Source organism: Sus scrofa, chromosome 5 (assembly GCF_054392235.1).
Source record: "Sus scrofa isolate SSC_HxYL_T2T_F1_AM1 chromosome 5, Sscrofa_HxYL_maternal_Yorkshire_Landrace_v2.0, whole genome shotgun sequence".
Classification (NCBI taxonomy): Eukaryota; Metazoa; Chordata; class Mammalia; order Artiodactyla; family Suidae; genus Sus; species Sus scrofa.
In genome coordinates, this window is record NC_139387.1 from 4,846,870 (window position 1) to 5,127,063 (window position 280,194).

At 55.5% G+C, this 280,194-nt stretch overlaps 5 protein-coding genes and 3 long non-coding RNA genes across 30 annotated transcripts in view; 4 read left to right on the plus strand and 4 right to left on the minus strand.

Annotated features, from left to right (window-relative positions):
• Nucleotides 1-1,881: 1,881 nt before the first annotated feature.
• Nucleotides 1,882-26,212, minus strand: PARVG (parvin gamma). Of its 4 annotated transcripts, none has more exons than XR_014845290.1 (13): nt 26,125-26,212; nt 24,298-24,392; nt 22,917-22,981; nt 21,535-21,637; nt 20,742-20,882; nt 19,515-19,630; nt 16,369-18,090; nt 14,750-16,270; nt 12,473-12,531; nt 12,172-12,240; nt 9,964-10,065; nt 2,695-2,767; nt 1,882-2,207 (listed from the first exon to the last, which is right to left on the minus strand). XR_014845290.1 is itself a non-coding variant. In XM_021091069.2 (13 exons), exons 3-13 carry the CDS (start codon nt 23,436-23,438, stop codon nt 2,098-2,100), a joined length of 1,374 nt encoding a protein of 457 aa, XP_020946728.2. In that variant the 5' UTR covers nt 23,439-24,137; nt 24,298-24,392; nt 26,125-26,212; the 3' UTR covers nt 1,882-2,097.
• Nucleotides 26,213-27,971: 1,759 nt separating this feature from the next.
• LOC110260614 (uncharacterized) lies at nt 27,972-32,785 on the plus strand. The gene is made up of 2 exons (XR_002343854.2): nt 27,972-28,272; nt 31,974-32,785. It is a non-coding gene; the product is annotated as an uncharacterized LOC110260614 (long non-coding RNA).
• A 1,618-nt stretch (nt 32,786-34,403) lies between these two features.
• Nucleotides 34,404-143,619, minus strand: PARVB (parvin beta). 8 transcript variants are annotated; one of them, XM_021091402.2, is made up of 13 exons: nt 143,409-143,619; nt 87,284-87,373; nt 83,140-83,210; nt 71,991-72,093; nt 64,059-64,199; nt 62,181-62,296; nt 59,380-59,438; nt 55,402-55,421; nt 48,411-48,472; nt 45,990-46,058; nt 43,132-43,233; nt 38,342-38,414; nt 34,404-37,475 (listed from the first exon to the last, which is right to left on the minus strand). In XM_021091402.2, exons 1-13 carry the CDS (start codon nt 143,521-143,523, stop codon nt 37,399-37,401), a joined length of 1,098 nt encoding a protein of 365 aa, XP_020947061.2. In that variant the 5' UTR covers nt 143,524-143,619; the 3' UTR covers nt 34,404-37,398. The 8 variants fall into 8 exon arrangements, 2 of the variants coding, with proteins under 2 accessions (XP_020947061.2, XP_084881119.1); XR_014845378.1 differs by having other exon boundaries at nt 37,219-37,475; nt 38,342-40,297; nt 41,342-43,233; XM_085024993.1 differs by lacking the exon at nt 43,132-43,233.
• Nucleotides 143,620-164,720: 21,101 nt separating this feature from the next.
• SAMM50 (SAMM50 sorting and assembly machinery component) lies at nt 164,721-200,165 on the minus strand. 7 transcript variants are annotated; one of them, XR_014845374.1, is made up of 15 exons: nt 199,981-200,165; nt 195,264-195,374; nt 193,007-193,108; nt 192,212-192,299; nt 188,656-188,762; nt 187,831-187,961; nt 187,429-187,516; nt 185,589-185,717; nt 184,621-184,692; nt 183,765-183,851; nt 180,509-180,579; nt 176,931-176,998; nt 171,364-171,510; nt 168,697-170,699; nt 164,721-167,049 (listed from the first exon to the last, which is right to left on the minus strand). XR_014845374.1 is itself a non-coding variant. In XM_021091403.2 (15 exons), the coding sequence occupies exons 1-15, from the start codon at nt 199,999-200,001 to the stop codon at nt 164,863-164,865; spliced, it is 1,410 nt and encodes a 469-aa protein (XP_020947062.1). In that variant the 5' UTR covers nt 200,002-200,165; the 3' UTR covers nt 164,721-164,862. The 7 variants fall into 7 exon arrangements, 3 of the variants coding, with proteins under 3 accessions (XP_020947062.1, XP_020947063.1, XP_020947064.1); XR_014845375.1 differs by having other exon boundaries at nt 164,721-164,908; nt 170,558-170,699; nt 171,364-172,827; nt 176,493-176,998; XR_014845376.1 differs by having other exon boundaries at nt 164,721-164,908; nt 170,558-170,699; nt 176,931-177,581; nt 178,158-180,579.
• Nucleotides 172,611-175,828, plus strand: LOC146403088 (uncharacterized). The gene is made up of 2 exons (XR_014845384.1): nt 172,611-174,467; nt 174,782-175,828. It is a non-coding gene; the product is annotated as an uncharacterized LOC146403088 (long non-coding RNA).
• A 104-nt stretch (nt 200,166-200,269) lies between the features above and the next one.
• LOC110260616 (uncharacterized) lies at nt 200,270-208,552 on the plus strand. The gene is made up of 4 exons (XR_002343856.2): nt 200,270-201,643; nt 202,925-203,090; nt 205,860-207,776; nt 207,815-208,552. It is a non-coding gene; the product is annotated as an uncharacterized LOC110260616 (long non-coding RNA).
• PNPLA3 (patatin like phospholipase domain containing 3) lies at nt 204,509-221,457 on the minus strand. 6 transcript variants are annotated; one of them, XR_014845095.1, is made up of 10 exons: nt 221,133-221,457; nt 217,867-218,099; nt 216,676-216,741; nt 213,737-213,946; nt 212,481-212,541; nt 212,231-212,341; nt 209,041-209,253; nt 208,092-208,224; nt 206,602-206,706; nt 204,509-205,797 (listed from the first exon to the last, which is right to left on the minus strand). XR_014845095.1 is itself a non-coding variant. In XM_021090847.2 (10 exons), exons 1-10 carry the CDS (start codon nt 221,317-221,319, stop codon nt 205,680-205,682), a joined length of 1,509 nt encoding a protein of 502 aa, XP_020946506.2. In that variant the 5' UTR covers nt 221,320-221,457; the 3' UTR covers nt 204,509-205,679.
• Nucleotides 221,458-258,979: 37,522 nt separating this feature from the next.
• Nucleotides 258,980-280,194, plus strand: part of SULT4A1 (sulfotransferase family 4A member 1) — a 25,912-nt gene continuing 4,697 nt past the window's right edge. Inside the window, exons 1-7 of one of the 2 annotated variants that reach the window (XM_084955055.1) lie at nt 258,980-259,031; nt 259,268-259,328; nt 259,621-259,755; nt 271,452-271,582; nt 272,814-272,894; nt 274,049-274,175; nt 278,180-278,274. In XM_084955055.1, coding sequence (XP_084811181.1) covers nt 271,520-271,582; nt 272,814-272,894; nt 274,049-274,175; nt 278,180-278,274 — 366 coding nt within the window. In that variant the 5' untranslated portion in view covers nt 258,980-259,031; nt 259,268-259,328; nt 259,621-259,755; nt 271,452-271,519. Of the gene's footprint in view, nt 259,032-259,267; nt 259,329-259,620; nt 259,756-260,129; nt 260,390-271,451; nt 271,583-272,813; nt 272,895-274,048; nt 274,176-278,179; nt 278,275-280,194 lie in introns of those variants that run through there. The other variant, XM_003125977.6, reaches the window with a different exon arrangement.

A 280,194-nucleotide genomic window follows, 5' to 3' on the forward strand; every position in this document is an offset into this window, starting at 1 on the left:
TTGTGTCTTATTTCCTTCACTTAGCGTCATGCTCCTGACAGCATCCATGCTGGGGTTTTTTTCATTGAAATAGAGCTGGTTTACGATGCTGTGTTACTCTCTGCTATACAGCAAAGTGATTCAGTTGCGTGTGTGTGTGTGTGTGTTATTTTTCATATTCCATGCTGCTTTGGATCAAACCCTCTCCTGTCTGTCCCTAAGCAGAACCCCACTGTGTGGACACGCTCTGATGTGTGCCCGCCTTTGCCCGCCACGGACGGTTGGAGTCGTCCCGGTCTTTGGGTTTTGTGAATAGTATTGCTATTCATGTCTCAGTCTTCGTACAGACATATGTTCTCATTTTTCTTGGATAAATACCTAGCAGTTAAATGGCTGGGTTGTACGGCAAGCGTATACACTGCTTTGCAAGAAATGGCCAGACTGTTTTCCAAAGGAAATGTACCATTTTGCATCCCTGCCAAAAATGTATGAGATTCTAATTGCTCCACATCCTTGTCAACCCTTGTTATTGTCAGTCTTTTCACTGTAGCCATGCATGGAGGCATAGAGTCGGATCTCCTTGTGGTCTTAATATTATGTCCCTAATAACTAAGGTCTTGAGAATCTGAGTTACTCAGCTCCAGCGGCTGTCATAAAAGGCCACAGACAGTGGCTTTTAAAAGCAAATATTTATTTTTCACAGTTCCGGCATCTGAGAATTCCAGGATGACGGTGCTGGATGATGTGGTTCCTGGTGGGGGCTCTCCTCCTGGTTTGCAGGCGGCCACCTTCTGGCTGTGTCCTCTCGTGGGGAAAGAGGTTCTGACCTGTCTCTCTCTTCTGATAAGGATGCTAATCCCATCACAGGGGCCCCACCCTCATGGCCTCGTCTACACCTAACTAATTCCTGTGAATCAAGAGGTAAGGGGAGCAGGTGGATGAGGGAGCGTGGAGGGAAGAGGAGACCGCTTGAGACCACCCCACACTCAGACTCCAACCCCAAGGGTTCCTGATGTCACTCCTCGTAAGACATCCTCCAAGCTCCTCCAGCTGGTCCGGCAAAGATGGCCTGGCCCCGGCCAGCCGGCTGTCCCAAAGCCCCCTCCCCAATCCGGGGCTGTCAAAGTGTACGGTCCCCAGACCTGGTGGGCTCTGCCCTCCTCAGGGTTTGTTGGGGGGCTTGGAGCTTTAAGAGCAGGGGAGGAGCCCAGCACCAGCCAGGGGGGTGCCTGCCCCAGCCCGCCCCTGCTGGCCCTCCCCTGCCAGCCCTCCCCCCTGCCACCCTGCCTCCTCCAGGCTGGTGGCCGTCAGAGGTCAGCTCCTGGAACAGTCCTGTTCAGTCTTTCTCCAGGGTCTTTTTCTAGGAGAGATGAACCCAGCAAGTGGCAGTTCTCCCTGGAGGGAGCGATGCGGCAGCTCCCTGGGGACAGACTGGGAGACAAGAGTGACCGCTCATCAACCACAAAAATGCCTTCTCTGTGATTTCTGGGCAACACTCAGCCGTAGGTACGAGCCTGGGCCTCGCTTTTCTGGCAAGTAACGGATTCAACTTTCCTGAGAGGCACAGGGGCCTGGTTTGGGAGCCACGTGGGGATCCTGCCCCTGGAGGGTGACGCTGGGACCCATCACCCTACGTGGGAAGCAGGTGGGCCTCTGCCATCAGCCCTGACACCTGCTCCGGAGCCAGACCCTCAGCCCCCGTGAAGGGCAGCATGTCAGGGCTTCCAGCTACCCCGGAAGAGGCCTCGGAGGCCCTGGGCACCTCCCATGCCCGCCCCATGGGGAGGGGGGGCTGCATGCAGGCTCAGCTCATACTCAGGCATCCTCCCGGGACACCAGCTGCCCCCCCAACCCCCCACCCCAGAAATACATTTGTTAAAATAAACTGAACAAGGCCAGAGGTTGGCTCTGAACAAATCCACGCCTAGTGGGTTCAAAGATATTCAGACGGATGGAAGTAGGAGATGGGGGGCGGGGGCTCTGCGCAGGCGCACCACAAATCCTCAGGAAGAATAGGAGGCCCCGGGGCTGGCTGCACAGGGCGAGGCGGGGGATCCCTCTGCAGCCCTGGGCCCTCCAGCTGGGTCTCTGAGAGGCAGCTTTGGGGGACACTGAGGGTTAATTTGGGGATCCCCTGGGCACTCCGTCCGCGCTTTCTTTCAGCTTGTGCTTGCAAAACAGGCTGTAGAGGACCCGCAGCGTGCTCTTGGCGTCCTTGTTCACAATGTCTGCGGGCAGGGGGAGAGCCGGGCAGCCGTCAGGCCCAGACGGGGGTGACCAACCATCTGGGTTCACCCAGGACTGATGGGTTGCCTGGGACAAGGGACCTCAGGGCTGAAGCCGGACAATCCCTGGCAAACTGGACAGCTGGTCAAGCCAGACCTGAGTCCCAGGGCCCTTCAGGTGGCCCTGCCGGCAGCCCCCACCCCCCATCCAGTCCTTCCTGTACCGGCCTGTGGAGCCCCCAAAGCTGCACCTCCTCCAGGTCTGAGCGCTCTGGACAGCGCCCCCCGCCGGACTTTGGTTCCCATGCCCTCTCCCCAGGATCGTCCCCCACGCTGCAGGCCTGGTGCCCCCTCATAGAAGAGCTCAGCAAACGCTCATTGCCCAGCCGTGCCAGGCAAGAGGCTGCACCAACCCAGCTGTCCGCCTGCCCTGTGCCCCACTCTGTGTATCTCACCCGGGGCCAGCTGCCCACGTGGGCCCCACACTCACCTTCGGGGCTGACAGGGTATTTGAGGAGGCCTTCGTCCTTCAGCAGCTCCAGGGCCAGGGTGACATTGTGCAGCTGTGACAACAAGACCCCCATCAGGTGTCAACAGTTGGAGGCAGCCCCACCCAGCAGCTGTCATGCATCAGGGAGGCCACCTCTTGTGGGAAAGGCGGTCTCCCAGGAAGGCACCCAGCAGAGATCAGGGAGGGCTTCCTGGCGGAGGTGACATCGGGGATGAGTCCTGCCAGGTGAGGGGACTTTGCCAGGGAAAGGAGCATGGGTTCATCCCGACTTTCCCATGCAGCCCCCAAACCCGTGTGCAGCACAGACTCCCTCAGAAGCAGCTGAGTTCCCCCGGGGAAAACATAGAGGAGGAAACGGAGGGTCAGAGTGGCCATGGGGGTGATCTGAACTCACAAGACAGAAAGTGCTAGAACCAGAGTTCCCGTTGTGGCGCAGTGGTTAACGAATCCGACTAGGAACCATGAGGTTGTGGGTTCGGTCCCTGCCCTTGCTCAGTGGGTTAACGATCCGGCGTTGCCGTGAGCTGTGGTGTAGGTTGCAGACGCGGCTCGGATCCCGCGTTGCTGTGGCTCTGGCGTAGGCCGGTGGCTACAGCTCCGATTCAACCCCTAGCCTGGGAACCTCCATATGCCGCGGGAGCGGCCCAAGAAATAGCAACAACAACAACAACAACAAAAAGACAAAAGACAAAAAAAAAAAAAAAAAAAAAAAAAAAAGAAAGTGCTAGAACCAGCTCTGCGCCACTCTGAAGCCTGCAAAGCCGGCTGGGGGCTGGAGGAGCCGCCCTGCCTGGTGCCTGCCCTTCCTGCCACCCCTCTGCCCAGGCTGGTGTGAGACACTGCTTCCCGCACTACCAAGAGTTCCCGGGCCGGAGTCAGGCCCACGTGGGTTCAGATCCGGAATCGGGCTCTGCGTAACCTCGAACAAGTCCCGTAGCACCTCTGGGCCTCCACTTGCAAAGCGGAGGGACCCTGGTGGGGGGGCCTCAGGGAGCCCATCAGCCCCCGGCTCAGGGCAGACCCTCTGTTGGTGAAGTCCTGCCTTTTCACGGCGAGTTTCCCTGGAAAGACCCTGCCCTTCTCCCTGGGGCAGCAGCCGAGTGTGGGAGAAACAGGGTGTGGGAGGGACAGTCGAAAGCTGGCTGAGTCCCCAAGTCCCTGTGACCTTAAGCAGGTCCTTCCTTCAATGGTCTCAGGCACCCACGGGTCCTCCATGCCAGCTGGACGTCCCAGACTTGGAGGACAGCTGTGCCGGTCCCACTCCCTCCCCATCCGTGGGCCATCCCAGCCCCAAAGCCCGCTTCGAACAGGATGGACCGTTCCCATGGCAACCTGGCCAGGGGCCTAGAGGCTCGATGGGCACAGCATCAGATGGGCAAGGCCCATCCGAGGAAGCCAGCCCTGTCTAGGCTGCCTCTGGTCAGGGCAGCTCTGGGCTGGAGGTCGGCACACCAGCCCCCAACAGGTCCCAAGTCACAGGTCAAACAAGGCACACCTCCTGCCTGGACCTCTGTCCCCTCATCTGTACAAGGAGAAAAGCGCATCTTCCAGATGCCTCTCCACGCTGCTGTGAAGGTCAAAAGTGATGGTGGACACAGAACTGAAACCACAGGCAAGACTGAAAGTGGAATAACGAGCCTGAGCAGGAGCCTGGCCTGGACCAGGGCCTCCCTGCAAATGCCCGCTGACCAGGCTCCTACAAGGGCTGGGAGGGGAGAGGTGTGGGAGACCCGGGGGACCCCAGAAAGAACTCTCTCTCAGGGGAAAGGGGGTGGGTCCGCATCCTGCTCCAAGGACACAGGGCAAGGTCAGGGCAAGCAGCCTGGCCCATCCCCAGGGACTCCTGCTGCACCCGGGGCTCAGTCCTCCATGGCAGCTGGCTCACCGATGGCCATGCAGGGATCACAGGAGCCCAGAAGGCAGAGTGAGCAGGGGCCTCCAGTCCGCTGGAAGGACTGGAGCATCAGATGGACAGAGCAGCCGAACTGGGTCCAGGATGCAAGAGAGAGAGCGTGGCAGAGGCTAGGTCACCAGCCCAGCAGGGCTGTCCCCTCTGGAACCCATCAAGAGGAAGGAACCAAGGCTGTCACAGAGTGCCAACGCTCCCAAACAGGTGGGACACGGCTCTGGGGGTGTCCAGACTGGATGGAAGGAAACTGGAGCAACTGGGTCAGACCTCCACCGCACGTCGGGTCCCAAGTCTCCCCCCGGACTGGGACTTTCTGGAAAATGAGGGTTGCAACGGTTGCTATTGATCTCATTCTCATCACCAACACTATTCACAGGATTCATGGAAGGAAAAGTGAGACCAAGACGCAGAGGCGGGGCTCTCCCACCTGGCAGCCCTGCCTTTGACGGACTCTCTCTCTAAGCCGGCTTCTCCCAGAGCGGGGTCCAGGGCACAGAAGGGAGAAGTCTGTGGCCAAACGGCTTTGGGAAACATTGGCTTCAACAAAGTCACATGGAAATCCTCCGCTGCAGGACTTTTCAGAGCCTTGAATACGTCATTGGCGTATCATGAGCCTTCAAGAGTCTGCATGTTTTCCAAGTGATTTGACCACAGAACTCACTTGTCACAGGGCGCCTCATGGGACCAGTGTTTTGGAAACACTGTTTATCTACTTAGTTAAAAAATATTTATTGTGTCTCTACTCTGTGCTGGCCATGCAACCGGAGCCGAACCAGAACCACCGCCTGCCCTGGTGGAGTCTGCAGGTTGCTGCCATCGACCGTGGGACAGGGATCGCGCTGGCTTCGGTGGGTCACGCTCCTCACGATGCACGGTCTGACCAGGAGCAGCCGCCCCAGGCTGCGGACCGATCCCACCACACTGCACACAAAGCGTCACTTTTCTTCTGCACAGAGTTTGAGATGAAAGTAGAACGACCACGTTTCGAGGAGCTGAGAGAAGGTTACGACCCAGAAGGATGCATTCAGATCGTCCTGGGGAGAAGTAATTGCATGTGGGGAGAAGCCAGATTCCTGCCCCTGGTGTTTTCATTTCTGCCGAGCAAATGATCGCCTCTCTCCTCCGTGCCTGCTTCTCTTGGAAGGTCTGATAACGAGAAATTCAATTTCCAGAGGCTGCTTGGCCAAGATAACAATTCCTCGGGTGCCCCAGCTTCCGAAAAGGCTGTCGTTCCCGCCTCTTCAGCTAATGACCTCGTCAGCACATTTATTACACGTTCCTGCAGCGGGGAGTTCCAACGATATGCCAGAAAAAAATGCATTCTTGGGGTCTGAGCTGCGAGGCTTGGCTTCTCCCCCCGTGTGGAAGGTGCCTCATCTTCAGAAGCTGGTTCTGAAATCGGTGGAGGCGGCAAGCCGGCTGAGCGCAGGGGCCGTAGGTGTCAGGACGTTCATCCCGGGCTTATAACTGGGGTTTGGAGGTGGACAAAACACGGGGCACAGGACTTGATGCCCCAGGAAGCCCCAACAAAGAGGGGACCCAGTGCCACTCTGGGTCCCACTGCTGTTCAGGGTCCCACCGCTGTTCTGGGTCCTGGTCCTGAGCCCCTCACCCCAGGGGGCTCCTTGGCCTGCATGTGATCCTCTGGCCCCATCTTCTCACCCCACTGCTCACGCATCAGGGTCCTGCCTTCTGGATGGAGGGGCAGCACCACAGTCTCAGCCTCGATGTGACCCACCTAAGCCCTTGCACTGTCCCGGCAACTCCGAGCAAGCCTCCCTTGTGGCCTCCAGAGGGCTCGCCCCCGCCCCCCTCCAGGAAGGAGAAGGGAGGCAGCTTTGGCTTTGGAGACAAACCAGCCTGGATGCAAGTCTGACTGTGACCCCAACGGGCTGTGCACCCTTGACCAGCTCACTGTCCCTCTCTGAACTCAATTTCCTCAGAGAGAAACGGGGATGGGAACGGTTCCCAGTCAGAGGCCCCACTCCAGGAGGAGTGGGCAAGTCCATCCGCAGTGTCCTTGGAGAGCCCCCCGCTGGCCCCACGCTGCCTCCTCTCTGCATCGCCCACCGCCAGACTCTCCAGCCTCCGCACCAAGGCCGCGGGGCCCAGTCTGGCCAACAGGGTGAGGAGGGAGTGACGACACGCCAGGTCTGAGCCTGCGCCTTGTGTGCCTTTCTTGGCCCCTGTGTCCCCTATGTGGCTGTGAGAAAACCAGGCCGGGCTTGCTGCTGATCCCAGGAGCAGGATGGGAGGCGTATGGCAGAGCTGAACCACCGGAGGGGCCCAGCCCAACCCAGGTGAGTGATGGAGCCCAGCCAAGCCCAGAGCTTCCACAGCCTGCAGATCCGTGAGGACCAACCATTGCAGTCCTAAGTGAAGTTGTTGGGGTGGTTGTTACACAGCACTCTCATGGCGACAGCTGACTAATGCAGGGCCTGCCTTCTGTTTCTGCTACCACCAGAGCTATGAACAGTGCACTGCTCCAGCGGGCTCTTCCTCTTCCTTGGGAATTTGAGCCCCGCATCAGTCTTCAAGTCGAGAGCACCCCTGCCTCCTGGGAAGGTGGAAATGACACTCGCAGAGATCGCATCTTCCTGCCACAGGGAAGGACCCGGCTGAGGGTCGGAAGGCTGGTCCTGGTGTCAGACCGGCCACCGAGCAGCTGGGCAGCCCTGGGCACATCCCAAGGCCTCTGGGGCCTCCGTTTCTCCCTCCCCGCCCCCCTCACAGGGGTGGGGAGTGGCAGAGAAGTGGGGTGGAGGGCCAGCTGAGGCTAGACGCAGGTAAGAGAACGTGAGCAGAGCCGTGGCTCAGGGGCCTCTGGGATGCCCAGGAGCTCAGAGGGGACCGCCTGGCTCAGTGGGTTGGCGCAAAGCAGGAGGCAGGCTGAGTGGAGAGAATGGTGTGGGAAAGACCTGGAGATGCCAGAGGCCCAGACCGTGAGGACCGCAGGTGGGCAGGGAGGATGTGGCCAGGAGTCAGTGAGGCTGGCGGGGCTGGCCTGGAGTGGCAGGAAACCTAGGAGGTGAGGCTTGCAGCTGGAAGCAGGGCCAGGCAGGGCTGTGGATCTGTGGGGGGCCAGGCAGAGACCAAGCCCAGAATGGGGCCAGGGTCATGGGTGTGAAGTCTTGCACCCTCCAGGCAGGCCATGAGATCTGAACCAGCCCCAGGACCATGGGCACATCAAAGGGGACAGAAATCTTTGAAATGCCCCCCAGGGCTGGCACCGGGCATGGGCACCAAGGCTGCCTGCCTGGTGTTCTCTCTGCAGAGAGACAAAGGGATGGCCTCCAGCCCTGGCTGCCTCTGAGCCAGAGGACCTCGGGGTGGACAGAGAGAAGCTGCCCACCTGGGGTCCTGGGCGGGTCCAAGGGACCAGGGACCACATGCCTCTGGGTACTTCTACTGCATGATGCTCCAAACTCTTTCTTATTATTTGTGTGGCCTGGAGGGCGGGCAGGGCAGGAACGGTGAGCCCATTTTAGAGACAAGAAGCCTGAGGTGCAGGCAGTGAGTTGGGCTGGAGCAGGCCCAGAGCCCCGGCCTCTCCTTCCACTGCCACGTCTGCCTGGAGACGGAACCAAGTGACCAGGTGAGTCCTGGCCCCGTGGGCCTCAGCAAGTCATGAGAATCCCTTCCGCTCACTGGCAGGTATCCTGCACTTCAGGGTCATTCCCGGCAGGGGAACAGACTGTGCAAAAGCCCAGAGGCAGGAGAGCACGACAACCTTGAGGAACTTCAGAGGCTCCCCGTGTGGGGCCTAGGGGCAGGGAGGGGTGAGGCCAGGGAGGAGAGGAGGGAAGCGGGCTCCCGCAGGGTCCCAGAGGCTGTGAGCGGTCCGACCTGACGCCTTGTGCCTTCCACCAGCATCATCGGTCTCTCCATCACCCTTCCCCAGCTCGGCGCAGGCCCTCCTGCCTAGATGAATGCTCCATGTGGGAACTCCTGACTCCCATGAGGCCGGAACACCCGAGCCTTTGCTGATGCTGCTCCCTCCCCTGAGGGCGTCCTCCCCAGTTAACTCTGCAAACCACGCCGCAGTCAACTTCACGCGCTGCCTCTCATGCGAGACCTCTCCTGACTCCTGCAGATCCTGCTAAGCATGCTCCCTTTCAGGTCCTTCATTGGCCCAACCACCATGAACCAACGTACTTCATCATGGCCCAGGAAGACCATCCATCACTGAGAGTACCGTGGGTGTAGACTGAGGGGTCCTCAAAAGCAGAAGCTGTGTGGGACTTTATGGTCCTTGTGGACACAAGAAGGACCTCAGAAAATGAGGGATCGGGTACATGGGGGAATGGGTGAGTGGGCAGGTAGATGGATGGATGAGCGTGTCGACAGATGGATACATGATGGATGGATGGAGGGATGGATGGATGGATGGATATACAGATGGATGGATGCAGGCAGGCATGCATGCGTGGATGAATGGATGGGTGGATGGATGGGCAGGCAGGTAGTTGGATGGATGGATGGATGGATGGGCGGGCAGGTGGATGGATGGATGGATGGGTGGATGGGTGGATGGATGGGCGGGCAGGTAGATGGATGGATGGGTGGATGGATGGATGGATGGGCGGGCAGGTAGATGGATGGATGGATGGATGGGTGGATGGGCGGGCAGGTGGATGGATGGATGGATGGATGGGTGGATGGGCGGGCAGGTAGATGGATGGATGGATGGATGGGTGGATGGGCGGGCAGGTAGATGGATGGATGGATGGATGGGTGGATGGGTGGATGGATGGGCGGGCAGGTAGATGGATGGATGGGTGGATGGATGGATGGATGGGCGGGCAGGTAGATGGATGGATGGATGGATGGGTGGATGGGTGGATGGATGGGCGGGCAGGTAGATGGATGGATGGGTGGATGGATGGATGGATGGGCGGGCAGGTAGATGGATGGATGGATGGATGGGTGGATGGGTGGATGGATGGGCGGGCAGGTAGATGGATGGATGGGTGGATGGATGGATGGGCGGGCAGGTGGATGGATGGATGGATGGATGAGCGGGCAGGTGGATGGATGGATGGATGGGTGGATGGGTGGATGGGCAGGTAGATGGATGAATAACCAGGCAGGTGAATGAGTGGATGAATTGGATGGATGGGTGAAAGCGCAACCCAGTGGACAGACCTGAGGGTCAAAGGTGAGACTGGTGGATGGATGGCAGACATACGGACAACCAACCAACCAACCAACCAAGTTTCCTCCATCCTCCACTTCACCTGGAGGTGAAGTACAGCGAATAAGTAGCGACTGGTCGTGCCAGTTCCCTGCATCTGTCTGTTCAGAGGCAGGCCGGCAAGGAAAGCCTTTGGAAAACTTACCATTTCCGCAGGAGAGTTGGGAGTGAGGTAGAATTCCTTCAGGTGCAGGAAGAAGCCCTCCAGCTGTCCAATCAGCAGCAGCAGGATGACTCCATCTGCGAACTACAAGGGAGGGACCTGGAGGCGGAGAGCCAGGGGCATCCCACTCTGCCTTCTACAAGCTGTGTGGCCCTCGGAGAGTCACACAGCCTCTCTGAGCCCCTGGTTCGTTTCTGAGAAATGGGGGTGACCTCCCCAACCTTGCGGTGTTGTTGGAAGCAGCGGCAGATCTAAAGCCATCCTCGGCGGCCTAATAGCACCGAGCACGTGCTCAATAAAACGGGCTATTTGCACATTTTCCGTGAAAGAGCCTCAAATCGTTTTTTAAATCACGTGCTGTTCCACGAGCTACAGAAGCACAGGAGAAAACAGCATTCAGTGTAAAATAACTCCGTCAGGAAAAGGCGGAGAACAGCACGCCTGGGTCCTTTGCCGGCTGCCACGTTCATGCTTGTCTGTTCCGCCTGCGTGTTCAGAGATGACACTGTCAACCCAGCACCAGCACCGCCTATGCTAATATAACCCTATTCGATCTCTTCAAAGACACAGAACATCGGCTTGGGTATTGGAGGAATAACCACCGCTCAAAGTCTTCAATGGCACTGCCTCCTCTTAGATCTGTTCCATGTTATTAGTTTGGCCTGAAATCGTTCCTGCTGAGAGTCCCTGGTGACACCACCCAAATGTCAGGGACCGCAATATCCCCCTTTATCCCACCGACTCCAAATGCCACCCTTGCCTGTGCCGTAATTCTCCAAATGCCATCATTTTACCAAGGGAACGATAAAGAGGAAACAGGCAGAATGTAAACCCAAGGACTCATGCTGCTGATACCCACACAAAATACAGTAAAACCACAAACGCATCGTTCGTGGTGTGTCCACAGGGTGCCAGGTGATACCTGCAACCCCCAGAGGCTCATCGCCTCATTCGTTACTCACACTTCCGCAAGGCTGGTCTCTTTGTACCCATTTTAAAAGAAGAGGAGCCGAGGTTCAGAGAAGACCACACAGCCAAGGCAGAGGAGCTGGCCTCAGAGCCTGGGGGCCAGCAGGTGCCCATCTGGCTTCAGCGTCCGCTAACTCCACTCTGCCCTATCACCACACCACAGCACACAGAGACGTCTCATGTGGCCGCTGCGTGAGATGACGAGGAAGCTCAAACTCTGGCCTCAGCGGCCTGAGTTCAAATCCCAGGTCCACCACTTAATCACTGTGTGGCCTCAGACAAGTTAATTAACCTCTCTGGGCTTTCATGGCCTCATCTATAAAAGAGCACAGTATCAGTTCCCACCTAAGGAGGTTGTTGGGAGGATCTGGTGAGTGGCTGTTGGCAGAGCACTTTGCTCAGGGCCAAGTACAGAGTGAACTTTATCAGTTTCAGCTCCAGGCCCAGGGGCACAGTGACCCCATTCCTCACTGGCTAATGTCAGGCTGTGCCTGAAATGTTGGCTGCTCTGGCTAAGCTCACCGTAAGCCATTTGGTAACCAGATCTGACCTCGCCACCTGCCCCCGGCCATGCGGTGTGAGCAGAAGCCGGGTAACCTAACACCTCCACCGCCACGTCCAGTTAATGCACCCGGGGTCCAGAAGGCTCGATCCCCTGAAGGCCTTGGGCTGGCCAGCTTCTCAGCCTCTCTGCTCCCCACTGTGTTGAGGGAAACCACAGGCATAGCATCCTGGTGAAGGGCCACAGCCCACCGTGGGAGGCTGTTCTCGCGAGATTCTGTTCCTGCCCCAGGACCGTTCAGTGTAAGTCAGCTGCCGTGGGCTGAGCACCTCTGGGGGGGCTGCAGACACAGGGCTGCCTTGGCACCTACAACCCTGCCTGGCACACAGCACAGCCTAATAAACACGGAGCGAGCGCAATTAGGGAAACCTCTAGGGCTTTGCATCTTGGGAGCAGATAGCCTGAGAGTCACTTTGCAAAAAGAGCTGAGAGATGGTTATCGCCCAATGAAAAGTAACAACAGCATAGACGAACCTCGAGGTCCCCACCCCCTGGGGCCCCCTCCCCCGTGCCCCTAATGGGCGATGCTGCCCACCGGCAGCACCCCCGATGGAGAGGAGACCCCAGGGCTCTGAGAGGGGACACACCCCAGGCCACACGGACTGGGCCGCTTTCCCCCCAGTCCTTCGCTGCCCCGGACCCCACAGCTGAGTCCCTACCTGGGTGTCCAGATTCTGCACAGACAGGCCCAGGCGGTCCAGGTTCTGGTTGACGAAGTTCATGATGGCCTACCCGGGGGGAAACGAGGGCACCCGGCCCCCAGCAGGGGTTTGCGACCTTCTCACGTGGGCTCACAGAAAACCCCCACATCGCCCACCCGTGGCGCCCACTCCGCGCGCAGCAGGTGCAGAGCGAGGGCCCGGCTTCTTCCGCTTTGCCCCGCCCCCACCCCCAACGCAAGGCAGGCGGGCAGTGGGTGGGCTGGTGGGAGTTGTGCTTGGAGCTTTGATCCCCTCTTACCTCTTTCACAGCATTCACTTTCTCCGGAGCCAGCTTAAATAATTCATCAAAGACATCCTCTGCAGGCAGAGCCAATAAACCCTTCATTACGATGCTATTATCTTTGTGCCTAACGGGGACTTTTCTCCACCAAAGTTTTTCAGAATAACCAGCCTGGAGGGAGCTGCAGTTTTAGCTCTAGGTTCTTGAATTAAAGAGCAGGCCTGGGTCTGTGTCACTGCTCCTCTGGCTGTGTGGCCCCAAGGGAACCGCCTCCCCTCTCTGTGCCTTGGCTTCCTCACCTGCAAAGTATGGCTGATACCTACGAGGTGGGATTGTTGCAAAAATCTAATTTGGGAGAAGATAACATACTTGTCATGGTGGCCGTGCACACAGTAGGACTGAAATAACGGTCAAACTTTCTGCCCCGGATGCCACCATCCCGTCCTCTGGGAACTTGCCCCACCTGCTCCCAATTCCATGTTCCACCCATAAGACCACTGGGGCTGCAGTAGGTGGCTGAGCAGGGACCAGCGCCGGGCTGACTCCTGGCCCATAGGTCTCCTCCCCAGTGTTTGAGGATGGGCAGAATCAGAGCATCAGCCTTCCCAGAGTGTCTGAACCTACAGCACACCAAAGGCCAGCACCTCAGCAGCTGAGCCATGGCCATGGAAGCATCTTAGCAACCCAGGCCCCTGGTCCAGCCTCAGACTCAGGCCCTTTACCCACAAGCTGCATCCTTGCTCTTTGTCGTTGACACACCTCCCCCAGGGAAGACTGGTCCTCAGGTCCTGAACACCCAACTGGGTGGGAGAATTTAACCTTGGGATTCTGCCACTTGGCAGCTGTGTGACTCTGGGCAAGTCACTCCACCTCTCTGTGCCTCAACTGTGTCATTAGTAAAGGGGGAAAATTGACACCAGGTAGCATCAAGAATGTTAAAATTCTCTATTTACTGGTAAACACGGTGGAAACACCACAGTCTATCTCAGACGTCTTGGTCTGTGGCCAATGAAATTATGTCCCTGAAAGAGCCAGGAATTGAGAGGCAGATGTGCACTCCGATGACTCAGGCCAGGACGGGATGGACATGCTAGAAATGGTTTTAAGGGGGTCCTGTTCTGAGTCCCTGCCCCTTATTGTGTGACCCAGCCTCAAGGGGCGCCCTAACAAACACCGCTCCTGGGCGACCCCCGGGTCCTCGGGCTGCTTCTCCAGACATCCGACCGGCCTCCCTTGCACCGCCCCTCTCCTTCCTTACCCCACTCGGCCCTTCTCAGCCCCTGTTCTCAGAAGCCCCTTCCCAGTCCTTATTTCCACCTGCAGGTGAGATGTCTTTGTAGACCCCCTGCCCACACAGCCCTGCGTCCTAAGCGGCAGAAAAATAATGCTAGGATGGATGGATGGACAGATGATAAATGGATGGGTTGTTGGATGGATGGATGGACAGATGGATAAATAGATGGATGAATGGATTGGTTGGTGTAAGGATGGATGCATCTGATGGATGGATGGGGAGGCGGATAGACAATGAATGGATGGGTTGTTGGATGGATGAATAGATGGATGGATGAAGGGATAAATGGATGATGAAAGGATGGATTTTGGATGGATTGGTATAAGGACGGGTGGGTGGATGGATGGATGGGTGGATGGGTGGATGGATGGATGGATGGATTGGTGTAAGGTTGGATGGATGGATGATGGATGGGTTGGTGTAAGCACGAGCGGATGGATGAATTACCAGCTGGCCAGGCAGACTGAAAAAGGAATGAATAAATGAAAGAACGAATGGCTGGCTCAGACAGTCTCCTGGTGAAGAGCTCTGTCACAAAAGCAGCAGCCAATTCAGTGATCCATCACTCTTAAGCACGTACTCTGTGCTAAGCACATTCACAAAGTATCTTTTACCCTACCACCAGCCTAAGAGGTGGGTGCCATTATTAAGCCCATTTTACAGATGGGGAAACGGAGACACAGACATGGCTAGCAAGTGGGGGGATTCATGTTTGAACCCAGGTTGCCTGACTCCAGAGCCCACACTCTGAACAACTCCATAGTTGCCTCCGATGGAAATTATTAATCTCTCTACCCTATGAGCCGTGTCATGAGAAGGAACAGCCAGATCGCTGGACAGACAGAGAGACAGAAGGAGGGACAAAGTGACCAGAGGCTTGAGATACACAGAGCAGGACAAGGAACTGTGAGCACCCCCAGCAAGCCACCCTTTATCATTACACGCCCGTCTCAACACGTATCCAATAGAAAAAGTTTTCCCTCCATTATTAAAATACTCACTCGAAGCTTGGTCCGTGTCTGTGCTAAAGGGAAAATTAGAGGGGGAAAAGCAAACACGTGGTTAAAAACAAATCTTCGGGAGTTCCCACTGTGGCTCAGTGGGTTAAGAACCTGACTAATATCCATGAAGATGTGGGTTTGATGCCTGGCCTCGCTCAGTGGGTTAAGGATCTGGCATTGCCACAGGCTGCCCCTCAGACCTGGCATTGCTGTGGCTGTGGTGTAGGCTGGCAGCTACAGCTCCAACTCCATCCCCAGCCTGGGAACTTCCATAGGCTGCGGGTGAGACCCTAAAAAGAAATCAATCAATCAATCAATCTTCAGACCTATCGTCGCTTCATGGGACAAGGCTCGGCAGTGGCAAGGCTGGCAAAGAACCCAGAGGGCAGCTCTGTAAGCAGGCAGGGCCCTGGTGGAACGCAAAGGGCCGGAGAGGGCCCTACTCTCTCCTTGAGGCTCCCATGACCAGAAACATCTGCCTCGTGTCCTTTGTGTGGTTGCTGTTTTCGTTGGGGGGGCATGTTACACACAATTAAAATGCACAAGTCCTAATTTCAAAAATTGTCCATGTTGACACCTGCACACGCCTGTGCAGTCGCCACACCCAGCAAGGCACAGAACTTCCCAGCACGCCCAGGGGCGCGCCCATCCCTGACACCCCCATTTGTCTGGCCGTCCATTAGTTGTCTCTTTCACTCTATGAAGCAAAATCAGACAGTATGTACTCTCTTTTTTTTTGGCTTTTTAGGGCGCACCTGCGGCATACGGAAGTTCCAAGACTAGGGGTCAAAATGGAGCTGCATCTGCCACCTACACCACAGCCACAGCAACGTGGGATCCGAGCTGCCTCTGCCTCCTACACCACAGCTCGTGGCAACACCAGATCCTTAACATACTGTGCGAGGCCAGGGATCGAACCCGCATCCTCACTGGGTTCAGTACCGCTGAGCCACAAAGGGAGCTCCCAGATACTACATACTCTTTAATGTCTGGCTTCTTTCACGCTTTTTTTATCATTTTTGAAAGGATTTCCTTTGGCTTTGTTGTTCAGTTTTCCGCCCCAGCCCTACCCCCACCCCCTAGAAGCAAGGTTCCAGGCCCCAAGGAGGCCCAGCTCTCCCTGGAGAGCCAGGCAGCCCCTCCGACCCTGGCGCTCGCAGGGAGATGGGCCGCGTGGTGGGGAGACGGTGCGTGAGACAGAGTCCCCGGGTCCAGCATAAAGGCAGCCGCCGGGAGGGGCAGGTGTCCCCGTGCTGCCCATGACACAAGCCAAGAGCCGGAGGTGGGTTTCCAAGCTTCTAGGGGCCTGAGGAGGGTGATTTAAGGCTGTGAAGGGGGCAGGGATGGGGTGGACGTGAACGTGCCCCGCACGGTGCCTCTCAAGCTCCCCAAACTCATTCTCAGCACTCGAAGCTTCAGCCTCAGCGGGGCCGGTGCAGAGTCGCTCAGCGGCTGGGTGGCTGGGAGGTCACTTAAGCTTCACCGAGTGGGAAGGGAACAAGGCTTCTTCCCGGCGTGTCCCTGAGAAGGGGAAACGGGCCAGCGAGTGCACAGGACCCGCTGGCAGGAGAAACCAGCAGGGGTCTGCTTCCTCCTGCCCTTGGCCACGCTGGGCTCACCTGGTGGGGCCTCAGCCATTGCGTGTCATCAACCTGCGGTGGGTTGAGCCCTTCCCACCATCCCATTCCCAGTGGATGCCGCAGGGTCCTCAGGGCTGGGGGGATACAGGAGGGGGAACAGGCATCCTATGCTCATCTCTAACCGGCACAACAGCCCCAACAGAGAGTAAAGAAGCTCAGAGAGGGGCAGTGACTTCCCCAAGGGCACACAGCTCACACACGGCAGATCCCGGATTCCAGCCCAGGAAGGGCTGGCTGCCCAGCCTGCAAGCGGAGGTGAACCGAACTGGCCTTGGTGAGGATAAAAAGGGTCAAAGGAGCTAAATCAGCCCCGTACCCTGTGCACAGTAGGTCTTCAGTCATGTTAGACAAGAAAGGGGAATCCTCAACATTCCTGCAAGGAGCTCCCTCTCAGACCAACCCAGAAAGACCTTTGGAGGAGACAGGGGTGGGCCGCCCAGTGGGGAAGCGAGGCAGCAGCCAGTGGCGGGATCGGGGGACCTCCTGCCTGGCAGGCAGAGCCGGGGCCCCTCTGTGGCCCTTGCAACTTTGCAAGGACGAGAAACAGTCTGCCGGTACCAAGAGGCTACCATTCATGGGGCAGAGCCTGCATCCCAAACCCAGGGCTTGCCGCAGGGCCAGGCCTCCACTTGGGGAACAGGGGAAGGAGGGGTTAGGGGAGGGGGGCCCAGAAGTGTGAGCCCACAGGTGGCAAGAGGCCAACTGAAGTCACCAAAGGGGAGTCCAGGAATGGAAAATGGCCACGTCTGCCTGGAGAAAGGAAGCAGCTGGGTGTTGGGATCTGGCAGGTCCCTGGCTCATGTATGGTTTCCTTCACCCCCGAGGTGGTACCAAGTTTTGGCCGCAGGCTAGGCGGGCCCCACTCCACTGAGGCCCTCCTAAAGACCCACCCAGCCTAGTGGGAGCCCCTGCTTCTCCCTGGACCCCAGGGCTCTGCAGTTTTCATGTTGCAAAGCAGCCGGGTGTGGGCGGCACTGCTGCCAGGACTGCCCCGGGGGCCTTTCCCTCTGGGAGGCAGGGTGGGGAGCGCATTGACGGAGCCACTTCCGGGGTCCTGCTTGCCCAGACGGTCCGGGAGCTCAGGCCAACAGCTGGCGAAGCTGGGCACTCAAGGATACAGCCTCACCTGTACACAGTAGGTGCTCGCTAAGCACGGGCGGTATGAGTGAGCCCCTCTGCCCCTGCCTCCCGACACTGGGAGGCTGCGGGGTTCTGCGGTCGGGGTGTAGGGTTCAGACCCGTGAGGCCTCTCGCTGCCGTGGATCAGGTGAGGACGCCCAGTAGCAACTGCGCACCGGATGTTAGGGAACCAGCGTGGTGTCAGGGTCTGGAGACCCCAGTTCTGGGTCTCTCCTGGCCCCCAGTGCCTGTGATATGACCTCAGGACTGCGGGCCAGGGCCCCTTCTGACCCCGTCTCTACCTGCTTTGCTGGGCTGTGCAGAAGGCGAAACGAGCTGGCAGAGGCGGGCAAGCTGTGTGAGGGCCAGCGAGCTGGAGGGTCCCTTTGGGCCACGTGTGCTTAGAGGGGCTGGCAGAGTGTGGAGGCCCCTTGCAAGAAGGTCAGGCAGATCTGTCCCTGGCCCCAGGCCATACCCCAGTCCCCAGGTGGCCTGGCCTCTGCCACTGCCCTGGCCCTTCTCTCACCTGCACTCAGTGAGCTGTTCCACTGACTTCTCCGACTTCAGGCCACTCTTGGTGCTCTAGGGAACAAGGAGAGGGTAGAATGGAATAATACTAGAAAATTCTAGGACCCATGCCTGCCAGTAGAGAAGACACGAGTGGCCAAGACAGTCTCAAGGGACCCAGTTTGCTCTGTCTCAGCCCCTCCTCAAGGCGGCCTCCGGGCAGTCCTTTTCACAGTGGCCAGTGTAACCGTCCTGCCCCTGGGCCACGAGCCCCACAAGGGTGGGGACCATGTCTGCCTCGTTCCCCAGGTATCCCCACTGTCCACCCAGTGCCTGGCTCAAAGGGCATCAGTAGACACGCGCTGTCTGAATAATAATGAATGAGTGAGTGGGTCATTGAAAAAATGAATGAGTACATGAATGAACGAATGAATGAGTGCGTGAATGAGTGAGTGGGTGGATGAATGAATGAATGAGCGGATGAACGAATGAATGAGAGGGTGGAGGAATGAATGAGTGGGTGGAGGAATGAATGAGTGGATGGAGGAATGAATGAGTGAGCAGGTGAATGAATGAGTGGGTGGATGGATGAATGAGTGAGCAGGTGAATGAATGAGTGAGCGGGTGAATGAATGAGCGGGTGAATGAATGAGTGAGAGGGTGAATGAATGAGTGAGTGAGCGGGTGAATGAATGAGTGAGTGAGCACGTGAATGAATGAGTGAGCGGGTGAATGAATGAATGCGTGACTACATGGAGGGATGAAGTCACCTCCGCTTTGCCTACTTGTAAGCGAAGCCTAGACCCTGCTTAGCAGAAAATTCATATCAATGGTTTTGAAAAGTGAGAATGAATTGTCCTGAATTGGCTGCACTTGGTGCGTTCTGTCCAGCAGGTCAAAGGGAAGACAGGCTGCTCCCGGGTACCCAGGGGCTGGGGGAGGGGAGACCGGGGATCGGGTGCAGGTGGGCTCTGTTTGTGGTGCTCGGGGTCTGAGAGAGGACGCGGGGACTCCTGTGTCATTAGCTCCTTCTGGAGTCCCACACGTGCTGCAGGGAGAGAACCTCGTGGGCAGAGAAAGCCCCAGAAGGCCCCTGGAACCACTGTCACAGCCCTGAGTCCGGGGCTTAGACCATCACAGTCACAAGGGCAGTGGCCCAGGGGTATGAAGGGTTCAGAAAGGCGTGAACAGGTGGTCACTTATGGCCCAAGTGGCAGGGCGGCCGTCAGCCAGGACCTTCATAACACCCAGGCAGGTGCCATCTGCTGAGTAAGGGGGGCTGGCCGGCCCACAGACCTCCTCGTGGACGCTTGGCATCCCTCGCCCACATCTCCACCCCGGCCTCTCCCTGCCGTCCTGGTGGGATTCGACATTTCTCAGGGCTCCCTGGCACCCACTCCATCTCAGCCCGCTCCGTGCAGCACCCCGATCCAGGGCGCGGGGATGCAGCCCCGAGATGCTGGGCCTGCGGGCAGACGCCTCTGGTGCCCGGCTCCTACCTCCATGGTGATCACTTCCACCTGGACGTTGGCTGGCAGGGGCAGGCTGGGCTGGAAGCGTTTGGCCAGGGCCACGAGGAGATGCAGCGTGGCCAGAAGGTCCTTGTTGAAGATGCCTGGGAGGGGAGAGGGCACGAGGTCAGCCCCCTCTGCAGGCCAAGGAGCTCTGTGTCCAGCCTTCTGGAGAGCAGAGGTCTGGAGATCTACATTTAGAACCTAAAAATAGTCACACTTTGCCCGTTATCCCACTTCTGCAGACACAGCCCAAGGGCACAGTCCATGGCGTGGACAAGGCTTTTCACAGGCAGCGCTCTTTAAACAGCTACATGTCCTGCAGGCGGGCCCTGGCTGAACACGTTTTAGATTTAAGCTGAATGTGACTTAATTCCAGGCCAGGGCTACAAATACCAATAGCTGGATGAAACTTGAAACACACTGGCAAAGGCAGTGGCTGGGGTCCAATAAAAACTGGGTTTGAAAATGCTTGCATCCTCGTCACCCAATCTTTGGCGTGTGTGTGTCTTTTTTTTTTTTTTTTTTTTGGTCTTTTTAGGGCTGTACCCATGGCATAGGGAAGTTCCCAGGCTAGGGGTCAAATCGGAGCTGGGGCTGCAGGTCCCTGTCTACACACCACAGCCACGGCAACACCTGATTGGAGCCGCCACTGCGACCTACACCACAGCCGCAGCAACGCTAGATCCTTAACCCACTGAGCGAGGCCAGGGATCAAACCCACATCCTCATGGTTACGTGTCGGGTTCGCTACCGCAGAGCCCCAATGGGAACTCATTGTCACCCAGACTTGGAGAAGCTACTCAACTCTTTTCAGCCTCAATTTTCCCATCTGGAAAATGGGGAGGAGGTAGAGGTTGGAATGGCAGGAAATTTATAGTAAATGGTTAGCGGGGTGGGGCTTTGCACCCTCCCACTTCTTAGAGCAGGCGATGCAGGTACAACTTAGGTCCACTGATGAAGTGGGACGGTCAGGGCCCACCTGACAAGGTAGATGGTGTGCAGGTGGTCCTTGGCACTTGGTTAGCAATGGCTGCGCTTGTCACCTTGAGCTGGGCTTTGAGGGGTCGTTCCCGCCCCCCCGGCGGGGGTGGGGGACAGAAGCATGCAGGGCTGCTTCTTCTCAGGGTGACTGTCTATGCCTGTGGCCGTGCTTCGGCCCCCTCTCTGCCCCCGCCCTCCCGACTCCAACCCCGGGAGCCGAGGCCCACGCACTTTCCACGCTCCACTTGGCCTGCGACTCCTCCACCTGCAGGCTCTTGTTGGCGGCCTCCAGCACCACCGTGAGCTTGCGCCGCTGGCTGGCCGAGGTCAAGGCAATCTCCTCCACGTTCAGCTTGAGTCCCGCCAGCTTCTCTGGGGGCAGGAGCAGGAGTCAGAGGGAGGGAGAGGAGGGGCAAGGCTGGGGAGGGAGAGGGGACAGCTGGGGCCCCTATGGCAAGACCCACAGCCCTGCCCCTCCACGCAGGGGCCCGCGGACTGCAGGACTGGGCAAACGCCAGGGCTCTTTTTTTCTTTCTTTCTTTTATTGGCCACCCCTCGGTGTAGGGAGTTCCCGGGCGAGGGATCAGATCCAAGCCGCAGTCGCAACCTAGCTATGGCAGCGCCGGATCCTTTAACCCACTGTGCTGGGCCGCCCTCTGATGGGCCACTGCGCACCTCCACCTCGACCACCCTGGGCCCACCCCCAGCGACATGCTCACTCCTGCGGGGCAGTGTGGCCTAGCAATTAAAGCCACGACCCCCAGCTCCCCCGCTTTCTTCATGGCGAGACCTTGGACAAATCACCAGGCTTTCTCAGGACTCAGTTTCCTCATCTGTCAAATGGGGGTAGCGACCGGATGGTGCTGTTCTGAGATGCACCACGCCTGCTCCGTGGCAAGTGCTAGAAGGCCATGCCGGTTGGCACTGCCCTAAAGCCCATAGGCAGAGCCCCAGGCACCAGGCCCCCAGGAGTCGCCCCCCACCCACCCCCGCCCTCCCGGACTCCGGCTCTGAAAGCACTTACGGAACAGGTGGTGCAGAATGAGCCCGTCGAACATGTCTTCCTCCAGGCTACGGACCACGATGTGCTCAGGAAGGAGCTCGGTGTTGATCCACTCCATCAGTGCCTGCCGGGCCCAAGAGACACCTGACCCTGGGCCACGTCTCACCCGGCCCCTCCCTGGGCTAGCTCAGCCTTCCTCCTGCCGGTCAACGCCTACCCATCCTTCAAGGCCAGGTCAAACATCACCTCCTCTGGGAAGCCCACCCTGATCTCCCAGCCTGAGAGAGAGGTCTGCCCTCAGCTCCGGTGGATCTGGGCACTGCCGGCTGGGGTTTGTCCTGTGTAAGGTTTAAGTAAGACATGGCGCTGGTGTCCCACCCCTCCTGCAGACCCCAACAAGGCTGGAGGGCTGTCCCTGGAGGCCAGGCACCCCCTGCTCATCCTCAACATGCTACATGTGCAGAGAAGCAGCGCCCTGTCTCTTTTAAGGAAGCAGTCTGAGCTACATGGGACTTCGTGGCTAGAACCCCAGCTCCTCCGCCCCAGCTCCACACTGACTCTCAGCACCGCCCAGCAGGCTTGAGCTCCAACAACCATCACCTGCTCCATCACCTACCTGGGTGGCTCCTTCCTGCCCTGTCTCTTCTCCACCCTCTCCCCGTCTCCTGCCAGTACCTCCCAACTCACTCTGTGTACCCAAATCCTTAATTCGGGATCAGCTTCTGCAGGAACCCAAACTAAGATGACATGTCAGCCCCTCGCCAGGGTTTCCTCTCTGTCCTGGTGCCTGACAGAGGGAATATGGATGGAGGCATCGAGGGAACGAGAGGGAGGAGGAAAGGGAAGGCAAATAAGCCACGCATCCTCGCTGGGGCACAGGGTCAAAGGGGGTGCAGGCCAGGAGGCCTCCCTGGAGGAGGCAACAGAAAGGCCCCGTAGAGATGAGAGAAGTAGGACAGAGGGAAACGGAGGCCCTAAGCCTATGCCCACCTGGCCAAGAAAAGTACTGTGACCCAGGCGACTGGCACATGTTCCGCCCCCTTGGCCAGCTGTCGGTTGCCTTGGGCGGCTGAGCCAGAGACAGAGCACAAGATATGGGGCCAAGAACCTGGGTCAAACCTCAGCTCTGTCACTGGCCAGACGTGTGTCCCCAACAGATCAGGTCACTCCTCCAAGCCTCACTATCTGTCCCCGGGACGTGGGGGAAAACAGATTCCCTCAACCAAGGCGAGCCTGGCTGGGATCGCGTCGGCGAAGGCACACAGGCAGCGCTCAATAAATGTTCCTCAACGGCTTTCGCAGGGGCCTGCGGGATGACCCCCCCCACGCCCCCCGCAAGCTGAGGTCGGGGAGGGAGGAGGCGGCCAGGCCAAAAAGACTCCGAGGTTCAGAGACGGCCCCACCTTTTGCAATTCTTCGAATCTGGGATCCTTCCGGGAGGTGGGGGGCAGGTACTTCCTCTTCTCTCCTGGAAGCAGAGGTGAGCGTGACGCGTGCGGGGGACCCCGCAGGTCACCCCCAGAGCTGCTCCTCCACCCTCTAGGGGAAACTTGTCCTCCTGCTTCACACACACACGCACACACACACACACACACACACACACACACACTGTGAGCACCAAACATCCAAAGGGGCTTGGGTTCCCAGACACCCCGGGTCCTCTGCACCTCCCCTCCGGAGCCGTGCTGTTCCTGCCTCCCCAGACACCCTTCTTCATTTCCCTTATGACCTGCAGCTCTTCCTGCATATTTATATTTGGGGAGTACCCTAAACTCAAAACCCACGTCTGGTCCATCTGGAGGGCGCCTCAAACAGGGCATCCTGCGTTTCACCCGCCAGCCCCACCATGCGCTTAAGAAGGAGCCACAGCTCAGACAAGCACAGGTTCCCAGGCTCCAGGGAGCCGAGGCCAGGTCCACCCGCATCCATCCGGCTCCCAGCTCTGGGCAGGACACTGAGGCCCCCTGGCTTGTCCTCTGAGCCCTCAGGCCCAGGTCAGCTTCTCCCACAAGTTTTTAACCCACGGAACCCACAGACGTCAGGGCCGAGGGGGGACCCCTGACATCATCTAGTCCCAAAGGACTTGGGGCCATGGGGGAAACTGAGTCACCACGTGGGGGTGGCCTTGCCCGAACCCGCAACGGTATCATCTCTGTGTTCACATGGCCTGGCTGGAGACTTCTAGACACTGAACACCTCCGAGGGTAGCGCTCGGAGGGCTGGGAGCACTCCCCCAGCCCATGGCTTCTGACCCGAGTGGGGGGCGGGCTCTTGACAAATGCTGGGGCGGGGGTGGCAGGGGGTGCACGACTGGCCGTGGCCCTTCCCTGGAGCCGATGCGTTGCCTCTCAGAATCATCCCATGTTCCGGCTCTGCCGCCAGAATTTTAAGGAGCTCTAAACCAGCTCTAAAACAAAAAAGAAATGTTTTTTCCAACCCCAAGCCCTGCCACCCCCATGGCCACTTTCCTTGTGATGCTTTCCAGCTTAAACCGTGTATAAACCGAGAACACCAGTTCATGAGGTCAGCCCTGCGGCTCTGGACCAAGGCACGCACAGCAACGAGTATCTTCATCCACGTCACTCTTAACCCAGAGACTGGGGGTACGAGCGATATGGGGGCAACTGTGGAAGTTTCCAGAAGCAGGGGATCAAGTTTCAAGCAGAAGGTACAGGCAGGGGCTGGCAGAACTGGGTGTCCGGCTGGCAACATGGAAGGCACGGCAGCGCCCGGCACGACCTGCCCGCTGCTACAGACTCCCCCTCCACCCGCCCGGCTCCGCACCTTGTGCCAGTGTTTCTGCCGCCGGTGGGTCCACCTTCCCCGGGGCCTGCAGCAGGTTGTAGAGGGACTCCGGCTCCATCCCTGCCTCGCCAGCCCTGGGGACATTGGGGACAGAGGAGGTCAGCATCAAGTCACCCCAAACTGCTCTGTGCATTGAGGCTTGGGGAGAGGGCGGGAGCTGGCTCTGAGTGGACATGTCACCACGCTGCCTAGGCGAGGGGACAGGGACCCTGGTGAGCAGAGGGTATGGAGACAATCCTTGCTGGACCCTGGTGAGCAGAGGTTATGGAGACAATCCTTGCTGGACCCCTGGGCAGAGAAAGCCAGCAGCTGAGGTCACAGCCTGAGCTAAAGCCTTGGCAGGCGGGTGGGCGCAGTGTGGCCAGCCCACGGCTCCCCTGCAGCACACAGGAAGGCCCACCCTTCCGAGCTTGTGGGGGCTCAGGGGGGCGATCTGGGTGCGCCATGCGGAGCTGGCGTGGGGGCCAGCTCTGGTGAACACACTGACAGGTGCTTCTACAGACCAGGGGCTCCTGCAGGGGCAGGGGTGGGGACAGCAGGCCTGGCCTCTCTGGGTCCCGAGCCCACCTGAGGGGGGAGCTGAGCACAGAGTGATACCGCAGCCTCTGGGTAGTGAACGAGATTTGGCCCTCAGGCTGGGCTCCCAGACAGAGACCTGGCCCTGCCCGGCCCCGGTTCTGAACAAGGTTCTCCACGATGGGGCCTGTCGCCTCGGCCTCTCCTGGTGGTTTGGGGGTCTCTTCACTTCCTGGGAAGGGCTGGCATTCACAGAGCCCACAGGCGCCCTTCCTCGTCCTCGCCCTGGGCAGGGTGCCAGGCTGGTCCCAGGCCCAGGGCCAGGCAGATTCAGAACGTCGCCTTCCTGTTCCCCGGGACTCACTTCCTCTCCTGCTGGCGACAGCCCTGCCCCCACACTTTCTCTCCTGCCCCCAGGGCTTCCCCAGCGCCTCCATCCCATCAGACCTTTGGGGCATGGGCCTCACGCAGCAGCAGCTGGCTCTGGTCCACAGGGGCGGGGCCTGGCTAGAGCAGCAGGACCCAGGGCTGGGGTGAGACAGGCTTTGGAAGGGGCTGCAGCCACCCCTGTACCTGGCAGCCAGCCTGATGACACTGGGACTCCATCCTGCCCTGAATTGTGGGAGGGGAGAGGACCCAGCCCCGGGCAGACTCCATGCCCTGAATTCCCAAGCCTCCTTTGGACAGGGTTCCATTTAAGGGAGAAGAAAGACCTCTGCCCGGGAGTCAGGAAACTGGGTTCCAGGCTGGCTTCTCCTCGTCTGGCTGTATGACTTTGGGCAAACACTCTTCCCTCTCTGGTCCTGATGCTTCTTTAGAAAGAGGGGCTGAATTCATCGCTCTCCAATGGCAGCCGAGTGGATGCAGACCTGGGAGCTGCCTCTGGCCATCAGCAGCCTGGGGCAGTCCCTGCCCTGAGCTGGGCCTCAGTTTTTTCATCTGAAGACTGGGCAGCCTTTCTACCCAACACATCAGATGAAGCTCAGAGGGGATGATGGGGCTTAAGGGAAACGTCTCCCGGCCACATGAGAGGCGGGACAGTGCCCTTTGGCCTGCCTGGGCCTCAGGGGCGGGAGGGCCACCGCCTCTAAGCAAGGGAGGCAGAGGAATGGGGCGCAGGGTCTGCTCTGCCCGGAGCCCTCCCTGCGCGGCCTCAGCCAAGACTGTGCTCTCTGGCCTCCTTTTCTCTGGCCTCCTTTCCCCGAGGCCCCTCGGAGCCCCCTCTCTGGGAGCCCAGGGCACCAAGCATGACAACCGGCCTGGCACAAAGCCCCAGAGCCGAGGACTCACCTGGCTGCTTCGCCCACACCAGGAAATGAAGGCCACGGATCTCGAATGGTGGTCCGAGGTTCCAAACCAAAGCAGGTTCCGGGTTCCCAGGTCGCCGGGGGCCCCAGGGGCCGGCGAGAGGCGGGGGTGAGCGGCTCACTTCCTCTGGGGCCTGTGGCTGCTGCAGGCCCGCTGGGCCACGTCTGCAGGGAGCTTCCTCCTGGCGGGGCTGCTGGGCCAGAGGCTCTGAAACTGATGCCACCGCAGCCCCACCGGAAAAAAGCTCAGTCCCGGGGCGCCAACAGCTCAGCCGCACCTCCGGGCTCCCCAGACGCCTTGCAGGCAACTCAACGTTCATAGTTCTTCTTTCTCGGAGTTCCCATTATGGCTTAGCACAAAAGGACCCAGCTAGTGTCCTTGAGGATGTGGGTTCAATCCCTGGCCTCACTCAGTGGGTTAAGGATCCGACGTGGCTGTGAGCTGTGGTGTAGGTCACAGATGTGGCTCTGATCCCAGGTTGCTGTGGCTGTGGCGTAGGCCAGCAGCTGTGGCTCTGATTTAACCCCTAGCCTGGGAACCTCCATATGCTGCAGGTGCGTCCCTAAAAAGCAAAACAAAGCAAATTTCTTCTTTTTCTCCCCCCTCCCCTCCTGAATCACAAACCAAGCCAGTCCCTGAGGCCAGAGCTGGGGAGCCCCCCGTTCCATCATCAGCAGACTCAGCTCTGCCTCCACGTTGTCTCTCTAGCTCCTTGCACCCCTGCCTCAGCCCAGCCTGGCCAGGCCCCGCTTCCTCTCGCCTGGACCACAAGGGAGCCTCCTGGCTGGACCCGCTCTGCCTGCTTCTCTCATGCCCCACCTCCTGCCCTGAGCTCTTCTCCACAAATACCCAGAGGACGCACTTCACATCTCAGCACACCAAAATGCACCCTCGGTACCCAACAGCTCTGCAAGTGTAATCCAGCCTGCAGAGCCTGCCCCCAGGTCCCGGGGGACCTGCCAGCTACCTCTCCATCCTCCTCTCCTGACCTCGCCCACCCTCACGCCCTCCCAGCACCTGACAACCCTTTTATTCCCTGCCTCAGAGTCTTCATACTTACTGTGCCCTTGGTCTAGAGGCCGGTGCCCCACCTTTTAAAATAGCTGTGTCTTCATTCTTATCATCAGCTTAAGAGCCTCCTCCTCCAGGAAGTCTTCCCTAACTGCCTCACCGAAAGACTCAGTCCCTTCCCCCAGCCCCTTAAGATTTCCTTTGACCCCCGTGCCTAGAGCAATGCCTGGCGCAAAGTGGGCCCTGTGGACAAAATTTGGGTTTTCTTTTTCTGCTTCCATGGCATATGGGGGTTCCCAGGCTAGGGGTTAAATTGGAGCTGCAGCTGTGGGCCTACACCACAGTCACAGCAACTCAGGATCTGAGCCATGTCTGCGACCTACACTGCAGCTCACAGCAACACCAGATCCTTAACCCAATGAACGAGGCCAGGGATCAAACCCGCACCCTCATGCATACTAGTCAGATTTGTTCCTGCTGCACCATAATGGGAACTCCCCAGTGGATAACTATTGATGGCTATCATTGCCTAGGAGATAAGGTTTTTCCAGAGGAGAAATGGGCTTTGATGGATGAATGAGAGTTTTCCAGTGAGGAAGATGGTTAAGAATGTTCCAGGTGGAGGGAGCAGCCTATGCAAAGGCCTAGGAAGGAGAGATCCCAGGACAGCAGGACAGACAGGAGCTGGTCTCTCAGCCCGAATCTCCCTGAGTCTGGCAGAAAGGGTGGGTTTCCATAGCAACAGGTGACAGCGCTGGGTGACAGGAAGCTAACTACCCCTTCTCTGCTGACACATCCGGTGGAAAAGGGGAAAGAGCAGCTGAGAAGGTGCGAGCAGGAAAGTGAAGGTGTTTGTGAAAAGTAGGAAAATGACAAAAGGTTTTAGGGATGTTACTGCTGATATGCGCGGAGTCGCTGGTGATGAAGCGAGCTTAGCTGTCAGGGCTCTCATTTGACGGGGACCCAGCCTCGCAGGCAGGTGCTCTGACAGCCCCACAGCCCAGGGGACGATGAAGGGGTGCACGGCTGAGTTCGCCATTCTGACGCACCCATCTGAGACCGGGACTGGGGACAAAGCTGGGTGAGACGCAGCTGTGCCCAGACACCCATTTTGCTGGGGTGAGTATGGCATGGCTCCGGATACCACACTTGGGTGGTGCTTCCTGGGTCCCGGCTGCAAAGAGATGGCACACATGAGTGCGGAATCCAAGGGGTGCCTGCGAAGGGGCTGTTGGCATGGGGTTAAGGGAACCCGGATACCACAGGGCTGCGCCCCCAGGCCGGCCACAGGAGGAGCTGTCCCAGCTCCAACCCGTACGGGGCAAAAGTGGGAGTGGATTTTAGAGCCCAGGAAGAGAAGGACAGATGCTCTAAGAGGGGCAGCCGCTCAGGGCTGTGGCTTCTGGTAAAAGACCCAGCCAATCCAACTCGGCCCAGCAGAAGGGCAGGGCCAGAGGGACGAGTACCACGACGTCACTCTCCTTCGACCCTCTTTTTTCTGCCGGGACATCCCGTTGGTCAAATCCAACCGGAAGCCAGAGGCAAGAAAGCCCATGGAGACCACGGTCCACAGGTCAGGTGGGAAACAGTGGTGAGTGGATCTGAGCGGTGAGCAGGAAATATATGGCCCCCAAATTGTGCTTCTGGAGCCAGCAGTCACTTGCAACTCCGTGGCCGTGGCCTTGGTGGGTAATTCTGAGTCACTGCTGGAGGATCCAGCTCCAGCCTGCCCCTCTAGGCTCCCATGACTCTGTGGCCACCTCATTTTCTGTATCAGATTCCTTTCTGCTTCGGAGTTCCTATTGTGGCCCAGCAGAAACGAATCCGACTAGGAACCATGAGGTTGCAGGTTCGACCCCTGGCTCTTGCTCAGTGGGTTAAGGATCCGGCGTGGCCGTGAGCTGTGGTGTAGGTTGCAGACATGGCTCGGATCTGGCATTGCTGTGACTGTGGTGGAGGCCCACAGCTGCAGCTCTGATTTAACCCCTAGCCTGGGAACCTCCATAGCCGCAGGTGCAGCCCTAAAAAGACAAAAGACACACACAAAAAGATTCCTTTCTGCTTCAGCTACTGAAGAGGTTCCAGTTACCTGCAACAGAACCCCCATTAACACAGGATGGGTTTCTAGAAATAATTGCAGGCAATGTATCCTTGAGGATGGGGATTGGAACTGGTTATTTGTTCTGGTTGATTTCAAGGCAGTGAGGTTATAGTGACCATTAGAGGATGGAATTCTAGAAGACCAGGGCACGTGGTGGCAAAACAGTTAACTGTAATCGCCGAGAACCAAGCACCCGTTAAAGCCCCAGCTTTGGGAGACTTCACAGCGGCTTTTGGACGCAGTAAGATAAACGTGGTTTATTCAAGGACAGTGGCTGCATTTGCTCTTTATTGTCACACCAAGGAGTTTTTTCTTTTTCTTTCTTTTTTTTTTTTGGCTGCACCTGAGGCATGCACGGAAGTTCTGGAACCAGGGATCGAACCCACACCACAGCAGCCACTTGAGCCACTGCAGTGACAACGCCAGATCCTTAAAGTGCTGGGCCACCAGGGAATACCCAAGAGTTTTTTAAAAAGAAAAGAATGGCCCCAGGGCTGTAAATCCTTAGTCTAAGGTGTGGCTAGAGTCCCACCGAGTTCCTACAATAGCCCTAAAAGAGGCCTGGAGTTCCCATTGCGGCCCAGCGGAAATGAACCCACCCAGAATCCCTGACGATGAAGCTTGAATCCCTGGCCTCGCTCTGTGGGCTAAGGATCCGGCGTTGCTGTGATTGCGGGGCAGGCCAGCCACTGCAGCGCCTATTTGACCCCTAGCCTGGGAACTTCCATATGCTGCACTTGCAGCCCTAAAAAAAAAAAAAAAAGAATCCCTATCTCCTGGGGCTTTGGGGATGAAACAGCTGAAAATCAGAGGGAGACTCGGACCCTGTGCGCTGCAGAATTACAACAGACCAAAGCCAGAGCCTTGTCAAGCTTCCCATGTGACAGGCACGGCATTGTGTGTGGGAACAGAGGGACTCTAAGAGTGGGACAGTGACCTGCAGGAGCCCGAATCCGGCAGCAGGAGCAGCCCTGCCCCCACCCCCACCCCCCATCTGATGGGAGAGGCTCTCCACTCCCAGGAAACCGCAAACGGATCTTGCTGAGGTCTACACTGCAAGGGCAGGCCGGCTCTTCTCCTGCACCAACCCTGTCACTGCTCCCGGCCCCCAGACTCACAAGGACAGTCAGTCAGTTCCAGCCCAGCCTGGAGGGCAAGCTCAATGTCAAACCTGGGGGAAGAGGCTTATTTCTTTTTTTAAAATGGTAAACATTTGCTAATTTCCGTCAGCATTAAAAAAGGGGAAATGTGTACAGGAAATGGGGTTAGAAGGGCGTCAGGCCAAGGAAGAAGAAACACACTTTTTTTTTTTTTTTTTTGTCTTTTTTTGCTATTTCCTGGGCCGCTCCCATGGCATATGGAGGTTCCCAGGCTAGGGGTCCTATTGTAGCTACAGCTGACGGCCTACACCGCAGCCACAGCAACGCAGATCCAAGCTACATCTGTGACCTACACCACAGCTCACAGCAACGCCAGATCCTTGACCCAGGGATCGAACCCACATCCTCACGGTTCCTAGTCGGATTCGTGTCCACTGCGCCACAACAGGAACTCCATTTTCTCTTCTCTTCTTTTTAGGGCTGCACCTGCAGCATGTGGACGTTCCCAGGCCAGAAGTCGACCTGGAGCTGCATCTTCAATCTACACCACAGCTTGCGACAACGCCAGATCCTTAACCCACTGAGCAAGGCCAGGGATGGAACTCAAATCCTCACAAAGACAACGTTGGGTCCTTAACCCACGGAGCCACACAGGGAATTCCTACATGCACGTTCTAAATCTCTGCTGCGTCGCATCGTGGGTCCTGGAGTAAGTGATAGAATCTGTTTGGCACCTGGGCTGAACGGGTCAAGTTGCTGGTGGCCAGAGATCCCTGGGAAGACCCGGGAGTGGAGGCTGCAGGGTTACAGCTTCCCCCAGGGTCAGCCCTGACCGGAGGGGGAGAGCACCTTGACTTCGACTAAAGACGTCAGAGGATGTAGCACATCTTCCTTGGAAAAACGTCTGTTCAGGTCTTTTGCCCATGTTTCAATTGGGTGTTTGGCTTTTTTTGCTGTTGAGTTGTATAAGTTGCTTCTATATTCTAGAGATCAACCCCTTGTCCGTTGCATCATTTGAAACTAGTTTCTCCCATTCTGTAAGTTGTCTTTTGGTTTTCTTTTTGGTCTCCTTTGCTGTGCAAAAGCTTGTCAGTTTGATTAGGTCCCATGGGTTTCTTTTTGCTTTTATTTCTGTTGCTTTGGGAGACTGACCTGAGAAAATAGCCATGAGGTGGATGTCAGAGAATGTTTTGCCTGGGTTCTCTTCCAGGAGTTTGATGGTGTCTTATCTTATATTTAGGTCTTTCAGCCATTTTGCATGTCTAATAAATTTTTAGTTGAAGGCTAGACATTAGGGATTTTATGGTGTTGGGCGTATTTCTGTGCATTCCTTTAAAGAGCATTGGCATTTTTCTGGCAGGCAGTTAATTGTGAATTACTCCGAAACTTTTAAAGTGTGCTTTGAACCTTGACCTCCTCAGACGCCGACCTCTGTCTAAATCCGGCGAGCCCACCCTCCTCCTGCACCCCAGTCCAGGAATCACATCTGGGCAGGAAGCCTGGGCGATGGTAGGGCTTACCCTCATTCGTGCCCCCCCCCCCGTTTTTTAAGTCTCACAGACCAGTCAATGGCCGAAAATCTGAAATGGTTGTTTCTCATATTTTTCTCTGTTTTCCAGTTATTTCTGATGGCGAGGTAACTCCAAACATAGAAATCCTTTCTGCATGAGATACGTATGAACTAGAAAGAAGAGGTACCTTCTTAGTGGGCAAACACGATAAACAACACTTTACTTAGTAATTGAAATAAATATTCGAAGAAATGGGATGAGTGATGGGCCACGTCCCCTGAAAAGATGCACAGAGAAGAACACGTAGCTTCTGCCAAAAAACACACAACTCGAATCTAACCACGAGGGGACCATCAGACAAATCCACGCCGAGAGAGAGCTTCTAGACGATAACTGTCCTGTCTTCGTCAGCATCCGTGTCACAAAGCGTGAGAGACTGAAGAACTAGTCCAGATTAAAGAAGACTGGCGAGATGGGACAAAATTGCAATGCGTTTCTTTCAGTCAAAGGACATTCCTGGGACAGCCGGGGACAATGTAATTCAGGCCAGTAGATTAGATAGTGCTATTGTATCCGTGTTATTTCCTGGTCATGACACTTGTCCTGAAATTGTGGAACAGAATGATTTGGTTTTTAGGAAAGATACATCAATGTATTTAGAGAGAAAAGGGCACAGTGTGTGCAATTTACAAAGATCAAGGAAAGATCGACAATTAGCTAGACAGACCCATAGACTTCCCTCTGCAGAGGCTGATCTGTATCTAAATACCTGCACCTGCATCTCTATCAAGGACATAGGATGAAGCAAATACAAGAAAATGTTACTATTTAAGGGCATCGAGGCAAATACAGGAAGTCTTTAAACTAGTCTAGCAACCTCTCAGTCTTAAATCACGTAAATATAAAATGTTAAAAGAAAGTTTTCGCCTTCATCTTTGCTTTGTATCACCATAAACGCAAGGCTTGTTTGAATGCAGTGGGCTACATGCTTTCGGATGCTCAACTGTCCACAGGATGGACGCCTCGCAAGACCACGCCATCGTCCTACCTCCTGTCCCATCATGCCTTGCGTACGCCTTCCTCCCTGGCGTTCTGGAACACTGTTTCAGGCTCGCCTTGTCCATGCGTTTAAACGACTAATGTGGGGAGAAATCCAGAGGGAGCACTCCAGATACGGGTGGTAGAAAGCCAGAATCCTGCTTAGGTGTTTGGAAAAGTACGCTGAGGGTCAGCAAAGGAGACCTGTGCTTAAATATATGATGGGACTTAAACATTTGACTTTGAAAGACATGTATTTCAAAACAGCTGATTGAGACTGTTGGGTTAGTTTCAGGTCTACAGCAAAGTGATTCAGGTACATATATCCACCCTTTTTCACACCCGTTCCCAATATGGTTTATCACAGGATATTGAATATAGTCTCCCGTGCTGTACAGAAAAGCCCTGTTTATCCGTCCTGTATATATAAGTTTGCACCTGCTAATCCCAACCTCCCAACCCCTTCCTCCCCCATCCCCTCCCGCTTGGCCGCCACGAGTCTGTTCTCTATGCCTGTGAGTCTGTCTCTGTTTCACAGATGAAACGTTTCGCTTTTGGGGACCCTATCGTGGTTGTCCACAGCCCACTGCTGGAATGAACCGCAGGGTGCTCTTGGGTCCGAGGGGGCAGGGGGATGTGTGAATCACAGGTCTGACCCCAAATCCCTCTGCCTCTGAAGCCTCCTACTTGCCTCGGTCTCGCTACACGGCGCTGTCTCGTTTTCTTCCCAGAATTTGCCCTGGTTGCATGTAGCCCTCTGCTCTCCAGTTCCCGGGGCAGCGGCTGTGTCCCCCTGGTCCCTGCCGCACCCCCCAGGACCTAGCCTGGCACCCAGGAGTCCCTCAATAAACACTGACTAAGCTCCTGTTGTGCTGAGCTCCTGGGGGCCCCCACATCCCCCCCCCCGGGGGGGTTACACTTGACTCTCGTTGCTAATGAGATAATAATAATTTATTGACTCAAATTAGATTCCCAAGAGGAGATTTCTACTCAAAATGAAAACTGGAGTTTCCTTGTGGTGCAGCAGGTTAAGGATTCGGTGTTGTCACTGCAGTGGCTCTGGTCGCTGCTGCAGCTCGTGGTTGATTCCTGGCCCGTGGGACGTTTCACAGGGGCTGAAAAACCCCACAAAATCCCAACAAATCTGAGCTTCCTAACCACAAGACGCTGTCCTTGCCCAAGGAAGAGTCCCCATCTCTGCAGTGTCCAAGACCCTCTGTCAGCCCCGAGCTGGCTCCTGCCTGGGAACGGCTCCCACGAGAGGACTCAGAAGGTCCCTTCCTTCTCTGAATTCTGCTGAGGGCAAGCGGCCAGGTTGCCACCAGGCGGGGACCCTGGTGGAAGCAGAGATTCTGTGTCCCCCGTGGGGAGGGGAGGGCTGGACGGGGAGGCGTTCCTGACGGCACCCCATTCACACCAGACACCCATGCCAGACGATGAGCCAGACAGAACGGGGACAGAAGGATTCATAAAAGACGAGGGCTAGGTCCACAAGACAGCCAGGGTTCCAGTGGCTTTTATTTAATATCCAGAAATCCTACGTAAACACGGCTTACAACAATTAAAGACAATAAAATACTGACACACAGGTTGGGGAAGAGGATTCGGTCGCTTTAAAAAAACACAGCTCTGGGAGTTTCCATTGTGGCTCCGTGGATACAAACCCGGCTAGTAACCATGAGGATGCAGGTTCCATCCCTGGCCTCGCTCAGTGGGTTAAGGATCCGGTGCTGCTGTGAGCTGCGAAGAAGGGCGCAGACACAGCTGGCATCCGGTGTTGCGATGGATGGGGTGCAGGCTGGCAGCTGCAGCTCTGATTAACCTGGGAACGTCCATATGCCACAGGTGCAACCCTAAAAAGGGAAAAAAAAAAAAAAAGCCACACAGCTCTGCGTCACATCTGGGAACAAGGGGCTCCAGGGTCAGTGCTTGCTGGTTGTTTGAGAGGGACCAGAGCTGCCAGCAGGCTCCCCAAACTGGGCGGGGGCGGGGGGTGGTGTCAAAGACACACCACCCAAAGGATACGAGGAGGCGAGTGGTTCGCTGCCAGCCCGTGGCCACACGGGTGCATATGATCCTGGTTTCACAGTCCCTGAGAAAGATGGTCCCACTTCCGGGGGCAAAACAATTCACTGGAAATGGGAGGCAGCTGAGGAGGAAGGCTTCCAGAACCTTCCTCAATCAAGGGCTCAGAGGGAAGCCTCTGCACGCCAAGGAGCATCAAAAGCAAGCTGTTCCTGCTGCCCACGAGATGCCCCAGCGTGTGGCACTCCACGGAGGGGCCATCCCCGCCCCGAAACACCTGCCTAGACAGCTCTTGTCCCCAAGGTAAGAGGGAGGATGGGCGAATCCCCAGAGGAGGGATCGGCCTCGAGCAGAGTCCCCCCTGACCTCTGCCCGGAGCACCGCCCCCCACAAGTATCTGTCCAGGCCTTGCTCTCACCTCTGGTTCAAGCCAGCCTGGAAGGGAGGGAATCGAGATGCGTGCAGCCCGAGGGGGCCCACCAGTGGGCGGGAGGCACAGGGATACCACTGCACCAACTTGGAAAAACGGGGATGCCAACTCACTCCTTGGTTGGCATACGGCCTTAAATCAGCATTTGGAGACCAAAGTGCCCACGTACAACCTTCCCACCTATCTTTCCGCCCCTGTTTCTCTCCTACGTGAGACACGAAGAGCGTGAGGTGGGCTCCTGGCCGGAAGCTGAACTCCCCACCCCACCCCCACCCTCCCTTCAGGGTGTGGAATAGACCAGGGCCGCCCACCGGGGCTGAAGACCCCAGGCTTCTTTCCGATCCCACCCCCACCTCACCTCCTTCAGCCCCTCCCCACGCCCACCCCTCGGCCCCCAAGGAATCAGGCCCTCGCCAAGCCCACGTGACAAGGCAGGTGACTCGGTCTCCATCAGCCGGTCACGGAGATGCTGCGTGTAAGGAAGGCACAGGATGTTCCAGCCTCGGCTATTTTGTCACCGTGGTCCTTTCATGTCGCCGCATCCCGCGGGAGACGCCGTAATGCCGTTTTAATTATTTCTTTCCCCTGTTGGGTAGCCACCTCCGTCAAAACAGCTCTTCTGAACCCACCCCCAGCCTGGCAGCCGCCGGAGCAAACACAGAATATTAGACTGGTTTCTCAGTCTTGAGCGTCGGTATTCAGTGCCATTATAACAACTTACTCGACAGCTCTGTTCAGTAGCAGGAAGGCCAACATCAAAGAGAAGAGAGAGGCCCATCTTGCTGGGGGAGCTCAGGGGTGGCATCAAAGTCCCAGCTCCGGAGCCCGGGGTTGGGGGTGGGGTGACCCAGCCTAGGACCACCTGAGCCCTGGCGGATGGGTCCTCACTTCTCTCCTGAGCCAAGGTGGGCGCCCCAAGGATGCCGATGGGGCGCTGGAAGCTAGGAGTGGGGGTGGGGCAGGGGGAGGGGTAACAGTCACATCCCCTGTTAGGGGCGGAGCTGAACCCCCAGAACCCGCACGCCGCGGTCCTAACCCCAGGACTTCAAATCGCAACCGTATTTGGGGCCCAGGGTCTTGATTGGTGTCCTCATAAGCAGTGACGAGGACTCGGACCCGGAGGGAAGATGTGAAGAGACAGGGTGGAGACGGCGTCCCCGAGCCCAGGAGCAAGGCTCGGATCACCTTGACCTCAACTCCCAGCCTCCAGAACGGGGAGAAGACAGTCCGGGACCCCAGTCGGCGGCCCTTTGTTACGGCAGCCTGAGCAAACGAACACGCCCGGCTGGTTTAAAGGTGTTTTTCAAGTGCATCCCCACCCCCAGAGAGGGCCCCTGGGGCTGGAAACTTCCCAGGCAGCCCCTCCGCCTGCAGTTCAGATGCAGCTCCGACACAGCCCTCTCAGCCGTGGCAGGAATAAAGAAACGCCTCAGAAACCTCTCCTCCCTGGACCGTGGCGGCCGGGCCCTCGGGGTCCCAGATGTCTATGCAGCAAAATGAACACAACGCTGAGTGGCCGGGGGTGGGGGGGTGGGGGAGCGGACAGCCCTGTCACAGCTAAAGCTTCTGGGACTTAAGGGGGCCGTTTTGAAAACTGCAACATGCTTTTCACATTTAAAACACTTTTTAAAAAAGCCTTGCTTCCGAGGAGAGCCCGGCCCAGGGGATGCGGGCAGGACAGACAAGCCATCACCGCGGCTGCAAAGCTGCCTGTGCCTTTGGAGCCCCTGTGATCGCTGACGGCCCCTCCCAGGGCGGAGGGGTGGGGTGCCCGCTTTTTTTCCTTTCCACCTTTAGATCAAGGCCGACGGCATGGGGCTCAGCACCCCCCAGGTAAAGAGAGGCTGCCAACTCAGGCACTGGTGTTTGGAACGTGCATTTCAAAGGATCCCGCCCGCAGCAGAATCGAGGGAAAGGAGACAAGAGTGTCACAACCAGAGAAAGGGAGCGTGGGGGTGGGGAACGACAGGAGAGGGGGGGGCTCGGGGGGAGGGGGGCAGAGCCGGCACAGCCCCCCCCACCGCGGTCTCTGCTCCGCTGTCACTCCAGGTGCTTGTACTTGGTGAACAGGTTGTAAAGAACCCTCAGGGTGGATTTCAGGTCCAGGTTCACCACGTCTATGGAAGGAAAGAGACCAAGGGCAGACAAGAGGCTGCACCCCAAGCCCTGGTGCCGGCATCTGGGACACGGGGCATCCGCTGTGTCCCCAGCAGAGCACCTCTGGACGCTCTGGGCAGCACCATCTCCAGCCAGGCTGCTGCAAGAGCCCCCCAGGCCACCCCCACCCCCATCCCGGGAGGAGTGCCTGGGATGGCGAGGAAAAGGATGCTTCTTCTAGGATCTGCATCGGACAATCCCTGGACCGATGGTGTGGGGGCTACGGCAGCCCAGGACACTGGGGACCAAACGCCCACAGGCCATTCTATGATAGGACCACGCGGGACCTCCTGGGGCAGGGCAGGTGGGAGCTGCTGTCCCACCCCATCAGGCTCGGGCACCTGGTGGGGCCCGAGGCAGGACACCAGGCACTCAGACCACCACTCGAGTGGGAGATTCATGGGACAGGTCATTTAACATAGGCACCAGGTAGGGACGGGGAGGTGGCCCCTCGCCGGGGCTGTCCTGGCTCCCTCACTGCCATTCAGGCCTCACGGGGCGTGGCCAGGCTGCATTCCTGCTCAGGACAAGGACCCAACAGGCAAGAAACTGCAGTAAACCTTCAATACCCTTTCAAGGCCTGAAGCAGCATCTCCAGCCTGAGGCTGTGGGGCAGAGGTCGGGACCCCAAGCCAAGCGGTTACTAAAGAACCGGCCTTGGGGGCTCCACCAGCACAGTCAGTCCTCTCGGGCCCTGAAACCCCGGCATAGGAGCCACGAGAGCTGGATTCATCAGCAGAACCCCAACTTTGAGCCACACACACGGGGCCCGATGGGAGACACGGCCAGCCCTCCAGCCCCTCTGACACCCCAGTTGGGGCATTACCTTCGGGTCGAGCCTTGGGTTTCTTAAGCCCTCCGTCCAGCATCAGCTCAAAGGCAAACGACACATTATGGACCTGCGAGGAAGCTAGAGTTAGCACCCAGTCTGCGGCTGGTCACAGCACTCACCGCCCCCCCTCCGATGCCCACTGTTTCCCTCTGAAGGGACGGGGGTGGGGGGCAAGTGTGGCCAGAGTGAGCCTTTGCAATACCTACACCCCCGAGGACCAGGGTGCCTGGGGCAGAGCGGGGTGGGGGGTGCTGCGGGCAACACACATTCACCAAACGGTCCTCACTCTCCCTGCTCATCAGTGATGGGAGGAGGGTGCTGGGACATGCTGGGATGCAGGCACCAAACTCTGCCCTCGAGGGCTGGGGTCCCCAAGCACCTGCTCTACCCCAGGCCCCGACACACCCACATGATGACAAGTGACCGTGACTCCCTTTCCCAGATGAGGAAACAGAGGCTCAGAGAGAACAGGTCACTTCCCAAAGGTACCCAGCCCTGTGCACCATCCCCAGCACACAGCAGCCACCTGCTGTCTGCCGGAAGGGCCTCAAGTGAGCTGAGCATGACAGCTGTGCTCCTGGCAGGGGCATCTGTGGCCCTGGCACAGGGCAGACCCTGCTAGAACCGAAATCAGGCCACTGGTGGCTGCGGCAGAGGCCCGGTCCTGGTCCTCAACCTGCTTGATGCCCCAGCAAGGTGGCCACATCCGCACTCCCAACGGCCTCTCCCTGCCAGCCCTGAGCCCATGGGACGCTTGAGGCTGGCATCCCGCTGGCGGCTGCTGCAGAGGTTAGACACAGAGGCACCTCTGCTGTGTCGCTGTCCACCTGAACCAGAGGGGCCGGCGGTCAACCAGATCACAGCCAGCCAGACATCTGCTTCGAGCAAAGGCTGGCAGGGGGTGAGGTGGAGGCAGGGGACCAAAAAATGAAATAAATCACAAAGGTCAGAGCTACAACGGACTTCAGGATTCTCTGTAATCAAACACCTTTTAAACAGTAAGATGTTCATGATTTCAGGGCAAACGAATCAGAAACAGCAAGTTTACCTGCGAGGTGGTTTGACCAATAACCTGGAAAAAGACTTAAGCACAATCACCCTCAGTTAGTCCAGCCCACGAGGTACTGCAGGGTACCTGGAGGTACTGCAGGAGGCCTTGGGGCCACGACAGCAGCAGGCAAGCAGCCCCGGGACAAGCAAAGAAAGCCACCACCTGCTGGGCGTCCACAGGACCTGGGCCCTGACCCAGGGGATGTAGCCCAGAGCAAGCAGGCCACTCAGGCCCCGGGCTGGGCGGGCTGCAAGGATCAGAGGCTGCCCGGCTGGGTCCGAGGCCAAGGGGACCAGGAGGCAGGCTGCCAGAGTGGGCCTGGTGGGGGGCCACGCCTGGCTGAGCCTCAGAGGTGGGGTGAGCACGGGAAATGGAGAGCAGGTCTGTGACCTCCCGTTTATGGAGGGTCCTGCGGCTAAACAGGTGAGGGCGTCTGTGCCAAGAAAGGTGCGAGGCTCCGAGAGATGGAGCCGGGACTCAGCCCGCCCGCCTAGGGATCTGGAACTTGGGTCGTCTTCTCTAAGAGCGTCCTGCCTCCTCGGCCGTCCACTGCCCACCAGGCAGGTCACCTCACTCACACGCACCCCTGGCTCGGAGTTGAGACGGAGCCAGGACGGCCAAGAGGGAGGCGCGGAGCAAGCGGTCCGAGCAGCAGCCCACGTGGGCCCCTCCAGGCCCGCAGGGTCCTCCCCCAGCACGGGTGTGGAGCGAGGTTAAGTCCACAAGGCTCCACTCCTGCCCCACGGAGCGGGGAGGGGGAGCCCCCCCCACCCCAAGTCCCACTCTGTGCAGCTGCTCTGCCCAAATGATTTTTTTGGGGGGAGGTCTTTCTTAGGGCCCCATTCATGGCACACGGAGGTTCCTAGGCTAGGGGTCGAATCAGAGCTGCAGCTGCTGGCCTACACCACAGCCACGGCCACGCGGGATCCTTAACCCTCGGAGCGAGACCAGGGATGGAACCCACATCCTCATGGACGCTAGTCGGGTTCATTCCCACTGAGCCACGAAGGGAACTCCAAGGAAACTGCCAGATGGGAAACGTCCCCCACCACCTTCCGTCCTCGCTCAGCTCCGTGTCTCACCCGCAACGACCTCTCCCCAGGCAGAGAAGCATCCCCGGAGCCCGGCCCCACGGACTGGGCACAGAGAACAGCGAACAGCCACGAGCACGTGAGGCCACCTCCCTGACCCTGACCCTGACTCTGACCCCAGAGTGTGAGGACCCCGCCCTCCAAGGCCACACACTGAACCCAAAGCCCCGCACTGCTGCTGCGAGTCCGCCCACTGGCAGGACCCATAAGTCCTTTCTCTCCAAAATGCAAAGGATGTTCTAAAACCTGGCCAGGAGACAGAAGACTAGTGCGTCCCCAACAGGAGGGGGCTCTTCCAGCTCAGCCCCTGCCGCCTGCGGGACCCTCCCCACGCCGCGTTTCCTCACTGGTGGAGGGACAGAAGGGAAAGCCCCCTGCAAGTGCAAAGCCCGCTCTGGGTTCACTCCCACTGGTCTCCAGGTCTCCAGGACACACTCCACCCCCAGAGAGAGGGACACTGTGGCATATTCCACGAGATGACTGATGGGCCCAGGTACCCAGCCAAGCAGCCAGCCCAGCGTAAGGATCAAGTGCTGGGCCTGACACAAGATGTTGTGGGTGGTACCCAGGCCTCTGAGATGGTTCAAGGGGCCATTTGTTTGTTTGCAGGAACCTAAAGAGTCAGAGATGCCCAGTCTTTTTAAAACCCAGTGCAGTTGTTTAAAACCACAAGCCCATGGGGAGTTCCCACAGTGGCTCAGCGGTTAGCAAACCCGATTAGCATCCATGAGGACATGAGTTGGATCCCTGGCCTTGCTCAATGGGTTAAGGATCCGGTGTTGCTGTGAGCTGTGGTGTAGGTCACAGATGAGGCTCAGAGCTGGTGTTGCTGTGGCTGTGGTGTAGGCTGGCAGCTACAGCTCTGCTTCAACCCCTGACCTGGGAACCTCGGGTGCGGCCCTAAAAAGACAAAAAAATAAAAACCAAAACACACACACACATACACGCACACACACACACACACACGCCCGTGACACGTCTCTGATTTTGCTCACTGAGCCTCTGTCTCCTGCTGCTGCTGCAAAGATTCCCGGCACCTCATGGAGCCTCGGGCTCGGGGGATGCTTTGTGACGGTCCCACTGCACATGTCACCACTGCCTGGCTGCGTCTACACGAGGTGACCGGGAGCTCAGGTACTGGGACCAGCGTGAAGTGGATTCGGGTCCACGCGAGGTGGCTGGGAGGACCTGGGGGTTCATAACTCCCGCGGCTCACTAGGAGCTTCCCAGTGGCACCGTGACACCATCACTGCCTACAGAGAGGAGAGCTGGGAGTCCACGAGGCCAGGTAAGGACCCTCTAGCATCACTGCCTCCTCCAAGCAGAGTCCCAGCGGCTCCCCTCCGTGAGGGTCTAACTGCACGCTGGGCGCCCTCCTCTCCCGGCTCCCGATCGGAGGTGAAGGCAGACTGAGAGGCCAGAGCCGCAGCTCACAGAGAACCCCCCTCGTCTGGAAGGGACAGGGGCTGGAGGGGGCGTCCCTGCCACTGCACAGGGCCCGTCCTGGGAAGACACCCAGCTCGAGACAGCCTGGCTAAATGCACCCTTCTTAGTCATTCGAATAAAGAAAAGACCTCTCCAAAAAACACTTCTGCCACCAGGCACAGAAAGGGACGGAAACGCAGGAGCCCCGTCACCAAACTGTCTTCTTGCTTCCCGACTGGGCTCGGCACAGCCCCGAGCATCCGGTTCCCCCTGCGAGCCACGGACGCGGACGTGCCAGGACCTCGCTAATCTGTTCTGATTCCATCTCAGCAGGCGAGGCGGCATCGACATTTGGCTGCGAGCAAACTGCCTGCGAGGTGCCAGGAGCCGGCAGATTGATAAACACTGGCCCCGCTTCCCGATGTTTCCCTGGCTGCTGCCGCCCGCTTTTGCATTGTCTGCCTCTCCGACTCACGGGTCTAGCACTTCGGGAAAATAAAATGACAGATGCTCTCAGGTTCCAGCAACATGGTCAGGCCAGGAGCCTAGTTTCTAAAGCGACACACTACACATGGCTGGGGTTGGGCTGGCCCTCGGGAAGCTCTGGCAGGAGGCAAATCCCCCCGCCACAGAGCCACCCCAAATCCGAAGTCACACCCTCTGACCCACACAATCCTCTTTGAGGGACTTTCTAAGGAAACAATCCAGAAGAATGAAGAAACCTACCATATATTTGTACATGTGTGTATGTATCTGTATCTACATATTCCAGTTGATGTCCCATTGTTTTCATAGAGAAAAAAACAAACAAGCCAATCGCCCAAAACTGGGGAACATGAAGACAGTGTTGTCAGAGCCACTCCAGAGGGCTGCGTGGCACCCATGAAGACGGGATTTAGGAGACTCATGGAGCAGCAGGAAGCCCAGAGGGACATCCGTGTGGCATGAACAGGGGAAGGAGCTGAAAGTCAAGGGGCGTTCGATGACAACTATTAAAACCAGGGCAGTCCTGCGGGAAAGAGCCCGCCCCTGGACGCATCAGGCACTGCCCGTCCTCCTCTCCTGAGGGTTATTTCAATTGCAGTACCATTTTCCCGGCAGTATTTATTTTTTGAAGACTGTGGCTCGACTCCAGAGCGATTGGGGGATTCTACGCGGGGCACTTGGACCAGCCGGGCGTCCCGGGACCCCTCCCAGCATGGAGACCAGGCACCTGCCTTCTGGGGGAAGCTGTCGGGGGTCAGGTAGAAGTTGTGCAGGGGTACGAAGTAGTCTTCCAGCAGACCCATGAGCAGAACCAGGTACACACCATCTGCAAACTACAGAGAAACACGCGGTAAGGTTTCTGGGCCGGGCAGGGAGTCGGCCAATGCACTCGAAAGGAGGAAAATGTTTTAAAGGAAAAAAAAAGGAAAATCCATCCTTGGAGTTCCCGTCGTGGCTCAGTGGTTAACCAACCCAACTAGCATCCATGAAGACGCGGGTTCGATCCCTGGCCTCGCTCGGTGGGTTAAGGATCTGGTGTTGCCAGAAGCTCTGGTGTAGGTTGCAGACGAGGCTCAGATCCCATGTTACTGTGGCTCTGGCGAAGGCCTGAGGCTACAGCTCCAATTCGACTCCTAGCCTGGGAACCTCCACATGCTGCCAGTACGGCCCTAAAAGACAAAAAGACACACACACACAAAAACATCCATCCTTTGTTGAGAGAGCCTGCAATCAGATGATGAAGGCCCACAATATTTAGTAACAAAAGATGCCCACGCTATGTGGTAACAAAAATCACTTTACCAAACAGCTATACAGTGTGGTCCATTGTCATTTAAAAAAAATAAATAAGGGGAGTTTCCATCGTGACTCAGCAGGAACAAATTTGACTAGCATCCCCAAGGACACAGGTTCGATCCCTGGCCTTGCTCAGTGGGTTAAGGATTCGGTGCTGCCATGAGCTATGGTGTAGGTCAAAGACCCGTCTCAGATCCTGTGTGGCTATGGCTGTGGTGTAAGCCGGTGGCTGTAGCTCTGATTTGACCCTGGGAACCTCCATATGCCTCAGGTGCGGCCCTAAAAAGACAAAAAAAAAAAAAAGTATTAAATAAATAAATAAAACATTTAATGGGAGTTCTCTGGAGGCCTTGAGGATAAGGACCTGGCATTGTCACTGCTGTGGCTCGGGTTCGATCCCTGGCCTGGAAACTACCAAAAAACAAAAACCTCACGTATGCATCTGTAAGTCTTCTAGAAAATATGCATCCAACTGTGAACTGTAGTTAGTTACCTCTGGAGAGGATGACGGGGAGATTGCAGGGAGCAGAAAAAAGGACTGCTCCCTTCCAACAGGTGGACATGCACTGTTGATACATCAAGTCACAAATAATCAGAGGCTACATGTGCAGCATTAGCAAACAGCTAAAAAAATAAGAGAACTTGCAAACAACGCCCAAATAAATACACACATTAAAAATGGACCGTTCAGGAATCCCCCCTGAGGGACAGTGAGTTTAGACTCCAACGTCCGTGGCTCCCATCACTGCAGAGGTGAGGGTTCAATTCCTGGCCAGAGAACTTCTATACGCCTCAGGTGCAACTAAAAAATACCAACAAACAAACAAAAAAACCCAAAAACCAAAAAACTGGACCTTTCCGCTTTCAGATACAGACTCAAGCAGGCTGCGATGAGCTACTCATAGAAAAAAAAAACAAAAGATTTGGAACAAAACCACAGCACCGTTATCTCTGGGTGATGGGATTAGGGGTGCTTTTTATTTGTTTTGCTTATCTGCATTTTCAGACATTTCCACAATGAACCTGAATTACTTCTTTAATTAGAAAAGCAAATGAGAAAAGTTAAAGAAAGAGCGAGAAATGAAGACAGTCGCCCAGGGGTTTCAGAAGGATCAGCTGCGCATTAGCAAAATCCACGCCGAAGACTCAACATTCGAGCCCCCAGCTAATCCTGGAAAAATTATATTGTGTCCTTCCTGCTTGCCGAGTGCTCGAAACACACTTTCACGATGGGAGGGTGGGGGGAGATGGAGGTTCCAGACTTACTGCAGGCGGGATATTTTGCACATATGCATTACAGGGGTATTAGCCTGTGTTTGCTAGGTGCCAGTCGGGGCCGGCCAGCTGGGGAGAGCAGGGGGCCAGAACATTCCAGACTCAGGGACCAGCACATACTGAGCCCTTTGGTGGGAGTGCAGTAACACCTTGGAAGGTGTGATTGGTGAATTGCACCCCCCCCAAAAAAAAGATGTGTTGGCATCCTAACACCCCCACACACACCCCCAGAAGCTCAGAGTGTGAGCTCGTTTGGAAATGGGGTCTTTGCAGGGGTCCTGGAGTTCAGATGCGCTCATTAAGGTGGGCCTTAACCCAGCACAACTGCGTTTTCCCAAAAAGGGGAAATTTGGTCAGACACCCACACGGGAGAAAGTCACATGAAGATGACAGCAGAGATTGAGATGATACATCCTGCTGCGGCTCAGTGGGTTAAGAACCCGACATGGTCTCTGTGAGGATGTGGGTTCGATCCCTGGCCTCGCTCAGTGGGTTAAGGATCCAGTGTTGCCACAACCGTGGCATAGGTAGCAGGTGTGGCTCGACCTGGTATTGCTATGGCTGTGGTGTAGGCAGGCAGCTGCAGCTCCAATTCAACCCCTAGTCTGGGAACTTGCATACACTGCAGGTTTGGTCATTTAAAGGGAAAAAAAAAAAAAAGATACATCTAAGGACCAACGAAAGCCAGCAACGGCCAGCTAGCCACCAAAGCTGGAATAGGACCCCCGGCCCCCCACGCCAGGTCCTCAGAAGGAACCAGTCCTGCGAACACTTTGTTTGGCGGATCTGGGACTTCCAGCCTCCAGAACTATAAATGTGTATTGTTGACGGTCCTTTGTTCCAGAAGCCCCAAGGAATTAAGACAGGCGGTCCAGAAAACGATCAGGACGGCCAGGGCTGGCGCTATCTGGGCTGCGAGATGGTCCTTCCCTGCCTAACAAGATGGCCCACCGGAGCTCAGAAAGCTGTCTGAAAACGACCCAGGACGAAGGATCCTTCCGCCCAGAACACTGCTTACCTGGGTCTCTAGTTCCGTCACCTCCAAATTCAGCTTGTTCAAGTGCTTGTTCACAAACGTGATGAGAGACTGTCAAAAGCCAAGAGAACAGGGAGCATGACTGATTCAGCACCACGCCAGGGGACAGATGCGACCTTTGCCGTCCCTGGCTTCCGTGATCGCGTCTGTTTGCTAAAGCAAAAGGCTTCCCTCTGCAATGAAACGTTCTCACAATAGCCCTTGGTTTTACTGGGAAAATGCCTAAATCGACTGTACCTCTCTATTCACCCGCCACGGCACACTCACCATCCACACGCACGTGCCCTCGTCAGCATCCCCTACGGAAAAGCATCATTGGTGCCTTCGAGACGGACACAGCCGTCGGGGGAGATGACAAAATGTTTAAACGTCTGCTAGACGTAAGCTTGAACTATGCGACAGAGCAAAGGCTGCCCAGAGCCCCAGCCATCCGTTTCAGCCGAGGAAGAAGCTCTACCCAGGGCTTTAGCTCAGGTAAGCAGAGATTTTTCTGAGCCTTGCTAAGTACACAGCAAGGGCCGAGGACCGCTCCTCTCTGGCTGGAGTGGAAAACTTGCCCCCTGTCACTTGGCTCAGTCATCAAATCCAACTTCAATCAAAGTCAGGACAACCACCGCCCCTAACCAATGCCTCATTCATTCGACCCACGTTTACTCTGTGCTGGGGACGCAAGACCATTCATGAGACGGAGCCCCACCCTGAAGAGCTGGAGGCATAATTCTCCACACCCACCCCCAGTGGACACCACGGAGAAGTCAAGAGATACAGCAAAGCACGTGCAACCACGCAACGTGGGGGCGGGTGGGGCGATAAGTGTGTGGATCCCTGGAAGATGTCAGAGGGGGGAGCATTTGGACTAGGGGGGCGCGTAGAAGACGGGGAGGGGGGAGTGGGCGGAGCAGTCACCCAGGCCACATACACACGGGCGAACCTTCCGGCATCTTCTGCCTGGGGGTGGACGTCGGGGGGAGGGGAAAGGGTAGGAGCGGGTGACCCTAGACGGACTGGTGAGGTGGACAGGGTCCAACTGCTTTTATTCCGGGGCACGGGACCATCAACCCAGCACCTCTCTCTCCCTCTCTTTCTTTTTTTCTTTTTAGGGCCGCACTGGCGGCATATGGAGGTTCCCTGGCTAAGGGTCCAATCAGAGCTGTAGCTGCCGGCCTACACCACAGCCACGGCAACGCCAGATCCGAGCCACATCTGGGACCTACACCACAGCTCACGGCAACGCCAGATCCTTAACCCACTGAGCGAGGCCAGGGATCGAACCTGCGTCCTCATGGATCCTAGCCGAGTTCGTATCTCCACTAACAAGGCAACTGTCAATGTGGCGGTGGGGAAAGGGCCAGGCCAGAAGCAGGAAGCTGCCAGGCAAACACAAGGATTTTGTCTTGGTCATGACTGGAGCCCCCAGAGCCCCAAACATGCTTTTTCAAAGAATGAATTAGCACCAGATCTACAGAGACAGCTTGCCGCTACCTCATACTCCACACAGTCAGCAGCCGACATGGGGCCAGGCCCTGCACAGAGCAATCACACTGTATCCTCAGAAAAGCTGCCTCTCTGGATAGATAGGGAACCTGCAGGGAGGACTTATCATCTGCACGGGTCACACAGCTAAGTGGGGAGCCAGATCGGAATCCTCTTCCTCGAGAATTCCAAAGCATGTCAGCCTATTAAAGGCTCTGATAAGTCCTGCACTGAGAAACCTGTGTGGAAAAACAGTCTGCGACACAGACAGCTCTCTCCCCAGGGTCAAGGGCTCAGATTTTACAGGTGGGTGGGATGACAGTGAGGTGAGTCTGGATTCCTTCTGGGGGAGAGCAAACCTTCCCAGCAGACCCCTCCCCCCAGCCCCGGATTCCAGAGCCTGGTTCACAGGGATTTTTCCATCCACAGCCTGACCAGCAGGCTGCCTGGACTGGGGAAGGGCCTCCCCTTTGTCCTCCCAACGGGGGCGCGCAGGGGGGGGGGAAACAGGCCAAATGCAGCTTGGAACAGCTCCGCCCAGCAGCGTCTGCTTGTTTACCAGGCACGTCGTGAATGCAGCTTCATGGTCACCAGGCCAGCGGGCAGACGTGCTTAAAAACATTTCCACATTGGAAATTAAAAAAAAAAAAAGCCTTGATTCGGAAGGAACCGCCACCGGGTGCTGGCTGGGTAATTCACTCCGCAGCAGCGGTGGGGTGGGCGGGCAGGAAGATATCCAGGAGCAAGGATGCTGAGTTAAAAGGTGCTAATTTTATGCACTGGAGTTACGCTTCTGACTATAATTACACTTCAATCCATGTGGCAAACATTTCAGAGATTTCAAACATTTTCCCACCTCCTTCCCAGCACGGCGCCCGTGCGGTGAGGAAGCCGGGAGATGAGAGAAACGCAGCCCCGTGGAGCGCTCACCTTCTTCACCACACTGAGCTTGTCCGGGGCGTGGTCGAAGAGCGTGTCGAAGGCGTCCCGCTCTGCGGAGACACAGAAGAGGGTTTCAGGGGACTCGGATGCCGCCCACATCCCTGCCCGGGGACCAGGCAGCCTCTAATCCCCAGGGATGTCCCGCCCGCCTAGAATCTTTTCCGCGCCTGCCAGAACCTAGGGGTGGGCACGGATGAGGGGCAAAAGCAAGGAAAAGACGCTTCCAGGGGTCCTTCTAACTCAGTTCTATCTTTCAGCAGGAAACACAGGAGTAGCACTTCAACACTGGCCCCCCAAAATCACATCCTAGGACTTGAGGCGTCCTTGCCTCTCCCGCCCACCTGTCCCCTCTAGTCGGTAAACCTCGTCAATAAATCGGAGCCCCCCCACCCCCCAATACAAGCCCGTCACCTTGGGGCGGCTACAACCTCCTGCCTAACCCATCTCCCTCCTCCACTCCCAGCCCTTCCCACCCCCTCTCCCTGGTAGGCACAAGGAGCCCTTTAAAGTGTAAACTGATTCATGTCTTGCCCCTCCCCCTCCCTGCCCTGAATAAAACTCTCCACTGGCTTCTCATCAATCTTAAAATTCCCACAGGCCCGTGGGGGTCTAAGCAGGTGCAGCATCACCCCACCCCCAACACACTCGTCCTCCCTGACTTCACTCCACCAACCAGCTTCCTGGCGGCCCCTCCATCACACGCTCACCCCAGGGCCTTTGCACCTGCTATTCTCTCCTTCACTTCCTCCAGACTGCTCTGAGACCTCACCTCCCCTGAGGGGCCTTCCACGGATGCAAAAAGAGCACCCGACTCCCGCTCTCTGGCCCCTCACCCCGGCGCAATTTTCATAACACATAATCACTACCGGAGAGTGTGTTTTATTTTTAGTTATCTGCTGGACTGTCAGCCCCTTGTAGGCTAGGCCCACCGTCTCACTTGCTCCCTGCACTATCCCTGGCTCCGGCTCCGGAGCCATGAAAGGCTCACAGCCAGTGCTCAGAACAAAGGAAAGAACCAGGAAACCTGCTGAGACTCCTCCAATTATTCTTCCCCGGGCGTCTGCCTCTGTGGGAACATCTGCAGGGCCTGAAGGAGCCCGTTCCTCTGTGTCCCACCCGCTCTTTCTCCCAGGGACCCCGACCCACTCTAACTGCCACGCACAGGCCCGAGCACGCCTTCCAATTAACACAGAATCAATCCCTTCGCTCTTAAGTGCAAGGCCACTGGAGGCCAAGGCCGCATGGCTTTCAGTGGATAGGACAGCAGGGCTGGCTGGGGGCTGGGTTCTAGCCTGAGGCTGCCAGGCTGCCATGGCAGGTCACAGGGAGGCAGGACAGAGCCTGCTGCCTGGACCCCAGGCAGGTGGGCTGAGGTCTGCAGGGTGGATGCGGGGCCGTGGGGAGTCGCTGCCAGGACAGAGGGGGAGTGCGGAGGGCACCTGGAAGATGCTGGGGCCCCCGCTTCTGGCCTCAAGGAGCCACCCTTCCTCCCAAGGTGCCTGCTCAGAGGACCGCAGCCAGCAGAAAGGCCTTCTATTGCCAGCTGGAACTTGGGTCCAAACCCAGAGGTGGAGTTCTGGGGTGGGGGGGTGGAGAGCCCAGAAAGATCCACCTGTCTGGAGGGGGCTGGGGCCCAGAAACAAAGCTGGCTCAGGGTCTGCCTCAGGACCCGCCTCCTGACCCGGAGAGGGAGGGGGGAGAAATGAGAAAGAGAGCAGGTCGTGGCCAAGTGAGCTGGGTCTTCTCCTGGAGGAAATAGCCCGGCCATTCAAACAACCTGCAGGTGCTCAAGAGTCCACAGGCCAGGGGCCAGGAGCCGCTCAAACCTCCGCCCGGCCCAGCCCGGCCCAGCCCAGGTATGGCCTCTTCCTTGGCCTCAGGGGTGGGCAGCAGGCAGGAAGGTGGGAGGCAAAGAAGCAGGTATGTGTGTGTGTAGGTGTACATCCGAGCAGGGGGCAGGGGGTGCTGGGGAGGTGGGGGGTGGGGGGATGGAGGTGGGGGGCTGGGGAGAGGGGTGCCCCTCTTATTTCACCTAAAAGCCAATAGCAGCCCAGAGGCCCAGCCCCGCAGAACTGCCTCCCCCGCTTTTCCACCACAGCAGCTGCAAATTATTTCTATAATCATCTAAGTCAGATTATCCTCAATACGGCAGTCGGCTAAGAGGAGAAAAAAAAAAAAAAAAAAGCAGCTAAATCTTTACAAAGCAAAACACAAACTTTAAATGCAGCTTAAGAAAAACCCCAGGAGCAGAACGGCCTTGACGTCAGCCGAGTATATTTAGCTGGGCCACTGCCGGGCTCGCGGAGCCAGGGCGGCAGGGGAGCCATCTCCGGGTCTGGAGGCCGGCGCCCCCGTGCCCCGCTCGCCGGCACCCAGGGGACAGGATGACGTCAGATCCAGGTGGTGGGCCTGGCCGCCTTGGGAATAAAAACAGATCCAGTTCAGATCCTGATGCCTGTGACGTAGGCAAGGCGCTTCCCTCTAGATGGTGGGAGCGAAAATAGCCCCTGGCTCACCGCTGGTGTAAGAATTACCCAAGAGAGTGACTCAAGGGCCAAGCCACTGCCCGCCAGGTGTGTCACTGGCGCTCAGCTCACCGGGGCCCTCTCTCCTGCCTCCAATCTCCCCGCAGGCTCTGGGGACAGTCACCAGATGAACAGGAGCAGCCCCACCCGTGGAAGGGCACAAGCTGAGAGATGCTTACAAAGAGGGGCGCCCAACAGGCCAGAGAAAGGGGCCAAAATCCATCAGACCCCAGTGTCCACCCCTGTCCACCTTTCAGAGCTGCTTAGCTTCTCCAAACAAAGTGGGTTTTGTTTGAGTCAATATTTTTAAAATAAGGAGTTCCCAGTGCAGCTCAGCGGTTAACCAATCTGACTAGCATCCAAGAGGATGCGGGTTCGATCCCTGGCCTTGCTCAGTGGGTTAAGGATCCGGCATTGCCATGAGCTGTGGTGTAGGTCGCAGACACAGCACGGATCCTGTGTTGCTGTGGCTGTGGTGTAGGCCGTCGGCTACAGCTCCAATTAGACCCCCAGCCTGGGAACCTCCATATGCCGCAGGTGAGGCTCTAAAAAGCAAAAAAAAAAAAAAAAAAAATTTAAGAGGACTTGTCCAAAAGTTCTGAATTTCTGGCCTTTTTTTTTTTTTTTTGGTCTTTTTGTCTCTTGAGGGCCACATCTGCAGCATATGGAGGTTCCCAGGCTAGGGCTCAAATTGGAGCTGCAGCTGCTGGCCTACACCAAACCACAACAACACCAGATCCAAGCCATGTCTGTGACCTACACCACAGCTCACGGCAATGCCGGATCCTTAACCCACTGATTGAGGCCAGAAATCGAACCCGCAACCTCATGGTTCCTAGTCAGATTCATTTCCGCTGCGCCACCACAGGAACTCCTCTGGCTTCTCTTGAAGAAATGGACTCGGAGGCAACAGTATGCCTCCATCCCCCACCTCAGCATGGATGAGCCCCCCGTGCAAGTAGGGTTCAGACTCCCCTGTTTGCCCCAGGCCCCAGCACTCCCCACCATCAGCATTTGATATTCCGGCCACTTCCCTCTTCTGTGTCAGCGGCCTGGTCCCTAGGGCACCCGAGATCGGGGGTGGAAGAAGGGTTCACAGGAGCCCAGACATCTGAGCTGGGGCTCGATTGGGCAAGAAGACAAGGAAGGGCCTTCTGGGCAGAGGGAACGGAAAGCCAGAGTGCATTCCAGACCGTGTGGCCCGTGCGGGAAGCAAAGAGGGGCTGGTCCCTCGTGGTGAGGAGCCGTGGAGGATGGAGACCAGGAATGGCATGATCCAGCTGCAGTGTTAGCAGAAACCGGGAGGTGGGAGGGGGCTTGACCAGCGGCCACGAGGAGTCCAGGAAGAAGAGGAAGAAAGCTTCTCCCTTCTCCCCAACTTCCCAGAGCCCGGGGAGGGGGAGGGGAGCCTGCGGAGGAGAAGCAGCCAGCAAGCCGTTGCCATGGAGATCAGGCTGCAGCTCCCAGCTCCCCTGGGGAGAAGGGCCTCCCACCTGCTTCAACCAGGGCGGTGATGTCCTCGGGAGGCGGCTAAGGGGGACCCCGGGCGGGGGAGCTGCGTGAACCCACCTTCCCTGGCTCAGAGTGCTCCTGTGAGAAACGGGCCGAGCCCTTGGGCTCCCTGCTAAGCCCCAGGCAGACCTTAGCCAAGGAGGGTCAGCCTGGCGTCCAGGGAGCTCCTAGAATGTGTGTAGCCCAGGGCTGGGGTGCACGTGGAGGAAGCCACACTCCAGCCCACGGGACGCTTGCAGCTCGAGGAACCACGTGCAAAGAGAAAGAGGGAAGAGCCAAATGACAGGCCCCGACAGTCCAGGCACCCCGAACCTGCCAGGGGCCCCAAGTCTAACAGAAGCCCCCATCTGCCAGGCTTGGGAGCAACGTGCTCCCTAAAAGCAAGAAGATGAGTGGCGGGATAATTAGGCAGGATGGGGGTGGGACGCGCTGGAGGATGGAGCGGGGTGACCCGGGCAGGATGGTGGGGAGCCTCCTGGCTATGGGCGGTCTCAAGGGGGAGCATTCCAGGCCCAGGGGCTGTGGCTTTAACTTAAGACAAGCTGGGGGTGCTGAGGAGAGTGAGGGTTAACCCTCACTTTAGGAAGTGACAGCGGCGCAGAGGCACCAACGGAAAGGGCGGGCCAGGGACCAGCACCCCCCAGGTGGGGCTGTGCGGCTGTGGGGCTCCCGGGGGAGAAGGGCCTGCGGAAGCTGGTGCTGAGGCTGCCAGCGGGTAACCAGGAGACCTCGGGCAGGCGTGCGTCAGCAGAAGCCAAGCTGGGGGTGGAAGGAATCGCCTGTCACCCACTAATAGCCTGTTTGCATTTCACAAGCACAGCCTAGCGAGTAATGAGGAGGACTCCAGACCCCAGGGCTTCTTGGGGTGCCATCCTCCCAGGCCCCAACCCTCCACGGTGCTCACCAGCAGCAGCAGCAGCAGCAGGGCTGTCGCTCACATCACGACACCCGCTCTCAGCAGGAACCACTGCCGGGTCCACCAGACCCTCGAGCGCTCCTTCCCGGGGGGTTTTTTTAAGCCTCCCCCCCTCCATACGGGACGCTGCACACAGCCCCCCAGCTGAAATGACCCTCCCCAAGTCCCCCAAAGCTCAAACAGGCCCACCCCGCACACGGGAGAGACAACTCAAAAAACCAAAGCAACATTAAAGATGCTCCAAGGGCCAGGAGTTCCCTGGTGGCTCTGCCGGTTAAGGAGCCAGTGCTGTCACTGCTGCAGCTGGGGTCACTGCTGTGGTGCGGTTTGATGGTTTGATTCCCGGCCCGGGAACTTCCGCATGCTGTGGGTGTGGCCAAAACAAACAAATAAAGATGCTCCAAGGGCCCCAGTGGAGTCACCGCTGTGCCTCTATCATCCCACAGGGTCAGAGTCCCTGTGCAGAAAGGATGGGGAGTCAACAGAAGGGTGCAGTGCAGGGCACCCCCAAACGGCCCAACTCAGCCCCGGGCAGAGTCAGGCTGCCCCCCCTCCCCCCCCTCCTTCCCCCCCCCCCCCCCCCGCCGTCCACTCCCTGGGATGGTTCTGACCCTCAGCAGGCGGACACAGGAGGGGTCCGTTCCTCTCCCTGTAATGTTTTTTAATAATAAAGACATTAAAAAGAACTGAAGTGCTACTTAAAAAAGGGTTGTGAAGACTGAATTTCCCCAGCAAAGCTCGAGACCTACTTAAAGAAAGCTTAAGGACATGTCAGTGCTGCATTTTCTCTCATTCAAGACCTCTGAGAACTGAAGGGCAGCAGCCATGTGCCATGGGTCCCCCAATCACCGTGAGGTCACAGGGCCCCGTGACCAAGCCCCGTGGGAGCCCCCAGAGTGGCACCCCTTATTCCCAGGTACCCGCAGCTAGGGACCAGCTCCGGGTGGCAGGCTTCTAGGGCACAGGGGACCTTCTCATTGGTTTTCACTTTTCCTTCCAGCAGCCGTGCTCCCCTCTCTGCCTCCTGGAGAACATGGCACTGGGAGAGGGAGGCGGTGAGAGCTCCTTGTTTTGAAATACTCCCCAAAGCGGTGAGCCCGGACGGAGCCGAGAGCTGGGCCTTCCCAGCCCTTTATCTGCAGCCCTCGCTGCAATGAAGATGGGTCAAGGGGCTCCACGGGGGCAGGGGACAGTGCTTTGGGAATGACCGCTGAAAACGACAGTAACAGAGAGAGAGAGTCGGGCCCCGGGCCAAGTAGATCCAGCATTTATTATCTCACGAAGGAATCCTTCAAACAAGCCCATGGTCCCAACTCACAGATGGGGGAGAGAGGTGAGGGAGCAGGCCAGAGGTGGCCCAGCCGGGACCACAGCCAAGGCTGCCTGACCCTAACGAGGTCTGTTAGGCTGAGATTTTTTTTCTTTTCTTTCCTTTTTTTTTTTTGGCCACCCCATGGCCCATGGGGTCCCCCGGCCAGGGATCAGACCTGAGCCACAGGCTCTGCCTAAGCCACAGCTGTGGCAACGCAGGATCCTTAATCCACTGTGCTGGGCCAGCACTCCCAAGGTGCTGCCGATCCCATTGCGCCCCGTGGGGACCCCAAGCCAAAGATTTTAAGGTGGAAAACGATAATGAAAGTACATCCCGGCCACCTGCCCATGCTCCATGTTCCGCGGACATGGCTACCTTCCCTTTTATCCGGGTCCCCCCCCCTGCTCCAGGGCCTGCGTGTGAGACCACGTGCCACATCCCACACACTCCCCGGTCCTCGGTTCCAACCTCCAACCTCAACCTTCTTAACCCCCCAGGCTCTGGCTCTGAGACGCAAACCCCCGCCCACCATGCAGGCTGCCCCCACCGCAGGACCACACTCTTTCTCGAAGATTCCAAAACTGCTGGGAGCAGCGAAACCCACCCAGGGCCCTGCCGCCCCTGAGTGACTGTGTGAACCCTGGGGGCTCCTGGGACTGTCCCACTGTGCCGGTGACCTCAGACTCCCCACCCCCACTCCCACCCGTTACTTACCAAACCGGCCCATCATCATCCTGCAAACAAGAACAGAGACAACCATCAGACGGGGGCTCAGAACCCAGTTTTACAAGCAGCAGGTGGCGGAGGCGACCGGCATGTCGGAGCCCCACACTGCCTGGTCAAAGCGTTACTTACAAAAATGTAAAGTCACATTTTGAGACATTTTCTCCTCCTCTGTTTACAATCAAGAGGTATGCGGGTGGATTCTACATGTCTTGTTAAGACCAGCAGCCGGCCGCCATTGTGACTTAAGCCACCCTATCAATGCCACTTAGGGGGACACTGAATCCTAAGAGTGGTTAACACAGAGAACGTTTCAGCAGAAAACGAGTCCTCAGGTACCTGTTCCATTTAAACGTCACAATACAAGGATGCAGGAGTTCCCTGGTGGCTCAACAGGTAAAGGACCTGGTGTTATCTCTGCTGTGGCGCGGGTTTGACCCCTGGCCCGGGGAACTTCTGCCGGCTGAGGACATGGCCAAAAATTCATTCATTAAATAAATAAAATTAACTACAAGGGTGCAGGCTCCCCAGGGTCCCCATTTCGGTGAGTAAGCACGATGCTCTTCCGGGAAATCATGGAACTAAAGGATCCTGGAGACCCAGAGGCTGGGCCCTGATTTCAAGGTGAGAGCTGAAACCAAGGGCGGGCTGGGTCCTCCCTGAGGACCTAAGTGCACGACCGCACTGGTCCCTTCTATGCACTAGCTTCCCCTTGACTTCGTCCCCCAGTCCCTCTAGACCCCAGTCCTTGGCCTCCGTCTTACTTAGCAAAGAGTCTCTCGAGCACCTAGGATGCTCAGGCCATGAAGACACAGAAATAAACACCCTATGGCCCCGCCCACGCGACACCTGACAGTGAGAGAGACGTGGAAGCCCACGTTTCAACACAGCCTCGAGCTCCAGAAATGTGACGTAGAGGAGATGCTATGGGAACGTAAAGGAAGCCGGCCACTCCTGCTTGGCAAACCAGGAGGGCTTCCTGGAGGAGGTGACCTCAGCACCGAAGGAATGGGAAGAACTTTGGGCCTCTACGGGAGCGGAGAGACCACCTTGAGAAACTGCAGGTGGATCTTCAGAGCTGCAGGAGGGTGGGCTCCCAGGGGGACTGAAGCAGATGCAGCCAGAAAGCAGGCAGGGTGGTGCTAAGACATCTGATGCTCTAGCAGATCCACTGGGGCCACGTGGAGGGGAAGAGACAGGACGGAGCACACCCGGAATCTAGGAGACAGGCAGGAGGCTGGGCAGCCTCTGCCAGAAACCTCCCTCCACCTGCCTCTGGGGGGCTCGCCCCCCTCCTAAAGTTCCCTGAGGGCCTCGCAGCACCTCCCACAAGGTCACTGGGCTGGATTTCACATTTCTGTGGACACGACCAGCTAAACCACCAGCCCTCAGGCGAAGAGCCGAGTCTGAAACACCTCTGAGCCTCCAGGAGCCCGGCATGGTGCCCGAGCACAGCAGGCCCCCCAGGTGCTGGTTCCTGCCATGAGTCGTGGAAGCCGTTCTCCCAGCAGCCAGCTATGGTGACAGCCCCCTCTGCCCCCTGCTGCCCTCTCGGGTCTTCCTCACACACTGCGAGACTAGGAAAGACCGTCCCACCCTCTCCCCATCACTGTATCCCCCCATCACCGACCTGGCCAACCCAGTGGTCTGCCTCCCCCTCTCCCACCCAGGGTGACTGGCGACTTGCTCTGACCCGCAGGACGGGAGGACACAGCGCATGGGGGTCCAGGGGCCTGCAGCAGCCCTCTCACTCTTTGGGGACCCCTAAGCCCCCCCCCCCCCAGGGAGAAAGCCCTGCTCTGTGACGACAAGAGACACAGGAAGAGACAGAGGCCCCCACGGGGCAGCACCAACCACCAGACCACTGATCCACAGCACTGTCAGCAAATAAAATGACTTGTTTTAAGCCCCTTGGCTTGGGGGCTAGTTCCTTACACAAGGATGAATAACTAAGACGCCACCCCACTCCCGATCGCCCCCGCCCCCGCAACCAAACTGCCCTCCTCCTGCTCTTGAACAGGCAGAGCCAGCTGCCTGAGGCCCACCGTGCCAGGCTCGGCACCAGGCCCCCATCCCGCACCCCCCCCCACCGCCCCCCGCAGGGGGCTTGGAACAGATGTGCACACACGTCAGGCCACATGCCAGCGTCTCTCCGATGTACCTGACAGCTCCCACGCCAGGAGTGGTTTCCTGTGTCAGCTCGATTTTTCAAAGACCATACATGAATTCATGACACAGTAATTAATCACTCTCTGAAGGGAGCAGGTGGGTGAGCTGAGACGATCAATTTTTAATGTTCTGTTTCATCTGGAACAGGTTTAGGCGAGAGGCACCAATGCAGTGAATTTTAAAGATGCTCAACAAGGAGTCTTAAGGCCTCCTGAAAACCACGTGCCAAATACGCCATCTGATTGGCTATTTTCAATAGGTTTGAAGCCTTCGAGCCTTCTTAAAAATTGCCCCCCGGCCTCGTCTAAGAGGTGAGGAACGGCTCGGTCCTGTCTCTCCGAAGAAGGTTCTCGTTGACACGTACAGCGGCCTCCCTCTGACGGAGCGAAGGTGGACCAATACATGAACTGGACAAAGGGACCCTCTGACCCTTCTGAACACCTTCCCCCACCCCCACCCCCGCCCCCTCTCGATATTCTTCAAACTCACCTTCCAGCATAAGGAAGGACAGTCCAAAGTCTTTGGAACGAATAACTTAGATCTAACATCAAAAACTTTGAAGTCTTTGGCATTCCCACTCGATGAAAATTCACCGTTTAAAATTCTCCTCCTCCTTCTCTTAGAAGAGATTTTGAATGTGATCGATTATATTCTTTTTTTTGTTGTTGTTGTTGTTGTTGTTGCTATTTCTTGGGCCGCTCCCGCGGCATATGGAGATTCCCAGGCTAGGGGTCGAATCGGAGCTGTAGTCTCCGGCCTATGCCAGAGCCACAGCAACGCGGGATCCGAGCCGCGTCTGCAACCTACACCACAGCTCACGGCAACGCCGGATCGTTAACCCACTGAGCAAGGGCAGGGACCGAACCTGCAACCTCATGGTTCCTAGTTGGATTCGTTAACCACTGCGCCACGACGGGAACTCCCGATTATATTCTTTTTGTTGTTGTTGTTGTTGTTGTTGTTGTTGCTATTTCTTGGGCCGCTCCCACGGCATATGGAGGTTCCCAGGCTAGGGGTTGAATCGGAGCTGTAGCCACTGGCCTACGCCAGAGCCACAGCAACGCGGGATCCGAGCCGCGTCTGCAACCTACACCACAGCTCACGGCAACGCTGGATCGTTAACCCACGGAGCAAGGGCAGGGACCGAACCTGCAACCTCATGGTTCCTAGTCGGATTCGTTAACCACTGCGCCACGACGGGAACTCCCGATTATATTCTTAATTATTATTCCCTGCCTCATTCCAGAAACGACTTCGCACAAGTTAAAGATCAAATTCCGATAACATACGTATTTATTTTTCTACTTGGCAAGAAAGAAAAGATCTGGAATTCCTCATGTACACACCAAACCAGGAGCTCCTGCTGTGGCGCAGCGGGTTAAGAAGGTTTGATCAAACCTGAGGATGCAGCTTTGATCCCTGGCCTTGCTCAGTGGGTTAAGGATCCGGCGTTGCCGTGAGCTGTGGTGCAGGTCGCAGACCTGGCTTGGATCCCGCGTGGCTGTGGCTGTGGTGTAGGCTAGCATCTGCAGCTCTGGTTCAACCCCCAGCCTGGAAACTTTGATATGCCGTAGGTTTGGCCCTAAAAAGACAAAAAAATAAAAAACGAAAAAACCCCCAAACGAACTGCTCTTTTGCCCTTCCTCGACCAAACCAAACCAAACCAAAACAGACTTTGAAGAAAGCACGTGGAGAACAGAAAGCCAGAGTGGACGTTTTTGAGAAAAATCCCATCTCAGGGGCAAGGGCCGTGGAATGGAAAACAGCAGGGCCTGAGGGCGGGGCAGCAGGTTCACTTACTCTGTGGTCGTGGTCAGCTCCTCCGTCACGTGGCTGGAGTGCAGCATGCCTTCCCGCTTCTGAAAACCCCAGAATGAACAAATCAACACCCCGCAGGCAGAGAGGACCCCCCCAGCTTCAGGTAACCCACAGTCCCCAGCCTGGGAGAGTCTCCGAGGAACAACAGAGAGCAAAGGTGGGGCTCAACACCCACCTGGGGGTGGACTGCAGGTGACCACAGAGGGGACCCTTTGGTGGCTGGAACCTGTCCCCCCCACCATAGCACCTGCTCTCCGCATTGCTCTGAGAGTTGGCAGCTGTAAGGGTCTCAGGAGAAACACCCCAGCTCCCAAAGGAATCCTTCACTTCAGAAGCTGGGAGAGGCCAGAAGCATGAAGGCAGAGGCCCAGTACAGAGGAGCTGGATGAAATACACGTGAAACGTACATGAAATGCACAGCAAACGCTTACAACAGGAGGGGAAGCCCTGGAGGAACCACACACAGTAACAGGAGGGTGCACATGAAATGCACAGGAAACACACATACAGGAAGAAGCAGAGAAATACACAGGAGCCCTGGGTTGAACTGGGTCTTCACAGAAGTCACCTCCAGTCCGAACCTGAGAGTAGGACCTCCTTTGGAAATAGGGTCTTGGCAGATGTCATCAGCTAAGATGAGGCCATGACAGATTAGGGTTGATGCTAAATCCAATGACTGGTGTCCTCATAAGAAGAGGAAAGAGAGGCAGGAACGTGGACACAGGGAAGAAGCCACGCGATGGTGGAGGCAGCACTGGAGGGGTGTGTCCACAAGCCCAGGGTGCCAGCAGCCGACAGAAGCTGCCAGAGGGACGGAAGACTTCGGAGGGACCCTGTCGACTCCTGGATTCAGCCTCTAGCTTCCCTTGTGTGAGAGGATGATGACTGTCGGGATTTTGTTTCAGCAGCGCCTCGACACTAACACACCTGCGGCAGGTGAGCAGCGGCAACCCTGGTGGGGGAGGGGAGGTGGTGACTGTGCAGAGAAAGCCTGCAGGTCCCGGACCTCAGGATGGAGCTTGGTGGCTGCTAACCCAGCCCCCACCTCGAGCCTCTACATGAACCCCTTGAGTGACGGGGAGCTCACTCACTAGTCAGGGCTGCCCCCTCTCCAGATCCAACCTCCCAGCCTCTCCTGAGCTCGGCCTCCAAGGGGTTTTCACCGCTGGTTCTGGTTCTTGTGCATGAAGAGTAACCATTGTCAGGCGCCCGTCCGCTTTCCCAGGGCCTCGGCGGGGCTGATTCTCAGAAGCGCCCACGAGGGTGGCCCAGAGTCATTTTATTCGCATACATACTGAATGCCCATCAGACCCCCGCTAGATTCAGGGCCCAGGGCTGGGTATGCGACTGAGGGGGGAGAATATTGTAAAAGTCTGTACAGAATATCAATTTTACGGGGAAAGCTTGGCAGCTCAGAGGAATCGAGGGCCCTCCCAAGGAAACGCGGCCCTTTGCTCCGTCCTTCCCTCTGCAAACTTCAAACTCCTGCACCTCCCGACTCAGAGTGGCTGACCAGCCGTGGAGGGACAGGCCAGCCACAGCGCTAAGGCCGAGGCTGGCCCGTTCCCCAGACCCCCCGTCTTCCCGGCCTGGACGTGGCCCAGAGTCCTCGGGTAACCCCGGTCAAGGAGGGAGTGCCAGCAAGTGCTCGCTCAGGCCAGCAAAACGGTCTGCAAACCCAAAAGATCTTCTTGGACCAGAGTGCAGGCCTGAAAGGAAATATCTCGATTACGGAGCTGCTCAGCATCCATGGGCCCCGATCTGACATTCATGGTTTGGAAACCACGTTCTCATGCGGCCTCGGGAAGCCTTTCCTGGTGACCACCCGGAGTGCGCACCCAAGACGAGTGGCAGGAGCTGTCCCCTGTCCCCGTCACCACCTTGGACCCCAAGGAAGCGAACAGGGCCAAGCGGCTGGTGACCCTCACCCGATGCCAGAGAAAGGGGCGTCCCGCCCATCGGCACAGAGCCAGGCTCCTGGGGTGACGAGGGGTCGGACGGCCTCAGGAAACACAGCATTCGCCAGAGCAGACCGCAGAGACCACGGGACTGATACGTTAAAACTCAGAGGAGAGCCTGGCGCTGGACAGCTCCAGGAACAGGAACACGAAAGACGTCCAGGTGCCAAGCCTGACCTCAAGGCTCTGGCAGAAGCAGCTGTTCCTTCAGGACCCAGTGTCCCCGAGAGCCGGGGCAGAGGGCTGGGAACACAGTAGGTGCTTAATACATGTTTGGTGGGCGAGACGCACACACAAAGCCGAGGCAGGGTCTGTCCCCCAAAACGCAGGGCAAAGGGCCAGGCAAAGTGACCCGAACATCCATCAGAAGGACCCTGGCTCCTAAGTCACATTTTTCCAAGTGAAGGAGGAGAAACGACCCTAAAAAAAAAAGACGACGACGGGGGATGATGGATGTAACTGGGAGCGAGGGGGCGAGGCTGCGACGGGGGCTACCGGACTATCCATTTCAGACCGCGGTCTGTACCCTCTTCCAGCGAGTAATAAGCTCATTCAAGAGGCCTGCATTCCAGCTACTTGGCTTTGCAGGGAAATGAATGCTCTTTTCAAAAGTGTGGAAAATTAAACCTCCAGGCACTCATGCCTTTGAACCTGCCTCTCTTCAAACTGGTGCCATTGTTCCTACCCCATCATTTACCTGGAAGCCAGGGCGAGGCATGCGTTTTATCAAGAGGGAGAAAACAGAAGGCAGCCTCTTAGAGAAGAAAGAAGCGAGCAGGAGGGAAGCGTCTCGGGCCAGCCGACCGCCAGGCTGGCGGTACTTACCCGCACCACCACCACTTGCACGGAGACGTGTTCTGGAAGGTGGATCGGGGCCCGGAAGTGCGTGGCCAGGGCCACGAGGAGGTGGAGAATGGCCACCAGGTTCTTCCCGTGAATCGCTGGTCGGGGAGGGAAGAGTGGGAGCTTTAGATCATTAGACATGTACCCCAAGCCGACATCCAGAAGGCAGCGAAGATGCTGAGTGCAAATGCGACCTCCCAGGGGAGACCCATGGACAAACCCACAGGCCACAGGGCAGTCCCATCGTGGCTCAGCAGTAAAGAGCCCAACTGGTATCCATGAGGATGCAGGTTTGATCCCTGGCCTTGCTTAGCAGCTTAAGGATCCGGTGGTGCCGTTGAGTTGCAGCGAAGGTTGCAGACTCAGCTCGGATCCCTCGTTGCCTTGCGCTGTGGTGCCGGCCGGCAGCTGCAGCTCCAATTTGACCCCTAGCCTGGGAACTTCCGTTAAGTGCGGCCCTAAATAAACAAAATGGAGAGAGCCGACCAGCATCCTTGGTGAATTTGGTTCTAGCTCCTAATTTTTTCTTTCCCGTCGGCCTTGGGGGATGTGTGCAACCGCTTTCAAAAGCGGGAACCGCTGTTTACGAAAAGAGTGGACTGGGTGGTGAGAAGGAGGGAGAATGAGCAGGAACATGCAGTTGGCACAAGAGACGGGCAAAGATCTGGGAAAACAGGCCACCTGGCTGCTCACCCCCCAATGAGGCGCATTCTTATCTCGGGGGCTTAAAACCCCTCCCGCTCTGCAATCGAGTGTCTCTGCACGGAAGGCGACCAAGGGCAAGGGGTGCCTGGGGAAGCTGGACGTCCCTCCTGCTGGCCTCGGCCCCGGCCACCAGCCCCAGGTGCACGGGCTCTTCTTCAGGACGTGGACCAAGGTGTCATCCCCAAAGCACTGGACTCCCCAGCCTCAGCCCTGCAGCCCATAAGGTGGGCTGGGGACTGCCCCAGGACTCCGTGCCAAGAAGCCAGGGGCTCATCTGACTGCAGCCTTCGTCTTACCCAAGCACAGGGGCCAGGAGAGCCGCTAAGCCGGACCCTGTCTGCCCTGCAGGGGGGTGAGGCTGGAGGAGGGACAGCAGGACCAAGCCCCCTCCAGCCTCTCTTGGTTAGTGCTTCACTTTTCCAGGTTCACGTCTTGGCTGGAAGCGCTGTGATGCCAGGCGTTCCCAAGGCCGGCGCTCCGAGACACACTCCGGGGACCGGCCTGAACCCTCCAGAAGACCTGCTTCTGTGACTTAGCGGCAACACAGCTCATCACTGGTACCCAGGGTGGTAAGAACCCACCCAGCCGCTTCTGTCTCACAACCCCAACCCCATTCTTCCTCTGGAAGTCTCTCTTGATCCATGCATCCAGAAAGGACCCCTCTCTACTCTGAAGCTCAGGGAAATCTGAGCACTGCTGGAGTGACTCAGCCCCTTATCGACACACCCTGGAGTGGGGACTCCTGCTTCCTCTCCTGCCTGCTTCTCTCTCTCTCTCTCTTTTTTTTTTGTCTTTTTAGGGCCGCACTCATGGCATGTGGAGGTTCCCAGGCTAGGGGTCAAATCAGAGCTGTAGCTGCCAGCTTACACCATAGCCACAGCAATGCCAGATCTGAGCCATGTCTGTGACCTACATGGCAACACCAGATCCTTAACCTACCAAGCACGATCAGGGATTGAACCCACGTCCTCATGCCTACTAGTCAGGTTCATTATTGCTGAGCCACAGCGGGAACTCCCTGGCTGCCTCTCTCAGAGCAGGAGTGTGACCAAGTTTTAAAATGCAAGGACAGACGTGAAGGTGAATGGCAGGTGGAAAAGCTCAGAGGCTGGGCTCCCCTCCCCGCAGCCCTGCCCCCGCCCCCTGGATGCTCACAGTCCACGGTCCACTGGAGCGCCCGGCCGTGGGGCCGAAGCAGGTCCTGCACCGCCTCCAGCACCGCCTGCAGCTTCTGCTTTTGCCCTATTTCGGACTGGGTCACCTCGGCCACATTCAGCTTGCAGTCTGCCAGTTTTTCTGCAACGAGAAGGACAAGGGCAAAAGCAGAGCGTCAGGAAAAGCTGGAGGGACTCGGGGCCACCAGGGTGGCGGACCAGCTGCAGTGAGGCCTCCCCACCCCCACCCCCACCAGGTCATCACCAACAGGGGGGACGGTCAGGATGTTGTGCCACGGAACTCTGGACTGTCAAGTCCCCCGTTGCTCAGAAAATCACTATCACTCCAAGATGAAGGGGGGCGGAGAGTTCAAGGCTAGCACTGCAGGCACCTCATGTGAGAATGTTCTAGGCACAGAATGGACGAGATGACTGAAGGTGTGGCTGGAAGGCAAGCAGGTGACCCGCGGAGCCGGGAACAGAGGTGAGGAGGCTGGGCTGGCGGGGTCCCAGAGGGAAAAGGACTTGCTGAGAAGATAAAAAGGGCCCCTTGCTGCCCTGTGGCTCCCTGCACACGGACGCTCCCACTTGGCCTCCGCTTGGGCGCCACGATGGTTTGATGCTCAGAAGCCTGCAACTCTTTTCTCACCCAGAGTGAGGAGGAAGCATCGGGAGGGGCGGGACGAGAACTGTCACGTCTGCTCAAGATCCAATCCCTGAGACAAAGCTGCAGCTGCAGCCCACATGCTTCACTCCCCTCCCGGTGGAGCAGGAGGGGTCTCACATCACACCTGCAAAGGGGCAGGTGAGGAAGGGGCCCCAGACTTCTCTCCTATTCACTGATTTTTGGTTTTTTATGGAGGTTCCCAGGCTAGGGGTTGGTTGAATCGGAGCTACAGCAGCTGGCCCACACCACCGCTCGCAGCAAGGCCGGATCCCCAACCCACTGAGCAAGGCCAGGGATCCAATCTGCATCCCCGTGGATCCTAGTCAGGTTCCTTAACTGCAGAGCCACGAAGGGAACTCTGCCTACTCACTGATTTTAAGACTCAAGAGGTCTTCCAGTCAATCTCTGCGAAAAACCAGAGAACCGACATTGCGGACCGCGTGAGATCAGAAGGGGAGAGTGTGCAGGGCACAGAGCCTGAGGGGCGGCACCCGGAAAGGCAGTGGTGCCCAGGTCGGGCACAAACGGGGCTTCCATGTTGCAAGTGGTTCATGGTCAAGGTCTGCTGAAGGCGTTTTCGCCGGAGGCCCCTGCCATGTCAACACTGTCTCCCCGTGCCCGGCCTCCCTCCCTCCTGCGGTCAGAACACCGACAAGCAGCTGTGCTATTCCCTTCGGGGTCCTGTCATTGCACAGCGATGCCTGCCAAGACTCTCCTTCCTCCCTTCATTCATTTGCTCGTTTGCTCGCAAAATAATTACGGAGCGCCCACTGTGGACCAGGCACTGTCCCCGGGCCAGAGGCAGCACAGACCAGAGAGGGCTCTCATGAGGGTGGGGGGGGGGGGGGTCGGTGTCAATCACACCTGCAGGGCCTCAGCTTGGGGGGCAGGGGATGCTGGAGGCAAAACAAAGCAGCTCAACCAAATGCATCCTGCAGGGACGGAAGTGATTCCCGTTGGTACGTTTTGATTTCCTTCCATCTGCATCTAACAGGTCTTAGCTGAACAACGCACAGCTGTTGGTCCACATAAACTCCCTGAAAATCCGCCGCAGGCCCCCCCGGGGCTCGGCAGCCAGAGGCAGGATGGAGCAGGGGGTCCCTGGGGAAGGAATGAGGGCTGTGGAGAGAGATGGGGAGCCAGGCTCATCTCTGCTGTCCCCTTCCAGCAGCCAAACCTGCAGACGGAACGTGGCTGTGACGCCTGGCGGGGGGTGGGTGGGGGGGACCATATTATCCTGCGACGGCTCCCGCCACCAGAGCGCAGACTGGGGGACTCAGAGGGTGCAGTCACCTGCTCTCAGTCCCGGGGGTTAGAAGCCCGGGCTCAAGGCGAGAGCCGAGCAGGTCTCCCTGGGGCCTCGCTCCTCAGCTGGCAGACTTCTTCCCACGGGCCGCCTCCTCTGTGTATCTGGATCCTAATCGCCTCCTCTTCTTTTTTTTTTTTTTTTTTTTTACTTTTTAAAATTTGTTATTAATGTATAGTTGATTTACAACGTTCTGTCAGTGTCTGCTGTACAGCAAAGTGACCCAGTCATACATAGATATATACCTTCTTTTTCTCATATTATCTTCCATCGTGTTCCACCACACGTGATTGGATAGAGTTCCCTGTGCGGTACCGACAGGCCCTCCTTGCTCACCCATTCTAAATATGGTCGTTTGCATCTACTAACCCCAGACTCCCGGTCCATCCCGCTCCCTCCCCCTCCCCCTCGGCCACCACAAGTTTGTCTCCACGTCTGTGAGCCTGTTTCTGTTCTGTGAATAGTTTCATCTGTGCCACCTGTTAGATGGCACATGCACATCTAATCGCCTCCTAAAAGGACAGCAGTCTGATGGGTTGAGGGTCCCCCCCAGTGAGCACATTGCAACTTTAAAGACCCTGTCTCCAAATACATCCTGAGGTCTTATGAATGCTGGGGGGCACAGAACTCATCAGGCAATAACAGACACCAAGGGGGCTGGCTCTCGGGTGACCCTCCCGGAGTGGGGGGAGAAGAGGTCCTTGGCCCCCGTGTCACCAGCATCGCCCTCCCGAGCGGCCCAGGGCTTTGCATGGCCAGGTCGCTGATTCTCCTGGTGTGGCGAGAGACAGAGGCAGGAGGGGCGGACTCTCGGGTGAGGCGGGGGGACGTGGGGCCGGGAACACTTATCACACGAGGAAGGGCCTGCCTCTGGCCAGGAGAAGGGGAGCCGTGAGTCAGAAGCAGGATGACAGCCAGGCTGGGGGCCCCCCACGGCCCCAGGGTGGCCTCATCACTGCCCACAGAGGGTCCCCCCAGGACAGCACTCATGTATAAAGTTACATCCCTAAAACCTGCCAGTGGCAGAGGGTCAGAGAGCTGTTCCCCAAATCTGCCCTTAAGCAGAAAGGCACATCTGGAGGTCTCTCGGTGGCTCGGACTTGCAAATCCAGAGGTCTGGTCTCCGTCCCCAACCCCCTCCCTCCTGCCTCCACCTCCTCCATCCTTCTCCTGGTTCCTCCTCCCTCCAGGACCCTTGGGGCTCCCGCGCGGGCTCCTCCTCTGACCACTCACCATCCCTCGGGACCCAGTTCCCAAACCTCTTCTCTCAACAGAGGCAAAGAAGTCAGCCTTGGCCTTGGCCGTCAGCCCAGATCTTCTACTTGGTTTTAGCTTCTACCTTCGGAGAGTAAAGAGCCAAATGCCTCCATCAGGACCCCAGGATCACGTGATCACGTGGGTCACTACCGCCCCCTTAACGCGGCCAAGCAAGACCTTGTGATGTTCTTTTAATATCTGGACATTCTCTGCCACTGTCCTCTCCTTCAAACAAAGTGGTATGTCCGACCACTTGACACACAAGAGATTTCAGCGTTGCCTTCTCGAGTAGTACTTATGCAAGATCTTCAAACAGGATGGAGCTGCAGTTATAATAAAAGGCTGCCTGAGCCAAGGTCAGCCTCCTGTTATATTACACGGATAACAAAACGGAAATAGCAGGTCTCACGGACGCCAGCAGCTTCACAGCAAGTGCCCCATTTGCAGGGGGCCAACTGAAGAGGGGACCAAAAGGACGTGCCGTGAGCGGGCAAGGTTTTCTCACAGGATACCTGCTCTACGATGCCCCTGTCGCTCTCCTCCAGGGAGGGAGCTGGCATCCCTTCTGGGCACCTAAGGCTGAGTGCAGATACATACCCAGAGCGGGTCCTGTGGCCAGACTTCCACAGCCTCGCCGCTAGAGCTAAGGCTTAGGGACGTCATTTTTTCAATTGACTGGGTGGGCGAAGCCACAGATGCGTGCATAAAGAATCAGAAAAAAAAAAGTGTAAGTGAGCAAAACACTTTTATGTTTGCGTCTAAAAATATCAAGACGTTTCTCCTCTGCTCAAGTGAGCAAAGCAGCTGTTCAAAGGACGATTTCAGTAAGCAAGCATTGTCACCAACGGCCAACCCTTCACGTCTAAGAGCCACAGGGAAGCCAGGGCTTTACCTAGAGAGGAGGGAAAGCTGATAACCCAGGGCCCCTTCACCATCCCGAGGTTTCTTGGGGACAGTGTCAGCTAAGAGTCATGTCCTCCTCTATTCTTCTCAGTTGAAAGTCTGCGTCTAATATCACAAATGTCTGATTTGCTGAGCTCCAGAGCAATCTAGCCCCTGACACTGCTGAGAATGGCTGTACCAAGGACACAATGTGAAACAACAAAGCTCCAACCAACTTTTTTTTTTTTTGCTTTTTAGGGCCGCACCTGTGGCATATGGAGGTTCCCAGGCTAGGGGTCTAATCGGAGCTACAGCTGCTGGCCTCCACCACAGTCACAGCACCACAGGATCCAAGCCGCGTCTTTGACCTACACCACAGCTCATGGCAACACTGGATCCCCGACCCGCCGACCGAGGCCAGGGATCAAACCCGCATCCTCCATGGATACTGGTTGGATTCGTTTCTGATGTGCCACAATGGGAATCCCCAACCAACATTTTTAATTATAAAATTGTGACAATGACGAAACAATCTTTTTTTTCTTCTATTTGTCCTTGTTTTAGGACCGCAGGTGCAGAATATGGAAGTTCCCAGGCTGGGGGTAGGATCGGAGCTACAGCTGCCAGCCTACGCCACAGCCACAACACTGGATCCGAGCCGCATCTGCTACTTACACTGTAGCTTGCAGCAACGCCAGGTCCTTAACCTACTGCGAAAGGCCAGGGATCGAACCCACATTCTCGGGGATACCGGTTGGGTTCTTACCCCACTGAGCCACAAGAGGAACCCCATGACTAAACAATCATGATAGCTTCATTTTGGATTTATTCTTGTACCAAAGAAGCTCATTTGAAGATGGGGGTTCTCAGCTTAGCCAAAGAGAGATTTGATTCTCGGCCAACAGCTTTCAGCCAAAAGTACGGAACACCCCTCCAGGTGAGGCCATCGGGTCCGGCATTGAACATCGAACCACTACCCCACCGCTGCCTCCGGCACGAGGGGCATCTCGGTCCCGGAAGACCCAACCCCACCTCCTCGCTCCCCACCCCCCGCTATTCCCAAGGGCTTCCTCACTCACCCAGTGTTCAGCCCACAAACCTGGCCGCTTTAACCTCCAAGGTACCTGAGACCACACTCCCATCCTTTGCAAGGCGCCTCACCTGACACCGGATGGCTGTGACCGCATCCTGACCGACCTCTCGGCTCCGCCTCCTGACCCTCCTCCCTGTCCCTTCCGTTCCCGGAAGCCCAAGTGACCTTTTAAAACTCTAACCCAGGGAGTTCCCGTCGTGGCGCAGTGGTTAACGAATCCAACTAGGAACCATGAGGTTGCGGGTTCGGTCCCTGCCCTTGCTCAGTGGGTTAACGATCCGGCGTTGCCGTGAGCTGTGGTGTAGGTTGCAGACGTGGCTCGGATCCCGTGTTGCTGTGGCCCTGGCATAGGCCGGTGGCTCCAGCTCCGATTCGACCCCTAGTCTGGGAACCTCCATATGCCGCAGGAGCAGCCCAAGAAATAGCAACAACAACAACAACAACAACAAAAGACAAAAGACAAAAAAAATAAAAATAAAAAAAATAAAACTCTAACCCAGATCTTGCCACAGCCCTGCGCCAAACCTCCAGTGGCTTCCCGTCACTTGGAATAAAAGCCGGGGTCTGCCAGGGCTGGACCTGATCTGGCCCCGTCTGTCCACCCCGCCTTCTTTCTCTTTTCTTTAAGCACTGCAGACTCTTCCTCCCTTAGGAGTTCCGGCCCGGAACCTTCTTTCCCTGCAACTGTGCAGGTGTCTGCTGGGACGTCAGCTTCCCGGGGCGCTGCCCCTGAGGGCCCGGCCCCCCGCCACCCCACCCCTCCACCCCTCTGATTTTCTCCCTAGCGCCCGTCACTCTCTTAAAGGCTGCACCACCGCACGGGGGTCCTCTTTCTTCCCTCTGCCAAAAGGGGTGTCAGTGATGGGGCAAGGTCACCATGGCACCTCCAGGGCCCACAGCCACACCTGCCACACGGTAGGTCAAAGAACAGTCAGTCATTCAACAAACGAAGAAATGACCAAAACGAAAACACAAATTATGGTCCCTCTGGATGGGCTTTTTGAGGACTGACTGAGTAAGGACAAAACAACGTGAGCCGTCCGTCTCCACATCCCCAGGCCCCTTCCGGGACAGTTTCCCCTCCCCATGGCTTCCCTCGAAGATCAGGCCGCTTGGAAGAGCTCTTGCGCTGAGCGTGCCACCTGCCTGGAGGGACCCGGGTCCGAGAAGGCAGGGCCAAGGCCACGACTCTCATTGCAGGCCACCACCTGCCCCTCCGACCCAGTCTGCTTCCCCTCAGTACCCATTCCTCCCCAAAGCCCAGGAGCCTGTCTCGGCGCCGCCGCCCCCCCTCCGCCCCCCAGCATGTCCCTGTGAAGCAAAACATGGTCCCACCCCAGTGCCGACCCCACCTGGAAGGAGTGACCCTTGAGGTGGTCTGCTGGGGAGACCCCCGCACCAGCACAGCGCTTGTCCGCGGGACCATGGAGGGGGAGGCATGTTTGCAGAAAGAGGGGGGAAACAGGTCTGTGGCCCCACGGATGCTGGGGCGGGGCCTCCCCTGGACCTTTAGGGGGTGAGTTACCCTACAGGGCAAGGCGAGGACGCTGAGTCCTCCAGGCCACCCTCACAGGGATCAGGGGACCCTGAAAATGCATCAGGGCTTCGCCGGGGCTGAGACCTCCGCCAACGGCTCGTCCCTGCTGGAGCCCTGCATGGTGCTGCCGCCCAGCAGATCCAGACAAACGCTGGCCCGTCTGGTCCCTTTCCACTCCTGTAACAGGAGCCCACGTCCTGGCAGGTAAGGAAACCTCAGGGCCTCCTTCACTGAGTCGGTCAACACGCAGTTACTGTGTGCTCAGTACTCAGTGCTCAGTACTCAGTACTCAGAGGCACACAGCCCCCAGCCCAGCTCTAACCCTCGCGTCTTTGTGTTGTGTTGTTAACCGCCCCTTCCAGGCTCCAGGCCGTGGGCCCAGCCCCGGCTAAGGGGCTTTACTTGCCTTATTTTAATGAGAAGCTTTGACCCCAGTGGACAGACATAAATAGAGCAGCCACAGGAGTTCCTGTTGTGGCTCAGTAGGTTAAGAATCCGACTAGTACCCGTGAGGATGCGGGTTCGATCCCTGCCCTCGCTCAGTGGGTTAAGGATCCAGTGTTGCTGTGAGCTGCGGTGTAGGTTGCAGACGAGGCTCGGATCCTGCGTTGCTAAGGCTGTGGCGTAGGCTGGTAGCTACAGCTCCAATGCGCCCCCTAGCCTGGGAACTTCTATATGTCCCAGGTGAGGCCTTAAAAAGACCAAATACATACATTAATTAATTTTAAATAAATAAATAAATAAAAAGAGAGACCGCAGTCCATCTCCCCCCTCCCTTCTCCCCCACCCCAAGTCGTACCCCTCGAGGGCACAGCCGGGGGCCATGCCCTCAGGCATCCCTGACGCTGGATGAGCCAGCGTGGGCCTGGAGGTGCTCACATCTGGACAGGCACAAGGCCAGCAGGGGGGGTGTGCAGAGAGGAGACGGTGCCCACTCGTGCCCCCTCTCCATGCTCCCCTTGGCGCCTGCACCCAGCAGCACAGAGGCCACAGACAGTTTTGGAAGCTGTGTGTGATCCACGCAGCCGCGAGGCGGGGACCTTTGGGGGGACACCCATGAGTGGCAATGAGAGAGCAGGTGACCTGGAGCCCCGCGAAGCCTGGAGCTCAGGGGCTGCCACCTGGGAGCCATGGATCCCCTCGCCATGGCCCCGTGCAGGGTGCGGGGGCCGCCCCTCCCGGGAGACTCACCCAGGAGCTTCTGCAGCACCTGGCCGTCGTACAGGTCCTCCTCCAGCTGCTTCACAATGATCCTCTCCTCCACCAGGACGTCGTTGATCCAGTCGATGAGAACCTGCGGGCGGACAGGAGCGGTGGCCTCGCTGAGCGGGGCCCCGGGGACCAGCCAGCGACGGGGCAGGGCGGGAACTGAGAGCCGCTGGTCACGGGGACGCCCAGGGCAGGGGCCGGGCAAGCCCAAGGGGAAAGGCAAGCTGCTCCCCACCCCCCGGCTGCCGGGACTCCAGGGGGATTCACAGGAGAATGGGGGGGGTGTCACTGTGGATGGACCGGCCACCCCCCAGCGGAGACCTGGGCAGCTGCGGAAACTCCGCCAAAGTAGGTGATCTGCTCTGCAGGGCACGGCGGAGGGGCATTCGACGGGGAAACGTCAGCAACATGGTCCCCCATGGCCCCAGATGGTACAGATGAGCCATAAATGTCCACCAAACCATTCCCGATTGCCCTGAGCCTAAAGCAGGGGCGAGGAGGCAATGCCGGTGGCTGTTCCCCACACGCTCTATTTTTTCACGGCGTGACTGAGACAGAAGTCACAGTCCACACAACACACCCCTTCAAAGCCTGCAGTTGCATGGTTTCAGTTCCCTCCCAAAGCCGGGCTGCCAACACCATAATCCCTGCAGAACTTTCATCCCTCCCCCGCGGGAGCCCCGGAGCCACGGCAGAGTCCCTGTCCCCTCCCCCAGCTCCTTCCAACCCCAAAACCATTTTCCCCACGGACGTGTCCATTCTGGATCCTTCCTAGGCATGGAAGCCCCTCACACGTGCTCTTTCGCGTGCTGGCTTCTTTCACGGATCATGACGTTTCCAAGGCTACTCAAGCTTGGCACGTGTGGGGCTGCGCGCCCTCTTAAGGCGGAATCTTAGTCCATTATCTACAGACACGCTCTAGGGGCCCCGCTCACCAGCCAAGGGACATGTGGGTGCGCTCTGGGGCTGCGGTGAACGTGGGCGTACGAGTTTTATGCAGACTCCTGTGTTCATTTCTCTAGATCCGCCTTTTCTCAAGTTTTCCATTCAGTTCCCTGAGGAATATGTATCATAAAAGAAGAAGCCTCGGAGTTCCCTTTGTGGCGCAGTGGTTAACAAATCCGACTAGGAACCATGAGGTTGTGGGTTCGATCCCTGGCCTTGCTCAGTGGGTTAAGGATCCGGCATTGCTGTGAGCTGTGGTGTAGGCTGCAGATGCAGCTTGGATCCTGCGTGGCTGTGGCTGTGGTGTAGGCCGGCAGCTACAGCTCTGATTGGACCCCTAGCCTGGGAACCTCCATATGCCGTGGGAGTGGCCCTAGAAAAGGCAAAAAGACAAAAAAAAAAAAAAAAAGTAGAAGAGAGCCTCAATTGTGAAAGTGTCTATGGAGAAATAGGCGTCCCACTGACCAGAATTCCATTTGGCCACTGCTGCACACGGCACTTCCCTGCAAAATGAAACTGATGTCTGAACAGACCCGATCAGCAGTCTGCGTGGTCCACGGTTTCCCTGTGGGAGCGAGACTCACAAAACATCCAACCGGTCCCAACAGGCACTGACTGCCCCTCCGGTGTCCTCTGCCCCTCAGTGACATGGATGCAACCGGCAAAAATGGGCCACACAGCACACGTCTGTGAAGTGTATTCTATTTTCCCACTAACTCAAAAATATTGTCAGACACACCATCCCAAGAAGAACAGATGTGGAAGGAAAGTGGATGGAGGACTGGAGGAAGGAGTCTTTGTGGTCAAGGTCACTCCAGCGGCAGTCTGTACGGTCAAGGTCACCCCCAAGGGTCCGCTGGCTCTAGGCTGCAGCCCTCCTCCAGGGTGGGGGGTGGGGCGAGCACAGCCTGGGAGGCTGGGAGCTGGACCTCGCCCAGCTGCCTTCCCTCCCACCTTCTAGCGCCTTCTCCCATCATCCAGTTCCCACCTTCCTCTCTGAGCACCCTCCCAGCTTCCTGGGGCCGGGGTCCTCCTTGGCACCTCCTTCTCCTCCAGGACTTTAAAGGGCATCGCCCCGGCCGTGGTCTCCACTCTTCTCCAAGGTCAGCTCACGCCCTCGCACGACGTCCACTGGCTCTGTCCAGAAAGCCCTACGCACCCCCCACTCCTGCACAGTGTTCCACGAGCATCTCACTGACCTCGTCCCCTCACCCCCCCAACCTGCTCCTTCAATGAGAAGGAAAGAGGAAGCCATTCTCCAGCTTTCAGCCCCTGGCCCCACTTCTGCCCTCTTGTCACCAACTCCTCTCCCAGAGCCTTGTCCACCACCTCCCTGGGCCATTGCCACAGCCTCGCTGAGCATGGCGCCTTTCCACTGGTGATCTTCAAATACCCCAAGCTCCCCTCTGCCTCAGGGCCTTTGCACGAGCTTGTCCTGCAACACCCCCCCACACCCCCACTGCCAGACCTGCTCCTGTGCATCCTGTGAAACCTTCACGCTCTGTATCTCTGAGCACCCGTCCCTCCCCAGCCGCATCCCCCATCATGCTCTCCCTGCACCCAAGGGCCTCTCCCGGAGCCTGTTCACATGTGCCAGGGGTACAGCTCTTTGTTTGTAACCGTCTCCCCTGCTGGACTCCAAGCTTTGTGAGGGCAGAGGCTTTAACCTCCTGTTTGTGGCTCTTGTCTCCAGCACCCAGCACTCCCTGCCCGGCTGGAACCCTAAACGCAGGCACTGAGTTCATCGATTCACTTACTGAGCACCTACTATGTGCCAGGCTCTGGGGATAAATAAGATGAGTGAGGCCTCTGTCCTGGGGGACTTTACCCTCCCATCAGACATCACAAGACAAGCACACCCGCCGTCAGGTGGTGATGGATGCCGTGGAGAAAAATAAGTCAGGATACAGTGGAGGGGCCTGACGAGCACGCCTCAGCGGGTGACCAAGGATGCATCACAGGGACCAGTCACGTCGCCGGCACGGCCTGATATGATGGGACGGAAAAGGCACCTCCCCGCCCCCAACCCAGGACGCCCTGGTCCTGAGAAAAGCATCAGACAAAACGTCAGAGCAGGACATCCTGCAAACCGCCTGCCTGCCTTCTCGAAACCACCAAAGGTCACACGGAAAACAAGGACAGTCTGAGACCCGTCACAGCCGCAAGGAGCCAAGGGGACCGGACGGCTCGGGTCACGTGGGGTCCCGGGTTGGCAAAAGTGTATTTGGTAAAAACGGAGGAAATCTGGATAAACGGTGGACTTCAGTGAATAAAAATGTGCAAAACTGGCTCATTAGCATCACAAAGGTACCCAGTTGATCTAAGAGATTAACGACAGGAAATCCGGGGTGGGAGCGCGGGAGCTCTAGTTTCTCGCCGCTATTTTTCTGTAAATTGAAACCTGTTCTAAAAAATAAAGGCTGTTGAAAAAACTTAGGCAGCGTGTGGGGATGGGGGGGTGGAGGCGCCACAGGGGGTCAGGGGGTCGGAGGGCTTCCTGGAGGAGGTGGCATCTGAGCGGAGGCAGGAAGAAGGCAGGGGGTGAGCGGTGTAGCCTCCTGGGATGGCCTGGGAGGTCAGGAGCGGGGCTTCCAGGCCCAAAGAGGGGGCAGGAGGCAGAGCCAGCCCTGGACTCTCACTGGGCCCGGAGGGGAGGGAGCAGCGGGGGAGACGAGTGGCCGTGGACACTAGCGGGAGTGGGGCTGGGCGTGGAGACTCCCGAAGGCTAAGGGTCAGGAGGAGAAGCACGGTTTGGCGCCGACCCTGGGAATGTGCAGGTGGGGCCGGACGGAGGATGGAGAGGAAGACGGGGGAGGAGGTGAACGGGGCGGCTCCCTGGATGCAGTCGCGGCTGGTAAAGCCGCAGGGAGAAGATGCCACCCTGGGGGTGTAGGTACCAGGGAAAGAAGGGGAGGCCCAGGACGGGTGGCAGGGGACGGTCAGCAGTACGAGAAGCGAGGGGTCGAATCAGACTGTGAGCTAATACGCAGATGTTGCTTTAGGCAGCAGGGTTGGTAATTAATTTACACAGCAACAGAAAATACAAACAGCATTCGACTATCACAAAGTCTAAGCATGAGCTTCATGTACAAATAACCGGACACCAAACAAAAACAACGTGCTGCTGACCTACATCTGGAGCTTGCACTTGAGACCCGGCTCACCAGAGTTCTTGCTGTGTGACCTTGAGCCAGTCACTTAACCTCTCTGGTTCCTCAGAGTCGTCATGATAAAGAAGACACATGAGGCGTTCCCACTGCGCACAACGGGATTAGCAGCATCTCTGAAGTGCCAGGACACAGGTTCAATCCCCCACCCGGCACGGCAGGTTCAAGGATTCGGTGTTGCTGCAGCTTCGTCTGGGATCTGATCCCTGGCCTGGGAACTCTATATGCCACGGGGCAGTCAAAAATTTAAAAAAAAAAAAAAAATAGAAGACACATCAATTCCTATCCCTGTGTGTGCTATGTGACCCAGGAATCCCAGGAATTCCAGTTCCAGAAGTTTCTCCCAAGGTATGAGTACAAATGTGCTCCTAGACATTTACCGATTCTGGAATGGTTCCAAACTTTGTGTAGGAAAAGTCGAATGCACAAGAGAAAAAGCCTGGAGGGACACAAATTTTAAAAATTACCATGGCCTTCTGTTTGATTTTTCTGTCTTCCACATTGTCAGCAGTATGTATTACTTTGAGAATGAGAAAAAATAATAATAAATGCCACTTAGAAAAATGAATCCAGATGGCTTCTCTGCAGAAACTGACATGCAAATCCTACAATGCACGTGGAAAGTCAGGAGACCCCAAAAAGGAGGTCTCGCTATGGCACACCGGGTTAAGAACCCAACATAGTGTCCGTGAGGATGCGGGTTCGACCCCTGGCCTTGCTTAGTGGGTTAAGGATCCGGCATTACTGCAAGCTGTGGTGTAGGTCACAGATGCAGCTCGGATCCGGTGTTGCTGTGGCTGTGGTGCAGACCTCAGCTACAGCTCCGACTCGACCCAGGAACTTCCACATGCCATGGGTGCAACCGTAAAAGAAAAAAAAAAAAAATTTTTGAAAAAGCCAAAACAATCTTGAAAACAAAGGACAAAATTGGGAAACTCACGCTTCCTGATCTCAAAACTTCCTGCAAAGCTAGGGAATCAAAACGTGTGATTCTGGCAGAAAGCAGGCATAGAGGCCAAGGGAACAGAAATGAGAGGCCAGGAATAAACCTCACTTTAGTCAAATGACAGCCATCAGGGACGAGCACAATTTAATGGAGGAAAGAACAGTCATTTTTAAAAATGACAACCGGATATCCACGTGCAGGAGAATAAAGCTGGGCCCTAACCATGCACAGAAATTATTGCAAAATGGGTCAAAGACCTCGGAGTAAGAACTAAAGCTATAGGAGTTCCCATCGTGGCACAGTGGTTAACGAATCCAGCTAGGAACCATGAGGTTGCGGGTTCAATCCCTGGCCTTGCTCAGTGGGTTAAGGATCAGGGGTTGCTGTGAGCTGTGGTGTAGGTTGCAGACGTGGCTTGGATCCTGCATTGCTGTGGCTCTGGCGTAGGATTGCAGCTACAGCTCCGATTAGACCCCTAGCCTGGGAACCTCCATATGCCGTGGAAGTGGCCCTGGAAAAAAGGCAAAAAGAGAAAAAAAAAAAAAAAAAAAAGAACTAAAGTCATAAAACTCCTAGAAAACATGGAGGTAAATCTTTATGCCCTTGGATTAGGGAATGGTTTCTTAGATATGACACTCGAAGCACAAGCAATCAAAGAAAAAAAGAGATAAATTGGACTTAAAATTTAAAACATATGTACTTTAAAAGACACTATCAAAAAAACCAAGACAATCCATAAGAGATTTTGTACATCATATATCTGATAAGGGACCTCTATCTAGAATGGATGAAGACCGCTTAAAACTCAGCAAACAATAAAAAGACAAATATCCTCAATTTAAAAATGAGCAAAGGATCTCAATAGACATTTCTCCAAAAAAGATGTACAAATGGCCAACACATGAAAAGATATTCAACGCCATTCGCCATCAGGGAAATATAAATCCAAACCATGAGATACCATTCGCACCCACTAGGGTAGCTATCATCAAAAAGACAGACCATTAAAAAGTGCTGCCAAGGATGTGGAGAAACTGGAAGAATTTTCCAACATTGCCAGGAGGGATGTAAGATGGTGCAGCCACCTTGGAAACAGTCTGGCAGCTACTCAAAAAGTTAGGCACAGAATTACTATGTGAGCCAGCCACTCCCCTCCTAGGCATAGAGCAAAAAGAACTGCAAACACAAGTTCACGCAAAACCTCGTATGTAGGGATGTTCACAACAGCACTATTCAAAATAGCCAAGATGTGGAAACAACCCAAATGCCGTCAACAAAGGATAAACACACTGTGGTATATCCATGCAATGGAATATTATTTAGCCCTAAAAAAGGAACCACATTCTGATACCTGCTGCAACATGGCAAATCTTTATAACACTTTGCCAAGTCAAAGAAGCCCGACACAGAAGCCACATATTGTATGATTCCCCTGATATGAAATATCCAGATATGCAAATTATAGTGACAGAATAATTCTCTAGAGACAAAGTGGTTGTCAGGGGCCAGGAAGTGGGAAATGGGACTGAGTCCTGACGGGTATGGGGTTTCTTTTTGGGGAGATAAAAATGTTCTTAAATTGAACAACTCTGGGAGGACGCTAATTACCACTGAATTTTATGGTATGTGAATTCTATCTCAATAAACCTGTTATTTAAAAATTGCAGGTGTTAACATCTGCCTCTGTAGAGCCATTCTGAGGATCTGGTGGGAGAACCTAGCGGCCAGTGCTAATCAAGTCCAGTGATCTACTCAGATGTCAGCATCACCAGCCCTGGAGTTTTCTGCATGTCAGAAGCCGCTTTATGACTTACTGAGCATCACCAGCAGCTCCAGGTAAGGGCAGACAACACACTAGGCGTTGGCGATGCAGAGAAACACGACCTAGTCTCTGCGGTGCCACAGCTGCTTGCTGGTCCTCCCAGAGCCACTAGAGGGAGCTGCTTCCCCCGGCCCCCTGGGAGTCAACGCCGTCTCCCAACCCCACCACCTCTCTGATCTTCCCGACTATTCCCATCCTTGCTTTCTAGGCTCAAGTCATGCTGCCCCCTTTGCTGGCCCTCACACGTGCCACATGTGCGTCCCACGTGGCCTCTGCCCTAGCTGCCGCCTCACCCATCATGCTCTTCCCCTGGGTACCAACCAGCAGGTCTCTGCTCAAATGCCAGCACCCCGGTCCCCCCACCTAAAATGGAGGGGAGAGGAAACCACCCTGCTTCCTGCTTTAGTTTCCTCCGAAGCACTCACACTGCCCCCTAACCCCATCATATAGTCCCTCATCCCTTGACTCGACTGTCCCTGTCACAGCCCCAGAGGCTAAGTAGGACCAGACCCAGGCAAGGCGCTCCAACAAACAGCAGGAGCCTTGGCATGCAGCCCTGCGGCAGAGGCTGCCTCGCCCAGAGTATGGTCCTACCAGGAAACACACAAGACGTGTTTCTGCAATGAAGCAACTAAAACTTTAAAAAATCCCATCTGCCTCTCTGATCTGGTCAAAGTCCAAAAAAAAAAAAAACAAAACAAAAAAAAAACAAAAACAAAAATGAGGGAGTTCCCATTGTGGCGCAGTGGTTAACGAATCTGACTAGGAACCATGAGGTTGCGGGTTCGGTCCCTGCACTTGCTCCGTGGGTTAATGATCCGGCGTTGCCGTGAGCTGTGGTGTAGGTTGCAGACGCGGCTCGGATCCCGCGTTGCTGTGGCTCTGGCGTAGGCCGGTGGCTACAGCTCCGATTCAACCCCTAGCCTGGGAACCTCCATATGCCGCGGGAGCGGCCCAAGAAATAGCAACAACAACAACAACAACAAAAAGACAAAAAGACAAAAAAAAAAAAAAAATGAAAACCAAACAGACAAAAAGAGAAGAAAGACAAATTTCAGGCAAGAGGCCATGGAGGTCAGGTCTGGGAAGCCAAAGCCCAATTTCTTCTATTTTTATTTTCTTTTATTATTTTTAACCGAGCCAGCAGCACGTGGAAGTTCCAGGGCCAGGGATGGAATCCATACCACAGCAGCAACCCAAGCCACTGCAGTGACAACACCGGATCCTTAACCAGTGGCGCCACAAGGGAACTCAGCGGCCCCATTTCACTGCCACCCCCAGAGAGGTGCAGTCCCTTCCTGGTCACCGTGTCCCTGGACGGCCTAGGACCCCTGTCTTAATCCTCTGTTTCACAAAACTTTGTAAAGATGACGCCTGACCTTATTTCTTGGGACGGGCTTATTTACAAACCCCGGATCCTGCCGACACACGTCTAGGACGTAAATTAATGAGGCCCTCGGCACAGGGCTCTTTGCAGGGACCTTTCACAAGCTTGTTCCAGCCAGAATAAAAAATTACTTTTCCCTGAGTGCCATCTGAATGATAATCAGGAGCTGCAGCCTGTCTCCCCCAAAGCTATGTCAGTTATGTTTTAATCACTTCCAAACAGGCTTGTCGTGGCTTAATCCACTGAGGACGTAGGCTTATTGCAACAGGCAGGAGGCAGCGCCAGCCTGGCCAGGGGCAGCGCCACCCCGCAACGACTGCCCTGTTTTCTGTCCAGAAGACCATCCTCAGGCCGCGGACTTTCTTCAGAGGGACAAAGGGAGGGAGAAACTAGAACGAACACCCCGGAAGAGTCTCGTCCAGGAAACTGGGAGACGAGATGCGAAATCTGCTCATGGGCAGCAATGACCACACGGCCGGCCCACCTTGGACCCACGAGCGCACCAGTGTGGGGGCCCCTCTCTGGATCCTGTGGGAAAACACAAGGGTTGCCATCCCCACGTTCCAGGATCATGAACAAGAAAAAGCATCTCACGTGTAAACGCATCCCTGGGGCACCAGCCCCCACGCTCGGCAAGACTCCGGGCACTCCCGCAGGATGCGAGCGAAAGTGACCGCGGGATGAGACACGAGCAAAGAGGACAGGGGTGAGGTCACGTGTGTGCTCACTTCTAAACTGGAGCCACGGACCTGCACGTGCCCCTCCCTCCCTGCTTGGCCCTGTTCACGCCCACGTTCCAGCACCTGCACGACACCTGCCGGACAGACAGCACAGCGCCTCCCTCTGCTGTCATGCTCACGCCTGCCGATGGACACGCTTCTCCCACTTTTTTTTTTTTCTTTTTAGGGCCACACCTGCAGCATATGGAAGATCCCAGGCTAAGGGTCAAATAGGAGCTACAGTTGCTGGCCTACACCACAGACACAGCAACACAGGATCTTCTGAGCCATGTCTGCGACCTACACCACAGCTCACGGCAATGCTAGATCCTTAACCCACTGAGCAAGGCCAGGGATTGAACCCAAATCCTCATGCATAAGTCGGGTTTGTCACAACGGGAACTCCTATTCTCCCACTTTAATCTGAGCTGGGATTCGAGTCCAGAAAGCCGACTCCAGCACCCACCAGGCCCCGTCACCCCCCTTAACACTGCGCTACACACAACAGCTGCTCAAAGAGAACGTTTCAATGAACGACCTCGTTCTTGATGCCTGGCTTAGCCAGAGCCAGGGTTTTCTGGTTTTTTACAGGGAGCAGGGGGCAGCTCACTGGATTTTAAACATTGACAGTCCTGGGGGGGGGGCAAGGTCAGTGGGGGTCAAGTCGACAGAGGGAGAGGGCAGGGGCCAAGCAGGACAGGAGGTTAAAAGGTGCAGGAGATGGAGAACAGGATCCCGCTGGTCCCAGGACTGGGGCCAGGTGGTCACTCAGACCACACCCTGACTTGCTCAGGCCTGCACGTGGTCCACACCCTGCACCCCAAACAGCTGTTTCTGGGCCAAATCCCTACAAAGACCCACCGAGAGGCAGCCTTTGCTGAGACCTACTCAGATCTAATCAACCCGAAGCTCAGAGAGTCAGAGGCCCTAGAGCAGGACGGCATCCTGAAGAGCAGCAAGGACCCGCAGGTAACGCGGGTGGAAGTCTGTGCAAACCACCAGAACGGGCTGTCGGACCCCAGGTCCCCGCGGCTACCCTGGGGACCAGCTGCATCAGCATCCAATTCGCAGGTCCCCCTGGCCTTACCCATCCTCCGGAGCTCCCCTTCCCAAGACTGGGATCCTGGAGGGCTGGGCTGGGGTGAAAGGCCTGCCTGGTCCATGGGCCGCATGCCCCCGTGGGCGGTTCGGATGCAGAACCTTGTGTCAGTGCTGCCAACCCAGCCCCCTTATCAGCACTGCTGTGTGCAGGTGGCCTCTAGGCCTGGGGTGAATCCAGCTGGAAAAGCAAAGACCCAAACCACACAAATAGATAACCAAGAGTTCCAGGCAGCAAGAAGTGGGGGGACGGAGTCCAGCCAGGGCCAGGGGATGGGTGGGGGTGGGGCACAGGTGAAAGGGAGTGGGGCAGAAACCTGTCCCTGCTCCAGAAACTGTGGTATGAGAAGAGTGCTCCAGGTGGGGGCATGGCGGGGGCACTGCAGGTGCAGGGGCCAGGCCCGTGGTGCAGCATCTAACTGCCTGCCAGCAAGCAGCCAGCCTGTGCCTCGGGCCCTGGGAGGCGACCTGCAAGGCCCTGGGGTGCCCTGCCCAATAAAGCATCCTGGTTTACACAGGGGCCAGAGAGAACCAGGCAGCTTCGGCTGGGGGCCTGGACACCAGGCAGGGCCCAGGCCGTCAGCAGTTCAAAGCTCCAGAAAAACCTCTGGACCTCGAGGCTCAGAAACTCCCCCAGCTGGCAGTGCTCTGTGCATGCTGTCACCTCATTACCACTGACAAGTGACACTATACAAGACTCCACATGCACCCCCCCCCACCCTTGGCTGATTTTATCCTGTGCCTGTTCACCGTAATAAACCATAACTGTGAGTATAGCATCCTTCTAGCAAATTATCAAACCTATGGGTCATCTTGGGGGCCCCAGACTTACAAGTGGTGTCAGAAGTGAGGGTGGGCTTGGGGGAAACAGCCCCTCTCACCTCACACCCAGGTGGGCACGTGCTCAGCTTGCTTGAGGAGGGGCAAGGAGGCCTGGGGGCTGGAGCACAGGAGGGTGGGCCGGAAGTTGTGCTCCTTTTGCCCCCAAGAGCTAGAACCCAAGGATCTGCCCCCACAGAGCATCCTGACCAAGACACCCGACCTCACCTTGAGCAGCTCCTTGAATCTGGGGTCATCCCTGGAGGTGGGGTCGATCACCGTGCGCTCCTCGTTCTCCTCTGCCGGGACAAAGGACAAGGGTGTTAGTGTCAGTGGGAGCGGCCAGGTTCCTTGACACAGAGAGCACCTGTGGTCTCAGGTAGCAGCCCTGGACCCAGTGATGTGGCCAGGGGCAGGTGGCCAGGGCAGGGACCTACCTTCTGAGAAGCGATGGGGCGGTGCCCACCCCCACCTTTTGGGAGAAATGACAGGGGGTGGGGAGGGCTGCACACAGGCTGGAATTGGATCCGTGGGGAAAGCCCGCATTGACAAACCCAGGAAAGAGCTGTTGTCACTTAGAAAGCTTGTCACGACGTGAGATGGTGGGGACAAGAAACATTAGAAAGACAGGCTAGGGGGACGTTTCACAGCCAAGCATGTTCGTCCATATTCTGTTTCTGTTGATTTGCTTGCTTGTTTGTTTTTTATGGCTGCACCCTCAGCATATGGAAGTTCCCGGGCCAGTGATGGAATCTGAGCCACAGCTGCAACCTACACCACAGCTGCAGCAATGCCAGATCCTTTAACCAAAAGCACCCATACCTCTGCTGCAACTGGAGCTGCTGCAACTGGAGCTGCTGCAGTCGGATGTGTAACCCACTGTGCCATGGTGGGAACTCCCTGATCTGTTTGTTTCCCCCTCTGTGTTTGGGCCTTGATCCATGGACCAGGGCCACCAGCGAGCTTGTCCAGAGGGAATGATGTGGTGGAAACAAGGCAGAGAGCAGAGGAGTGAGACCCGCAGAGGTCAGACACATCACGCAAAACTGACCAGGGACATTCAAAGGACAAACGAGAGGCACGACCTCTGGCCCCTAGGACGTTCACGGGGTGATGCCCAGGGTCCTGGGGCCACACAGGCTCCCGTGGCTGGGACCCTGTCCTCCCCATTGGGAACGAAATGGGTTTGAGTGACAGAGGCTTTACAATAGCAAAATCCAAAACCTGACAAATCAGAAAAACTACTTTTGGAGCCATGCAGACCTGATGCTTGAGAGGGACACTCCAGGAACAGGCAGGAACCACTCGGGGGTCCCCTGTGACATCCCTGCGAAGGCCTTCAGCAGTCTCTTCCAACTCCTGAGGCCAAGTCCAGTGGCCTCCATGTGGCCCCTGCAGCCTCTTTGCCCAGCTCTCCCTGGTACCCTCAGCTCCAGCCCTTCTAACCTTTGCTCACCCCTCAGCAAGCCTCTTGCCACCACCAGCCACAGGGCCTTGGCACATGCTGCTCCTGTCCAGCAGCCTCTCCCCCAACCTCACATCCTCTTTGCCCTCCAGCTCTCAGCTCCAGGTGCTGACCAGGCCAGTTCTTATCAAGGTCACAAGGGCTTTAGGAGCCAGCAGAACTTGACAGAGCAAACTGAACAATGCCAACCCCCAGGCCAAGAGCAGCTATTTAGAAAAACGCCAGGAGTTCTCGTCAGGGCTCAGCGATAACAAACCTGACTAGTATCCACGAGGCCGTGCATTCGATCCCTGGCCTCGCTCAGTGGGTTAAGGATCCGTCATTGCTGTGAGCTGTGGTGTAGGTCGCAGACGCGGCTCGGATCCCCTGTTGCTGTGGCTGTGGTGTAGGCCGGCACCTGCAGCTGTGATTTGACCCCTAGCTTGGGAACCTCCATATGCTGCACTGCAGCAAACCTCCCTCCCCGCAAAAAAAATGATTCATGTGTAGAAAAATGCTGAGACAGGAGGGCGAGGGCTCAGGGAAAGGCAGGTTCAAGGCATGCTGACAAAACAGCAGCTTGCCGTGCTTTGAGGGTAAATTTATTCTCCAGGACAGCTGTGGGCCCAGCAGCCAGAATCAACTGCCCCCAACACCCCAACCCCGGGGGACGCACAGCAACATCTGAGGACGTTTCTTTTGACCCGCCTGAGGAAACGGGAGAATGTGCTATGGGAATCTAGTGAATAGAGACCAGGGAAGCTGATCAACGACCCACAACACACAGGACGACCCCGCAATAAGGATGATCCAGTGCCAACTGTCCACAGGGCCAGGGAAGAGAAAACGTCCAGGCAGGGCTGGTCCCCAGTTTCCCCTGGAAGCGAGCTACTTGCCTGGACAGCAGCCACAGCCAGATGGGAGATGGTCCATGTAGGGTCAGCGGGAAGGCAGGACGCCCGCGGCCCCTCCAGCCCCTCCTGAGCTGCCTGGACCTGCGTTTGCATCTCTTCCCGACCAGCTCTTGGCCTGGCCTGGCCATGGGAGCCACAACAGAGGGAACAGCCAGGACTTCTCTTTGAACTAAGTTTTAGAAATAAATGCCACGTTCCAGGACTGCCTTCCAGAATGGTCAGAACCCAAAATATGCTTTGCTTTTCTTTTTTCTTTTTTTTTTCTTTCTTTTGGCCGCACTTGCAGCACATGGAAGATCCCAGGCCAGGCACTGAACCACAGCAGCAACCTGAGCCAGAGCAGTGACAACACCAGGTCCTTAACCCACTGAGCCACCAGGGAACTCCCCCAAACCAGCTTTAAGGAAAGTGTGTCCAGGCCATCGAGTCCTCGGCACTGGCTGTGACGTGGTCCTGAGGAGGTGGGCACAGGGCTGGGCAGGTCTCACCTAGCAAGGCCCTGGCACTGGGGCTGCTGCGGCTTTGTGCCAAGACAGGAGGTGTGTTATCCATGTTTCTTATTTTCTTTTTTTCAATTTTTTCTTTTATTTAAGCGTAGTTGATTTACAATGTATTATTTTGTTGTTGTTTTTTAAGGGCTGCACCTGCAGCATATGGACATTTCCAGGCTGGGGGTTGAATTGGAGCTGCAGCTGCCAGCCGACGATGCAGCCCCAGCAACGCCAGATCCGAGCTGCGCCTGCCACCTCCATTATCACAGACGCTATGTCAGATTCTTTTTTTTTTTTTTTTTTTTTGTCTTTTTGCTCTTTCTTGGGCCGCTCCCACGGCATATGGAGGTTCCCAGGCTAGGGGTCGAATCGGAGCTGTAGCCCCCAGCCTACGCCAGAGCCACAGCAACACGGGATCCGAGCCGCGTCTGCAACCTACACCACAGCTCACGGCAACGCCAGATCGTTAACCCACGGAGCAAGGGCAGGGACCGAACCCGCGACCTCATGGTTCCTAGTCGGATTCGTTAACCACTGCGCCACGACGGGAACTCCATCAGATTCTTAACTCACAACGAGAACGCCCTCTTCTCTGTGTTTTCTGATGCTTAGACATCTTGGGCCTTGGGGACCCAGGAGGACCGTGCCCCTCAGAAATAGCTGATTCCCAAGACAGCAAATGTGTCTCACGTGCGTCCCATATTCACAGGCCAGTCTGCCCAGCGCCTCCTCTCCTGAGCTCTCACCAGGCTCCTAAGCTCAGAGCCAAGAGTCCCTGCCCTACCCACCCAGGGGCCAGGTACAGACGATACAGGGCAGCCCTGTGGCCCAGAGCCCCCTAAAATGACCCCACCAGCCGGTCCAAGCCTGCCCAGGCTGCCTCACCTGCTCCGTCCCATGAAAATCACAGTAAAGGCTTGTGCCCAGGCGTCCCCCACTCCTGCCTCCTCCCGGCCCTGGGGACGGGGGACACAAGAGGGTCTTGCCAATGGCAGTTGGAGCCTGGGGTGGTGGCCTCCTCGCCCTCAAAGACGCATAAAACCGACACCTGCCATCAGAGAGGCAGAAACCTGCGAGGGAAAGAGCTCTTTGTCCCTACAGACTTGTCTTTCTTTTTTTTTTTTTTAGGGCCACGCCTGCAGCATATGGAAGTTCCCAGGCTAGGGGTCCAACTGGGGCTGTAGCTGTTAGCCTACACCACAGCCACAGCCACGCCAGATTCGAGCTGCATCTTCAATCTACACCACAGCTCATGGCAACACCGGATCCTTAACCCACTGAGCGAGGCCAGGGATCGAACCCGCATCCTCATGGATACTCGCCGCGTTCGTTACCGCTGGGCCACAACAGGAACTTCTCCTGCAGACTTTTCTAAATGTGACCTTGAGCGGAGAGCCCGGACTCTCCCACGCTGCCCAGTGTGACATCTGGCTCCTCTTCAGCCCCTCCCAGACCCACTGCCCAGTCCGAAACTCAACAGGCTCACGACCGCCACGGCTGGGGGCTGGCGGAGCCGACCGTACCGAGCTGGGTGTCTTCGGGGTGAATCTCCACCGAGGCAGGCGACATGGGCGCGTGGATGGCATTTTTGCCTTCTTCCTGCAGGTCGCTCACTGGGGAGCAGAAAGAGAAGGGAGAAGGCTGGTTAGCATAAACACACCGCTGTGGCTTCACACGCTGGCAGTGGAAACAGAGAGACACTGACTCCCGTTTTTTAAGCCCTTAACAAACCTTCCTAAGTGGCTTGTTGCCCAGAAAGAGCCCGAAGAAGAATGCTCCAAACCAAGAAAACAACTTCTCCCCCACGCCAGCGCGTTCCCCATTCCCGCCAAGCCCTGCCAGGCTGTCTTCACTGCTCTTTAGAAGCCATGACTAAGACACAGAAGCTTCTGGATGCTTCCAGCTCCCCCCCAAGGCTGCTGAGATGGACAAGGCTTGGGTCACCGTGACAGCCCCTTCCCCCACCTGAACAGCTGCATCCTCAGCTGTGGGCTCCGGGGCTGAAGACACACGCCCCCTGCCCCCCAACAAACACGCATACAGGGAAGCCCAGAAATTGAAGTCACGGCCAAGTTCACGGGGCCGGAAACCTGCAGGTCTGACACTAGGCAAGGCCCAGGGTCGGGGGCAGTGGGACATGCAACAGACTCTAGCAAACTGGATCCAGAGATTTTGAGTTGGATCCACGGGAACCCCCGTGGAAAGGGCAGGTGGGGGGCTGGCTTGGGGTGGGGAGGGTGCCCTGAACCCTTGCAGGGACCGTAGGGCTGGCCAAGCCATGAAGGGGCAGCGTGGATGGCACCGTGCAGACGGTACAGGAACCCCCCCGCCCCCCCCAGGAAAGCACCTCGAGTCACACTGGCTGGGGGCCACCCGCAAGACAGCAGGGGGCTAACTGGCTCGCCCTTCAACACCGCGTTGCTTCCACCGACCCTAAATGCGCAGACTCCACGCTCCAGCCCAAAGTCCCATTCAGTGGGTGCAGGTGGGCTGGGCAACTGCCGCCTTTCCAGCCCTGGCTGCAAACCGCCAGGTGACAGACCCAACCACATGCCACTAAACCAGCCTCTCCTCGGCTGCCCACAGTGACAAGTGCCAGGCCCTGCCCTCTTTCTTTTTTTTTTTTATTTTAATTTGGAATTGACGGCTGCATTTATGCTAAGGTAAGGACGATAAACCACAGTTTTATTCCTACATTTTTCTGTTTTTCAGATTCTTATAAAATGCCCTGTCTGTTGTCGAGAGCAAGAAATGCTTTTTCTCTACAAATGATTTCACTCTCTTCCCAGAAATCTAGAATTCAACTCAGTTTATTTTTATTATTATTTTGTTAATTGTTATTTCCCCAATACGATTTTTTTTTTCTACTGTCCAGCTCGGTGACCCAGTTTCACGTACATGCACACATTCTATTTTCTCACATTATCAGGCTCCATCATAAGTGACCAGACGTAGTTCCCAGGGCTTCACAGCAGTGAACTGAAGCGTAGCTGATTCACAAGGCCGTGATAATTTGCAGGCCTTCTCCTCTCTAATGAAACACTCTCAGAGGGGGCACCCAATTTCCTCTTTCAGTATCGCAGTCACCTGGACTCCTGAACACCTCCAGTTCCAGGATCTGAAGGGACAGCAGAGCAAGGGGATAGGGTACGATGGCCCCGGGGCAGGCAGGCCACGGTGGCCCAATCGCAGGCACCTCTGGTAGCCTCTCTGCCCAACTCCTCAAGATGTCAGGGCTTCTGGAAGCCCTCAATGAAACAAACGATGAACCTCAGGTCCCAAGCCGGGAGCGGGGTACACGGCAGGCTCTCCACACTCAGCCGGAGACCCAGCTTTGAGGACAAGCCACCCTCTATCCGTCACCAGGAAGATGGAATAGGGGCCATCAGGAAGGCCCTGACTCAAGACTGTTAAAAAATGGGGTCTCTGGGAGTTCCCTAGCGGCACAGCGGGTGATGGGTCCGTTGTCATTGCTGTGGCGCAGGTTCCATCCCTGGCCCGGGAACTTCCACATGCCATGGGCGTGGCCAAAAAAAAAAAAAAAAGTGGGCTCTCTCTCACCCATGTTCTCCAGCAGCAAGGATTTACACAATGAGTCACAGCCAAAAGGGGGAAACAACCCACATGTCCACTGACGGATGAACGGAAAAACAGACGCAGGCCACACCTACAATGGAGATGATATGCGTGCGAGAGAAGAAGGGGCATTCTGACACAGGCTCCCACGTGGCTGGCCCCTGAGGATGTTGCAAGCAGTGAAATAAGCCAGACGCACAACGGCAAATCCCGCAGGGTCCCGCTTCCCAGGAGGTCCTTAGAGTAAGACGCACAGCATCGAAAGGTCAGGGCTGGGGAGCCGGGAGAATTACGGGGAGGCGGTGTCGAGTGGGCACAGAGCTTCAGTGTGGGCAGATGGAAGGGTCCTGGGAATGGATGGGGTTGCTGGACGCAAAAGAACTCGAACGTGCTTCATCCCACCGAACTGTACGCTTTCGAAGGGTTAAAAAGGGGTTCGCATGGTAATTACGTTATGTCTCTTCTGCCACAATTTAGAAGAGGCGTGGGCCCCTCCCAACGGCATTCTCGTCTGCGGTCTGCCCAGGTTGGAGGCCGGCACTGTCCCCACCCCACCCCACAGAGCGCATCCCGGGAGCTGTCCCACGCCGCCGTCATTTATCCCCAAGTCCTTAGCTTAACTCTGGGCACGAAGCAGACACACGTCAAACACCTCCGGGAACAAATGCTTTTGAGACCCCTGTCCCCGGCCCCCAACCACCTTCCAAAGATGCCCACTCAGGCCCCTTGGGAAAACGGAGACCCAATTTCGGTGGTCATTTTTACATATTTTTACTACGTAACAAGTGACGTAGTTGTTTAACCAACAAAGAGCTTTCCAAGGCAGAAAAGGGGGTTTTCGCCCGAGTCCTCGCAACCGCAAAAAAGGCATGAACCGGGCAGGGGTCTGTCTGCAGCCGCGGCGGGCTCCTCGCTGCCATTCCCAAGGCCAACATCACACAAGGAGGAGCGAGAGGCCAGGGAGGCCCCTCCGGTCAAGGCCATCGGCGATGGCTATGTTCGCGAATGAGGAAGAACAAACGACCTCCGTTTCCTTAAGCGAGGGTCGCACAGGGGGGCTCAGGGCACAGGTGGGCCCCGCAGGTGAGTCTTTCCCATGAGCTCTAACTCCTCCCAGAAGCCCCGGAGCTGCCACACGGTCATCTGACCGCCTGGACGCAGGACCTGAACCAGAGCGACAAGGGGGGACGGGGGAGGGGAGGCAGAGATAAAAAGATGCTTCCAGAAGCCCGGCTGCCTGGTCTCAAAAACAGGGAGGCAGGGAGGGGGTGGGGGACGGGAAGGGCACTTTCAAAGCAGAGAAACTGGGTCGCATGAAAAGAGAGCCGTTTCCACACCGCCCTTGAACATGAAAGATAACACTAAACAGGGCCCAGGACTTCACGACTTAATAAATGAGAGCGGCTCTCGCGGACCCGCCCAGGCTCGGGGCCAAGAGCACATTCCACAGGCCTGGGAAGCAGAAAACCAGGCTCGTCTGTGGCCACAGAGCCCCGGGGTCAGATGCCACGTGCTGGCGGGGGGCCTCCGGCAAGTCCCTTCACCTTGCTAAGCCTCGGTTTCCCCGTCTGGAGCATGCGGGTGGCAGCGGGAACCCACATCACAGGGGCCTCTGAGGAATAAGTGAGCTCATCCCACAGGGGAACCAGGAAGGCTTCCTGGAGGAAGAAGCAGGACTTGAACTTGGCTTGAAAGACAGCAAGAATCCAGAAAAGGGATTGGGCCTCCAGGCAAAGCATGTGGGTGGCAGATCAGAGCTGGGGTTCTGGCAGCCCAACGTGACAGTCCTGAACCACAGCGGAGTTCGGGGGTAGCTCTCTGGGGCTCTGCCATGATGCACGGCCTGGCTTCTCTGAGGGGCACAGGCCCCTCACCGAGGAGCTTTCAGACAAAATCTGATTTCTGAGGGTCAGCAGTCTGGCTCCTGGAAGGAGGGGGCACCCCTTGAAGCAGGGCGTTTCGCCCAAGGACCCCCCTCTGCCAGGTCAGTGGCTTTCCGCTAACGCCAGGAATGTCTTGGTTTTCAAAGTCCTGGTCCATCTGCCAGAAAGTCAAACACTTCAAAGGCTGGAAAAACCGACTATCTTGATCCACTGGCGGCCGGCGTGCGTGACGATGTGGGCGTTCAGAGGGGCTGGGGCTCCACGTCTGGGCCAAGGGATTAACTCTTTCCCTAAGTGTTCGCCCTTGTTTTCTGACGAATGCCCTTGTCCACACTAAACCCAACAGCCAACCACAAAGAAATTCCCCAGGGCATCAAGGTCCCCCCGCCCCCCGCCCCCCCCCCCACTGGCAGCGGCATCCTGGACATGGCCACACGGGACGGGGGCTGGGCGGGGGGTAGTTGAGAGGAGGCTCAGAAGGCAGCCAGGGAGCGCGTGTGACGGCACCACTGCCCCTTGGGGACAGCCAGGCCTCTCCACCCAGGGCATAGAGTGGGATAAGCCGACTGTCCTCCCTAGATCTCAGGAGCGCTCCCCCAAAAGCTGGAAATTTGGGGGTTTGTAATAGAATCTCCCAATTTATGAATGTGAGCAAATTCTGCGTGCCAGCCACCCGTGTACAACCCCAGGTCGCTGTGAATGTCCAACCTATGTTCCTGCCGGTCAAGGGGAGAAGGCCGCTAACGTTTCCTGAGAACCTACTCTGTGCCAGGCACCTCCCATGCCTTCCGTTCATCTAAGCTCATACCCAGCCTGAGTGAGTGGCTGGTCCCGGCCTGGTCCCTGCTAAGCTGGCATCTATCAGATGTGAAGTCACCTAACACACAGCAACCGTGAGCCCCAGAGTCAGGACTGAACCCAGTTCTACCTGGTCTTGTACTCGCTATGCCCAGCTAAGTCTCACCCACCCTTCACGCCTCAGCTTCCTGGCCTTTTCCAAGAAGCCCTCCTGGGTACTCCCCTCCCATGCCAGGCTCCCCTCTGCCCAGATGGCATCACACCACTAGCCCTGTAATCACCTCTTTCGTGGGCCATCTGCCCACGCCAGTGCTAACTCAGCCCGTACACATGATAGGTCTCTCTCTCTCTCTTTTTTTTTTTTCTTCTTTTTGCACTCTTCTTTTTTAGGGCCATACCTGTGGCATACGGAAGTTCCCAGGCTAGGGGTCGAATCGGAGCTGCAGCTGCCAGCCTATGCCACAGCCACAGCCACACAGGATCCAAGTCGCATCTGTGAGCTACACCACAGCTCACGGCTACACCTGATCCTTAACCCACTGAGGGAGGCCAGGGATCGAACCCACATCCTCACGGACACAGGTCAGGATCGTAACCCACTGAGCCACCAAGGTAGGTCTTTATATTTAAGGCTTAGCACCTGGGAGCCAGGCTGCTGGCTGCAGATCTCAGCTCAGCCACTGACAAACTGGGCGACCCTGGGGACGAGCCACGTAGCTGCTCTGTGCCTCAGTTTCCATCTGCGAAACGGGGCCTGATGCGCCCCCAAAGAGAGACAGCAGAGATTACCAGCAGCCAGGAAACAATGTCTGGTGGGCAGGACGCGCCTGGCGAGCGTCAGCTCTCAGCATCTGCTGGCTGGAGAGGGACGTGCGAGTTTCCAAAGCCAGGCTCCTTCCATCACTCCACCCAGAGACTGGGCAAAGTTTTAAAAAAAGAAAAACCACCCCCACCTCTCCTGACGGGAATTGTACGTGCATAAGAAGGCGGAAAGAGAATCAAAACCCAAAACCTCAGCCATCTCACAAAGAGCCTGCCGTTCACACCCCAAGCAAGTGCAAAGGTTCTAGCTTTGATTTCTCTTTTCATCTCTTTCTTTGCAAGGGTTTCACTTATTCATTTATTTACTTATTTATAACCTGGCTCTGTTCCCCCAAAAGGCTTTTAGGCAGTTTTTTGGGTTTTTTTCTTTCTTTCTTTTTTTTTTTTTTTTCCCCCTTTGACATCATTAGGAAAGCACAACTTTGAAAGCAGGTTGCTTTGAAAAAACAAGGTTACCCAGAAGGGAAAAGACAGATCTGAAAACACAAAGGTTTCTCGTTTCTAAGAGGGGTGCCAGGGCGGGGGAATCACCACGCACCCCCCGCCAAGACGGGGTGCAGGAAGCTCCCTGGGGCTCACCTGTGGGGGGGGAGGGGTTCAGCGAAGATAAAAGACCCCGTGGTAGGGGAGCCCAGGCTCTCAGAGGCTCAAGTGGTGACAATTCCATTCTCTGACATGTTTCTAAGTGCGTCATTTCAACCCGGCACCGACGTTTGCCACCTATGAGGACTTTTCACACCATACAGACGTGTCCTGGTTTTTGCAGAGAACAAAAGATCAGGCGGAGAGGTTCCAGCCGGGGGGTGGGGGCGGGGGGGCCTGAACCAAGATCAAAGAGAAAAATCCCAACCAAAAACGGCCACACGGCCCCCACTCGGATCCACATCTCAAAGCAGAGCTTCCAAATGGCAGGACCACGACCTACTCAGAGAAACGGAGGGGGTCCTCTGAGCTGCCAGGAAAAATAAAGGCGGATAAAGGAAGGCTCGGCTCCCAGGGAGCTCACAGCCCCCACCGCGTGTGTATAAGGAGGACCGGACAAGATCTCTGCTTCAAGGAGGCTCTCCAGCCCTCTGGGAGGCGGGGAGCTGGCTCTGCATCTCCAGCTCCCACCTGCTCTCAGAGGGATGGCTTCCCTGCAGAAGTTACGATGTATCCCAACAACGAAACTCATCGGCCATGGCCAGGAAGGTCTTAACAGAGCTTTTCTTCCACAAATAAACCCAACTGTACTTCATGGGAAGATCCCACGGTTACGACGGCACAAATAAGATCTCTGCTGGAGTGCCCGCTGTGGCTCAACGGGTAGGCGCCCGACATAGTCTCTGTAAGGATGCGGGTTCGATCCGTTGCCTCACTCCGTGGGTTATGGGTCTGGGGTTGCTGCAAGCTGCGGTGTAGGTCACAGATGCGATTTGGATCCTGCGTGGCTGTGGCTGTGGCTGTGGGGTAGGCCCGCAGCTGCAGCTCTGATTCAACCCCTAACCCGGGAACGTCCATACGCTGCAGGTGTGGCCCTAAAAAGACAAAAAGAAAAAAAAAAAAAGATCTCAGCAAAAACAATGATACCCACAGATGGGCACCGCTTGGGGGGGCGATGCTGCAGGACCTCCCCCTCGGGACGCCAGACAGGCGGATCAAAGGACCTACTAGAGTCATAATCCGAAGGGGTCAGCTGCTTCGGGCGGGTCATCCTCAGAAAGGCCTCGAGGTGGGGGACTGGGCCCTTCCCAGGAGGTCAAGACTCTGGGTTTGGTCCCCGAGATTCTCGGGATTACGAGGAATGAGTGACCTCGTCCAGGCCGAGGTTAACAGCTGGGAGAGCCAACAGCCCCAAGGACAGCAGGGCCTGACCCAGAGGTGGAAACAGAATGAGCATCACTTTCAGCGATCGGTGCAGCAAGATGGAAGAGAAAACGCCTCTGAACCTTTAAAGCGGACATTCCCGTCTTGCCCGTGGGAGCAAGCCCGGTGTATCTGTGTACGTTTAACACGCTCCAGTTTCGCAGCGAGGACGACTCTCTGAGCCGCGTGCCGAGACCCCGGGCATGGATACACCTGACTTACAGGGTTGGCTCTGCTGGGGCACGAGGTTCCAGGCCCTTCCTCCGGATGAAATAAACGGAGACGGTAAAATGCATGAGTGAGCGTGTCGGCAAGCGACAATCCAGAGGCGTCAAGAGCTCACAGCTCCGTTCCGACAGAGGCAAGCCTCGGCTTTTGCAGCTGCTGATCTAACCAACATGGGCCAGGCCAACGGAGCCTCCCCTGGCACTGGCGGGGTGGGGTGCAGGCCGCAGCCCTTGGGGAGGATGGGTGTCCTGGCCACTTGCACCCAACAGCCTGGCCTGGCCTCTGGCACAGAGACGGCGCTTAAGAAATGTCCAATTCATTACGTACAACACGTGTGAGGGTGCTGAGTTTTTAAAAGCTGGTTTCGGAGTTCCCGTCCTAGCGCAGTGGTTAACGAATCCGACTAGGAACCACGAGGTTGCGAGTTCGATCCCTGGCCTCGCTCCGTGGGTTAAGGATCCAGCGTGGCTGTGCACTGTGGTGTAGGTTGCAGACACGGCTGGGATCCCGCGTTGCTGTGGCTCTGGCGTAGGGTGGCAGCTACAGCTCCGATTCGACCCCTAGCCTGGGAACCTCCACATGCCACGGGGGTGACCCTAGAAAAGGCAAAAAGACAGAAAATAAAATAAAAATAAAAACAAAAATAAAAAGCCGGCTTCAAAAAATAGAGCATGATATTTTTGGAAAATATAGAATCAGGTAACTCAAACTGCTGTATTTCGACCTGCACACAATTAAATCCAGAGCAAAAGGCGTGAGAGGGTGTGCTCCGTCATGAGGAGAGCAGCACCCCCCGGGGATGGGTGCGTGGCGCAAGGGAAGGGGGAGAGAGATGGGAGGTACCAGTTCCATGACTGTGTCGTGTGTTACTTGCGAAATTAAAGCTGAAAGAAGGGGTAACACGATCTACAGCAGGGACCCGAGGGGAGGGACAGCCAGTTCTACAGGGAAGCAGACCACAGGGGGCGGGAGGCAAGGCTGCCTGTGGCACTGAGCCTGTCCTGGTGCTCAGCCCCCCAGGCAGGGGCTAAAAGGAAGGTTTCTAAAGGCAGAGAGACAGGGCTGGGAACCCAGGCTGTGACCCGGCCAGGCCCACACACGGTCCCCACCTGCCTTAGACCCTGGGCTTCCTTGCGGGAGGGTCTGCAGGGAGAGAGCCCGTGTCTCTGCTGCAAAGCCCCTGAGGAGTCACAGAGTCGCAGAGGGCACGGTCCATGCCCTCGAGTGTGGGCGAGAGAGAGGCAGTGGGTTTGGAGGAAGGAGGGGGACGGGAGTCACAGTCCCCCGACCCTGGGCAATTCTGTCCCCACCTCCAGGCTCAGGAAAACCCTTTCTTCAGCTTTTCTGCGTCTTTTTTCTTTTTTTGCTGCGCCCCTGGCATGCGGAAGCAGAAGTTCCCTGGCCAGGGATCAAATCTACGCCACAGCAGTGACCATGCTGGATTCTTAACCCACGGAGCCACCGGGAAACCCCAAAAACCCCTTCTTCTGAATACAAGGGGCATCCACAGAGCTCAGAATCGCCTTTCCGCAGGACTGTTTTAAGCCCAACTGTGCTTTTACCCAGCAGATCAATCCAGAGCCTCCGTCTCAGGCGAGGCTGGCCAGCACGGCCCAGCCTGGTTTGCCTGCGGAAGCTGGGGGGGCTTGGGTCCTGGGGAAACCCAGGGACAGAAACCTGGGGACCTCTCTGTCACCACCCCACTCCCCTCCACGTCATCAGCAGGTCAGAGCGCTCAGGCTCCCCTGGGCTGACCCCTCAGGTCTGAGCAGGGGCCAGGACTCAGCATCCCCAACCGGCTGCCTGGGGATGCTGCCAACGCAGGTCCACAGACCACATCTGAGCATCAAAAACTCAGAGGCCATCCCCGCGCCCCTCTGCTCCTGAAACCCGAGCCGCCGAGAGACCCTCTGTGCTCCTTTTAGAGACTCACACGGGGCCACGTGTCCACAGCTCCCTGCCCACCCAGCTCCGGTCACCGCTCTGGGATTCAGGAAGCCCTGGCCGCCCAGCTCACAGGCTCTCATGCTACATTCCCACAGCAGGTGAGGTCTCCTCTAAAAGACGGGGTCTCATCCGAGCTGGGGAGGGATGGATCTGACCCACCCGAGGCCCGAGGTCCCCCCAAACCACATAATCTCCCAGCTTCCAGCGGGATCAAAGGGAGACACAGATCCTGGTCTGCCTGGGGGTGCGGGGGGCGGGGGGTGGGGTGGGGGGGCTGCTGTTCCTTTTCCGTGAATCCCGGTTCTCAGCCTTGAGCCAAGTGCAGGGCTGCCGTCTTAGCAGCAGTAACGACCACATACACTGGCCGCCCTGGCTTCTCCCAAAACCCTCGACTTTCTTTTTCTTTTTTTCTTTTTAGGGTCGCACCAGCAGCACATGGAAGTTCCCGGGCTAGGGGTCAAACTGAAGCTGCAGCTGCCAGTCTACACCACAGCCCCAGCAATGCCAGATCCGAGCCACATCTGCGACCTACACCACAGCTCATGGCAACACTGGATCCTTAACCCACTGAGCGAGGCCAGGGATCGAACCGTGTCCTCATGGAAACTAGTTGGGTCCTTAACCTACTGAACCACAACAGGAACTCCCAAGACACTGTTTCAAAGGGCCGGTTCCCACAGCCCAGCAGGTCGGTTTGACAGCAGAAAAGGCTCTGCCGGATGGCACTGCCAGCCTCGGGGGCCACAGCAACCGAAACGGACAGAGAAACAGGGAGAGGGAACCACACGGCACAGCCCGACGACCCCAACCCCTCGAATGTCAACCAGATCCTGGGACCGAGGCCGGAGGGAAAAGGCCCGGTTCACGCCCGCGGCCTCGTATCCTACGCAAAACCGGGCACGCGACGAGCCGTCCATAAACATTCGCAGAATGAATCAAGGACCGCAAACGAGTTCCCGTGGGCGAAACGGAGCCGAATAGAGAAATTAGGGAATATTATGAGACCTAAAGTCAGAAGAACTGAGAACAGGCCGTTCTTGCAAACCATTCCACCTCCAGCCACTTAATTGGGTGGAAAAAGAGCGTTTCCATTAAGGCGCATTAGCTCGGCAGTCTGGGTCACCAAGCGCCCAATTACCGCCATGTGGACATACAGAGGGCAAGGACTCGAGGGCAGGCCTTTGCTCTGCCATCAGGGCCTTGCAGGGACGGCCTGCCTCTGGAGCAACAGCCCCAAGCCTCGGCCGCTGCAGCGCCTTCAGAATGGCCACCTGCTGCCACCTCCCAAGTGGAGGCCTCGGGAAGGACGCAATCCGCCAGTTCCAGGAAAGGAGGTCTTCCCAACGCCCAAGGCTGCTGAGGTCTAAACGCCCAGAACAGCTGGCGCTCAGAAGCCAAGGTCAGACGGCTGATGCCCTGGGCCCTGAAGCAGTTCTCCCCGCCGCCGCCCCGTGCCCTGCGTGAGCAGAAAAACGTGAGAACCACAGGAAAATGAATTGTCTGTGGACAGGAGAACAGGAAGAGAGACTTCCAGGTGAATGTACAGTGCCAGGCTTCCCCTTGAACCACCGGGCGAGCAGAAACCAGGACACGGGAGGGGCCCTGGGCTTCTCACGCAAAAAAAAGGATGACTGATCCTTTGGCGCCGAGCAGCCACTGGGTCGGTTTTTCAGACAGAGAGCAAGTGGGTCAGCTCATCCAAGTCACCGCTCCAAGTGCATCAGGTAAAAAGAGCCCTCAGGCACTGGGGCAAGGGTTCGAGGTGCGGGTGGCCGGGGCACCTGCTCCCGGCCTTTCCCTCTTCCAGTCCCCAGCCCCCCAGCGTCTCCCACCTTTGTCCCCAGGACACAGGCCCACTGGGCCCCTCCTCTGCCCATGGACCGTCCTGGTCCCCATCGCTCCCAAACCAAGTCCAAACCCCTCCCATGACACCCCACCCCCACCCACCGCTGCAGAGCTCAGGGCCGGGCACCGCCACACAGCTGGGCCTTGGCCAGCCTGTGCCCCCTCCAGGAGCTCCCCGCCCAGCCACTGTGCCCAGGTGCCCAACCAAAGCCCACTGCAAACGTTCCCTCTTCTGTGGACCGTGCAGGGGCACGGTCCCTCCTCTGAACCCCAGGTCCACGGTCAGGGCTGGTGCAGACGGCGGTGGGGTGGGGTGGGGGGCAGGGCTTGGAGGAGGATCACGGCATGGCCCTGTGACCTTGGGCACAAGCTCTCACGCCTTCCATCCTTCGCCCTCGCTCCTCCATTGTTGTGACAACGAATGTCACAAGTGGGTGCCTCAAGCAGCAGCTGGACAGGAAACGCTGGGTCTCTCCTGTTCTCGTCGCCTGCCCCTGCTCTGGGTCACTGGAAACGCCTGGTGTCCTATAGCGCCCCCCACTCAACAAGTTTGTGGGCATACCAGGCCCACGAGGGCTGCAAGGTCAGCTGGCCCCAGAGCCCCCGAGTTTACTGATCTAAACTCGGATGCGTGAAGGAGTTCCTGCCATGGATCAGCGGGTCAAGAACCCGACTAGTATCCATGAGGATGCAGGTTTGATCCCTGGCCCCGCTCAGTGGGTTAAGGATCCGGTGTTGCCGTGAGCTGTGGCGCGAGTCACAGATGCGGCTTGGATCTCGTGTTGCTGTGGCTCTGGTGCAGGCTGGCGGCTGCAGCTCCAATTCAACCCCTAGCCTGGGAACTTCCATATGCCACAGGTAGGGCTCTAAAAAAAAAAAAAAAAAAAAAAAAAAAAAAAATTACTGGGACATGTGGATGCGTCACTGCTGGAATATCAACTCCCAGAAGGCAGAGGTCAGGTCCTCTCACCCTTGCGCCCCCAGCACACCGAGGAGACCCCCACACAAGTGTGCTCGCCTGAGCAGAAGCCAATCAAAGCAAATTCAGAAAGCCTCAGTTATCTGCCAGCTTCGCATTTTGTGAAACAGCCTCACTAATTAACTATTCAGACGAGCAGGGGCCAGGACCCCCCAGGGCACCAATTCTCCAAGGATCCGACATTACAACATCCCACTCACTGCAAACCATGCTCGAAGATGCCGAATGTTCTGCTCAGGCATCACTACAAACATCTCAGGTCACTAAGCATCTCAGACAGGCACTAATGAGGCTGAACTGTAACAGAACTGCGCCACTACAGCAAACGCCAGGACGGCAGCTGGACGGGGCCAGCAACACGCTGGCCCCCACGCTGTCCTGAAAAGCACCACATCGGAAGTGCCTCCTGGAGTCAGCCAGCAGAGAGCCCGGGCCAGTGACAGTGACCCAGTGCAGGAAGCTCAGAGCCTGCAGGGGACTGGGAGGTGCTGTGTGAGTGGATCGGAGTGAAATTAAAAGGCATCCGCGTGCAGGAGGCGCTTAGCAGTAGCGTCGGTCACCCTGGGGACCCTGAGGGCCCCCATCCAGTAGCACACACTCCTGGAGCCCCGGGGCACAGGTCCCTTACCCCACCCCTCTGAGGAACAGCTGGACCGCACCCCTGAGGCCAGCCTCCCCCAACCCACAAATGGGCCATCCTGTTTTGCCAGTTCTCTCAGCTCCCTTAGCTCAAGTCCCTGGCGGTCACAGCATCCCAGCCACGTCCATCCTAACCTGATGACAAATGCTTCGATGTGGGTGCTCCGATCCCTCAATTTGGGGACCTCACCGCTGCCACATTCCTACCCATCAATCGTGCTGATTCTGAGCAGATAAAGTGACTTCAATCACAGCTCATGACAATCCGTCATTAGTTAATGATAAAGGAAAAAGATTCTAGAAGCAGCAGAGGGTGAAACCTCGGAGAAACTCCAAATTATCAGAGAGCCTCTTTGCCTACCCACGTGCATCTCTCACAAGTGTCCTATCTTAATAAATCTATTCCTTGTCCATCAAAAAAAGCATCAGAAAAGCCACTCTGTTTTCTACAGAATAATATCTGGTAGTCCCAATCGCCTACTTTATCCCTCCCACCTTCCTCTTTGATAACCATAAACCTGTTGTTTATATCTGCGAGTCTATTTCTGTTTTGTAAATAAGCTCGCTTGTATTATTTTTAGATTCCACATGTAAGCGACGTCATGTGATAGTTGTCTTTCTCAGACTTCCTCCACTTCGTATAATCATTTCCAGGTCCATCCACGTAGCTGTAAATGGTCTGAAGCTAACACAATATTGTAAATCGACTATGCGTCAATTTTTTTCTTAAAAAAGTCACACTGCCATCTGTGTTTGTCGGCCACAGTCGCAGCCCCTTGGAGCCGAGCTGTGAGATGGGTCCCCTCGACTTGGAGATGTAACGAAACCTCCCAGGACCAGCCTCTGTGTGAGGATAACACACAGAAAGAAATGTGCTTCGTAAGAGAAGACGGAAAAGGCAGTGGGAAAAACGAGCCTGGCAAAGCAAGTACCACTGGTCCCTGTTCCGCGAAACTCGTATTAATTAGTCAGATCAGTAATGTCTCATTGTATCCAGGGAAGCCCAAAGCGTGCTCTGCTGAGAAAATATGAAGATTAAATCATCCAGTCATTTTATGAAAAAGAACGGATTCTCTGTGCACCTGCCGCAGGAACGCTCCACTGGGAGGGAGCGGGAGACGAGCAGGTGGAAAACGCCGGAGCACGGCGCCCTCTAGCGGCCGGTCTCCACCGGCGGGCATGAGTGAGGCACCGCCTGCAAAGGTTTCTTCGGAGCAAGAGAGTTGGCTGCTGGGCAACGCGTGCACCTTCCAAAGGCAGGCGGGACTCGGCGGCACAGGGTGCGGGGGCAGGGGGCTTGAAGCCACCACCCCCACTGCCGGCGGCTCCACCAGGAATGGATGCAACACTCAAGGCAACAAGGGAGGAGGAGCTTCAGGACCCACTGGGGTCCCCTTTAGAGGAAGAGCCTCAAGGGAGCAGGGGGAGCCAAAGGCACGTGGAGATCCCCTGCCAGCCCGGACCAAGCCAGGGTCCCCACCGCCCCCTGTTCTGTCCCACTCCTTTCCGGTGTTGTCACGTTCGACGCACAGGTGCATCTGTGTAACTGGATGTGTGCCCACAGCACCGTGAAGGCACATGAAAGGCTTCCTCCCCAGCTCCCTGGGCAGGGTGCAGCCCAGAGGAAGCCCTCAGGGGCACGGGGCGAGTTCATGGCGAGTGCATGAATGAAGGAATGGACGGCTGCATACATGGATGTTTCCGATCCTAGCCTGGAACTCTAGGAGCTCCTTTTCGCCTCTCTGCGGGCCTCTGTGACAGGCTGAACGATGCCCCTCTTCCCTCAAAGACGCCCACAGCTCCATCCCTGGAGGCTGGGACCTCACAGAGCCAAAGGATCTTGTGATGGGGAAATGATGGGTGATGCAGGTGGGCCCCGTGGCATCTCAAAGGTCCATATTAAAGGGACACAGGTGGGTCACAGTGCAAGAAGTCAATCTGAACAGGCCACAGACTATACAGTTCCAACTCTGGGACATCCTGGAAAAGGCAAAATCATGCAGACAGTAGAAAGGCCGGTGGTCGCCGGGGGCTGGGGGAGGGAGGGATGAAGAGGGGGGACAGAGAGTGTTTAGGGGAGCGAAATTCCCCTGGGTGACAGAGCAATGGCAGCTGCAAGTCATTGTACTTTTGCTCAAATCCATAGAAAGTCCAGCACTAAAGGCGATTACGAAATTTGGGTGACAATGATGCGTCCGTGGAGGGCCACCTTTTGTAACCACTGTACCACCTGGTGAGGGGTATGGGTAATGGGGGAGGCTGGGGGGGGGGTCTATAAGGGAAATCCCTGTACCCTCTGCTCAATATTGCTGTGAACCTAAAACTGCTCTAAAACAATAAAGTCTACTTTTTTAAGAGCAGCGGAGGGCCCCCTCAGGGTCACAGGGGTGCGTGTGTGTGTGTCCTGGGCACCCCTGTACCCAGGGCCCCAGGGGAAAGGTCAGCGGTTGCCTAGGGTCCTTCTTTTCCGTGATCTCCTACTCGGGTGGTGGGCGGTGAGGAGGGGGTCAGTGGGGGGCGGGGGCGGTCCTAAGGACACTGAGTGTGGAGGCCACCTCCTTCCAGCTCCGTGGTTCGCAGCCAGGGATGTGCAGCAGCATCTGGGGATACTCCAGGCTGCCACCCCTGGATGCAGGAGGTGCTACTGGCATCTAGTGTGCAGAGGCTGGGGATGCCTGACCTGCCGTGCCCGGGACACACACACACACACACACCTGCTGGAGAATCATCGGGTGCAAAATGTGCGGCGCATGGAGGTAGTGACACCCCGCTGGATCCTCCTGAGGAGCCCCAGAGGCCGGACGGGTGAGGGTGCCCACGATGGCACAGCCGTGCCGTATCCACAGCCCGCCCAGCACCTTGCCCCCACCTTCGCTCAGGTCAGAATTCCGCGGGGCCACGGCCGTGTGCTCCCTGCCTCACAGGATCGTGGTCATGTGGCTGAAACCCCATCCCGTGTTTTGCTGCCCTAAGCATCCCCTGGCTTGTGCCCTGCCTCCACACCCTTCAGGGAAAGGGCTCCTTCCTGCCTGCTGCCACCCAGCCCCCACCTCCAGCCCCCAGGGTGGGTCTCCTTGGCACAGGGGGCAGCCTGGATGCGTCTGTCCCTCCACTTTCTGGCCCAGGGTGGACATGAGGTGGGGGCCCGAGGGCGCTGCAGCCGTGTCCCTCCACCTTCGATACCTGCTGCGTGCCCCCCACTCGCAGGCCCGGATCGCCCACACACCCTCGCCAGTCCAGCCGGGGCTGCGGCTGGGAGGCATGGGCACCAGGTGGTGAGTGACGCTGCTCCATCCCAGGGCCAAGGGGGCCTCGCTGTTCCACCCTGGTCCTCACTCCCTGGGGCTGTGGGCAGATCGGCCGCTCCCCCGAGGCCCTGGCCTCCTGCCTCTGGTTGCCCTGGCAACCGGGCACCCTCCCTCCCTGAAGAAGCCACTGTCTCCAGCAGAGTGAGAGCTCTGGACACTGGTGACAGCTGCGGGCCAGGCAGGGACGGCCAGACCAGCCAAGTGTGAGCCACCTTCTGAGCGGCCTGGACAGCTGCTGCCCTGAGGCTGCCCTGACCTGAGCCCAGGGTCACAGCGCTAAGGGACCTTCCTCTGTGCGCCTTGCCCCCCCAGGCCAGCAGAAGGACCATGGTGCTCAAAACCTCAGGGCTTGTTCGGACGTGGGCAGGCTTCCTTTGGTCCTTCTGACTTTAGCCCCGTCCCATGTAGATGACCGGCCAGCCTCTTCTCATGCGTCCACCCCAAAGTCCCCTGGCTGACTGGCACCACATCCCGCTTCATTCTCGCCCTGAAGTCATCACACGGTTATTCGTTTGTTGTGATAAATTGTCCCCCTCTTGAACAGACAGCCCAAGTACAGAGTTCTTTGCATCCTCAAAGCCCAGCTCAAGGTCCGGCACATAGTAGGGCCTCAATTGATGTTCTCTGAATTCCGAGTCAAATAAGTATCCTATCCTCCCCCCTCTCCCTCGGGGTTGCGGACTCGTGAGAGAACATGTGAAATGCTAAGCACAGGGCCCAGCAGGAGAGGCCTTCAGCAGACGCTCAGCAAGTACAATGCCAAGGTTTTGAGGACCTACTGTGTGCGGGCCAGTCACCAGCACAGCTAGAGGGGAAGGAGGTGAGTCCTGGACCCACAGCCTGCTGCTTCCACCTGCTTCCTCCCTTTGGGAGGGATGTTCCTTCCCTTTCCGGCCACTTCGGTATCTCTGACAAGCAAAGCATGTTTCTGGTCAAGCGGACCCCAAGTTTAAAGGCATGTCTCACTTCCCCAGCTGCCCAGAAACTTCTGTTTGAAGAAAACAATGAGAGGGACACACTTCATCTCTTAGTTCCCTTTATTTGTCCCTGGAGTCCAAGAGGTTAGAGGGGCAGGGGCTGGGGAGAGTAGGTGTGGCCGTATTCATTCACTTTTAAATGTAAATTCCCTTCACTTAAGAAAAGAAGTCTGGGAGTTCCCTGGTGGCTCAGCAGGTTAAAGACCTGGCATTGTCAGTGCTGTGGCTCAGATCGCTGCTGTGGCAAGGGTTCGATCCCTGGCCCAGGAATTTCCACATGCCTCGGGTACAGCCAAAATAAAATAAAATAAAGAGACTGGGTTTTTTTGTTTGGTTTTTTTTTTTTTTTTTTTTGCTTTTTAGGGCTGTGCCTGCAGCATATGGAAGTTCCTGGGCCAGGGACTGAATTGGAGCTACAGCTGCAGGTCTACACCATAGCTCACAGCAATGCTGGATCCTTAACCCACTGAGCAGGGCCAGGGATCAAATCTGCAACCTCATGGATACTAGTTGGATTCATTTCTACTCAGCCACCACGGGAACTCCTGAGGTTTGGTTTTTTACACACATCTTGCAGCGTGACCACGCTGGGATGTGGCCCCGTTTGCACCTGCTCACTCTCTCATCCAACAACCACTTAGTGGGCCTCCTCTACTGTCAGGCCTGGCGCCAGGCGGGCCGCGCAAGCACTCAGACACAGGCCCTGCCCTGAGGGGCCCCAGTGCCCAGGGGGAAAATGATGGAAGTACGTGTGGATGCTGGGAGCCCTGGAATGAGTGGCAGTCCAGGCAGGCTTCCTGGAGGAGGCAACCTTGGAGCTGCGTCTTAGAGGAGCCTGGCCTACAGGGTGGACGGAAAGGATGCCAATCTCCATCCCCACACTCCCAGTGGGTGGCGGAGGCATGTCCTCAGGCCCTGCGGTGGCCGGCAGCAGGAGGCTGGCTAAGAAGCCGGGAAGAGTGGGTGTTTCTGCGGTCCCCATTCGGCCAGCTATCAACTCTCATTCTTGAGTTCCCTTCTCTTGCACCGTTCCACGCCCAGCTTGAAATCCCCCCCGCCCAGAAAGGCCTGTAGGGTGGGGATGCTGCTATGGGCTGCACCACAGAGGAAGGAAGCCTGCCCAGCCCACACCCTTAGACATGAGCTCACGCAGGCTCTCGGGGACACAGCGGGGGCAGGGCCGCTACCAAGGAACAGAGGCCTGGCGCTCAGAGGACTTGGCCAAGGAGGCAGCTAGACGCTGGCATTCAGAGTTCTTGACGTGGCTCCATGGTAACAAACCCAACTAGGATCCATCAGGACACGGGTTCGCTCCCTGGCCTCCCTCAGTGGGTTAAGGATCCGGCGTTGCCATGGCATGGGTTGCAAATGTGGCTCGGACACCGTGTTGCAGGGCGGCAGCTGCATCTCTGATTGGGGAAATAAATAAATGGTGGCCTTCCTACTGGCACCAGTCTATCCAGCTACAAAGTCCCCTCCCCAAAGGCACAGACGTGGGGAAAGCAGAGACACATCCTAGAAGGTTCTTTCAGTGTAGACCCTGCAGGCAGGGACCTGGAGGGAGGAGGGAGAGTGGACAAAGGGGCTGTGGGCAGTCGATACAGAAGAGGCAGCAGCTGCCCTCCCGGGTCCTGCTCTGGGCAGGTGGGGACGGCACAAGGCCCTCAGAGCAGAGAGTGAGCCATCTCGGTCATCACCAGGTGGGGACCGTAGAGTTGGGGTCCCACAGCAAGTAAGACACGGAGCTGGGATGGATCCTGCCTTGCCCCTAAGTGAGCAGCCAGAACAAACACACAGTCGCTGACTTGAGCCCAAACAGAACTCCTGTGTCCTCGGTGGCAGCAGACATCAGCCAGGAAGGAGGGGACAAAACACCAGTGATGGGAGCTATTCCAGAAAAGACGAGACCTCGGGTGCAACGGCCTCTGATACCAGGCTCCGGGGGTGGGGGGAGGCAGCCACAGAGCCACGATGGAGGGGGCCTCTCAATTCGGTTCCCAGCTTTTGGAACCTGGGGATCCTTTTCCTAACAGAAAACTGAACACACCTCCCTCCAGCATCAGCAGTGCTACTTTTTGGACAAAGGAAACACATTCAGCACAGCTTTTAGATGAGAATTTTTTTTAATTAAAAAAAAAATTTTAGGGCTGCATCTGCGGCATATGGAAGTTCCCAGGCTAGGGGTTGAATTGGAGCTGTAGCTGACAGTCTACACCACAGCCACAGGCTACACCACAGGCACACAGGATCTGAGACGCCTCTGTGACCTACACTGAAGCTTGTGGCAACGCCAGATCCTTAACCTACTGAGCGAGGCCAGGGATCGAACCCAAATCCTCACAGACACTATGTCAGATTCTTAACCCACAGAGCCACAAAGGGAACTCCTAGATTCATTTTTTGAAGCCCAACAGAACCTAGAAAAACTGGCAAACAGCAGTAGGTATATGACCAAGATACCTATCGATCTGGCCCCCATCACTATTTCCCCGAGTTCCAGAGACATGGCTGGTCTTTGTCTGCAGGCCTTCTCAGAGCCTTGACTGCGTTCATGTACCTTGTGATTCTCCCAGGGGAGGGTAGAGAACTCCGTAATCCACCCTCTTGGTGAGAAAGAGCAAGAGGAACAAAGCCCATCCCAGCCTCGGGAGAGTGGGCAGGGTCTGGCCTCCATCACCGCCCATCGCCCGTGGTTCCCAGACTTTCTGCCTTTTGTCGCGGAGTCTATAGTCCTTGGGAACCTGCTTCGGCGTGAACCTGGGCCTCCCTGCATTCAGCTTCCTTAAGCCCCTCCCTCAGTTGCTGGTTTCCCCTCTAGAAGAGTCCCTGCACATCCACAAAAGGCCGGCTTCAACGAACGAGAACGCTCAAGGCAAAACTCGGTCTGTGGCCTCCTTTAGGGAAGGCGTCACCTGCCAACCTGGGCCCCAAGGTCCCTTCTCCGAGGACACACCAGGCAGAGCCCAGGGGAGACGTGTGTCCTTTACTCCATCAGAAGGGGAAGGGGCACCTGTGGAAGGCGGCCTTGGTGTCAGAGGCACAGGAGCATCTGAACAGCTGTCATCTCCGTCCACCCTCTGGCAGGTCCCAGGAAGATGGCCTGCAAGCCTCAGGCGGAGGTGAAGAGCTGCAACTCAACCCCTGACTCCCGTTCCCAGGCGCTGTGTGGCCTTGCGTGGGTTCATTAGCCTCTCTGTGCTTCGGTTTCCTCTGCTATATAATAAAGCTGGTATGAGGACTGCACGGGAGACAAAGCACACGAAGAGACTGGGACAGAGAGCTCAACAGACATCAGCTGTACGACCGTCCCCATTTCACCAGCAGCAAAGCAGAGCTTTGCATCAGAGGGACCACGCCAACCGCTGTGATCAGTGCTAGGAAGGCAGAGCAGGGCTCGCCCCCAGGCTGCCCAATGCCAAGCTTCTTCCACTGACAGCTGGCTCTGAAGAAAAGGCAGAACGAATCTCTTATCCAGCAGGGAAAAGAGGAGCCCGTTTAAAGGGAAAGACAGAACCAAAAGATCATGAAAGAGAAATCCACTGTACCCGGTACCCTTTAAAAAAATCTTAATGGTTGGAGTTCCCCGGCGGCTCAATGGGTTAAGGATCTGGCCTTGTCACTGCTGTGGTTCAGGTCACTGCTATGGTGCAGGTTCCATCCCTGGCCCGGGAACTTCCAAACGTTACAGGTGAGGCCAAAAAAAAAATCTTACCTGTCCCTGAAAATATTCCCAACACCACTCCCCTATCTCGGCCCAAAGACCCACATAACCCACCGAAGTAATGGAAACTTATCAACACGCTTCAGTCTGCAAATCAGGAGCCCGTCTCTAGGGCCCAGGGGATTTCAGGGCCCCCTCCCCTGCTCTCGGCACCTTCCTGGGCAAAGGCAAGGGCCAGCCCAGAGCCCATTCTGGGCTAAATGACCTTCCCCCATGAGGCAGAGAAGAGATATGGGCCAGGGCTTCCCTGCTGTTGCTAAAAAGAAGAAGGCAAACAGGGGTCACTCACTGGTGAAGAGCGTGAGGCTGGAGGACGCGTGAGACGCGGGAGCGGGAGGCTGCGGGCACAGGGCGGCAGCCGGAGGAGCCGCGAGCGGGTCACACAGGGCGCGCGTGGGCAGGGCCGCTGCCATGACTTGCATTTTGAGGGAAAGGCCCCTTGGGGGTGGCTTTGGGGAAAACCATGGGGGATCCAGCTGCCGGGGGCACTGGGTTGTTTTTACACGATAGGCCTCTGCTAACCACAGGATCTTGTTTCTATCTCTGCTGCCAACGGCTTCACGGGCAAGCAGACGGCTCCCCAGGAAACCAAGCCCCGAGGCAAGAAGAAGGAAGGAAGGGAGGACCCGTTCCAGGGCGACTTCAGACGTGTTGATCTGGCTCAGCAAAACGCTGAACCGTAAGAGACGGCGCCTCCGCTGGGCCTTGGGTGGCGGCCTGGGCCTGGGGACCAAGCTACGGGGCAGGTGGACGGGACGACCCGAGGGCAGCACGGGCCTGGCTCCCCGGTCCAACCCCGTCCCCCACGCGCCCCTCCTGGCACCGATGGCGTCAGGAGGACCAGCGCGAATGGGGAACACTTGTCACCCCATCGCCGCAACAACGGAATCCAATACCAGAAACAAAGCCAGAGCAGGAGCTGAGGCGCCCAGACTGGCAGTTCTGCTTCCTGGAGCACCGCCTCCTCGGGATGGGGGGATCGAAGAAGATGCTAGAACGGGGCGGGGGGGGGGTGCAGAACACACCCGCTTGTACTTAAAACTCCTCCTTCCTTCAGCCACTGGACACACTGCCTGGCCTGAGAGGTGGGCCAGCCACCCACCGGGTGGGGCACCAGGGCAGGCGCCTGTGTCCATCAAATGGGACTGATGACAATGAGTGACCTTCCAGCACTGCCTTGGGGACACATGAGTTGATCTGGTGTCTGTAGGAGCGCGATTGGCTCTTGTTTATGACGGTCAGTAGTAAGTCCCCAACGCCCAGGGGAACCACGTCTCCCTTAGGTGTGGCCTGAGTGACCTGCCAACGCCCAGCCCAACAGCAACACAGGCGCCTGGAGGGGCCCTCGGCCCGCAGGGGCTTTGGGACTGCGGGCCGGCAGGGGACCCGCCCAGCGGCTCCTGGCGCTGCCTGGTAGCCTCACGTCCGCCCTGGCAAAGGCACCAGCAGCTCAGGATCACCCCTAGTTGGTACAACGTCATCCAGAGTCAGGAGCCGGGGCCGGAGGCAGCAGCTGCGAGGAGTCCAAGGCCGGTGGGGTGCCAAAGCTGATCTTGGGCTAACGGCTCCTCTCTTCGGGCCACCTGATGACAGAGCTTGTTAGGGGTAAACGGTGCTCCCCCGAATCCAGTTGTTGGAGTCCTAACCCCAGGACCTTGCATGACGACTATGTTTGGAGAGAGGGCCTTTGAAGAGGGGAGCAAGGTTAAATGGGGCCCTAAACCCACGTGCCTGGTGTCCTTATAAAAAGAGGAGACGAGGACACAGACACACACACAGCAACAGCCACGTAGGACACTGGGGGGACACCACCCGTAAGCCGAGGCACGAAACCAGCCCCGCCGGCACGTGGATCTAGCCCATCCAGCCTCAGAACGGTAACTGGACAAGTGGCTGTGGTTTGAGCCGCCCAGGCTGTGGTACTTGGAGCCCCAGCTGACTCAGACTAACCCGGAGCCAGGGACCAGGACGGCAGGTGGCCCCGGGTGCCTGAGGACGCGCCTCTGCAGCTGGAGCAGGACGAGGGCATCCTTTGGGCCCCTCAGCAGTCACATGGATACGAGAGATTCTCATACTAAGTGAAGGAAGTCAGAAAGAGAAAGACACACACTGTGTGATATCAGGTCTCTGTGGAATCTAAAACATGGCACCGACGAACCTACATCTACAGGACAGAAACAGATTCACAGACGTAGAGAACAGACTTGTGGTGGCCAAGGGGGCTGGTGTGGGGTGGACGGGAGTCTGGGGTTCGTAGACGCAAACTTTTACATTCAGAATAGATAAGCAGTGAGGTCCTGCTGTACAGCACGGGGAACTCTATCCAATCACCTGTCACAGAACACGACGGGGGAGTTCCCCCTGCGGCTCAGCAGGTTAAGAACCCGACTCGTATCCATGAGGACGCAGGTTCAATCCCTGGCCTCGCTCAGTGGATTAAGAATTCAGCGTTTTGCTGGAAGCTGTGGCATGAGATTGCAGATGCATCTCAGATCCTGCGTTGCTGTGGCTGTGGTGCAGGCCGGCACTTGCAGCTCTGATTCGACCCCTAGCCTGGGAACTTCCATGTGCCACAGGTACAGCCCTAAATTTTTTTTTTTTTTTAAATAAAAAGAACATGATGGGGGAATGATATGAGAAAAAGAATGTGCATATATGTGTGACTGGGTCACTTTGCTGTACAGCAGAGATTGGGACAACACTGTCAATCAACTATACTTTAATTTAAAAAAAAAAAAAGAAAGAAAGAAAGAAAGCAGGGCCCGGCCCGCCCAAGAACAGAAGAGCCAGGCTCAGAGAGTGCCAGCGCCCTGCAGGATCAGCCGTCCCATCTGCACTCAGAGACGGCTGAGACGTCCCCACGTCTGCCGGCTCGGCCAAGCAGAGGCGCTCAGCTCCTGGGGAGCAAAAATAACAGAGGGTCAGTCACGAAAGGAAACCTGCCCAGCTTTTAAAGGAAAACACTGTGCCTGAGAAATTATCCAAGAATCGGGAATCCCACGATGTCCTCGTAACAAGTCAGGTTTAGACGATTTTAATTCAAGGGGAGCGACCGTTTCAGGCCTTCACCATCTATCATCTCGCTCCTCCCACCTGCCAGGCACCGGGGCTTCTGTGATGCTGGGCCAGGTGCCCAGCTCCTTGAGTGCCATCTGCAGAGTGAAACAGGGACCACACATCCATTACTTCATTTGACCTGCATCGAGGTTTCCAAAGGCAGCAAGAAAGAATTTTTTTTTTTTTTTTTTTTTTTTTGGCCACTCCTGCGCCAGGTATCAAAACCTGCACCACAGCAGTGACCCGAGCTGCTGCAGGGACAATGTCAGATCCCTAATTCACTGAGCCACAGGGAACACCAGGTGAGAATTCTTATTACCACCCTACTTAGTGGATGACAAAGCTGAGGCAGCGGGGGCTGAACCAGGCTGCTTGAGGTCAGGACCCCAGCCAGACGTGTGCTGCGCTCCTGCTACGTGCCAGGTGACGCTCAGGCCGGCGCACAGCCGTGCGAGGACCAAGGCCCCGCACTCAAGGGGCGGGCAGCAAAGTGGGAGAAAAGGCAATCACTTCGTAAAAGCAGGATTTGAGAGGAGGATACGGGCTATGGAATCAGGCAAGAGGATGGAAGCACCATTTTACCAGGATTTAAATGAATTCAAACGAAACCAAGGGCAGGTTAACGGCTTCTTCCTGTTTCAGCAGGACGACAGCCCTTGCAGTATCATCTGTGAAAAGCCAAGGAAGGACAAGCTCTACCTTTTTACTGAAATGTTTCTGTCCAGGAGGAAGGCTCCCTTCTGTTGGAATCAGTCCTGGGCTTGAGACGGGCCATCTCCAAAATGCTAAGGTCTGAAACACAAAGCTGGGGAGTTCCCGTTGTGGCTCAGAGGTCACAAACCCGACTCGTATCCATGAGGCATCGGGTTCGATCCCTGGCCTCGCTCAGTGGGTTTAAGGATCCGCTGCTGCCGTGTAGGTCGCAGACGTGGCTGGGATCCCGCGTGGCTGTGGCTGTGGGGTAGGCCGGCGGCTGTAGCCTGGGAACCTCCATATGCCGCAGGTGCGGCCCTTAAATAAATGATAAGAAAGCATTACGCCGAGGGGTGAAAGATGCCAGGTGAGAGGGTGACCTGGATGGTGCCTCTCTGTCAGCAGATTCCTCTGCAGCCACCCACCTGGTACCCAGCAGGCACTTGGTACATGTCGGCTGACTCGGCATTGTCATTCTTGCCACACCCTCAGGTAGGAAGGCCTCTAGCACGTCTGGGAGTGGTGGGGGGCAGGCCGGCTCACCCCCACAAGGTGCTCTGAGGGCCTTGCCCAGCGCCACCCAAGGAAAAGCCCTCTAAAGCCACCCTGATCCCTGGACCAAAGCCCCAGGCAGTCCACACCCTCAGTCTAAGCCGGGCCATGAATGGAAAGAATAAGCCGCGAAGCTGAGTGACACTTTGGAGCCGCACATCTCAGGCCCTCCCAGCCCCGCTGGAGACGGCTGCCCCCCCCGTCAAGGTCAGGGCCGTCCACTTCCAAGGGCCTCCAGATCCGAAGCTCCAGACACCCCCAAACACGACGCCCAAGAACCTCGCTGGGCTTTCAACAAACTCCAGCGCACGGGATTCCCTGGACTCCGCGCTCAGCCAGCACTGCCTCGGTTCCGGGGCAGGTGCTCTGCCCTCCACAAAACCTGTCGAAGGGAAAAGGCGTCCGAGAAGCCATGGCTGGGAAGACAAGCCGCCCGCAGTGACAACACCCCACACAGACCTCGACTGTGACGCAACTGTCACCAGGCGGCCCAGGATCCGCCAGGGCGCTGGCGGTTCCCCCAAGACCAGGGGCCCCTACGGCCAAGCTCCCGCCCCCCAGGGCAGCCCCGGAGGGGTGAAGGGACCAGAGGCCAGCCGTGCCGGCGCTGGACCACCACGTGGGCCGGAGCCTGACCCCGGGGAGCCCTCTCCCACCCCACCAGCCCCCTCTGCCAGCCTCCAAACCCTGACACCGAGCGCCGGCCCGGAGGACACACCAAGATTTGTCCAACAAAGCACAGTCCATCCTCACTGTCTGTGGATTCTGTGTCTGCAAATGCAGCCACTCGCTAAAATTGTTTGTAGCCCTCTCAGCGGTCCTCCTGGCACGTATGCAGTCATCCACAGACACGGGCGTGCGGAGCAGCAAAAAACCGGGTTGCCCAACACACAACTCCCCAGGTGAGGGTGAACAGGTGATACTCCGCTTTGCTCCACACAAACACTCTAAACAAGCATCCCTCTCGAGGTCCGTGGCGTGCCTTGTTGGCTCACCTCGGCGCTTTTGGTGGGTGATTTCACCGTTTAAAAAGGTCCCAAGCTCAGTGAAGTGCTGTCTCCTGTTCCCATGCTGGGGACCGCTCTGCTGAGCCTCGCAGAGAAAGCGCATGCGTCAGATGAGCTGGGTTCAGGCACCCGTCACAGCGCTGGTGGCCTGGAGTTCAGCGCTAATGAATCAGTAACATTTATGACAGCAGGTGGCTTTAAACAGACGTGCACATAAAGCAAGGATGTGTATCGATCAGAATCCCACCTCTGTGTCTTCCCGGGAGAGGGAGTTCAGCATCGCTTGAACACAACTGCCACGAAGAAGGCATGAACTGGGAGTTCCCACTATGGCTCAGCAGGTTAAGAACCTGACTAGTATCCATGAGGATGCAGGTTCCATTCCTCGCCTCGCTCAGCGGGTTAAGGATCTGGCGTTGCTGCGAGCTGCGGTGTAGGTTGCAGATGCAGCTCGGATCCGGTGTGGCTGTGGTTGTGGCGTCGACTGCCAGCTGCAGCTCCGATTTGACCCCTAGCCTGGGAACGTGTGTGGCCAGAAAAAGACAAAAAGAAGAAGAAGCGGGAATGAACTGAATCCAGCACTTCGCTCTGGCCGCTGGTTACGGCGCCTCCTCCACTTGCCCTCCTGGCGGACACCTCCTGTGTCTCCTTGGCCTGCGCTCCAAGAATCCAAGTTTACCCCGGCTTCCGTGCAGGTACTGATGTCCAATGTCTGACACAGCTGTGTCACCAGATGACATTCACCCAGGAGGTCCCGCTGGGCGCCACTCACGCTGAGCCCCGGCTTCTGCACACCCACACCCAAAACCCCAGGATTCGGACCCCGAAGCTCCCGCCTTCACCCACCCTTCCTTTCAGCTCTGGCTCAGCCCAAGCTTCTCCTGCTCACGTCTGCAAGGTTTTGACTGAAAGCGCTTCCTCTCGCTCCAGACACCACAGCTAAAGATGCCTGCGTGACAACCAGCCGCAAAATCCTCACGCAAGAAGCTACCTTCCATTTCTGAATGTCCTTTCCACCTGCTCAGAACATAAGCAAGAAGGTTCCCTCCCACGACAGGTGAAGAAAGCGTCAAAGTCAAAGAAAATGCCAACGGAGACGCCCCCCCACGCCCCCACCCCACTGCGCTAATAAGCAACACCCCACTAGGAGAATGACAAGTTAAAACTGGTGACAGCAGCCTTTGCATCTGTTTAATAACACAGCCTCCCTACCTGTCAAACAAGCGAAGTGAGACTTTTAAAAGGAAGCCAAGGAGTTTCTGTTGTGAAGCATCGGGTTAAGGACACGATAAAATAAAATAATAAAATAAAATAATAAAAACAGTCTTTTTTGGGGCTGCGCCCGAGGCATAAGGAACTTTCCGGGCCAGGGATCAAATCCCAGTCACAGCTGCAACCTATGCAGCAGCTGTGGCAACACCAGACCCTTTAAGCCACTGTGCTGGGCTGGAGATCACACTTCCACAGTGACAGGAGCCGCTGCCATCAGATCCTTAACCCACTGCACCACAGCAGGAACTCCCAAGGGGTTTTAACACTTACAAAGTGCAGGGGACTGTGGGTTGAAAAGGGTCCCCCCCAAGTTCACGACCCCCTGGAGCACCGTGAAGGTGACCTTATTTAGAGACAGGGCCTCTGCTCTGCAGATGTAACCCAGTCCAGACAGGGTCCTGCAGGACTCAGGTGGGCTCCACTGCTGTGCTCAGAGGAAGAGGACATCCAGAGACAGACACGCACAGAGGGAAGGAGGCCACGTGATGACAGAGGCACAGGCTGCAGTGACGCCCTCCAAGCCCAGGACACCAAGGACAGCCACAACCACCAGGAACAAGGAAAAGGCGAGGAAGCGCCACCCCCCCCACCCTGCCCCTCACTGCCAGCCCCCACCCCCAGGTGCCAGGGCGGAGACACGGGAGCCCAGCTGAACTTCAAACACACCATAAACCACCAAGCGGGCGCCTCCCATTCCATCCACAGGCCTCCTGCGTGTGGCCAAGGCAAGCGTGTCTCCGGGACACGCTCAGAGTCAGGGCGGCAAAATATTCAGGCTTCAATCCGCGGTCGCAGAGGTCCCCACGGACACCACCCAGGACGCAGCGCCAGCGCGCTCTGGGCCTCTGCTCCGGGCTGAGCTCCAGCACGAGCCTCCTCTCTCGTCTCAGCCTGTTCCAGAAGCACACGGATTATTTTTAGCAGCCGTTACTGCTCTGCCGCCACTTCATTCGTTTCGGAGCCAAATAATCCCATTATGCGGGACTTGATTGGCTTGTAAAATTACCCTCCGTCCTAACAAATATTTATTGAGCGTGTCACCGTGTGCGACACCCCGCTTGGCACCTTACATTTTTCAAAAAATAATTGACTCAGCTAACAATCCCAAATCCCCTAATTTAATTTGCTCTTAAATGTGTTTAATTTTCCCACACATGGAATGACAAGCGTACGAGGCGAGCACGTTTGCCAGGTTGAGCCGAAAAAGCAAAAAATTGAGAACGTACCAGCATTGGGGGTGGATCCAACAAGGACTCCGCCGCCCGCTCCCATGCGGCTGCCTCTCTGGGCGCCATCCGAGGTCACCCTCACAGCTGGACACGCTCCATCACCTGCTGTGGAAAACTGGCCACAGTGCAGCGAGTTCGAGCGACGGGCCGGTCAGACTCAGGAGGAGAGGGGTGCGGGCCAGGCCGGGCGCCTCGCCTCCAGCCTCAGAGTCGGCTCCTGTCACCACCCGCCCTCCTGGCTCCCATCAACGCTTGTGTGACTGGGTCACCTTGTGCTACCGCAGAAATCGACACAATATGGTAAATCGACTGTACTTATATATATATATATATATTTTTGCCTTTTCTAGGGCCACTCCCGAGGCACATGGAGGTTCCCAGGCTAGGGGTCCAATCGGAGCTGTAGCCGCCGGCCTACACCAGAGCCACAGCAACACAGGATCCGAGCCGCGTCTGCAACCCACACCACAGCTCACGGCAACGCCGGATCCTTAACCCACTGAGCGAGGCCAGGGATCGAACCCGCAACCTCATGGTTCCTATCGGACTCGTTAACCACTGAGCCACAACGGGAACTCCTATGCTTATATTTTAAAAATTAAAAAAAAAAAAACCTTCAGCCGGAGGAAAGCCGAACGCGGCCCAAGCACTGCATCCTCGCCCTCTCCCGAGTTCCAAAGGGACAGGGTTCCGGCAGAGATGTGATATGGCGTGCCCAAGTGGGGGGGTGGCGGCTGGCGGGCAGAGCTGAGCTGTAGGCAACTCGGGAGTCATAAGGGACGCGCACAGTGCGGCACCAGGCAAGTTCAAGTTCAAGGTCAGGCAGAGCCGTAAAACAGAGGAGTGTGTGTGTGGGGGGGGGGGGGTTTACACAAGGAAAGGCACAGATGCTCAGGGCACATTCGAGGGGGCAGTGGGTCCCCTCTGCTGGGAGGGAGAGCCCCTGAGGGCCAGGGCCCGGCGAGGTTATCTAAACCAAGCGGTAGGACCGTGAGTGCTTGTTCACTCTTCTTTACACTGCACCTGTGTGCGCTCTTCTGTAAGTGCAATATATGTCTCAATAGCTTTCCATTAAAAAAAAAAAAAAAAAAAAAAAGCGGAGTTCCTGTCGTGGGCGCAGCAGAAATGAATCTGACCAGGAACCATCAAGTTGTGGGTTCGATCCCAGCCTCGCTCAGTGGGTTAAGGATCCGGTGTTGCCATGAGCTGTGGTGTAGGTCACAGACGCAGCTATAGCTGTGGTGTAAGCTGGCAGCTGCAGCTCTGATTCGACCCCTAGCCTGGGAACATCCATAGGCTGCAGGTGTGGCCCTAAAAAGACCAAAAAAAGTGATATAATATACATAACATAAAATTTACCATTTTCGCCATTTTTAAGTGGACACACGGCTTCTTCCCACTTTGCGGCTGTTGCTAGTTAAGCTGTGTCACGATACATTTTCTTTAATACCCAGTTCCCAGAGCGGGAAAAGACACGCTAAGTACATCCTGGACACCAGGCCCTCGATCCTCTCACAGGGAAAGTTACCGCGGTTGCGAATCCACAATATCCGCCTCATGCTCTGATACTCTTTTCTGGGGTGGGGGCGGGGGTCCCTGTAAAAGGCACAGGCAGCAACAGCAGAATACTGTAAATGGCCAGCTTGCAAAGAACGTTCTGGAAAGGAGACCACGTCACACAAACGTGGGTTTTTCTCACTGCTGGTTTATAGCAGGGACGGCCGACGTGCCGCCAGCGGGCCCAATCCAGCCCACCACCCATGTGGTCCGGGAGGTTTCACCGGCACACGCCTGCACCCGTCCGTCCTACGTACCCTCTGGGGCGGTTTGTATGCTCCAAGGGCAAGGCCGGGTCCTTTCCACAGAAACTAGACGGCTCGCAGAGTCTAAAGCATTTGTTCTTTGGACCTTTTCAGAAAAAGACCGTCGACTTTTCAATGATTAAGAGAAATCATAACACAATCCTTTAAGATTTTCCCGGCGTGGGGGACTCAGGGCGGGGGTGGGGGGGAGCACAGGAGCAGGATGTCTTTCCGCATCTCAGAAGCAGCTGAAGTCCTCGGCCTCTCCTGCATCCACCCAGCAACAACCGGTGCGTCCTGTGTCACCTGCCTGTCCCTGTTCACACCACCTCGTGGGCGACAGGTTTTCGTGCAAGGACTTCTCATGCAACCGTGAAATTTCATTCACAACCTCACTGCTGGAGGACCGGACACCCAGAAAGTCAGAAGCCGGCCAAGATGGTACTTGTGCCCTAGGGCTGCTGCAGGGAGCAACCGCAGAGCCCAGGGGGGCCCCAGAGAGGACCCCTCCAGCCTCTTCCTAGTGCCCAGCAGTGCCGGTCAGTCCTCGGCTCGTGGCCCCATCACTCGCACCCCTGCTCTGTCCTCACACGGCCTCCTGTCCTCCTGCGACTGCCTCTCCCCTCCTCTAAGGGCCCAGTCATAGTGGGTGGGGCCCCTCCTACTCCAGGGGGGCCTCATCTTCACTTACATCTTGGTTTTTTGGCCACGCACACAGCTTTCTAAAGTTCCTGGGCCAGGGCTCGAACCTGCGCCACAGCAGGAACCAGAGCCACGGCGGTGCCAATGCTGAGTCTTTAACTACTAGGCCACCAGGGAACGCCTTAACTTACATCTTTTTTTTTAATTTGATGAATTCTATTATATTCATAGTTGCACAACCATCATCAGAACCTAATTTGGAGACATTTCCATCTGCAAGGACCCTACTTCCTAAAACTGTCACCTTCGTAGGCCCCAGGGATTAGGACCTGAATGGCTCTTTTGGGGTCACACGCTTCAGCCCATGACAGAATCTTCACTCACGTTCCGTTCCAGGCCCTCTCGGTCCGCTGGTCAACGGTCACATGAGCAAAGTGCATCCCGGCCTGAGCCTCCCTGGGTTAGGGCAGCACAGACTCTCCACAGGGCCCCTGCCATCAAGAGGGGATGCGGGTGGCGGCCACTCTCCCGTCCTGGCTATGGTGAAGCTGGACACTTACCCGGCCTTGCCCACTCACTACTTTCACCTGCTCACGTGCTCACCGACCTGGCACCTGTCAAGGCTGGGCCCATACGGCTTCCTGAGCGGCCACACGCCCGGAGCTGGAGTCACAGGCTATATCTGGCTCCAGCGTGACCAGCAGAACATTCTCCACTTCATTATTCATCCCCCAGCGCCTCAACAGCCCCAGTGACTCTCTCTTGCTAAGAATTAGATTTCTTTTGGGAGTTCCCATTGTGGCTCAGCAGTAATGAACCTAAGTAGTATCCATGAGGATTCGGGTTCGATCCCTGGCCTCGCTCGATGGGTTAGGGATCTGGTGTTGCTGTGAGCTGTGGTGTAGGTTGCAGACGTGGCTCAGATCTGGCATGGCTGCGGCTGTGGTGTAGTCCGGCAGCTGCAGCGGATTCCACCCCTAGCCTGGGAACCTCCATATGCCGCAGCACGGCCCTAAAAAGCAAAAAAAAAAAAAAACTAGCTCTTTTGCAGCAGGGCATTTGCAGCCGCCAAGCGCACCTTTGATTACAGGGCTCCTGTCAAAAGAGACCTTTTCGACCATCAGAAGGACGCTCACAGAGAACGTGGCACCAAAGACCCCTGCTTCCCCCTCTGTGGCTGTTTCTCAGGGGCGTGACTGCACAGATTAGACAGATCCCCCAGCACCCGGACGGGGCGCAGCCGTGGCACAGGCGGAACTAAATCCCCAGGCTGCCTGGGCCTCGGCTCCGGTTCGCACCCCTACCTGATACGCTCCTCCACGCGTGCACCGGTGACAAAAGTGTGCGCTCAGGTGACACGTGACGGGTCACCAGGCCCTTCCTCCCACGTTCTCGGGTTTAACTCTTAAAGCACATTCCAGCCCCGGGCGAGGGAGCTGACGCCGCCGCCAACCCCCTCGTTCAGCGAGGGCCGAACCCAGCTCAAGGTCACCAAGCAAAGAGGGACAGGGGACCCAGGTCTTGTCTCTCTTCCCACCAATCTGCGTATGTAAAGGGGACAGAAGATCATTGTGGGGGCAAGGGGTGGGGGAGGGGGTTCTTTTTTTCCCTTCGCCTTTTAAAGTTTTACTGACGTAGAGTTGATTCACAAGGTGGCAGCAAAGTGACTCAGTGACCCACGTACATGCATCAATTCTTTTCCAGATTCGTTTCCCCCATGGATGATCACAGGACGCTGGGTAGAGTTCCCGCTTCCACGCAGCAGGTTCCCACTGGCCAGTCATTCCACAGACCTCAGCGCGCACGTGCCCATCCCACACCCCCAGGCCCTCCCTCCCGCCGCCGACTGTCCCCTTTGGTCACCACAAATGTGTTCGCCAAGTCCGCGAGTTTGTTCTGCTCTGCAAATACGTTCGTGTGTATCCTTTTTCAGACGCCACATGTAAGTGGTTCCGTATGATGTTTGTCTTTCATTGTCCAGCTTCACGGACTATGACCGTCTCTGGGTCCAGGGGATTTCTTTTTAAATAAATGTAAATAAATGTTAAAAGACCTCAATCCATAGATCAGCAGTCAGCACGCTGAGGCCTGGGGGTAAATAAGCTTTTGGTAAATAAGCTTTATTGGAACACAGCTGGGCCGCCTGGTTGGTATTTGCTGTGCTGCGTGCTGGCTACACGGGCAGAGCTGAACAGTCGCCACAAGACTAAAATATTTACTGTCTGGTCCTTTCCAGTAAAAGTTTGCAGACCCACTGGAGATGATGGCTGGGAGGAGGAAGAAGGAATTTGGGCAAGTCCTGCCCCGGGCACACCCCCTAGGGCCTTGCATGCCCACAACAGCAAAACCAGAGACCCTGTGCCACCAGCCTCGTCCACAGAGGGACCGTCCAGATTCAGCCCTCACCAGAGACAAGCTGAGCTGAGTCTTGAGCACAAAATCCGCTGCCTCCGTGTTCCGGACGGCTGAGCTCGCATCCTGGGCAGAAATCTGCCACCTTTTTTTTTTTTTTTTTTTGGTCTTTTTTGTCTTTTTTTTTTTGTCTTTTTAGCGCCACACCTGTGACACATGGAAGTTCCCAGGCTAAGGGTGGAACTGGAGCTGCAGCTGCCAGTCTACACCACAGCCACAGCAGCACCGGATCAGAGCCTCCCCTGCAACCTACACCACAGCTCATGGCAATGCCGGATCCTTAACCCACAGAGCGAGGCCAGGGATCGAACCTGCGTCTTCATGGATGCTCGGCAGATTTGTTTCTGCTGAGCCATGATAAGAACTCCGAAATCTGCCCTCTTCACTAGGAACCAGGGACCAGTCTGAGTTTGATCTCCAGCTTGCATCTCCAAGGCGACCGCGGGCCCTCAGATTCCTTGCAACGTGCTCAGAAGTCACGCTGAAAATTGGATCACTCCAACACGGAGGAAAATAAAAGGAATCAGAGGCCACCACAGCAGTGGGGACCGGCCTCAGAGGGCCTTTTACGGCTGGAGAAATCTAATCTGGAGAAATCTAATCGGCCTCTGCGCTCGGTGTGTTTCCCGCCCCGACCCCCGCTCACACTTTCCCTTGGAGGATACTTTGACTCCAGTTCAAAGCGCGGAACAACATCCAAATTTAATCCGACGGGAGCTAACCTTGCCGACGGACCATCCATCCTCATTCAGTGCCTGAGACGAGGAAGGCGGGGACAAAAGGAGTTCCTTCTACACGGACTGTCCATCACGTTCACCGTGGGCGGGGCGAGAAGACCACTCACCAGAGACCTGGCTCCCCACCCCCACCCCGGGCTTCGGTTTCCTTTGATTGCTTTGGGGAGGCCGCAGGCACAGGGCATAGCAGGGCCTGTGCCAGAACATTCCAGAACATTCCCCAGGCTGCTCAACAAAGGTAGGAATAAATGGCCTGCTCTGTTCTCACAGCAGTCCCTACCTCGAGCCCGCCCCTTCCCTCCCAGTGACTCCCCTAAACGTTGTTAAACCAAGCCCCGGGGTGGCCGGGGGTGCCAGTACTTTGCTATGTTTCCGCCGTGCTCCCCTGAGCATCGCCCACAGCCAGAAGTCAGCAGAGGCGCCCCGCGCATCCCAGCTCCTCCCCCGCAAGCCGAGGGGCCCCTCTCTCCGCCCTCCGTCCTCATCTGAGAAATGGGACCTGCTGTGAGGACAGACCACCACAGCGCTGGGGAGGGTGCTGGCTGCAAGGAAGCATAAGAAAAGAGAAGAGGGAGTTCCCGTCATGGCTCAGTGGTTAACCAGCCCGACTAGGAACTATGAGGTTGCAGGTTCAATCCCTGGCCTTGCTCAGTGGGTTAAGGATCTAGCTTTGCCATGAGCCGTGGTGTAGGTCGCAGACACGGCTTGGATCCCGTGTTGCTGTGGCTGTGGCGTAGGCCGGCAGCTACAGCTCTGATTAGACCCCAAGCCTGGGAACCTCCATATGCCTTGGGTGAGGCCCTAGAAAAGACCCCCCCCCCAAAAAAAAGAGAGAGAGAGAGAAGAGGAGTCCCTTTTGTGGCTCAGCAGATTAAGGACCCGAGGATTAAGGCCAGGGTTCGATCCCTGACCTTGATCAGTGGGTTAAGGATCTGGTGTTGCCCAGAGCTGTGGTGCACGTGGCAGACGCGGCTCAGATCTTGTACTGCTGTGGCTGTGGTGCAGGCCGGCAGCTATGGCTCCGATTTGACCCCTAGCCCGGGACCCTCCATATGCTGTGGGTTTGGCCCTAAAAAGACAAAAGATAAAAAAAGAAAAAAAGAAAAGAAAGAAAAGAAAACTCCTACTTTAGGCTCATGACTGTCAACCACACAGTCCTCTGTGCCCAGACCCCCAGCCTCCATTAGAGTCACCAGGCGGCCACCCCAAGCCGGCGTGGTCCCCCAGGGCCTTGGGCTCATCCACGCCTACAGTCAACACCCCCCCAACCAGTCCCCATTGGCCAAACCCAGGGACATCCAACCACAAGGGTGAGACCCCAGCAACGTGGCAAGAACCAGGCCAGGAGACGAGAGAGAGGGGCCCTAAAACGCAGGAACCAGGCACTGCTCCCCTGACAAGACAGTCTCACTTACAACAGCATCCGAAGAGATAGGCCACCCAGAGACAGGTCTAAGCAAGGCGGCCGAGCCTTGCACACCGAGGACTACATGCCGCTGCAGAAGGAAACTAAGAAGAGACCTAAATCAGCAGAAAGACGTCCCATGTTCATGGACTGGACGACAGAACTGTGAGATGATCCCTCTCCAATCTCGAAATTCAATACGACCCCTGTCACAATCCCCATGGTGACTGCTACAAAAATATCACAGCCACCCTAAAATTCATACCGGCCCTCAAAGGACCCTGAGGAGCCAAAGCAATCTTGAAAAAGAAAGGCGGACAGAGTGGGAGGAATTTCCTACAAAGCTGCAGACGATGTGACACTGGCATAGGTCAGACATGGAGACCAATGGGACAGCCTGCAGTACACCCACTGCTGGTGGTCAGCTGGTTTCAGCAAGGAGGCCAAGCTTGTTCCATGAGGAATAGAGAGGAGACAGCCATGGAGTTTCCACGGAGGCTCAGCAGGTTAAGAATCTGACTAGGATCCTTGAGGATGCAGGTTCAATCCCCAGACTTGCTCAGTGGGTTAAGGATCTGGCGTTGCTGTGGCTGTGGTGTAGGCCGGCAGCTGCAGCTCTGATCTGACCCATGGCCTGGGAACCTCCATATGCTGCAGGTGCAGCCATAAAAATAAAAAAAAAGAGTGGACAGCAAGATCGAAGGTGACATCAAGGAGGGTCTCGCCAGCCCACCAACACCATCAGAGCTGGGCCAATGTCCAGGGCAGGGCCACTCCATTGGTCACCCATCCCACCTTGGTAACTGGTCAGGGGCAGGGGTCGGGGGGGACTCAGTAAATACGTTGATGAATGTCAGTATGCCTGGAAGGCTGAACGATTAACTAATAAGAACGAACAAAGGAGAGTTGAGAAGCGGAGCTGGAGCACTGTACACCAGAGCCAACAATAATATCCCCAACTCATTCTCCCTGCAGCTCTGAGGAACACGGAAGCAACCTCAGTGTCCAGCAAGAGAGGAATGGGTAAGGAAGATGCTGTACAGACATGCGATGGAATACTACACAGCCATGAAAACGAATGAAAGAATGCCATTTGCAGCAACATGAATGGACCTGGAGATGATCATACTAAGTGAAGTTAGCCAGAAGGAGAAAGACAAGTATCACATGATACTGCTTCCATGAAGAATCTAGGGAGCTCCCATCATGGCTCAGCAGAAACAAGTCCAACTAATATCCATGAGGATCAGGTTCGATTCCTGGCCTCGCACAGTGGGTTAAGGATCCGGCATTGCCCTGAGCTGTGGTGTAGGTTGCAGACACAGCTCGAATCCTGAGTTGCTGTGGCTGTGGCGTAGGCCAGCAGCTGTAGCTTTAATTCAACCCCAAGCCTGGGAACCTCCAAATGTTGTAGGTGCGGCCCTAAAAAGCAAAATAGAATAAAAGAGACAAGCAGCAAGGATCTACCGTATAAAACACATGACTACATTCAATATCCCGTGATGAACCACCATGGAGGAGTTCCCTCATGGCTCAGCAGGTTAAGGATCCAGCATTTTCACTGCAGTGGCTCAGGCCTCTGCTGTGGTTCAGGTTCGATCCCTGGCCCGAGAACGTCCGCATGCCATTGGCACAACCAAAAAAAGAAAAAGAAAGAAAAAAGAAAAACCCATAATGGAAAATAATATGAAAAAGAATACATATATATATATATGTATATATATATGAGTCACTTTGTTGTATAGCAGAAGAAACTAACACAACACACTTCAATAAAATACTTTTAAAATAAGTAAACAAATTTTTAAGAAACAGATTAAATTATCGTCTTGACCTTGTGAGTTACAAAGTCCATCCTAAAAGCTGTGACCAGTACGATTCTCTAATGAACAGACTCAAACAGAAAAAGTCAATGAGCTTCATGGAGGAGCCCCCATGCTCCCCACCCTCAGGTTAAGGATCCTGCCTTGGAAATATGCAAAGATAGATACTGACCTACAGCTGACAGGCTCTGAGCTCCTCTCCGCTGCACAACTATTTTTTTAACAGCTTTACTGAGACAGCATTCACATTTCACGCAATTCGCCCTTTTAAAGTGTGCAGTTCAATGATTCTGGACGCAGTCACCGAGCCTTACAACCGTGACCACTGTCAATGTGAGAACACTTCCCTCGCCCCAGAAAGCAAGCCGGCAGCCATCCTTCGTCGCTCCCTGTCTCTCCTGCCCAGGGCCCCTGCCAATCACGACTCTACTTTCTGTGGATTTGCCTGTGTTGGACTTTTCATGCGAACAGAATGATACACTAGGTGGCCTTTTGTGTCTGGCTTCTTGGGCTGAGCATCGTGTTCTCCAGGCTGATCAGCAGGTCACTCCTTTTCGTTGCCAAATAGTATTCCGCTGCGTGGACAGGCCACCCTGGGCGTTTCCGTTCAGGTCTTGATGGACACGTGGGCTGTTTCCACGGCCCAGCCGTCAACCAGCCATGGAGCTCTTCTCTTTCTGATCAAGGCGGCCAAGTGTTTACAAAGAGCAGAGTCTTCTCTTCCCAGGGGTTTTCTAAACAACCAAATGAAGAGCAGCCTTCGAGCAGGGCTCCCAGAAAAGAAAAACCTAAATAATAATTGTAGAAACGTGTCCTTGCCACGAGGCCCGAGCAAAAAAAATAAAATAAAACAAAACCAAGCCCAGCTGCACACAAGAAGATTGAAATTCGGTGCGAGGCGCCAACATCTCAAATCATTAAAATCTCATTATGCTAATAATATGTTTTCTAGATCGACTTAAACACTCTCTTTCCCCAACCAAGTGCAGAGAGTCTCAGGAGCAGCAGAGTCTGAGGATGAAGGCACAGCTCCCGGGACACCGTGTCCCCCGTGCCATCTGTGCACGTCGGCAGCCTGTCACTCCTGAGTCCCCACACCTACCTGAGTCCTCCTCTTAAATGGAAGTAGCGATCCAAACAGGTCACGAGGCTCTCACTATATTGTATCATTTCTGGCCAGTTACCGCCAGCCCGGGGGCTGCCCCTTCTGCATCTCTTCTGTATTTGACGGATAAATTGGGGAGGGGCACATGGCAAGAATGATGCTGACGAGACATCAGTGAGGACAAGGGCTAACCCTGGGGACCGCTTCTTCTGTGCCTGGCCCAGGCATCTTCCCCCGTTTTTACTATTACAATTTTCTCTTTTGTTTCCATTTAGGCCACACCCATGGCATGTGGAAGTTCCCAGGCCAGGGATTGAACCCGCACCACAGCAGTGACCCAAACCACAGCAGTTGAGAACGCCAGATTTTTAACAGCTAGACCACCAGGGAACTTCACTATTAAAATTTTCAAACATTGTCCCCAATTTTTACTATTAAAATTTTCGTGTGTGTGTGAGACTTTTTAGCACCGTACCCACTGCATATAGAGGTTCCCAGGCTAGGGGGGTCTAATCGAAGCTCTAGCCACTGGCCTACGCCACAGCCACAGCAACGCCAGATCCGAGCCGCATCTGCGACCTACACCACAGCTCGCAGCAGTGCCAGATTCTTAACCCACTGAGCGAGGCCAGGGATCAAACCTGCATCCTCATGGATGCTAATCAGATTCGTTTCCACTGAGCTACAACGACGACAGGAACTCCAAAATGTTCAAACATATAGAAACAACTAAAGAACTTGACCCTGGACCCGAACCCCTGCACACCCACCGCCTGGAGTCTACCAGGAGCATTTCCCTGTAACTGTTTCATTACGTATCCATCTGTTCTTCTCTCTCTCCAGCAAGTGATCTGTATTTGTTTCCTGTGGCCGCCTGAACAAATTCCCACAAATGCAGTGGCCTAAAACAACACAGACATATTATCCTACGGTTCCGGGTGGGGGTCGGGAGTCCAAAATAGGTTTCAAGCTGTCAGCAGAAAGTTCCTTCTGGAGCGTGTAGGGGGCATCTGCTGCTTTATTTTTCCAGCTGCCCCGGGCGCCCACATTCCTTGGCTTGCAGCCCTGCGTCCCTCCAGCCTGTTTCCTTAGACACATCTCTTCCCCACAGTGACCTCCTGCCTCCCTTGCGCTCACCTGGAGAATCCAGGTCACTCCCATCTCAAGACCCTCCACTCAATCACATCAGCTAAATCCTTTTTTGCGTGAAAGGTGACACAGCCGCTGGTTCAGGGGTGTGCGCCTCTTTGGGGGGCCATTAATTGGCCTGCCACACCATCTTCATTTTTATGCATTTTCAAGTATACCGCAGACGGGGAGACCTCCCCCTCTAAGCATACGTATCACTAACTAGAGGGCGGTAGTTTTTTTAAAATTTTATATAGTTGATTTACAGGGTTCTGTCCATTTCTGCTGTACAGCAAAGTGACCCAGTTCGACACACGTTCTTTTTCTCACATTCTCCTCCCTCCGGCTCCACCACAGCGGAAGGGATATAGCTCCCTGTGCTGTACAGCAGGATCTCATTGCTTATCCCTCCAAAAGTAATAGTTGGCATCTGCTAACCTCAAACTCTTTGACTATCCCGTTCCCTCCCCACCCCTGGCAACCCCAAGTCTGTTTTAATTCTTTCTTTTGAGTTAAATTTGCATACATTGAAATGCGTGTTTTTAAGCGCACATGCAGTGAGTTTTGACAAAGGCATGCACTGGTGCCTATGCAGCCCCTATCAAGAGCGAGGGCATTCTTATCATAACGGAATAGTCCCCACCCGCCCCGCCCCTCTCCAGCCAGGTCCCATCCCACCCAGAGGCAACCACACAGATGAGCTGTGTCTGTCTAGAACTCCTCCCCCTAAGAAACGGGTCACCACACGCACCCCTTACATCTAGATTCTTTTGCTCAGCAAGAGCAATGCTGAGAGTCACAGTGTGTGTGCCCTGGCACGTGTTCCTTCTTGCTGCCCAGAAGCCTTCTGTCCCATGGGTACAGCCCCGCCCACCTCTCCATCCTCCTGGAGAGCCTGGCTGATATCATGAATAGAGTCGCTATGGGCATCCTGGTGCCAGCCTTCGTACGGGCACAGGTTTCCACCTCCCTTGAGTAAGTATCTCAGATGGGAATTGCTGGGTCACAGGGAGAATGTAGGTTGAGTTCTTCAAGAAACTACCAACCTGGGAGTTCCCTCTGTGGCTCAGCAGGTTAAGAACCTCACTAGTATCCATGAGGATGCAGGTTCAATCCCTGGCTTCACTCAGGAGGTTAAGGATCCGGCACTGCTGTGAGCTGTGGTGTAGGTGGCAGATGTGGCTCGGATCCCAAGTTGCTGTGGCTGTGGTGCAGGCCGTCAGCTAGAGCTCCGATTTGACCCCTAGCCTGGGAACCTCCATATACCACTGGTGTGGCTTTAGAACAGCAAAAAAAAAAAAAAAAAAAAAAAAAAAAAAAGAAAGAAAAAAGATAGATATTTGATCTTCCCCAATTCCTAAGTGATGAGAGCGATAAAGATGTCTTATGTGGGAGTTCCCACTGTGGCACAACAGGATCAACAGCGTCTCTGCAGCCAGTGGCAGGGATGTGGGTTCGATGTCTGGCCCGGCACAGTGGGTTAAGGATCTGGCATTGCTGAAGCTATAGGTCTCAATTCTGGCTCGGATTCGATCCCTGGCCTGGGAACGCCATGTGCTACAGGGTGGCCGACAAAGAAAAAAGAAAAAAAAAAAAAAAGATGTCCTATGTGAATGAGGTAACTTTTGGAAAAGCCCCCAGGTAACCTAAGGATGGAGGCTTGTTGCCAGGGGAACCAAGCCCTTGATTAGGATTGGTAATTTCAGTCCCACCCCCAAACTTCCGGGGAGGGGCGGGCTAGAGATGGATTGGGCCAGTCTCCAATGGCAATGAATTAACCAACTGTGCCCACACAGTGAAGCCTCCACAAAGCCCAGGAGGACTGGGTGCAGAGAGCCCCGGGGCTGGTGATCCACAGAGGTGCTGGGTGAGGGGGGGCACCCCTCCCCACTTATTTGCCCCGTGCATCTCTTGCATCCAGCTGTTCCTGAGCGATACCCCTTTAGGAGAAACTGGTCATCTAGCCAGTACAGTGTTTCTCTGCGTCAAAGAGCTACTCCAGCAAATGAAGCCAATCCAAGCCGGGGCTCATGGGAAGCTCAGATTTAGAGCCTGTTGGTCAGAACTTGGGATCAGCATGTGAAGTGGGGGTCAGTCTTGCGGGACTGAGGCTTTAATGTGTGGAATCTGATGCCCCCTCCAGATCATGTCAGAACAGAACTGCACTGCAGGGCAGCAGGCTAGTGTCGCAGAACTGCTGGATGGGGGGGCAAGCCCTCCCCCACCCCACGTGGGAACTAGGGTCAGCATCGCAGCTGGTGATCACGAGTGGACCTGGAACCTGAATCACAGGACAGTTCTTTCCCACGCCATCGCTTGATCAAGCCAAGTTCAAATGACATCATTTCATTAAGAAACTCCCTTAATTTCCCACCAACCCTAAGAGTTGCGTACTTTCTGGAGAAGAGGAACCCGAGGCGTTAGCTCCCTGGTGGCCTAGCGGTTAAGGATCCAGCATTGTCACCACGGTGGTGGCTTGGGTTCCATCCCTGGCCCGGGGAACTTCTGCATGCCACAGGCAAAGGGCAAAGGGCAGGGAAGTGCCCACCCCAGGTCAAAGCCGCAGGGTGCAGCAGTAAGCACTGAAACCCTCAAAGGCCAGGGCTGTGACCACTGCACAAACTGCCTCTTGCGTACTTAGCAAGCAAACCAAGACCACGTTAAGAGGCTGAAAGCATCTCTTAGCATCTCTGGAGACGAGACAATGACAGCCAGGGGACCCAGGCTGACAGGAGACGGGTCACAGAGCCAACCACGTCTGGCAGGAAGGTACAAGACGTGGTGGGTGAGGTGGCAGCACGGGGCCCCCACCTGCTGGAGGCTGACAGTCAAGCCAATGGGCAGAGGGAACAGCATACGTGAAGGCCCGGAGCCAAGGACAATGAGCTGAGCAGGCGACAGGGGGCCGTGGGGACCTGGACTGGGTCCTGGAGCAGCACGAAGCTGCCGAGGCTCCGTCACGGTTCTGCAAATGCCAACGAGCCCATTCAGCACAAAATTAAGCTCATGTGTCTCCTCTGTAGTATCCGTCTTACTGGGGCTGCCTGCATCTCCACTGCCAGGAATGATAATGACGCGACTGCGAGCCAGCTGGGAAGGTTACTTGCGTTTGAATCACTCGGCAGACAAGTTGGTGGCAATTAAGAGCCAGGCTGCCAGAGTTTTAATCTCCCCAGCCGGCAGAGTGACCTCTTGCAATGGACTTCGCTCCTCTGAGCCTCCGTTTGCTCATCTGCAAAATGGGGATAACCGCGTGCTGCCCACTTCCCAGCTTTGGGTGAAGATTAAACGAGGTCACCTGTGGAGTGGTTGGCACCATGCTTGGAATATCCCAGGTGCCAACAAGCCTCAGTCGTGACCACTCGGGGTGGGATTTTTTTTAAAGCCACATCTGCAGCATATGGAGGTTCCCAGGCTAGGGGTCGAATCAGCGCTGCAGCTGCTGGCCTCCACCACGGCCACAGCAATGCCAGATCCAAGCCTCGTCTGCCACCTACACCACAGCTTGTGGTAAGACCAGATCCTTAACCCACTGAGCAAGGCCAGGGATTGAACCCGTATCCTCAAGGACACTATGTCAGATCCTTAACCAGCTGAGCCACAACAGGAACTCCTGGGTGGGATTTTTTTTTTTTTTGGCTGCGCCATGCAGAAGTTCCCAGGCCAAGGATGGAACCTGCGCCCCAGTAGTGACAACACCAGATCCTTAACCATGAGGCCACCAGGGAACTCCTGGGTGTTGCGTGGGCTTTTTTTCATCCTTCTTTTAACATTTCCTTCACTTCTTCTCAGACGATCCTCTATTAAACGTGAACTTGTCAAGTACGGATGCATTCAAGTCTTCCTTTGAAGGGTAATATTCATTGCCAAAACAGGAAAAAAATAAAAGGGACAAACAAACTTCAAATTAGGCTTTGGGCACAATGTCCCTCAAAGTCTATTTATGCCAACAATGAATTACAGACACCGCAACAAGCTGTCCCCCTCCCCCAGCCTGCTCAAAGGATGCTCTGTCCACGCACTTAGAGCAGCGCCGGGACGGTTCTCGCAAGCTCCACGGTAACAGGAGACGCGGCAGACACTGAGGGCGGTTGTGGCTCCATCAAACCAGACAGCTGCTTCCAGGAGAGCTGGATGCCAGCGAGCCCTGGGAGTTAGGAAACATCCGGCCCCTCCTGAACTTTTTAATAACTTAATATTAGACTAAAAACTACATCCTCTGGAATTGCGATTTTTCAAATCAAAGTATGAAAATGTCCAACTTATGAAAACAGCAGCTGTAAACACAGATGGTCTTACTTGGGGAAATCAATATTCCTGACTCACTCTGGGTGACTCACAAGTAAGTCAAGGTTCAAAGGCCCAGACAAAGGAGTTCCCGCTGCGGCACAACGGGACCTCAGTGTCTCTGCAAAGCCAGCGCAGTGGGTTAAAGGATCTGGCATTGCCTCAGATCTGATCCCTGGCCTGGGAACTCCACATGCCGAGGAGCAGCCAAAAAAGAAAAAGGAAAAAAAACCTCAGACCAAGGACAATCATTTCAAAATGCCTAAGCTTAACAAACAAGCATTCAACTGCTAACATGCAAGCATATGAGAAACTGCACAGATTTGCCTAATGTTCTGATTCCTCAGGCTGCTGGCAAGGAAGGAGGCCGAGGTGGGCGGAAAGGCCCCGACGAGCAGGGCTCACACTCCAGGACTGCTGCTTCCGCTCAGAAACACCTGCTGCTCGGCAAACGGGGAACTCCGATTCTCTGCACCGCACACCTCAAAGGAGCAGGCTTCCCAGCCACCGTGGGCCAGGAGGGAAGCAGGATGCCAGCTTTCCCCACACACAAATATTTTAAAGGATTTCTGTAACTCTGCTACCAACTGCCAACCCGTGCCTTCACAGGACACACTGCAAAAGAAGCAGCCAGAGCTGCTGAAATGACACAGGACTAGAGTGAGAAAAGGCTTCTATTCTGGGGATGACAATCACTCAGCGCTTAACCCTCCCATATACACTGCAGGCTGGACTAGTCAGTCTCAGCTTTCTTTCCCCAGCCCAGATGCTGCCTCAGAATCCTTCCTAACACGGGGCACGCAGTCGTTATCAACCGAGCTGAGGCTACTCTCCAGGGGACACAGCCAGCCCTGCCCTACCACTAACCAGCTCTGGAGTCAGCGTCTGTGTCAGTGCCTCACTTGTCAGCAGTATCCATAATTAATACTTACCGAGGAGTTCCCGTCGTGGCGCAGTGGTTAATGAATCCGACTAGGAACCATGAGGTTGCGGGTTCGGTCCCTGCCCTTGTTCAGTGGGTTAACGATCCGGCGTTGCCGTGAACTGTGGTGTAGGTTGCAGACGCGGCTCAGATCCTGCGTTGCTGTGGCTCTGGCATAGGCCGGTGGCTACAGCTCCGACTGGACCCCTAGCCTGGGAACCTCCATATGCCATGGGAGCGGCCCAAGAAATAGCAAAAAGACAAAAAAAAAAAAAAAAAAAAAAAAATACTTACCGAGCACTTAATTGCTAATGAAACCCTCACTGCATTTTTTTTTTTTCTTTTTAGGGCCTCACCTGCAGCACATGAAAGTTCTGGGGTAGGAGTCGAATCCTCACTGCAGCTGCCAGCCTACACCACAGCCACAGCCACGCCAGATCCAAGCGGCATCTGTGACCCACACCGCAACTTGCGGCAACACCGGATTCTTAACCCACTGATCGAGGCCAGGGATTGAACCCACAGCCTCACGGATACTAGTTGGGTTCTTAACCAATGAACCATAACGGGAACTCCAACCTTTATGTCATTTTATCTTCACATTGTCTAAGGGCAGGTGCCCCCGAGATCCACGGGGGCCCAGTCAGGAAGAGGCTGAGACAGACGGAGTAACAGACCCACGGAGCAAGGATGTGAGCGCAGGCCTGGCTCACCCACCTCCCACCTGCTCCCCCACCACCACCTCCAGGGTGCTACCTCCCACACCAACACCAACACGCTGCCCTGCTGGGAACCCAAGAGGTCTCGACAGCTGGGGAAAGGCAGAGGTGGCATCTTCCCCGCATTTCCCCAGCTCAGAAATGAGGAAGTGGGGCCCCAAAGCCTTCCCACTCAGAGGGTGAGACCCAGAGTGCCCAAGGGGATTCCATGGCCAGAGGATGCTCGGAGAAGGCAGAAGGACCACTGGCTTCCCAGAGCCAATCACGTGATGCCTCGGGTGCTGTGAGCCCCAGGGACCAGACGATGGCAGAACCCACTGCCCATTCCATTTTCTCTCATGATCAGAACACGGTACCACGTTTAATGTTTACGAAGGAGCATCTCCAGCCGTAAAAGAGAACGAAAGAATCCCCTTGGCAGCAACACGGACGGACCTGGAGAGATGACCCCACGAAGTAAGTCCGACACAGAAAGTCAAGCATCAGGTGATATCACTTATGCGTGGAATCCAAAAATGACACAAACGGACTTATTTACAAAACAGAAAGAGACTCACAGACACAGAAAACAACTTACGGTTACCAAAGGGGAAGGGGAGGGGAAGGGATAAGTTAGGAGTTGGGGATTAACATAAGAGCGTTACTATATATAAAATAGGTAACCAACAAGGACCTACTGTAGAGCACAGGGAACTGAACTCAATAGTCTGTAATAGCCGAGGGTGGAAAAGAATCTGAAAAAGAATATATAGATACACAGATGTGTGTGCGTGTGTGCGCGTGCAGAACTGAATCCCCTGCTGTGTACCTGACGCTACCATAATACTGTACATCAATTATATTTTTGAAAAAAAGCAGTATCTCAATGACGCAAGAGCCACCAGAAACTTCCAGAATGATTGTAGTCCGTGTTTACATCCTCTCACCCCCACACAATTAGTATAGATGAGCAGATTAACAACAGGGGGCCAACGTGGGTTAATAAGGGACCCCTAAATTTACTGATAGGTTTTTCAGCTTCTACATAATATAAATAATAAATACACTCGCGAGGAAGTAAAGCCATTTTTCATCTGAAAAGGTCAAGTGTGCGACTGATGCAACGAGGAAACGGGCTTTCTGAGGGTACGTCTCTCCTGTGATGGGACCACATGTTTGAAAACAAGAAAATAGCCGGGTCAAGGTCCTGCCCTCTGCCAACCACAGCAGGGGGGGGGAAATCAATCAGAGCGCTTAAAACCCGCTCAGAGCAGGCGCTTCGTCCCTTCCACCGTCTAAGGGTCCCTTAATTATTCTGACGACTGGACAGGGAGCACGAAGGTAAGCAACTTCGGGATGTGCGATAAATATTAATCCCACCAAAGGGAGATGGGAATTCAACGCAGAGCTCCTCTGATGAGCGCGGGGTTGCCACGGCGACGGGACTCCTCGGGACCACTCAGGAATACCCACGATGCCAGGAGGACCACAGAGAGCGCTCTTCCTGGAAGGGGAGGAGTGCAAAGTCACGACTCTGGAGCCAGCATCTGCATTCCCATTCTCCATGGAAGCAACGTTTCCCAGATTTCAGCAGACGACCGGGAAAAAAGCCCAGCGTGGAACCCGCTGACGTGCCGACGTGTTTCTCTCTGAAAGGCCCACAGGCGTGTGGGCAAAACGCAGAACAAACAAGGCGAAGTGCTGCATTTGAAGATTATAATCAGAATAATAATCAAAGGAAACTTGACAAAGCCACACCAAGCCCCTTGAAAGCCACTTCCTCTCAGCCAGAGAGAGGAAAACAGAGCAGTGGCTTCCAGGGCCTGCCAACGACTCCCTAAGGAGTGCGTTGCAATAGAGAAGCCGACAGACCGTAGCTCCCTCTCCGGGCTGCCCCCACAGACAGAGACCCCCCCCCCCCCCCCCGCTCAAAGAAGACGCCTTAGGGGTTCGGAGCAAGCAACACGGCAGGGTCTGCAGAGAACCTACACCGACGCCTCTTCCCATAGAACGTTCTAGAACTCCCCGGGTACATGGTCCTGGCCCCTCACCCGCTCACATCCTTCCACGTCTTCACCAGTCACTCTCTTCCCCTTCTTCTAAGAGTCCGACCCACCTTAACCATGACCTGCAGTCACCTTCCCAAGGGTCCGGTAGATCAAAGCAATCACCTGAGCAAACGCAGGGTCTGGAGATGCAAAGGAGCCCCAAAAAGTCCCCCCTCCCTGGCCAAAGGGGACCACACTCATTACAAACCCTGGCCCCATATCTTTTTTTTTTTTTTTTTAATTTTTATTTTATTTTTTTATTTATTTTTATTTATTTATTTTTTTTTTGTCTTTTTGTCTGTTGTTGTTGTTGTTGTTGTTGCTATCTCTTGGGCCGCTCCCGCGGCATATGGAGGTTCCCAGGCTAGGGGTCGAATCGGAGCTGTAGCCGCCGGCCTACACCAGAGCCACAGCAACGCGGGATCCGAGCCGCATCTGCAACCTACACCACAGTTCACGGCAACGCCGGATCCTTAACCCACTGAGCAAGGGCAGGGACTGAACCCGCAACCTCATGGTTCCTAGTCGGATTCGTTAACCACTGCGCCACGACGGGAACTCCTGGCCCCATATCTTACCGCAAAGAGGGGTACTAGTCCAGGATAATTTTATCTTTTTAATGATGATTTTCATTTTTTCCATCAGAGCTGGCTTACGGCGTTCTGTCGTTTTCTACTGTGAGCAAGCGGACCCAGGCACACAGACGCGTGTACGTTCTTCGTTCTCACGTCATCATGCTCCATCCTAAGTGCCTAGATAGAGTTCCCAGTGGACACAGCAGGACCTTCAGCATTATTTTCGAAGGGAAGGGGGAGGTTGAGATCCGCTTAAAAGAGGATGCGGAAATCACTTCAAGGTCACTACGCGCCCCAATCAGTTCTCTATGCAAGCGCCCTGAGCAGCCTCTAGGCCTCCCCAGGTGCACCAGCACCCCCCCGGCAGCAGGCAGCAGGGCAGGGGCCCTAGAAAACCAGGCCTCCTCTAAGCTGTTTCTATGCAAAGATCCTTCCAGCTCAGAGTAGCCTCTGGGTGGCAACCTCGGTCTCAGGCCCTGCAGCTGCACCTCCCAGGCCTCCTCTGACCTCCTCTCCATTTCAAGAATCGTGCGGCTTCCCCGGCCAGGGTACTGCCTCCAGGAAGCCCACCCTGCCTGCACCTACATGCCAGCCGCTTTCTCACGGCCCACCCCACTCCGGTCCATTCCACACCAGACTCCGTAAAGTCGCTGAGATGGGTCACCAGCACCTGCTGCTCCCACGAGCCAGGAGGGCCCAAGGACTGCTCTACCTGGCCCTGCGGCTGACCACGGCCCACTGGCCACACCACAGCCGGCCACGCTGAGCCTCCGGCACGTCCCCAGCAGGACGAGCTGGGGTCTCCTCCAGGGCCCTCCTCTCTGATTCCTGGCCAGCCTTTACACGCACCCAGGGGACCACTCCTCCAAATCCAGGCTGTGCACCCCCCAACCTGGGTCTCCATCAACACAGGGCCCGCCCCCTCCCACAGCGTCCACAGGCTCCTGAGGACAGGCCGGGGCCTGGTCCCCACCTGCCACCAGCTCCCAGGTGGCCAGGTAAAGCTTCTTCTGTGTCCCTAGGTCCTCAGGGCTCAAATTACAGGGGAGCAACTGCACTTCCTTCGAGCTCTCACCAAAGTGTCCCCGATTTTCTCGCCCCCCCCACCTGCAGAGACGGGGGTCTGCCAGGGACAGCCCCTGCTCCCCGGGACCCCCCTCGCCACCTGCTCCCTGTGAGCACCACACCTGCCTGTAGCCGGCCGGCCTGGCCACACATGCCCAGCCTGGGTGGGCCATGCAGATCCCTGCCCTCAGGAGACTGGGCTGGGAGCCCCCTGCACTGCACCGAGGTGGGGTCCAGGCGGGCCTTCAAGGGCCACTGGCAGACTCAGGCAGTTGGGGGCCCTGGGGGCTCTTCCACCTCTGCGGCTTGTCACCTTCTCTTGGTTCTAAGACACCCGAGGAAAGACCCACAGGTGTCTCCACCCAGCACTGTTCCCAACCCCGTGTGCGGCTGTCCGGAGCATCGTGGGATGTTAACCAGCATTCCTGGTCCCCAACCAGAGAGGCCACCAGCACCCCCACCCTGGTCGTGACACTGCCCATGTCCCCTGGGGGCAGAATGACCCCCACCTGACAACTAGGGCATTTTTTTAAATTTATTTTGGGGCCCATGCCTGCAGCACATGGAAGTTCCCAAGCCAGGATCAAGCCTGCGCCTGCAGCAGTGACAACACCAGATCCTTAACACACTGAGCCACCAGGGAACTCCAATTTTATTCATTTACTTATGTATCTACTGATTTTTCATATTTCATGAGAACCACTGGTTTAAACCACCAGGAAGTGGCTGCTGGGTAAGGTCGTGTTGGCTCAACTATAAAGTGAGGGGGAAAGTCCTGCCTTCCAGGTAACTTGTGGGCAGGTCCCACCTTGAGAGTTCCTGATGTGGCAACACGGGATCGGCGGGCATCTTGGAAGCGCTGGGACACAGGTTCAATCCCCGATCTGGCACAGTGGGTTAAGAATCTAGCATTGCCACAGCTGCGACTTCCGTCTATACTGTGGCTCAGATATGATCCCTGGCTCGGGAACTCCACATGCAGCAGAGTGGCCAAGAAAGGGAAAAAAAGTCCCACCTGCAGGGCTAAATGATGCAGCACCTCTGTCCAGTACTCTTATGATGGAGCAGTGTTGAGGGGGGATGGTGTTTGGGGTCGACACAGCCGATCACTTCGTGGGGGACAGGGGGACAGGGTGGACTGACGAGGGTCAGCCGTGCTGGCTCAGACGGAGATGCTCTCTGGAAGTCATTTAAATCCACCAAAGAGGAGTTCCTGTCGTGGTGCAGTGGAAACGAATCCGACTAGGAACCATGAGGTGGCGGGTTCGATTCCTGGCCTCAGTCAGTGGGTTAAGGATCTGGTTGCTGTGAGCTGTGGTGTAGGTCTCAGAAGTGGCTTGGATCTGGCGTTGCTGTGGCTGTGGTATAGGCCAACAGCTGCAGCTCCGATTCGACCCCCAGCCTGGGAACCTCTATATGCCACGGGAACGGCCCTAAAAAGACAAAGAGACAAAATAAATAAATAAATAAATAAATAAATCCACCAAAGAAAACAGAATACCTGTTTCGCAAGGGTGCAGCCCCCTGATGTCACTTTAGACCTAGTTCATGGGGTCTCAGACCACATCCTGCTCACTTACCACTATTTCTGCATCAAATGCTGGGGTCAAGAGACCCAGAAGACAAGCCACGGAGCAGGAGAAAGTGTCTGTGAAGGACATAGCCGACAAAGGATTTGTGACCACAATACATCAAAAAGTCCTAAAATTTAAGTAGAAGAAATCAAACAACTCAATTGTTAAAAATGAGTTTCCTAGTGGCTCAGTGAGTTAAGGACCTGGCATTGTCACTGCCGTGGCGCAGGTTCAATCCCCAGCCCAGAAACCAAAAAAAAAAAAAGGGGGGCCAAAGATCTGAATGGACACCTCACCAAAAAAGATGTAGAGATGAAACATGACGCCAGAAAAGGCTCCACATCCTAGGTCACTAGGGAATGAGACCTTAAACTGCCCTAAAAACACATTTACAAAGAAAGGGAAGGAGGGAGGGAGGGAAAGAAGAGAAACAGCAATCACGAAACAGGAATTCCTCAAGGCTCGCTTTCCTCGGAAAAGTGGGAGGGACAGAACCTCCAGGCTTGGCTGTGGTGGGTTCAGTGCTGTGCAGCCTGGCACCTGTCACTGGTGTCTGGGCAGAGGGCAAAGGTCAAGGGGGGGTCCCTCTTGCGGCAAATGGGTGGAGTGGAAATCAAATCCATTCCACCCCTTCCGTCCAGGGTCCCCCAACCCAGAACTGGCCACCCGCCACTAAGGACTTTACGCAGTAGCTGGGGTGACCCTGGGGTGCCTCCCTCCCTCCCTCCCCTGCCCCCCCCCCCCGCCGGCTGGACCTGCAGGCTGTCACCCATGGTCACCAGGGGGCCCTCGTGGGGAGTCTTCCTCTGCGCCTGCTCTGTCCAGCCCCAGTAACCGATGAGCTTTAGTGAGTGGCTCCTTCGGGAGCTCTGGGGCTTTCAAGTGTTCCTCTCCACTCCTGATGCCCACAGCTCGTCCCACTTCCGTTTTCTAAACCAGCCACCACATGACGCGACTCGGGTCCTTCCATGGCACATCAGCCTTCACCACGCTGTGAATTCATCCACCGGCACTTCCCCCAGCAGCCCCTCCGAGGCCCAGAACGCATTTCCTGATATGACCTTCTCTGGAAGACGGCAGGACATCCCCCCACCTGTCCCTCCGCACTTGGTCACAGCCTCGAGCTCTGCCAACCTGGGCGGGCAGGGCCGAATGCTCGGGGCACCCGGGATCTCTGGCTTCTCGGCAGTGCCGTCCTCGGCCCAGCATCCTCCCCCCCCCCCGCCACCTCCCTTACAGAGGCCGCACCTCCACCCACACTCCTGAATTCACCATCAACTCTCTAACAACAAGGAAATGAAACCCGCCCATGGCACAGCTGGCAGCGCCCAGGACACCTCGAAGCGCCGTCTTCCTGATCGGTCCCCGGCAGGCAAATGAGCGCCTTCCCACCGGGGCCCTGGGTCTGGGCCAGGACCTGCTCCAGCTGGGGATGCACCTGAGCAGCAGGGAGGGCAGGTTGCCAAGGAAACAGGCCCGCAGGAAGACTGGCAACCCTCAATCATTCAGAACCTCATTCTCCAGGCTTCGTACCTCGCTTCTGGGTTTTGGGGGGTTTTTTGGGTTTGTTTTGGGGGGGTTGCTTTCCAGGGCTTGAACCCGTGGCATATGGAAGGTCCCAGGCTAAGGGTAGAATCAGAGCTGCAGCCAGCCTACCCCACAGCCACAGCAACACGAGATCACAGGATCCAAGCCACATCTGCGACCTACACCACAGCTCACGGCAACACCGGATCCCTGACCCACTAAGCGAGGCCAGGGACCCAGTGAACCTGCGTCCTCACGGACACTAGTCAGATTTGTTTCCACTGCGTCACAGCGGGAACTCCAGTCTCCTGCTTCTGACTCCTTCCCCACTTCCCGCCAGACCAGACAGAAGCCACTGAGCCCTTCCCAGGCCAGTCCTCCCCCAATTCCTGCATCTGAGCCCAATTCCTGTTTGCATGGGGAACCCCTGAGGGTACCAGATACCCCAACCTTGAGACCCGAGGCAAGGGACCCAGCTAACTCACACTAAAGCAACGCCAGCTTCGCCACAGAAGCACCTCTCTCCTTCCGCTGTTTTCAGGCCTCTTTTATTCAGCACAGCACGTCTGAACTATTGCAATTCTTGGCAGAGTTAAATTAAGCCAGATTGGTTCTCCATTTTCTAGGTGCCGGCCAGTTCACAAAGGCAAGGACAAGGCCTTGGCTTGGGAACTTGGGGCCTGTCCATGACTCAGGCCTGTGCTTCTTCGTATTCCAAGAGTGTAAATGTCACCTATAAAAAGCTGTCACTGTCCAGAACATTCTGCTGACCTGCTGCTCTGGGAGGAATGGCTTTCCTTCTTGGCTCCTTTGGGTCTCAACCCAAACATCATCTGCCTGAGGCCTTGCGTGGGCATCCATCTGACCGCAGCACATATTGTTACGCGACGGTGGTCTGTTTATTTAGCTACGCCCCCTGACCCCTCGGTCCAGGAAAGCAAGAGCTTTGTTCACCTTTACTTCCTAGGGGCTCACAGCAGGCAACGCATGAACTAGGAAGGGAAGGACACTGATTTGGGTGAAGGTGACAGGACGGCAACCAAGGCAGGCGGAATGATCAAGGGACATGCGAAGGCCATTTATCGCCGCTTTCAGGAGGTGCGACTTGATGGAGATAAATAAGCCAGTTTGGATCCCAAATGCCAGGCCTCAGAGAGGAGTCGCCAGTGTGCTTGGACCCACTTGTCAACCACAAAAAACCGCACAACCTTAGAGTGAAGAATGACGTTTTACCTGGCAGACAAAACTAAGGACTGGAGCCCAGGTTGCAGCCCCTGGGGTAACTCTAAGGGGAGCTCAGAAGAGCCAGGGGAGGGGCCAGGCTCCATAGGCGTTTTTTGCAACACAGACCAGGTAGTCGGAACATTGAAAGACTACTGCTAATGAGGCGTTCCCCGTCGTGGCGCAGCAGAAACAAATCCAACTAGGAACCATGAGGTTGTGGGTTCGATCCCTGGCCTCGCTCAAGGGGTTAAGAATCCGGCGATGCCGTGAGCTGTGGTGTAGGTCACAGACGTGGCTCCGCTCTGGCGTTGATGTGGCTGTGGTGTAGGCTGGCAGCTGTAGCTCCAATTAGACCCCTAGCCTGGGAAACTCCATATGCTGCGGGTGTGGCCCTAAAAAAAAAAAAAAAAAAAAAAGGCAAAGATTACTGGTTTGTAATCTGGATGGAACCCACAACCTCATGTTTCCTAGTCGGATTCGTTAACCACTGAGCCCCGACGGGAAAGCCAAAAGATTACTGTTAATGAAAGAAAACCAGACATCTCAAGTTAAGGAATTCAGGGCTTTTCTAAGTACAGGAAGATGCAAAGGACTCACTGAAATCAGTCCTTTGATGTGCACCTCAGCTCTCAGGGACCAGAGTCCTGTGCTTTCACATCCTGAGTCCCCTCAGGGCTCACCGGGAGGGGTGGCAGTGGAGGCTAGAAGGCTGCAACATCCTTTGTTTACTGATATGCCGGGCCACATTTTTTCAAAGGGCCCTGCCCTCTGGGAACCCAATCATCTAATTGGATAAAAGTGCTCCCGATGGGAAATGCAAGGGCACACACTCCCCTCACCTTCCCCCTTCCTCCTCCCCAACACACACGCGCGCGCGTGCACACACGCGCACACACACACACACACCCCTGGGTGGGAAATGCATGGGAGCACAGAATACATATCTCCAAGGGAGAAATGAGTTCAGGGACGTGTGTCTATGTGTCCCTGCAAGCATGTCCTTAGGTCACACGGTGGAGGGGGCTCATCCTGGAGGTCCAAGGGGACCTTCTAGAGCACAGGTCAAGCTGGGCTATGAGGAACTCTGCACACCCGTGACCGCTGACACACCTTCCCCATGTCCTGCCCGAGGCCAGCTCGCACCAGCCTTTTCAGAGCTGCCCCAGCACACCACGCACCCTCACCCGCAGGGCATCTGGCCCAGAGGACGAACCTCCGGGCCAGAACAAAGGGAAAATTCCGGAACGCGGCCCCGGGAGGGGCCCAGAGAACAGCGGTATTTCAAGATCCCAAACGAGAGTCCTCACACGTCTAAAAAAACTTTTAAAATGTAAGAGAAGGCAGGCAGATTTTTAGCAGTATTCTCGCAGGCACCTGGGGTCAGACATGGAGGGGCCTCTGTGGTCCGTGCCCCAGTCGGTGCCCACGGGCCTCGCAGCTCCGGCCTGCCCGCTCCGCACGAGTTCCTCCCTCCCCTCTCCGCCGCGGGGGCCGCAGCCGGGACAGCACCCCGCATCACGGACACTGGCGGGGCCCGGCCTCTGCCCGCCCGGCAGCGCGTGCCCATTGAGGAGCGAGTGCCCTCAGGCAGGGCTGAACCAGCGGGCCCGCGAGCGGTGCTGCCCGGCAGCGGGGCTTTGTACATGGCCCCTCGGGCCGCGGCGGGCCCGGGGCTGGCCTCGGCGCCCCGGGAGCTCGCCCCACATCTGCTCAACGTCCTGCCCTCAGCAGGAGCTGGCGCTGCGCCCCGAGATGACGCCGGGGGCCCAAAGAGGCTCGACGAGCCGCCGGCGGAGGACAGGGCGGGGGGAGAGCCTGAGCTCCCGGTTCCCGCCGGCGTTTAAAGGTCTCGGGAGGAGGAAGGCGCGAGGCTCAAGGGCTGTCGCCAAGGTCACGGCTGCGCGCTGCGCGGGCCCGGCGGGGTAAGGATGCCGCGCGCGCGGAGCCCGAAGGGGAGCGGGCGCGTGGCCCCGGCGGCCACCCGAGCGAGACTCGGGGCCGCATGGTTCCGGCTGCTACTCGACCGGGTCCCGGCAGGGCTCAGGCCGCGTGGTCCCGGCTGCTACTCAACCGGGTCCCGGCAGGGCTCGGACCGCGTGGTCCCGGCTGCTACTCAACCGGGTCCCGGCAAGGCTCGGACCGCGTGGCCCCGCCTGCCCCTCGATCGGGTCCCGGCGGGACTCGGGGCGGCGTGCGCGCAAGCGCGAGCGCGCGGGGCCGGGCAGCCGCCCGCCCGGGGCCCGCGGGGCGGGGCGCGGCGCGTGCGCGGCGGGCGGCCGGCGGCCGGCGGACTCACCCTCTTTGGCCTTCTTCTTCCTCGCCAGCGTGCCGCCCAGCTTGCCCAGGAACGACTCGTCCTTCTTCATCCTGTGCGGCCGCGAGGCGGGCGAGCGCAGCGGTGCGGAGGACATGGGGTGCGCGGGGACCCCGGGGGCCGGGCGCGGGCGCAGCGCGTGTGAGAGCAGCCCTGGTCGCCGCCTTGGCCGCCGCCGCCGCCTGCTCGGCCTGGGGAGTGGCCCGGAGGGCGCGGCCCCGGCGCCGGCCCCCGCCCCCCGCCCGCCCCCGGCCCTGCGGCGCCCGCCGCCCGAGGTCTCGGCGCCCTCTCGGGCGCTGCGGTCACCACTTCCAGCCCGCCGGCTGCCCGCGAGCCCTCGGCCGTTCCCACGCTGCGCGTCACACTCATTCTCAAAGTGAAGTGGTGCTTCCGCGCTTAAGTGCCGCCGTTGGGACAGACCTAAGGCTTCCTCCGCCTTCTCCTCCTGTTCTGCACCTCTGAGCCCTGGGCTGGGCCGGCTCTGGTGCCGGTACCTGGGCTCCAGGGAACCGGGGGGCAGTCGGGGCCAGCACCTTTGCGCACCCGAAGTGGATCACATAACCCACAAATAAGTCATGTCACTTGCTGAACTTTTACCCACAACCGGGCTTGGGGCTAGAGGCACAATCCCGGCTCTGAAGAGGCTTTGCGTTCGGTGGACATTGCTGGCACATAGGAACCCTCGCGAACACCCTGTTCTGTGCTAGGGGAGGACAGGAATTTTCCCGAAGAGACCTGAAGAGCCAGGAAACATGTTGGCCTGGAATCAGGCCGAGGGAAGAGCAGGACCAGAGGGCACAGCGTGGGGCTCCAGGGACCGGAGAGAGAAGAGGACCAAGGCAGGTCCTGGCAGCGCTGGAAGCCGCGGAAGGGGTTTGAGATGGAGGTGACCTGGTGGACTTGGGTTCTACAAGGTTGACTCTGGACGATGTGTGACAGCGGGTGGGGAAGGGGGCCCAGAGAGACCGGTTCCGGTTCCCAGGCCCCAGTGATTTAGGAGGGACGTGAACAGGTTTCTGGAGACACTCACAGGTGGACGGAGCTCCAGACTTGATGGAGTGGAAAGAGTTAAGGCCATTTCCCCAGGACAGTGGGTGGGGTCCTTCCCCAGCAGATACCACTATCTGAGGCCGTCCACCCGGGGAGGAGCAGGGGAGTCTAGGTCTGTGTGTGTGGTTAAGGTTGGTTTTTCCCTCGCCCTCCGGGCTGGCTCCGAGCCCACAGCCCTCTGTAACTCCCCCAACAGCAAACATTTGTGTTGGCCCAGCAGGAGCCAGGCCCTGCCCTCCCGCAGTGGGTGCACTGACCCCGGGGGACAGAGCCTTGCCCTCCAGGAGCTCGTGATCCAGGAGGACACAGCCCCGCAGTGACGTGGGATGCAGTTAGGAATCCAGCGGGGAGGCAGGGGAGCAGGAGGAAGAGAGGGTTGGGAGATGCAGGGACATTCGTATTCTCTCGCGGGAGAGAAGTCTCAGCAGGCAGGACAGAAAGGGAGGCCTTGAGCAAAGACCTTGGCCCCGGGGAGGGTTGAGGTGAGGTGGCAGACGAGGATGCAGGCTGCCTGGTGTGAGTGAATGGGGGCGAGCCCGCACAAGGAGCCCTGAGCCACGTCTGCGACCTACACCACAGCTCCTGGCAACGCCAGATCCTCAACCCACGGAGCAGGCCAGGGATTGAACCTGCATCCACATGGATCCTAGTAGGTAGGGTTCGTTTCCACTAAGCCACAACGGGAACTCCGATCTTTTTTTTTTTTTTTTTAGTAATTTTTATTTTTTCCATCATAGCTGGTTTACAGTGTTCTGTCAATTTTCTACTGTACAGCAAGGTGACCCAGTTTTATATATGTATATATATATATTTTTTTTTTCTTCACATTATCATGCTCCAGCATTAAGTGACTAGATACAGTTCCCAGTGCTATACAGCACGGTTGCTGGATCTTGATGGGACCCTGACACAGTCAGGGCTAGACTACTCTGAACGCTGAGGGCTACTGTCATCCAGGGCAGGGGATCTCTGGCCCCTTTGAGAATCTGCTGCGTGGTACAGATTCTAGAGAAACACACGAATGCCGCATCCTGGTTCTGGAGGCCCACAGCCACCCTCACCCTCCCACGCCCCTGGGCACAGCCACAGATCCCAGGAGGAGAGCATGTGACCACGAGAGAAGCCTCGGAAAAGAAACCTTGGATGAAGAGCAGAAAAGAACCACGGTCCTGAGCACAGTCTCGGGTGCAGGGAGTACCCAGTTAAATAACTGATTGTTCGGAAGTTTCATCAGTAGGTCTGGCTTCCGAGCAGACACACAGAATTCACCAATTTCACTCGCTTGCTGCTCATGGGAGGTCAAATCTTACTTTAAGACATTGCTGCTCTGGCGTAATGGGATCAGCGATGTGTCTGGAACACTGGGACACAGGTTGGATTCCCGGCCTGGCACAGTGGGTTAAAGATTCAGCAAAGATCAGAACTGCATCTCAGATCTGATCCCTGGCCTGGGAACTCCATATGCAGCAGGGGGCCAAAACAAAAACAAAAACAAAAAAAACCCACTTTTTTTGTTTTGGCCGCACCTGCAGCATGCAGAAGTTCCCAGGCCAGGGATCAACCCCATGCCCCAGGCGTTCCTGTTTTGACTCAGCGATAATGAACCTGTCTAGCATCAATGAGGACGTGGGTTTGATCCCTAGGTGCAGCCCTAAAAAAAAAAAAAAAAAAAAAAAAAAAAAAGAAGAAAGAAAAAAAGACAGATCCATGGAGTTCCCGTCGTGGCGCAGTGGTTAACGAATCCGACTAGGAAACATGAGGTTGCGGGTTCGGTCCCTGCCCTTGCTCAGTGGGTTAACGATCCGGCGTTGCCGTGAGCTGTGGTGTAGGTTGCAGACGCGGCTCGGATCCCGCATTGCTGTGGCTCTGGCGTAGGCCGGCGGCTACAGTTCCGATTCGACCCCTAGCCTGGGAACCTCCATATGCCGCGGGAGCGGCCCAAGAAATAGCAACAACAGCAACAACGACAACAACAAAAAAAAAAAAAGAAAAAAAGACAGATCCAAAAAAACCCACACCACAAAGCCAGACCCTTAGCTGCTAAGCCATCAGGGAACTCCTAAAAAATCCTACTTTAAAAGGTGCCTACTTTTTTTTTTTTTTTTTTTTTTTTTTTTTTTTTTTTGCTTTTTGGGCTACACCTGCGGCATATGGAAGTTCCCAGGCTAGGGGTCAAATGGGAGAAATAGCTGATGGCCTACACCACAGCCACAGCAATGAGGGATCCAAGCTGCATCTGAGACCTACACCACAGCTCACCGCAACGCTGGATCCCCGACCCACTCGAGCAAGGGCAGGGATCAAACCTGCATCCTCACGGATACTAATCGGATTGCTTTCCACTGGGCCACAACGGGAACATCTGAAAGGTGCTACTTTAAAAGAAAAAATGCCATTACACTGTGAAAGAACAAGAGGCTCAAGTCCAAAGGAATGTCCACCTATTTTAGGAAGGGTTACTCGCTCCAGTCGAGTGATTCTCAGTTGTAAGAGGAACTGACCCTGACCCGGGCCTCACATGACCGTAGCGTTCTGGAACGTTGTAGACGTCATTTGTATAAAAAAATAATAATCATATTTTTAACGCGAGCAGTGTCCGTGGTGCTGAGGAATCCCCGCACCTTCTCGGCCAAGTTCACTGTCATTCTCTTCCTGCAGGTGAGGGGTGGCCTTTGCAACCTCGGGAGAAATGTTGCCCTCACCGGCTCTCTTTCCCCTGCCCCTCTTGGGCTGGAAGAGAGTCTCATTTCTTATCAAATGCAGCCCAGAAGCTTCTTAACAATGCCTTGTGTTAGTTGTAATTTTTTTTTTTTTGGATGCATATGCGCCACCGATGACAATCAAGAAATGACTTGCTGGCTGGGGAGGAATCCGATTATTTTTTTACAAGGGTTAGAAGCTGGAGGGACCCTGATTTATTTATTTATTTATTTATTTAGGGCCACACCCGCAGCACATGGAAGTTCCCAGGCTAGGGGTCAAATCAGAGCTACAGCTGCCAGCCTACACCACAGCCACAGCATCTTGGGACCTGAGCAGCATCTGGGACCTACACCACAGCTCACGGCAAGGCTGGATCCTTAACCCACTGAGTGAGGCCAGGGACCAAACCCGCATCCTCATGGATCCTAGTTGGATTCCTTTCCGCTGCGACACATCGGGAACTCCTGGAGGGACCCCGATTGACACCCCTGAAATGTTCCCCACTCCTGGCAATTTACCCAGGCTTCTCTCTGGAGCCGTCTAACTGAAACAATTTTCCAAATTGCTCTCAGGGCAGCCACCATCTCTAGTCACTTGAAGGTTGGAAAGTGTTGGTTGTTAATAAGAAACGGAGAATGTGGGACTTCCCGTTGCGGCTCAGCAGGTTAAGAACCCGACATAGTGTCCATGAGGATGCGGGGTTCTATCCCCGGCCTCGCTCAGTGGGTTAAGGATCCATTGTCGCCCACATGCTGTGGCATAGGCCTCAGCAGATACGATTTGACCCCTATCCCGGCAACTTTCACATGCCTCGGGTGGGGCCATAAAAAAGAAAAAGAGAGAATTTAATGAGAAGCGGAAATATGATCTTAGCTCCTGGCCTCACCTGCTCAGCCCTCCACCTCTTAGCATGTGTCACGCCTGTAGCCGGTGCTGTTGCTCGGCGTGCATTTTACACGTGGACAATCATTGTGCAAATCAGATTCCGTGCAGCTGCCCCCATTAGAGAAAAACCATTCAATGTGCTTTTGAACTCGGGCTTCCAGAGTCCAGTTCCTTATTAGCTTAATTAAGAATAAGGAACAGGAGTTCCCTGGTGGCCCAGTGGTTAAGGATCTGGTGTTGTCACTGCTGTGACTCTGGTCACTGCGGTGGCTTAAGTTCCATCTCTGGCCCAGGAACTTCCGCATGCCGAGGGTGTGGCCCCCCCAAAAAAAACAAAATAAATAAGGAACAAACATTCCAGGCCCTGGGCGGGGGCCTGCACCATGTCATCTGTCAGTCTCAATTCTTGCTGCTTCTTCGGTCTGCCCCACAAAGGGTCAGGCACTAGGCAATGCAAACAGAGGGGACCGGTCTTAAGACCTCAACAGAAGCAAACCAAACAGCCTTACAAGCAAGGAGACAGGAGGACAGATAAACCAAAGGTATATGCATATACTGGACTACTAGCGAGCAAGCTATAAAAGCAACAGCGGATGTATTTCAACCACGTGGAGAGACAGAGTCAGGTGCAAGAATGCACACGGGGAGAAGCCACTTAGTTGAAGTTCAACAACAGCTGGCCTCTTTTCCATGTTGAGCGTGGTCACCTTCCTGGGAGAGGGTCTCGATTGGAGGCGGGCACCAGGAAATGCCAGGGACGCACGGGATGCGTGTCTTGGACTGGTTCCGGGAGTCACAGAGGCTGATACCCAGGTTTTACCCTGGGGAGCCGTGCCTTTCTCTGTGCATTAATGATACCTCCATAAAATCTTGGGGAAGAGAAAATAAATCAATGACACCTCTAGGCGGGATAATTTGGGTACCTTACCCCCGTTTGGGTTTCCTCTCCTGTCGATGAGTCTCCTGTGATAATACGGCAGTGCTGGAAGCACTTAGAGTTTTTAAAGCTGCCTGCCTTCTCTCATTTCCCTTCCAAAAAACTAAAAAGAAGAGGTATCTTTCAAAAAACGAAACGCAGCCTCTAACTCTTGTGGAGAGGAAAGAGAGCACAGTCAAGAGAGGGCTAAGACTGCGAGATGTTTCCTTGTGTTGCTCATTTTAAAACCTCCTAGCAAGTGCCGGGGAGGCAGAAGTGTACGGAAGTGACGGAAAGACTGAATTGATTCAGTGATGGAGAAAATGCATGACTTCCTCCAGGTTGCACTCCTGATGCAATCTTCCTGCCCTATGGGGCAGTATTTTCTTTTTTCTTTCTCTTTTTATGGCCACACCTGAGGCATATGGAAGTTCCCAGGCTAGTGGTCAAATCTGAGCCTCAGCTGCCGGCCTGCGCCACAGCCACAGCAATGCCAGATCCTTAACCCACTAAGCAAGGCCAGGGATCCAACCTACATCTTCACGGACCCTCTGTCGAGTTCTTAACCTGCTGAGCCACAGCGGGAACTCCTGGGGCAGCATTTTCAAGCTCGCTGTGATCATAATACCCCAGTTGTCTTTGGAACAGTGTGATTTAATCAGTTTGCTAATTTAGCAAGAGAGGAAATTGTGGTTTTTTTCACTTTAAATGCTAGTAGTGTGAAAAGATGACCACACTTGCCTGGAATCTTAAATTGTGGTGGTTACACTTTTTCCCGAACCACATGTGAGGCAAACACGAATCCCTGAGTGCAGTGACCAACAGCCTCTCACTCAAGCGATTTTGGAAACATCAGCAAACTTTGAAACAAGGGAAGTGGGATTTCCATGTATTGGCAACTCCTCTGAGTGTTCTTTTTGCGTGGTAGGCAAATTAAACTGCATATACGCTTTGTTCCTGTATTTTAGAGAGGAGGGATGAATGAGAGGTTGGCACCAAGCTAGAGTTTCCCACGGAGAAGAAATTAGTAAAGTCCCCTAAAAGATTATGGCCCCTTCAAAAAAAGACAGACCCCTGGCTTTCAGAGAGCAAGTTCCTTGAAAAATGCTGGTACCTTTTATATGGATGGGCGAATCAAGGCCAGGCCTAATAGACATTCACACTTTAGTCTAAATTTCTTCCGCCATTCATTTGCCATATATGCATCACCTGCCTGCAAAATAAAAGGCTTTGCTTTTTTTCTCCCACCTAACTTGGGCTCAGTAAGGGGATGAGAGCTGTGCTTTTGGTGGAGGGAGAACGGGGAAGGGTGGGGGCACCTGGGGGCCATGAGTTTGCTGCTGGCGGGAGCGGGAGACATAGCCACCACAGCACGAGATATCACTGGGGCTGGGAAGACAGGGATCCAGGGCTGGAGTCTGTAAGGGATCAGACAGGAAATATTTTACGGTTTTGGGGCCACACGACCTGTTACAGCGACTCAGCTTTGCTGTCACAATCTGAAAGCAGCCACGGACGATACATAAACAGATGAGTGTGGCTGTTTCAGTACAAGTCTATCTTGTTCTCAGACCCATGTATTTCATATCATTTTCATGTGTCACAAAATATTCATCCTTTGATTTTTTTTTTTTTCCAAAACATTTAAAACGTCGGCCCGTTCTTAGTTCACAGGCCGTACCAAACAGGCTTTGGAAGCAGACTGTGCCAAAACTGCCTTTCACTTACTGTAACATTTTTGCCTGAAAGTCCTAAGAGTGGTAACGATGGTGGAACCACCAAGAATCAATGTTTAAAAGGTCCCAGTGACGGAGCTCCCTGGTGGTCTAGTTCCCTGCTGGATAAGGAAGGATCAGGCATTGTGGCATTCCCGCCGTAGTGCAGTGGGTTCAGACTCTGACTGCAGGGGCTCGGGTTGTTGTGGAGGTGTGGGTTCGATCCCAGGCCTGGTGCGCTGGGTTAAAAGACCTTGCATTGCTAGGTGTCATCGCTGCTGTGGCTCTGGTTACGGCTGCTGTGGCACGGGTTCGACCCCTGGCCCAGGACCTTCCACAGAGGCAGCTAAAAAATAATTTCGTTCATTATTAAAAAGGTTCCAGGGATTCAGATCCTGTGGTTTTGAACTCTAAGGGAGTACACAACCTCTTCCTCGGCAGTAAAAATCATCATGAATGCACTGCCGAAGTGGGTCGTAACAATTCCACTTCTTCTGGAATTTAGTCTGTAAAATTTTCCACACTGTTGTACCAAGGTAGGATCATATGGCATTATGGCTTGTCTTTCTGGAAAATGGGGACCACCTAAATGCTCCCACGATGGACACCTGTGACGACATAAGTTGAAGGGGAGTCCAGCAGCACCTCGGAGCATCCTGTGCAGCAGGGCGGAGCACCTGGACCGGCGTGTGACGCCACCCGTGATGTGTTCAGTGGAAAAGCAGGTTGTGCTTTCTACTTGACACGCTTATGTGCTCATCATTTTACAAACCCTGGGTGCCAAAGTCTGTGTCGGGTGTGGTCCCAGGCGTTGGGACACACTACGCACAAAAGCAAGAAGCCCTGTCCAGTGGCGTCTCCATTCTCGTGGCGAGGGAATTAGCGATTTTTAAAACCCAAGGTACAATACAGATGGCCCATACGCACAGGAAAAGATGCTCAATGTCTCTAGTTCTTAGAGAAACGCAAATCACAACTACAGTGAGGTACCACCTCCCACCAGTCACAATGGCCACTCATTCGGAAATCTACAAAGGACAAACGCTGGCGAGGGTGTGGAGAAAAGGGAGCCCTCCTACACTGTTGGTGGGAGTGTCAGGTGATGCAGCCACTCTGGAAGACACTATGGAGGTTCCTCTAAAAACTAAAAATTGAGTTGCCATATGAGCCAGTACTCCCACGCCTGGGCAATATATCTGGACAAAAATATAATTTTAAAAGATGCGTGCACCCCTGTGTTCACAGAAGCACTATTTACAATAGCCAAGACACGGAAACAATCTAAATGTCCATCAACAGAGGAATGGATAAAGAAGATGTGGTCCATACCCACAATGGAATATTACTCAGCCATAAAAAGGAATGAAATCATGCCATTCGCAGCAACATGGATGGACCTAGAGATGATCATAGGAAGTGAAGCAAGTCAGACAGAGAAAGACACATACGATATGCTGTCACTTATATGTGGACTCTAAAATATGACACAAATAAACTTTTATCAAACTGAAACAGACTCGCAGACATAGAGACTAGACTAGTGGTTGGCAAGGGCAGGGGAGAGGAATGGACTGGGACTTTGGGGTTAGCAGATGCAAACTAACTTATACAGAAGAGATTAAAAACAAGGTCCTACTCTATAAAACAGGGAACTATATTCAATAGCCGGTGATAAACCATCATAGAAGAAAATATTTTTAAACAAATGTATCTATGTATAACTTAACCACTTTTCTGTACAGCAGAATCTAACATGACATTATAAATCAACTATACTTCAATTCAAAAAAAACTATGTGGGGGAGTTCCCTTTGCAGCTCAGTGGGTTAAGAACCCAACTAGTATCCCTGAGGATGTGGGTTCCATCCCTGGCCTCACTCGGTGGGTTGAAGGATCCTGTGGTGTAGCTGTGATTCGACCTGGGAACTCCCATATGCCGCAGGTGTGGCCCTCAAAAAAAAGAAAGAAAGAAAGAAAGAAAGAAAGAAAGAAAGAAAGAAAGAAAGAAAGAAAGAAAGAAAGAACCCTATGTGCATATGTGTGTACCTTGTACCAACGTGTGTGTGCCTGCATATACACATTTTATACATATATAAGTCTTCATGGAAGCCCAGCTTCTAATCCTCAAACACTTTGTCAAGGGGAAATAGTTGAATTGAACTCTGCCTTTCTATCTGGCAGTACAAACAATAACAAATTGAGGTCTACGCTGAGCAAACAGAACGGACCTCAGAACTAAGTAGAAGGCATTTTGATCAAGAAAGTGGATGTGCACACAGGAAGCGAATTGTCTTCAATTAAAAGCAGAGTCTTGCAGGAGTGCCGCAAATTTTCATCTGCCGCCCATTAAAATATGTTCCATGATTCTCCACCTACCACACCACTTTGTCCCTCAGACTCGGAGGCAGAGCAGTGGCAGGCAAATGATGCTCTGGAATCGGGAAACGATTAAGCTATGAAGCTCTCTTCTCTATAATAACGTATCTTAAGACTGTCACAATTTCAAATTTGCAAGGAAATTTGCAAAATGCAAGGTTTGGAAAGGCTATTGGACCCTCAGTGCTATTTAAATATTTATTATAAAGGACCACTAAAATACGGATTTTTTTTTTCTCAGAAACACCATAGCACGGAGTTCCCTGGCGGCCCAGAGGGTTAAGGATCCGTTTGTCCCTTCTGTGGCTCAGGTCACCGTTGCGGTGCAGATTCGGATCCCTGGCTCCGGAACTTCCGCATGCTGAGGGTGCGGTCAAAAAAAGAAAAAGAGAAAGAAACACAATGGCATCAGCAGCCTGGGCTCTCGCCCTCCAAGTGGCCGACCATGCAGCATGCATCCTGTTATACAACCTGGAAAGAGTCAGACAAGTCCGCCCGTCAACTGCAACTGAAAACACTTTTCCCCTGGAGCTCCCATTTGCAGCTCAGCGGGTGAAGAACCCCACTAGTATCCACGAGGATGTGAGTTCCATCTCTGGCCTCGCTCAGCGGGTTAAGGATCGGGCATTGCCATGAGCTGGGGTGTAGGACGCAGATGCAGCTCAGGTCTGGTGTTGCTGTGGCTGTAGCATAAGCCAGTGGCTCTGACTCCAATTTGACCCCTAGCCTGGGAATTTCCATATGCCACAGGTGCAGTCTTAAAATGAAAACAAAACAAAACAAAACAAAAACTGAAACACTTCTCTCCAACTAAATGCTGCTATTTTCTTGGACTCTGAAAGAAAAATGCAAAATGAGTTTTTTCCTACATGCATGATGCCTTCCACAAGCTAGATATTCAGTAACGACTGATGCATCACGAAAGCCTGTCTCTTAATGTAGAAACAGGCGACCGGCCGTCACAGAAGAACAGATCAACAAAACGTGGTCCATTGGTACCACACACACGTGAGAGTCTCGACCCGGATGCTCCTTGGGGACACTCTACTCCGTGAAATGAGCCAGACGCAACAGGACAACACTGACAAATACCGTGTGCTTTCACTCGCATGAAGCGTCAAGAGGAGTCAAGTTCATAGACACAAAAAGTAGAATGGTGGGGGTGGGGTGAGCTTAGGGTGTGAGTTTAATTGGGACAGAGTTTCAGCTTCGCACGATGAAGAGTTCCGGCTGTGGACGGTGGCGATGGCTGCGTGACAGTGTGAATGGACTTAAAGCCACGAGGGGTGCATTTAAATGGCTGAAACAGTGACTTTTATTTTATGCGTATTTTACCACATTTTTTTTTTCTTTTTAGGCCACACCTGTGGTGTATGGAAGTTCCCAGGTGAGGGGGAGAATCAGAGCTTCAGCTGCCAGCCTACACCACAGCCACTGCAATATCGGATCTGAGCTGCAACCGCAATTTTTACTGCAGCTTGTAGCAATGCTGGATCCTTAACCCACTGAGCAAGGCTAGGGATCGAACCCGCATCCTCATGGATACAAGTAGGTTCTTAACCTGCCAAGCCACACCGGGAACTCCTTTACCACCATTTTTGGAAGCTTGTGTCTAAGACGCCAAATAAATCAGGCCCTGAAAGTGAAGGTAATGCAATTAACTGAAAGGCGCTGCCTCGGGGGCGGGGGGGTGCAGGGGCAGGGAAAGACTCAGCCTCTCCTGGGGGAGAAGTAACAGGAAAGAGATGGACACAGGTGCAGTTGTGGTGCAGTGGTTAACGAATCCGACGAGGAACCATGAGGTTGCGGGTTTGATCCCTGGCCTTGCTCAGTGGGTTAAGGATCTGGCGTTGCCGTGAGCTGTGGTGTAGGTCGCAGACGCAGCTCGGATCCAGCGTTGCTGTGGCTCTGGCCTGGGAACCTCCATATGCCGAGAGAGCGGCCCAAGAAATGGCAAAAAGACAAAAAAAGAAAAAAAAAAGAGAGAGAGATGGACGTAGAAGCCAAATGCCCAGCCCTCCTCCCCCGGGACCCACGGTTTCTCAGGTCCGCGGGTGACCTGTGTGCCTTCAAGGCTGGAAAAGGCCTGGGGGTCTGGAGTCCGTCTTTGATTCCTTCCGCCCTTTCCTCGTAGCCCAGACCCCACCCCTCCCCACCAGCGTGGACTTTGTCAGGCCCTCTTTCCAAACCGGCAGCCTGAGAGCAAGTCTTGGAAAAACTCTTCCTAGCAGTTGCTTGTATTCCCTGCCTCACCTCCCTTTTCACTGCCTCATCGCCAAATCCGTCACCTGGGTGGAGGAAGAGGAAGCCCTTTGCCATCCGTCAATAAGAGCCTTTCTGCGCCGATGCACGCGTCACAGTAATCCCAAGCGACAGGAGTCATCTCCGGCAGTAATTACCACCGGCCTCCTGTCATCGATCCTTTGCTTTCCGTCCATCCATCCATCTGTCCATCCAGTGAACGCTGATTGAGCTCTGAGTGTGTGTGAGGCTCCGAGGCTCCGAGTGGGGTACAAAGGAGAGCGGATGCTGCCTGTCTGGAGGGAAGGGGTCAGCTGGGAGCTCCTGGAAAGCCGGAGGCGGGAATGCCGTGGAAGGATGCGAAGAAGGGTGGGGAGGGTTGGAGGCTGAGGATGGGGAGGGGGTGGGGAGGGGGATTGGGAGGAGGGTGGGGCTCCTCTAGGGGGCTGTTTAGTCTCTGTTCTTCCATCTTTGGCTTCTGCGTCCATCTCTCTCTCTTTTTTTTGTCTTTTTGCCATTTCCTTCGACCCGCAGTGCTGGGCTGGGGATCGAACCTACGTCCTGGAGCTGCAGAGACACCACCAGCCCCATTGCACCACAGCAGGAACTCCAAAAGACTCCCCTTTAAAGTATCAGCTGTATTGAAAAGATGCCCAGCACGGATCTTACAATAAATAGAACACAGGACGACCCCAAGTGACCAGGCCTGGGCCCCAGAGCTTTCTGGCACTTGCAACGTACTTTTAAACTAGGCAGCTACTCGTTTCAAATAATTACTTTTTAAAAAACATGCGCTTTACAGCAGAAATGGACATAGCATTATAAATCAACTACAGTAAAATTAAAAAAAATTAGAATTAGGAGTTCCCACTGTGGCTCAGCAGTAACGAACCCAACTAGTATCCACAAGGACACGAGTTCCATCCCTGGCCTCGCTCGGTGGGTTGAGGGTCTGGCGCTGCTGTGACTGCAGCTCTGATTCGACCCCTAGCCTGGGAACTGCCATATGCCAAGGGTCTGGCCCTAAAAAGGCAAAATTAAATTAAATTAAATTAAATTAAAAATTAAATAATAAAATAAACAAAAACCACGTGCTGACAACCCTCCTGTCCTCCCCCTTCCACGAAAGGCAGACGGGGTGGGAGCTGGGCGGTGGGACAGGACGCAGACCCCTTCGAGGGAGGAGGCGCCACAGGCCATCTGGACAGCAAAGGACACAGGGGCCCTTGTGAGCCGGCTCAGGCGTCCCCCCACCCTGGTCTAAAGGTCTCCCTTTGAAACGCAGCTCCTTGTTTAGTAAAGGGGCCACTGTCACCAGAACGAGGCTCCAAAGGCCAAGCTGAGGGTGGCGCCCCTCCTGGCCCCCTGCCCCTTCTGCCTCTTCTTCGTTCCTGATGCTCCTGAAAGAACAGCCTGTTCGCCCGCCGCCCCCTCCTCTCCTCCCCACGCATGTGACGGCGGAATTATTTCCCCAAAACAAGTTGAAGCCCCACCCCCCTACCTGGGACTGTGATCTCATATGGAAATAGGGCCTCTGCCTTAGTCCACAGGCCGGGAGAGCCGGTGCAGACATTCGGGCAGAGATGGGATGCTGTGTCTATGAGCCAGGACGCGCCAAGGGTTCCACGCGACACCAGAAGCGAGAGAAAGGCGTGGAAGAGGGTCTCCCAGAGTCCCCAGAGAGTGTGGCCCTGTGGAGCTGGGCTTGATCCTGGACTGTCCATCCACAGCCAGTCCCAGGGAGCAGGGGGCGCATCCCAGCGGAGGACCACACGTTTGGAGGAGAGTGGGCCATGCTTAGTGAAGTCAGCCAGTCCCCCAGCTGGGATGGGGGCCACCAGGGGCCCCTCCTAGTCCCTCTGGCCGTCCTCATGTCTCTACAGCTTCTGGCCATGCCACAGCCACAGCAACGCCAAATCTGACTCTTGTCTGGGACCTACACCCCAGCTCACAGCAACATGGATCCTTAACCCACTGAGCGAGGCCAGGGATCGAAACTGCATCCTCATGGGTACTAGTCAGATTCATTTCCACTGAGCCATGATGGGAACTCCTGGTTTTTACATTTTTAATTGGCCAAAATATATCAACACAAGAGTAATGTCTCCTGACAAATTTTTGCTCCTTTAACAGTCAGATTCTTTGCCACTAATGCAGATTTTCTTTTTTTTTAAATGGCTACACCCGCAGCATACGGAAGTCCCCAGGCTAAGGGTTGAATTGGAAATGCAGCTGCCAGTCTACACCACAGCCATTGCAACGCCAGATCCGAGCCTCCTCTGTGAGTGATGCCTCAGCTTTTGGTAACACCAGCTCCTTAACCCACTGACCAAGGCCAGGGATCGAACCTGCATCCTCATAGATACTAGTCGGGTTCTTAAGCCACTCAGCCAGATCAGGAACTCACACAGATCTGCATATAAGAATAGTCATTCTTGAAGAAATGTAAACATTTTTAAAATGCTTGATTTTTTAAAAAATGCTGCTGCCAATTATTTGGAAAGAGTCATCTGGACTATTTGAGAGAACTGTGTTTTACGTAGAAGTTTAAATTCCACAGCAGAGGCCCTGCCGAGACTACGCTGGATTTTTCAACGTGGGCACCTGGACAGAGCTTAGAACATCCTTTACTCTGAAGCCTTGTGCCTGTGCGTCTAGCGGTACCTTAGGAATTTCAGAGACACGTGACTCATTTCCCCACGAAGCCGTCAGGAACTTGCCAAGGAATCACGAGCTTGAGTCAGCCCTGTCACTGTGGCCTTCCTGAGTCATCCAGGCTCCGACAGGTGCCAGCAGCCCCGTTTGGGAGCTGTCAAGTCCCGAGGCACATCTTCCTGGCATTTACCAATCCTTTGAGCTGTGTTTGCAGTTCAAATCGACTCTACCTGTTATCCAGGCTGCCTTGGCCTTTCCATCTCATTCACGAAGGAGGCCAGCTGTAGAGGTTTCTGTATACATCTTAGGAGAAACATTAAGACTGCATCAGGAGTTCCCGTTGTGGCGCAGTGGTTAACGAATCCGACTAGGAACCATGAGGTTGCGGGTTCGGTCCCTGCCCTTGCTCAGTGGGTTAACGATCCGGCGTTGCCGTGAGCTGTGGTGTAGGTCGCAGACGCGGCTCGGATCCAGCGTTGCTGTGGCTCTGGCGTAGGCCGGTGGCTACAGCTCCGATTCAACCCCTAGCCTGGGAATCTCCATATGCCTCGGAAGTGGCCCAATAAATAGCAAAAAGACAGAAAAAAAAAAAAAAAGACTGCATCAGCCTCAGAGTTCCCATCGTGGATCAGTGGAAACGAGTCTGACTAGCATCTATAAGGACGCAGGTTTGATCCCTGGCCTCGCGCAGTGGGTTAAGGATGCAGTGTGGCCGTGAGCCCTGGTGTAGGCGCGGCTTGGATCTGGCATGTCTGTGGCTGTGTAGGCCGCAGCTTTAGCTCCGCTTGGACCCCTAGCCTGAGAACTTCCACACGCCTCGGGTATGGCCCTAAAAAGACAAAAAAGTTTGCACCAGCCTTAAATTGGTAAAGAATACACACCTTTTCTATCTCACCCGTGTTTTTCTTAAAATAATTCTTTCTTTCTTTTTTTTTTGCTTTTTAGGGCCACTCATATGGCATATAGAAGTTCCCAGGCTAGGGGTTCGAATCGGAGCTACAGCTGTCGGTCTACACCACAGCCACAGCAACACAGGATCCCAACCACACCTGCAACCTATACCACAGCTCACAGCAATGCTGGATCCTTAACCCATAGAGCGAGGCCACAGATCAAACCTGCGTCCTCATGGATACCGGTTAGGTTCCTAACCCACTGAGCCGTGACGGGAACTCCCTAAAAGAGTATTTTTTTTTAAATTTTTTAAAAATTTTTTGCCTTTTTAGCTATTTCTTGGGCCGCTCCCGCGGCATATGGAGGTTCCCAGGCTGGGGGTCGAGTCGGAGCTGGAGCCACCGGCCTACACCACAGCCACAGCAACGCGGGATCCGAGCCGCGTCTGCAACCTACACCATAGCTCACGGCAACGCCGGATCGTTAACCCACTGAGCCAGGGCAGGGACCGAACCTGCAACCTCATGGTTCCTAGTCGGAGTCGTTAACCACTGCGCCACGACAGGAACTCCTAAAAGAGTATTTTTTAAGAGAACCTGCCTGACAAACACACCTGAGCCAGGTGATGGAGGCCAACGTCACAGTGACCCGTCACGGTGATGGCAGGTGCCCTGACAGGATGGGCTACGAATGAAGCTTCACCTCCGTGGTTCTCCCCCCAACCCACCGCTCCAGCCTAACCCTGAGAGAAACACCAAACTCCAGTTGACTCTGTGCAGCTGGCTTCCTCTTCAAAGCTGTCAAGGTCACCAAAGACAAGGCAAGTCTGAGAAACCGTCTCGGCCAGAGGCATTAAGGAGCCAGGAGGACTCAAGTTCCTGTGGGATCCTGGACCAGAAAAGGACTTTGGGTAAAAGCTAAGGAGGTCAGAGAATAGACTAACCGTCACGTGCTCACACTGGTTTGTTCACTGGAACCAGCATTCCCAGACTCATGGAACGAGGGACTGTTAGGGGAGGCTGGGTGAGGAGCATACGGGACTCTCTGGGCATGTTCGGAATGTTTCTGTAAGTCTAAACCTGAAAAGGAGTTCCCGTCGTGGCACAGTGGAAAGGAATCTGACTAGTATCCACGAGGATGCGGGTTTGATCCCTGGCCTCGCTCAGTGGGTTAAGGATCTGGCGTTGCCGTGAGCTGTGGTGTCGGTCACAGACGCAGCTTGGATCCCGAGCTCAGATTCGACCCCTAGTTTGAGAACCTCCATATGCCGCAGGCGAGGCCCTAAAAAGACAGAGGACAAAAAAAGAAAGAAGTTGGAGGAAGAAGGAATTTGCCCTTGTTTCCCTTTGCTGTTGAGCTTGGACACCTCACCATCTCCTGCTCCCCTCACCGAGCGCCTGGGAGTCCACCCTTGGCTCCCCTGGTTCTCAGGCCCTTGGACTTGGACTGAATTATCCCACCAGCTTTCGTGACTCTACCTGGCAGACAGCTTGATCGTGGGAATTCGGTGCCTCTGCAATTGAGTGAGCCGGCCCCTTAGATCAAATCTCCTTTTATAGGGAGATATCACCCACTGGTTCTGTTTCTCTGGAGAACCCTGACCTTCTTTCAGTTCCTAGAAGAACTCCAGGTACCTCCCACCTGAGGCCTTTGTGTTGGCTGTTCCCCCTTCCTAGCATGCTGTTCCCTCCACTTCCTCACCTGCTAGCTTACTCCCACCTATTCTTCAGGGCTCAGCGTAAATGTCCCTTCTTCGGAGAAGCCTCTTCTGACCTCTCAGACCAGGATCCACAGCTCCCCCAGGAGGTGCCAACTGGGCTCTGCGGGAGGGAGGGAGGGACGCAGGCCAGCAGCTGGCAGCTAAGGGTTGTTTGGAAGGACAGGTGGGAAGGGGGCGCCTGGAGTGAGATGGGGATTGACGAGCAGACACAGGATGCCAAGGCCCTCTGGGGCGCAAAAAGGATGCCAGGCGTTACTCCGAAATGACGGGGAGGCCCTGGCCCAAGTCTGTGTGTGTGTGTGTGGAGTGAATGAGTAAAGGAAGTGAGTGTGTGTGGAATGAATGAGTAAAGGAACAGAGGAAGTGAGGAGTCAAGCCTGGCTCTGAGTCCTGGGCATGCGCTGTTCCACCCTGAGGCCCAGGCTCCTGTCCCCACCCCAGTGGGACCCTGGAGGGGGCCATTGGCAGACAGACAGGAAAGGAGGCCCCGGCCCAGGGCGGAGGTGGCAGAGAGAGGGGGGGTGGGACGGCAGGCGGCTCCGACCTGGCGTGGCCCCTGCAGCTGCCTCCCAGCCGCGCTTCGGTCCTGTCTCTGGGCTTGAGGAAGCCTATGGAAGGCTTACATGAAGCCTCTACAGTGACATCTCAGGAACGTCCACCCCACAGGATTGTAACGCTTCCTCTCCGGAAGGACACCCTCGTGTTCAATGTCAATTCAGACCGGTCTCTTCGTTACGTCCTGACACTTCCAGCAGCCGTTCTGCCCACTTAGCACTTCAGGGAAATCACGTCTAGATGAGCGGTCATTTCTGGGTATGGTGATGAGAGCGAAGCAATTTGTCTGGGGGTCTCTGACGTCATCTAGAGAGGTCACCTAGCGCACATGAGGGATGGGTCCACGCCGGCTATTATCTCCACCAGGCGAAGTCAGGCTATTTTAATTGACCGGCACATCTATCTAGTGACAACTGCGGTAGGAAATGCTTCCTCTGTGAGACACTGACTGATTGAAAAGGGAAAAAATAACTGGGAAGAGAGGCTGTAATTTTCGCAGTTGATCCAAATTCATAAAATGTGCATTCTTCTCAGAAACGATTACTGTTTATTTTCCTACAAAGATAATATGCTGCATCTCCTTGTGCACGAACATTCTTTGTTCTCTAAAGTTATCTAATGATTTGGCAAAGGGATCCGGTAATTTACATGTCGGGAAAGCGCCACGTGTGAGGCCACAGTGAGGCACGGGGACGAGAAGTCCGGGTCGACCCTGAGCCCCGCTCTGGCGAAGCACCGTTTGCGCTTAAAGGCGGCTGGCTTGACCCCCCTGGAGCAGCGTGGAGGCGGCCGCCACAGGTCGCCTCTCAAACTGGAGTGTGTGCGTGTGTGTGTACGTGTGTGTGCGCGTGTAAAACTGAAAGGCATCTCTTCTCTCTCTAGGACTCCCAGCTGATAGCAATAAGGGAAAGGCTCAGATTTCTCCCTCGTCGACGCCATCCTTGGGACCAGACTTAGCACCCAAGGCGGCGCCCCAGCAGGGCTGCGGTTCTCAGCTCCTACCAAGTGCCAGGCTGTCCACAGATGCTCCTTGCCACACACAGGGGCCACCAGCCCCATTTCGCAGAAATCCGAGGATGAGGAGGGAAGGTGGTTTATATCTGGTTACATCTATATTTTAACCCGCAGCTGGTCCCTCACAAGGACCCTGGCATCACCCCAGGCATCTCGCAATGACTCTAATGCAAATCCCTGGGCGCCGCCCAGAGAGAAGTCCCTCGGGCTGAAACAATCTGCTCTGGATGATGACAGATCAGGTTCTCATCCTGTGGTCCCTGGGGGTCCCTGAGAATTTCAAGGGCTCTGTGAGGACAAAACAATTTTTATAATGACACAAAGAGGGAATTCCCACTGCGGCTCTGCGGGTTAAGAACCCAATCAGTTCCACGAGGATGCCGGTTCAATCCCTGGCCTCACTCAGTGCGTCAAGGATCCAGTGTTGCCACAGCTGTGGCACAGGTCGCAGACGTGGCTCAGATCCCGTGTTGCTGTGGCTGTGGTGCAGGCTGGCGGCTGCAGCTCCCATTTGACCCCTAGCCTGGGAACCTCCATATGTCGCACGTGCAGCTGTAACAAGGGGGAAAAAATAGTGCCATGAAGAGGTCACTCCGCGACTTAGTCTACTGGGGTGACACGCTCGCGCAAACGTGACAGCGGATACAGGTGCTGGGGCCTGAGCAAGAGGAGTGTAGCCCCAGCCGGCCCTGGAGGTCACTGTCCCCTGCAGCCAGGAGCGGGCTGGACATGCCGGATTTACCCCAAAACATCCCCGGTGAGGCTTCATTAAATCCCAGCCCCTCCGCATTCTGCTGGGCACGCGGAGAGCACGTCTGTCTCCAGGAAGAGCTGGGCGGCTGGGCTGCGAGGGAGCCGGGGGCTCTCGCCCTGCAGCATCTGTCCCTTTTCCCTGAAGGCTCGCCTGCCAACCTGGGGTCATTCTGAGGTGAGTATCCGGCAGACACGTCCTTGAAAACGAACGAAGGGAGCGTCAGGGAAAAAGCAACGACCAGCACTTGCTGCCCGTGAGACAACGGGAGCTTTGATGCGAAGCTGGAACTTGGGGAAACCTGTACCCACCACCGCGCGCCTGGCAGCTCTGCAATCAGAGCTCCTCCCGATGAGACGGGTGGCGACGCTGGCGAGCGTGGCATGATCACGGCGGGCGTCAGTGTTTGGAAGATGCGCACAACTCTGTGAACCTGTCTTTCCCAAATGCCCAAGCCCGAGGAAGAGAGCCGGCCACAGCGCGGGTGGACCTGCGGGCATAAAGCACGGGGGGATCGGGTCAGATGCCACAGCGCAACTCCCCTCGAAAGCCACCTGGTGCGGAGCTCTGAGAAGTGCCAGAGGGTCCAGAGGCCCCTGAAAAGGCCGTGAAATGTGAAACCAGAAACAAGAAAACCCAGGGAAAGACGTCTAGTGCCCAGGTGCCCAGCCACTGTCAGGAAACGTCAAACTGCCTCTACTCACGTGCTCTCGGCCAAAGCCCGGTGGCTCCCACAGGCGGGGAGGACGGGACGAGCCCTCGGCGGCCGGGGCCTTGGACTCAAGCTGCTCTGGACACCCAAGCGCCCCTGGCAGAGACACAGGCACCTCTCGGGCGTGAGCGAAGCGGACTCGGCTGTGGCCGGGAGGGAGGAGATCCCGCAGTAAACGCCCCGGCCGAGGCCTCTCCGGGCCCCGGGCGCATCCCTGGGTGTCTTCCTATGGCAGCTTTTTGAGAAGAATTCAAAGGAGGTTTAAGTTTGGTACACACCCCGAAATGTGACTCTGAGAGCTACTGGGTGTGTCAGGCAGACCGACGGTCCCCACCGACGTCCACAGTCTAGCGCCAGGAGCCTATGAAGACGTCATGTGACACGGCGGGGGCACTGAGATCGCAGCGAGAACCCGGGCTGCGGGTCCTCTGACCTTGAGCAAGATCCACCTGAACGGCCCAGGAGGGCCCGGCAGAGCCACAACGGCCCCAAAAGACGGCGCTGGGAGGCAGAGTCCGAGGAGGCTAGAGGTGCCAAGCTGCTGGCTTGGAAAACACGGGACGTGGAACCTTCTGGAAGCTGGGAAAGGCCAGGAAACACCCCCCGGCGCCTCCAGAAGGGACGCTGGCCTGCTGCCACCTTGACTTCCAGCCCAAGAAGACCCTTCTGGATGCTGACCTCCTGACTGCAAGGTGGCCGCTCTGTGTCGCGTTAGGCCACTGGCTTTGTGGTCCTTTGTTAGAGCAGGGACGGGAGGCCACTTCACTCGTCCTGACTGACGCTGCTGCTCCTCCAGAAACACATCACCCCCCCTCACCTCGGGGTCCCTAACGTTACCTGTGACCCCTCCCTCCACGCAGAGAGGCTCAGGTGAGATGACTGAGCCATCGCAGCCCCTGTCAGCGGGCTCTGCTCATCGCTTCTGACGCGTGGGAACCAGATTCCAAGCCCCAAAGAGTCTGGGATGAACATGGAGTCGGGGGCTGTCTGACAGGAGCCCCCCACCATCTGTCCCGTCCCCTGGCTCGTGGGCCTCTGGGAAGCCTCGGGGTGGGACACAGTGGGGGGTCACACTGGCTGGAAAAGCAAATTGCGTCCAAGAGGCAGTTGAGTGTTTGTCTTTAAAATTTATTGACGTGGTTTCCCACAAGGACTGCGGTCGTTTGGAGACAAAGCGTGTGGCACCAAGTGACTCACTGCTGCCCAGTCCGCAAGTTGCTCCTGGAGGGGCCGGAGGCCTCAGCATCGGCTACAGGAACCTGATCCCAGCTCCAAACTGGACGCCGTCACATATCCTAAAACAAAAGGTTTTTAATGCAGGAAATCAACACTGCGGACTGCTCTGCTCCCCCGTCTTCCCAGCCCCGTAAACAAGCACCTCTGGACTCGGGACGCGATGCCCGGGGGCGGGGGGCCCTCGGGCTCTTCCCCCTCTCCGACTCCTGCCCGTCTGCCCGTCTGCCCGCTCGTCGGCCAGCCCTGCGGCCCCTTCCTCTGCTGGTCCCCCCTTCCCGCCCCTCGACACCTCCATTCCCCGAGTCCTGACCCAGCGGCGACCAGAGAGAAGGACGACCCGGGAGAGAAAGGTTTTATGAAGAGCACAGTTCCCGGGGGAAGAGAAGGCTCCCGAGAGGGCGAGAGGAGCGCTGCGAGGCACCTTCTGCACAGAGCAGAGCGCTGAGCAGAGGGGTGGCCGTGGAAGGGCACCCAGGGAGGCCGGGAGGGAGCGGAGAGGCCGGCAGAGCTCGGGCCGCCCAGACCCAGGAGGGTCCCGGGGCGTGTGGCCATGGCACCACCCACAGCGGGAGCAGCAGACCAGAACTCGGGAGCAGACGCGTGGGGCCCCTGGGGCTTCCGTCTCCACACCCTGGCTGCCCTCGGGGCGAGGGCTGGGCTGCAGCCCGGGAACCCGGATTCCCAAGACTCCACAGCGACGCCGCGCATCTCCGTGTGAAGGGCAGGCGCCCGGTCACCTGTGGCACTGCTGCCCACCTGCTGGCCGCCCTCCGGGGCAGGACCAGTGCTGTACGTGGGACAAAGGGCTAAACTGGGGACCTGAACACCAGGAAGCGTGAGTTACAGGAAAACAACATCCTGAATCCCAACCAGCAATAGACCGAGCAGCTGTGAAGCTCGGCGTTCCTGCAGGTTGCGGACACTTTCCAGGAAAGCCGGACAAGAAGGGCGCCTTCGATCAGAGCAAAGCAGAGCTTTCTAAGGTCACGCCTGGGCCCTGGCCCCGTCTCAGGACTCAGGGCCTGGGGAAACCGGCCTAAGTTCTGCCTTTTCGACCTGACTGTGAGCGAGGGGACAGGACATCTGATCAACCAAGAGATTCAAGACCGAGAATCGTCACTGCCGCGGGCGACCTTCTGCAGGTCCAGGGCGCTCAGGCACCGAGTGCCTCAGCTGAAGTCGCCTGACCGGAAGGGACGGCCACAGCCCCTTGTGATGCTGAGTGAAGCTCCCCACTGTCCTTAAAAGGCAAAGAGCCACAACCAAAGCCCCATGTCTGTACGACTGGGCTGTGCTCACACCTAAATGATTTATTTCTGTGTGTTATACCATCGGGTCCATGAACTGGTCCATGCCTACATTCGCGCTTTAGAAAAACGTCTGAAAATAAGCTACAAGAGAAAAATGAGTTCAGCCCTGGGCTTACGCGGTCCAGAAACAAGCAGGGTTCCCAATAAAGGCTTGTTTATTTGGACTATAAACAGATTAAGCAGCTTTACAAGCAAGCTTTATGTGCAGAAACCCTATAAACATGTCACAGAAAAAATACCCACTACAAATTTCCAAACCAGTGTCACAGAGTCGCACGAGGCTGAGTGCCAGGAGACAGCCTCAGCCTCACCCACCTTCCCGTCTCATGTCCCCCGGGCCTCCCAGTCTCCCCCTTCCGTGGCCCTGGCTGTGCCACTCTGAAGGCCTCCTGCCTGCACTTCACCGCCTCCAACTCGGCACCACCAGGGCTGCCTCGGGGTCTTGACCAAGGCCATGCCAGGGCCCCGAGCACCCTGATGCTGCCAAGCCTTCAGGGCCCATGCACGGCCCTGTGGCAGGAGCCCCTTATCTTCAACAGGCTCCCATCTCGGCCGGCTGGCACTCAGGAACGCCAGGCGCCGACTCGGCATTCACTGCACGGGAACTCAGCAGTGAAGAGACCGAGCAGGGCCAGAGCGCAAAGACCCTGACTGTGCCAGAAGCGAAAAGGCCAGAGAGGCTGGAAGGCAGAGACGGGTGGGGGTGAGAGTGAACGGGCCCCCGCTGGCATCCAGGGCCACCCCACAGCTCACTCCTGCTCCTGCAAAACAGTACGAGCTGGGGCCCACTGGCGTGGTTTGTTTTTCTTTTTGTTTTTTTGTCTTTCTGCCTTTTCTAGGGCCGATTCCCACGGCATATGGAGGTTCCCAGGTTAGGGGTTGAATTGGAGCTGTAGCCGCCAGCCTACGCCAGAGCTACAGCAACGAGGGATCCGAGCCGCATCTGTGACCTACACCGCAGCTCACGGCAACACTGGATCCTTAACCCACTGAGCAAGGCCAGGGATGGAACCGGCAACTTCATGGTTCCCAGTCGGATTCATTAACCACTGTGCCATGACGGGAACTCCCCCACCGGCGCTTTGTGCAGCCACCACCTGGCTCCAGCACTTCCACAAGCCCTGGCCGTCCTTCCCGAAGCTTCACTCCCAACATCGCCTCCTCTAGGAGGCCCCCTCACGCCCTCCACAGCTGCCATGACCCCCTTCTCGCCGTTCTCTGCTACTGTGAGCCGCTCTCCCCGTAAGCTGCCTCAGCCACCAGCGGGTCTCCAGGGACCACACCCGGTAGGACGCAGGGTGACAGAATGCGTTGGCGCCCAGAGACACCAGTGCCATAAGCCACCTCTAGTACAAAATTCACCAAATATCTCACACCGGTTTCCATGTTTGCAAAGGTCTGAAATCCTAATTACAGAGCGACTGCATTAACCGGGTGGGGCGGGGGGGGTGGGTCTGTGGATGATTCGCACACATGTCATTCCCCAGCCTGCTTGCTGCCCGATTTTAAAAGGCAAAAGCGTTACACGACATAACGAGAAACCAGAGTGTGGCCGCCCAATGTTATAAATGAACAATAAACTCCTGCAACGTCACTCGAATATCACAGAAGTCCAGTTCTGACGATCCAACTTCAGATGAAGCCACACATCACGTGAAGGCCGCTCCCCGGGCACTGGGACGCTCACTCGCTGCTCACAAAAGCATCTGCGGCGTGTGCTGAGGTCCCAAGACGGCCGCGCAGCCTGGGGGGCAGGGGAGCGGCCTTCGGTTCTGGTCTTTAAATGTCACCGGCACAGCATGGCTCCTCCTTCCGGAAGAAGCCGCGTTTGAAATTAATATCTGAAACACGGTTTTCAAAATTAACCCCGAGAGAGGCAGAGAGGAGAGGAGAATACTCTGCAGGTCCTGAGAGGAAGGACGCAGGCTCCCGAGGGCAGTGCTGCTGATCCTGGGCGCAGAGCGACACCCAGTGGCCTCTGATGACACTGCAGCCACGGACGGCAGGCCCGCGGCGCCGGCAGGGTGGGCCCCAGCGCCCAGGCTCAAGGACAGGAGGCCCAGAGCCTGCAGGACACAGCCAGGGAGGGACAGGGCAGGGGCTGGCTGCATAGAGGGGCCGAGGTCACTCCGCGGGAGCTGACTGTCAGCCATTAGGGTAAAAGGGACAGTGAGGCCGCGGTTAAACACCTACACACGCTTTCTACGTAGTGAGAAACATTTACACGCAGTTACCTGTATAATGTGGACTAACCCTAAGCATGGTTAAGCCACAGCCATCGACCCTTGCGGAGGCGGCGGCCTGTGCGTTCTGAGACGGGGAAGCTGGTATAGAATTCAAGGGTGGGAGTTCCCCTGGTGGCTCAGTGGTAACAAACCCAACTGGTATCCATGAGGACGTGGGTTCAGCCCTGGCCTCACTCAGTGGGTTGAGGATCCAGCATTGCTGTGGGCTGTGGTGTAGGTTGAAGACTCGGCTCAGATCCCAAGTTGCGGTGAATGTGGTGTAGACCGGCAGCTGCAGCTCTGATTCAATGCCTAGCCCGGGAACTTCCATGTGCTGCAGGTGCAGCCCCAAGAAGGAAAAAGAAAAGAGAAAGCATTCAAGTCTGATTGAGGAAGAGAATTCTTATCTTTCTGCAGGTACGCCCCAGGTGGGGACACTGGTCTCAGCGCGTTCTGGCTCTTGGGGGGCGGCGGGTACAGAGGCCACGGCACGCACTTGGGCCTCAGCGGCTGGCCCTCCCTGGTGCCGCTGAGAGCCGTCTCGGTTCCCATCCGTCGGAAGTGCTTTGCATGTGTCTCCCACAGGCGAGCACTCAGCTAAGTAGCAAGGGTTGCCCTCCCGCCCTAAGCGTTCATCCTGCCTGCGGCGGGTCTCCAACAGCCAGGTGCAGCGGCGCAGTGACTCTGGGGGTGCAGAGGGGCCCCACAACAGCACAGGGTTTGCTTCCTACACGAGCAGCTGGTGGGACGAGGGCACGGGTAGCGCAGCAGCAGCAAGAACGAGACACAGCACGGTGACAACCTGCTGCCCTGTGAGCTGAGTGTGTTAGTTCACTCAGTCCTGCCCTGAACGCCTGTTCTCCAGATACAGAGACCCAGAGAGGTTCGGTAACTCGCCCAGGGCCACAGAGCCACAGGGCGGCCAGGCCCAGCACCAGGGCACACTCAGCTTTTGCTCTGTGCCAAGAACAGGCCAGATGTCTGAGCAGCTGGAGCCGGAGGAGGGGCCCCAACATCCCGGGCCAGCCTCCCCGTGAGCGCCGAGAGGGAGGAGTCTACTGAATCGATGGCCACAGGGGGACCTGGGGGATACACAGCGACCTGCGCCTGGAAGCTCCCCACGGTGGCTGCCTTTCCAAACACCATCTCCCACCTGAGGGCCACGCACGCCCTCGAAGGAGGACAAACTACGACCTCACAGTGCGGTGACTCGGCACCGCAGCTGAGGACAGACGGAACACCGCCGAGGTCAGCATGGGGCCCGGAGAACCGCGCTGGCAGGGAAGTAATCGGGGGACGAGAGAGGCCCCGCTGCTGAGGCCCTAGCTGCCCCTCCGCCAGGCTGTGGCCGTGGCGCCCGGAGGGGCATTCAGGGGTAGTGAAGTGGCCTTGGAGGCGGTAACCCAAGATCAGGGCTGCGTGGCGGGCTTCGTGCCGTCACAAGAGGCACTAGAGCGCTTGCCCGCTCTCCTCTGCCCCCGCCCAGGGTGGCAGGGGGGGACGACACAGCCAGAAGGAGAGGGCCCTTCACCAGGAACCCAACGAGTCAGCCCCAGATCCTGGACTCTGCAGCCTTGAGACCGTGAGAAACAAATGCCTGCTGGTTAACCCCGTCAACGGTATTCTGGACACGAGGCCAAGCCGACGGTACATCCGATCGTGACTCTGAACTTCTCAAAATTTCTACAGCGCATACCGATAATTTAAGAAATGGAATTAGTTTCTACACCTGTACGTGGCCTGTGCCACATTCATCCAGGTAGTGAGTACTCAGCAAATGACGGGGGAGCAAGGCCAAGAGGGCGGGTCCCTGCTGCAGAGAGAAGGCTCTCGTTCTCTGCAGCAGGAGGTCCCCGGCCTGCTAAGTCCCCACCGGCAAAGCCTCGGCCTGCTCTCCGCCCAGGAGCCGTAACCCCTGCCCCGCGTGCAGCCAGACCTCCAGCCAGCGGCGCCCCCGATTCTTGGGAATAAGCGCTCACGGCGTCGGTGGGGACGGAGATGCGTCACAGGTTTTCATCCCAACCGGACGGAGAAAAACCCCACGGGGAAAACTCCAGTACGTTCCCTTGGCTCACTATTCAGGTTCTCCTTGAACCCTAAAGGCACTGGTTCCATGATTTGCTGAGGCCAAAACCAAGTGCCAGGTCCCTGGGGCAGGGACCCCAGCACCTACCTGTCGCCGCCCTGCACGCCCATGGGGATGCAGTAGTTCAGCTCCAGCCGGGCGATGTTGCCCAGCCTGAGGACGATCCCGGCCCCGTAGGACCAGCGGATGCACTCAGCCAGCTTGCGAATGTGAGCTTTGGGGCCCTCGCCTGAAAAGAGAGAAAACGGGGTGAGACTAACAGCTCATCCCCCCGCCCCCCGCCCCCACAGGCGGTCCTTGGGCCAGCCCTGGCTCTCTTCCTCGGTGTGGCCTGTGGCGACCTTTAAAGCCAGGCCTAGATGTTCAGGCATGCAGGAAGTGAGGTCAGGACGGACCGCGAGGCGGGGCTGGGGACCTCACTTCTAGCTGTCCCGGGAGAAGGCAGGCCCTCTCCATCCCCTTGGCCTGGCACCTTGTGTTCCCCTGGCCCAGACGGGCACCTTCCCACCCCTGACCACCTACACCAGGAAGGCCTATGCCAGGCCTTGGTTTCCAGACACCTCTCCATGGCCCCCTAGTTGGACGTCTGCCCTGTGCTCCTCGAGGAAGGAACCAGGCCGCACTCAGCTCTGTGCCCTCAGTGACCGGCACAGACTCGACGCTTGAGAAATGTTTGCTGAATAAATAGATTTTCCTTTGCCAGCCAGCATCAGATGAAGACTTTGCCTCCTGTTAGATGCATTCAACCAATGACTCTATCCTGGGCACCGGACTGGGTGTTGTGGGGGCTCTAAGGCAGGCATGGCCCCTACCCTTAGACACCTACGAGTGTCCTGTGCTTTTAAACCTAAGGCTGACTGTGCTGAGAGGCTGCTAAATAGTCCAGCTTTTACCATAGTTGAGGTTGCAGAGGTTTCCGGCGTTGAGAAAAAAGTGCGTTCGGAAGAGCTCTCCAAAGCCGCCCTGGCCGGGTCGGAAAGGTAACGGGGTGTACAGGTGCAGGCCGCCGGCCCAGTACGCCTCTCCACCCAGGTAGTCTCCTAGTCAGGGAAGAAGCACCGGTCAAGACAAGGTTGACAACCCCGCTGACGCCCCACCTGTGCACACAACGCCCCCGGGGCCCGAGCTGGGGCTGGGCAGCTGCTCTTCTGGCTCCCACTGCTGCTGGCCTCATCATAAAGAACACTTCTTTTTCTCCCGGTTTGTTTTATAATTTGCTTTAACTGGGGGGGGGAAGCTAGTGTGTGATTGAGAAAAGAACGAAAACAGTCATTTATCATCATCTGTGAAATGCTTGGAATAAGGGACATCACTTTTCCCACCAAGGGCGGTGACCCGATCGTTGTCCCCGGGCGAACGGGATGCGTTATTTTGCAATAATGTCCGGACCACAACAGAGAGACACAAAATGCAGCAAATGTCTCTGCAGTCTCTGGAAAGAGCTGTCTGTGCGTGCTATTCATCAGAAGGTACAGGGCGTCCGCTACTCACGGTACAAGGATACTGTCCTTTTTTTTGGGGGGGGGGCGCACAGAGATTACTTTTTGCCCAAATTCAAGACGGTCCACTGAGAGTAACATTCACCTCGGGTCTAAAAATGTTCTATGCATGTTCCATTCAAACTACACATGGCCGTGAACAGTAAAGCAACCATGAAAACCCCTGAAATGCTGACACTGTTACAAAACACCATTCGTGTCGTGCTTTAGTCCCCTTTAATGGAAAATGACAGACCGTGAAAAAGAAAAATACTGGCTGGCTCCCAGATTAACCTCAAGGCATGAACTGGTTATTCACTTAAAGACTCCAGCATCTCCTCAGCCCCCATCAAAACTGAAACTCTTGAGGAAGCAAAGACCGGACAGGCAGCAGGAGGGCCACTGGGTTTGCTCTCACTGCCCAGCAAGTGTCCCTCTCTTTTCTTAAATAACCTATTTTATTCTAATCATGAAAATAACATACTTGCTGTAGAAAATCTGATAAATATACGGAAGTAGAAAAAAAGGAAATTCTCCTTTAATTCCTACCAGTGAGAGAGAACCACCCAACACCTGCTGTTCTTTCATCCAGTGAAGTAGAATGAATGAAGAAAATCAAATCCAAGTCACTGTATATACATAACTTTCTTTCATTTCAGTCCTTTTTTTTTTTTTAGTTTTAATATACTGTAAGCACTTTCTTCCAATACTTCATATTCTCTGAAAATGTGATTTTGATGCCTGGATAGTCACACACTGAACCATAACATACGTATCTACCCTGGACGACTGTCACAGTAGCGTGGAATTTCTTTTCCTTTTTTTTTTTTTTTTTTTTGCTTTTTAGGGCTGCACCCATGGCACATGGAGGTTCCCAGGCTAGGGGTCGAATTGGAGCTGTAGCCTGTAGCGTACACCACAGCAACGCCTGATCCTTAACCCACGGAGCAAGGCCAGGGATTGAACCTGCGTCCTCATGGAGATGGGTCGGGGTTCATTTCTGCTGAGCCGCGACGGGAACTCCTTGGATTTCTGACAGTGGACGTCAACCTGTGACGGGCTTCCATGCGCACCTGTTTTAAACTGTCTTCAAGTGTGGACCACTCAGAGGAGAGTGCACACACCTAAGTGCACAGCTCAGGGAACTTCCAGGCACAGAACACACCCCTCGACAGGCACCCAGAGGAGGAGACAGGAGCCCCCACCCCAGCCCTGTTCCCCTTCCTAGTCTCCACCCACCACCCAGGCCAAGTGCAACTACCACTTGCCGTCCCACAGTGTGGACCACTTTAGCTGTCTCCCAGCTTCCTGACGGAATCATCCAGGGTCCCCCCTCTGTTTTTTCTGGCACGTGTTTTCATGCCATCCATGCAGTGCGCTAAGCTGTGCATCCTCCTTGCTGTGTAATATTCCACAGCGTGAAGGTCCCACTAGGGTCTTGCCTGGTCTACTGCTGATGGGCAGTAGGGTTTCCAGGTTTCAGTCTAAGGCTACTATCAACAGTCCTTTGTTTCAGGCCATGACTGCTCTTGTGAAGAGTTACTGCAGCGTGGAGTTCCTGTCGTGGCGCAGCAGAAACGAATCCGACAAGGAACCATGAGGTTGTGGGTTTGATCCCTGGCCTTGCTCAGCGGGTTCAGGATCTGGCGTTGCTGTGAACTGTGGTGTAGGGTGGCAGCTATAGCTCTGATTTGACCCCTAGCCTGGAACCTCCACATGCCACGGGTGTGGCCCTGAAAAGACAAAAAAAAAAAAAAAAAAAAAAAAAAGTTACTGCAATCTACATTCTTGCTCAGAGAGTCTTACCAAGGGCCTTTAGAGTAAGTCATTAAATACTGTGTTTTCATTTCCAGGCAAATGGAAGCCTCTAAAACTTTCATATAGGCACTACATAATACTTGTTAACAGTGAAAAAAGAAAAAGACACATTAAAAAAGCAGTTTAAAAACAAAGGAAGGAGCTCCTGCCGTAGCGCAGTGGGTTAAGAATCCGACTACAGCAGCTCAGACTGCCATGGAGGCGTGGGTTCGGTACCCAACCTGGCACACTGGGTTAAGGGATCTGGTGTTGCCGTGGCTGCAGCTCAGATCCAATCCCTGGCCCAGGAATTGCCACATGCTGCAAGTGTAGCCAAAAAGAAGAAAAAGAAAAAAAAAAAAAAAAAAAAAAAAAAAACAGTTAAAATCGAGATAGAATATTTTATAGTGGAATAGTAACATGCGTCCATTTAAATGATGTTTTTGAAGTTTTCAATAACTCGTGGAGACTCTCTGATGTAATGTGAAATTCCAGGAGAATTCCAGAAACAGGAATTCTCACACACTGCTGGACAGAGTATAACTGAGACAAGCTTTCCTGAGTGCAAGATAAAACCTCAGGAATACTCAAAATCCTTTGATTTAGCAATCCTACACCTAGAATTTTATATTATAAAGTAAAACTCAGAGATGCATACGAAGATTCAGTAAAGTTACTCACTGATTCATTGTTATATAACCATAAGAAAAAAGAAAAGAGGAGTTCCCGTCGTGGCGCAGTGGTTAACGAATCCGACTAGGAACCATGAGGTTGCGGGTTCGGTCCCTGCCCTTGCTCAGTGGGTTAACGATCCGGCGTTGCCGTGAGCTGTGGTGTAGGCTGCAGATGCGGCTCGGATCCCGCGTTGCTGTGGCTCTGGTGTAGGCCGGTGGCTACAGCTCCGATTCGACCCCTAGCCTGGGAACCTCCATATGCCGCGGGAGTGGCCCAAGAAATAGCAACAACAACAACAACAACAACAAAAAGACAAAATACAAAAAAAAATGAAAAAAAAAAAAAAGAAAAAAGAAAAGAGTCTAAACGTCTAAAAGTTGGGATTTGGTTTGAAAAGACCACAGGACTGCAGTGAAATAAAATATGCAGCCATTAAACATGATAGAGCGTTTATCCTTCTGACCCATGGCCGGTGGGAATGCAAAGCCGTACAGCTATTTGAGAAGACCGCCTGGCAGTTACTTACAAAGCTATACATAGCTGTGTCATACAATCCAGCAACTGTGCTCCTTGGTATTTGCCCAACGAGGCGAAACCTTGTGTCTCAATAAAAAACTACCCAGAGATGTTTCCACCAGCTTTACTCCTAACTGCCCAAACTTGGAAGTCCTGCAAGGAAAACGTCCTTCAGTGGGTCAAGGGAGGAAGCCCCTGCGGGACAGCCGTACCGTGGGATATCACTCAGCGCTAAAAGGATGTGAGCCATCGAGCTAGAGAAAGACAGGAAGGGCTGCGTCTCCACGCTGTACACTGGAAACTAACAGAATACTGTAAATTTACTACACGTCAATTAAAAAGACGCAGACACAAATCTAAGACGTATTTTTAAAAAAAGTCACGGAGGAATCTTGAATGCATACTGCTTAGTCAAAAAGGCCAGGCTGAATAGGGCAGACACTGTATGATTCCCAACGACACGGCATTCTGGAAAAGGCAAACCTCTGGAGACAGGAAAGTAGGCGGCTGTCAGAGCCGAGGGGAGCGAGGGGAGGGAGGAGTGAATCAGTGGAGCGGAGGGGGGGAGCTCCCGGGGCAGGGAGACCACGCCCTGTGACCCTGCAGAGGGAGGTGACACGCCCTTACGGCTGTGGCAACACCCATGCCACAGAATGAAGCCTGATGTGAACTGCGGAATTTCGTAATAACACAGCAGCGCCGGCTCATCAACTGCGACAAGTGACCCACACTGACGGGAGATGGTCAAAGCAGAGACGCTACAGTGCAACTCGGTACTTGGTGCCCAATTGCTCGGTTGACCTAAAACTGCTCTCAAAAGTAAAGACCACTATCCGGGCTGATGTTTTATAGTCAGTGTCCCTGGAATAGACACTTTAAAAGCTGTGAATCACTAGGCTGCACGCCTAAAACTTACGTAATGCTGTCAATCAACTAAACCTCCATAAACGAACAATGTAAAGTGGGGGAAGACTCAGACAGCGCAGACAAACGCATTTTAGAAGACTTACTAAAATTATTCCTACTTCCTATCCCAGACAAAACCGTAAGTGATGCTTAACTGTACTCGTCAGTCTTTTTATAACAATGCATGTTCTGGTTTATTATAATATTAAAGTTCCTTCTGAAGCCCCACGCGGTGCAGCGCGTCAAGGATCTGGCGTTGCTGCAACTGTGGTCTGGGTTCGATCCCTGGCCTGGGAACGTCCATGTGCCACGGGTGTGGCCAAAAAATAGCTATTTTACACATACTTAAACAAATTTTTAAAGTCCATTAATGTAAAAAAATTATAGTTTGTTGAGAAGCTGAAATAAGCAGCCATCAAAACTGATAAGGTGGCGTTCCTGCCGTGGCTCAGCGGTTAGCAAACCCGACTAGCATCCATGAGGATGTGGGTTCGATTCCTGGCCTCACTCAGTGGGTTAAGGATCCCGCGTTGCCGTGAGCTGTGGTGTAGGTTGCAGACGAGGCCTGGATCCCAAGTTGCTGCAGCTGTGGCAGCAGCCAATGGCTACAGCTCCAATTAGACTCCTAGCCTGGGAAGCTCCATATGCGCAGGTGTGGCCCTAAAAGACAAAAAGACCAAACAAAACAAAACAAAATAAAACTGATAAAAGTACCTGTTCCTCTACAAGTCTTTCCGTTACGAGGGGAAACTGGTTAGAAGTATGCAAACCAAACCAAACCAGACAGGCATCTATGGACATGCACCTTTAAACAACCAAACGCTCCTGCAGGTCCTCTCTGGGTGAGGGGGGCACAGCTGGCAGTCATGCAGCTTTTGCTTAGCTGTCTTTCCTCAGTTTCTAGCACCTCCCCCACAGGCCCCTTTCCATGCCTGCGGTGAGGTGTGTGCGGTGTCAGGTGCCAGTTTCGCTGGGATGTGAAACATGGCATCCACTACTGTGGTCGCGTAAACACACACATGCTTTCGGAACGGGTCGTGCCCCTAACTTTGGTCTTTCCGTCTGGGGTACCGAGGGGAACGACAGACCTTCGCTCTGCGGCCCAACGCTGTGCATGCTGAAGCCGCGCACGCTCGTGGGTCCCCCGAGGTAAAACCTGGAAGAGGAGGCAGACGTCAGAGGGAAGCGGGTGGGCAGGTCGCCGGGCGACAGAAGCGCGGAAGACACGCCGGCCACGGGGCCGTCCTCGACCTCGGCCACGCGGCAAAATGCTTCAGGAATCGCAAGATGCGCGGGAGTATGGGGAATGTCATAAAAACCCAGACTTCTAGCCCAGATCGAAACATCGAAAGCAACACTCCAAGTTCTGGGGACCCAGGAGAGGTCAAGGCACCCGAGAGGGGGGACAGCCCGTCACACAGGAACCCGCTGCAGTGGCTAAGGATTTATTTCTCAGCGCCTCCTCAGACGGCCTCCTAGGTGCTTAAGCTAAAATTACGTTTTTAAAAAGAACAGGATACAAATTATATAACAGTATAATCTGAATTTTTAAAATAGAGGAAAATAATACTAGAAGGAAATAGACCCAAAGTGAATTACGTTAAATGCGGTTTGTATTTTCTATAGTGACTTTAAATTAGGAAAAAATTATGCATTAAAATTTCTAAAAGTAGGAGTTCCCATCGTGGCTCAGTGGCTAACGAACCTGATTGGTACCCATGAGGATGCGGGTTCGATCCCTCACCTCACTCATTGGGTTAAGGATCCAGTGTTGCTGCGACCTGTGGTGTAGGTCACAGACGTGGCTCGGATGCCGGGTTGCTGTGGCTGTGGTGTAGGCTGGCAGCTGCAGCTCTGATTCAACCCCTGGCCTGGGAACCTCCATATGCTACGGGTGAGGCCCTCAAAAGACAAAAATAAATAAATAAATTTAATTAATTAAATTTCTAAAAGTTAATTCCTCTTGTGTTCCTTAATAGACTGGGTTATCACACTCTTAAGACTATACCTCAGTAAAATGAAAGCGTAAGTTAAAAAATTACTAGACACCCCATCCATTTCATATAAAATCTAGCAGCTTATCAGAACCTGATTTTATTTCTTTATTTTCTTTTTAGGGCCGCACCCGCAGCATATGAAAGCTCCCAGGCCAATCAGAGCCGCAGCTACCGGCTTACACCACAGCCACAGCAACGCGGGATCCGAGCTGCGTCTGCAACCTACACCACCGCTCACGGCAACGCTGGATGCTTAACCCACTGAGCGAGGCCAGGGATCAAGCCCACATCCTCATGGATACTAGCCGGGTTTGTTACCGCTGAGCCACGACGGGAACTACCTGATTTTAGACCACGGTAATTACTAAACCGTGAAGTAAAGAGCCCAGCGAAGCTGTGTACGATCTTGCCACCAGGGCTGCCAGGGAAGGGACACCAGCTGATGCACCCCAGCCTCTAGCTGACGTGAGGTGCCACGAACGTCCCATGTGCCTAAAACAGCACAAAGGGACCAGGGCACGGTTCTTCTCATCTTCCCGCTGGATAAAAGCCTGTCTGAGTTTATTCATTTGAACGTACCTTTAAAAGCCTATAAATGTGCTTTTACTACTTGGGTTTTCTAACTGAGCAAAGCCTCTCTGGATACCCCATTAACAGCAGTTACAGAAACAAGGGCGAGGGCTCCATTCAGTTTTTTAGTGATAAACCACACATTCTTTTGAAAGAATTCAAATGACCCAGGAAGCACAAAAAGCGGAAAGGTTCTTCCCCTCCCTCCTCCGTCCACCGCGTGCCCGTCTCCGGAGCTGACGACGGTCACTGGTCTGGCTGACCTCGCAGCCCCACGGGGCTGTTCGCCAAGGCACACGGCAGCTTCGCCCCTGATTGGGGAGCCAGCAGCTAAACCTGCTTGTATGCGAGCTGAACTCAGGCACCGCGATCCCATCCTGTTCAACAGTCTCTTTAGAGTGGCCGTGTTAGATCTTAATCACTCCCCTAGTGGGAGCTTTAGAATTTTTGCTCTTATCAATAATGCTACCAACGGACACCCGTGAGCGTCCATCTTTGTACTCTTATGAATGCATTTCTGTGCATTAGATGCATGGCGGTGAAACTGTGAGATCCCAGAGTTCAGAAATTAAAATTTTTATACTTCCAAATTTTATACTATCCAAAAAGGCTGAGCTGGTAGAAGCTAATGCAAGATTTAAAAGGAGAGGTCTTGGGCCCCAAGACGATGGATCAGTGTCTCCACCAAAGCAACCCAATAACAAGCGAGCAGTGCAGCCACCGTGCGCTTTCTAAACAGCGGGCTCCGGCGGCAACATTCTTTCCGAGCCTTAGAAAGATGCTCGTTCTTTTGGGACGGTAATTCCGCGTGGAGGAATCTCTCCTCGGAAAATGAAATGAACAGAACTTGTTGACAATGTTCGTCTCCACAGTGTTAATTATACGCAAACAATGAAACACCGGAATGCTGCTTATGAAAAACCTCCCCTCACTTGCTGAATGCCTTACTCTCTAACTTTTAAAAAGTAAGGAGGCTGTAAACCCACCATAATGGAAAAAATAAAAATCATTAAAAAAAAGGAATTAAAATTGGTATAAAATCTAAAGTAGACTGTGGTAAGTGAAGGTTCTGTTGTAAGTTCTAGAGAAGGTTCTGTTGTAAGTTCTAGAGAAATCACTGAGAAAATAATTTTTAAAGTATGATTAAAAATCATTAAAAAAAAGTAAGGAGGACACAAAACTGTGTGCAAATGGGAGCTCCTGTCGTGACTCAGTGGTTAACGAATCCAACTAGGAACCATGAGGTTGAGGGTTTGATCCCTGGCCTCGCTCAGTGGGTTAAGGATCCAGCGTTGCCGTGAGCTGTGGTGTAGGTCGAAGACACGGCTTGGATATGGTGTGGCTGTGGCTGTGGCGTAGGCGGCTACAGCTCCAATTGGCCCCTGGCCTGGGAACCTCCATAGGCCGCAGGAGCAGCCCTAGAAAAGGCAAAAAGACAAAACAAAAACAAACTGTGTGCAAAATACACAATCATCAATTTAACACAGATGTGTACATAAATTTATACACACACACACAAATATACATCCACCAAAAAAAAAAAAAATCAACTGAAAGCAACAGCTGAATGCATTTCTGAAGGACGCAGGTTTGATCCGCAAAGGCCAGCACGCGTGGCTGTTCTTCAACAGCAAATACCAGATGCCTCTAGGTTGGTGGCTGAGTCCGTGGGTGTGGAGGAAGCGTGGGCACCGAGGGCCAGCTCCCACTCACATGTGGAGTAACCCCGGAGCTCTTCAGGGGGCAACTGTCATCCCAAATGCTAACTCTGCTTATCACTGAGCAGGGCTACTTTATTTCCTCAAAGGTTTCTCTATTGCTACGTCTCTGTAACACAATGAACTGGACTCTTTCATGCTCAAAAGAGAATACAAAATGTTTAACATAACTGACTCTCCCCGCTACAGAAGCAAAAATATTAAGCATGGGGTATAGAAGAGAGTTTGAAATCAGCTGGAACATACAGACTAAGTTAACACTTGAAATATTTGCTTTCCTAAACAGCCGAACTTCCCTAAAATATCTCGTAGGACACCGACAGCCAAGACCCAAAGGAAACCACATGCAAACCACCCGTCCGTCTAGGACGACTGACTTACCTGTCGGCAATACTCGACGGCTTGTCGCCAATGGGCACCAACATTCCACCCCAGAGGGATGCGGAAAAGACCTGGTGGAATATAAACAAACAACTGTTTGCTTCCAGCCTTTCTTCCCCCCCCGACCAGCATTTAAGGGCCAGGAAACACTGATTCCTGTGGGCTGGCACGTGCCCAGTGCCTGCGGCGAGCAGAGCCCCAGGTGGGGGCACGAGGGCTGCAAAAGCAGAACATCTGCCTCGAGCAGGTGAAGAGCTACAGCCCAAAGTGTTCTGTGGACACTTTTCAAACTTGCAACTTCACATTTCAAATAAAGGCACACTAAACACAGGCAAAAAATAAGCCCAAACCCTAAGCAGGGCCTGGCTTCTGCTCAACACAAGGCAGCTCTCTCCTCTGGGAGAAGCCCAGCCCAGGGCACGGGCCATGGCCTGCCCGGGAGGGAGACCAGGGCGCTGGGCAAGTGAGCTGCCTCTGCCCAGGCCTATGGCTCAGCCTCAAAATCTAAGAGGCTGGAGGGCACACAGCATCCCAGGAGAAGGAGGGCAGGCGGTAAATCGCTCCGTGACTCAGAGACTCCACGAGGGATTCCATGGTGACAGGGCAGGTTAAGGATGTGACATTGTCTCGAAGTAGCTCAGGTCACTGCGGTGGTGCAGATTCGACCCCTGGCCAGGGAACTTCTGCATGCCGCGGGCACAGCAAAAAAAACAAAAAAACAAGTGGAGTTCCCGTCGTGGCGCAGTGGTTAACGAATCCGACTAGGAACCATGAGGTTGCGGGTTCAATCCCTGGCCTTGCTCAGTGGGTTGGGGATCCGGCGTTGCCATGAGCTGTGGTGTAGGTCGCAGACGCGGCTCAGATCCCCCATTGCTGTGGCTCTGGAGTAGGCCGGTGGCTACAGCTCCGATTGGACCCATAGCCTGGGAACCTCCACATGCCGCAGGAGCGGCCCTAGAAAAGGCAGAAAAAGACAAAAAAAAAAAAAAAAAAGTATATGCATATGGGGCAAAAAAAAAAAAAAAAAAGAAACATAACGAGACATATACTTCCACCCCAATCCTCGGGGGCAGAGGCCTGTCACTAACAGGTCAAGGGCAGTGACCTAATCCCAGGTCGGGGAACTTATCTTCACGCCCACGTGATGCCTTAACCAGGACGCGGCTCCTCGGGCCCCTCACCAGGCCTCAGGCACGGCCCCACCCACATCTCCTGAGCACCGGCCCGTCCTGTCCTCTATGGGACTCATGGATTCCTGGGGCCTCAAAGCTGCTCGGTATCTTTTTTGGAAGCTTCAGTAGGAAGGATTACAGACAAAAACGGACAGAGTGGGCAGAGCAGGCCAAATGAACACTCTATTCTGAGAAATTCAAGTCTCTGTTCAACAACATGACAGATGCTGCAGAACAAGCGAGGGCCAGAGCCCCTCATGGACTGAGAGCGCCTGGGGCTCCCGGGCCCCGTCCTCCCCTCCCGACCTAACGGTCACAACCTGGCAGAAGGGACAGGTCTGACCAGGGGCCGAGCTGATGGAACAGAACTGACTACCCACCGAGACAGCCCCATCCTGCTCATGTGTCCCGGGACCTGGGTGCCCACCGGAGCCCAGTGCTCCCAGGCACGCTCGCCCCCTGCTTCCGCCACAACTCTTCAACCACGGGACCTGCTGACCTGGCTCCTCGTTCCTGCCGTCCTCACGGCCTCCTTACCTGGCTGAAGTTCCAGGGGCCGTCACTAGAACTCGCCACCGTGCAGTCACCTCAGCCAGCACCACGCGGCAACAGCCGGCCTGGTTAACCCTGCACGGGCTCAGCTCTGCGGGGCGGGGAGGGACTCACGGCAAAGCCCCCTGAGCGCTAGGGGCCTCATCAAACGCCCCCCGACCGTCTTAGATGAGAGCACGCCCTCCCTCGGTCACGTTCTGTCCTCACTGTGTGCTGCTCTTCACAACACTCTCCACCACCTGCCAAACCATAGAGAACCTGGGTGCTTGGAGGTCTCCCTTCAGAGAACGAAAGAGCGGGAACTCGGTTTATTCACTGAGGTCTTAGAGCCAGACAGAGCCCGGTGGCCAGTACACATGGAAAGGAGGGCTGGCTGGACGGGTGGGGGGGGAAAGGAGGATGATAAAGAAAAACGGCAGCACCAACAGAGTCAGCAATGGCCTGTGGTGTCAGGGGCTGCGGCGTGGGCCACAGAAGGGGACCAGAGAGAACGTGCTGGACCAGCTGAGAAGGAGGTCCCAGCAGCCTCTGGAACAGCAGTGGCAGGAGAAAGGCAGGAATAAACTCACAGTGCAGTGGCTTCAGGACTGACTGGTAGGAGTGACAGATGATTTTTTTTTTTTTTTAATTTTTAAATTTCTTTTTGTTTAGGGCCACACCTAAAAAGCAAAAGGTTCCCAGGCTAGGGGTCGAGTCGGAGCTACAGCTGCCGGCTTACACCACAGCCAGATCCCAGCCGCGTCTGTGACCTACACCACAGCTCACGGCAACGACGGATCCTTAACCTGCTGAGTGAGGCCAGGATGGAATCCGTGTCCTTGTGGATGCCAGATGGACTGGTTAACCACTGAGCCACGACGGGAACTCCAGACAACTTTCTTGCCGGCCCTGAGATGGGTGGTGGGAAGAGGCTCCCTGACGTAGAAGGACTGATGACAGGGGCTGTTAAGCAGACTACCTACCACTCTCCCCAGGGCACCTTCAATTCTGGCTAAGTTTACACGATCAACGGAGCTCCCCAGTGCCTAGCGGTTAAGGATCCGTCATCGTCAGTGCTGTGGCACGGGTTCAGTCCCTGGCCTGGGAACTTCCATGTGCCAAGGGAGCAGCCAATAAATAAATGAAACATCAAGACTTGTGTTTCAAGCATTAGTGTTCTGAACTTCCTTTACAGTTCTTTTTTTTTTTTTTTTTTGGTCTTTTTAGGGGCAACCGCAGCATATGGAAATTCCCAGGCTAAGGGTTGAATCAGAGCTGCAGTCGCCAGCCTACGCCTCAGACACAGCAATGCCCGATCCAAGCCACATCTTCGACCTGTAGTGCAGCTGGTGGCAACACTGGATCCTTAGCCCACTGAGTGAGGCCAGGGATCGAACCTGCATCCTCACGGATACTAGTCAGGTTCCTGACCGGCTGAGCCACAGCGGGAACTCCCTTTTCAGCTCTTTAGATATTCAGGAACTGAGATCTTCTTAAGACTCCAAAAACCAGGGACAAAAACACAGGTGACGATACTTTGGTTAGATACTCACTGAATCAAATATGAGCTGTTTGTTCAACTGAAGTTCAAAATCTTCTTTTATGAAGCTCACGTCCCCTCCGGTGTAGCCCGCCAGCTCCTGCGCAGGAAGAATCCTCAGGTCAAACGGACACACAGACTCAGGAGCGAGGTTACTAAACCACGCCATTACAATTGGTCCTTAGTTTTGCGGTTTTATATTTTTAGAAAGGGAACAGAAGCTACATCCCAGTTGTTCTGTCTCGACTGACGGAGATACAGAATCGTCACACGCACTAAGGGCAGAGGCTGCTCTTCCCACATGTGAGAGAAAAAGAGTGACCCCACCACCATCTTATGACAGAGCTAAGATGATGCGGCTTGTGTGACTTAATCGGTATTTGGGGGGGAAAGAAAATTAGCCGACCTTTTTCAATTTGGCACATTTCATATAAACCTCTGATTTCCAGCTGCTCCTCTGAAGCTGAGACTCGGGCAAAGAGAGCATCAGACACCCCCCCCGCCACCCACCGTCCTCCCACCCCCCCCACTTGCTTCTCGCCCTGAGGTCTCCTGGCAGAGCCCCTGCTGGCGTATGAGCTCCAGTCCCTGCCTTGGGCGCCCTCGAGGGGGAGACCGGGGAACTGGCTCCCGCCCCATCGCGGCTTCCCTCCTGGCCTGCTGAGAGACGCCGTCGAAGAGGCCGGGACCCTGCCCGCCCCCCACTCCGTGAAGGCCGAGCCTGCGCCACAGGGAGCAACTCCAGGGCCAGGAGCCCCGAGCAGGGACGGCCGCCCCTGCAAGCCACCCTCGAAGGACTTTCACAACAAACGGAAACCAAGACTGGGGGTGTGGGGCCCGTCCCTCCAGGGTCCCAGGGAGGGGGGTACCTGGTTAACTTTGAGCAGAGCGCCCCTTCGCGGTAAGATGGAGGAGTTCCGAGAGTCGAGGACCATCGCGTGCTGGAAGAAACATGGGTTCGGGGGCACGTGCACCAAGTAACCACAGACACCCCGGGAGCACTGACCGCGCCCGGCCCCGAGCTCCCCCCCACCCTTACTCCGCACGCGAACTCCCGCTGCGAGCAAGGGGACAGGGACGCACAAGCCGAGTCCGACCCTGTCCCCGGGGCTGCTCTCTCGGCACCCTGCCCCAAGTCAACTACGCCGGCTTCCAATCCCACCGCCACAGCCAGGGCCTCCCTGGTGGCTCCGTGGGTTAAGGATCCAGCGTTGTCAACACTGTGGCTCGAGTTTGATCCTTGGCCCCAGGACGTCTATGTGCAGCGGGCAGGGCCGAAACAAAACGAAACGAAACAAAAAAAACCCCCAAAAAACAGACCAAAAAAAAAAAAAAAAAAGGAGTTCCCGTGGTGGCGCAGTGGTTAACGAATCCGACTAGGAACCATGAGGTTGCGGGTTCGGTCCCTGCCCTTGCTCAGTGGGTTAACAATCCGGCGTTGCCGTGAGCTGTGGTGTAGGCTGCAGACGCGGCTCGGATCCCGCGTTGCTGTGGCTCTGGTGTAGGCCGGTGGCTACAGCTCCGATTTGACCCCTAGCCTGGGAACCTCCATATGCCGCGGGAGCGGCCCAAGAAATAGCAAAAAAGACAAAAACAAAAACAAAAAACAAAACTACCAGAGTCAATCCTCACGCACGGCGGTTCTTGCCACCACTGGTGTTATTTATTTAGCAAAACGACAGGAGGTTGCGTCCAGAAAGCGACCAGGAGGAGCCGTCTCAGCCGCCCGGGCGGCGACGCTTCTCCATCCCTCTCGGGGCTGCAGCAAAGACTGTGCTCCCAGCACCCGGCCAGGCCACGGCGCCGCGTCTAGACCTCCGCCGCACCCAGTCCTTACCGAGAGAGACGACTTGAGCGAGTGCCCGCTCTCCTTGCGGACGGCGAACGACGCGGTCCGGGACAGGCAGCCCAGCTCGCGCCACACGCCCTCCCACTTGACGGTGTGGCTGCTCCTCCACACGGGGAACTGCAAGTACAGGGGACACGGTCACGCTCCGAGCCGGGAGACGGGGGGTCCTTACACCACCACCGACGCACCCGAGGGACGGTGTTTAAAAGATGCGGGGGGGCGAGGAGGACAGAGGCGGCGGGCGGGAGGACGGTGCGGCCGGGCCGGGTCCTGGGCGAGGAGCGGGGCCGCCTGTCGGATGTGTCACCATCCCGGAGACCCACCCGCCGTCTGCAGCCAAGTGAGCCCTGTGGTCTGAGAAGGGGGCGCTGCCTCTTGGCCTGACCGTCGGCCCCTGACTTAGAGAGACGCCCAGGTGGTTTCTCAACAGTGAATGGCATGGTTTGGTGGCCTCGGGAAGCACAAGAATGAGGCCATCCATGCAAGGTCACACCACAGTCCGAGCTCACTTGCCAGTTCCACACCGAGGGCCCCCTGAGGTTCAGCTACTTTGCCAAGTGCCCGCGGGAAGGGGCAGAGCTGACCACAGTCCTCTCCTCCTTCCTTACAAGGAGGCTCTGAGCAAGACACACAATGCTCGTCAGAGGAGGCCCCCTTCTGTCCCTGGATTCTGGTCAGGAGGACGAGCCAGGGACCACATGGCACTGTTGTTTGCGGGCCGCGTGCCTACTCTGGGCGGCCCCAAGGACACGCGTGAGGTCCTCTCCTGCAGGACCGCCACTCTCAACACCAGGGCCGCCAGCTGCAGGCCCAGCTGGGGACAGACAAGGCGTTTCTACCCTCCTCGGGATCTGCTCTCTAAAAGAGGGGACACGGGGGAGGAAGATGGGGAGAAACGTCCCCGCCCCGCTGGTGGCCACTGCCATCCGAGGACGACAGGGCTGGCAGGTGTCGGCCGCCACACCCCAGCACGGGGCGGGAGGTGGGGGAGGGCCACGCGACGAGGTGGGGGTGAATGGCTGTCTCCATCCCGCGTCCTCCTGGGCGACCTCAGAGCACTCAGTTGTCAGGATGCTGAGCCTCGAGGGTGAGACATGTGGGTGGCTGGTGGTCCGAGTGCCCACAGGGTGTCGGGGGGGAGGCAAGCCCAGGCAGGGACCCCCAGAGGGGATGGGGGCACGGGCTGAAGCAGTTTCTGGGCCCCATTCCTGGACCTGAGGCAGCAGGTCACACAGGGCCAGAAGCCTGCAGGTGAGGCCGAGGCTGCTGGCCTCCAGGCCACTCTCGGGGCACGACCCCCCTGGCCGGGTCTCGAGGTCTTCCCCCATTAACCGAGGCCTGGCGCGGGAGGGCAGAGATCAGGAGGAGCATAGGAAGGCAGGGGACAGAGAGCTGGGCTCATCGTAAGGCCAGAAAACAGTCAAAGGACAGTAACGCCACGGGGTGCGTCCAGCGGAGGGAAAGGTTAAGTGTGAGCGGATGAGAAAAGCGTCCAGGACCCTGAGTGACCTCTGCTGGCTCTCAGGAGCCATCGATCTCAGCACAGGCAAGCAAGGGCAGACAGACAGTGTCACAGGGAGGTCAGGAGTGCGGACGAAATCTGACCGGGTCAAAGGAGCTGCCCCCGTGGCCCTGGCAGCGTGCACCTGGCAGGTGAGGAGCCCAGCCGGGAAGCGGTGGACACGGGGCAGAGAACGGGGTAACCGAGCGTCTGCCCGCGCCTGTCTGGGAGCTCCTGGCCCCGCCCCCTCATGTCACCCCTGGGCATCCGTGACTCAGGCGTCTGGTCCCCCGAAGGGCACAAGGCAATGGCTGCAAGGCTACTCACACAGTACTCGGCCGACACCCCTCTGTCTGTCTCGCGCAGGGAGCTCCAGGGGAACTGCCCGGTAACTTTGTATAAGTTCACCGAGAAACTAGAAGGCAACAGGACAGAGCTTTAAAAGCTGACACTGCGATATGGCGTGAACACATTTAAATCAACAGATTTAAAAAATATTAAAAAATACAACAAGTCTGGGGTTCTGACACCGTGATACAGCGTGGACACATTTAAATCAACAGATTCAACACCACACCAGCCTGGGGTTCCTCTTCCCGCGGAAACCCACAGCCTGCTGTAACACGGGGAAGTGTCAGCTGATTCGGTCAAGTTTCTTTTCACAGACAAGCCACCTATGTTAACTTTTAAAACAGGCCACTGAGCTCAATGACCTGTTTGGCTTCCTACTTTCTCTCGAAGTTTCCGGGCTGTGGTTTGAAGAAGGACAGGCCGTACGAAGTTTCTTTTGTTCCGTAGGAAAACTGAAATGTCACCTTCTCTGCACGGCCTAGAAGATTAGGGAGTTTGAGGCCAAGCACCTGGCAGGAAAAGCAAAAGAGCAGTGGTGTCAGTGGAAGGAACGGTAACTTTTGAGAAAGACTGTGCCAGCTGAGCGACTCTCATGCACACAGGGCAAAAACACAGCCTAGGCGCTGCCTGGTTTGTATGTATTTATTTACTTATTTGCTTTTTAGAGCAGCACCCGTGGCATATGGAGGTTCCCAGGCTAGGGGTCTAATCAGAGCTATAGCTGCCGACCTACACACCACCGCTCACGGCAACGCCGGATCCTTAAGCCGCTGAGCGAGGCCAGGGATCGAACCCACGTCCTCGTAGATACTAGTCGGGTTTGTTAACCACTGAACCACGACGGGAACGCCAGCTCTGCCTTCTCTTCATAATTGCTTTTATCCTTTTAAGGCTGCCTCTGCTGACCACACACCCGATTCGTTCCAGGGACAGGCTCGACTCTCTCACAGTGAGGCCCAGAGAAGTCAGCTCTGGGGGTCTGGAGCGTGGGGGGATGCGAGCAGGGAACCGTTAACATGAACGTCGGGTGGTCCCGACGCGTGCCCGCACGATCCATGTTTACAGCCAAGCGTGTTACAACCAACGCCAGGAAGGAGAGTGAGAGCCGCAGGACGCCGCACAAAAGAAGAGGAAGGCGCCCGAGCGACAGCTGGAGAAGTCGGCCGTGGGCACCAGCGCCGGGAAGGAAAAGCCGGCGCCTACCATGCTGCCCTCGTTGTTCCCGACCATGGTGTTGTAACTGCCCGTCAGTCGCCGCAGTTCCATCACTTCGAAGGTGACGTCTAACCCGTTGGGAAGCGCGTCGTCACCTAAGGAGTGAAAGACATGAAACACTTACAACAGCCAGAGCAGGGAGCTTGGTTTCTCTCTCACTGCAGAGAGAAAAAAAAAAGGACAAATGGAAACTGAAAGCTCATCTTGCTTCACAAGCGCCTCGGGAAAACACACTCCTTATTTGAGCGCGAGAACACACCCACACAAAGTCACACCACGCCTCGGCGCCAAAAGCCTGTGTCTGGCGGCCCCGTCATGGCTCAGTGGGTTAAGAACCGGACTAGTACCCGCGAGGATGCAGGTTCGATCCCTGGCCTTGGTCAGTGTGTTAAGGATCCAGCGTTGTGTGAGCTGTGGTGTAGGTCGCAGACACGGCTCGGATCCCACGCTGCTGTGGCTGCGGTGTAGGCCGGCAGTTGAAGTTCCAAAGCTACCCCTCGCCTGGGAACCTCCACATGCCATGGGAGCAGCCCTAAAAAGAAAAGAAAAGAACAAACAAACAAACCAACCTGTGCCTGGTTTCTGTGGTAAAGATAATCCAGCACTGACTGTGCTGCCAGGAGTAACTAGAAGCAGCTTATCCAAACATCAACTATCTGCTAAAGTACCTGTTCCTTGGCACATGAGGTCCTTGGAAATATCTGGGGCCTCAATTCAACGTGACCCTAAAACACAGAACTGAGTGACAAGAGGGGTTCCAGGGACCCCGAGGCACAAGCCACAGACTCCCGCAGATGTTGGCCAGACTGTTTCTACCCTTCCCCAAGCTGGGGGCACGGCACCTGGGGGGCGCTTGGTGTCCCCTTGCAGAGCAGCTGCCTCTTACCCACTGGGCGGAGGGGTGCAGGGGAGCAGGGCTGAGCACGGCTGGGGCCTGGGCACCTGCCACAGAAAGGTCAGGGCTGACCCTGCGCCCCTGGCTGGACACCAGCCCCATCTGGGGGCTGTCAGACTTGCAGAAGCCCAGCGCTGGCTCCCAAATACCCAGATTCCAGGTGGTTGAGGGTAAAGCCTTGCCCGGTTTTTAATTTTTTTAATTGGAAGACTGTAGAGTGGTTTCAGGATTACAGAAAAAAGGAGCAGAAAGTACAGAGTTCCCATAAGCCCTCTCCCCACCCCTCCCACACATGTGCCCCCTTGATAACATCTGGCGTTAGAGCAGCACAACTAAAGAACCAACAGATGTTACTGTTGTTGTTGTTATTATTATGGCTATTTTTAGCCACACGAAGGGGCATGAGGAAGCTCCCAGACCATGCCATAGCTGTGACAATGCCAGATCCTCAGCCTGCTGAGCCACCAGGGAACTCCCTAAACCATTCCTTTTTAAAAGCTCCCAGTGAATTCTAATGGCAGCCGAGGTGGAAAACCACTGACAGAAGGGGACCAGCTGACCACATACGCGCACCATTTACAGGAGACAGGAGAGCGCTGAAACGAAATGCCCCCTCTGCCCCAGGAGACTTGCCCCCAGAAAGCCCTCCGGGGTAGAGGTGAAGGCCACTCTGTCACTTGCTTTTTTTCTTTTAGGGCCACACCTGCAGCATATGGAGGTTCCCAGGCTAGGGGTCGAATCCGAGCTACAGCTGCTGGCCTATGCCACAGTCACAGCAACACAGGATCCAAGCCACGTCTTTGACCTACACCACTGCTCACGGCAACACGATTCCTTAACTCACGGAGGGAAGCCAGGGATTGAACCTGCATCCTCTTGGATACGAGCTGGGTTCTTAACCTGCTGAGCTACAACAGGAACTCCCCGTCACTCACTTTTTGACTGGGGCAAGGTGCTTAAACCTCCTGAGCCTGTCTCCTTAGCTGAAAAATACTTTTTCTAAAAGAGTAAGAGTGACCCTTGACCAGGTTTGTATGAAGACACAACTGGGTCGTGCACAGAAACCCTCCCCGTCGAGCCCGGCACAAGCCGCCCGTTACCACCCCTGCTCCCCGGTGGCGCAGCCAAGACGGCCTCCCAGCACCTCTTGTCCTGTCACCAGCCTGGCGGGGCTCGAGCCTTAGCGCCCATCAGTCACCTGCAGTGCCCGCGAGGCCAGGCCGCTGCAGTGGGATGTGCACTTCTGCCAGGGTCCCAGGGGAGGGCAGAGGTCCACACCCCAAGGACCACTGTCCTATCATAACTGAATCTTGGAGTGCTGGCTGGGGACGTGGCCCCAGATTTTATTTCAAAGCCTCCCTGCACCTGCGCGTGGCCCTGTGCGTCCTGGCCAACGGGATGGGAGGGGAGTGCTGTGTCTGGCACTTGGGATGGGTGCTGAGCAGGAGCAGCCTCCGTGCCTCCGCCCTGATGCTAAAACGGTGCGCGGCCATCACAGGAACCGGGGGGCCCCAGAGAGAGTGACGTGACAAGCATGGGGAGAAGCCACACCAGCCCAAGTGACCTCCAGGAGCAGAGCTAGGACGCCAGCCTCAGAGACAGTCTCCCGACAGTCGGGGAAAAAGACTTCTCCCGGGCCTAAGCCACCGCCACTGGACGTCTCTGTCAGTCATGGATTAACATCTCTGGTCGTAATGATAAGAATGGCTTACGCGTCAACAGCATTTCATATTTCTACAAGCATTTTCAGACACCGTCTCACTTACATCTTCTCAAAATTATCCTCCGCACGACCGGAAGGGCTCGCTTGTTCACTGACTCACTGTCAAGGTGCATCTGCCGCTGGCTCCACTCAGAAAGACACCCTCCGCCACACAGCAGCCCTCACGCCCCGTCTCCCGATCCCCGCTCTGCCGCACCGTCATCACATTCTCCCCAACATCTGCGGCCCTCCGAGGACCCTTCCTCGGCCTATCAGAGACTCTCTCTCCCCGGAACCACCTTCACCCCTCCCCGCCCAGCCCTGCTCCCCACGCGGCTTCCAGGTCTCGGCGTGGGCGTCACCCCTTCCAGGAAGCCCCCATCCCCTTTCCCCCGCCCCACAGAGAGGCTAAGAGCCCTCCTCCAGTGCCCCCTGAACGAGGCCCATCAGCAGGACTGTCCTTGCTTCTCTGTCTGGCCCCCGCCCCGCTGCCCTTGACCGGAAGCTCCTTTAGAAAGAGGCTGCTTCCTGTCTGCCCCCATCTCCCCGCAGAGCCGGCGCTCAGGAACGAGGGACTAAAGAAGCTGAGAACTGCCCCATATCACACAGCAAGCGAGCAAAGGACAAAAAACAAAAGTGAGACCTGACCCCCGTGCCCTCCTTAAAACACGTTTAGATGAGGCCCGCCAGGAGCCCAGGCAAACACCTGCTGGGGCGGGCGACGCCGAAAAAGCCGGGCTCTCTCCTTCGGGCTCCTTCTCGGAACCCTGGAACCGTTCAGGGGCTCAGACAAGGTGTCTTCAAATTCACCTGCCCTCCCTCGGCCTGACACAAAGATCCAGTGACCTTCTTGAAACCCCAGGCGCTTTTTAGGTCGGTCACACAAACAGCTTCCATGACCCCGGAAGGAGAGGCAGGTGGAAGAGAAACGGCAGCACGATGTGTACCTTGACACGTGTCAATCAAGACGTCCACTTGTCTAAATATTCCTAGACGAAGCAACTTCTCACGGGCTTCATGGGATTTCCTCATGACCTGCGAGAGAAACACAACAGAGCCTGTGACCTTCCACGGCACAGAGACAACCGCGGGGCCTAGGGCCAGGCTGGCATCGCCCACTCGGTGCCAAGCTGCCGAGCCCTGAGAAAAGACCAGACACGTGGGCGACTGCTTTAGGACAAAGGTTACCGAGTAAAAGGTGAATCTTTAAAAAATATACTGCTTTTGTTTTTGTTTTTGAAGCGGGAAAACAAAAACAGCATCTACTGAAAGGTCAAGTAATAAGGGGACTGGGGACCGGGGACCAGGGACGGGGAGGAGCAGCCAGACCTGACCACGGGAAAGCGGCTGGCAACTCCGCCCAGGCCTGTAAACAGGGCTCCAAGGGCAGGACAGAAGGGACCCACACACAGAGGAGACAGGCAACCGGGGAAAGACACTGCGGGGTAAATGGAGTCAGCCCCCCGACCCCCGCCCACCCAGGGAGACAGCGGGGAGGGTGCTGATCAAGAACCCACCCCCAAGGTGGGCGGGGGAGGGGGAGGGGGAGGGGGAGGGAGCACTGAGAGGACGAGGGGAGGGGCCGGCCGGGAGCAGCAGCGGACAGACCCGTCCAGACCCCTCCGGAGACAAGTGGCGGGAGGGTCTTACAACTGGGGGGGGGGGGCTCCCTTCAGGGAAGGGGCGGGGTGCTCTTCGGAGGGAGGGGACGGAAGAGAAGGCCAGGCCCGGAGAACACTTGCCTCGATGAGGTTTTTGGCCTTAAAAACGTCTCCAATTTCGCACATGATGATGTCATCCTTGGTCCTTCCAAGGCCGTCAAAGTGGACGTGCTGAACAACCACCTAAACGTGAGGGGACCCAGGTGAGGACAGACGAGACGGGACGGGGGGTGAGGCGCCGAGGCCAAAGCCAAACACCGGAAACTAATTTCAGAGATTTTTTTTTCCCTCCCCAAGTCCTAAATTCCACGCCTTTTCAAAACACGGGTCACTAGAACTGAGCCTTCGCCAGGTCTGTGAATGGGACCTCCAAGGTCTCTGCAGCCGGATGACCCAGGACCAGCCAGTCCTAAACCCGTGTGCGGGGCAGAGGTCCCTCTACGTCCTTCCCCATCTGCCCCCAAGCCCTGGCCCCTGGCTGACCTAGCAACTGGGTGTATGCTGCCAGAGATGGCGTGTGCGCTGCAACGTGGCACGTCAGCGCTGGCTCGGAGCCGCCCACCTCCACCTACAGATGCTTCCGTAATTCGCTCCATAAAAATGCACCAAATGCACCGAGGACCTACGAGCCAAGGATTGTGCAGAACGCTGAGGCTACAGCAGGGAGCAAAACTTAAAAATTCCACGTGGTGCAGGGGGCGGTAGTGAGCAAGAGAGAAACATCTAGCAGCGGGGACCTCACGGAGTATTAGGGAAAGGCAGACTTCCCGGTGACGAGCCCACTGCCGTGAGATGATCTCAGTCACGGAGCTGGCGGAAAAGTGCGGGTAACTGTATTTAATTTCAAAGGCAACCAAGCCAGACAGTTTCATTCAAGATGCAAGCTCTAGGGTTCCCGGGTGGTGCAGCAGGTTAAGGATCGGGTGTTGTCACTGCTGTGGCTCGGGTTTGGCCCCTGGCCTGGGAACGTCTGAATGCTGTGGGTGTGGCCAAAAAGAAAAGAAAGAGAAAGAATAAGACAAAAAAAAAGGAAGAATTAAAAAAAAAAAAAAAAAAAAAGGACCCCAAGGTATTTTTTCTGGGAACAGGAAACAAACTATAAACTTAAATCTTAATTTGAGTTTTTTTCTTTGAAATTAATACATTTATATTTTTTCAGTAACATAAATCCAAAAAAATTTTTTTTTTGTCTTTTTAGGGCCACACGTGATAGGGATGGAGAAGGCACAGGTGGTTGCAGAGGTCCCAGTAAAGGACCACAGATAAAGAGGGGAATTAGGGGATGCTAATTAGGGGAGATCACTGTAAGGTCATAACTGCTCTAGAAAGCCAGCAGAACGAGGCAGGCTTGCTAGGCTACTGGAGGTGCGAGAAGTGGCTCATGTCACTGGGAGGGGGAAGGGATGAGACCTGCGTTCAGAGTAAGACCAACGGCGGGAGTGTGAGGACCGCCCTTCTGGCAGTTTGAACACACACCTTACCAGACACCAAGGAGGAGCTACGACTCCCAGAAAGGAAGAGGGGTCCTTTCTGACCCCCACTCCACTTGGATAAAACTGCGGCCCACCAGATCCTGGGGGCAGAGCCTCCTCGCCTGCCTGCTTGCACCTCTCACAAGGGTCCTATCTTATCTAATAGATCAATTTCTTGCCCATGGCTTTGTCTCTCGCTGAATTCCTTCTGCTCAGAGGCATGAAGAACCTGAACCTCAGTGAGAATCACCGGGTGAGTGATTCTCATTTAACACTGTGGGTTTGAGTCCCAACCTGGGTTTAGGCTGGGTTCGAGTCCTGGCACGTGGGTTGAAGTCCCAGTCTGTGTTCTGGCTGGGTTCAGGCCGTGAGTGCTGTCAGTTTCATACCCACGGCATACAGAAGTTCTCAGCTAGGGGCTGAATCAGAGCTGTAGCTGCCGGCCGAAGGCACAGCCACAGGAACAGCAGATCCAAACCATGCCGGCGACCTACCCCACAGCTCATGGCAACACCGGATCCTTAACTCACTGAGCGAGGCCAGGGATCAAGCCAGGGATCAAACCCACATCCTCATTGATGCCAGTTGGGTTTGTTACCACTGAGCCACGATGGGAACTCTCCCAAAATGGGTTTGTTTCAACTTCCCACATAAATATCTACCAAGGAAAAACTATTTCTCTAAAACCAGAAACTATTTTTCTAGGTCACCCATCTAAACTAGTGAGTCTAAAGTGTATTCAGCTACAACTCTTTTTTGATAACGGGCAGCACCAACACAGGTTAATCCCTTTACAGCTCCCGGCAGGCAGTGTGGAAGGAGCGTTTCTAGCAACGGCGCTATGGGGCCCTCAAGGGAAGGCTCACATCCTTGTTCTCAAGAATTTCCTGTTTTGCTTCAGGTTCAACTTCCACAAATTCAGCTTCTTCTCCTAATCCTCCGAAATCGGGTCCACTGGCTGGAAGAGGCTCCAGGCTCTGAAAGAGAGGAGGAGTCACAGATAAATAACCGATATCAAAAACCAAAACCAGAGTTCCCGTGGTGGTGCAGCAGAAACAAATCTGACTAGGATCCATGAGGACGCGGGTTCGATCCCTGGCCTCGCTCAGTGAGTTAAGGATCCGGCGTTGCCGTGGTGTAGGTCGCAGATGCAGCCTAGATCCTCGGTTGCTGTTGGCTGTGGTGTAGGCCAGCAGCAGCAGCTCCAATTTGACCCTTAGCCTGGGAACCTCCATGTGCCCCGGGGGTGGCCCTAAAAAGCAAAAAACAAGCAAAAAAAAACAACCCCCAAACCTCGCAGTTTTGTCTCAGGATGGTGCACCAGAGCATCATGGTCGAGCCCTCTGGGGCTGGGGGCAGCGTAAGCTGCTGTCAGTGCGCACGTCTGGGTCTGGGTCTGGAAGTGAGCCCCTCGCTGCCCACTGTGTTGTTAACACATACGACAAAGATGAGACGTGTTTAACTAAAGGATCAGGCACCAACCTTTGATGACTGAGCCACCAACCAAGGACTATACCTGGCCGAGCTCCACACACCTGAGGCCCATTTGAAGACCAAAAAAATTTTCTCCTTCCTGTTATAGGAAGTATCCTAATTTTCCGCATCAAAATTAGATACATTCCAGGATAATTATGGAGTTCCCTGGTGGCTCAGCGGGTTAAGGATCCCGTGTTTGTCAGTGGGTTAAGGATTCCATGTTCCCTGGTGGCTCAGTGGGTTAAGGATCCGTGTTTGGCTCAGCTCACTGCTGTGGTGTAGGTTTGATCCCTGGCTTAGGAACCTCCACATGCCACGGCCCCTCCTCCCCCAAAACCAGGATAATTACAATGACAAACCAAATTGCTCAAAAACATTGTTCTGGACCCTGATGCATTTGTTTCGGTTCAGCAAGTTTCATATCCACTCTAAGGCAAACAGCATACATCCATGACATGGGCCAACCAGAAAGCAGTCACTTTCTTCAATCTGGACTGCCATTATCTCAAAAGCATTCCAGCATCTTCTGAAGAAGGATTCCATAGTAAGAATTATGGAGGCAGGACAGTATGCATAGAATGCGCAGATGTTACATATTTATTACATATAATAAAACATCGCCTGCGTTATCAGTAAACAAAGGCTGTCACAGTCAGCAGTGACTGCAGCCACCTTTAACCCACCTTTGATGCAGGTGAACCCTGGGGGAACTCAAAGGAACACCTGCCATCTCACAGCCACTCCACACAGCGAGCCCGAGCCCTCGGGATGTGAAAACACAGGATGTGGGCCCCAGATAGCAGAGGCACACATCAAAGGAAGGCTTTTGGTGAGACCAGACCCCTGCCCCGTCCTATACACAGAAAAGTGCTAAATCCCTTACCTATTCATCTGCTCCTACTACTCTTTGTTGCAAAATTCCTATAGACCCTAGGCCCCCCTGGCCTCCTCGGAATAGTTTTCAGGGCTGAAGTCCTCACTCAGCCCCAAATAAAACAACTCGCAACGCTGAAGCTGTGCATTCTTTTTTAAGTTGACAGATACATGACTGCTTAAACACAGGGACCCCAGAACACTCCTGGAAACGGGTTCAGGTCTAGCGTGGCACCAGGTAATGGTACAAATAGGAGCGTGTGGGGAAAACTGCTCACTAGCATCCGGCTGCTTCCTGACTCCACCAGCACTCTAGGAACAAGCACTTGTGAAATGCACAGGGGCATCTGCCCTCTGCGGCTCGGGGTTGGTGGGGGGGGAAGCGAGGACTTCAGGCCACCTCTTCCCTGGAATGTTCAACAGCCTCTTGTCAGCACATCCTCCATCAGTCATTGGTTCTCCCAGTCTTGCCCCAAGACGCTGCAGGTCCTCAAAAGTGCCCTCAGGGACAGAATGCAACCAGACTCCTCAGCTGTGCCCCCACGGGGCCTGAGTCCACTCCTCCAGTTCTCTCTCCACCCCCTACCCCTGAGCCTCACATTCGCGTCTGTGCCCCTCTGGTTCTCTCTGCCCAGGATAACTATCCCCCCCACACCCCTCAGGAGCCCGAAGAACCACCTTCAAGGTCAGCTCCTCCTTCAGAAGTTTCTGACTTTGGCAGGTGTCCTTCTTTCACTTATCTTTATCCGCCCCGGGTCCTCATACTCACGTATTTCTGGACCGGGTGAGTGGATGACTTTTTTGCGCTTCCATTTAGTAAGTCTCTGCGTGCCTACGGCGCCCTCAGCAGAAGGCTAGAGAGCAGGGGATTCCGCCGCGAATCAGACAGACCCAGTCCTTCCCCAGAGGCTGAAGTGTAATTTTTACATAAGTGAAAAAGGGAAGATAATGCTGGGCAAAGAAATCGGGTTTCACATAATTATCCTTTCCTTTTGTGCATGTGTAATACCTTAAAAACAGAATCATCACTCCATTTCTCAAAAAGATGAACAAATTAAAGTAGTAAATTTTTGTGTGTGGCTTTTGTCTTTTTAGGACTGCACCTGAGGCATATGGAGGTTCCCAGGCTAGGGGTCCCATTGGAGCTGTAGCTGCCAGTCTACACCACAGCCACAGCAACACCAGATCCTTGAGCCAGTGAGCTTGGCCAGGAATCGAACCGCAACCTCATGGTTCCCAGTCGGATTCGTTTCCCCTGTGCCACAACAGGAACTCCTAAAATAGTAACTTTTTATCTGCAATATTCATGAATGTCTTCTGTATTTAAGTTGATATAGTACAAAAAAAGTTATTAAAGATGTGCACTTGTAGAATCTAGGCTAAGTTATGACTATATGCACAGATTCATGAAAAGGGGAAGATGATGCCGGGCAAAGAAATCGAATTTATTTCGTATAATTACCCTTTCATTTTTGCTGGGTAATATTTTAAAAGTGGGATCATTACTGTATTTCTCAAAAATAGCAACAAATTACAAGAGTAACTTTTTATCTGCAACATTTCATGAATATGCCTTCTGTATCTAAGCTGACAAGAGTACCCAACAGTTCCTAAAGATATGCAAATTGTATGTGCAATATATGCACATATTCATACTTCTTAATCCAAATGCTCGGCAAATATGGTTTGTCTGGGTGTAAAGTTTATATTCCATTACGCTAAAAACATTCCAAGAAGGTTCCTAAAATCGCAAAGCATGAGACATGCTTCATCAAAGACCTGCCAGACTCATTTGTGTTCTTAAATCTGAAACTTAGACGTAGAGTTCAAGAGAAGATGTCGCTACAGTTTCACAGTTGCTCCAAAGCTTGAAGTTCTAAATTAGCCGTTTCACTAACAGATTCATTCATTTACCAAATATCCACCCCTATGTGACAAGCACTTATAAGATCCTCGCCCTCACAGAATTCATGTTCCAGTGTCTGGATAAGTATTTAATGAAATGAATTAAAACAAATATTTGGATCTGGCCTCTCAGATCTGACCTTTAAGCAGGTCAGTCTACTCGAGAGTCAACAAATTTTATTCAACACCATGTGCCAGGCACTGGGCAAGGCAGTGTGAAGAAACAGGACATGAAATCAATTTAATGAGTTTTGAACATCAGCTTTAAACTGGTATAGACTAAGAGCAGATTGAAACTATAAAATACAACAAATACTAATGGCAAGTATTGTTTCAGGAAACTTTTGTTTCACATATGCATGAGAGTACCACAGAGCGAAGCTGTCATGTTTTCTGAGACCTGACCAAAAAATTCAAATAACACTGGCCAGCAGAAAGTAAAGGCCGAATGAAAGAAGTGAAATCATTTTTGTCAACACACTAATCAAAGGCGCAGCAGTTGTAATGTCAGAAGAGAAACAGGCGTTTCAAGACAGAAGTACCTGCAAACGGTGGACACCAGGCTGTGAGGTGCTAAATTCTTTTGGAAACTAACGGGAAACTACTGAAAACTTCTGAGCAGGACAACTGAAACAATCCATGCTGTAGAAGAGAAGTCATGTGGAGGTCTGAGTTTTACGACGTTCTGAGGCTCTAATGCTGTGACCTTGGACAAATATTCATTCTCTGGGCCTCAGTTATGGAGAGCAGTTCGGCAGTGTGGGTACACGCCAAGCACCCCAGCAAATGCTTTACATGCACAGTGTTTTTTAATTCTCCCAAGGGCCCGGAAAGTAAGTACTATTACTGCCTCCGCTTTAAAAGGATAGACTAATGCACGGCCAAGGTTGCCTCTTGGCACCGTAAGCAGGAGAAAGGAGGACTCCTGGCTGGGTCTGGGTTGGAAAACTTCAGAAGACACTTAGTGCCCTAGAAGTCTGGCAAGAGAGACCGGAAAAAGGGACCGGCATGGAGATAAAACGCTCGAAAACACGACTCTTCTCCGGGACATCACCGCAAGTACGCTAGTCCTTCCTGGACCACTGCTCCGCTGAGAGTGACCTTGGGCAAGTCAGGTGCCTCCTCAGAGTATCCGTTTCCTGCTCGGAAGTGTGCGGTACCCACCCGCGGCATCTCTGCGGCCTCCGCCACCCGGCCCGCCGCGGCCCAGCACTAGAGCGCCGCAGGAGTGGGCCAGTCCGGGTCCCGCCGCCCCCTCATCAGGGTAACCCCGAATGCAGCAGCGCCCGCCCAGAGGTCACGCATCTCGCGGGGCGCTGGGCCTCTTACCCGGGCGTGCACCGTCCCCATGGCTCACTCTCCGGCGCTGCCTCCCAGAGCTGCCAGGACCCAACCAAAGCTCGGCTGGTGAGAGCAGAGGGCGGGCCTCCGGTGGCGGAGCTACACGTTGGTGCCAGACCCACAAGGCCCCCGCCACTGCGGACAGGGGGCGGCCATGATGCTCCGCCTTCTCCCCGCCCCCTGGCTCAAGGAACCTCTGCTCATTGGCCCTCAGAGGCTATGACCCGGATGTTCACGCAGACGCCGGGAAGTCCTGAGACCCGGAGACGGCGCAAGCGCAGAGCGTTCAATGGCGCCCGGGAACCTGTTGCCGCGTGGAGCGCGGGTCCGAGTGAAGATCTTCCTGGAGCCGGAGATCCGAGTCGCTCCTGGGAGAGGCCAGACCTGCTGGTGGTTGCGAAGAGGCTTCACCACGTTTCTCCCTTAAGCCTCCTGGCACCTCAGTCCTACCATGTACCCACGCTCGGGCCAAGCACGGAGGCTCGCCGCGCCAGGCTGCAGCTATGTCCTCTCCTGGCGTCTGGAGCTGCTCAAGTCCGGATTGGCATCTTCCTCCTCTTTTGCTGTTTGCAGGGACCCTTCAAGTCACTGAAACCCCCCAGGGCTCAGGCCTCTCATTGGCAAAATGAAGGTGACGGTCTTATCTGCTTCTCAGGGATGGATTAAAAGGCTCGTCCACGAGAGACAGTGTAAAAACGCCCGCCCCAGGGCAGGGCACGTAAGCATCAGTAAATGACCATTATTCTTTCAGCTGCAGCCAACACATGTCACTGAATGTCCGGGGGTTCTCGTGAGAGCCATTCACATCCGAGGACAAGACAGATTCATTCTGGCTATGGAAACAACTTTTCCCTCTCAGAAGACAGCATAAGATAACTTACAGGCACATTGTAATAAAATGCAACGAGAGGAACAAGAGACAGAATGAGAGAAGAAGGATTTTTACCATCACGTAGAATCAGGTTTCCACCCTTTCCAGGAGACCCTGAGACCCTTTTTCGTTTAAGTAGCAGCATCCTAATTGTCCGGCATCCGTGAGGTAAACCTTAAGCTCACATTCCCCTTCTTATCTGGAAAGAAGCAGGGAGAAGTTAGTTCCTCCAGGCCCCCCTCCTTTCCTCACCACACCCCTTGTTGGTTGACCCATCCGTCTGTCTTCCCAGCTGGACTCTCATTCCCCGGAGGGGGGGCCCGTCTGTCTGGTTCACTTGGTGAGTTCAGAGGCTATCGCAGTGCCGCATGATGATGAATATTTGCTGAATCACTGCTCTCCTACCCTGGGGTAGGACAGACAAGATGTTACTTGTGAAAACTGCACATTCCTGGAGTTCCCTTCGTGGCTCAGCAGTTTACAAATCGGACTAGTATCCATGAGGATTCGGGTTTGATCCCTGCCCTCCCTCAGTGGGTTAAGTGTCCCGCGTCACCGTGAGCTGTAGGTCACAGACTCGGCTCCGATCCTGCGTGGCTGTGGCTGTGGTGTAGGCTGGCAGCTGCAGCTCTGATTCGACCCCTAGCCTGAGAACATCCATATGCCAGGGGTGCAGCCCTAAAAAGACAAAAAGCACATTCCTGGGCCTCAGTCCTTTCCTACGGAATCGACCTCTGGAAGGTAGAACCTAGAAATCTGAAGTTTTTAAAAGTGTGCCAGGTAATGTTTTTGCTCACTAGGTTTAAGAACCCCTCATTTAAAAAAAATTCTTTGTACCCATGTCTGACTTCATCCCTAGTTTCTAAAGTCTTTTGAGATCAGCTCTGGGCATTTGAAGGCTTATTTTGAGGGGAGAGGGATAGGCAAGAAACAGATTTATTAAGAGGACACTTGTGAGAGATGCAGGAGGGCAGGCAAGGAGGCTCTGCCTTGAAGGCTTCTAAGGGCATTTTGAATCTCTACTTGCCAAGGGATCACAACCTAAATAACTCCTATGAAGTGGTCATGAGAGCTGGCTTTATGGACAGACCTGCTGGCTGGGGTTCAGCCGTGATTCCACCACTGCTGAGCTGTGTGGCCTTCAGCCAGGCCGGTACCTGTCTGAGTCCGTTTCCTCCTTTGTAAAGTGAGGGTAGGAATGATGTCCGCGTCATAGGGTTGCTGTGAGGGTTCAAAGAGCTGCTAGACGTAAGGCTGCGCCTGGCCCAGAGAGAGCGCCCCATGGACGCGCTGTCCCTAGTCCCAGGTGCCAGGCACCGTGCCAACAGCTTTTCATAAATAGTCTTACTTAACCGTAACAGTAAGGTGAGCTTCCATAGAAGCTGAAACTGAGACCCAGAGAGAGCAAGTGAGCAACCCTAAATCTAGGTGGGACCCAAACACAGGAGAATCTGATATAGCGCCCCCTCTGGCTCTTAGCCACCTCTTGAATGGTCCCCGCATGTCCCAGGGACTGGGGATGGGGGGGTGCAGTAGATGACAGCTCAGAAGACTTGTGACCCTAGATTCGCCTTTACAGGCAGTTTTTCAAGGAGGGAGTGGAGCATCCATAACAGGCGGTAGCTACCGGGTGTCTGAGTGAGAGGAGCTCAGAACACTGCCCAGTTGTTACTGGGCAAGACCCCAGGTACCCCAGGCTCAGTGCCCACAGGCCCGGCTCCCGGGGCCCAGGAAACCTGCCTCTGGCCACTAACGTGAGGCTTCGTGGGTTCCACTGTCTGCCAGCGCAGGCTCAGCAGACTGTTTCAGGTGTGAAAACTTGGACCAAGATTGCCAAAGACACAACAATTTTAAGCATAAGTCACACAAGCAGAACACTTATTCCAAAAGCATTGTTCTGGTCCCCTGAACCTCGGTTTTCTCATCTGTAAAATGGGAATAGCAGTTTAGGAAACATAATGATATACTGAGGATTTCTTGAGCTAAACCCTGGGGCCTGGCACCCTGTAAACACTGAGTAAAGGAGATTTGCTTCCTGTGTTTCCTTGTTACTCTCTTAAGCAAGCCTCCTCTCTCAGATTGGCCGTGAGCTTGACGTGCAGGCTGCAGCAGGAGTCCTGAGCCAGCTCTTTGAGAGCTTACTGTGTACAAGGGCCAGGGTGACAGAGGATACATCAGGAACACAAAGTCGGCAGCTGTACCCTCACTAGCACACCAGCCATGACAGGTGAGAACGCCTGCAGCACTTAACACCTGCTGCACTTTCTTTAACCCAGCATTTCCCGAACTAGTCTGTCACGAAGACCTTTTGGTTTCTGAGATCTTCTGTGGCTTCCAGAGGCCCCGTCACCAGGATTTCTGGTGTTCCCCTTGGGGGCAGCAGGTGGAGTTGCATTTCCGTGCCCTCACCCACGTGACACTTTGGTCAACAAGTTGTGAGCAGAAGTGGGGGGGGGGTCGTTGGATGAAAACCCTCAAGCACCGTACTCCTCCCCCAGCCCCACCCGGACAGGCTGGGGTGGGACAGGCTCAGTCCGAGGGGCCTCTAGTGTGAGAAGGAAACCCCTTGGGAGGTGGGGAGCCTTTGACAAACACGGCATAACCCATGTGTCCTGACAGAATCACTGGTGACGTCTTTAGAGACACCGGTTTCCAGCAAGCTCGCTCCGTGAAGGGCCCATCTGGCCCCGTCACAGACAGACAGGTGCAGTCCAGTGACTAGTTCTCTTAATAGAATCAGACCCCAAGCCTCTGAGGCCTCCAGGAAGGGATGCAGGTCCCCCTCCTCTGAGTTCGGGGCACCCTGTGCTGTGGACTCCACAGGGCGAGCACCCTGAGATGCGGGGCTCACCTCTGTCACCCATCTCCCCTGCGCCTGGGCCAAGCCCGCGAGGAAGGCACAGGGGGTGTGCAGCAAGCAGGGTGACAGGACAAGGCCCTGAGCTGGTGGGACGAGGGGGCAGCCTTGGCGGGCGGGAGGGAGGCAGCTTCTCCAGTAGGGGTGTGGAGCGACTTGACCCGCTCTGGTCCTGAGGCTGGCCCGAGAGGGGTGAGGCCTCCAGACCCCCCCCGGGGGTCCTTGTAGGGGCCCAGGGCAGGGGCAGGCTGCTGCCAGGGAGCCAGCTCCTAGAGCCGCTGAGTGGAGGTGGACAGGACAGGACTGGAGCCGGCTGGAGTGGGTGAGCGGGGATTCAGCGTGTCCCCAGGTCCTGGTTCAGGTGACCTGGGAGTCCACAGATGCAGGGCAGCTCATAGGGGGCCAGGAGCCCTGCACTGGAAGAGGGCTTCTGTTAGGAAGCCAGCCATGGGGACGAAGGGGGTCGGGTGGGCCAGGTGGCCAGAGCTGGGGAGGGGGTTGGAGTGAGCAAGCCCCCCTCCCCAGAGCAGCTTGTGTCCTTGGCAGAGCTGGCACGGCAGAGCTGGCACGTCCGAGCTGGGAAGAGCTTCGCACCCAGGATGGAGTCGGAGAGTCTGGGGTCCCGGAGGAAGGAGAGGGGAGGCAGGAGGGACACTCTGGCCCCCAGGGTCCAGGACAGAGCATGTGGGGGCCACCTGGGGCAGTGGGACCATAAACCCGGGGGGTGGGGGCGGTTAAAGGAGCTTGGCTGTGAGGGAAGGAAAGCAACACTGGCTCCTTGCAAAGGATGGAGGGGTGAGGAAAAACCTTAACGACCTTTTATTATGAAGTATCGTCCAACGAAAGAAATACATAGAAATTCAATCTAAAATAGAATTTCAGATAACAGCAAAACGGGAAGCGCCGGCAATATTTTGGCACACGTCCTTCCAGTCTGTTCTGCAGGTACACACCCACCCACATGCTCTTCCTTTTTTTCTTTGACCTTTTTTTAAAGAGACCAGGCTCATGTGTGCAACGAGTTTTGCTCTCTGTTTAGCAAACAGACTGGTCCCCGGCATTAGATCGACCGCACACGGGTGCCGCCTGCGCGTGGCGTGTTCCAGAGCATAACCGAGCCGTAAATAGACGGGGTCGCGGGTCCGGCCCAGGTGGGAGGGGGGTGCCTTGCCATTTTGACAAAAGCGTTATTCTTTCTTTTTTTAAAATTATAAAACACATGCTGCTCAGAAGAAGGCGGAATAATTTCACACGTAAGAAAATAGGTCCCATGCGATCCCATCCGCCGTTCGACGTGTCTTTCCTTGGAGTGAGCGCAGATCTAGCGTGTAGGATGTTGCCTGAGTGGAATGTGCTGGTTAAATTGTAAATACCGGTTAAATTGTGTCCGTTTAGGCCGAGGTTCACCAGGCTGTGGTTCTGACAGAAAAGGCAGCTGGGAATCCGTCCTGAGAGTCAGGCTCGGGGGTATGAAGGTGGGTGGTTGGGGTCCACGTGGGCCTCAGGCGGGCATGGCCTCCTGACGCCAGGCCACTCAGCAAGGGGACAGTGCTTTGTTCTGGGGCCAGGTGGCCGGGAGCGGCCGCCCCTCGCCGCCCTCACCCCATGCTGACCGCTTCCTGTACCAGAGACCACGCTTCTCTCTTCCTCCAACCCCACCGCAGCACGAGGCCTCCCGCCCAAACTCCTCCAGTCAACCTAGGAGCCTCCCCGGGCAGCTGAAGGGCTGCAAGAGGGCAGCCGTGGGCCCTCCACGCTGGTCTTCCCCGTACGACTTCCCAACCGAGCCATCTCACGTCCACGCCCGCACGTGAGGTTTCCTTAAGCTCTGAACCACTGCCTACGCTGAAAGTAGCTTCCTGGCTTTTCCTAAAGCAACTAGATTGCCTTTGGTTTCAGCGAGCTATAAACTCAGCACCGAGGCCATCTTCCAGACATCACAGACGTCAGCTGTGGCCTCTACTGGCCAGTCCACGGGGTGGGCGTCCGGGTCCAAGGAGGAGTGGGGAGGCTAGCAGCGCCCCTTGTGTTCTGGTTTGTGGGGGGAGGCTGGTGGCCGTTTGCTGCTGTCTGGGATCTGAAACAGATGAAGAATTCTAACTCAGCCACCGGCCCTTCTTACTCTGCATTCGTTCTCAGAAATCAGAAAGCAGCAGCAGCAGCCGGGCTGTGTCAACCATGCAGGTGGACAGGTCGCATCTGGAGAGACTGATTCAGCAAGTCTGAGGCCCATGGGAATCTGCATTGGCCGCCCCGCCACCAACATGCATGTCCCACCCCCTCCTGGTGGGGCTGGCATCTGAGCCACGTCCTTCAGACAAACCAACACTAGCTGACCCGCAGTGACCTGCACCTGTCCTCTGCCCTTCCCCTGCTTCATTGTCCAGCTCTCTCCTCTTCTGCCATCAAACCTGGGCCCAATGGGAGTTCCTGCTGCGGCACAGTGGCACAACTCAGGTTGCTACAGAGGCACTGGTTTGATCCCTGCCCGGCGCAGTGGGTTAAAGGATACGGCGTTGCTGCAGCTGAGGTATAGGGTGCAATTGGTGGCTTGGATTCAGTCCCTGGCCGGGAAACTTCCATATGCCCTGGGTGCCGCCATAAAAAACAAAACAAAACAAAAAACCCTGGCTCAATGGCACACATCCCCACCCCTCCCCGGCTTCACTGTGACCTATGCAACTACAACTTGATAAGCTTCCAGCAGACACACTGCAACCTCTCATTTGCTCAGCTGCCCCCATAGGTCAGGGCCCCCTCACTAGAGGATAAGCTCCCTGCCACCTACCTGGGACCCAGTGACATTTCTAGAATGGCATGTGAGGCCAGAGCAATGAGAGGGTGCCTGTGAGACCCACACGCCCACAGCCAAGTCATCTACCTGGACGTGGGGAGCAGACACCTCATCACCCGACAGCAAATCCGGGAGGTGGCCCACTGCAGCCACTGGATGTCGTCAGGCATGTCTGGAAGCCACATCACCAGTCTGCAGGGATAAAATGGACAGTGGCGCACCCATGGTGTGAGCACGAAGGCGAAGCCACAACAGAAACCAAAGGCAGCCGTCTTACAACAGTGCGAACAGGTGACCTCTGGGGTCACTCCTAACCCCACCTGACACATTCCAGAGACAAGCCCATTGAACAGCCGAAAGCAGAGGCAGGCCACTTTTTTTTTTTTTTTGCTGCCCCCACGGCATGCAGAAGTTCCCTGGCCCCAGGCCAGGGACTGACCCTGCACCACAGCTGTGACGACACCAGATTCATTACTGCTAGGTGACCAGGGAACTCCGTGGCTACTTTTGATTCAGGAAAGCTCAAGAGACTCCCATGGAACTAAAAGGAAACGCCCTTGGTTCTCCAGGATTTTACTCACCTGTGGCAACACGGCCACCAAGGCACAGCATCTTGTGGCTGAAGGTATCACCCCCTTCAGCCAGCTCTGCCAGGCTTGGCCATGTGTGTGGCCGGCAGAGGAAGGCACCAAGGAGGCCTGATCACTGCCTCTCAGACTCCCACCCCCCCCACCACTCGGACACAAAAGGACCCCATGCCTCAGCCTTTGAGAAATGTGGGAACAGACCTCAGCCCAGGGCAGGGCTGCATGGGAGCAGGTGGCTAATTCCGCAGCAAGGGGAACGGATATGGGACGGTGGTGGCCAAAGCGGGAGAGCTGCACTGCATCCTGAAGGATGCTTTGGACTTGAACAGATGCTAACTTGCTAAAAAGAAAGTAAACACCAAAATAAATCTGAAGAAGGCTGAGGGTACATAAATGCCCAGGAACCCAGCAGGCACACAAGCCTTGGCCTCAAATCCCCCACCACACACCATGAATAAAACACCAAAATAAAAGTGGAGTTCCTGTTGTGCCTCAGTGGGTTAAGAACCAGGAGTTTCCATTATGGCTCAGCAGTAATGAACCTGACTAGTATCCCTGAGGACGTGGGTCTGACCCCTGGCCTCCCTCAGTGGATTAAGGATCTGGCGTTGCCACAAGCTGGGGCACAGGTCACAGATGCAGCATGGATCTGGCATTGTCGTGGCTGTGGTGTAGGCTGGCAGCTGCAGCTGCAGCTCCAACTGGACCCCTAGCCTGGGAACTTCCACATGCCACGGGTGCGGGCCCAGAAAGGGCCCAGAAAGAAAAAAATAAAAGTGCAGACCTACAAGAAGTGACACACCTGTAACAGCCCCAAGAAAGCAGGTGGGACGGGCTGGGACTCCTCCACGAGCCGCTTTCCAGCATGTTCCATACAGACCATGAGCTCCGATGTATAAGGAGCCAGGCCCCGAGCCGCAGGCCGTACATGGATTCCCTCCCTTATTTCTCAGGCCGTGAGCAAGCCGCAAAGCCACGTGCAACGCTCACCTCTGGACCACAGCAATCGCAGACTCCAGGGGCAGCGTGCAAGGCAGCAGCATGTAGGACACGACCTTAATCGGTAAGAAGTTGCACATCTTGCTTATGTACCCGTCCGGGTTTCTAGCTGCTTCCCTCAGTGCTGCAAGATACCATGTAGAGGAAGAATCAGAAGCTTTCACAAAAGAGATGAGACGGGGAATGTGGCCAGACAGCCCCTGGATCACCTACGGGACACAAGGTCCCAGTTGACCCCGCTTTTATTCATCTATTTGTTTATTTATGTATTTTAATGGCTGCACCCCTGCAGCATATGGACATCCTGGACCAGGGATCAAACCTCTGCCTCCACAGCAACCAGAGGCATCCGGATTCCGTCTCTTCTGCCTGGAACTGCCCCCCTGCCCCCGCCTTCTCTTGCCCCTATAGAACAACCTCATGATGCTTCAAATAAGATTAACCTGGGCAGCTGCTGGTGACTGGTAACTCCTAGGGTGTCAGTGCCTCAGGGGCAGGAAATGGTGGGCCATTCATCTTTGAATTTCCCCAAATGCCCCACTGGAAGCTGGATGGTGCATTCATCCGTCCATCAAATAGTTGATGACGAAGGTTCAAGACTATGGTTTTGGGGGAGGGAGAAATTTGGGGGGGCTGCTCAAGAGGGAAGGCTTTGAGATGGGTGGACAGCAGAGACCAGGCCGCCCTGGAGCCCCCCCAAATCCAGTGTGCCTGGATCTTGGGAGCAGAGAGCACGGTCGGTTTAACTCAAACCTCAGCTGGAGTTTGTTTTCCTCTGGCTGTGACCCCATGGGAAGGGAGTCTGAGCCAGGGTCCGGGGGATGGGAGGCCTGTGCTGGGAGGTACCCCCCCCACCCTGGCCACGGATCCTGCCCCGCCCCATCTCAGAGGTCAGAGAGGTCAGCCTTCCTCGGCCGCCCTGCCCCCACAGAGCCAGCACCTAGCATGAGCTTGGGCGACAGGATCCGGATGTGCTCGTCCCAGGGCAGGATGCTGAGACGCAGGTGGTCCAGCAGCTCGTCTCCCTCGGGCCTCGCCTCCCAGGCGGCCACCCCCGGGGAAGAGTCCGGGCTCAAGGGCTCCCAGGGTGGCTCAAAGACGTCCCACTCTGCCAAGGACACATTCAGGCCGGGATAGGGCCTGTCACAGATGCCTACAAAGGGCACAGAAACAGACCCATCGGGTGACTTCAGACAGCGACCTCATTGCCCACCCGCCCACCCGCCCAGGCAGAGGGAAGCAAGTGAGACTGGGAAGCTGCAGGCTTGTTGTCTGCACCAGGCAGGGATCGACCAGGGCAGGCACCCCACTGGGAGAAAGAAGGGTGGGGCTTTGAAGCCGGGCGGATGTGAGTCAGCCTCCTGGCACCAGCACTCTCCAGCTGTGTGGGCCCTAGAGCCACAGGTGCATCCAGGAGGTCCAGAGATGCGGATTGGAACGAATTTATAATAACAGAGCCACTGGTTAAGCCAGCGTTCCAGTCCCTGCAGTGGCTGCTCAACTGCTACCGTTATCATCATCTCTGCTTCTCAGCTGAGGAATCAGAAGCACAGAGAGGTTAAGAGATTTGTCTGGAGCCACGCAGCCAATACATGGCAGAGAGGGATTCGAACCCAGGTCTGATGTCAGAGATGGCACCCTTCTGCCACATGGCCTCGAAAGAAGCAGGAAGTCAAGGAGTTTGTGCAGGTTCTGCCCTAGGTGTGGGGCTCAGGGCTAATACCGGTGAGTGGTTCCTGCTCTCCCCCTGGATGGGGGCAGCAGGATGGCGGGGTTGTTTTTTTTTTTTTTTTGTCTTTTTAGGGCCACACCCCTGGCATATGGAGGTTCCCAGGATAGGGGTCCAATCAGAGCTGCAGCTGCCGGCCTACACCACAGCCACATGGGATCCAAGCCGCATCTGCCGTCTATACCATAGCTCACGGCAACACCGTATCCTTAATCCACTGAGCAAGGCCAGGGATCGAACCTGCATCCTCACGGATGCTAATCAGATTCGTTTCCACTGAGCCACGACGGGAATGCCACAACGGCCCTGGCTCAGCTCTTGCCCTCGGAGCCTGTGCCTTGCTCCCCAGGTCACACCTCCCATCTCTGCCCTCCCAGAACTTTCCAGCCTCTATCAGACACACAGCACAGCTCACCTTCGGGGACTTCCTTCCCCTTAGGAATGGTTCAGAGAAGCTGTTCCCAGAGGACACCTGCCCCTCTCCCAGGCATCGTCCGCAGGACCCCAAGGAGGCTGGCCTGGCCGAGGGAGGACCTCGCTTACATGGTTAAACCCAAACACGGCACCAATGCTGCCAACGCACAGCCACACGCCAGTCTTTAGAATCACTAAGAATCACCTGGACGTACCTTGGTCCACATGCCTTTGGCTACAGATGGGGGAACAGAGGCCCAGGAAGGGAGGCGGCTTGTGCACAGTCACCTGATAACTTTTACAGGGCCCATCACCACCACTTATTCCCAGATTGCCCCGAATCTCCTCCCCAGTCCCGACTGCTCTCCAGAACCGAAAGTTGGTAACACGACCTCTTGCACAACCACCCAAATATATCCCTGGGGCATCGCCGGCTTTCCTGCAGAACCCACGCCCTCCCGAGTGCCCGGGCAGTGAGCAGAGCCCCTCCCCGACCCCCCACCCCAGTTGCAGAAGCCAGAGGCCAGGACTTTCCCTCCCGAATCTCTGGTGGGTCAGGTTGGTCATTTCCAAGTCTTGTTCCCTCAGGCCCCTTCCACCATCCTTGTGGCGCAACCCCAGCCAAGCTTCCTTGGCCTCCTGCATGCTGGTTTTCCAGGAAGCCTTGGCAGGCTGGGCAGGGGAAGGGGAGGGGGGGTGTTTCTGCAGAGGTCTCCTCCCACTGCCCTCACTCCAGCTTCAGCAGCCCTCTGTTGCTGCAGGATGCAAACCCCTCAACGAGGCCTGGCGGAGCGCAGCCCCTCCCTCCACTTAGCATTCATCGCCTCTCCCGCCCCCTCCTCTCTGTCCACCTCTCCAGGTACACACGCCTTCTGTCCGTCCTCCAACGGACAACTTGCCTGCAGGCCTCATATTCACGTTGCCCACACCTGGGATGCTCCAAGTCACCCCCAAGGCATCCACCTGGAGGCCCTGCTTTTTCCTGCCTTGCAATCCCTCCTGTGTGACCCTCCAGCATCCTGGCACACCATCCGCCTTCTGCTCACCTGTGTGCCCAGCCTGCCGCAAGACTACACTCCAGAGGACAGGGGGCCACATCCGTCTGTCCACCACGCTGTCCTTAGCACAGAGCCCAGGGCCTGGCATCTGGGAGATACACGGTAAACGTTTTCTGCATAAAGACGTGTCTGTCCTGTGAGCCACACCTTCTCTGCGGTTTTGGTCAAAGGCTGATTCAGGGGATCAATGCATGAACCAGCTTTTAGTATCAAAGAAAAAGAGCCCCAAACATGCACTCTTAACATTTCGACTCCCGCAGCCTGGATGAGCCAGGCCGACTCGACTCAAAGGCTGGAAACGGGCCCCAGCAGGTGTGCGTGGCCTGCGCCTGGCTGGAGGCATCCCATCTGCGGCCAGAAACCCTGTCTTCCTCTCTTGTCAAACTAAAGGCTCACAATAGTTCAAGCAGAAAAGAAAAGCAGGAGTTCCCATCATGGCTCAGTGGTAATGGACCTGATTAGTATCCATGAGGACACAGGCTCAATCCCTGGCCTCACTCACTGGGTTAAGGATCAGGTGTTGCCGTGAGCTGTGGTGTAAGTCAAAGATGGAGCCTGGATCTAGCACTGCTGTGGCTGTGGTGTAGGCTGGCAGCAACTCCAATTTGACCCCCAGCCTGGGAACTTCCACATACCACGGGTACGGACCTTAAAAAAAAAAAAGACGAAAAAAAAAAAGAGAGAGAAAGAAAAGGAAGTGCCTTCAGCCTGGGGACACCTGGGGACGTGTGACAGCCTGGGTTCAGATCCCAGCTCTGCCCCCCCAAGTGAGTGGCCTCTGTAAAGTGGGGCAAAGATGTCCTCTGTCCCAGGGTTAATGGGAGGGCTGAGCAAGACAGTGGGGGGAGGTGGTGGGCGCTGAGTTTAGAACCAATATCACTCTCCCGTTTCCCAAGCCCATGAATAGAACGCTCGTTAAAGGCGCTCACCTGGAATCCCCACTGTGGCTCAGAAGGTTAAGAACCCGACTGTGAGGATGTAGGTTTGATCCCTGGCCTTGCTCAGTGGGTTAAGGATCCGGCGCTGCCATGAGCTGGAAGCTGTGGCGTAGGTGGCAGAAATGGCTTGGCTCCAGCATTGCTGTGGCTGTGGCACAGGCCAGCAGCTGCAACCCCACTCCATCCCTAGTGTGGGAATGTCCGTAGGCCGTGTGGCTCTCCCCCAACCCCCCATACCTACCATTCTCTTCCAAGAACCTGACGGCATCTAGATACCCTCGAAGGCATATCTCTCCAAGTACCTGGGGACAAATCAAGGAAGTAACTGCCCACGGGAGTCACCAAGCTCCATTCCTTTAAACATCACTTGAAGGTGGCAGACACAAGCCCAAGAATTGTCTAAGTTCTGAGCCACTGCCACTGCCACTGCGGGGCGGGACAGGGCCTCTGCGTGCCCAGGAGACAGCTCTCCTGCAGGGCTCAGCTCAAAGGACACCCCTGGTGACAGGTGCTGGTTCCTCTGGGCCCCCTTGGTCCCTGGACAATCTCAACCCGAACAAACCTCAGGGCCTGATCTATTTGACATGGGACAGAGACAGCTGCTACCTCTGCTCCTCTGCACACAAACCACACGGGGAAACCAGTCCTGTGTATAGCCACCCCTCTCCCCGCGAGCACACGCTGTCACATACATGCCACCGCATGGCCTTCTTTCTCCCTGGGGAGCAGTGCTGTGTGCATCTGCCAATTTTCTTACTACCTTCGGGTGGCTAAGTCCACTATACTGCAACAGCAATCAAGAAAGATTAAACCACCAAACGCAGGTGTAGTTCTCCACACAGCTGCAAATAGGAATCATGGGCGGGGTGGGGTAGAGAGGGAGCTCCCTGGTTGTCCAGTAGTTAGGACTCGGTGTTTTCACCACTGTAGCCCCGGGGTTCAATCCCTGGCCTGGGAACTGAGATCCCACATCAAGCTGCTGCATGCCTCAACCCCCCGCCCCTCAAAAGAAAAAGAATCATTGGGATAATTTTAAAAAAAAATCCTACCACCCAGGCTGCTGATACTTAAGCCTTGGCCCTTAGATGTGGGATGGGAGCAGCCGCTGTTTAAATGTCCCTGGGGGGGAGTTCCCACTGTGGCTCAACGGGATTGGTAGTGTCTCTGGAGCACTGGGACACAGGTTCAATCTCCAGAGCAGTACAGTGGGTTAAGGATCAGGGCATTGCCCCAGCTGCAGTGTAGGTCACAACCATGGCTCGGATCCGATCCCAGGGATCTCCATATGCCAGAGGGCTGCCAAAAAACCAAAAAAAAGAAGAAGAATCTATGCATAAAAGTCCCCAGGGGATTCCGACGGCCAGAGGGGGCAGCACTGAGCTAGGACAAGAGCCTAGCCAAAGAGGGGGTCTGTTTGCATCCACTGGTTTGCAAAGGACAGCTGGTGGGTCCCCGGCAGCCAAGAGAGGTCCCTCCAGAACCCATGGCCTCCCTCACCTTGACATCCGGAGGGAAGAGTGCCCGGCTTATCAGGTAGATGTTCTCTGAGCAGAGGCGCAGATTGAGCTTGGTGAAGTCCACGTGAAGAAAGTTCGTGGACTTGACCTTAGGGCAGATGTCATTCTCCCCATAGAAAGGGGACACGGTGATGGTCGTTTTGGAATCAAAGAAAGGCACATTGTCACTCACTCCTCCATCCACATATCGCTTTTAAGGGAGAAAAAAAAAAGCAAAACACAGGAGGCATTGTCAGAAGCTCTGGGCTGTGTGTTTTCTTTTCTTTTTTTTTTTTTTTTTTTGTCTTTTTACTATTTCTTGGGCCACTGCCCCAGCATATGGAGGTTCCCAGGCTAGAGGTCAAATCGGAGCTGTAGCCACCGGCCTACGCCAGAGCCACAGCAACGCAGGATCTGAGCCGCGTCTGCAACCTACACCACAGCTCACGGCAACACCGGATCGTTAACCCACTGAGCAAGGGCAGGGACCGAACCCGCAACCTCATGGTTCCTAGTCGGATTCGTTAACCACTGCGCCACGACGGGAACTCCTGTGTTTTCATTTGTATTGACTTTTAGCACTGCACCCGCGGCATATGGAGGTTCCCAGGGTAGGGGTCGAATCGGAGCTGCAGCTGCCAGCCTACACCACAGTCACGGCAATGCCAGATCTGAGCCACGTCTGTGACCTACACTACAACTCACGGCAATGCCGGATCCCCAACCCTCTAAACAAGGCCAGGGATCGAACCCACATCCTCATGGATACGAGTTAGATTCGTTTCAGCTGCACCACAACAGAAACTCCTTCTGTGCGTTTCAGATGATGGGCAGAGAGCTGCAGGCGGATACGCTGGGAGGACGGGACTTTGGAGTTACTCTTTTAGGAACTCCTTCCTGAGCACCTCTGCGCCAGGCCAGGCTGCAGGCTGGCACTCAGGGTTGCTACATGCTGTTGTGTAGTTTGTGCACTGCACAAAAAGCACCAAGCAAAACAGGCAGACAGAGGCTGGCGTCTGACCCACATTGTGGTGGCCAAGTCCTAAGCCCAGGTGGGCGTCCCTGGATGTGACCATGTAATTTGCACAAAGGCGCTGTTTAGCTGTGTCCACTGGGGACAGTGGGATGTGGACTCAGCCCTGAGGGAGATGGAGGGTCATGGGCCCTTGCCGCCCGAGAAATCTTGGACAACACAATCGGTGAGCCTGGCTCTGTCCACAACTGGGAAATGAGAAGCAGCCCTGGAGACTCCACAACACAGAGAAACTGGGACTTGAACAGCCCTCGGAAAATGGAATCTTAACCCACAACTAAGTAGCATTTGGGGTAAGTTCTGTAAGAACCACGGCTGTGGTTTTCCTTAGTGCCCACAGCTAGGCTGCAGCAGGCAGGTCTGAGGACAACCTGGACCAAGTCTGCATCTATGACACCAGCGTCCAGAATGAGTGCCGAACCCACGACCATCACAGCCCAGACGTCAGTGTCCACAGGGGGAGGCCTTCAAATATCACATCTTCCAAATATCAGACCTTCCCCGGCCAGTCCTTCCAAAGAGAACTCTCAGGGCACGCCTTGGCCAAAAACAAGTCCAGAAAGGAATCAGGCATGTCAGCCGTGCCTTAGCTATCAAGATACTCTTGCCTTGGAGTTCCTGTCGTGGCTCAGCAGTTAACCAGCCCGACTAGCATCCCTAAGGCCGTGGGTTTGATCCCTGGCCTCGCTCAGTGGGTTAAGGATCGGCGTTGCCATGGGCTGTGGTGTAGGTCACAGGCGTGGCTCAGATTCCGAGTTGCTGTGGCTGTGGCTGTGGCCGGCAGCTGTAGCTCCGATTGGACCCCTAGCCTGGGAACCTCCATATGCCGAGGGTGCAGCCCTAAAAAAAAGACCAAAAAAAAAAAAAAAAGACAGAGAGATACTCTTGCTTTGAGTCCAAAAATGACTAGATATGTACACACAGCAGTATTTTCTCAACTGTTGCCAGACACTCTGTATGGAAGCTGGAGGGGAGCATCTACAAGCTCACGGGTGGGGGCTTCCCTGGCGGCTCAGTGGTGGAGAACCCAGTGTTGCCTGGCGTTCCCTCTGTGGTGCAACAGGGTCGGTGTCTCTGCAGTGCCAGGACGCAGGTTTGATCCCCAGCCTGGAGCAGTGGGTTAAAGACTCTCATGGCCACAACTGCAGCCTAGGTTGCAACTGCAGCTTGGATCTAATCCCTGGCCTGGGAACTCCATAGGCTGCAAGGTGGCTGAAAAAGAAAAAAATAAAATAAAAATAAAAACAGAAAGTGCCTTCCTGCTGAGACACCGGGATATCGTGTGCTCTCTCCCAAAGTTGTGACAAGCCAAACCATCACCAGACATTGCCAAGGTTCTGGGATGGGAGGGGCCAGAAGGGTGTCCCGTTGACAACCCCTGCTCTAGGAGGAAGCTGCCAAGTGGTCCGGCATCGCCCAGCATCTAGGCCCGAGCCTGCGGGACGAACCCCGCAACTTCTGTTTCTCCACCGGCAGGGCTCGGAATCAGTCCTGCGTGTTTTCGTCTCTGTTGAATGGAGCCAGACTGAAATTTGTGGGTAGCTCCTGCCCCAAGCATCGCCCTGAAGAGGCCAGAGTCGGGCTCAGAAAGGACAGAAACTCCAACCCCTAAAAATAAAGCTCTATGTTCAGCGAGGAACCGACTCTAAAGCATCTTATCCTTTAACTAGGCCACTGGGCACCTATTTTGCTGCTCCTGGGACGATGACGCCAACAGCTTACCCGACACATAACCAGCTAATGATGGTCCCAGGCAGCCCGGAAGCGGGGCCAGCGATGGAATTTCTGTCTCCAAACTGAGACACGAAAGGCTTTGCGTCTGGGGATGGGGCCCGAGGTCCCACAGCGCCTGAGCCCCGCGCCTCACGGGCAGGAGCTGCGCAGACACAGTTTCGAAGCGGACTTACCTCGCCTCTGAAGGAAGGAGGGATGAAGCCGCTGACCAGAGGGATGAAGGAGGAGCACAGCAAGGCCTGTGAAATAGAAAGCGAGTGGAACCGAGGGCCAGAACAGGCTCCCTTTCATTTCCCTGGGCCTTGATAAGCCTTCTCCAGGCCAGAAGAGCAACGAGCCCAAAAGGGCTCTTTGCGTGTAGTAGGTGCTTTCATAAATGGCGGGATGGGGGTGAACCCACCTGCAAATCTCTGATCTCAAGCGCAATGATACGTTCTCTGACCACGCCGGCTGCAGACCTGAACTGCCTTCCCTGCTCCCCCACGAGGCCCCCACCGCGCCATCACGGGCAGGCCCAAGGGTCCATGACTAGCTGCTTGGCCGGGAAGGGGTGCCATCGGGGCTGACATTCATCAGAATCACCCAGAAGGCGGGTCAACCCACAGACGGGATTGCTGAAGCAGCAGGTTGGAGGTGGGGCCCGAGAGTCTGCAACTCTTAACAGGCCTGCTGGGGAGGCTGAAGGTGCTGGTCCAGGAACCAGGCTCTGTGTCACCCTCTACTGGAGAGCACTGAGCAGGACGGAACACTGATACAACGAGAGAAAGGACGCACGCAGGGGCTCACAGGTGCTGGCTGTCCCAGCTCTCACACAAGGCACATCAGCCAAATTCACTGGTATTTTGATACGGCCTGTGATCCTCTCTGGGCTACAGCCTGAGGACAGAGGCAAATAAGACAAGCGCCTGCCCCTGTGGGGCTTCACCGGAGGGGTCCTCACTAAGGAACAGGCATTGCTGGGAGGAGGTGTGCATTTCTGGGACAAGGCCCCTGGAGCAAGAGGTCGTGAGCCAAGTCTTGAAGGATGGGGACGTGTTATTTGAAACTGAAACTAGGAGCTCCCTGCTGGATCCAGTGCTGTGACATGGGTTCTATTCCTGGCCCGGAAATTCCGTGTGCTGTGGGTGCACCTCCCCCCTGCCGAAAAAGCTGAAACCGAAACTGTCCTAGAGCACTCAGGGTTTGCCGGTGCTCCAGACCCGATCACCAGATCCACACCAAGTTTACGGCACTCCGGTAGGAAGCAAACCAGCATCTTAGGCAACCAGGAACGGGGCAGGTGGCCTGCGACAGCCCCCTCTGTGTTGCTTTCAGAACAAAACGGCCTTTCCTGCTTGACAGCACCCGATAAGCAAACTGCTTACGTCCAGGACTTCCTCTTTGGACCGAAAGTCAGACACCAGCACGTTTTTCCCATCGGACACTCTGGTGAGCGAGATGCAGAGTTTGCCGGAGAGGAGCTGGTGGGCGTTGTCTGGGAGGATTCTGCGCAGACCTTCTCGGAGGCGCTTGCTCAGGTTGAAGGATGGGTGGAGGATGCTGAGGCTCCGGCTCCTGGCACTGCGGACAAGGCCCATGAGCATCTCCAGCGTCTGGTCTGGGAGGGTGGCGGAGAGACAAATATACAAAGGCGTGGACCACCCTGGAGATGTGGCTTCTTCATGGCAAGACCAGAGACCTGACGGCAGGGAAGCCGCCAGCCTCTCCCCTTCCCTCGTCCTGCCCTGTCTGATCCAGCAGCCACACTCGGCTCCCGAGCCCGAGAAATGGCTGGTCCAAAGTGAGATGGGTAAAAGACACACGGGCTCTCAAAGGCTTCGGACGACAACAACAAAAAGTAAAATCGGAGTTCCCTGGTGGCTCAGCCAGTTAAGGATCTGGCATTGTCACTGCCGTGGCTCAGGCTGCTGCAGTGGTGCAGGTTTGATCCCTGGCCCGGGAATTTCTGCATGCCAAGAGCATGGCCAAAAAAAAAAAAAAGAAAAGTAGTAAAATATTTCGGGAATAATGTTTTATATTGATCAGATGTGAAAATGATGACGCTTCAGCTATACTGGGATAAAATTAATTTCATTTATGTCTTATTTTTTCCATGTGGCTACTAGCAAATGCAAGATGTACATGTTTCTACTGGTTAGTGCTGCTCGAGGCCATGGCCACAGGAATGAGCCTCAGAGGCCCACGTGAGCCCTCTCCTCCCCTCCATCCCTCCATCGGGCCAGAAGCCAGGAACTTACAGCATCGCAGCTTTAGCACAAACAGGCCTGGCACCACCGGGAGCAGAGCGCAAGTGCAGCCTGGGACCTGGGTCTGAATCCTGCCTCCACCTCTTGCTAGCTGACCGACTGAAATAAGTCACTGCACTGCCTCTCTAAGTCTCAGACTGTAGGACTGGGGTTTTTTTCTTTTTAGGGCCGCACCCCTAGCATACAGAAGTTCCCAGGCCAAGGGTCCAATTGGAGCTGCAGCTGCCGGCCTACGCCACAGCCATGGCCACGCCAGATCCGAGCTGCATCTGTGACCTATGCCACAGCTTGTGCCAATGCTGGACCCTTAACCCACCGAGTGAGGTCAGGGATCAAACCCGCATCCTCACAGACACTCTGCTGGGTTCTCAACCCACTGAACCATGACGGGAACTCCCAGACTCTGTGTTTTTAACCTGGGACAGGGTTTACCTACCTTTTGGAGGGAGAGGGGATTAGATACACTATAAGCTGTAGGCACTCGACCCAGAGGAAGCATGTAATAAATAACTAGACCTAACTTTTCACCTCCGATGCCAGAATTGCCAGACCGTCCAGTGGGCACAGGGCATGTTCATGCTCCATCTGGCCTCACTCACTGGCCTGCTCCTCTCTGGCAGACCTGCACTGCCCTGGCAGGTTCCTGTCCCGGCCCGAGCCCTGGTCGACCACGAGCCCTGGGATGCAGAAGGTCAGGCACACCTCAGCCGGTCCTGACCCACTTCCATCTCCACCCAGCAATCCCCGCACACGTGGCCCCCAGAGCCCAGGGAGAAGGTGCACAACTGTGCCTCGCTGGCTGGCTCCCCCAGGCTCTCCTGCCAAGTCAGTCTTGGTTTAGAGGCGCTCTCGGGAGTCCTGCCCAAGTCACAGGCCCCGGGAAATGCTCCCTGGCGGTCCCCCAAGTGAGACAGGCGGTTAAAGCAGGAGCCTGGGGCTCCCAGAACCTGAGAAGCAGCTCCAGCGGAAACCTCCAGACCCACTTTGCAGGAACTTAGTGGCCCCGGCGTCCCCCTGCAGGGCACAGTCCCAGGCTGCACCTGTCCTCTGCCTGTTAGGAAACCCGCTGACACTGGGGTCAATGCACTTCAGGTGCTGGGGTCTGTGCATTTGAATCAGGCCCCAATTAAACATCTGCCCATGTGGATGTCTCTGGGTCACAACCTCGGGACACAAGAGTTGGCGTTTATCGTTGCTAAAGCCCACGGTGTGCACACTAGCTGGAGTAGCCAGCGCCGTCCTCAGAGATCACATTTCCTGCCCTTTGCTCCTCTCCCCCTCAGCGGGGAGGGCAGCCAGCATGGCCTCTCTTAATCCCCACCTCTTGATCAGCCCAGGGTCTGCTCACTGACCCTACCCAATGGCAGGGCTGTGCTTGCTGGCATGGGATTCCTGGCCACCAGGAACAAAGTCACTCTCTGCTGGCAGTGTCCAGCACCGCAGTGCCTGGATAGAGCAAAGAGTAAGCTGTTTTACAGCCTAATTAAACAAGGGCTGATAAGGGGCATTATTCTCCTGTCTGGGCACTTTTGTGTGCCAACAGCTCTAGGCTGCCACCCGTTCTAGGCCCTGGCCCCTGGCTAGCGCACCAGGCCAAGGATGCTTTTCCTGGTCATTTAAGCCAGCTGGCCACAAGTCCCGGCCAGTCCTCTCCTCCCAAACGGGCACCCACATGGACAGAGAGGCTTCCTTAGGACCAGATTCAAGTGCCCGGGACTTAGCTTCCAGAGCTGTGACCGGATGTGTGGGAGGGGAGGATGGGATGGGGGTGTCCAGGGGTCCATTCTAGGCCAGGAAGGGTCTCGAATACTGAAAAGGGGGCGAGGAGACACCTTTCCGACGTCCCCTCCCCTCCACCCCACCCTTGCCACAACACATCTCTCCCCAAGCCCCTTCCCTTCCAAGCCACCGAGCTGCCCTCTGCCCAAAAGGCACGCGACCCCAGGGAGGGTTGGACAGAGAGCAAAGGCTCCCGGGGGAGGAGTGTCTCCAGCCCCTCTAATGCCCGGAGGAAAGAAGGCACCCACCCCGAGCAGACACGGGCCAAAGTTCCCCTCCTGGATGGACCCAGGGCAAATCGTCCCTCTGCCCCCGACACCCCGGCATCGTCAGTCCCGGGTAGGGGGCTTCCTTCAAGCCTGGGCGCCAAAAGGGAGCTGAGGCGGGGATGCGCTCAGGGTTCCCACGCGCGGCAGAGCCGCCCGCCCGACGCGCCCCCGCTCCTAGGCCGGGCACCCGAGCTCCCCGCGCGCGGGGGCGAGAGGACACATCGGAGGAGGCGCCCGTCTGGGAAGACCCTGCTGTGGACCCCGCAGCGTGTGTCCAAGCCCCGCTCCCCCGCGCGCGCCCGCTCCGCGCGGAGCCGGGAGGCGGCCCCGACCTACCCAGCGAGGTCCCGGAGAGGAAGACGGCGCAGTGCAGCGCCCCGGCCGAGGTTCCGAAGAACCTGTGCGCGTGGCGGATGAGGTGCGGGGCGCGCTCGCACAGGCAGCGGGTCACCCCGACGTGGTAGAAGCCCAGGAAGCCGCAGCCCACGAAGGACAGGCTCCAGCCGCGCTCGGAGTCGTACATAACCGCGGCGGGGCGGGGGCGTCCGAGGTCCGAGTACGTGGCTGCTCCGCCGGCGCCCAGGAGCCCTCTCTGCCTCCCCGCCGCGGCCCAGGCGGTCCCGGCGTGATGTCACCCGGCCGGCCTCGGCCCCCTCGGACCACGCGAGCGAGCCGGCGGGCTGCCCAATGGGAGGGCTGGGGGCGGGGGGAGAGGAGGGAGGAGGGGAGGGGAGGGGGAGGAGAGGGGAGGGGAGGGGGAGGAGAGGGGAGGGGAGGAAAGGGGAGGGGAGGGGAGGGGAGGGGAGGGGAGGGGAGGGGAGGGGAGGGGGAGGAGGGCTTGCGCTGGAGTGAGGGTGGCCGGAGGCTTCTTCTGTGGCTCGAAAAGGACGGTGGTTGTCCTGGAGAGAAACAGCTTCCTTTTCCGTTCCTTTTCATGCCTTAAATCAGGGAAAGAGTAAGAGTTGCCCACTTGGCTTCTTAATAGCCTTTGGACACTTTATCATTTCCCTTTTTACAGAAGGAAGCGAGTCTTAAGCAGGCACTAGCATCTAAACAGAATTCCATGAGTTCCCGCGGTGGCTCAGCTGAAACAATGTGACTAGCATCCATGAGGACGCAGGTTGGATCCCCGGCCTCCCTCAGTGGGTTAAGGATCCTGGGTTGCCACGAGCTGTGGTGTAAGTCGCAGACGCATCTCAGGCATCTCAGATCTGGCGTTGCGGCGGCTGCGGCATAGTCCGGCATCTACAGCTCCAATTTGACCCCTAGCCTGGGAACTTCCATGTGTTGAGGGTTCGGCTCGAAAAAGACCCAAGAAAAAAAAAGAAAAAAGTTCGCGTCTCTGCTTTGGTTTCCCGAAGGTTTTGTGCAATGTCCTGAATTCCTGGCAACCCATAGAGATTTTTCATTTAATGATAATGACACAAAGTTTCCTTTTTGGTTTCTCGCTTCTACATAAAAACTGGGACTAACAGGTGCTTGGTGCTGGGAGGTGGAGTAGGTGGTGAGCCCTCAGGGGCTCAGGTCTGCATGGTTACTGGTACCCTGGCGACATGCCTACGATCCTCCTGATTGCTGTGTCTGCTGGAAGCAGTTCCACAGCAGCCCTCGCAGGGAGGTGAGACCTTTGCCAGGAGTTGCACAGCCAACAGTCCAGGTTACTGCGCCGTCGTGGTCCCCCCCCCCCCCGCCCCGGTCGTGCGTGGCCAGAGAGGCCCTCCCTCTTCTCCACCGAGGTCCACAGTGGAGTGCAGAGTGTGGGCTTTGGGATCAGGCCTCCCCCCCTGTGTGCCCCGTGTCCTCCTCTATAAAAAGATTGCTGAACTTCCTGTCACAGTTCAAAATGTCATCTGCGGAACTCCTGGCCGTGTGGATTCGGCACAACCCTCCCCACCCCTCCCCTACCCCCACACAGAGAGCTTCCCAAGTCCTGTGCCTGGAGGCGTGGAGAAAGCTAGGAGCAGGGCAGAAGCCCAGAAGCCGAAGCTGGGCTGCTTCAAGGATGGCTGACCCGCCCGGGGCAGGTTATTCTGTCTCCCATCAAAGGACTGGAATTCCAGGGTGTGGTGGCCTCAAGCCCTAGTGACAGCACCGTCACACAGACCCTTCAGAGACTGAGGCCCAGATACTTCAGAGACTGAGGCCCAGACCCGGTACCAGTACCGCACAGGATTTGCTAGGGTGGGGGTGGGAGGCCAGTACTTGCAGGCCTGTCTGGAGTGATTGCTTTACACTCGGGGCTGGGACAGAAATGAGATTTGCATTTGGGGAAGCTAAGGCTGCTGGCAGAGTCAACTCTGGCCACAATCTCTAGCCTCCTGCTCCTTACCTGGGATGCCCTCATCCTGCACCTGCTGGCCAGCCAGCGTGGCATGACTCTCCTTAGACCTAATGATAGGAAGGCCAGGCTTGGGGTGGGAATTAGAGGCTGCACTTGCAGGTGCCAGATGAGTCACCTTGCTCCCAGCCACTGGCATTTGCATGCACTTCCTGGCCACAGATGCACGTCCCTGGCAGGCTGCCCGAGCCATCTGCCCTCCCTGGTGTGATCCAGATGTGGGCAGGAAGGAGCAGAGCTGAGGAGTCACCTCCTCTTCGTGGCTGCTTGGTGGTTGAAGGCAGGGGGACTCCCCCTCTTTCCCCAAAGAGAAGAAAAGACTAGGTGGGGGTCCCAGGGTCAGGGTCTCTTCAGCTCCTTGCCTGGCACTCCCGTGGGCCAGGCTGCAGCTGGGTCTGTGAGCTTAGACATCAGACGGCTGAGCCCAAATGCAGACTTCTGCACCCGTTAGCAGAGTTAATTAGAACTTGCAGGCACCATTTACCTCTTAGCTGAGTCTCCTTTTCTGTGCCATTGGGAAGAAAATAACCATATGAGGGTAAGCCGTTTTTACCTGCTACCACCACACTCGTATGTGACATGCAGAAGTTCCTGGGCCAGGGATCGAACCTGTGCCATAGCAGTGACAACACCAGGGCCTTAACCCCCTGAGCCACAAGGCAACTCCTCCACCACACTGACACCAATGATGTCAGCAACTTTTCCAACACCATTTCTTTTCTTTTCTTTTCTTTTCTCTTCTTTTCCTTTCTTTTTTTAAGGGATGCACCTGTGTCATATGGAAGTTCCCAGGCTAGGGGTCACATCGGAGCTGCAGCTGCCAGACCACACCACAGCCACGGCCACACCAGATCCGAGCCGTGTCTGCGACCTACGCCAACAGCTCACAGCAACGCCAGATCTTCAACCTGCTGAGCAAGGCAGGGATGGAACCCGCAACCCTCATGGATATTAGTTGGATTCATTACCACTGAGCTGCAATGGAAACCCCTCCAACACCGTTCCTACAACTCTCTGCTAACACCAACTCGGAGGCCAACATTCCATTCCGTTCCGATGCTTGCTGCCCAGACCTAACACAGACTCCGCGGGTGAAGGGCTCCGTCCCTCAAGACCGGCCCCACTGCAGACACCAGTGGCAAGTCGGATCTCCAGGTATCCACACGTCCTTCTGACCTGGCTACAAAGTCGGGGGTTGCCGAGGTCCAGCCCCAGCAGCCAGGGAGCGCCGAAGGAGAGGATGGGCTACAAACGGCGCGGGAAGAATTGGAGCCAACTCCTCAGCTGCATGCTGCAGGTGACCCAATTTATTAAATGAAAAGCGTCAGTTTTTATACCCTATCACAATCAGGTTTCATGTAAGATTTGACATTAACACTTGATTTAAAGCCCTTTCTGTTCCCTCCACCTGAGATACAAAAAAAAAGGTAGTTAAAACATGTTCCTTTCAACTTTAGATTTTTCCTTCAAGATTACAAACTTAAAGTTTCACACCGTATTTTTCTTAAAAGGTCAACAACAGTAGCTATTCTATTTTATATTAAGAACAAAGCTTTAATAAGTAATAAACTATGATACCTAACATTCTTTAACTAAAGGCGTATGTAGTTAACAAAAACGCATAAAAGCCTTGGGCTCGTGACATTCTTAAAACTACGATTTATTTGGCACCAGCAAGCTAAGCCTTTAACCTATTGTGCTGATTTACGTAAGTTCCAAACCACCAATTTCAATAGAAAGGAGAATTATACCCAAAATTATCAAATGCCCCCACAAGGGATGAAAGTTACAGGTGACACTGTTATTTGATAAAAGAAAATATATCTATTATAGAAAATAGCAATTTATAGGCCAAACAACATTTTTCCCAGCCCCAAACTTCTTTTTAAGTAAAGGGACTGAAATCATAAGTTTCCCCTGTATACTCTCACAAAATAGGTGCCATAAACTGCTACTCCAAAACAAAGGCTTTTTCCATTACATTGTTTAAATAACTTCACTCTGTTTTGGTTCAAGTGTTTTACGTACCTAGGGAAAATCTTTAGCTGTGAGAAAGCTGTGAATCAAAGATAGAAAAAGAAGGATAAACACAGAAAAATAGATTAACATATTTTTCAGGGGATATCATTTTTATTTTCCTGGAGCCAATGTCTTTCAAGGGATTGCTGTGCAATCCTTCTTCTTTCTTCAGCTTGTCTGTAGCTCTGCTAACCAGACAAGCCTCATGCAGGTGCCGACTGTGGCTTTGCTTTCTTTGCTGGAGCAGCCTTATGGCTCCCGACAGGGGGTCCTCACAACTGCCCCCTTACGATTTACTGGAAGAGCTCACAGAACCCAGGAAGACACTTACGGGGCAGCAGAAGCACTTTGGGAATTAACCAGTCAAAGCGCAGTCTGATAGCCCCGGGGCAACTACAGTTTCATGAGTCGTTACCCAGAAATACCAAGGGTCCATTTTCTTGCTGCCTCTCCTCTTCTTTTTTTTTTTTTTTTCTTTTTTATCTTTTTAGGGCTGTCCTTAAGGCCTATGGAATTTCGAGGCCAGGGGTCAAATTGGAGCTGCAGCCGCCGGCCTACAGCATAAGCGCGGCAACACCAGATACCAGCCGCGTCATTTTCAAGGTAATACCACCATTCAGGGCAACGCCGGATCCTTCACCCACTGAGCGAAGCCAGGGATTGAACCCGAATCCTCATGGATCTAGGTTATGATCGTTAACCGCTGAGCCACGAAGGGAACTCCTGGGTTCTGTATTTTCGAATTCACCTACTCACTAAAGCGCATTTGTAACCCCAGGTTAACACTCACAGCTCTATTTCAGGCATTCGCGAACATATCCGCAGAACAGCCAAAAATCTGAGTTGCCCAATGCTCGCATTCCCAGCCGAGGTCAAAGAAGGCTGTGCTGTGCCTTCTCGTGGTTGGCTGTTATATCGATTCATTTCACACTGGGGTGTTTTTGTAGGTGATTTTACTGTTTAAAATGCCCCCCAGATGCTGAGGGCCATCTGGTGTGGTCAAGCTCCAGAAGGCTGTGACATGCCTTGCAGAGAATATGTGTGTGTTGGGTGAGCTTCATCTGGGCACCAAGGACTGCTGGTAGCCGTGAGTTCAATGTTACTGTAGCATCAATATATATATACAATAAGGAGTCTTCACACAGAAGCACAGGAGTTCTCATCATGGTGCAGCGGAAACAAATCCGACTAGGTCGCGGGTTCCATCCCTGGCCTCACTCAGTGGGTTAAGGATCCTGCATTGCTGTGAGCTGTGGTGTAGGTCGCAGACATGGCTCAGCTCTGGCCCTGTGGCTGTGGTGTAGACCGGCAGCTGTAGCTCCGATTCTGCCCCTAGCCTGGGAACATCCATAAGCCGCAGGTGCAGGCCTAAAAAAAATAAATAAACAGAAGCACATATCACACACAGGATTTTTCCCCCATAGGAGCAGCATGTTGGAATTCACTAAAGAAGTGCTGACGTTCTAGAATGTAACTGCTGGGAATAAGGAGGGGAGCAGGGAGGTGCCAGGAACTCGTGTTTGTACCGCCCTGGGACAGCAAATACCAAGAGCCTCCCGCTCTGGCTGTGCTGGCTCAGCACAGACACGCTGCCGGGCAGAAGGAAGGCAGAACCCCCTTCACCCAGTTACCAAATGCCAGTGCCTGAGGACTGAGCCTGTGGGGGGCCTTGGCTCCTCTGCCAACCTGCCAGATGCCTTGGTTACTGTCCTGCCTTCAGTGGCCCTTCCAGCTGGATTACCTGGCCCCGTATTTTCTAACCGCCCTGACCAGCCCTGTATCTGCCTCGCTTGGCCGCCTCCGCCCCGTCCTTCGCCCAGCTTCCCGGCTCTGGCTGTAAGTCACTCCTTTGCTTTGTTTTGTTTTTTCTTTCAATCGTGGCGAAACATACAGAACGCAAAGGGGACCATTGTAGCTGCTTTTAAGTGTACCGTTCAGCGGCATCGAGAACGTTCACCCTGTTGTCTACCCATCACCAGCCTTCATTCCAGAACTGTTTTCATCTCGAAAAAACAGAAACTGTTTCCATTAAACACTCCCTGGGAGTTCCCTGGTGGTCTAGTAGAACTTGGTGCTTTAACTGCTGCAGTCTGGGTTCAATCCCTGGTTTGGGAACTAAAATCCCACATTCAAGCTGCTGCAGGATGTGGCAAAAAAAAAAAAAAAAAAAAAAAAAAAAAAGCAAAAACAAAAAACAAAGCCCCAACAAAATGAAACAAAATGAAGCGAACTCACAACAAAACACTAGCTCCTGGAGTTTCTGCTGCAGCTCAGCAGGTTAAGGACCCAACATGGTCTCTATGAGGATGCAGGTTCGATCCCTGACCTTGCTCAGTGGATTAAGGATCCTGAGTTGCCACAAGCTGTGGCGTACGTGGCAGATGAGGCTCGGATCTGGGTGTTGCTGTGGCTGTGGCTTAAGCCCTAGCTGCAGCTCCAGTTCAATCTCTAGTCTGGGAACTTCCATGTGCCGCAGGTGCAGCCATTTAAAAAAAAAAAAAAAAAAAAAAAAAGGGAGTTCCCATTTTAGCAGAGTGGTAACGAATCCAACTGGTATCCATGAGGTTTTGGGTTCGATCCCTGGCTTTGCTCAGTGGGTTAAGGATCTGGCGTTGCCGTGAGCTGTGGTGTAGGTCGCAGAGGTGGCTCGGATCTGGCATTGCCGTGGCTGTGGCATAGGCCCGCAGCTGTAGCTTGGATCAGACCCCTAGCCTGGGAACCTCCACGTGCCTCCGGTGCAGCCCTAAAAAGACAAAAAAATAAATAAATAAAATAACCAACGCTAACTCCTCCTTCCCTCCCCCAGCCCCTGGCACCCGGCACTCAGGAAGCTCAGAGAAGTGGAGTCTCGCAGTGTGGGTCCTTTTGCATCTGGCTTGTTCCACTGAGCATGGTGTTCTCTGGGCTCGGCCGTGGTGCCACATGTTACAACATCTGCCAGAATGTCCTTCCTCTTTAAGGCTCATATGTATTCATGGGGTTCCACCCCCACCCCCAGTAGGGCCCCCTGACAGGTTGACTATTTTAAGCTGAAGGAGTTGAGAAATGGAAGGTGACCGTCCCCTAAAGCAGGTCCCAAGACCCTCCTGTGAGAGGCACCCTCCTTTTGCTGGAGGACAAGGGCGTCCAGCTCTGGGAAGAATCGGGGACACAGAGGAGTCTGAACCCGAGGCTTCGTGAAGCTCCCCCAGGTCGTTGCCCTCACCCCTGCCCTCCGTCCTGTTGTATCGCCCGCGACTGTCTACTCTTCGTCAAACCCAGCAAAAACCCCTCAAACCCCACCCCCGGGCCTTCATTTCCTTACAAAGGCTCTCATGTCACATAAAATGTCTGTTAAATAACCGTCCATGCTTCCCTCCTAAATCCGTCTTTTGTGACAGGGTCTCAGTTGACATCTGAAGAGCGTGAAGGGAAAAGGGGGTTCTCCTTTCCAGCCCCATAGCAAGGATTACCCTACCCCCTACCGTCTTAGTAACTTTTCCACCCATAGGGTTCCCCCCGCCCCTGCCCCCAGCTATCGCCATCTGTTCCTGGGGTAAAAATCCCCACTTTTCCTTCTATTCTGAGTCAAGCCCAGTCTCCGCGCCCCCCCCCCCCCGCCCCCAACACTGGAAAAGCCCATTGCAGTGGTCCCTGGACCTGTTGGAATGGCCCTGAATAACATTTCTCACTGTTTGTTTGTTTGTTGCTTTTCAGGGCCATACCTGCAGCATTTGGAGGTTCCCAGGCTAGGGGTCCAATCGGAGCTACAGCCACTAGTCTACACCACAGCCATAGCAATGCTGGATCTGAGCCGCATCTGCGACCTACACCACAGCTCACAGCAAGGCCGGATCTTTAACCCACTGAGCAAGGCCAGGGATCGAACCCACAACCTCATGGTTCCTAGTGGGATTCCTTGCCACTGCGCCACGATGCGCCACTCCTCTCTCTCTCACGTTTTAACTAGTGTCATCAACGCTGTCTTCTTTGACAGCAGCCCTGATCGGAGGCTGCGGGCTCCGGGGACGCTGGAGGCGAGCGAGTGAAGGTGTCCCCTGTAATGGCTTAGGGGAGCATCTTTGGTACTAAGGTGGAAGCAGGGATAGAAATGAGGAAGGGGTCAGTCAGTGACGAATCAGATGCTGGGCTTTCGAGGCCGCTTATGAAGGGGCTGTGGTTTGGCTTCCTGGATCGGCTACGGAGTTAATGCTCAGGCTTCCTACCAGTCTGACTTAACAGCGTGCTGTCCCAGGCTGGCTGCTGTAGTGATGGGTTGGTTTCTGGGGCTGGTTGCTGCAGGTTGTGAGTCAGAATTCTCTCTCCCTTCTTCCTCTTCTTTTCTTTTTCTTTTTTTTTGGGGGGGCATGCCCAAGGACATGTGGAAGTTCCCACGCCAGGGATTGAACCCGTGCCACAGCAGCAACTGGAGCCACTGCAGCAGCCACACTAGGTCCTTAACCCACGGAGCCACCAGGGAACTCCAGAATTCTCTTTTTACTTATGGTATGGTTATTCTTTGTTTGCATGGTCAGTCTCTCGTGGGGGAAGACAGACAGAAACTGTGCTCGAAATAAATACACTACAAGGTGTCGGGAGAGCGGAGTGCGTGCCAAAGGGGAAGCCAGGGGAGTGTATGGGAGTTGCTGGGTGAGGCCTGAGGCGGCCTTGGCGGGGGTGGCCAGGGAATGCTTTTCAGAGCGACTCGCCCTAACACAAGTAGGGTAAGAGAGATGAGCCTTTTGAAGGCAGGAGCGGGGGGTGGGGGGCAGCCAGAAGGAGACGGTGGAGCTGGATTAACAGGGTTGGTGAATTCAAGACCTGGCAATGGCCCCTGAGGCTGGAAGATATAAAAGGGGACGTGGAGGGTGTTGCGGGAGAGGGGCTGGGGGGCGCTCAGGGGCCTGGGAGGGCCCAGCAAGAAGTGGGGATCTGATTCTTGCTGCAGTGGGAAGCCCTTGAACTTCTGATGGGAAGTTAGACAGGGGAGCGACACAGTCTTACATACAAACTGGGAAGATCTGCCTGGAGTTCAAGATGCCGAGGATTCATTAGGCTCGTGACCTTGGCTGGGAAAGAGGTACCTCCTCATTTTGCAACACCCTGGATGCAGGACTGCCTTCAGACGCAGGCGCACAGAAATCCGAGATCTTGAGGCGTTCTCTGGTGGCTCAGCGGGTTAAGGATCCGGCATTGTCATGGGATGGGCTTGGGTTGCTGGAGTGGCGTGGCATCGATCTCTGACCCGGGAATTTCTGCATGGCATGGGCACTGCCAAAAAAAAAATTTGAGGACAAAAAAAAAAAAAAAAATCAGTGGTCTTTCTACATCACCTATGGCGGAAGATCTCAAGATAATACCTAACCCTTGTAACTTTGAAAGTATGGTGTCGGGTAAGACCCCCCCACCACATCTTATTTAATGCACAAACAAAGAAGCATATCTATTCGAGTATCACAACTGACCCGTATTTTGATAATTGTAGTTGCAAATAAGTGGTTTCCTTTGCAATTCCATGCATTTTATTTCACATATTTGAAAACATTCTTCTGGGAAGGGGCCATCAGCTCCACCGGCAACAAGCAGGGGGCGGCTTGTGGAGAAGGGGCTCTGGGGGAGGAGGAACCCCAGGCAGCTCAGACGGGCCGGGGAGAGAAGCGGTCAGATGGGAGAACTACTTGGAGGTGGAGAAAAGTGGATTTGCTGGTGGGCTGGAGATGAGCATGAAGAAAAAGAGGACTCAGCGGGGAAGGGAGGCATTTAGAAAGACACATGGGGGAGTTCCCCTGCGGCTTAATGGGTTAGGGACCTGATGTAGTACCCATGAAGATGAGGGTTTGACCCCTGGCCTCGCTTGCTCCGTAGGTTAAGGATCTGGCGTTGCTGTGGCTGTGGCATAGGCTGCAGTTGCAGTTCTGATTTGACCCCTAGCCTGGGAAACCTCCATATGCTGCAGGTGCAGCCGTAAAAGGAAAAACAACAACAAAAAAAAACGAATGGGGGTTCTGCCTTAGGCCATGTTGAGCTGGGAGGCTGCTGGACACCAAGTGAGAAGTTAGGGAACAAGTTGGATGTACAGGTCTGGAGCCCAGCGGGGAAGCCACCATCTGAGGGTGGCTGGGAGGCAGGAGGGAGCAGGCGTCCTGGACACTTTGACAAGAACAGTGAGGGCAGGTGACTGCCCACTGGCTTGGCAACCAGACAAGGCTCTGCGGGTGAGGGGCGGGGTGGGAGAGGGACAAAGATCTCAGGGGGGATGGGTGGGGGAAGCATGGGGACTGCTGGGGGTGTCAGCTCTCTGAAGAAGGTGGAGGGAGGTGGGGGTCAGTCAAGGGAGGGCTTTGGAGAAGAGGCTGGTTTTAAAGTGCATTTGCGGGCGGCTGGGAAGATCCAGGAGGGAGGCAAGGATGGTGCAGACGATGGAGAGGCTGCCGCCGCCAGTGCTTAGGGAAGAGGACTGGGTGGGAGGAGGAAGGTGCCCAGGGGGGCTGGGGCCCCTGATTGAGCCAGGAAGAAATCAACCACCGAGACAGGGACAGGGGTGATGGGGACAGGGGTGATGTCATCATGGGAGGGGACGGCACGCTCCCTGGGAAGAACCAGGTCTGATGCGAGTGCGGACGGCACCTAAAGGTGAGGAGAAAGGGAGAAATGCAGGGCTGTCACCCGTGCTCCTTCACTGAAAGGGAGCCCACAGGCTCACGTAGATTCAGCAGGCATTTTTTTTTTTTTTTGGCATATGGAAGTTCCCAGGGTAGGGATCGAATTGGGCCCTGGGATGGGGCGATTGTAGTGGGATCCCGGGGTGGAGCAGCGTGGTGCTGACCAGGCGAGGGGGTGACATGGATGTGGGGGACAAGGCCATCTGAGGAGCCCGAGGGATGAGTGGCTGGAATGCCAGGTGGAGAGACAGCAGCAAACCGGGCGTGCGGGCAGCAGCGGGTGTGGACAGCCACAGGAACAGGTCAGAACAGTGAAGTTGGCCTGAGTCTCAAAGCAGCAGGGGTCGGGGTGGGGGGGGAGTTGAAGGAGGGAGGAGAGACAGCCTGGAAGCAGAGGTGAGGAGGGAGGGGTTGCCGCCAAGCAAGAGCCCAGCCTCCTGGTGGCACAGCCGCTCCTGGCCAAAGCGGAGGGAGATTGAGACTGGGGGTGGGGATGGGGGGTGGCTACTGACCGTGGGGAGGGGGTCTCCCGGGGGGAGGGGCAAGGGTTGCCTGCAGTTTTCTAGATATCAAAGAGCACGAAGCAGAGGGAACCCCTGACTCAGAGGCTGGTTCCTGAGGGAGGAGCCCAGGTGTATCAGTTCAGAGTTCTCTCTGCAGTTCAGAGGCTCAGAGCCCTGGGACCATCACAGGATGGCTGAGGGGCTCCGAGTCCTGCCCACACCTCAGTGGCCTCCGAGCAGCACTAGTGAGCGCTCTTTTTTTTCTTTTTATGGCCGCACGCCCGCATGGCACATGTAAGTTCCCATGCTAGGCGTCGAATCGCAGCTGTGGCTACTGGCCTAGGCTGCAGGCTGGATCCTTAACCCACTGAGCGAGGCCCGGAATCGAACTCACATCCTCACGGACACCACGTTGGATTCTTAAGCCCCTGAGCCACAACAGGAACTCTGCTTCGAACACCGCCTGTGGCTGTGGGCCAGTCTCACTGCAAATGACCAGACAGCACCCCAGAGAGAGAAAGCCTCTGGAGCAAGGCTTTCAAAAGGGGCTTGGTGGTTAGAGACCCGCTGGCCTGCTTTCTGGAAGAACAGACACTGGCTGGAAACAAGCAGCTGAGCTGACCCAGTTGGCAGGGCCTAGATGTGAAGAATGACTCCCCCAGACACCTGGACAAAGACAGCTGCCCTCCCACATAAAGAGCCTCAGGTCACAGGAGATCAAGGGCAGGACGCTGCTTCCAGCAAGAGCCCTGATTGGGGGCGGGCCTGCCCTGTTTCGGGGGAGCCCGGGGCAGGACAGGAGCCGCAAGCTGGGACATGGCCACCGCCTTTCTGCTGGCCGTGGGGCCTGAGATTTAGTAGGCTCTGCAGGCGGGGGTGGGGGGTGGCTCTCCGGGTCCCTGGGGAAGGCTGGACCTCGTTGGGACTGGCAGCCGGTATATGGGTGGCCTCAGGGGCCAGTGGTGGTCACTCAAGAATTCCCTTGATGAGCTAATTTCCTGAAATTAGGAGTAAACACCAAACCACAGGAAACCCATGGAGCCAGCTCTGACTTCTGACCTCTGCCCAGAATCTGGAAGAACACAGAAGATAAGGTCCTTCCCCAAAGAATTCATTGGGGACAAGAGGGAGGATGGACGGACCAGCGGAACGGCTCCGACAGCCATGGATGCTGGACTGGGGAGTGAAGAGATGGGTTCAAGACTGAGAAGAGAGGGTGGGTGGGACCCGGTGACCAGTGGTCTGTGTGGCACACCTGCGTTCCTTTTGGAGGTGCTTCTGTGCAAGACTGCCCTTGGCATGACTGTTCCTAGGAGATTCCCGACAGCCACCCCACGGTTTGCAAAATCCAACTCCCGAAGTACAAAGAAATCCCATCCAACGTACAAGGAAATTCCGCCCGCAGAGCTCCCTGGTGCTGCATGGGGTTGAGGACCTGGCGCTGTCACTTTCTGTGGCTCAGGTCGCATGGCGCCAGTTTGATCCCTGGCCCGGGAACTTCCGCATGCCACGGGGTGCAGCCCAAAAGAAAAAAACCCAAACAAACTCGGCCTGATCGCCAGGCCTTCCGCTGCCCCACCCGCCTCCTGCCTGCACCCTGCCCACACGGGCTGCTCCCTCTTCCCCCACTCCTCCCTGCCCCAGTGCCCTTGCCTCTGTGCCCGTCTCCCTTCCCTGCCTGCTGCTTCCTCTCTCAGTCTCCAAGGCCTGGCTGGAATGTGGCTTTTTCTCTGAAGTCCTGGACATGTCCCCATGGAACAGCTGGCCTCTGAACTCCATCCTGGACCCACCCTGGCCGTCACAGCCTGCCTCCAGCCTGTCATCCTTGCATGTGTGTCTTCTTCCATGGATGTGGGCTCCCTGGGGACAGCCACCGGCTCACTCTGCTCAGAGACACGAGGGGTCTGAGAAGCTACATCCTGAGAGATGTCCATTTCTCCCTCCCTCTCTCTCTTTCTTTCTTTCCTTCTTTCTTTCGCTTTTTAGGGCCACACTCATTTGCATATGGGAGTTCCTAGGCTAGGGGTCAAATCGGACCTACAGCTGCCGGCCTATACCACAGCCACAGCAACTCGGGATCCAAGCCATGTCTGTGACCTACACCACAGCTCACGGCAACGGCGGATCCTTAACCCACTGAGCAAGGCTGGAGATGGAACCCTCATCCTCATGGATACTAGTGGGATTCATTTCCACTGCACCACAGCGGGAACTCTGTTTCTTTTTCTTGAATCTAGACTTGCACTATTTTGATACAATCACCACCAGCCACTTGCGCTGCTGGGAATTTAAAATATGGCTAATGTACTGGAGGAATGGAATTTATTTTATTTTCAGTAATTGAAATTTCACTTTACAAACCCAAACAGTGGAAAATGTTTTCTCTTAAGCACAACTTTATCCTTTTGGTAGGATTGTATTTTGCTGAACATTTAATATCTTAATTGAGATGTGTTTTAATAACAAAAGGTCTAGAAGGCTTGGGGAAAAAGGATTAAAATCTCCTACTAATACTTGTTTAGCTTTATTACAAGTTGAAATGATAGTATTTTAGATATATTGAGTTAAATAAAATATTATTAAAAATAATCTCACCTCTTTCTTCTTACCCTTTTTTTTTGGCCGTTCCCATAGCATGCAGAACTTCCCAGGCTGGGGACTGAACCCATGCCACAGCAGTGACAACCCTGGATCTTTAGCCCATTGAACCACTAGGGAACTCCTGGAGCTTTCTAAAAAAACTTAAAAAACAAAACTACCATATGACCAAGTAATTTCACTTCTAGGTATATGTCTGAAAAAATAAAAATAAAAACACTAATTTGTCCGTAGCAGCATTCAACGGTAAAGCGTCCATCAATAGATGAGTGGGGGAGTTCTCGCTGTGGCCCAGTGGGTTAAGAACCCAACTAGTATCCATGAGGATGTGGGTTGGATCCCTGGCCTCACTTCGTGGGTTAAGGATCTGGGTTGCCGTGCACTGTGGGCAGGTCTTGGATGTGGTGCAGATCTGGCGTTGCTGTGGCTGTGCTGTAGCCGGGCGCCTACCGTGCCGATTCACCCCTAGCCAGGGAACTTCCCTATGCTGTGGGTGTGGCCCTAAAAAAACGACAGCAATGACAGCAAAAGATGAGTGGGCAAAGATGCGGTACAGACACACGGTGGAATATTAGCCATAAAAAGAAGGAGATTCTGCCATTTGTAACAGCGTGGGTGGACTTGGAGTGTGCTGCGCTTTAGTGAAACAAAGCCAACAGGGGTTATGGGTTAGGGTTTGTATCTCTTGGGCCCCTCCCCCCATCACATACTATATGATATACCTTCTATGTGGAATCTATGAACTAAAGCAAATGAGTGAAAATAACAAAAAAGAAGCAGACTCATAGATACAGGGAACAAACTAGTAGTTACCAGTGGGCGGGGGGGGGGGGCAGGCTAGGGGGAGGGGCCAAAGAGGTACAAACGACTCCGTATAAAATAAATAAGCTACAAGGATGTATCGTACAGCACAGTGAATAGGGCTGCTATTTCATAATAGCTGTGCATGGCGTATGACCTCTTAAAATTATGCATCGCTCTGATGCGTACCCCTAACTTACACAATATTGTGAATCATCTATATTTCAATGAGGACACAGGCGGATAAAGGATAAAGGCCTTGGGGCCAACTTCCAGGAGCAGGGCGGTCAAGTGGAAGGCACGTTCTAAGGACGGGAAAGAGGTGGGTTGTCACGTCATCTGGGGGTCACATCTTTTTGAAGGCTTCCCCCAACAACTGCCCTCGGGGACACCTCTGCTGTCTGTGTCCCCACTGCTGTCACATCCTCATGGGACGATAGCAGCTGATGACAGAGCAAGCAGGTGCCTCTTGCTCCCCGGGTCCCACAGCCAAGCTGCCTGGACCTCGAGGGACACGTTACTTTAATTCGCCCCCCTCTGTCCCCTCCAGGGCTGCCTCTTGGCACTTGGGCCTGGAGGCCAGGTCCCCTCAGGTGACTTGCTGAGCAGGTCTTTCTCAGGGCCTCCCCTTTTCTTACCTTCCACGTGGCCTCTGTGAGAGGGCCCCCATCTGCCTGTGGGTGCCAAACACACCTGCCAGGACCCTTCTGGGATCTCTGTCCATCAGCAGTGGGAGGGTGGGGTGGGCAGGGCTGGTGGGGGTGGCGTCTTGCTCCTGGCACTCCTGTGCCTGGGGTTCAACACAGACACCACACCTGGGACACATGCCCGGTGGGGGCCATGCCTGCCTTCCTCCCCTGCTCTCACAAGGGCTCCTCCAGAGACAGGGACAGTCAGCCTGTTTCCATGGGCTTGCGCCTGGCCTGGGCAGGGCACCGATGCAGGGCCAGTGAGTACCTGCTGTTACCAGATGTGCTCACTCAGAGAAGAGGGATGCTGACCCAGAGGCCCCAGGTGTGGGATCAGCAAAGGGGGACCACCTGGAGGGAGGCAGGGTGGCGTCCAGGCTGGGACCTGCCTTTGCCAGCACCCTGCAGTGCAGGCCGACCTTCACTGCCCAGGAATCATGACCTCTGCCAGTGAAGACAACCCACCCAGGTGATGGGTCAAACATTCAGTCCACAAACATTCTCCGTGCCCCACTTCCTCCGGGCACAGGTGGAGGCGTGGCCCCTCCCTCAAGGGGTTCCCGTCCCCATGAGGGCATGTACCCTGTGCCACGTAATGAAAACCACGATACAACAGTGGGAGTGGATTGCGTGTGTACCAGGTGTGAGGTTACCCGCGTTAACGCCTTCAAACCTCACAGCAGTCCTGCAGAGCAGGCAGTGTTCTCCTTGTTGGCACTTGTCCCTCTTGGGAGGGGCCCTTGTCGGTGCACAAACACCTGCCCCTCTTTCAACATCCTGAGAACTTTGGATGCTCTGTTTGCGTCTGAGTTTGGTTCTTCCCCGTGCCTCCTTTTCGTTTGCAGTGTGTCTTTCCAAATCTCTCCTCTACCATCTGAGTTGTTTGCTTGCCATGTATGTGCTTCTTCTGATCATTTGGAAGACCCCCTGTCTGCCGGCAGTGAGGCGGGGAGACGTATCCGTCCCAGGCTGGTAGGGAAACAGGCTCAGAGAGGGGAAGCGACGTGCCTGAGGTGGCTCAGCCTGGGAGGTGTGAGTGGGGACCCAGCTCAGGTGCGCCGCCCCAGGCTCCAGAGGGTTCCTCCTCTACAAGGCCCTCCCTCGACAGGGGGAGCAGCAGGACCTGGTGGAGGGGGCGGGTTCGGCCAGCGCGGAGCCCTCTAGAAGCATGTGGGGAAATTCCACCTTGGAAGGATTGGGTCTGGGTTTACGCCTCATGAGTAGGATGGCAGGGAGTTTGGGGGTGTGTTGGGGATGGATGGGTTGGGGAGGCAGCTGCAGGGGATGGGGTGAGAGGGAAGAAGCTGGGACCTGCCGGGCCCCAGGGGAGGAGGGAAGAAGTGAGATGTTTGGGGAGAGACGGTGGGGGAGACCCAGGGGTGCTCATTGTCTGGCATCAGGAGAGGATGAGCGGAGCGGAGAGATGGGGGAATTGCCCTAGGGGATGGAAAATTCTAGGCTGGAGGCGCATCTCCAAGAGAGATGGGAGGGGGTGTCAGGAACAGGGGTCGGGGTGGGGTGGGGGGTAGGCTGGGGGAGGGCTGTCTCCTCAGGGAAGAGAGGTGGGAAGGGGACTGGGCGATGACCTGGGGCCGGGAGGAGGACACGCCTCTCTGTGGGGGTCTCCCTTGGCCTCGTCCGGTACTGGAAAGCTTGCCCTCTGCCAGCCCATCCTGCAGCCTATTCGACGAGAGCTTGGGCACCTGCTGCATGGGACCAGTCACCAGACAGGGTACAAGGACAGGGGCTCTCTGCCCCCTTCTCTAGGGGGCTTTCCCAGGGGGTCTGTGCTGCCCAGTAACCGGCTCTGCCCGCCCTGCCTGCTGCCATCCTGCCCCAGCCCACAAAGGTGGCCCTGCTTCAGCCACACTTAACTCCTTGCAAGCAGGCTGCCTTTGGCCTTGACGGCTGGTGTGTGGACCTCTCTCCTGGTCCTTCTTCCTCCTGCACCCCGAAGCCAGGCTCCCCATGGTGTGTCGCCACCACAGGCAGAGAAGGGCTGTGACACGGCCCGCAGCTCAGGTGCCATCTCACCAACATGTAGCCTTTGCAAAACTGCTGCCATTGCTGTTTTCCTTTTCACAGATGCAGAAGCAGGCTCACACAGGGCAGGGAACGAGGGCGAGGGAGGCGGAACCAGAGGGGAGGCCCCAGGAAGCTGAGCCCCGCCTCCCCACGCCCCCCACCCCCCCTACCCCGTCCCTGGCTGCCAGGGACTCTTTGCTGCTTCCCCTCCTGGAGCCTTGGGTCCTGGGCTCCCTAGTGGCAGACCTGTAGGTGGGGCAGGGCTGGCTGCGTGGGACCAGGAGCCGGAGCCCCACGTTCATCTGTTCTGACCCAGCCTGGGTCCACGGCTGGTGCCTAGGCTTCCTGCCCAGACACCTGCCTGGCCTTGTCCCCCCACTAGAGCCCCACCTGCCTCCCTAGCCTCATTTGAATCCCTCCCCTCTGCCCTCCCAACCCTGTTCTGTTGCATCCATGGGCCCCCAACACAGCCTGTGTTTCCCACTTCTATGCCAAAGCCCTGCTGGGATCTCTGTCTCATAGCATCCTTCCTCCCTTCAGGGAAACCTCCAGGCCCCCTGCGCTCTAGCGGTTCTGGCCCCCTGGACACCCCCTCTTCAGCCTGGGGCAGTGCAGAGGGAGCCTGAGCCTCAGTTCAAGTCCCACTGGCCTGGGCTCAGGTCCAGGTCTTCTGCTTCTCTGAGCTGTGTCCCCTCTCCTTTTTTTTCAGCTCCTCAGACACACATTATCTGTTTTATTTTCTTATTTTGTCCATTGCCCTTTTCTCCCCATCTGTTTCTCTTGATTTTCACTCCCTAGAGGCACACCTGCTAATACATGTCATGTGTGACCTTTCAAACCATTTTCCAGCCAGTTAATGGATTATTTTAAAAATACATAGTAGATGGAGTTCTTGCTGTAGCTCAGTGGTAATGAAGCTGACTGGTATCCATAAGGACACAAGTTCAATCCCTGGCCTTGCTCAGTGGGTTAAGGATCTGGCGTTGCTGTGAGCTGCAGTGTAGGTTGCAGATGCGGCTTGGATCTGGTGTTGCTGTGGCTGTGGTGTAGGCTGGCAGCTGTAGCTCCAATTTGACCCCTAGACAAAAATAAATAAATAAAAATGCATATACATAATGGACAAGTATCACGCACCCCAGTGTTCACAGCACCACTATTTGCAATAACCAAGACATAGAAGCAACCTAAACGTCCATTGACAGAGGAATGGATAAAGACGATGTGGTGCTATATATACAATGGAATATTACTCTGCCATAAAAAAGAATGAAATCATGCCATTTGCAGCAACACAGATGGACCTTGAGGTTATCATACTAAATGAAATAAATCATACAGAGAAAGAAAAACACCATATGATGTCACTTATACGTGGACTCTAAATATGACACAAAGGAACTTATTTACAAAACAGAAACAGACACACAGACACAGAAAACAAATTTAGGATTACCAAAGAGGAAAGTGGGTGGGGGAGGGATAAATTAGGGATTAGGAGATACAAACTGTGGTATATAAAATAGATTAAAAAAATAAGGTCCTACTCTATAGCACAGGAAACTATATTCATTAAACCATAATGAAAAGAATATATATTTTTATATTATATATAATATTCTTTATATATGTAACTGAATCACTTTGCTCTACACCTGAAACTAACACAATATTGGAAATCAACTATACTTAAATTTAAAAAAATCAAGTGAAACACATAGTAATTCAGAATGCTTTGAGAGCATTTTAAAATGTATGAATGGCATCATGCAATCTTCTTTCTTCTCCTCATCGCTTCTGATGCTCTGTGGCCATGCTGTGGTCACTCTTCCATTCTCTGTGGAGTGGGGGGAGTGGCCTACCACCCACAGCCGCCGGTGATGCTGGCCCCCACCTCCTTCTCTGCATCACCTTTGGGGACACATCCAAGACTTTCTCTGGGATTCCTTTATTTTATTTTATCTTTTTTGTGTCTTTAGGGCTGCACCTGCGGCATATGGAGGTTCCCAGGCCAGGGGTCCAATTCGGATCTATAGCCGCCGCCTTGTGCCAGAGGCACAGCAACGCTGGATCCAAGCTGCATCTGTGACCTACACCACAGTCCACGGCAATACCAGATCCTTAACCTACCGAGCTCAGCTAGGAATCGAACCCACAGCCTCATGGTTCCTAGTCGGATTCGTTTCCACTGCGCCACCACGGGAACGCCTCTCTGGGATTCTTATTTCACTCATTGCTCAGCTTGGCTTCCAGAACGGTAACCTCAGTTTAGGAGGTGTGGGCGTTTTCTCGAAGCCGTTTCCTGGCTGTGCTTAAGCCTCTCCAGGTGGACACCTGACTGACCGTGGGCACGGTGGTCCCTAGTGGCACAGCTTTCTGCGAGGGACGGCAGACAGCACTCAGCACAGGGCTGCCCCCTGCTGTCAGCCTCCCCTCCCCGCCCAGCCCCCAGTCCCCTTTCCTGACCCCATCCCCCACCCCCACCCCTGGCTCGGGGCTGGCCCGCTGATGGTGGGTCCGCGTTTGAGGATGCGGCGATCAGAGCAGAGTGGACTTTCTAGGGCCTCATCCAAGCCCCTCACATTGTACTGAAAACCTGGAGCCCAGAGAGAGTGAGGTCCAGCTCCACACACAGGTGGGGGGCGCAGGGTCAGGAACCCAGACTTCCCGCTTCCTACTGTTGTCCCAGGTCCCTGATCCAGCACAGCTGCAGAATTAAGTTTGGTGTGACCCCAAAGATCACAGGTGTTGTGGGTTCAGCTCCTCCAGTTCCTGGCCACCATGTTCCCTCTTGACACCTGTTTTCTCATCTGTAAAATGGGGGTGGGAACAACGCTTCTGTCACTACTGCCAGAGATCAGGCCAATAGCGGGGGCTCATGGTCTGAAATAGGACAGGCCTGGTTCACTGACAAGCGACGCAGTGCTGGGTGTGGTGCCGGGGGCTTCTTAGCTGTCGCCCCATTCAGTCCTCCCACGGCCGTGGGTCCGAGTATTTTCCTGACCCCATTTCACTGATGAGACAACCAAAGCTTAGAGGCAGGAGGGAGCTCACTAAGGTCTCAGAAGTTGCAACCAGGGGATTCGAACCCAAGTCTGTGCCTGGGAAAGCCAGGCCTCTGCCCACTGCCCAGGAAAGTGTCGGAGGTGCTAAGGAATAGAGGAGAGGCACCTGTGGAAGGTTCCGGACTCTCCAGATGGAGATGGACGGATTTTGTGCTCCCCCCAATACAAAACTCTGAGGATGGTCCTGAATCGTCCTCATTGGACAGTTGAGGAAACCACAGCACAGAGAGCTTAAGTGACTTGCCCAAGGTCACACAGCAAACAAATAGCAGAACCAGGAGTTCTGCTCTGAACTGTTTAGTCTCTCCTGCTCTGTGACCTAAATGTCACAAATGCCACAGCAGGAAGTATAGGTCCCTGTGAGTGGTGGCAGTGGGAGTATCTAAGTGAGACCTGAAAGGAGTGGGCCACCCAAAAGAAGGGCAAGTGGCACGGCCAGCGGAGGGCACGGCCTGTGCAAAGGGCCCCCTGGCGGCAGCATCGTGGTGCGGGGAGGGGCGAGGTAGCAGCAATGAGCTTGGAGAGGCTGGGCGGGGGATGTTGGCCTCAAAAGCCATAGGAGGGGAGAGATGGGGAGCCATGGAGGGATGAACCCTCTTTTTCAGAGTTCACTGCTGCTCTGAACTCTGGGTCTGGTGTTTACTGCACGGAGCCGTGAGGGGCTGGGCTGAAGAGGTGGGAGGGTGGGAGGAGACGTGACGGTGGTCGAGGCCAGAGCAGGGACAATGGGTGGGCAAGCAGTTGAGGAGGGCACCTCTTTCTGCCCAGGGGACCGCACAGGGCACGCAGAAATGGGCCTGGATCTGCGGAGCCCCTGAGGTCCAAGCTTGGGACGCTGGAGTCCTGGCGGTGTCCGTGCAGCCACATGGGGGCACCAGAGAGCCTCCTGGATGGGGCCCTGGCACAAGCCCCGCAGGCAGCAGGCTGGGCTGGGAAGGACCTGTGCCCTGGCCCTGCCCTTACAGACATCCCTTAACCCTCACCTACCCCTGCCAGGTCCTGCCAGGGCTCTCATTTTCAGAGGAGGCAACCCAGGCTCAGGGATGGGAAGGGACTTAGACCATGTGTCAAGTAATCGGGGGTGGGTCCTGGGAGTGTGTTGTCTGGGAACCCAGGGTCGAGGTTGGCGACGTGTGCGTGGCTGAGCCATGGTCTGGAGGCGGGGATCTAGGCTCTGGCTCTGCCCCGGCCGGGATGCCGGGCCTGCCCACTCTGGCCAGTTAGGGGACCACTGGGGGCTCAGGAAATGATCCTGTGATCACAGCTGCTGTTTCTGCTGTTGTATTTTTTTTTTTTTCTTTCCTTTTTTTGGGCTGACCCTGAGGCATACGGAGTTCCCAGGCCAGGGATCAGATCTGAGCTGCAGTTGTGATCTAAGCTGCAGCTGTGCAATGCCAGATCCTTAACCCACTGTGCCAGCCAGGGGTCGAACCTGCATCCTAGCGTTCCCAAGACACTGCCAGTCCCGCTGTGCCACGGCAGGAACACCTGCTGTTCTTAATAATGCCGATGTGATGCTGTTGTCGCGGGAGCTGTGGCGGAGGCACTTGTCCCACCCTGGGGGCCACAGCAGGCTTTCCGGAGGGGAGCTGACTGTCCATCCTGGCCCTGCCACTTCCTGGCCACGGTCTTGGGCCCCTCACTTCTCTACTTTGAGCCTCAGCCTGCTTGTCTGTGAAAGGGGTACATGCTGCCATTTCAGGAACAAGAACGAGGGGCAGGAGCTCAGGGCCCTTCCATTCCCCCCCCTCCAAGGTAGGGGCTCCATCACTGCCGCCACTTCTTCCGCAGACTGGGTGGAGTGGGGGGGTTCCCATGGGGACCATGGGAAGTCGACAAGGGCTCAGGCGGCTGGAGGGGTGGATGGGCAAGCATGGCCTCTCTTGCAGTAGCTCAGAAGGCATCCATGAGGGACCCCAGCGCCTGGGCCTCCCTCTGCCAGTCGCGGCCCGGGTGGGTGCTCACGTACCTGCTGCTGCCCTTCACGCTGCCCTTTGAGTATGTCTATTTCTGGAGCAGAAAGTGAGGCCCGGCCAGGGGTCCTGGGAAGGGCCTGGCTTGTTGAAACCAGTGCGTGTGGCAGGAAGGGGGCGCGTGGGGCAGGGCATGGGGGCAGAACCTGGCTGGTGTCCCTACGCCGCCTGATGCTGGCTGCGTGACCCTGAGGAGTTGCACTGGTCCCCTCAGTGAGGTGGGGCTGATGGGGGCGGGCAGCTGATGGTCTGGGGCCCTTCCATCTCCAGCACCCTTGGCCTATTGTCCCGGCTGTCAGAGTCTCAGAGGAAACTGCTGTTTCTGAGGACACCTGTAGCTGCTGCTCTGGGCTCAGATTAACTGTGTCCTGGGCCAGGTCTCTAGGCTTCAGCTTGGTTTTCTATAGCATGAAGCCTTCCCAGAGCACCAGCCATGGGTTGGCGCTCACTGACTGTTCTAACTCGGCTGTGGCACGTTTCTAGTTCATTCATTCCACCAGAAGGTACTGAGGGCCTACCAGGGGCCAAGCATCGACTGGGGCTGGCAGGCAGCATGGATGCAGACTCAGCCCCTGGCCTCGTGGAGCCCACAGCCCACCGATCATCACACACTTGCCTGAGCAATCCAGCTTGCCTAGGGTTACCTAGAGAGGTCTACACGGCCGTGGATGCCTAGGAAAGGTCTACACTGGCTGTGAGCTGGGGCAGTTCTCCAGAGGAGCTCTCTGGCCAGGGAAGGCTGCTGAGAGGACATGACTTCTGAGTTATAATCTGAAGGATGGGTAGGAGTCAGTAGGCAAGGAAGGAAGGGAGAAGCATTCCAGATGATGGAATAGCATGTGCAAAGGTCCTGGGGCGGAAAGCAGGTGGGACTGAGGCTCATTTGAGGAGCAGAATAGAAGGCTAGTGTGGCTGGAGCCAAAATGTGGAGATGGGCCGAGGAGGCTGGCGGGGGTCTGCAGCCGGGGGAGGGATGTGCTCTTTATCCTGATGGATGCAGGAAGGTGGTGAAGGGTTCTGGCAGCAAAGTGTCATGGGGAGACCTGGTTTGTTTGTTTTTTGCTTTTTAGGGCCATTCCCATGGTATATGGAGGTTCCCAGGCTAGGAGTTGTATCGGCCTGCCGGCCTACGCCACAGCCACAGCAATGCTGAATCCAAGCTGCGTCTGCAACCTACACCACAGCTCACAGCAATGCTGGATCCTTAACCCACTGAGCGAGGCCAGGGATTGAACCCGCAGCCTCATGGTTCCTAGTCGGATTTGTTTCCACTGTGCCACAACGGGAACTCCGGGAGACCTGTATTTTTAAAAATTCTCTGTTCCCCAGAAGAAGGCCTATGACAGCTACATATTGAGTGAATGACCAGGTCAGCCTTGCTGTCTAAATTCCTGGTGACCCAAAGCTAGGAGACAGCTTTCTGCTGACACAGGTTGTTCTTATGCGGAGCCTTTAGACGGAAACCACAAGATGAAATCAAAAAGAATAAATGCAAGTTCCAGCCTTTGCAGTGATAAAAAGAAAAAGAAAAAACCAGGGAATTCCCACTGTGGCGCAGTGGGTTAAGATCTGACCGCATGGTTGCAGTGGCTTGGGTCACTGAGGCGGTCCGGTTTTGATCCCCAGCCTGGTGCAGTGGGTTAAAGGATTTGGCATTGCTGCAGCTGTGGCTTGGAGTCAATCCCTGCTTGGGGACTTCCATACGCCATGGGCGCGGCCACTTACGGGCAGGGATGGGGAGGCTTGCCCAGACTGCAGGGCAATTCTTATTTGGTATTTTCCGTAACTTACTTGCTCAACATACAGGTTGCAATAATAGAGGCAGAAGGTCCAGAGAAAGGGAGGTGATGGCCCAGTTTATGTTTTGCTTCTCGCACTACACCTGGTGGACTGTCTACCCAGTTTGAGGCCCCGGTTTAGAGGCCCCTCTAAGGGCTCTCCGTTGGGAGAGGAGGCCTGCAGCATCCAGCGAGCCTGCAAAGGTGCCAGGCCAGGCATCCTCTCTGGAGTTGGATGGTGCTGCCCCCTGCTGGTCCTGCAGGGCCTGCATGGGGAGTCACAGGAGGGCTGGAGCAGGAGAGGGCTGTGGTCAGAGGTGGGTTTTAGGCAGTGGCTGCCGGGGGTGGGGGGTGGGGGCGGGAGGGCTGAGGGCAGGCGCTGCTCTGGCAGGAGCAAGAGGAAGTGTCCCTTCTTCAGAGACGTGGACGAGGTCAGCAACTGCAGGCAAGGGGAGGGTCCTCACTCTGCTGGTGAGGAAACCGAGGCCCAGAGAGGTTCCCTGACCCGTGCAGGTCACACAGCTGCAGGACAGGGGGGCTGGGCTGCCCCCGAGCCAGCCTGACCCCAAAGCCCTGCCCTTTCCGCCCAGGGCTTCCCACCTGGACCCTGTGTTGGCGATGACCCTAGGGGCCTGGCCACCGCACCAAGTTCAGCATCCATCAGGGGCCCCCCCACTCCTTCCCGCCCCCTCGGGCCTCTGCCGGTACCCATGGGTCTGACTGGCTCTGCAGTGGAGCCAACACCGCTGGCACGTCTCACCTCCTACCTACTCTGCTTCCTTCATCCCTGGGGTCACGATGCCGGGACCCTGGCCCTACTCTGCCCCTGTGGGGAGGTGGGCTTAGCCGGGCATCTCCCTCCAGGGTGGTGGCATGGCTGCCCGACGTGCCAGCCGGCCTGAGGTGGATGCAGGGGGTGCTGAGGAGCGTGGCCCTTAAGATCTGTCCCAGGATGAAGGACTAGCTCCCCAGGCTGGTCAGGTGAGGCGGGGACACGGGCCGGGCGGAGCGGGAGTGGCTGTGCTGGGAGGGGGAGGCACCAGCTGTTTCCCTGGACCCTAGAGCGGGGGCAGCCCTTCTGTGTCCCCTTCCTTCCACCTGGGCACCCTGGCATGTGTGCTTGGCCCCTACTGAGGGCCAGACCCGCGATGGCCTGGACGTGGGAGCTGACCAGTCACATCTGCCCATCTCCGGGCAGCCCCTCGCCCCCTTCACAGAGGCGGCCTGAGCTCACCAAGGATGAGAGCGTCTCCTTGCTCTGCCAGGCGCTCGCTGGACCTTCTGCCCTCCTTCCCGGGTGGGGTCTGGTCGGGGCTGCCTGTCTCTCTCCCACCTGCCCTCCCTTCTGTGGTTTTTTTTTTGTTGTTGTTGTTTGGTTTTTTTTTTTAGGGCCGCACCTGGGGCATATGGAGGTTCCCAGGCTGGGGTCGAATCGGAGCTGTAGCGCTGGCCTACATCACAGCCACAGCAACGCCAGATCCGAGCCATGTCTTCGACCCACACCACACACAGCTCATGGCAACGCCCGATCCTTAACCCACTGCGCTTGGCCAGGGATTGAATCCGCAACCTCATGGATACTAGTCGAGTTCGTTACTGCTGAGCCGCGACAACAACTCCCTGCCCTCCCCTCTGGCTGGAGACGCCGGCTGTCCTCCTATGCCCACTCAGTACCACTTGCTAAGCCAGAAAATCGTTGCTCCCAGGGAGTGGCCACCCTGGAGTCTTCCTGCCATTGCTACTCAGCCAGAATAAGGACTCAAGTCCTTCCTCCATGCAGGGTTTGGGTGAAGAGTGACCCAGGCGTCACCAGCCACAGGCTCTGAAATTTGTATCCAGGGGCTTCTGCTTCCTCCACAGCCTGCTGGTCAGCCTGAGGCCGCTCCTCCCACGGACCTGACCAAGGAGCCCAGACCCGCCCATTAGGCCTGAGGGCACTGGGCCAGCCAGCAACTGGCCTCCCAGGACTCCGGTGCCAGCCCTGTCCTGTGCCCATATCTGCCCCCAGTCCATGAGTCCTGACCTGTCTTCCAAGGCTCAGAGCCTGGCCCTGCGCCCAGGGTGGCACTGGAATTGTCAGCCGTGTGGAGGACCAGGAAGACAGAATCTTGTCCCAGGTTATGTGGGCAGGGCCTCCAGGAACCGAAAGAGACCTCCCGGAGTCCCTCTGGAGCCCCTGCTCTGGAGCCAATTCCCTGGGGCCCGGGTATCTCTTTTCTAGGCAAGACACAGCCTCTTGGTATGTCCCTGAGAGGGGACACCCTGCCCTGTCTCATCAGATGGAGGAAGGAAGCCAGGAGCTGAGCCGCACGTCTTGGTTCTGGAATTTCCTTATGGGGGACTCAGGGCCGCATCTGCTGAGACGAGGGTTTGGATGCTGTGGTGGAGCTGTTTGCCTAGCGCTTTACAGAGATGGAGAAAACGCCACGTGCTCGTATCCTGTCCGGGGGCAAATAGAAATGATGGGCGTCGGGGCGCCTCCCCTCTGGTCCTTGCCCTGACTTCCTCTGTGCTGCACAGCCCTCGGGGTGCCCCCAGGATCCGTCTCACTCCAGAAACCTTGATCTCTGACTTCATCTGGGTGCTTCTCCCGGGAGCCCCCAGCGGGAGACATGAGGGTGGGAGGGAGAGAGAGGGAGCAGAGTCTCAGCATCCCAGCCACATGGGCTTCTATCAGGGTTCCCAAAAGCCGCCCAGCTGCCCCCACCTCGTTCTTTAGGGAGGTTTATGCTGAAGCCGCGCCCCCAGCCCCGCCCCAGGCCCCGCCCTCGCCAGGCGCAAAGGATGCTGGGAAACCAGACCTCCGGGGGCGTCCGCTGGGAGTCCTTGCTGTCCTCCGAGCAGAACCCACCCTGCGGCCCCGGCCAGGGACCCTCAGCCCGGAGGAGGGATGGGGAGAGTGGAGAAATGGAGAGTGGTGAGACGAAAACGGGCCCAGAAATAAATACGTGAACAAAAGATGCAATCATTCGTTCATTCAGGTGACATACTTGGTTATAGGCTGGGGACACAGCTGTGAACAAAATCGACATTCACATTTGGGTGCACGAGCAGAAGCTAAACGGCGAACAGGAAAATGTGAAAATAAGACCCCAAGGAGTGGCCGTGCTGTGAGGAAACGGGAGGATGAGAAGGATGGGGGGCGGTTAGGGTGGGAGCCACATGGGACCGAGGTGGTCTGGGAAGGCCTCTCTGACAACGCGGTGTTTGCGGTGAGACCTGAGATGAAAGATGGGAGATGAGGATTGGCGAGCAGAAGGAACCGCAAGTGCACAGAGGGAACAGCAAGTGCACAGGGGGGAACAGCAAGTGCACAGAGGGAACAGCAGGTGCACAGGGGGAACAGCAAGTGCACAGAGGGAATAGCAAGGGCGAAGGCCGTGGGTTGAGAGTGAAGTCAAGCCGTTCAAGTCAGTGTGGCTGGAGCTGCAGGAATGACGGGGCACCAAGGCAATGGTGGATGGTGGGCCGAGGCTGGGGCAGGGAGGGCGCTGTCACGGTGACAAGGAGGTTGGAATGGGCCAGCGTTGCAGGGTGGAGAAGAGGGAAGCAAAAAGGTGAGTGTAGAGGGAGTGAGTGGAGTCCAGGAGGGCGGGGGCTGGGGCTGGGGGTAAAAAGGGAGGAGGGACAGAGAGGGAGGGTCTGCAGGAGTTCCTCCAGCTCCTCCCCCGTCCTTGTGACCCCCTGGGGCTGAGCTGGCCCTTGGCCCTTCTCACTATTGGCTGGGTGGGGGCAGACACAGGTATTGTCCCCTGCATCAGGAAGGGGGCTAACCTACCTTGAGTCAGGTACTCTCCAGGCCCCAGGGGTCCTCCCTGCACAGAGCTGGGATGCTCTGTCCCCACTGCCAAGTGCTGGGTTTGGGCTTCCCTCTGCCAGTGGAGGGGGAGGCCTGGCCACACGGGTCTCCAGGTTAAGGATTTAGGGGCTCAGGAGGCCTCTGAGAATATTCTTTCTCCCTTGTCCTTGATCCCCATCAAGGACACAGGCCTCTGTTCCCATGGGCATCTGGCCTCCCCTCATCACCCCCTCTCTTGTCAGTTCGGTGGGGCTTGGCCTGGGGCCATCTTTGTCCCATATCTTAGACGCAGAGAACCGGCCACTCCCACCTTCCTCTCCATCTTCTTCACCGAGCTGCTGTTAAATGCCTCCAGCTTACTTGGCTGAGTATCTCACATGCTTCCAACCCTCTGCTCAGAGAACCTCTCTTTGGTCTTTGTTATTTGCGGCTCACGTGTTACGTTCACCTGTTCACAGCTTGATGGTTGCAGAGACTATTCGCAAGCATCGCTTATAGTACCTCACAGGTTTTAAGTACTTTCTCGCTTTCTCTCTTAACTCCTAGGCATCGTCTCATGTGGCTTTACAATCCAATTGTCCATGGCTTTGCCCCGCTGATCCAAGTTCTGCACTCTGGGCCCACGGACCCTGCCTGCTCCCTCTGCGCGGGGGCAGCCTGGCAGGGTCAGAAAGGTGATAATCTGATCCCTCTGAGGCTGCTTTTCTCCGTGGTGAACAGCCTACGCCTTACAACCACTCCAAGGGACATCTCCAGCCCAGATGTGCTGCCCAGTAAGTGCCTTCTTTGTCCAAGTCCCTCTGGACATACGTGGTCCAGCACTGCCCTCAATATGGTGTGAGCAGCACGGGGCCCAGATTGCCTTCCATCCCGCACCTCCTGGTCGCTGTCTCTGCTGATGGAGCCTCAGAATGAATGAGCTTGGTTTGAGCAACCCCTGCGGATTTCACTGAGCCACTGTCCACCAACAGTGCTGTGCTCTTCCTTGAGCCTGAAGATGGCCCAGCTGAAAAGGCAGACAGCCCTGGAGCTGTTCAGCTCGGGGTCCCCTGACTTGTTTCCTTCATGGCTGTCCTGACACAGAGCCCGGAGCTGCTCCAGAGTGGAGCGTGGATCCTGGGCTCCAAATTCAGGTTGGAGTCCCATCTCTGCCACTCAGCATTCACGTGACTTAGGGAGACCCCCCTTACCTCCTAGAGCCTCAGTTTCCCCCTGTATAAAGTAGAGACAATAACACATGTCTCTTGGAATAGTTACTTGAGAAAATTAAACACTCCTTGGAGATCGTATGGTAGGGGTTGCTGCTCAGAAAGGGGGAGCAGGAGGGACAGTGTAGTGGCCACACTCCTGCCCCGTGTTAGGCACCAGACTAGGAGGACCACTGGGCCCCGAGTGCCTCATACTGATTCTGGGTTGGGGGGTCACCCCCACAAAACTCAGGGGAGCTGCAATCGGGGCCTGGACCTGTGCGGACCCTGCAGTGTGGCATCCCCTGGGGTGTGCTGAAGTCACTGGGCCTCTACCCTCTTTCTCCTGGTGTCCCAGCCCAGGACCTCTCAGGACCCCCAGAGCCCTGGCATAGCTGTGGCTCCATTCTTGAGCCACGTTCCTGGTCTGGCTGCATGTTCCTTACCCTGGCTTTCTGGGGGCCAATTGTTGGCTAAGAGTGCCCTGCCCCAAGGAGCTTAGATGCCCCCTTCTATTTCTGTGGAGGTAGCAGGGAATCTAACCCTCACCCGAGCCCCCACTGCCCCCCCGCCTTACAGTTTTCAAAGCCCATCATCTCGCTTGGTTCTCACAGCAACCCTGGAAGAAGGCATCATTCTCATTCCCACACCCACTTTATGGGTGAGGAAGCTGAGGTGCAGAGAGGTTATGCGCATGGGTAAGTGGTAGAGCCGGAAATGGCCAGGTGTGTGCTCCAGGCAGAAGAGAGACCCCCAGAGCATCACGGGATTCACCGCGCACCTGCTCTGTGATGCCGAGCAAGTTCTTTCTTCAATCACTTCCTCATTTCCTTGTCTTTAAAATCAACGGTTGGAATACGTGATTGCTAATGGGGACTCCAGCGCTGCTCTGAGCCCATAACACAGACAATTAATCCTATTGCGGTCAGAGGGAGAAGAGACGAGTCCAGGAGGGGATTAGCTACAGAGGAATGGGTTTCTGAACTGGGTCTGTATGGAAGCCTAGAATTGAGGTTGGCGGAAAGTCGTTCCAAGAGTCGGGACTGCAGGTGCACAGGCAGGCTGGACGTGGCCCATGATTAAGTTAGACAGACAAGGACTCTGAGGTTCAGAGATGTGAAACACCTAGTTTAAGCCCCCCAGCAGGTCGGTGTGGGGTTAGTACTCAAGCCCAGGGCAGGCTGTGGTTCTATCCTGTTTGCACACTAGAATGCTGGGTAGAAATACTGACACTCGGGACTCTTCTGCAGAAGTTATTTTTTTATTATGGTTGATTTGCAATGTTCTATCAATTTCTGCAGTACAGCAAAGCGACCCAGAGATACATATATATACATTCTTTTTCTCATATTATTTTCTAACATGTTCCATCACAAGTGATTGGATATAGTTCCCTGTGCTGTACAGCAGGATCTCATTGCTTATCCACTCCAAATGCAATAGTTGGCATCTGCTAACCCCAAACTCCCAGTCCATCCACTCCCGCCTCCCCCTTGGCAACCTCAAGTCTGTTCTCCATGTCCATGAGTTTGTTTCTTTTCTGTAGAGAGGTTCATTTGTGCCATATATTAAATTCCATATATAATTGATATATGGTATATCTGTCTTTCTCTTTCTGACTTACTTCACTTAGTATGAGAATCTTTAGTTCCATCCATATTGCCACAAATGGCATTATTTTGTTCTTTTTTATGGCTAAGTAGTTTTCCACTGTGTATCTTCTAAATCCATTCATCTGTTGATGGACATTTAGGTTGTTTCCATGTCTTGGCTGTTGTGACTAGTGCTGCAATGAACATAGGTGTGCATGACTCTTTTTCAATGAAAGTTTTGTCTGGATATATGCCCACGAGTGGGATTGCTGGGTCATATGGTAGTTCTATATTTAGTTTTCTGAGGTACCTCCATACAGTTTTCCATAGTGGTTGTACCAATTTATATTCCCACCAACAGTGCAGGAGGGTTCCCTTTGCTCTACAGCCTCTACAGCATTTGTTATTTGTAGACTTATTAATGATGGCCATTCTGACTGGCGTGAGGTGGTACCTCAATGTAGTTTTGACTTATCTGCATAAATTCTGATCTTGGACTAGACCTGTCTGGGCAGGAATGTGGTTGGAGTCTGTAGTTCTTTGGCACTAGTGTCCTCAGGGGCCACTCTGCGAGTGTGACCACCTGTCTGAGCCAGCACCCTGTGCCTCAGACTTTCTTAATGTCATCTGTGACAAGTGGGCTGGTATGTACCAAGCAGTGTCTGGGGTCGCATGATGCTACTGGGCGACCTCTGCCACAGCACTAAATCCTGGCTACATCAGGCATCCCCAGGAAGATACGTCAACCCCTCTGAGCTTTGCATCTCACCCATAAACCCGAGACTGGACACACTAACTGGATATTTGATGATGTTAAGAAATAATGATTACTTTCAGTTGTGTTAATGGGTTGGGAATGTGTTTTCAAAGAGTTCTATACTGAAATGTTTGTGAAAGAAATGCTATAACACACGACTTGCTTCAAAATAATCTGAGTGGGGAGGAGTGGATGAGAGTTGATGAAACCTGAGTAAGTAACAGCTGACAGTGGGTGATCATGCCGAGGTCCAGCCCCAGCAGCCAGGGAGCGCCGAAGGAGAGGATGGGCTACAAACGGCGCGGGAAGAATTGGAGCCAACTCCTCAGCTGCATGCTGCAGGTGACCCAATTTATTAAATGAAAAGCATCAGTTTTTATACCCTATCACAATCAGATTTCGTGTAAGATTTGACATTAACATTTGATTTAAAGCCCTTTCTGTTCCCTCCACCTGGGATACAAAAAAAAAGGTTAGTTAAAACATATTCCTTTCAACTTTAGATTTTTCCTTCAAGATTACAAACTTAAAGTTTCACACTGTATTTTTCTTAAAAGGTCAACAACAGTAGCTATTCTATTTTATATTAAGAACAAAGCTTTAATAAGTAATAAACTATGATACCTAACATTCTTTAACTAAAGGTGTATGCAGTTAACAAAACGCATGAAAGCCTTGGGCTCATGACATTCTTAAAACCACGATTTATTTGGCGCCAGCAAGCTAAGCATTTAATCTATTGTGCTGATTTATGTAAGTTCCAAACCACCAATTTCAATAGAAAGGAGTATTATACCCAAAAATTAACAAATGCCCCCCACAAGGGATGAAAGTTACAAGTGACACTGTTAAAAAATATATCTATTATAGAAAATAGCAATTTATAGGCCAAACAACATTTTCCCAGCCCCAAACTTCTTTTGAAGTAAAGAGACTGAAATCATAAGTTTCCCCTGTATACTCTCACAAAATAGGTGCCATAAATTGTTACTCCAAAACAAAGGCTTTTTCCATTACATTGTTTAAATAACTTCACTCTGTTTTGGTTCAAGTGTTTTACGTACCCAGGGCAAATCTTTAGCTGTGAGAAAGCTGTGAATCAAAGATAGAAAAAGAAGGATAAACACAGAAAAATAGATTAACATATTTTTCAGGGGATATCATTTTTATTTTCCTGGAGCCGATGTCTTTCAAGGGATTGCTCTGCAATCCTTCTTCTTTCTTCAGCTTGTCTGTAGCTCTGCTAACCAGACAAGCCTCATGCAGGTGCCGACTGTGGCTTTGCTTTCTTTGCTGGAGCAGCCTTATGGCTCCCGACATGATCAGAACGTAGACGCTCTGCCACTATCCTCTCTAGCTTTATAGGTTTGACTTTTCCCTTCATAAAAGAGAATGAAACCTCAAACATTTGATAGGACAGACAGATAGGAAAATAGGCATCAAGACAGAAGATGGGAGCTCCCTCTGTGGTGCAACAGGATCAGGGGCATCTTGGAAGGGCTGGGACACAGGTTTGATCCCCAGCCTGGCTCAGCGTGTTAAAGATCCAGTGTTGCTGCAGCTGCAGCTCGGGTCACAACTACGGTTTGGAGCTGATCCCTGGTCCAGGAACTCCAAATGCCACGGGGCAGCCAAAAATGAAAAAGAAAAAAAAAAAAAAAAAAGAAGAAGAGAAAGAAAGAAAGAAAAAAAGAACATAAAGCAAAGCCAGGCCACGGTGTTGTGGCTACCCAGAGTCCCGGATTGGGAGGGCATTGGATCTGCTGAGCTGTACATTTTTCAGCACCACGGACAGCGACTACCAGCAGCCGCGTCCCTGCCTCCCTGTGGCCTCTCAGAGGGCAGGGAACTTCAAGTTCATCTTACTCAGGAAGAGACCCAGCAGAACGAAAGATTACCCAGCCTCTTACACACCCCCTGGGATGGGGCGTTCACTCCACACAGGGAAGACCAGGGCTTGGTGGACAGTTTGAGCTCATGAGAAGCTTCTGGTTCCTGCTCTTCAAGGATACCTATGTCAAAAATGAATCAGTCATACATATGTGTGTCTGCTTCTGGGCTCTCTAGCCTGTTCCATTTAATATACGTCTATGCTTATGCCAACCCCACACTGTCTTGATTTACAGTTTTAAATAGCTTTTTAGTAAGTCTTGAAATCAGGTAGTATGAGTCTTCCAACTTTGTTATTCTTTTCCCAAATAGTTTTGATTATTCTAGTTTTCCATATAGATTTTAGAACGAGCTTTTAATTTCTACAAAAGAGCCCACTGACACTTTGCTTGGGGTTGCATAGACTCTGTAGATGAATTTGAGAAGAACAGGCATCTTAATAACGTCGCGTCTTCCAACTGATGAACAGGGTACATGCCTCCATTTCTTTAGGTTTTCTCTATCTCCTCCATGTTTTGTAGCATCTGTTGTACAAATCTTAGGCATATCTTCTTAGATTTATTCCTAAGCATTTAATGTTTTTTGATGATATTGCAAATGGTATTTTATTTTATTTTGTCTTTTTTAGGGCTGCACCGCAGCATATGGAAGTTCCCAGGCTAGGGGTCCAGTCAGAGCTGCAGCTGCTGTCCTATGCCAAAGCCATGGCAACGCCAGATCTGAGTGGCATCTGTGACCTACACCACAGCTCACGGCCATGCTGGATCCTTAACCCACTGAGCAAGGCCAAGGATCAAACCTGCATCCTCATGGATCCTAGTCAGGTTGGTTACTGCTGAGCTACAATGGGAACTATGCAAATGCTATTTAAAAATTTTTCAATTTTTAACTGTTTGTTGCTACTATGTAAAAGTAGAATTGATTTTTGTTTGTTGGCCTTGGGTTTTCCGAGCTTGTTAAACTCATTTATGCAATCTAGTAGCTTTTTGGGGGCCGATTCCTTGGGCTTTTCCATGTTAACAGAGGTTTTTGTTTCTTTAGTTTTCTATTCTGAAAAATTTAAACCCATGGAAAAGTTACAAGAAGGAAGACAACTGTGGCAGGCAGAATAACACCTCCCTGCTCTCCCAAAAGGTGTCCACGTCCTAATCCCCAGAACCTATGAATATGTTATGTTACATGTCAAAGGGAATTAAGGTTGCAGACGGAATTAAGATTGCTCATCAGCTGACCTTCAAATAGATTATCCTGGATTATTTATTGGGTAGACCTGAGATCTTCACATGGGACCTTCAAAGTGGGAGAGGGAGGTAGAAAAAGAGTTGGCATCAGCATACCACGGTGAGCAAGACCAGACCCAGCATTGCTGGCTTTGAAGATGACGGAAAGGACCCCAGTCAAGGGACGTGGGTGTGGCCACCGGAGGCTAGAAAAGGCAAGAGACCAGCTTCATCCCTAGAGCCTCCAGAAAGGAACACAGCTTTGCCAACGCCTTGGTTTTCGCTCAGTGATGCGTGTAATAGACATAGGACCTACAGAACTGTAAGATGATAAATTCATGTAGTTTCAAGCCACTGAGTGTGTGGTAATTTGTTATAGCAGTAATAGAAAACGAATACAGCTACCAGCAGATACCATTACCTACGCTCACCAACTGTGACATCTGCCGCATTTTCCTTCTCTCTCAGTGTATACGCATGCACTCACTTTAGTGTTACAGTGGGTTTTTTTTTTTTTGAGAACTATTTGAAAATAAGTTGTAGACATAATTCTCCATTCCCAAATACGCCAGCATGTACCGCCTAAGAAAAACAACATTCTTTTACATAACCATGGTACAGTTTTAAAACTCATGGAATTTAAAATTAATACAGTATTACCAGCTAATATAGAGTCCGTATTCATATGTTGCAAATTGTCCCAGAAAGTCCTTGTCAATTATCTTTAGTCCCCTTTTATCTAGAACAGTTCTTTCAACTTTTTTTTTCTTTTTTTTGGTCTTTCAGGACATTGACAGTTTTGAAGAGTACAGGTCCCTTGGCTTAGGTTTCGTAGTCTGTCCTCATTGTTGGATTCAACATATGAATTTTTGGTGGGAAAAACCACATAAGTGATTCTATGTCTTCAGTGTTTTTCTTAGTTTAAGTATGGAATCAGAAGTTCTTTTTTCCTGCTGTTTCCTTCCTAATTCTTTTAAACATATAACCATTTAAAATATTTTCATCTAGCTTAAATACATATGTGTATACATAGAGTAAATTGTTATTTAGGTATAACATATATATGAAAATCTTGTATATACATTATCAATAATTTGTTTACATATACAGGACATAATTTGTAGGCCCCATTGCAAGATTAAAATGTGGGGCCTCTTGTTCAAAAAGAGGAAAAGGTGCCATTAAAATTACTAAAATACAAAACTTTTTTCTTTCTTTGACAATTCCCAGACTGTCATGGTGTTTTTCTTTCTTTCTTTGGGTTTTTTTTGGTTTTGTTTTGTTTTTTTTTTTGCCGCACCTGTGGCATATGGAGATTCCCAGGCTAGAGGCTGAATCAGAGCTGTAGCCACTGGCCTCGTCCACAGCCACAGCAACACCAGATCTGAGCCATGTCTGCGACCTACACCACAGCTCACAGCAACACTAAATCCTTAACCCACTGAACGAGGCCAGGGATTGAACCTGCATCCTCGTGGATGCTAGCCAGATTCATTTCTGCTGAGCCACGACGGGAACTCCTAATTTTCTATTTAATGTGTGCTCTCTCCAAAACTGGGATACTCATTGGGCACCTGCAGACCCTCACAAAGCCGAGGAGACTCATCCCATGACTCCCAGTGCAGCCCACTGTCTGTCCATTTCCTGTTGGGCTGATGCATCCTGCCCTGGCTGGGAGCAGGGACCTCAAGCCACGCCTTCCCACTGGCCTGCTGTGCCAAGGGTGCTGCAACATCTCCACCAGAGAAGTAGGTATCTGAATTGATGTTGGGAGAGAGGTTCACCCTTGTCGATTCATCCTCCAAAAGCACTGGGGTACCGCCAGTCTAGGACAGAGAAGACAGGGATGCCGTCCATCACGCTCACTCTGAGATGCTGGGGGATGTCAGCTTCAGGCCTGACCCTCTGGGTGCTGACTCCCAGGCCCCATGGACACAGGATCCGGACACTAGGGGTCAGAGGAGTGGGCAGTCAAGACCTTGTCCTGGGAAGGTGGCAGGAGGTGGTACCATTCATGAGCTAAGGCTCCAAGCCCTCAGCATATGCTTCATTGCCCCATCAGACTTCACCTATAAAGCACGAGTTCTGGAGCTCCCGTTGTGGCTCAGCAGCAAAGAACCCGACTACAATCCATGAGGACACTGGTTCGATCCCTGGGCTTGCTCAGTGGGTTAAAGGATCCTGTGTTGCCACGAGCTGTGGTGTAGGTCACAAATGTGGCTCAGATCCAGCGTGGCTGTGGCTGTGGCGTAGGCTGGCAGCTACGATTCCAACTGGACCCCTAGCCTGGGAATCTATATGCTGGAGGTGTGGCCAGAAAAAGACTAATGAATAAATAAATAAATAAAACACACGTTTCAAGATACAAGTATTAAGAATTTTAAGTTGCTGCGCACAGAACATTAGACTCCGCGTACAGGAGTCTTCCGTCTCCCCTGGTTGCCTCACTAGGAATTTACTCAGTCTAATGTTGGACATTTGAGTTGTTTCCAATGCTTGTCTAACATGGGCAAATTGCTCCTAATTTGGTCTTTGAAGCCAGCTCTTACGTTCTCTTGACCTATCCCCCCAATTTTTAACACTTTTTTTCCTTGCCCCTGAAGATATTTTAGGTTCATCTGTACTTTCTTTGCCCAGCCCTGCATCAGCCTTTTCTCTAAGAAACCCTGGTTCCTTCTGGTAGGGGGGTATTTGGAAACCAAGATCTAGGCAAAAGCTGTGCCGAGTATTGCCAAAATACAGCGCCTAAAGGCTTATTTGGCAAAGATAAGAATTGGCTATTTAAAAAAAATAATAAATTCGTGTCAATACCTTAGATCCCAAGGTAAGACCACAGGGTTCTTTCTTGCTCTTCTATAGCCAGAACCTCATCTGAAACATCAGCTTATTCATCCATCCATTCCTTCATCTGAAACATCAACTTATTCATTCATTCGCTCAAGCTCTCCAGCTTCTGCTAGCTGTTTTTGTGCCACAACCTATTTGTTCTTAATGATGTCTTGGCACTTGGAATGTTCTCTTTCTTTTTCACAAAGACACCCTCAAGCCTCCTGAATCCGAGTTAATGCCCCCTCTGCTCTCTCTGTCCTTCATGCATACATGGCCCACACCTCCTGGCCCAGGTGTGTCCCTCTTGCCAGACTGGGAGTGTCTTCGTCCAGAGAAAGAAGAGAGAGAGCAGTAGGTCCTGTCTACTCTTTCTGCTCTGGCTTCTTGCAGGTGTAATTATCTCTGTTCTCTTAACTACAGTACTGAGGAGTAGAGAGTATCATTCCCTTTTCACAGCCAGGGACACTGAACCTCGGAGAATTAGGCCAGGACTTCATCGTTTTCATCTTTGTGCTCTCCCAGCCCCAGCACGTAGTAGGTATTTAATACAGGCATACCGCAGAGATATTGTGGGTACAGTTCCAGACCACTGCAATGATGTGAATATTGCAGTAAACCAAACTACGAATTTTTTGGTATTCCAGTGCATACAACAGTTATGCTTACAGGTACTGTGGTCTATTAGGTGTGCAATAGCGTTATTTCTTTTAAAAAGGCAATTAACAAATGCTTAACTGCTAAAAATTGCTAACCATCATTTGACAACGCAGGGTTTGTCACAAGACTTCAATTTGTCAAGAATGCAACATCTGCAAAGCACAATACAATGAGGTATGCCTGGGTGTGTTTCTTGAGTGACTAGATGAGGGGCTCTGTGGAATGTGGTGGTTCTTAATATGCCGTTTGCCTAAGAAGCACTTTTTTTTTTTTTCTGAGAAATATTTTTCAAAATGCAGATATTCAGGGCACTCCCCTGAGAGTCTTGGGTATCTTGTGTTATCTTGAGGTTTGGGGTTGGCCTCGGGAATCTGCAGTTAACAACCCCCCTTCTGCTCCCAGGATATTGTGAAGCATGTTATTCATAGCACCTACCACTACCTGAAATAATCTTGGTTATTCACAGTTATAAGCTCTAAGAGGGCTAGGCTGACCGGATTGGACCTTCGACCAGTGCCCGGTACAGATCAGATGCTCCCTAAAAATGTGCTGAATGAATGAATAAATGAATCTTTAAGGTCGCTTCCAGCGGGAGTGTTTGGTGAGTCTGCCTTGAACGCCTGCTGAATGGTAGCATCAGTGCTTCGGTGAACGTACGGGTGATGGAGGTGATGCGCCCCGGCTGGAAGGAGGATGCGCGGGGCAGGGGTCTTGGGTGGTCCTCGCGGCGGGTGGGTGACGGTGGCCGGGGGTGGGGCGGGGCGGGCCCGGAGGCCCCAGGGCATCAAGCCCTCGGAGGACCGCGGGCGCGCGTCGGGAGGGGCCATGACGTCATACCTGCAGAGCGCAGCTTCCGCGCCGGCTTGGACGCCGCGGCGTCGTGACGTCACGGCCACGGACCCCCTTGGCCCGCGCCGGCTGGGGCGGGGCGCGGGCCGGGCGGCGCCGTGACGTCACGCCTGCGGAGCGCCGCGCGGCGGTTGGGGGCGGCGGGCGCGGGCTCGTGCGGGGCGCGGGCTGGGTGCGGGCGGGCGGTGCGGCTCCGGGGCCGGGCGGCGGCGGCGGCATGGCGGAGAGCGAGGCCGAGACCCCCAGCACGCCCGGCGAGTTCGAGAGCAAGTACTTCGAGTTCCACGGCGTGCGGCTGCCGCCCTTCTGCCGCGGGAAGATGGAGGAGATCGCCAACTTCCCGGTGCGGCCCAGCGACGTATGGATCGTCACCTACCCCAAGTCCGGTGAGCCCCGCGCAGACCTCGCCCCGCCCGGCTCTGCGGCGCGCCCGCCTCGGGGGCTTCCCGTCCGTGGCAGGGAGGGCGGGGGGCGGTGGTCGTCCGCGCCGCCGCGCCCACCACTCATCCGCTGCCCGGAGCCCGACAGGGCGGGGTGGGTGGGGGTCGGCACGCAGTAAGGGAAACCAAGGCCAGAGATCTTCGGAGGTGGGCCCCGGCGTCCGTGGCTGGACAGCGCCCAGTGCGGATGGAGCCTGCTTGGCAGGAGCTGCCGGGAGGACAGGCCCAGGCCCATTACCCCTCCCTGCGTCCCCTCCCCTTGCCTGGCGGGCTGTGTGACCTTGGACAGTCACCTAGCCTCTCTGTTCCTGGGCCCAGTTCAGCCTTTGATGAGCGCAAAGTCCTGGTGATGATCTGGAAAGGGGCACCAGGGCTTCTGCATCTCTCGTTTCCTGCGTGGGCACCGGCTGGGGGATGGGACTGGCCATGCTCCGAGTGCGTGCCTGGTGTGTTCCCTTGTTTCAGGGCCGCCTCCATCCCCCTGGTATCGGGCAGAACCAGGCCATTCACACTTGCTAGCATTAACTGACGTCACGTCCATGACAACCGTGTAAGGTAGAGACAGTCACCCCCACTTTACAGTCTAGGCACTGAGGCTCAGAGAGGGGAAGTGGCTTGCCCAAGGTCACACAGCTGATGAGTGACAGAGCTGAGATTCAAAGCCAAGCGGGTCTGTGTCCAGGACCTGACACAAGAGATTATCGTTGAGTGCCTCTGCTGAGGTTTGCAGGGAAAAGAGGCAGCTTTCCTGTCCTTGGAGCACTCCTGCGGGTTCTCCTTGCCACTGTATGGGAGAGGGAGGGAGATGCCCCACTCCAGATAGAAGCCTGGTGTAGACAGTGGTGGCCTCGAATTCTTGTTGGAGGAGCAGGGGAGACAGGTTCCTGGAAGCCCTGCTGTTCTCCTGGTGGTCCGAGCTGTACAGCATCCCAGACACTGAAGGCTAACGTCTGATCTTCTGAGGGAGGTTGGAGAAGGGGCTGTGGGTGCAGGGCCCAGGGAAGAGTCTGGAGCTCCTGCTGGGCTGTCCTTGGGAAGAAGGAAAGGAAGGGGTGTGGGGATTCAGAATTGTGCAGATTTTAGAGCCATAGGTATGGTTCATGTGCATAAGCTTCCCCCCTCCACCAGCTGGGTATGGGTGGGGCTGTACTTTGGCCCCTCCCAGGAAGTGGGATCAATACAGACTAAAAATAGCCTCCTGTCGGTGTAGGGCAGGGTTTGCCTCCTTCTGAACTGCGAAGAGCTTGCTTTGGGAGCTCTTTAGGATTTCCGAATCGCAGATGCGTGATTTGTGGTTCTGTGTTACTCCGTCCATTTTACAGCGAGGAGCCGGAGGGTGAGAAGTTAAGTGGCTGCAAGGGTGGGGGAGGCCCCAGCTTAGAGAGTCTTCTTGGGGCATGTGGGGTGTGCTTTAGAGGGGCCCCGCCTCAGGGGCCTGCTGGGGCTCTGAGGGGCCCTTCTGGGCACCTCCGGTGGGGGATGAGGTGTTAGTTTAAGGAACTTTCCTAGAGAACCCAACTCCTATCGCTCGTAACTTGCATCTTTTGAAGACAAACACAAGCACACTCCGAGTTTTTCCACAAGAAGCGTAAACATGTGGCTCTCTCCTTTGGTGCCTGGGAACCCAGGTGGCTGGAGACCCTTGTGTGGGGTCCCTTTGCAAAGAGCCTTACAGAGTCTCCTTTTTAAAACTTAAAAAAAAAGAAAAAAAAATTCCGCCAGCCTTTGTGGCCTTTCCAGGTCCTTTCTGTTTTCCTTGTCTTTAACCTGAGGGTGGGTGGCCTGGAGACTGCCCTGTGGAGCTGCCTGTATGCCCGGGGCAAATGCGGTAGCTACCTGCCCCAGCCGCCTCCTGCCCCAGCTGACTGCCTGCTTTGTCACTTACCAAGCCCCCTGTGTCCGTCATCACAGGAAACCCCCCGAGAGCCCTCTGATCAGAGGTGGTCTCCCATCTCACAGGTCAGGCACGGAGCCTCTGGGCACTTAAGAGCCTTGTGTCTGGTACAAGGCTCATCTGAGCTGACCGTGGGCCCTGAAGTGAAGGAGGAGCAGAGTCATGGGTTTATGGAGGCCAGTGTTTTCTTTCTTTTTTTGCTTTCTTCTTGCTTTTCAACCTTGGCCCCGTCCGTCTTCCCGTCCACCCCGTGGGATGGTGACGGGACAGATGAGAAGCTCTCTCAGCAGAGAGAATGACCCACACTAACGGAAACTAGTGCTTCTGAGGGTCCCCCACTCCCCCCGCCCCCACTGGCTGTAAAGATCATTACCTGACATGATGGCGAAGGGACTGGAGCATTGGCCCCCCAAATCTGCGCTCAAGATTTTGTCTCAAGCAGAGGCAGAGGGCCCTGGAAGTCACCTCCGGGGCAGCCGGGGCAGCAGGAGGAGCAGTCTGGGTGGCAGACTCAGGCTCTCACAACTTCCCAGCCCCCATCTCCCCAGGACCCTCTGAGGGGCTGTTACTTTGCATGCAGGCCAGTCGCAGTTTGTGATGCGGCCACCCTGGGAGTGGTGCAGCCGCCCTCTGGCGGGGCCTGTGTGCCAGGTGCTCTGCCTTGTTAATCTAGAGGCTCAGAGAAGGCAGGAACTTGCTCAGAGTCACCCAGCTGCCCAGGGACAGTCAGGTCTAGTCAGGTCCCCAGGTCCTCTGCCCCTGCAGAGGAGAACAGCCATACAGTCCCCAAGGAGGAGATCCCACCTTCTGCTGTGCTTCGGGATGGACGTCTAGGCCACTTCGGGATTGGGGGGGGGGTCCCTACTCTGAGTCCTGCATGTGGACTTCAGGTGGGCCTGGTCACATTTCCTATCCCTTGCCGTCCCTTCCTTCCCGACTAGCGCTGGGTCTGCAGGGGACACTGTGCTTAAAGATTAAGAGCCTGCTCTGGAGCCGGACGCCTGGGTTTGAGTGCAGCTGAGCTGCTTACTGCTCGATGGCCCTGGGCAGATGACACGTTACTGATGACAGCTTTCACTCCCTGGGCACCCATGGTGCCCAGATGCTTTCCTTGGTGCCTGGGGTGCAGAGAAAAGGCCCGTCTGGTGCCCGTCTGGTGCTTGTCCTCAGTGAGCTCCGGGTCTCAGGGGACAGGCAGCTCCAGGGTGGCGGGGGCGGGCACTGGGGTGAGGAGGCAGAGGGTCCCTTCCTTCCCCGCCTCACATGAACCTCAGGATTCCTTGGGTTCCAGGGCCCGAGTCTGGGGATCACAGTGAACTTGCAGGTGGTGGAGCCAATAGGGCGGGCAGGGCCCTTGGCCACCACCGCCCTCTGGTGGGGACCAGCTTCACAGCGGGCTTCACAGCGTGGGGCCGTCTGGCGGTAAAGGTAGTGATAATCGGATCCTGCTTTTTTCCACACCACTCCACTACTTCTAGAACTTTGTGTTTCTGACGTTTGAACCCCGGTGACAGGTTGGGACCGTGCCGTCTGATACAGGAGCCTCTAGCCACAGGCGGATGTTGAGGTTTGATGCGTTGAAATGGGGCGGAGTTAGAGATTCCATTCCTCAGTAGCAGTCGCCCTACTTCCCGCGCTCAGTTCTGCGGGGGCTGCGGCTGTCGTGTTGGACAGCACAGGCGTCAGATACCCTCCCTTGTCGCCGGACCTTCCGTGGGACGGCGCCGGTTCCAACCGCGGCCCCCAGAGTGGGAGCCCGTCGTGCCTGCTGAGGACGCTCCTCCTTGTTGCTTCTGGACTGTCATTCATCCTTGTGGCCTCTTTGGTCCAGGATTGTAGCGTGTTAAATCCGATTGTGTCTGACGTCTTGTGTCTGGTCCTGAGGGCCCCGAGGGTCGCAGGCCTGGACGTGTTCCTTGGCTCGGCCAGCGCACCTGCCTTGGTTTTCTTTTCCTTTGGCTTCCCACCTGTCTCGAAACACATCCTTGTTCTCTTGCCACTGACAAGGAGGGAAGCAGTGAGTCACTGCCCGGGGCAGAGCATCTGGCCCCAGCTCCAGCCCTGTCACCATGTGACTTCAGTTGCTCATGAAAAGTGAGAGGGTCGGGCCGGATGGGTTCATTGAAGTGGTAAATTTTTGACAGCTTGGGGTGGGGAGCCGTGGGGAGGCGCACAGGCCCCAGGCTAGATGCTGTCGTCATTTCCTTGGTGCGGGTCACCAAGCCGAGGAGAGGTGGGCTCAGGGACGGAGAAGGCGATGCTGTCCTCCAGGAGCCACAGTGACCCTGGGAAGCCAGCTCTTGCCGGTGAAAGCTGACAAACTGGGGTGGTCACTCTCGGGGGCAGGTTAGGGGCCCGGGAAGGAGGGCTCGGAGAAGGAGGGTGGTCACTGGAGGACCGCATGGAGGAGGTGAGCGGGGCCTGGACCTGAGGGCTGGGGGGTTACCACTCAGACTGCTGTCCCGCCCTTCCCCTTGTTGGAGCCTTGGAAGTGTCCCATGTTCTTGGGAGTGTTTCCTTTTGGGGCAGCAAGAGGCCCGGGGAGCGGAAAGGGCGGAGTGCACAGTTTTTACTTGTAGACGGTGGTGGAGATGAACCAGCCGCAGGAAGAGCTGGCAGAGGGACCGAGGGGATGGCAGCCGGCATGTACCCAGCATCTGTTCGGTGCCAGACGCCTCCCAAGTTTTCACATACGGTTTTTGCATTTAACTTTTGCCTGGGAGGAGCGTGTGGCCTCAAAATGTGGATCAGGAAGCAGGATTTCTTGGGGGGACTTGTCACCCGCACCGAGCTCACATTTGTTCCAAGAGCAGTGTGAGCGTCCCTCCCTTCCAGTTACACCGGGTAATGACTGCTCTCCAACCCAGTGTTAAGTTTCCTGCCTCCTGGGAGAGCGTGCAGGGGCCGGAAAAGGTACCCGGTTGCTTTGTTCTGTCATCTCCCCCTTTCCCTTCCTTCTCCCCCTTCCTCTCCTCCTCCCTCTTCCTGCCCTCTCCTCTTCTTTCAGCTGTTGGCTCGTAATCCAGAGGCCTTGGAATTGGGGGAGGAGGCGGGGTTGGGGGGAGGAGGCAGGTTGGGGGGAGGAGGCGGGATGGGGGGAGGAGGCGGGATGGGGGGAGCTGGGATTGGGGGAGGAGGCCGGGTACCGGGTTGGCCAGGGAGACATTCTCCTTTTCAGTATATGGGTCTTGGAAGGAATGCCTCCAGAAGAACCCCCAGGGTTCTGGGGAAGAAAGGAGCAGGGGCCTCTGGGAGGAACATCATTCTGATGCCAGTGGAGGAGGACGAGGCCGCCGGGTCCCCCTCTGAGCTGCAGGGCCTCACCCTGGGCTCCCGTTTCTCATCCTCGTAGTCAGTGCTGGTCTTTCCCCTCCCCTCCCCCGTGCACTGGCTACTTGCTTCGGTGGAGCACAAACCCAGTGGGTGCGCGGTCTCAGCCCCGGCTGCAGTCTTGGGCTTCTTCCCCTCTTACTGCTGGACTGTTGCGTGGTCTGCCCCCGCCCCTTCCGGTTCACCTTCTACTCTCCAGCCAAAGTGACTTCTTTGAAACACAACCCTGACCCCCTGCACTCCCTTGTTAGACCTCTTCCCCGACTCCACGTTGCCTTCAGCCACAGTAAACGTGGTGGTCCAAGTTCTGTCTCTGTTCTCGCCACCACGTGGACTTCGTGAACACACCAGGCTCCTCCTTCCCGCCATCTTTTGCTCCTTCCGTCTGGTGTGCTCTTCCCCTCCCCTCCCTCTCCTTTTCCTCCCCTCTGATTATCTGAGGAGGATTTCCCATTTTTATTTTAAAGCTCCCCTCGTCTGTTCGCTGTGGGACTGTCCATCCTCTGCCTCCCTCCTGTGCCAGCCTTTTAAGATGGCCCTCCATTGTCTCCTGGCTTGCATAGCTTCGTTGAAAAGTCAGCTGTAAGTCTTTGTTTGTTTGGGAATGGATCTTTGTTCTGTCTGGCTGCCTTCAAGCCTTTTCTCTTTCTCTTTGATTTTAAGCACTTTGAATATTATGTGTCTAGGTTTTGGTTTTGGTTTTTCCTCTTGGGGAGAAGGATGCTTATCCTCTCAGGGTTCTCTGAGATTCTTGGACCTGTGGTTTGGTGCCTTTCCTTATTTTGCAAAAGTTCTCAGCTATTATCATTGCACATATTTCTTCTGTCTTGTTCTTTTTTCTTTTGAGATTTCAATTACAACATGTATTGATTGTTTGCTACTATTCTGTAGCTCTTGGATGTTCTATTTTTTCACTCCTTTTCTCTTTGTTTCTCAGCTTGGGTAATCTCTGTTGACCAGTCTTCAAGTTTACTGATTCTTCCATTTATCGAGTCAGGTCTACTGATGAGCCGTTGACAGCATTCTCTATTTCTGTTACTGTGTTTTGAATCTTTCCTCTAGCATTTCCTATAGTTTCCATCTTTGCAAACTACCCATCTGTTTGTGCATGTTGTCCACCTTCTCTGTGAAGTCTTTCAACATTGTATTTTATTTTATTTATTTTTTGTCTTTTTGCCTTTTCTAGGGCTGTTCCCGTGGCATATGGAGGTTCCCAGGCTAGGGGTCCAAACGGAGCTGTAGCCACTGGCCTACACCAGAGCCACAGCAATGCAGGATCTGAGCTGCGTCTGCAACCTACACCACAGCTCACAGCAACGCCGGATCCTTAACCCACTGAGCAAGGCCAGGGATCGAACCTGCAACCTCATGGTTCCTAGTCAGATTCATTAACCACTGAGCCACGCCAGGAACTCCTCTTTCCACATTTTAATCAGATTAATTTTGAATTTTCTGAGTTTGATTCTGTTGAGTGTTTTGTCTCTTGGCAGTGGATTTTTTTCTTCTTGCCTTTTTTTTACATGAGTAGTACCTTCTGGTTGAATGCTGGGCATAGTGTGCCAGCATCAGAGTCTGGAGTCCGTTGTATTTGTGCTTGGAGATGGGCCTGTCTTTTCCTGCCAGACCGCTAGTGTAGGTGGTGAGTTAGTCTGGTAGGAGTTGGCTGTGTTTGGGTTCCGTTGTCACGCTGGTCACTTGAGTGACCCTGGTTTTAATTCCTGTAGGGTCATCTTGTGCTTAGCATGGGGACTCTGTTTTTCTAGAGGGCCTTTCCTCAGTGTTTCTGTCCTCCTTTAAGCTTTTGGTCTGAGTCCTAGAGGGGTTTCTTCCCACCTCCTGTTCCCTCCCTCAGGGTGGGCTGTGTTACTTGATGCTCTGATTTACTGGCTGAGGGGAGGGTGGGGTGGTCCTCCGTCATATGGTCCAGGTACAGCCTCAGGTGGGCTCTGAGTTCTCGCTGGGGCTGTCCCAGTGATCCCCCTTCATGGCCTCCAACTCTGGTTTGATGGTAGGTCTTGTGCAAAGAAGACTTTCCCACCCCCCCTTTCAGCGTCGGGGGCCTCAGAGCCTGGGGACCCGTTCCCGCCCTCCCCCTACAGGGGCAGAGTTCTTTTCTTTCCCCCGTCTCCAGCTGCGTTGGGTCTCCACCAGCACCCCAGGGGTGGTGGTGACAGGTGTTGCTGCTGCTTCCCCCGTAGCTTCAAGCGTTCTTCCTCGAGAAGAGAAGGGTCCTGCCGGGTGTCCCTCTCGCTGCAGCTCTGATGCTGAGGAATGCTGTCTCCACCCTGCCACTGCCCCCCCCCCCAATCTTTCTCACGAGCACCTAGTAGGTCTGCAGAGAAGAATCCCCTGGGTGTCAGCTCTCTCCTCATGTCTCCCGCTCTGCCAGCCCATGGTCACTCTGCATTTTGTGGAAGTGCCACCTGAGTCCTTCTCTCCCACTTCCTGGTGCCTGGCTTCTCTTCCTCCTGGGCCCGTCTTCCTGGATTCCAGCCTCTTGGAAGCCTCAGCTCTCTGAGGGCTGAGTTGGGGGAGGTCTTGTAGTTTATCCGGCCTTGCGTGGTTGGTGCAGGGCCATGCCCCTCCCAGCTCCCTGCCCCACGGCGGCAGCAGCACTGCTTCCTGCTGTTCGGACGTCAGGGGAGGCGGTGGGCGTGCCTTCTGGGGGTCAGTGCGCCGACAGCGGGTGCTCTGCTGTTAGCAGGGAGTGGGGTTCCAGCTGGAGCTTTTGGAGCACATTTGGGTGCGTGCAGGGGCCATCAGGAGGCCCCCTGAAACATGCTTTGCAGACTTCCTGGAGTTTTCTGGAAGCTAAACAAGTTATTTCCAGAGGAGCTGGAGAGCCAGAGACGTTGGCTGGGCTTCCTGGGTGCTCTCTGGCGCACCCATGGCTCTCGTGAGGCTCAGCAGCCTGGAATGAGCCGAGTTTCCTGGGACCCCCACTCCCGCCGGAGGCGGGCAGTGGGCTGGGCGTCTGCATGGGGTCTTCTCAAGCCTTGAGCAGACCAGCCTGAGGGGGCGGCCTGACTCTGTGCCAGGTGCTTGGGAGGCTTTTCAGGTAAGCAGCTGAGGCTGCCTCTGCAGGGACTAGTGGAGGGTCCTGGGATTTAGTCTGCGTGGCGGCCCTCACCCGAGGGAGGTGAGGCCATCTGCTGGGCTGGGCTGGGCTGCGTCTTCGTGGTGTCCAGGCAGCAGCAAGTGGCCGAGCCAGGATTTCAGATGAGGTCTTGCTCTTGTGGGTTTTGCTGCTCCTGTTGGGGGGGGTGAGGCCCGGCACTTGGGTGGCTGAGCTTGGGGCCTGGGGACCTGGACGTGTGGTGGGCGGTGTGGTAAAGAGGAAGCCAGGAATGGTGCCCTCGAGGGTGGGGCGGGCACAGCGCAGGGGGCTCACTCACCAGCTCCCACTCCCAGCAGTGAGGGTGCTTGGGGCCAGGTGAGAGTAGGTGCAGGTGAGAAGCCTCTGCGTGTAGGGGGCCGTCCACTGCGCAGCCCTGCAGGGCAGCCGGGGCAGATGGGTGGGTGCTGACAGAGCCAGCCGGGGGAGGGCCTCAGTCTCCGTGCTGGGCCAGGCTCACCCTTCCTGAGTCCCGCGTGCCGCGCTCTCTGATGGGGTGAGTGCCCTGTTTGGAGGGCCGTTGGGAAGCCTGGACGTGACGGTGGGCAGGGATTGCTGTGTTTGGGCCCTGTACCCCGTTAGCCCTTCCTTGCATTTCTTCTCATTTCAGCTCCACCTGGAGCATTTTTCCTGTTGCCGAGTGAGAGACCACCCGGATGCAGCACCTTAAGACACAGTCATTCGGAGTTCTCATTGTGGCTCAGCAGGCTAAGAACCTGACTAGTGTCCATGAGGATGCAGGTTCAGTCCCTGGCCTCACTCAGTGGGTTAAGGATCTGGCATTGCCACCAGCTGCGGCATAGGTTGCAGACACAGCTTGGATCTGGCATTGCCATGGCTGTGGTGTAGGCTGGCAGCTGCAGCTCCAATTTGACCTCTAGCCTGGGAACTTCCATATGCCACACTGCAGCCTATTAAAAAAAAAAAATGGTAATCAGTGTAGCCCAGGGTCTGTCCTGATCTCAGCCCACACACCTGCAGGTTGACTGGGGGTCCTGCTCCGGGCTGGGCTTGGCTGGGGCAGGTCTCCCTCAGGTGTGTCTCTTTCTCTCCTGGGACCAGGAGGCCGGCCTGGGAATGCCCCGCCCTGGAGATGCTAGAAGCACAGAGGAGCCAGCGGGACCACACAGAGCTCTGTGCCGTCGCCTCCCTGCATTGCCCTGGCCAGTCTCCTGACCCTCCGAGAGGGTCACGGTACCCTCTTCTGGGAGGGGCTGCGAAGTCACCTGGCAGGCAGTGCAGAGGGCCAGGGTGGAGAACGGGGGAGCTGGAGCCTGCAGCCCCCTCCCTGACACCCTGCAGCTCACTGGTTCGTGCTCCTGTCCTGCAGGTCCCAGGTCAAACTCTGCTGTTTCAGAGGGGCCTCCCCTGACTTTCTGGGCCCCTCCCTCCTGGGGGGGGGCGCATGCTCTGCCTGATGGGTCAGCAGCCTCTTGGCAAGGGTTGTGTGCGGGGTTCTGAGTGTGTGTCCTCATCTCTGATCACAGGTGCCCAAGAGCTCAAGGCCCCAGAGCATGTCACCCCAAGGAAACTGAAGGCCACAGCTGGGGAGGGAGCTCTGAGCGGGGCCCCTGGGGGAGCATCACAGGTGCAAGAGAGTTGGCTGCTGTCAGGAGGTTGTAGGTCGAGGGCACTATGCCAATCCCGCGTCCCGTGGAGAAGGGCAGACTTCAGTCACGTGTTTAGCACCTGCTCTGTGCTGGGAACCATGGCAGAAATGGGACATGAGTGGGTGGCAGAGTGACAGCCCCCAGAAGCGTCCATGCCCGGATCCCCGGAAGCTGCCCTTCAGACAGAGAATATCTGGGACTATCTGGGTGCACCCAGCAAGAGCTCGGGGTTCCTCACAGGGCAGCGGAGAAGGGGGCGGGGGAGGCACTGACTGGAGGCTGGAAAAGGTCGGAGGCAGATCCTCCCCGAGCCCAGAAGGGAGCGCAGCCTCGCCACCACCTTGATTTTAGGGGGGGAGACCTGTGCTGGCCCTCGGCTCCTCGCAACTGTGGGGTGATGCCTTTGCGTTGTTGTGAGCCTCTGAGTTGGTGGGAGTTGGTTACGGCAGCGGTAAATACTAATGCGTAACTAAGACACTCTCGGGAGCTCCCTGTCAGCTCCCCAGGGTGCAGAGTGTGCTGAGAGCAGTTGGACAGGAGGTCCGGGGTCCTCCGGCCAGGGAAGGGCACCTAGTGCGACTCGAGGTGTCCAGGAAGGCTTCAGAAGCAGAGGCCCAAAGGTCAAGTCCGGTTGACCAGGCGGCCTGTGGAAGGCGGGGGGGCTGAGAGGTGGGGGCAGGGCCGTGGCAGCCGGGAGAGTGGATGGAGAGGCTCCTGCTGTCCTGCCAGGGTGCCACCTCAGTGGCGGGACTTGGGGGTGGCAGTGGGCACGGAGAAGACTGGACACAGCTGCCACCTGGTGGAGACCTCTGCAGAGCCAGGGCTGTCTGACGGCAAGGGCTGTGTTTGGCCGTTGGCTAAGGTGCTTAGCAGGGTGGGGTTCCAGCCGAGGTCTGGTGCCTCCTGGGCAGGTGTTCTTCCCCTAGACCCGTGCTCCGGGAGCCCCCACCCGACCCCGTGGCCCTTTAGCCCTTCTCTCGGGCCGGAGGCAGTGCGGACCCGAGTGGGGCTGGCCCTTGGGTGTCCTCGGACTGCCCCTCAGCGCTTCTGTCCCTGCAGGCACGAGCTTGCTGCAGGAGGTGGTCTACCTGGTGAGCCAGGGGGCCGACCCCGACGAGATCGGCCTGATGAACATCGACGAGCAGCTCCCGGTCCTGGAGTACCCGCAGCCGGGCCTGGACATCATCAAGGTGGGCTGCGGCAGGCGGCCGCCGGCATGTCCCCCGTGGGCGTTCCCGTGCTTCCACCCCGAGTGACAGTGGTCCTGGGGCCCGTGGGTGGACGGAGAGCAGGGGGCTTCTGGGACCCTGGGTAGCTGCCGGAGAGAGACCGACAAGCCGTGCTGGTGCTGGTGGCCCTGGAATTGACCCCGTGGGTGACGTGGGTGACCTCGAGATAGAAAGGAGGCAGGTGCCAGGGAGTCGGGGGCCCGGGGGCGTTCTGGTGCGGGGCCCCGCCCCATCGCCCCTCTCGCCTCCGTCTGTGGAGGGACCCGGGCAGGATGCGTTTGCTTCGGATGTCTGGTACCAAGACCGGAATAAACATCATCCCGAATCCCATCCGCTCTGCCCCTCAGACCTCTCGCCACCCTCCCCTCGGCCTCCTCCCCGTTCAGCCCCATTTCCTGCCTGCCCACCTGTCCATTCTCCCACTAGATGAGGGGTCTGAAATACAGCTCTGAGAGCCGCCTCCCGCCCCCTGCCCCCCACCGTGGGCCGAGCCGGTCCCTGCACCCCTCCTGCCGCTGGGCTCACCGCCTCCAGCCCTTCCCACCCTGTGCTGGCCACGGTGCTTCAGCCTGTGTTGCATTCACACGGCCCCAGGGGAGCTGCATGGGGCACCTGTCTGTGCTGCCCCTGCTCTTGGCATTGGGGTCCCGCCAAGAATGGACAGGGTGATGTCACAGCCCTCGCAGAACTCAAGAGTCCAGCGAGCGAGCCGACAGGACAGGAAGACCTAGAGTCCTCGTGGTTAAAGGGAGACCAGACGGGAGCAGAGTGGGACTGGTGGGGCCAGCCTCTCAGTGGAGGTGGTGGGGACGTGGGGATGCCTGAGTCAGGGCTGGGAGCGCTGCGGCCGAGGGAGGGGCCAGGCACATTGGGAGCAGCAGGAGGCCCTGTGCTGAGACCGACCGCCCTAGTCCAGCAGCCCCTGCGCCCAGGGCTTCCTCTGTGGCCGCCCTTGGCGACTCCAGGCCACTCACAGTACCTTTGGCTCAGGCTGTGGGCCCTGAAGAGGGGGACCGAGTCTGGTTCATGTCTGCCCCCAGGGGCCTACGGGGTGGGGGTGGGGTCCATGTGGCAGGTGAGCGGTTTGCCAGGGGGCTCCTGACTGGCCCGAGACCCTGGCCCCCCGGGCTGCTTAGAAAGGCTGAGATGAGCTCCCGCACACCCTCTGAGCGCTTGCTCTCTGCCCCTGCAGGAACTGACGTCTCCCCGCCTCATCAAAAGCCACCTCCCCTACCGCTTCCTGCCCTCCGACCTCCACAACGGCGACTCCAAGGTGAGCCCCCCTCTGCCCCCTGTTGCACCCTCGCCTGCCGCTCCCCACTCCCAGAACGAGAGGCCGACGTGCCCGTCCAGACGGTGGGCGTCACAGGCCCATGTTTTCAGAGAAGCTCGGTGTGCTGCGAGAGGCTGCCTGGAGCCCGTGTCCAGCATTGTGTCTGGGTTTCTAGCTTTGGCCTTTCTTCACATTTGAACTTGAACTTGACCTGCCAAAGTTCAGCCTCTACCCATTAGGGCCTGAAGACTCATGGCTCTTTTCACTGTGTCTGATTGTCCTGTTTTCTCAACTGTATTAGACGTATGAGGCCTATAACTCTCATCACCAGGGTCAGAACCGTCGCTTTTTTATGTTCTGCTGATTTTGCAGTAGTTCTGGAGGCAGCGTTATCTACCGTTGCCAAGATGTGGAAACCACCCAAGTGTCCCTCAGCACATGAATGGATAAAGAAGATATGATATATCTGTGTGTGTGTGTGTGTGTGTGTGTGTGTGTGGACATGTATATAATGGAATACTACGCAGCCATAACGAGAGTGGAATTCTGCCAGTTGTAACAACATGGATGGACTTGCAGGGCAGTCTGCTAAGTGACCTAAGTCAGACAGAGAAAGACACATACTGTGTGATATCACTTATATGTGGAATCTAAAAAATACGACAAAGTAGCAAATGTAACAAAGAAGAAGCAGACTCACAGATACAGAGAACAAAGCAGCGGCCACCAGGGGGGAGGGGCTGGGGAGTCAGAGGTGCAGATGACTGTGTGTGAAATAAATAAGCTGGGAGGATACACTGTACCTCATGGGGAGTACAGCCAGTCGTTGATGATTATAAGTGGACTGTAGCCTTTAAAAATTGTGAATTTTATACACACTATATTATAAACTTGTGACTTATATAATATTGTACAGCAACTATACTTCAATAAAAAAGTAGTCTTAGAGAACAGAAATATAATGAAACGCCCACATGGTTGTCCGAGTCGATGCTGTCGAGTGGACAAGACTGCCTCCCTGCGACAGAGTGGTCGTGGAAAAGCGTGTGGCCTTGGCACTCGAGGGCTGACCTTGTTGGCAGTGGGGTCTGGAGCGTGGGTTGCATGCCAGTGGACTAACCTCCCCCGTCCCCCGTCCCCCGCCCCTCCCGCAGGTCATATACATGGCTCGGAACCCCAAGGACCTGGTGGTGTCCTATTACCAGTTCCACCGCTCCCTGCGGACCATGAGCTACCGGGGCACCTTCCAGGAGTTCTGCCGGCGGTTCATGAATGACAAGTGTAAGTGTTCCAGCCTGTGCACCTGACAGCGGGGTGTTCCTCGTTCCCCGAGCGCCCGTGTGCTCCATGGAAACCGCGCGGTCGCCTGCTTTTCCCGCAGACCAAGGGGCTGGGGCTTCAGGGTGTCGGGAAGCCGGGGTCGGGCTGGTGGGCGGCAGAGCAAGCATCCGCAGCAGAGGCCTTTCTTCCTCCCCACATCCTGGGGGTTCTGAGAAGCCCCCCATTAAAAGTATCCCTCTTCCCACCTGGATTCTGAGCAGTGAATTCAAACCCAGGTACCTCGGTGGTTTCAGTGTGAGACCCCACGACCTTCAGCCGGACTGGAGGACTGGGCGTGGCCCCCAGCCCCAGGCTGGTGTGGCTGGGTGGGGTACACTTTGGGGAGGGGGAAGGCTGTGCCCTGGGCAGAAAGCTTGTCCCCAGGGGAGGGGGGATCTGGGGCTGAGGGAGCCAGGGCCCTGCCATGTGTCCTCGTCCCTGGAGGAGCGGCTGGGTCACACCCACTGCACTGGGTCTAGGCAGGGAGCCTTTCCCCTGGCAGCAGGGCTGGCAGCTCCTCGCTGTGGTTCTGTCCCTGGCCTGGGGCTCCCTCGTTGCCAGCCCTGGCTTCTCTGGGTGCCTTTCTGGGACCACAAGTGGGCAGTTTAGAGTTTACTCCCAGCAGAGTTTTAAAATGGGTCATGGGCACCCTTTAATTAAATCTGAACCAGACCCTTCCGCCTGGAGTCTGGAAAGACACTTCCTGTTCTGTTTCCCAGCTCAGGTCACCCTCAGCCTTGTTGTCCACTTGGCCAGCCCAGTCAGGGTTGAGCTCATGTGATGATTAGGATAAAATGTGTAAAGGCGGTCCGGGAGGGCGGGACCCCAAATTTAAATGGGTTCCAGGGCCGCCAAACCGGAACTGCCTCCTGAGCCTGCGTGATGCTCAGATCCGCCTTAGTGCACCGATGCCCAGGCCACCCACAGCCTGAAGGCCCTCTCTTCCTACCCTTGAGTCCCTGCTTCACCTGTGCCTGGGAGGAGGGACCCCGGGAGGGAGGGGACAGGTGGAGGAGGCTCTGGCACCTGCACCCTAAGGCCTCTGTCCAACCTCCCTTTGCCCACCCGCCCACCAACTGGCTTAGGCCCATCATGGTCCACCAGGCATTTGGAGCGTCCACTCCCGTGGTTTATAAGTCCTGTTTGTGTTTCTGCTTTTATAAAGCAGCCACCTGCATGAGGACAATGCCATCGTAAACAGCAGGTGTCCGCCAGGTGCAGACTGCCCCATGGTACAGGGTTTAAAGCCTCCTGCTCAGAGCAGAGCAGTTAGAAGTCATCTCTCCAGGCCTCTCCACGTTGTGAAGGTCATAGCACTGCCCAGCACGGAAGCTCAAGGCCACACACACTTGCTGTGGCCCTAACAGAGCCTTCCTGCCCTTGTACGTGGCCTCCCGTGCCCTTCTTTCTGCGGTCCCCCCACCTCCAGTCCCCCTGGCGTGCCGTCTCTGTCCGAGGTGCTGGAGGACGTGAAGCGCCAAGTGCAGACAGGCCATGCTCTTCCCTAACAGCAGGGACAGACGCTCTGCCGGAGCCCCGTGTGGGTCGTGACCCCACAAGGCAGGACACGGGAGCTGGGGCCGTGCGTCCAGCCCAGGAGCAGCATAGAGGAATCCCTGCGTGAGGGACTGCTCTCCTCCCGCTGTCCCTGTCCCTGCCTCTGTGACCCCATTCACGGTGACCACGGCCCTCGCTGTCCCCGAGTCACTCTCCTGTCCACCCTGCCTCCACCCTGCCCCATCCCCAGTTAGCCTCGGTTGCCTGTGAGTGTTCTCTGGCAATGAGAGGGGTTTTCTTGCCCTCTTGTCTGTGCGCATGGACTGCTCTGCCCCAGGGCCTGCCCACTGGGTCCGTGTGCCCTCCGTGGGCATGGCTTTGGGGCCTCATCTCAGGGCCCCAGGGGTTATCAGCTGGTCCTCGAGTTACTTCGATGGCCTCCTTCTCTGGACTTGCTGGTCCTGTAAGTGGAAAGGCCAGCCTGGCTTTTAGGTCCCACCCTTCGTGTGGACTTGCTCCTGGTCCAGGCGCGGGGGTGTGCCAGGCCGACAGGGAGGATGCGAGGCCTGGAGCTCAGGGCCCTGCCACGAGGAGACTGAGGCCCTAGGCGGCCAGGATTTCCCAGCAGTGGGTTTCCAGCGAGGCCTGGCTGAATGCCTGCTGGTAGATTCATTCCTGCCCACAACCCTCTCCTTCCAGAGCCCCCCTTCACTCCTCATAAAGTGCTGGCCTGGAGAGGGCCTTCTGCTTTGACCTGGTCCCCAAGGCCCCCCTCAGCAGTCCCCTTAAACCCCTTGGGACCCCTCACTGGACGGTGGGGCCCAGGCTGCTGCTGTGCTGCCACCTGCTGGCTGGCTGGCAGAATGACGTTGGCGAGTCGGGCTGGGGCAGGAGGTTCGATCCGCAACCCCCTGGTGTTCCCAGCCTCGGGCAGACACCTTGGGCAGACTTGTAAGTGCCGGAGGTTGTCAACACTGGGGGGCACAGGCTGCGTTGTTTGAGCTGTGGCTCTGCAGGGCCAGCAGCAGCCCTTCCACTCGTGGACTCGAGTTCAAGGAGGGCCCTCCCAGTGCCTTGCTGCCCGCCCCGCCCCGCCCCCGGAGCTTCCCAGTGCTGCCCCCAAGGGCCTTTCTGGCCGAGAACTCCATGCGCTGCTTTAGGCGCCCCCGCAGCTGTGGGGGCGGCACAGGTTCTGTCATCGCCACGTCCATGGAGGAGGCGGCGCAGGAAGACTCAGTGCCTCTCCCGTGTCTCCTAGCCCGTGAGGCTTTGCAAGGCCGGCTGCCCCAGGCCCCAGCCCCATCCCGTTCTTCCACACTGCTCTCCCACCGCCCTCCCATCTGCTCCCGCCGTCTGTTGCGGAGCCCCCTCCACGGACCCCCTCCGCTTCTCATGCCTTTAAGACCCGTCTGCAGCCCTGGCCCCCTGGCCTGCTTCCTCTGCTGCCTCTTCCTCCCTTCACTGCCTGCCCAGCCCTTACCCATCCTTCCAGGCTTGGCCGGTGTGGAGGGGGCTTCCTGTGTCCATGGGCCTCCCTCCCAGGGCTGGTCACTCCAGAGCGCCATCTCCAGCCTCTTTGGTGGTTGGCTGCCAGGCCAGGAGCTCCCCCAGCCCTGGACGGTGGGGTTGTATCCACAGGGCCCAATGTTTGGGGGGCTGCTCAGGTGAGTGAGGGCGCAGGTAGCACGGCTACTACTCGGGCCAGCCCCTGTTCCCCAGCGGGCCCAGGGTCCATCCAGATCTGCTCCCCATTGCCCAGCAGGCCCAGGGCCCCCACGTCCTTTGGCCGAGACCTTCCTCTGATTAACACGGAAGCCCCGTGGAGGTCGTAGTGACAGGCCTCTCAGTGAGAAGGCAGCAGGACTCCGTAGTGTTTACGAAGGATGTGGCGAAGCAGTCTGGCTGCACTGTTGGCTACATCTGCCCGTGTGACCCCAGCCCACGCCGAAGCCCTGAGGAGCGTGGGAAACGTGGGGGCTGGTGGGGCCTGAGCTCTTTGCCCGCCCCGCGCCAGCCTCGGTTGTCAGGACGGGGCTCCTGGCCTCTCGTCGTCCCTGTGACTTCCTGGTTCTGCAGAGGGTCCTGCCTGACAGACCCCATCCTCAGCTCTGTCTCAGAGTCTCCTACACCCCATTCTACCCCCGACAGCAAAACTGGTGACAGTTCTGGGCATCACCGTCTTCCTGGTCACCCCTCGTTAGGGGAACTCATGGGTGCCAACCGTCATCGCAGAAGAGGAGGCCTTCACCCCGAGGGCTGGGTCGAGCCTGGGCAGGAGGGACCCGTGCAGAAAGGAGGGAACATGGGGCTTGGCTGGGCTCGTGTGGGGCTGCCCCGGAGCCCAGGCCTTCCTGGGTCACAGCCCCAGGCCGCCAGAGAGGAGCCTTCTGGAGAGGGGGGCAGGGCAAGGCCACTCCCGCGTGCCCGCTGCCTCCCGTGACGGCTCCCCTGTCTCCTTGTCCCCGCAGTGGGCTACGGCTCCTGGTTCGAGCACGTGCAGGAGTTCTGGGAGCACCGCATGGACTCCAACGTGCTCTTCCTCAAGTACGAAGACATGCACCGGGTGAGTGCTGCCTGCGCCGAGCGCAGCCGGAGCTCCCAGCCGGGAGGGCAGGGCTGACTGCGGGGCTCGGGAGGCCGGCTGGTCCCAGAACCCCCCCCCCCCCCAGGCCAGTGCCCCCTGGCCGAGTGCAGCCTCTGGGGTGCCAGGTCTGCTGGGCTGTAGAAAGCCCTGTTTGGTAGTTTTCTGCCTCCAGGGCGTTGGAGCAAACAGCCAGCCTCATCCTGCTGCTGCCAGCACCCTGTCTGTAGGTGACCTGCTTGGGCCCAGGGCTGGGATGGCAGGGCCCCCATTTCTCATCCCAGCTCTCAAACTGCCAGCCAGCCTGGTGGTTTGCCTGTGCACCCATTCAGGCAGGTGATGGGCAGCGGCCAGGCCCTGGTCTTGTCCCCTTGAGCTTGTTGTCCTAAAGGGGGGCCGACACGTCATGTGCCCCATCGTTGTCGTTGTCGTCGCAGCACTTTGACAGCGTGTGTGTGAGGCCTGGGACACTGCTGTCCCGCTGCTGGGCCTGACCCTCCTGTTGTCCCAGCAGGAGTGTGACACCCTCCTTGCTCACCGTGACCCAGCAAGCCTCCCCTGGCCCTTCCCTCTCCGTGTCCTTCCCGTTCCCCGCTCCTCTTTGCCCGACCTCAGACTTCTCTCTTGAGCGCCTCCAGTCAGGCCCCCTCCTCCAACCCTGCCCCGGGCCGCTCTGTCAGGGTCACCACCACCCCTGGGGGCTGAGTCCCTCAGGCTGTGCGCAGACCTCGTCTTCCCGGCCCCCTGCAGCTCGTGGGACAGTGTGTGCTGTACCACGTCCCTGGCTGCTCCCTCTGGATGCCCGAGGGCCGCTCACCCCCGACCTCAGCTCTGGTCTCCTCCATCCCTGCCCCTCCCGTGGGGGCCGCAGCCCTTCCTGGGCCCTCAGCCTCATCTGTGTCGCCTGCTGTACCTTCTGCTTGGATGTCTGGTGGAGATCGCAGACTAATGTCACCTCCAAGCCCGGCTCTGGGTTTGCCCTCACGCCCTCCGCCGAGCTCTCATGGCCCTGCCCTCATTTCCATCTTCTGCCTTTGCCTCCAAGGCGAATCTCTATCTGACCGTTTCTGGGTCCGCCCCGTCCCCCTGGCCTGGCTTGTCCCCACCTCCCTGCTTCCTCTCCGGCCACATGGACGCGGGTTCCTTCCATCTGCGTGGGGCTGCTGGGCGCCGGGTATTGCGTTCAGGGCAGTGGGAACAGAGGGCCGTGCGTGTTCTGTGTCCGCGTGGACACGAGTGTCGGTCCCATCGGGACTGTGCAGGGCTGAGGCCGTGGGGGTCCACAGCGCAGGGCGGGTGAGAGAAGAAGCCCAGCTCATCCAAGCTGCAGACACACCCGCAGGGCCCCTGTCCTGGCCCGTCAGCTTCCTCCTGGAGCCTGGTCGCCTCGGCGACGAGAAACTTAAGCATTACAGTAGGAGAGAGTGGGACGCATGGCTTACGTGAACCTTAAAGCTGCAGCACGGCCTTTGTCCCAGCCGCCCTGGGCTGTCCCCAGAGGCTTCATTATGGGCGTGTGCTTTGTAGACCTGCAAGAGAGGAAACAGCCTCTAGCTTTTCTCTTTTTTCTTTTTCTGCTTCACCTGCAGCATATGGAAGTTCCTGGGCTGGGGGTCAAATCCAAGCCCAGCAGTGACCTACGCCATGGCTGCGGCAACCCCGGCTCCTTAACCCACTGTGCTGGGCTGGGGATCAAACCTGCATCACTGCAGAGACAATGCTGGATCCTTAACCCACTGCACCACAGCGGGAACCCCTACCTCTGGCGTTTCCCCTGCCAGTGTTTGGGGACTGCCTGTTGACAGCCTGAAGCTCTGGGCAGGACACTTGGTGATGCTCAGATCAAGAACGTGAGACGTTCTGGTATTTCCCAGGCAGGGGCAGGTAGTGGCAGTGCGGTGG

Coding starts and splice junctions, on each gene's coding strand:
- PARVG (XM_021091069.2), bottom strand. CDS start 23,438: ATGCGGGTGGACCTGGCCTCGGCTCCCTGGAGCCTGGGAACCTGTGCT. Junction 21,638..22,916: donor GATTCGAAGAATTGCAAAAG/GTGGGGCCGTCT, acceptor TGGGCCCGGCAG/GCACTGATGGAGTGGATCAA. Junction 12,532..14,749: donor AGACACGGACCAAGCTTCGA/GTGAGTATTTTA, acceptor CTCTGCCTGCAG/AGGATGTCTTTGATGAATTA.
- PARVB (XM_021091402.2), bottom strand. CDS start 143,523: ATGTCCTCCGCACCGCTGCGCTCGCCCGCCTCGCGGCCGCACAGGATG. Junction 87,374..143,408: donor GAAGAAGAAGGCCAAAGAGG/GTGAGTCCGCCG, acceptor TCTGCTCCCCAG/TGAGCGACCTGCAGGAAGAA. Junction 37,476..38,341: donor ACCCAAGGCTCGACCCGAAG/GTAATGCCCCAA, acceptor TTCCTTCCATAG/ACGTGGTGAACCTGGACCTG.
- SAMM50 (XM_021091403.2), bottom strand. CDS start 200,001: ATGGGGACGGTGCACGCCCGG. Junction 176,999..180,508: donor CCGTCGAGTATTGCCGACAG/GTAAGTCAGTCG, acceptor CTCCTCTTCCAG/GTTTTACCTCGGGGGACCCA. Junction 170,700..171,363: donor CCTCTGCAACCTCAACTATG/GTAAAAGCTGGA, acceptor CTCTCTTTTCAG/GCGAGGGCCCCAAAGCTCAC.
- PNPLA3 (XM_021090847.2), bottom strand. CDS start 221,319: ATGTACGACTCCGAGCGCGGCTGGAGCCTGTCCTTCGTGGGCTGCGGC. Junction 213,947..216,675: donor CTCCTTCCTTCAGAGGCGAG/GTAAGTCCGCTT, acceptor CTCCCTTAAAAG/CGATATGTGGATGGAGGAGT. Junction 211,473..212,480: donor CAGGTTCTTGGAAGAGAATG/GTAGGTATGGGG, acceptor CCCCTGAATCAG/CCTTTGACCAAAACCGCAGA.